Source organism: Clinocottus analis, unplaced genomic scaffold, assembly GCF_023055335.1.
Source record: "Clinocottus analis isolate CAN_PGR_092001 unplaced genomic scaffold, fCliAna1.0.p SCAF_18, whole genome shotgun sequence".
Classification (NCBI taxonomy): domain Eukaryota; kingdom Metazoa; phylum Chordata; class Actinopteri; order Perciformes; family Cottidae; genus Clinocottus; species Clinocottus analis.
In genome coordinates, this window is record NW_027175909.1 from 6,088,126 (window position 1) to 6,335,264 (window position 247,139).

The 247,139-nt window shown below is 42.8% G+C and overlaps 25 protein-coding genes across 34 annotated transcripts in view; 9 read left to right on the plus strand and 16 right to left on the minus strand.

Moving 5' to 3' along the window:
- Positions 1-25,094, minus strand: part of LOC137788455 (receptor activity-modifying protein 3-like) — a 25,197-nt gene extending 103 nt beyond the window's left edge. Inside the window, exons 1-4 of the mRNA XM_068581242.1 lie at positions 24,760-25,094; positions 8,460-8,489; positions 8,162-8,321; positions 1-1,953 (exon numbers count right to left, since the gene is read on the minus strand). The exon at positions 1-1,953 is cut by the window's left edge and continues 103 nt beyond it. Coding sequence (XP_068437343.1) covers positions 1,698-1,953; positions 8,162-8,321; positions 8,460-8,489; positions 24,760-24,811 — 498 coding nt within the window. The 5' untranslated portion in view covers positions 24,812-25,094 and the 3' untranslated portion in view covers positions 1-1,697. The remainder of the gene's footprint in view (positions 1,954-8,161; positions 8,322-8,459; positions 8,490-24,759) is intronic.
- Positions 25,095-28,237: 3,143 nt separating this feature from the next.
- On the plus strand, positions 28,238-43,345 carry zmp:0000000991 (serine-rich adhesin for platelets). Its single transcript, XM_068582034.1, has 5 exons — positions 28,238-28,307; positions 32,133-32,254; positions 32,720-32,906; positions 35,662-35,701; positions 36,266-43,345. Exon 5 carries the CDS (start codon positions 36,587-36,589, stop codon positions 41,156-41,158), a length of 4,572 nt encoding a protein of 1,523 aa, XP_068438135.1. The 5' UTR covers positions 28,238-28,307; positions 32,133-32,254; positions 32,720-32,906; positions 35,662-35,701; positions 36,266-36,586; the 3' UTR covers positions 41,159-43,345.
- Positions 43,346-43,708: 363 nt separating this feature from the next.
- On the minus strand, positions 43,709-53,922 carry LOC137788554 (myosin-6-like). The gene is made up of 37 exons (XM_068581409.1): positions 53,719-53,922; positions 53,475-53,618; positions 53,227-53,383; positions 53,100-53,127; positions 52,896-53,001; positions 52,707-52,799; positions 52,423-52,486; positions 52,233-52,331; positions 52,047-52,150; positions 51,830-51,968; positions 51,589-51,707; positions 51,348-51,497; positions 51,101-51,271; positions 50,707-51,016; positions 50,524-50,600; positions 50,262-50,446; positions 49,896-50,019; positions 49,677-49,813; positions 49,332-49,587; positions 48,999-49,241; positions 48,450-48,626; positions 48,225-48,370; positions 48,049-48,139; positions 47,560-47,949; positions 47,053-47,179; positions 46,797-46,915; positions 46,506-46,702; positions 46,222-46,405; positions 45,927-46,092; positions 45,717-45,841; positions 45,319-45,627; positions 45,029-45,232; positions 44,615-44,911; positions 44,433-44,537; positions 44,243-44,338; positions 44,025-44,159; positions 43,709-43,887 (listed from the first exon to the last, which is right to left on the minus strand). The coding sequence occupies exons 1-37, from the start codon at positions 53,920-53,922 to the stop codon at positions 43,867-43,869; spliced, it is 5,799 nt and encodes a 1,932-aa protein (XP_068437510.1). The 3' UTR covers positions 43,709-43,866.
- A 7,773-nt stretch (positions 53,923-61,695) lies between these two features.
- Positions 61,696-74,824, minus strand: slc22a17 (solute carrier family 22 member 17). The gene is made up of 10 exons (XM_068582115.1): positions 74,381-74,824; positions 72,576-73,101; positions 68,699-68,802; positions 66,878-67,032; positions 66,493-66,658; positions 65,732-65,856; positions 64,360-64,465; positions 63,958-64,181; positions 63,220-63,331; positions 61,696-62,713 (listed from the first exon to the last, which is right to left on the minus strand). The coding sequence occupies exons 2-10, from the start codon at positions 73,050-73,052 to the stop codon at positions 62,437-62,439; spliced, it is 1,746 nt and encodes a 581-aa protein (XP_068438216.1). The 5' UTR covers positions 73,053-73,101; positions 74,381-74,824; the 3' UTR covers positions 61,696-62,436.
- Positions 74,825-79,715: 4,891 nt separating this feature from the next.
- On the minus strand, positions 79,716-81,348 carry cebp1 (CCAAT/enhancer binding protein (C/EBP) 1). The gene is made up of 4 exons (XM_068582322.1): positions 81,282-81,348; positions 80,515-80,671; positions 80,173-80,446; positions 79,716-80,021 (listed from the first exon to the last, which is right to left on the minus strand). The coding sequence occupies exons 1-4, from the start codon at positions 81,346-81,348 to the stop codon at positions 79,716-79,718; spliced, it is 804 nt and encodes a 267-aa protein (XP_068438423.1).
- A 674-nt stretch (positions 81,349-82,022) lies between these two features.
- ngdn (neuroguidin, EIF4E binding protein) lies at positions 82,023-85,579 on the plus strand. Its single transcript, XM_068581987.1, has 11 exons — positions 82,023-82,048; positions 82,353-82,412; positions 82,700-82,771; positions 82,988-83,125; positions 83,218-83,302; positions 83,403-83,455; positions 83,664-83,775; positions 83,959-84,133; positions 84,320-84,473; positions 85,107-85,173; positions 85,419-85,579. Exons 1-11 carry the CDS (start codon positions 82,028-82,030, stop codon positions 85,436-85,438), a joined length of 957 nt encoding a protein of 318 aa, XP_068438088.1. The 5' UTR covers positions 82,023-82,027; the 3' UTR covers positions 85,439-85,579.
- Positions 85,580-86,151: 572 nt separating this feature from the next.
- On the minus strand, positions 86,152-98,357 carry pabpn1 (poly(A) binding protein, nuclear 1). Of its 3 annotated transcripts, none has more exons than XM_068581482.1 (7): positions 97,893-98,357; positions 95,379-95,487; positions 94,922-94,989; positions 94,249-94,355; positions 93,516-93,603; positions 92,635-92,810; positions 86,152-86,861 (listed from the first exon to the last, which is right to left on the minus strand). In XM_068581482.1, exons 1-7 carry the CDS (start codon positions 98,025-98,027, stop codon positions 86,675-86,677), a joined length of 870 nt encoding a protein of 289 aa, XP_068437583.1. In that variant the 5' UTR covers positions 98,028-98,357; the 3' UTR covers positions 86,152-86,674. The 3 variants fall into 3 exon arrangements, with proteins under 3 accessions (XP_068437583.1, XP_068437586.1, XP_068437585.1); XM_068581485.1 differs by lacking the exon at positions 97,893-98,357 and adding an exon at positions 97,443-97,569; XM_068581484.1 differs by having other exon boundaries at positions 86,718-88,018.
- Positions 98,358-99,042: 685 nt separating this feature from the next.
- zfhx2 (zinc finger homeobox 2) lies at positions 99,043-110,906 on the minus strand. Of its 2 annotated transcripts, none has more exons than XM_068581717.1 (5): positions 110,817-110,906; positions 108,498-108,656; positions 107,272-107,332; positions 102,828-107,038; positions 99,043-102,073 (listed from the first exon to the last, which is right to left on the minus strand). In XM_068581717.1, the coding sequence occupies exons 1-5, from the start codon at positions 110,820-110,822 to the stop codon at positions 101,657-101,659; spliced, it is 4,854 nt and encodes a 1,617-aa protein (XP_068437818.1). In that variant the 5' UTR covers positions 110,823-110,906; the 3' UTR covers positions 99,043-101,656. The 2 variants fall into 2 exon arrangements, with proteins under 2 accessions (XP_068437818.1, XP_068437817.1); XM_068581716.1 differs by lacking the exon at positions 110,817-110,906 and adding an exon at positions 110,222-110,538.
- Positions 110,907-111,555: 649 nt separating this feature from the next.
- Positions 111,556-114,033, plus strand: thtpa (thiamine triphosphatase). 2 transcript variants are annotated; one of them, XM_068582042.1, is made up of 5 exons: positions 111,556-111,655; positions 112,486-112,555; positions 112,840-113,069; positions 113,202-113,334; positions 113,452-114,033. In XM_068582042.1, exons 2-5 carry the CDS (start codon positions 112,486-112,488, stop codon positions 113,550-113,552), a joined length of 534 nt encoding a protein of 177 aa, XP_068438143.1. In that variant the 5' UTR covers positions 111,556-111,655; the 3' UTR covers positions 113,553-114,033. The 2 variants fall into 2 exon arrangements, with proteins under 2 accessions (XP_068438143.1, XP_068438142.1); XM_068582041.1 differs by having other exon boundaries at positions 112,840-113,334.
- A 2,500-nt stretch (positions 114,034-116,533) lies between these two features.
- On the plus strand, positions 116,534-125,188 carry dcaf11 (ddb1 and cul4 associated factor 11). Its single transcript, XM_068582292.1, has 15 exons — positions 116,534-116,742; positions 117,074-117,314; positions 117,644-117,771; positions 119,703-119,821; positions 119,931-119,995; positions 120,260-120,360; positions 120,753-120,899; positions 121,220-121,274; positions 121,617-121,685; positions 121,931-121,988; positions 122,957-123,142; positions 123,351-123,504; positions 123,888-124,040; positions 124,137-124,243; positions 124,844-125,188. Exons 2-15 carry the CDS (start codon positions 117,088-117,090, stop codon positions 124,919-124,921), a joined length of 1,647 nt encoding a protein of 548 aa, XP_068438393.1. The 5' UTR covers positions 116,534-116,742; positions 117,074-117,087; the 3' UTR covers positions 124,922-125,188.
- Positions 125,189-127,474: 2,286 nt separating this feature from the next.
- fitm1 (fat storage inducing transmembrane protein 1) lies at positions 127,475-129,396 on the plus strand. Its single transcript, XM_068582116.1, has 2 exons — positions 127,475-127,761; positions 128,629-129,396. The coding sequence occupies exons 1-2, from the start codon at positions 127,475-127,477 to the stop codon at positions 129,302-129,304; spliced, it is 963 nt and encodes a 320-aa protein (XP_068438217.1). The 3' UTR covers positions 129,305-129,396.
- A 147-nt stretch (positions 129,397-129,543) lies between these two features.
- On the minus strand, positions 129,544-133,610 carry psme1 (proteasome activator subunit 1). Its single transcript, XM_068582118.1, has 12 exons — positions 133,548-133,610; positions 133,373-133,418; positions 133,125-133,157; positions 132,948-133,010; positions 132,714-132,827; positions 131,757-131,814; positions 131,520-131,617; positions 131,307-131,375; positions 131,149-131,216; positions 130,590-130,644; positions 130,338-130,424; positions 129,544-129,753 (listed from the first exon to the last, which is right to left on the minus strand). The coding sequence occupies exons 2-12, from the start codon at positions 133,409-133,411 to the stop codon at positions 129,673-129,675; spliced, it is 765 nt and encodes a 254-aa protein (XP_068438219.1). The 5' UTR covers positions 133,412-133,418; positions 133,548-133,610; the 3' UTR covers positions 129,544-129,672.
- A 3,759-nt stretch (positions 133,611-137,369) lies between these two features.
- pck2 (phosphoenolpyruvate carboxykinase 2 (mitochondrial)) lies at positions 137,370-146,137 on the plus strand. 2 transcript variants are annotated; one of them, XM_068581944.1, is made up of 12 exons: positions 137,370-137,640; positions 137,798-137,852; positions 140,561-140,773; positions 140,870-141,054; positions 141,917-141,987; positions 142,209-142,344; positions 142,431-142,618; positions 143,217-143,379; positions 143,473-143,688; positions 144,135-144,272; positions 144,445-144,540; positions 144,656-146,137. In XM_068581944.1, exons 2-12 carry the CDS (start codon positions 137,821-137,823, stop codon positions 145,123-145,125), a joined length of 1,908 nt encoding a protein of 635 aa, XP_068438045.1. In that variant the 5' UTR covers positions 137,370-137,640; positions 137,798-137,820; the 3' UTR covers positions 145,126-146,137. The 2 variants fall into 2 exon arrangements, with proteins under 2 accessions (XP_068438045.1, XP_068438044.1); XM_068581943.1 differs by having other exon boundaries at positions 137,370-137,852.
- Positions 146,014-149,512, minus strand: LOC137788826 (sialic acid-binding Ig-like lectin 14). The gene is made up of 7 exons (XM_068581945.1): positions 149,358-149,512; positions 148,646-149,029; positions 147,603-147,908; positions 147,229-147,489; positions 147,036-147,129; positions 146,913-146,952; positions 146,014-146,831 (listed from the first exon to the last, which is right to left on the minus strand). The coding sequence occupies exons 1-7, from the start codon at positions 149,452-149,454 to the stop codon at positions 146,604-146,606; spliced, it is 1,410 nt and encodes a 469-aa protein (XP_068438046.1). The 5' UTR covers positions 149,455-149,512; the 3' UTR covers positions 146,014-146,603.
- Positions 149,513-153,961: 4,449 nt separating this feature from the next.
- On the minus strand, positions 153,962-155,648 carry LOC137789070 (B-cell receptor CD22-like). The gene is made up of 3 exons (XM_068582323.1): positions 155,428-155,648; positions 155,054-155,314; positions 153,962-153,972 (listed from the first exon to the last, which is right to left on the minus strand). The coding sequence occupies exons 1-3, from the start codon at positions 155,591-155,593 to the stop codon at positions 153,962-153,964; spliced, it is 438 nt and encodes a 145-aa protein (XP_068438424.1). The 5' UTR covers positions 155,594-155,648.
- A 1,252-nt stretch (positions 155,649-156,900) lies between these two features.
- On the minus strand, positions 156,901-166,628 carry LOC137789071 (cell adhesion molecule 3-like). The gene is made up of 6 exons (XM_068582324.1): positions 166,622-166,628; positions 165,903-166,196; positions 165,529-165,789; positions 157,505-157,598; positions 157,382-157,421; positions 156,901-157,300 (listed from the first exon to the last, which is right to left on the minus strand). Exons 1-6 carry the CDS (start codon positions 166,626-166,628, stop codon positions 157,073-157,075), a joined length of 924 nt encoding a protein of 307 aa, XP_068438425.1. The 3' UTR covers positions 156,901-157,072.
- Positions 157,687-159,139, minus strand: LOC137789054 (vascular cell adhesion protein 1-like). The gene is made up of 3 exons (XM_068582312.1): positions 159,115-159,139; positions 158,072-158,363; positions 157,687-157,958 (listed from the first exon to the last, which is right to left on the minus strand). The coding sequence occupies exons 1-3, from the start codon at positions 159,115-159,117 to the stop codon at positions 157,687-157,689; spliced, it is 567 nt and encodes a 188-aa protein (XP_068438413.1). The 5' UTR covers positions 159,118-159,139.
- A 542-nt stretch (positions 166,629-167,170) lies between the features above and the next one.
- Positions 167,171-170,703, minus strand: LOC137788978 (sialic acid-binding Ig-like lectin 12). Its single transcript, XM_068582192.1, has 8 exons — positions 170,690-170,703; positions 169,692-169,720; positions 169,205-169,582; positions 168,552-168,857; positions 168,178-168,438; positions 167,985-168,078; positions 167,862-167,901; positions 167,171-167,780 (listed from the first exon to the last, which is right to left on the minus strand). The coding sequence occupies exons 1-8, from the start codon at positions 170,701-170,703 to the stop codon at positions 167,553-167,555; spliced, it is 1,350 nt and encodes a 449-aa protein (XP_068438293.1). The 3' UTR covers positions 167,171-167,552.
- A 530-nt stretch (positions 170,704-171,233) lies between these two features.
- Positions 171,234-174,021, minus strand: LOC137788979 (sialic acid-binding Ig-like lectin 10). The gene is made up of 6 exons (XM_068582193.1): positions 173,979-174,021; positions 173,301-173,684; positions 172,567-172,872; positions 172,193-172,453; positions 171,959-172,049; positions 171,234-171,307 (listed from the first exon to the last, which is right to left on the minus strand). Exons 1-6 carry the CDS (start codon positions 174,019-174,021, stop codon positions 171,241-171,243), a joined length of 1,152 nt encoding a protein of 383 aa, XP_068438294.1. The 3' UTR covers positions 171,234-171,240.
- Positions 174,022-175,562: 1,541 nt separating this feature from the next.
- fen1 (flap structure-specific endonuclease 1) lies at positions 175,563-180,432 on the minus strand. Of its 2 annotated transcripts, none has more exons than XM_068581748.1 (12): positions 180,347-180,432; positions 179,801-179,919; positions 179,111-179,213; positions 178,762-178,864; positions 178,394-178,457; positions 178,074-178,183; positions 177,573-177,709; positions 177,166-177,232; positions 176,767-176,898; positions 176,522-176,673; positions 176,063-176,177; positions 175,563-175,892 (listed from the first exon to the last, which is right to left on the minus strand). In XM_068581748.1, the coding sequence occupies exons 2-12, from the start codon at positions 179,880-179,882 to the stop codon at positions 175,815-175,817; spliced, it is 1,143 nt and encodes a 380-aa protein (XP_068437849.1). In that variant the 5' UTR covers positions 179,883-179,919; positions 180,347-180,432; the 3' UTR covers positions 175,563-175,814. The 2 variants fall into 2 exon arrangements, with proteins under 2 accessions (XP_068437849.1, XP_068437850.1); XM_068581749.1 differs by lacking the exon at positions 180,347-180,432 and adding an exon at positions 180,306-180,326.
- Positions 180,433-180,599: 167 nt separating this feature from the next.
- On the plus strand, positions 180,600-188,261 carry tm9sf1 (transmembrane 9 superfamily member 1). Its single transcript, XM_068581240.1, has 9 exons — positions 180,600-181,077; positions 182,420-182,631; positions 183,159-183,290; positions 183,617-183,739; positions 183,962-184,320; positions 185,139-185,293; positions 185,510-185,695; positions 186,511-186,784; positions 187,224-188,261. Exons 2-9 carry the CDS (start codon positions 182,425-182,427, stop codon positions 187,615-187,617), a joined length of 1,830 nt encoding a protein of 609 aa, XP_068437341.1. The 5' UTR covers positions 180,600-181,077; positions 182,420-182,424; the 3' UTR covers positions 187,618-188,261.
- Positions 188,262-188,610: 349 nt separating this feature from the next.
- On the minus strand, positions 188,611-191,142 carry nanog (nanog homeobox). Its single transcript, XM_068581787.1, has 4 exons — positions 190,556-191,142; positions 189,813-190,195; positions 189,579-189,716; positions 188,611-189,351 (listed from the first exon to the last, which is right to left on the minus strand). Exons 1-4 carry the CDS (start codon positions 190,977-190,979, stop codon positions 188,977-188,979), a joined length of 1,320 nt encoding a protein of 439 aa, XP_068437888.1. The 5' UTR covers positions 190,980-191,142; the 3' UTR covers positions 188,611-188,976.
- ipo4 (importin 4) lies at positions 190,375-207,323 on the plus strand. 2 transcript variants are annotated; one of them, XM_068581785.1, is made up of 30 exons: positions 190,375-190,461; positions 196,897-196,983; positions 197,178-197,257; positions 197,358-197,399; positions 197,585-197,714; positions 197,978-198,157; positions 198,287-198,352; positions 198,460-198,561; positions 198,701-198,784; positions 199,186-199,341; positions 199,468-199,521; positions 199,709-199,818; positions 199,994-200,102; positions 200,550-200,679; positions 200,950-201,063; positions 201,211-201,324; positions 201,548-201,671; positions 202,534-202,645; positions 202,748-202,869; positions 202,969-203,046; positions 203,318-203,375; positions 203,760-203,865; positions 204,141-204,334; positions 204,488-204,538; positions 204,909-205,034; positions 205,182-205,408; positions 205,511-205,643; positions 205,769-205,873; positions 206,463-206,532; positions 206,798-207,323. In XM_068581785.1, exons 1-30 carry the CDS (start codon positions 190,390-190,392, stop codon positions 206,926-206,928), a joined length of 3,267 nt encoding a protein of 1,088 aa, XP_068437886.1. In that variant the 5' UTR covers positions 190,375-190,389; the 3' UTR covers positions 206,929-207,323. The 2 variants fall into 2 exon arrangements, with proteins under 2 accessions (XP_068437886.1, XP_068437887.1); XM_068581786.1 differs by lacking the exon at positions 190,375-190,461 and adding an exon at positions 196,221-196,600.
- A 6,408-nt stretch (positions 207,324-213,731) lies between these two features.
- On the minus strand, positions 213,732-224,436 carry rec8b (REC8 meiotic recombination protein b). Of its 2 annotated transcripts, none has more exons than XM_068581238.1 (18): positions 224,257-224,436; positions 224,068-224,136; positions 223,633-223,775; positions 222,438-222,513; positions 221,810-221,927; positions 220,539-220,617; positions 219,930-219,997; positions 219,048-219,129; positions 218,475-218,541; positions 218,152-218,329; positions 217,490-217,624; positions 216,728-216,803; positions 216,021-216,166; positions 215,744-215,783; positions 215,565-215,640; positions 215,370-215,465; positions 214,681-214,787; positions 213,732-214,271 (listed from the first exon to the last, which is right to left on the minus strand). In XM_068581238.1, exons 1-18 carry the CDS (start codon positions 224,310-224,312, stop codon positions 214,201-214,203), a joined length of 1,683 nt encoding a protein of 560 aa, XP_068437339.1. In that variant the 5' UTR covers positions 224,313-224,436; the 3' UTR covers positions 213,732-214,200. The 2 variants fall into 2 exon arrangements, with proteins under 2 accessions (XP_068437339.1, XP_068437338.1); XM_068581237.1 differs by having other exon boundaries at positions 219,930-220,000.
- A 754-nt stretch (positions 224,437-225,190) lies between these two features.
- Positions 225,191-240,717, plus strand: pdcd6 (programmed cell death 6). 2 transcript variants are annotated; one of them, XM_068582401.1, is made up of 6 exons: positions 225,191-225,426; positions 229,690-229,751; positions 237,707-237,751; positions 238,616-238,786; positions 239,110-239,219; positions 239,819-240,717. In XM_068582401.1, the coding sequence occupies exons 1-6, from the start codon at positions 225,344-225,346 to the stop codon at positions 239,915-239,917; spliced, it is 570 nt and encodes a 189-aa protein (XP_068438502.1). In that variant the 5' UTR covers positions 225,191-225,343; the 3' UTR covers positions 239,918-240,717. The 2 variants fall into 2 exon arrangements, with proteins under 2 accessions (XP_068438502.1, XP_068438503.1); XM_068582402.1 differs by having other exon boundaries at positions 225,193-225,426; positions 238,616-238,774.
- The last annotated feature ends 6,422 nt before the right edge of the window (positions 240,718-247,139 follow it).

Consider the following 247,139-nt stretch of genomic DNA (forward strand, 5'->3'; position numbering starts at 1 on the left):
GCGGCTGTGGAGGACTGCAGTTCAAAGAACCAATGAAGTGCGCGCATGAAATCAAGCCGCTCCCCAAAGAAATTCACTTCAAAGCACCGGTGTGGTCTGAGAAACACCGGAGAGTCAACGTACATACAGTAGACGGCACGGACAGAGAGCAAAGCTGTACAGGAGGAGGTTTCAATGTCAGTTCATAGTTCTTCGTTCCCATTGAGAACCCTGTCTTTGTGAGTATTAACAGTAGGTCACTCGACAGTATCTGATGAGTTACACTGTTACAAAACTGTCCCATGAGGCTCAGGTCGTCACACAAGGAATATTAGTCCCCAAATATAGGGATCATCGTGTTGCTTTGTCCTTGGGTTGCGCAACCAGTGTATCCTTTCCAGTGGCGACAGTCATTTCAGTAACGCAACAGTTAAGATAAAACTTGCAGAATCAGTACTAAGTCCAAATTTGGCTCCTTCCTGTTTTTCTTTTTTTATCCAAGCCATCATACGGTATCTTGTTACAATGGTGTCCTCTGGGAGTCATCTCCCACCAGCTTAGACTTCAGTCGCGGCCTCGGAGGCTTAGTGGATACTTTGGCCTTCAGCAAAGGTTCAGAGCTCAGATATAAATCTCAGAGGTCAGCGGTCCGGATCCACGAGCTTCAACAAATTTGGTCGATTGTCCCGCTGGTCAATTTACCCGATAAGTGATGTCAACGTCAAACTCCTGTGTCTCCAAGGAAGAACTCGGCCATATGGGAAAATAGAGCAGTTTGCTTTATTGTAGAGAGTTAAGAAAATTGATACCACTTTGACGTCTGTACACTAAAAAAGAAGCCACAGCTAGTTAGCTTAGCTTAGTTATAAAGGAATACTTCACCTAGAAAAGGACCATATGTACTTAAATTACTCAGCTTGAATTCTTGATTAAAACAGAGTAAATTGGGTTTGTGTCAAACAACAACAAAACTATATCAATATCCGTTTCTAAACTCTAATACAGCATGTGAAATAATCTCTTGTTCATTGAGTCGCATGCTCAATAATTCACAAAAACATGCATTTTCACCAAAATCAGACTGTTTAAAACACTTCAAATCCGAGAGGATTGACTCAATTCACCACTTTTTTCGGATTCTCCGTTTACCACAGCGGCATGCAAGAGTGATCAAATACACAAATGGTCATTTTGTGTGCGAAGTCTTCCTTTAAGGCTTTAAAAAAAAAAAAAGGAAACAGCTAATATGGCCAATCGAAATGTGACAAAATCCACCTAAAAGCATCTCTGAAGCGCTGCAATTAACATGTTTTATCTTGTTTTACAAAGTGTAAAAGGTGACTAGTTGTAGTTTTATGGGAGATTCGTAACCATTTTCTTGTTCAGGTGCTGCTGTGTTGGTACGGCATAAGCTCTTGTAATCGAGTGTGTTAATAAGTCTGAAGGGTATGATTTAAATTGTGTTGAACAATTGAACATCTTGAGTGATTGTATGTCATAACTGTGAAAAATCACACTTCATACATACAAATATTAAATAAAATACAACGTTGTACTCCCGGGCTCTAGTTTCTTGATGATTTGTGGCATCACTTATTGGTTCATTCAACCAGCTGAAGCAACCTCCTAAAACCTTTGTGCACTCCTCTGTACAGAATAGTTTTAATGGAAACGTCCGAACTCCGCCCGTCTCCATCTTCTCCCATCGTCCTCTCCTCTTACGCCAGAATATCACTCCTCTTGCTGCACCAGACCACCAGCCCGATCATGGCCAATGTGAGGAAAACGGGGACGAGGATGAGGATGATTAGCGTCTCGTCCGGCGGGTCCATGGGGTCCACCTGTTTCATGGGGCAATGGGAGAAAAAGTGCTTGTGTATACCGATGATGTAGCTCTCCACCAGTGGATTGGGCCAGTAGCAACTGACGATTAGGGCCTTTTTCTCTGTGCAGTCGGTAAAGATGTGGTACTCACTGGGAAGAGAAATGGGCGGAAAAGAGGGGAGGGATTAGAAGAAAATCACAACTGACTTCTCTTTGGCCAACAATCAGTTAAAACCCTGTTACTGTTTAGCTGGTGTTGCTCAAAGCATTGGAGGTTTGGTATCTAATCCATCATTGTAACCAGGGATATTCTCCCATTTATTTTTTGGCCCACTACCCTCCTCTATTTAAACGGGCGTTCAGTGATGTTCAGAGCCTCCGTGACGCCTTCAAGGCTCAGAGCTCTGCTTTGATGAATCCATTCAGCCAACCCTAATCCTTCCTCTTTCTCAATTTTCAACCCACCAGATCCAAGTTTCTTTCTCAAGATATTCTGGAGCCGTCAGTATTCTCAGCAGCGGTATCACAGTGGTATCAACCCCGTCTCACTGCCGAATACTGCGGCCTCGATGCAAGGACAGAAGAGAGAAGTGAGCACAACGAGGCCACAGCTTCTAACCAAAAATGGACAAACATTTATACCTTCATTCTTTCTACGGGCACTTTAATTAAAACCAGTGTGTCTCATATGTTCAGAAACCGTGAGGATTATTAATAAAAGTGGCAATGTGAAGCGCCCCGATGAGACAAAGCACAAATCTGATGAGCAAACAAACTCTCGCGCATCCAAAATGAAGGCACAGAAAATGAATGCTCTCACAGCCCAATATGATCAGAATCACTGCCCCACAATGGTGCTAACGGTGAGTGTGATTGAGCAGAAACAAGAGGTTTCAGTAACAACGCATGAAGGCTGCACACAAATGGATCTTTTTTGGAGATAAGACTCTAATCACTTCACACCTGAATGAACTGATTTCAAACTGCACGGCAAAGACAATTCAGTTAAATGTGTTTTTATTCAATTCAGTACCTTATTTGAAGATGCACATTTTACAAAAGTTGTCTGTTGTGTTTTACATGTTTGTATCCAGCCCTTAATTTACTAGAAATAAGAGAAGAACATGTTTTTATGAATAGAGTATATATTAATCATCCAGTTTGATATGAAACCTGACGATAAGTATTGTTGAGATATTATTCACTTGAACTTTCTATATTTGATGTGACGGTCAGTTGTTGACTGCATACAGACTGCTGGCTACTTTAATACACACTGAACTAAATCACAGCGCTAATCAAACATCCTTTTGATGCAATTCAATTACTTTGCATACAGAAATTCTGTGTCGCTGAATTTTAATTAAAGACTCTTTCTTTAGCATCTGTATGAGATGCACGGCTCTTAAAAACTAATGTAAAAACACAGCAGCTTCCTTATTAGACTGTTGACAATAAAGCTTTGACACAATAACATCTAACATCATGTAAAGCTTGTATTTGCCACTCCACTGTTATGATCTTCATTGTTATAATACAGTGCTTCAAAGGCAAAGAGGCACCAATAGTCTATTATTGAACCAGCAGAAGCTCCTTTTTGTGGAAACAGAAACAAGTTGAGCTATTTAACTTGTTAATGTTGTAAGATAAAAGACATCTTGATGTAGGCTACCAGCGCCTTTCTTACAGTGTGGTTTGTACCTCTGCAGAAGACTTAAAAGGTTTCAGCTGGAGCAGTGTTTGGAGAATTAAATAAAAGGATGAGGAGAGAAATTTAAAAAAGGAAGTATCAGAGCATTCAGGCAGAAGTGCTCGACTGCAGGGATAACAAGACTTTTGAAGTTTTTTCCCCCGATGTAACACACAATAGCTAACAACCGTCACCCACACACAATAAACAGAGTAAAAAATAGCTTGACCAGGTTCACAATTGATTTACTGGGAGGAATAACTTGGTATTGGATACATTATACAATTAAGAATATAATCTGAAGGACATGCATATGATGATTTGGCACATTATATCTGTGCATACCAGTTTCCAATGACATACATGTACCGATAGTTTATACCATGCTACTGAGAGCTCAGGTTTAGTTTCTAATATGATGTATTTAATGCCCAAAAAATGATGTTTCCCCTTAGACATTATAGCTCCGAGTTAAACCCACGCTAATCAAGATAACCCACTGACTGGCTGATATTGGATTGCTGCTGACACACACTGAATGCATCGAGCGCACCTTGGTGCATTCACACAACAGACACACACACCCACACACACTAGCATAAGAAATGCTTCTCCTCAATGGCAGTTACCGTTTTTCAGTCGTTTGTTTATCCTCTGAGAGCGATGGCTCAGCTTACTGCTGAATCAGATTAAACAAATGAACACTTAAACTGTGCGCAAGGGAAATTCTCCAGAATTAGGCAAAGCAAACTTCTTCTTTTTTCGGACTTTGCATCTTATGTTTTGTTACAGACACAGATGGACAAAGCGGAGCATCGCTCTATGATTTCTCTTTCCAGTGGCTGGCCGGCTGGTTCAGTTGTTGGTAACAGTCCTCTGCCAGTTGTGTGGACCACATAACCTACTTAAAATGAGGCTTGCTCATCTAAATGGTTCATCAGTTATCATTAGTGGCAGTAACCAGCATCTGGTCCGTACAGAGACCAAGCATAATTACTAATAGTGAATATCCAGCATTTATTAAAAGGTCCAGAAAGACCGACACCACCATCCCCTGTTCCCCGGTGCTCAACATTAAGGCCGGCTTCTCTCTGAGCTGGAAGAAAATGGATCGTTATTAGAGGTACGTGATTGTGTGTAAATGCTTGTACGAACACACACACTCACAGGCTGTGTCTTCGTGGTGTCGGCTTATTTCCAACACCAACAATCACTTTGGCTGAGTGTCCGGCCAGCAGCTAGCACCGCAGAGGGTCACGGCACATTTGTCAAAGAGAGGAAGCTTTGCAGGGGTCGCTTTTGCTTAAACATGAGGCCCCTTGCTCTTCCAAGCCCGATTCCTTCTCACCGCTCTCTTGTTCCTCTCGTGCCTGCGCTCGGCCTCCTTCTCTCCCGCCTCTCATCACCTTACGCCAGGCTCCGAAGTAAGCAACCAACGAGAAAGTCCGGGCATCCTCCACTTGTGTGAATTAAGCATCGTACACAAATACACCCAAATTCAACATTTATTTCATAACAAGACACTTTGTGAAATTGTCATAATTACCGTTTTATTGAGTTATAGCCAAAAACGTGTTTTGTGAGGTGACATTTGACCAAAATCTAATCAGTCCAACCCAAATCTTAGATTTAAGCAACAGAGCTACTTGGTTTGGATGCACATGAACTCTTTCTGGCAGAGAGACAATGACAGAAACGTCTCCCGCGTGCAGTCAAACTCCACATTTGAGTCAAGTCGTGTGTTATGCCGTTTCTTTTGAAACCAACAGAGGCCATCTGTACTTCTCAAAGTGAAAGTTCATCATGACAAATGTCAGAGAGGACCTGCCTGTACTTTGCCTTTAACACCACTCGAGACACCATTTGGACTCGAGCTCTGTAATGTAACAGACTTGATGCTCTTCAATACGCCCACTTGAAGAATCGTGGTTGGACCAGCTTCATGTTCGGAGCCAGAGCAGAAATTCAGAGCAGTGTTCAGCACCACTTGCTTTGATGTACTTTTAAATGGATCATTTTTTGGGGCAATCTCTGAACTGCATCAAGAGAGAGGAGCGCTGAGACCAAAAGAGAAGAAGGGGTTGCACTTGGATGAGAACTGCCGTTGACACTATTTTCAGTAAACTTGCATTAAACAGATGTTTGGGAGCAGTGGGGATGATCTCTGAACACGACGAACAATCAATACCTTTTAATCTAATGGCACAAACATGTATACAAATATGTGTGTCCTTATAAGGATGAACATTGGCATTCATTTGGTTTCAGTTGGTTTCTGTGAATATAAGTCCAATATTCACTCTTGTTTAGCTCTGTGTGGTCTCCACTAACTGTCCCTCCAGCACTTTAGCTCAATATTTCTCTCTGTTCACCCGCTAGTCGCAGCTGCTGTTTGGTGTTGTGCTGGTACTGTACAGTGGACGAGCTTTTTCTCCGAAAACATCTGCCTGCTGTGTCTGGAATGACGCTACGAGTGAACCGAAACAGTACATTTTCCGGCCAGACGACGAAAACAATCTGGAAAGCAATAAACACTCCATGAAGCTGAGGGGAGCTGCAGAGATGGATGGTTGGGTTGGGTGACACACAAGCAGTACTGTGATCCATCAGAAGAGTACTGACCGTGGTAGCTTTGGCAGTGGCTTTGCTTTGACAACTGTCTGGATCTAATTTCATATTTCATCACACTACAGTTTTGCTATTTTCTATCCAATTGTTGTTTCTGCCAACGCATTCCTTCTATACGTTTCCAAATGGCATTCATGAGTGCAGAGCCAGCACAGACCGGGTCCAGCCGCTGACAGCCAGGTCAATATCTGGTTGTTGAAATGTCTAAACGCAAGTGTCGGTTGCTAACTGACCTCCTAAATGTTTACCCTGACCATGATGTCTAACGTCAGTCATCTGGCTTCATGAGTCATACGTAGTTGACACAGTCACTCTTGATGTGGTTGATCTCACATTTCAAACTTCCTTTATTTTATTTTTAATAAATCAGTGAATAAATGGAAAAAGAGAGAGAGAATGACTGATGAATGAAGCTCGCGGCTCCTCTTCCCAGAATATTTTACTTTATTTTTCCTGGAAATCGCTGAATCAGATGGGTTTTTTTTTACATTGATTTTTAGCTCCTACGTGTGTGGATGTGCAAAAAAAACCTCAAAACGCACTGCTCGCTCCCTCACGATCTGGCTCCGCTGATAAAGAGGAAAAAAAGCTAAACGCAAAAGGTCAAAGGTGAGCGGGAGGAATGAGGTGAAAAGCTGGATAAAGATACAGATGTGTGGTCACGGCTCAGATGCTCTTTAAAAACAGCTCTGGTTTGGGGAAGCAAACGTCTCGCTCTCTTCCAACCCACAGACATCCAACCAGCTGCATGAGGCTGAGACGATCACAGTCTTTCTGTCAATTAAGTGTTTGAAACTGTGTAGAACTGACAACCTGCTCACTGAGACCACAAACATAGAGCAAACAGACAGGAAGACAACTGTACGTGAGAAAAGAGGACTGACAGAGATAAGAGGGGCACTTTGTATCAGGGGGAAGTTTCTTTTACTCTTAAACTTTCTCACAAGAGATTCCCTACTGTTTTCAACGTCAGCGCTTCATTTTGGGCCAACGGGGGGAACGTATAGGCTCGCTCTGAAGGGGAAGCGATGCTTTTCTCTGCTGCAGGCCAATTTAATATAAAGTACACCAAAACCTATTCTAAGAATTAAGCAAACAGGTTCAGTTATTAAAATCTTCTGGAGAACATAGAGAAGGAGTGAGCGTGTGGCTGCTCATGATCCCTTTTAGGAGTGTAATAAAATCAAGTTAGGCAGTGAGAAATGCCTGAAAATGCAATTATAACTGTGATGGAGACAAATACAGTGTGGAGGATGCAGCGGAGATGTGTGCAAATATATGAAGGCATTATTAGATACACTGATTTTTCATCTATTGACACAACAACTTTCACACCACTTCCTCTCGATGTAATAAGACGCAGAAATCCTCCACATACTGCTAACTCTTTACAGTCTGGGAGGCTCTCTGAGGATACATATTTTTAGAAATCTGTAAAAGGGTGATGTATTATTTCATCAGTTTCAGACATTATTCTTTACCAACCATAAACCGTGTAGTTGCTGCATGTTACTGTTAAGAACTACAGCAGCATGACTTTCTCTGTCAATAAAGACAGTTGATTGTAAACCGTTTTAATTTCAATATTCAGGATGGTTATCTGCATAACTTACTATCAGTTTTTCAACAGACTTGTTCAAGCTTGACAGATGTTGCACAGCTGTGAAAATCCAAGAGTGAAGCCTGCACAGAAGACTACGACAAACGACTAACTACTACTACTGAAGACAAGAGTTTTAAGTTATTGTAACTCTGTGTGGAAGGAGGACCCAGCAAAATAAGCTTTTCATTGCACGGAGTACCTCTGTAAACTGTGCATGTGACTAAAACAATATGTATCCATCTATCTATGAATTAGTGCCTCCTCCAATTACAAACACAGCTTCTGGTTGATGACAGTCCTGCAATATGACCCGATCCAATTATGACTTGTATTTACTAACTGTTGAACACAAATACATCTCAACGTTTTTTGCGAAAAGCGTTGCACGCGCCTACTATCCGGTTTCTGTTAAAACCGTTATAAACATGATGTAGTACCTGATGAAGTGTGTGAGGTTACACCAGTACTGTGGATCTATGTGATCCATGTCTCGCTTGAAGCCCTCTCCACAGACCTCCACCTCCCACTGCAGACGGGACTCATTGCAGGGTTTCTTTGGCCGGGGGGTCGTGGGATCTATGTTGAAACTGTCTGTGGCTGAGAGGGCAGAAAGAAGAAGAGCATGGATGGGTCACATATCCTGATAAATGGTCATGTCAGTAAAGCAGCAATACAGTTCATTTTCCCCCAGAGAATGTCGTCTTATTGTACAATATGATGGATGCTCGTTCTTACCTGACAACCCCCGCATCATCCAGGCATTGACTGTAAAGAAATAAAAGGAAATCAAGTGTCAAATAGAGAGAACTGATGACTAAGGTTCCCACATGTTACATATATCCAATAAAAAATGTTACATTTTCTGATACATGAAGGTCATTTGGGCCTCTCTATGTGACTTTTGACCCGCTGGTTGAAATCAACTCGTCGATATTTGTCGGGTTCAGAAAGGAAAGAGAACCAGCATCCTCTCCTGGCTGCATTCAAACTAGTACTCAAACTTCCCATTGCTCTTGTTTCACATCAAAACTGTATAATAAATCATCCCCTGCCAGATCCTCTGTCATTTGAATCATCAACATCAATAACCCCAGCACCGCTGAGGACACTTCTATTGTGAAGCAGCCGCAGCTGTTGCATTGTGTTTTTTAAATGAAGGTGGTACCGACTTCTATTATTCACTATATGGACTCAACAAGTGCTTTATCCAGCACAATGCAGGGAGTAACTGCACAAGAGATAAGAGGCACAATAAGCTGTCAGATGAGAATGTGCAGACAACACGATGTTACTGCAGGGAATCAGTCACAAGTATGTCGTCCAGGTTTCCCAACACGGGTCTTTTATTGACCTGTTGGCTGAGCTCCACTGCATTTTCAGCCAAGCTAGCAGCAAAACTTCCCATAATCCTCAGCTGTACTTTGTATTTAGCGCCAACTAATGTTCACATAAGACATAGTGACCGTGGTAAACAACAATACCGTCAGCAGATTATTTGTGGCATATAAGAACCAGATCATCTCTACGTTTTATCCATTTTCAGGAATGGATGAAACAAACAAACAATCTAACAATCTCCAAAATGCATTATTTGTAACCAAGACGAATGGCAGTGAACGGAAAGTGTCCCAATGATACCGCTGAATCAGAAAGTGGATCCATCATACACACTATTAATACCTTTTCTCCCCCCGTCCTGGTCTCTGATTCAAACTCCCAGCAGCCCATTTGTTCCACCGCAGAGCGTTGCGTCTGACCAAAGCTAAACGTGCGGCCGCACAGGAAGGTGATGCTCCCTTTGAAGCGCCACGCGTACACAGCGAAGACTCGGTTGGAGAGATGACCCTCAGGACAAAGACTGCTACCAAGTTAGCGGGCTAAATATAGAGACTTCCCTGTTTGAGGATGATTTCAGGTGCAGTGTTTGTGATGGGATGAGATTATTCTATTTATTGTATTTGGGTGTTTGTCTAAAATATTAAAGATAGATCAAGTATCTGAGTAGATTCTGGCTTTGATTTGCATTCGCTCCGATAAGATTATTTTATTAATGCAGATTAAATTTACAGATTTTAAAGGAATGGTCTGACATTTAGTTATGTTTGCTTTCATGTTGAGAGTTAGATGAGAAGATGTGTGGCATCAATGTTCTCCTCTTACTAAATAACCATATTTGCCTACATATTGAACTATTGCTTAAAACCCACTGTTTGCACAAAACCCAAAAAAGAAGATATTTTATGAACTGAACTTACTGCATTCAAAGATTTAGCAAAAGCATCATGAGAGCAAAAACGCAGCGTTGGATTTAAAAATATATAAATGTAAGAGCAAGTAAAAGTTTAAAGATGACAGTGACTTGGACTCAGATGAGCGGTTTCAGAACAAAAGGGGCCCTGAAGGTGACAGGCGAGTTTATTAGATGGGGTCGGGGACAGCAGGGGCAGTGAAATACCCCCAGCTCGTCTTTTTCTGTGGCCTATTGTTCCCTCAGGAAAAATTCACTTCCTGTCTTCTCTTCAAGGGACAAGACAGAAAATCATTTCTTCAGATTCCAAGAAAGTATGTCCTTTGTGTCGAGTGATCAATACATCAAATCAAATAGTATGGCAATTTACAGAGCACTCTGAAAATTTCACTTTGACTTCAAACATTGGCTTTTAGCCGGCTGGTTCCCACAGGTCTCCTGTGCCGTTTCATTTCCCCTCAACGCCGCACATGTTGGACGTACAGATGTATATGAGCAGTGGAGGTGTCGCTCGAGAATGTAAACGGATGGTCATTGATTTCAATTTAACATTATTGATTTATGTTTATGTAAAGTACATGACCAGATTACCAAACACTGCCAAGATTAATAAAACTAAACACTGTAACTCTTCTGCAATAGTTCCCCTAATGCATTTATTTTCTGGGTATCAGTGTTTGCTAAATGGAATATTTTGTCTCTTGATGATATGATGTAACATGCTACTTCTTATCTTCTTTGTGTTGTATGCACATTATTATACAAATTAAATCAGCTAAGAGTGTCTTTACCAGTATTCCCAGTAAAAGGCCATTGAAACAAATCTGCGCTGCTAGAACACATGAACTGTATATTCTGTGTTGGACGCGGCTTTCTGTTCAGCATGAAGTTCAAATCAAGGTGCTTTCAAGGCGAGTGCAGCTTTCACTATTCAGGTGTTACAAATCATGCTGCTTTTATTCTTGTTGGAGTGCGATTCTCATAAGCTGTCGCCACGCAGGCCCATGAAAGAGGTGATTGAAATAAATAATTAAACACAAGTAGGAACTGATGAAAATAAGCTCGAATAGTCGAGCAGCAGGATTCCCTTCAGCGTGCGCGCTGCACGGCAGCAGCAGGGGCAAGTTTGAAACTAAATCGACTCGCAGCTTTATGAGCTGCGGGAATCAGCAGTGAGTGTTTATCTGGGAGATTTGGTTGATTTATAGGCTACAGCGCCAAAGTATGAATTATAGCTGCTTGGCGCCTCTCTCATCCTGGCGTGTGACAGTTTTCCAAATCAAATCATTCTGGATTCAGATGATGGATACAGAGGGGAGACTTTAACCAACTGTTCAATCATCATTAACTGCTTGTTGTAAAAGGTACAGACACCATCTATACGTGTCGGATCTGTTTTCATGCTCTAGAAAAGTCCAAAGGTCATCAGAGGAGACGATCGCCAGCAAATAACAGCCTTCCAGCAGCATCTCTTATATATACGCTACTCTTCTGTAGAGAAGAACAGCAGCAAAGCAATTTGTCCGTTGCTGGCACTGCTATCACACACTGTGAGTTGGCTGTGAGCTGCAGATTGTACCAATGTCGCTTCAATTTATTGAAACCACTGGTGTCTATTTGCAGTATCTCCATGCAAAGGCCCTTTTTGGATTTCTGTGAGAAACATACGACGGATGTCTGTGTATTTGTCTTCACTTGGAAGAAAATGTAAATGCAACTAAAAAGTAATCAATTTGAATTAATTCAAGCCTCTCATTAAGAACCACAATGGAGTACTACAGACAATTGAATCATTAAGTCTCTCATCAGTCTCTTAAGGATGGATGGTTTTCGTATTTGCTCATTCATCTAGCCGCTCCCACCTCATTTCTAAACACTCATCATGTTCCTGTTCACTAAGGTTCACAGTTATGCTAATAGAGCCGTTCCCGGCTCCTGGATCAAGGCCATCTTTTCATCATGAAACCACAGAAAGGGGGCATAAATGTTCCTTAACATCACAGGCAAAGTCATAATGTAATAGCTTTCAAACAACCTTTTATCTGGTTTTGAATAAAAGTGCTCATGCCTCTTTCTTTGTCAAATTAATGCTTTAATATGAAAATACTCTCTAATTGCTATTTATGGTGCAGTAACTCTAAAACTATTGATAGACAAATAAAAAGACGCACACGTAATGAAACTGGCATAATTATTTCTTCTTTTGTTCCTTTATTCATTGTACATAGGAAGGAATCACCCAGACTGCAGGAGGTTCATCAGATACTCTGCATGTGGGGTTTAAAATTAGCACGAAATCAACAGGCTGTAATTATTGCCTTCCTTCAGGCCCCGCACCAAACCCACAAAAAGACAACTTCCACTTGAACAGGATGCTTGCACCCAAAAGCAGGAATCAGTAAATACTTGTCAGTCGGGGCAAACTTCAAACCAACCGATGTGTAGCACCCAACGAGAACTGTCGAGTCAACTGAAATGTGGCCTTCGTGCTACATTGAAACAGCATTAAAGTTGTGAATTATTCAGGCCAGGCTGAGCTCTCTCAAACTAAGGGATAACTAAATCAAGGTGCTTGAAGGCGTTACACGCTCTGTCATCGTCTGCCTGATAAATATTGATGAGAAGAAATAGAAGATGAAGGTGAGACGAAGGGAAGATGAATTGCTAGAACTGTATAAATAAATAAATGTTAAAGCATATAGGCACAAGAGGCAGGACGCGTCCAACAACCTTTAACATATATCAGGTCTGCCTTACCATCATCATCATCCTCATCCTCATCATCAGGACAGGAAGGTACCAGGGCAGAGGAGGGTTCGTAATAATGGTCACTATTGATTAGAGAGGGAAGTTTTGGCATTTGGCTGCACTTTTTTCTGCAAATTGAACTTTTTCATGACGCTTTAAAATCTTTTGTTGGTTTATTTATATAAAAATAATCGTAATTATATTCAAATGAGTAAACATTTTAATAATGTGAATGTAATATTATAAATTTAAAAAAACAAATTCAATTGATATATATATATATGTATATATACATATATACACATATATATATGTATATATACACAAATAATCATAATAATATTCAAGTGAGTAAACATTTTAATAATGTGAATGTAATAGTATTAATTAAAAAACATATTCATACATACACAGAGTTTCCTCTGCTTTGGACACCATCTTGTTTTTTTGTGATTGTTGTTTCCATGGGGATGGAATGCGCTGCCCACTTTGGCTTTAAATGCACAACTATATTCTTTTAATGCACAACTATATCCTAAACTCATTTGTACAGCTGCTCCAAGCAATCCCTGAGTCTTCTCACATGCCTGCATGCGGTACGACAGGATCTACGTCTGAGAACACAAGAAGCAGATTTTTTTTTACTTTTAAAGACCAGCAAAGTGTTTCACTGCCAAGTCATTAACAATAGACCACGATCATCTTCATCGAGACGCTCCACAATCGTCTTTAAGAGGCGCGCCACAAGTATCTTCACGACACGTTTGTATTGACATTTCCACGGCTTTGCTCCAAATGTATCAAGGGGATACCCAGAGACACGAGGCTCAGCCTCAAGATGGTCCAGAAAAAGAAGCACAGGAAGAAGTAGAAGCTATTTGTGCTCACGATAAGGTGCAGAATCTCAGGGCGACGATCCCGGAGAAGGAAGAATCAATCCTGTGTCTCACCGAGAAGCTAAATCTTGAGATCAAGCTGCGGTCCGACAGCGAGGCCAACGCAAAGGTTCTTTACTCGGAGAGGGAATATCTAAAGAACAAGGTCGAGAGCCTCGCCAACCACCTGGAAGCTCAGACCAAGCTGGGCCGCGACAGCGACAAGGCCTGGCAGCTCCGATTTTCCGCTCTGGAGGAGGAGAGCAACAGGAAAGAAAAGGCGTCTGAATCGAATCTCAGGGCGACGATCCAGGAGAAGGAAGAATCAATCCTGTGTCTCACCGAGAAGCTAAATCTTGAGATCAAGCTGCGGTCCGACAGCGAGGCCAAGGCAAAGGTTCTTTACTCGGAGAGGGAATATCTAAAGAACAAGGTCGAGAGCCTCGCCAATGACCTGGAAGCTCAGACCAAGCTGGGCCGCGACAGCAACAAGGCCTGGCAGCTCCGATTTTCCGCTCTGGAGGAGGAGAGCAACAGGAAAGAAAAGGCGTCTGAATCGATCTCAAAGGCTCCTCCACCGGTCCAGTGTCCTTCACCCGTCGACCCTCCTCCACCTGTCCACCTGTCCAACCCTCCTACCTCCAGCTCCACCCCGAGAATCGGCAAGAGTCTCTGTGCTCTCAAATTGAGGCGTGAGTCTGGAGGCGTCTGGCTGCCGTAGCTGAGCCTGTTGCAGGAATGTGGTCCTGATGGGAGGAGCTTCTGTGATGGGAGCTTCCTCCCATCAGGACCTGTGTTCATGTGCGTTCATGTGTGTGTGTGTGTGTGTGAACGTGTGTCCATTTGTCTTCATATGTGTGTATGTGTGTGTGAATGTGTCTAAAATAACTTCAATAAACAAAACAATCAAAAGTCAATATGCTGAATTAATTATAATTATATTTAGCATTAAAACAATAGTTGACATGTCGATGACTATGAAGAAGTTGTGTTTAAGTTGTGACTTTAACAATAAACAATGTTCAAATGGTGTTTCAGCTTAACGAACGTTATTCTGTAATAAATATTTATATTCTACAATACAAACAATATCAATAATTATTTTGATAAGAATATTATTCTTAATAATTCTAATATTAAAATATTAGTAAACATGTTGTGTATATATATATATATATATATATATATATATATATATATATATATATATATATATATATATATATATATATATATAAAACACATGGGAGGATGTTAAAAAACATCCCACACAGGATATGAGGAATATTTTGTCTCACTCGGTATCTATTCTTGGGGCAATTATGTGTTCTGTATTTAAAATCTGATCTGAGAAATTAGAAAGGGAAACAAAGGTGCCAGGTGTCCTTTTGTCTATGTTGCATCCTGCTGCAGCATCTGTCTTCCACTGTGTCTTCCTCCACAGATAGACAGACCCTGATCATCAGGTGAAGATTGTAAACGCACATTGAGAAATAAACGAAAAAAGATGGGAGATTCAGAAGGCGAGCAGGAGTGGAGAAGAGAGGGAGAGAAAAGCAGACTGTTTCCTGAACGTCAGAAAACATGTCATGCCGGTTAAAAATGCCTTTGCTAACTTTCTTACTCTGTTGCTCTGCATCTAATAATCAAGCTGATGGGTTTACATTGGAGTGAATTGAAAGCCTGGTGCGTCTCATACAGATGCTAAAGGATGCCTTGTAAGTAAAGGATGCCTTGTAAGTCGATAACAACCCACCGAGGGCCCACGCATCGGCATGGACTGGACAATGAACGACAACAACGTCAGACTACGGGAATGCGATGGCATTCCCGTAGTCTGCAACAGCTGATAATGAAAGACATGGATAACAGTATCATCCGCATACAATAATGTTAAAATCACAAGATTGTATACTCATGTGGATAAGTGTGGTGGTCCTTGTAAAGAACCCTGGGGCACGCCCATTTAATATAACGAGGAAGGAAGAGGAAGACCCAGCAAACTGGAAACTTATGGATGAATCTGATAACAACGATGACTTGGTTAAATGTGTCAGGAGCCTTGCACGAATTAAATAACAAGAGATGCACAGTACTCCAGCGCCTCATTCCCCAAATTAACAGCAGCAGTTACAGTGCTGTGCTCATGTATAAACTTCAGCCCGGAAGACCATAAGTATTTCTGAAGAAACCTTAGACAGTAGACATGAATAAAGCAAAATCTTTGCTTTTGTGAATACATTTGAGGCTTTTGTATCTGCCAACAAAGCTCAGCATTCATGAATAACACCCTGACCTCTCGTTCTACTTTGAAGATCATCGGGTTCTTGGGTTTTCAAACCGCGCCGCCCCCCGTGTTCCCCATCTGCAGAAAACCAACTAAACAAACTGTATCAATGAGAACACAAGCCTCCGAAGGAAATGTTTATTTTATTTTGAATTGCAGATGACATGTAAGCAAGCCAGAAGGATGCAAAGGAATATGATGGATATCTTATTTTAGGACAGAGGTCAAATGAGACTTTTGTAAGAAATTGTTATGGATAAAGTTTGTAAAACATCACAATAATAAGACAGTTTAAAGAAGCTCTTTAGACGTGACTTTCTTCCTTTTTATGTCCTACAAAACACCTTAAGAATCTTTTGAAAAGACTTTTGCTGCTTTTACAAGGATAAAGTTAGTCCTTTCTGCTGTGTTATTCTTTCTAAGATCCAGGGGAATTCACAGCTCTACAAACAATGACTGAGGTTATCCGTCTGAGGTCACTGAGGCAGAGAGCTTGCTTTTAAGAAATATTCGCACTCCCCTACCGATGAATAAAAAGCCTTTTAACCACAGCAGCAGAGTTAAAGTGACTGGCAGGTGATGAAGAGTGTGATGTGGGCATACACAAGAAAAAAAACATATATAACACAATTTTACATCTGAAAAATGCTTCAGGTATCACCTGCATCACTCATTATTGGTGTTAAATTAGCTGTGAAACAATATCATTGAAGGTGTTAGTTAACAACGAATGAAGCATGACGAACAAACAAAATTAGATGATTGTTTTCCTCACACACACGATAGCATAAATGTTTCCCACATTCCTCACAGAGGACGTTGCTGCTGCTTATCTCATCTCCTCCTCCTCCTCCTCCTCCTTGAGGTAGTTTATTTTCCCTTTGGCTGAAAAGGATGCTATCCTATAGGTAGTGATCAGTCTGAAGCAACATCTTACTCTTAAAAAGAACTAATGGTTCAATCTATTCATATCTCGTCCATTTATGAAACGCATGTATTATAATAGTTCGTCAGTTCGGGGCACCTTGCATGTTAGCCCCTGCCCTCAGTGTGTGATTGGGTGCACAACATGTAGCATAAAAGCTATTTGAGTAGTGGGAAGACTAGAAAGGCGTTATACAAGCATGTTTACCATTTAAAGGAGCTGAAGACAGAAGCTACAGGATTTATCTCACCAGCTTCTTAGTGGTTCGACCCTCCGGCAGCAAGGATAACTATTTGACTGACAGACAGTGATGGACAACCACAACTCCCAACACCAGTTGGTCAGTACCCTTCAACGTCTGATACGATGCACTGAAGCGTCCTGTAGCGTGTGACACCAAGTCAACGCCAGTGACTTAACAAAAACCTCTTTTGCATAAAAAAACATACTGATTTGAACCCAAACCATATTGTTGTTCACATCCTAACCAAGTTCACCTTCTTTGGAGGTTTATTTGAAAAATACACTCTGCATGCAACAAGCGGAAACTGACACGCTGCCTCTGACACATCAGAACCGATTGGTACCTGGAGCATCACAGTCTGAAGCGTAGGGCGACTAACAAAGCATCAGCATTTGAATAAAATGAGCTGAAATAGACTCAGTCGTCCGTGTTATCTGTAAAGCTATATCAGGAAAATAAAAGACCTTGTAGAGGAGGGCTACCACAGGAGGCCATCGTGGTGTCCTCATCTGACAAAACAACAAGGAAAGGATGTTGTCGGGACAGAAACACTGACCCGCCTGGGTCACGTTAGGAGACAGAGCATCACTACAAATCATTGTTAGTTCATGCGAGAGCATCACTGCCGGTCCGAGGTCAGAAAAGAGAAAAGAAAACAAACTGTGGCAACAGCGAATAACACTGAGGACACGGTTTTGCTCAGTCTGGGAAATTGGTCAGTGTTTCAACAATTATTAAGTTATTATGGTAGACATACTGTATTTATGGTCCCTGTACACTACATGAAAACAAGTCTTGACGTATTGATATGTTTGTATTTTTGTGTCACTGTTCAACAGCTAATTTTTTTTTTTTTTTACTATTATCCAAAATTAGCTATGTTCCGTTTTTATTTTCCATGATACATTTTCTTCTCAGGGTTGAAATGCATCTAAGTCTTGCGGGGAACAATTTATTTTCGGTTCCACAAATAAAAGCTTATGAGATAGAAATTCTTTATAAAACCGTTTTTATCTTGCCGTGTTCACAAATAACTCTCCTTCATTCTATTCTAACGAGAAAGTAGGTTTCTCTTCTGTCCGACATAAAGACAGTTATCACAATTCACTTCATGTCGGACAGAAGAGAAACATTTCAATCGTCTGCAGAACAACAAGAATATCTCAGAAAGCTAAACGTTGCATTTCTTAATGCAATACAATCACCTATGGCTTCATACATGCAACCCATATCCCATTATACATACTCATTTGATCTATTCTAAATGTTTTATTATTCATTACTAAACCGCTTCAAGGGAATCATGATCCTTTGTAATATCATACGCAGACAATTGTTCTATGTTTTTTCTCGATTTTCTCTATAATCTCCTAATTTGGAATGGTGCCAAAGTACAGCCGCTTGATTCCTAGCCCATGTGACCGATATTAGACTCCTGGATCAGTCAGGGAAATCAGTAGAAATCAGGACATGAGCAATAATGTTTTTACAGCATTACCTCTGCTCGGATCATTGCCACTCAAATCTAACGAATACTACAAGTTTACAGATTAGGAGCCTCATTTCTAAAATGGATATGCCACCTGTCAAAGACTGAGAGGACTGCTGCTCACACGAGACATTTCAATCTTAATTTCTCCTCAGCTCAATATGGCTTCCAGCTGTCTGCTGCTGCTGCTGCTGCTGCTGCTCTGAAGCCTCAGACTTGAGAAACAGTTTCAGATGTTTACCACAAATCTGGAAATACCCGCAGTCACAGGAGAGAGAGACAGATCCGCCAGAAACACGTGGGATTATTTTAATGTCCTTGGGTTCGCCTTGAAGTTATTTTACTCCAAAAGCAAAAGCAATCGCCTCCCGCTGTCGATGAGAAAGCTATGAGAAGAAACTCCATAATCCATGCGCAAAGGTCGCTGTGATGGACTGATGGCTGGTTATTATTCAGCAAGCGGCGCATGAGCAAGGTGAGGAATGAGCAGACTGAGAATGAGAAAAGAAAGCCAACAGAAAAAGTAGAGAAATAGGTCAATCTGGACGATGAATACTGCACTAAAGCCAACACATTGTATTCTCATGGTTTAGTGCACGTTGTCATCGATTTTATTTGAAACCAAAGCTCGCTCCTTAAGGCTAAAAATGAAGACGAGGGTCACCTCTTTACATGCAGTGCCAGATAAACCCAGACGGATATTCCCTTCTCGCCGGCCTGTTTGGAAGCGTCCAGGCTGTTCCTGTCAGAGTGTGTGTGGGGGGATCCCGGGGTCAAAGGGAGAGAGGAAGAGGAAAAATGACACGCATGTCTAAGACAGAGGGCTACTTGGCAAACAAAAGCAGGAAGAGGGGGAGGAGAATAAAATGCCAGTGGCGGAGAAGAGGGAATCCGTAATGGGGGATTTTCCGGAGGGCAATGCAATTTCTTTAACCTGTTTAACCACTGTTTGTGTGCATGGGAGGCAGGTGGTGGAGCGGGTGCGCTTGTGATTGCGCGCTTGTGGTTTGACAGCATGTTGCGGGTGAGTACGAGGCTCCGTGAAGGGCTTTGGGGATCACGTCTCTCTATAAATGCAGTCCATTCGTCATCTGGTGAGGAAAATTACAGCCAAGCTTCGGCAGAAAAAGGCCCCCGCGGAGACAACCCATCTGTCCGTGAGCTATCGTGGCGTCACTCAGCATCTCGTGAACGCTCTGTCGATGCCGGAGCGCCTACACGAAATAGTGAAATAAAAAATGTGCCTTTTGCATTTCTTTTTGTGAAAAAGAGTATTCACATGAGCCTAAACAGTTGTGTTCATGCAGATGCGTCGTGTCGGCTGCTGGTGACTGATAAGGAGCACCGCATCTGATTGTTAACACACTGAATTGGCACATTCAGCGTACATAAATTCCCAATCGTTCTTCGTTAGCAAAGATAATTAACCGGAAAAGTAGCATGAGAGAGGCAGCGCAATTCAGGCTTTCATCAGTATTCCCCATGCGTCTCTTCAACTCTAGACAACTGTATAATTTCAAAAGATGAAAGCCTAAAATATCCGAAAGCCACTCTCTTTCACCCCCTTGTTTGAGAAACCACAAAAATTAGCTCTGCTGCGGCGCTTGCCTCCAACAAAAGCAAAACAAATAAACTGTTTGGAATAATATCGTGGCGGGAATTAATTCCCGCCAAGATATTCCCTTTATGTAGGCAGAAAAACACCAAATGCTTCTGACAGGAGTCAGAGTTGCATGGCTACACAAAGACAAAGCTATATATTTACAAGGTTCAATTGAAGTGGGTCACTTTTACTTCTTAGATAAATAGGCTGTTAAATTCAGACTGGGCTGGATGTGAAATGCGGGACGCCGTACTGTTTTCTGCCTCCCGTAGCCAACATGACACATGAAAGTGATGCCCTCTTTCCCTAAATGTCCAAGCAGCAATAAATATTTTACTCCGGTGAGTGATGCAGTCTCCCACACGGCCGCTCGGTTATAAATATGTCAACATGTTCTCGCCGTTAGATACAGTGTCTTGGCACAATCTGTGTGATAAAACCCAGAGCAGACCAAAGGAATGCATTATCACTCCGACTTTGGCCAAACTCTCATCAGAGATATGTAATGGATATACAAGTGGTCGGATGGGATTATACAGGAAACACATAAAGCGATGGTCAAATCCTTTCACATCCATTTATCCGATTTATCATATTGTCCTTGGAAAAACTGATAAATAAATACATTTTAAAAAGCTTTTATTTCTGTCAGCTGTTTGACCGGCATCGTCATAGACCTTTGATTTGGAGGCAACAGGACTGTGCCTCCAAGATATATGTGGATATGTATGTGGATATGTGTGTTCATCCGCCGGTTTTTTGACGCACAAACGGACGAAAGAGAAAAGACAGCAGAGGAGGCGAAGAGAAGGAGACGGACGGAGAGAAGGTTTGGTATGCAGAGACAGAGACGCGGTGACAGAGTCATGAATTCACATTGCAACACCAGGTCAGAGACTGTGAGGACCGGCGGGGAAAAGGGCGCTAATGAATCTCAGACCTTCATTGACATCTTTGTTCGGGTCCAATACCAGAGAGAAGTGTAACATCACTGCAGGAACCCTTTTGTGGAAGCATCTGCGCTCTCTTTGCTCTCCACTATATTCATTAAAAACTAACTAAATCTAAATCTGACTCTAATTTGTCTGGTCGCTCACCTTATTATAACCATTACAAGATTCATACATGAATAAATACACTATCTGTCTGCTGTAAGTCTGTTTATTAAGGAGAAAATATGCTGGAACAAATGAACCATAAATTCCCACATGCCAGTGAGCTTTCACTTTATTTGACAACTTCTTACAGAGGTTGCTGGCTATTGCAGACTGTGTCTGCGGTGAGAAAACGTCTCTCCTCAGTAACCAAAGCCCTCTCTCGACACCTCGACATGAGTCTGGATCTGTTTCTGAATGTAAAAGGCTGCTTGTATGTTAATTAAAGGACTAATCCCAGCGTGCTTTAAAGTATCGACCAACCACTGATTCACACAGGATGCAGTGTAGTGGCGTCTAGTAAACCGATGAGACAGATGTGAGTTATTTCCTCATTCAATTTGTCAGAGTTTCGAGTCATTACATTGTGTGTGTTGTGGCTATTCGAACTCATTTCACTGGAAATTACTTTTTGGCCGTGGACCCAAAAAGGAATAAAACAACTTATGGCCCTCTCCTGTCATCACTAATTTAAGTCTGTCACAATTCATTTCTATCATTCGTTACATCTTCCATTCGTTGCTCAGTTTAATAGTGCTCATTATTCTATTTTTAAATGGGGTATCTGGCTGGTGTGTGGCAGAAAAGCACCTCTCTCCTCTACCTCCTATACTCTGATACAAAGAGACAACTAACGACCCTCCACCTCCATCGCTGCCCTCTTGCTGCTCCTTGGAGGAGCCAGTACCATGTATGTCCTCCTCTGCAAATGAGATCAGGTCATGAGAACTTGGTTTGTCCTCTCGCTTCTTCCTCAGACTATTCGAGCTGTCCTGCAAATTACAGTCTTGTACTTTTTGTAAGCACGTATGACGTCATGAGTCATTATTGATTCATGGATTAAAAACACAGTATATGCAGTAGCATTGACTGCGTCGCTTTTATTCTTGTGCATTAAGGGAAGTTTCTAAATCTGTCAACTGATTGTTTTGTCGGAGATCTTTAAAAGTGTTTTATTTCATCAAGTTAACCATCCAAACCCCAAAAATAATCAGTTTACTGTCATAAAACATACACTTATTAACAAATGCTCATATTTGCCTCAGAAAATGACTTAAACGATGAATCCATCATCAAACTAGTTACTAGTGAAAACAAATATGTCACAGCATTATTTGCGGTGTGCTTCCACAGTCAGATGGAAGAGTCATAAGCAGGAAGCATTGAGTTCATGTGCGCATCTCCGACGTATGAAACAAGTCCGCAGTCTTCTGACCACGTGGCGCTCGGTCTGCGACTAGGGATCAGCGTTAGACTTTGACATGAGCAGGATGAGTGAGGAGACAAAGATCAAGACCTTTCTTGTGCATGAATCTTTCACAGGCAGCTGAAAGATTAATAATGCTCTCAACATGCTTCCCACTGCAGTTGTGCTACACAGAGAACGCTCCAACGTGTGACTGAGCAACACATTTTAGAAATAAAAGAAACCTCACGAAGAGCTTTAGAGGAGGGATCCCTCTTCCAGGAGACAGACATAGATGTGTACTGAAGAGACCAACACGGCCAAACTATATGGACAATCAGGGTGACAACACTAAGAATTTGTGTAAAAATGCAATCTGCTCCTTTCCTTCCTGACGCAAATGGAAAAAAAAATATAGATTTTAACAAATGATTTGCCATGATTGCTAAACTTGAAAGCATTTTTTTTCCTGAAACGTGCAGGTCAGAAACACCATCGAGTATAAGGACATCCATGTGTAAAGAAACTGCGTGGTTTATGGACACATGCACGCCCTGAACTAAACTCAACACGCTCACAACTCATCAGCAGGTCTACGTATAGCATTGTATTAAACAAATTCACAAAAATCCTATTTTTCAGATGGCAGAGGAACACATGACCCCCCTAAGGCATTTCTCCTTGCTGTCAGAGTGTATGAATAGCTGTTTATTGGCCTGAGCAGATGCTTTGTAGTCAGATGGAGCCAGTCTTTTCTCCTGCGCTGCAGATGGGGGCCGCGTACTCTGGTTCCCGCTGCATCAACCACACTTGCCTCAAACTGAAAGTAATCAGCGTGATCTGGTTCTCCTTGAACGCACCGCATCTGGCCTCCACCTTTTCTTCTCTCCCATGCGGATCCTAATGGGAAACTCTTTTTGGCTAGACAAGAGCTGTCAGGAAACCATCGCAGCGTGTCTTTACGGCATTGGGAACACAGCCTCTCGCTGCTTTGATAGCTGCCGCAGCTGTAGTGGAAACACACAAAAATCTTGTTTTCTGTTTTCCATTACCCGAGCATTTTGAGAGACTGAGCATAACACATGCTTTAAGTCACTATCTGGAGCTTGGCCGCACAGTGCTGCAGGGCCACAGCTGTTCACATGGTCCAGATCCAGAGGAGTCCCGGCTGAAGGACTTGGCCCAACCACATTCTACTATCTACTATAAGTCAAACTCTGTAAAATGTCAAATAAATTTCAAAAAAACTTCCAAAAGAGTGTTGCATCTTTCGTTATTTTTTCCATTATTGATCCACCTTTAGGTTTACCGCTCCAGAGGCACAAGGTAAACAGCAGCACTCCTCGAGATAAGCACCTCAGTTTGAAATACTCTCTAAACCACAGGCCTTGAAATTGAAATCCTCTATCACCTGGCTTGTGTGTCCACATGGGAGGAAGCCAGGTAATTTCTATGAGCGTCAGACCAGGTGGCGCCAAGACCAAATATCAGCTCAACTGCTCACGAAGAGCACTCAGCGTAGTTAAAACCAGCTCGTGGAGAGAGCCCATGTGTATCAGCTCAATATCTGAACTTCTCTTCACCACTGAGTCATATGTGCCCTGTACTGCCTCTACTTTCACTGATGCAGCGCTAGGAGCTAACGGGGCATGGAATAATAGCAGCAGATTATCGAGAATCATGCTTCTGACTCATTTTAATCAATGCACTGTATCACATCCAGGAGCATCGGCACAAACATCTAAATCTAGACAACGGTTCAAGCACTGTGTGCGTTTCAACGAGTGGATTCACCAGTCACACACATGAAACATCATTGCATACATGATTTCATCCTTGTACCACCAGCTAATGAGCCAGATCCAGAAATTCCCATTGGCCACGATATAGGTCAGGTCTGTCCACTGGGGCATGTTGGCATGGTGCAGTACTGTATATCGCCCGTTCAATGCATGCGCTATGAGATGGGATTGGGGTTCCTGATCCGTCACAGTTTGATTATTATTATGAGCACTTTGCAACCTGACATGCTGAGGCAGGAGCAGGATGATGAACAGTAATACACTGGAGCAGTAATACACGCCAATACCATTTAATTGCTGAAGGCTATTAGATATGATGGGCAAGTGGGCAAAAACTGCTCAAACTGCAGGCTGTGGTGTGATGCTGTGGCATTTCTGTCTCAACACAAAATACATCTTTCAGTCAGAGCAATGTAACGTCATCTGCAAATCATAAAAGAATAATAGTTATAAAGTAGTTGTAATCACACTCACCCAAAATCCCGACAACAAAAAGTTTCAGTACTGTGAACTCATTTGTATCCATCACGCTGCGAGAATCCAGTCGACTTTGATTGAAAGCTCAACTGCAGCTCCGTGGAAATGTGCGTTTGAGGCGAACCATTATTAAAATCATCCCAAATGTGCAGGTCTGGGCTCCGTCATGCTCTCAAGATTAAATGAGTGTAGGGTTCGGGGGCAAGCCAGACAACAACAACAAAAATAACAACAGAAATCTGATCCCAGAGCGTGATTTCCGACCGTCCTCGTGATGATCGCGACCACTTCTCTCTGCAGTCAGGAGTCAGTGCTCAGGACCACTCCACGCTGTCCTGCATCCTCTGTGGAGGAGGAGGAGGAGGAGGAGGAGGAGGAGGAGGAAGAGGAGGAGGAGGAGGAGGAGGAGAAAGAGGAGGATCGCGGTCCTCCGAAGCACTATTGGATTATGTTTACTGAGAAACTGCGCAGAGTTCATCTGCAGCATGAATTGGAGACATTTAAATGTAAGATTAAGCAAACCGTGGATAGACCCAACATGCAATAGCATCGGGGGGGAGAGGGGGGGGGAGGCTTAGAATATCGTTTTCTCTCTTTTTTCTTAGACATTTGAAGCATGCATAAACAACTCCAATGAATATGCAGTCAATTACAAACAGTAATATATTAATTTCATCCTATGATAATGTAATTATAATTGCAGTGCAATACAACGATACCATGTCTCATTATTACGGTATCACTGTTATATAATTATGATCCTTGATCACCGAGATTAAAATTAATCTGTCAGACTGAATCGATGAACTGCTGCCAATTGCAGATTTCTGTGAGACAACACTGACCTCGTCTGGTTTCACCTTAAACTGCTCCTCGATCAGACAGACACACTTTATCTGCGATGAGATAACGGACAGAAATATTCAATAACAGCTCAGATCGTTTTAATCCTCATTTAATTTGAATGGCTGTGGATTTATTTAATCCATTTTAATAGTTCCAATGTATCTATTCAATTCATGTATATTCATGTGTGTACAGATATTCATGTATCTATTAGAAACAAACTTAGCTCGAGGATAGTTTCGCTATTGTCCTGGTCTTTGTGAACCTTTTATATTTGTCTCTGCGTCTGCTTTGTCAGCGAAACTTTGAAACTTCCTCCACCTCTAAATTGTCCCTCCACCAGCTCTGATTCCCTCTGACATGTTGTTTCACCAACACAAGCAACAGCCACAGCCGGACGGGGGCGCTGTTCTCCGTCTTCATGCAGAAAGTGCATGAAACCAAAGCTGCACAGAGTTTCTCCAGCAAGGCCGCGCTCCTCCTTGTGGCACTGGCACCCAGCGGCGAGCGTGTTGCAGGCGTCATGCAGGCGTCATGCAGGCGTCAGCCAAGCTGTGAGTCTGCGGCGTGTCTGCGCAGGCGTGGCGCGTTGGCGACGTGTCTGCTGCGAGTGGCGAACAGCAGCCAGCAAACCTCATCTAGAAGCGGACAGGCTGAGTGGGTGGAGCCACATTTCCTAAACAGTTTTATGATTATAGTTTGGAGGAGCTGCGTTTTTTTTTCTTTCTTTTGTCAATACCTTAGTGTACAAATAGATAGATATATTCGATATATTTATATTTAATGTATTTTTGTAGGCTTAATACTTACAACATGCAGTATGACTGTACTACACTGAATATTGTTTTGCTACTACTACATTTCACTTCATAATATATTAAACTTCTATATTATGTATAGTGGAACGGCCATGACCATATCATGTGCAACTGGTATACTAGTAATTGAAAACACAACTTCCACGGACATTTTATTAAACTTTTTTTATTGCAGTGTCATTTTCCTCAATTTTTTTGGGTTTCATTCTGTCAGCTGAGCATGTTGTCTTGTTCATCTCCAGCTGCCATCAGATGTCAGACGATTGCCACAGAGTGACAGGTTGTGACAGGCTATCAGTAGGTGACAGGGTGGCTTTACGACAGCGTCATTATTCTAGCAATAGAAGACATTGAAAAAAAACATTCAGAAGAAGAAGAAGAAGAAGAAGAAATAGAAAGATTTAGTGGCAGTCCTGTGGGAGATTGGCACTTCTCTGATTATTCAATTCAAATGAGTTATTATAGCCTAAATTCAGAAATTACAAATTTGCCTAAGAGAGCTTAACAATCTGTAGACACACAATATCCTCTGACCTTTGACCCTCACATCGGTTCAGAAAAAACTCCAACAAAAAAACATGTAACGGGAAGAAAAAGGGAAGAAACCTTCGGAAGTACAATAGATGTCATGATGAAAAAGTTACAACTACCAAAAAATACCAGCAGCAGTGGATATAGTACAATAATAATGATAATAGAGCTCCTCCATTCTATGATCATAAAACTGATTTACGGCAGCTGACCTGTTGTAACAACAATGGGTGTTCCCAGGAAATGTGGCTCCACCAGCTCAGCTTGTCAGCTTCTCCACGAGTGACTTTTGCTTGCTGCTGTCCTTGCACTTGAATGGCCACTTGTTGCAAGCACGTCGCAAACTCGTCACGCCTATACGCAGACACGCCGCAGACACGCCACAGACACACCGCAGACATGCCGCAGACACGCCGCCCGGCTGACGCCTGCCACACGCTGGCCACTGGGTGCCAGTGCCACAAGGAGGAGCTCGGCCTTACTGCTGGCTGGCGCTTGTCACACGCTTGCCACGGACTTGCCGCTGAGTCGCCGCTCTCCTCGCACATGGCTGATGCTTGCCACACACTTGCCGCGGGCTCGCCGCTGCCAGTAATCACAGTTGCTGTCTCTTGAGTTTCTGGCAGGTGGTTGAGGGCGTGGGAGTACTGATGATGTGTCTTGCTCTGAGGAGTTAACTGTCTCCAAAAAATCTGAACGCACCCATGGCCATATTTCATTATTTTTTAGATTAGGAGCTCATGATTGTATGACATTATAACTCGAGTGGTGTTGTGAGTTCTGAGTTGTGCCATTCGTGGTATATAAAGTGTGTATGTTAGGTTTTGCACAAAACAAATCTGCAGAAAAATGATCCTAAACATTCCTAAATGTGCCATTATCATCTGGGGAAATAAGATATTTGATAATACACGCTTTGGGAATTTACCACAATGAATCTGTATCTCGAAGCATCAATTAGGTGAAGCTCTGATAAGGAAATGACCGAGGGAGGAGGAGAAGGGGGGACTCTTCAGGAAAAGGAAGCGGCCAGAGGTAATTATATGGTCGCGCTTATTCCGCTCACCTGACACTCAGGAGGTGTTGAACTTTCACCTCCTCGGTGACACATTGTCAAAGTGCTTGCCTGCAGTCGCAGGTCAACTGCGGTCAATCCCACACGGCATTGTTTTCAGGGCGCATCTTCTTGTCCATGTGAATAACGAGGGCTTACTAAACCGGTTGAAATAGGATGTCAACAAGTGACGCAGGAGAGCTGGAGCTCAGAGTTGGAGGAGGAGAGACAGCAACGCCTCTCCACGGGACAGCGCGAGCAGCCGGCCGAGCGACGCGGACTGCAACGACAGAAAGGTAGGCGCACAAAAAGGCCACTTTACCAACGGGTTCGTACGTGTCCATTGTTCGTGGTGCTTCTTATCGACCTGGCACATGTGGCTCGGTCCGTTTTATGTCCCCGTTTGCGTTCTGGAGACTTTTATTTCAGGTTTTAGCAGCGACGCGAGTTGTTACCTTGAAAGGAGACAAACCCTCTCGTGCCGAACTGCGTGTGTAAATATGTGGGTTTAAGTTTTCAACGCGTGTCTGGGAAATATCCGCGTCTCTGTCAGTCAAACGAAAGCGCCTCACGACTCATGACCAAATGTGAGTATATTCGGCTTTGAGCTTCCCATGAATGTGACGCTTCAACTCTTGGTTCACAGCTCGACATGCCGACATGTAGTGTTTTGACAGCGTAAAGGAAGCGGGGATAACTTGTTGAGAAAGTCGGATTTGCACCAAAGTATTATTACCAAAACTATGTTATTTGTGTTGTAATATTGGATACTTGTCTTCTCCTTGGTGTTGGTTTGACGCAATTTGACAGATGTTTATTTATTTTTTTTAAAAAGGTTTAGTTTGACATGCGCTTTTTCTAACTCGCGTTTACATGACGCATCTGGGCTCGAGATCACTTTCTGATATTTCTGATATTAAATATCGGAAACATCCGAGGAGATTCTGAGCGTAGGTTTTGGACTGAGCGCTGTGGCTGTTATGTAAGCCTGCCATGATCCGTTTAATGCCAAATTCCTGAAATGAGTTGTATGTGTGTGCATTTGCTCGACTCTAAACAAACACTGTAATCCAAACATGTCTTCTGTCACCCAGCATCATCAAGTGGATGTATTTCACTTCTATTTCAGTGGCTTAGCAGGCGAGCTCATACACGCACCTCCTGCAGCTCCACAGAGCCAGTGCCATGGATACACAACGCAGCTGCCTGTGCATGTTCAAAGCCCTGACTCTTTTGATTATCTGCACATCCTCCTGCTAATGCCATCTAAACCTACCTCCTGTATACCAACCTATAGGCCCAATAAGTAAACAGCTCCCCTGGGAAGTCTGATAGACGGAGAAGGTGTGGCAGCAAACCAAACAAGTTTCCCTTTGTCCTGGCCATTTCTGTTGCCGCTCATGCAGTCACCTTAAGTCATTAGGTAGAATCTTAGGAAGATGTTTAGGGTGTAAATCATTTGCGCTGGCTGGAAATATTACTTGCATTTGTCAGTGTTGAGTACACACCCACAACGAAGTACAGGCCCCGCTAATTATGTAAGTGGTTGCTGGCAGATACAGGCACACACACCCACAGAGAGGCGGACATCAAGCGAAGAACACACCAACATACTTGTATGAGACACACTGGGCATAATGGAGCTGCCCAAAGAGCCGGACAAAGATGGCAATTATGCATTGTATCACAAACCATCAAAACAAGCTGAGACAGTTCACACGGCCCAAACAACATGCACGCTACGTGACTGCAGCGCTGATTGGAGGTTGCAGTTTGTTTTTGTTTCACCACAACACATTTGGAAAAACTTATCCCCTAAAGCATAGGGCTGCAACCAACACAATATATTTAAATTAATCTGTCAATATGTTTTCTCCAGTAGCCGGTCTTTGCTGGACTCACCATCTGTAACTTAACGATAGTCAATATGCAATGATTTGGAAAAGCAGAAACACTTTATTGATAGACAAAATGTATTTTTGCTGATCAAATGTCACTGTTAATCCCAACTGGTGATACTTGTACTACTGGAACTGCTGTAGTAGTTCCTGAGAAGTACCTGGAGAACTTCATAAGTAGCACAGTTAAGTTTGTGGTTACAGCTTCTTCAATGTAAACATATTTGTTAGCTTGCTTCGTCTTCTATGAATATACATTATAACTCTTTGGGTTATTGACTTGACTGGTGGTAACACAACTTAAACAAGTTGTTTAAGTCAACTTGCACACTGGGAAATATTGTTTCTACTATTTTCTGACATTTGAATGAATGGATTAATGTAATAAATAACCAATGAGAATAGCACTTGAAAGGAGACCTAAACACGTGAAGAAATATATTGATGTTTTGGAGGAAAATCGGGACTCAAATAAAATATATATTGGTCACACTAACCGATGACTTTCCAGCTATCCAGACCGACTGCAGCCTGAGTCATTTATACCAACTGTTCCAGTTTATATTGTGGAATAAATGTTGTGCAAACAGACACTCAAAGTGATGCTGCAACTAATACACATTTTCAATATTGATGAGCCTGCTGATTGTTTTCTTAATCAGGAAATAATGTAATACCTAAGTTGACATTTGAATCCCTGGTTTTGTTTGTTTTGGATTAAGATGTCTTTTATTTAATCACACCCACAGCCACAGACCTGCTGAAAAGCCGTTAGGGCTGAAACAATCACTCGATGGGTTGATTAATCATTCAAATGAAAAATAATTGAAAAAGAAGCTTCCCAAAACATAACATATTGCTACTTTTATACCCAAACTAAAGGAATATCTTTGGGTTTTATACCTTTGTTTGGACAAAACATGCTAATTGAACTGAGTTAAGTGGGCATGGTTCTGACTGTCTTATATGGACTAAACCAGTCTTCTTAAGCCTCTCACTTCTGTATCTGTTGAGCTCAGGTTGTCAACATGAGAGGGAAACATCGTCTCAGCAACACTTACTGCTTCATTACCAAACATGGTGACCTCCAGGTTTACAAGCACTGAGAGCGGTGCGATGTTGTTCTTCTGCTGCCTCGGGAGAGGCAGGATTGAAAACACTCGGTACCCTCCACATGGAAGACATGTCGGCCTTGGCATCAAAGTAGCTGTTGGAGAGCGTACAGATCCTCCCTCCTTCCCTTTGTTACACCCTGCACCTCTCTCAAGTCATGTCATGTCGGCCCTTTTACAATGCCCAAGCAGAGATTAAGCTCTAATGAGTTGCCCCTGAAGGCAAGGTGGGTAGGGAGAGGCAGAGATGCTCCTTGTTATTATAAAAAAAGGTAAAGAAAGAAAAATCAAAGCGCTTTACTTTGTGATCACGCGAAGCACCGCAGAGTCCCTCATACAGCAAACCGCTGAATCGGAGCAAAACGAGAGAAAGGGATCCTGGAACGTGCTGTGACAGTTGTCCATTTAATTTGTTATGTTCAATGAACAACGGTCCCAGTGACATGTTTCTTTAGATAACCGCCTCATCTTTGTTCTGGTGTCATCGTCGTGCTCAGCAGTTGGCAGAGTAGTGACAGCGTTGGATGCAGCAGTAAATGTGCATGTGCATGTTTTAGTGACTGTGTGAGTGGGAGTGTTAGCGCTGGTTGTAAGAGAAAGTGTGGGGTGAGCAGAGTGGAATTGTTGTATAACTGCTGCTTATCAGTCCAGCACTAGCACTGATAAGAAGAGGGATGAACGGCTGTTTGGTTTTCCTTCGATGGACTAGTGACGCTTATTTAAATTGTCTATAACCTTTTGCTGGGACATTTTTGCCACGTGCGACACAAAAATAGACAGTTAAAACGATCTTTTGACGGTATTTTGATGTTGTGTCGCATATTTGTTCGACAGTGTCATGGAAAATGTAGTGGCTTGCAAATCTTTGTGAATTAAAATAAATATAAATGACATTCTGGCCATCGGGAAGGACAAACTCTTTGTAGAAGGAGCAGCAGCAGTAACGCTGTCTCTGTGGCCCCGGCTGCTGCTTTGTGGGGTGAGCTATGACCGGCGGGACGGCTGGAAACAGCACATTTGTTACATGTTTCCACAGGTGAAAATCTAAATTGATGAACCAAACGTTAGAATGAACTCCCTCATCTTCTCGTTTTTGTTCTTGTTTTTTTAGCGAACAGCAGAATGAAAATCTCAGTGAACGGTTCCAGCAGGAGAATCATGATGATGATAATGATGAAGAAACTGGAAAGCAGTGTCACCCATCAGCCATCAGACAGGAAGATCCACACAAAGGTGACATGCACACAAACACACATCAGAAAAATGCACAACCAGTATTTCTGTACACTTCATTATTCTATTTTATTTTTTGTTTTTTGGGGTTTATTTTACATGGACAATGCATACTGATCAACATTACACTGTGTGCGTCAGAGTTAGCCAGAAAGGCTCATTTTTATCTGTTGTCCCTGGCTAGTTTTTTTTTTAATGGCAGCCTGAAAATACATATAAAAAACACAATACAAATTCACAAAATTAAGTCAAGATGGATATATAAAACACTAGAGGCACATAAAACATAAACATCAAACAAGACAAATACTCATTTACACCAAATAGACAGGCAGGACAAACAGTGCATTAATGCTTGCACATCTGATGGGCAACAAGCCATTCCCTGGGGCCATGTTTAAATGTTTAATCTTTGAATTTACAGCAGTGATCAAAACATAACCCCCTATTCTGAATCTATTGCAGCACGAATATTAAGGACATACCGACTAAGCAAAGAGGAGGCCGCTCATTGTGTTGAGTCGGAGGTCCAAAACCAGAAGCCAACTGGACCTAGATTCACCTCCGGCGTCTTCCTGAGACTCTCCAGAAATACAGGCCTTGACAAGCCAGGGCTAAGACTCAAGAAGAATTCAGACCCATGTTTGCACAGGTAAGCAAGGAAAGGAAAAGAGTATTTCCCGAGCCGAGTATTAATGACACTCAGTGCTGATTTACAATTTGCATTTAATGAATTTATTAGCTGCTTGCGAGCTTAAATAAGTATTTATATTCCCTAAACTTTCCCAATGTGTGGTGGTGTTAAACTAGACAAACCAACGTCTGTGCTTAGTCACTGAAATCACAAGTCCTCTCTAACATTTAGTCAAACAGTAACTGAACCACTGAACTCTGTCTGCATACTCAAGAATGCGACACACTATCTTGAAGTGTCAGCTCTTTGTATTAACAAGGAAGTGGCTCCAGTTGTGTGGCCTCTATGTGACCACTGGGAGTAGATCGGACATGGTGTGATTATTCTGATTGTTTCGTCCATGAGTTACCAAGATGCACATATTTGTTAGTGCAGGGACTTCACACTACGTGCCCTGGTATCCAGTAGAGGAAGATAAAAAGATTGTACCGCCGTCTCAGGAAGCTTTTACTTTCCTTAACTTATCATTAATCATGTACTACCTGTCAGTTGTTTGTTTTTACCTTTCAGTACTTCCTCAATGCAGCAATAGAAAAGACATTGGAGGTCAATTCAGGTTGAACTTCTCACCTGGCGGAAAAACCTTTTCTTTATATATTATCTAATATGACTTAATTGCTTTTTGTCATTGTGTTTTAGAGACAGTTTGTATGTGCTGTACATTTTCCCTTGAGCATATTTGCCTTCCTGTATATGATGCAGTGTGTGCCAGAGATTGCAAACGCCTTATCAATAGAGGTCATTGATCAAACTGGCTTTATTTGTTCAAGAGAGAACACACCCTTTATAGTGTCAGCGTGTCATTTACAGTCTTTTGCCATCCAACATTACCCTTTAAAGACAGTTAGCACTGTGTGCGTGCGGTGCATGTGCATGTGTGTGCGTGTGTGTGCGTGTACGGTACGCCCTGCTGTGATCCGTGTGCTATCATGTTCAACACAAAAATGCCATGTAAGTGCTATCATAAATGCTTATGAGGTGTGACTTCAGTGCACATGTTGTGAGAAAATTGTTCAGTAAACTGTCAGGGAAAGAGAGACAGAGGAGAGGAATGCTGAGCATCCTGTTGATCAGCACTGTTGTGACAAATGTGAGACATCTAATCCCTCAAATGTGTCTCACAAAAACAGTAGTGAGCATAGGATGGCTGCCTATGTTATTACATTTCACTGTATACTATCTGTGCAATCAAGTTATGTAACCGTTTATTTTCACATCCTGACTATCAATTTCATAATGTTTTTAGCTGTTGATCCTGATGTGAATTTAATCTTAATGTGTTACGCTTAACTCGTCAAAATCTCAATATGAAAGATTGCACAATACACAACATCAAAGACTTTACACAGACATGGATACATTCCTCTCAAACAAGTTAAGTGGCCATGATATATCTCTGAAAGTATATTTTCTGTAAACAAGTACAACAGTGCAACTAGTTGATTAATTATCACCCTCAATTGTAAGTAAGGGATTACACCTTCATACCATGGTCCTTTAATATATTTTCATGCATCTTGCAACACAATCTAAAGTTAATAACAAGCCATTCACTCCATTTTTTTGTTCATGGGGGAATTGGCCATAAATATATAGACAGCGGCAAATGTGTATAAATTAGAAACATTTGAAGCCCGCAACAAACCGCTGGAAGATGATTTTCTATCAAGGACTATGGTAACGCTAAAAAATCTTTTGGTTAAACCATATGATTGTATTGGACCCACGCTATTTTAGCTGTAAATGTAATGCGCTCGTCCATGGTCACGTAGTTAATGTTTGCACGACAATGTGTTTCAACTTTAACACATTAGATGCTACTTCTTGTTGGAAAATAAAGTTGATAAAGAGTCTATAATGAGTCATGGGAACCAGACATCTCCTTCATACAAAAATCTAAATATTAAGTGATGTGTGTAGAGGTCTGCATGGTGATGCTGATGCACCGTTGGGTCATTTTTAGGCAAATTCATGAGGGTAAACGCAGTGGACCGCCCTGCGTAAAGACACCACGCTCTAGTGCATCACTTCTCACATGGATTTATCGTCCTGCTGCTTTTATTAGCCTTCAAAGCAGCTCTGAAAAGCAGATACTGTAAGAATCACCCAGAGGCTTTGCAGACTGCTTTTGGCTGCTGCATTTCCTGCTTGAGTTTGATTTAAATAAATGATTAATTTCTTAAGCATGCATATGTTGTTGCAGCACATTTACTGCAAGTATTTAGTAGCACATTAAATGTATTTTTATTTGAGACCGATCTAAAAATATTGTTCTAGGAATCTCTCTGCAGGTATGCACCACATTGTTGTGGTTGTTTTCATTGTGCCGAAATGACCCAGAAACTAAACTATGTCGTACCCCTGCCCTTTTTTCCAATTTTCTCTTACCTCCTTCATGTCCCTTTCCATGCTTGGTACATTTGAACCGTAGAGCAGACAGTTTAACTAGAACTACTAAGTAGGTTTCGATTATAAGTAATTACAGCCAATTACAGCGAATCAGAATTAAGTATCCACACAGACCATGGCAAACATATGTAATAACAAAAGTTTTGCAGCAACCATATTCATCATATCATTGTCTTTAGTGATTATATAGAGGGAAACTGTAAAATAGTTTGCATACCGTGTACTATGTCCCATCTGCAGTTAAATGACTGCGCAATACTATGACTAATGGTTTTCATGTCTTCCTTCTCATTTGTTCTGCCAGTTTAACTGAAACACAGCAGACTGACAACCGCAGCTGTCAGGTAAGAATTTGCTGGAATCATTACAACGTAAAATGTTATCTTAAAACAAACATATTTCCAAACAAACAATGCTTACAGTACCCAATACAAAGTCAATGGATTTAGAAATCCACAAAGTTATTATCTGTGTAAACATCTCAACGCAACATTGCATGGTCTTGGAAACATCGGAATGATTATTGTTTTTTACGCATTAGAAGGGACAGGGTGTGTGTGCTTTTGTGTGTGTGTCCTTGAAAATCTCCTGTGTTTTAAAAAACCTGTTTGACAAGACCTGAATCTCTTAAATAGCTAAAGCCTGGGAACATAAGCTTCAGCAACGCTCTGGCCTCTACCAGCACACAATTTACTATTCAGATAGCAGGCCACTGTTATCTACTTCAGCATGCAAGTAGTTTGCATTCATATGAAATTAAGTTGGCATATGAAAAGAGTTTGGCTTTAATGATACCACGGTAGAAAGCCGATATGTAGCAACAATGTACAGTTGTAGTTTGATATTGTGTGGTCATTTAAATTGTTAGATAGGCTACAATATCCATATAATATGTTTTCTCTTGACAGGTTAATGGACAAACCTCCCCAGCACACACCTCTGTAAAGAAAGCCAGTGACTCTACATTATCTGAAAATATACCATTTCCAACTAAGAAGAAAGAAGAGGTTTTTTGCAATAAACCAGAGACTACAAGTGACTTGAGCATAACTCATAGTTTCTCAAATGGGGAGTTTGGATCACATGAGTTTAATGGCTTGGACATATTTCCATGTGGGCCGCAACCAACGAGTGATACTACATCCGTTGAGTTAGAAGAAGATATCAAAGACCATACAAGGTTTGAGAAGCAAACTGTTCTTGGGGAACTGTCCAACCCTCCTAGAGCCATGTTGTCTTCCTCTGTGGTAACAGTTCTTGCTCCACACCGGAATGGCCGGCTAAAACGGACCAAAAGACCCGAGGTAACAGGTAATTCAGAAGCCCAGGGGAGTTTACAAGATGTGACAAACACTGCGGCAAACCGTGCCCATGAACGCTTTCAGGAGACTGGAGACAGCTCATTGACAGATGGGTCGCAAGCGCAACCAAGGGTGCCATTTCTGGGTACCAGGAGGAACACTGTGGGCTGGTCAACAAAAAGCGGACCTGCAAGCTTTGACTATGAATCTAAGAGGAAAATGATTCAGACTGCCTCTCTGGATGTAAACTTTGAAAGGATGAACAATAAAAATGTGTACCAAAACGAACAAAGGAGGAATCCACACACTGATCATCAAGGAGGATTGTCATCTTTAAGCTCAAAACCAACAACCAGCAGTATGCTTCTGTCTTTAAGAAGATTAAACTCAAATGGCATGAACACTAATACTGGCTCCCCCATTCCTGAGAAACATAGTTTGCCTTTAAGTGGTTTGCCACGGGATCAAGATGGAAAATTATTTACAACACACCTTTCTCAAACCTTTCTCAATAATAACAATGAGCAAGAGAGGTCAAAGGCTCTTCTTTCTCCATCGTCCATTTCTTATAGGAAAACTGACACCGGGTTGATATTTCCCCCATCCTCCTCCAGCCAAAGAGAAAGGAACACATTTGAAACATGCTTCTCTTCAGCTTCACCTACAAGCGAAGACGCACCCTTTTCCCAACAAGCTCAAAGTAGGAATAGGACCGATTCTAGTCTTTCATGTTTCAAACACGCATTTCCAATCGGAGGGTTAACAGAGAGACGAGAGAACTGCATGGGTTCAGACAAAAGTGCAAATGTATTCCCAGAGCGCTCTGCCTCTTCACCAAGACATTCGCTCCTAAAAACCTACTCTCTTCCTAGAAGGACCACCTTAACATCCACTTCCTTTTGGAAAAACGTTACCCAGGAAGGTAGTTTCCCTCTGACTCTCAATGATGCAACGAACATCAAAGAAAAATCAACTGCACCATTAGTTCCACCCTGTAATAAAAATAGAGACTTGTTCCCTCCAAGTCCAACTGACATCAACAGATTAAGTCAAATCCCCAAAAACACAGACAACAATAGCACAACAGAGTCAGTTCGCAAAGATAACATGAACCTTATGATGAAAAGACAGGGAGGAACTGACAACCTTAAACAAAGAATAGCTGAGGATTCGCCTGACCACAAATCAGACAGGCTTGTCAAACAGCAATATGGCTCCAATTTGAACAACAGAGAACCACAAAAGCCTCAAAGTTTGCCTGGTGTTTTGTCTTGTTCTAAAATTAGCAGAGCTACAGAGCAAACAATGCTGAGTCATCCCCTCAAAGATCTCAGCAGGCATGATGTAAATACTAGTTCATTTACAGCAAACGTAACTGAATTACCACCTACTTGGTTAAATCCCAAGAGCTCAAATACACCCACTGAGAGCAGCAGCAAATACAATAATGAGCATTGCACATCCAATACCAACAGCACCCCCACATCTTCACGCAACGCAGACTCTCAAAAGTTTACCAAACCATCTCTTCCTCTAGCAAACACTAACACGCTGAGTAGTCAAGCTCTTACCTCAAAAACTGTCTCTGGTCTACCGCTCAGCACAAACATTAAAACTACTTCCTCCGTCCACTCTTACCCGGTTGCTTCACGGACCAATATTTGCGCTCCAACATACACTGGCTCTTCTTCCCAAACACCCAAATTTACAGCCCATGCCACACCTCTTGGCTTTGAAAGAAGCTTTGCTTCTGTTCACAAGCCTTTCCACGCTGAAACTATATCAGCCCAGAACAGCCCAGAAAGTGACCCAAAGAAACCGCAATGCGTAGAAGGAAAGAGAGTGAGAAGAGTAACATGGGAGGACTCTGTGGATCTGAACCACTCTGAGCCTGCGACAGTTGAGAAGGCCGAGCTATTTCAAGTCCCAACGACTTCCAGCTCTCCGCAAGGCGGAAAAGTTCCATCCATCTTTTCCTTTCACAGATCAAGCAGTCCAACCACAAACTCATCTCATCTTTGCTCCCCTAGCCTAAAAACCTCTGGCATACAGGTGGGGAAAGGAGGGAAGTATAGATCCATGTCATCTGACTCTGCTGATTTAGCATCCAGAGAGCAAAGACTTAGTGACACTATGATCTTTGACCAGAGAAGACGGGACCTAAACACACCCAGACCGGAGAGGACACACTCAGCGGAGTCCGGCATACTTGAGGGCCGTTCTTCTGCTCCTCTCTCCCTCCCTCCTGACTTTTCAAGTGGTTATAAGCTTCGCTATAGCTCCCCACCTTACTCCACTCTCATGTCTACCAGGTCAACACAGGGAGAAACTAAGACTATATTACCCAGATCCCCCCTCTTCCAACAGTCTCAGTCAAAATATAAGCCACATCTTTCGATATGTACTGATTCAGTTGCAGCCATGACCTCGCCTACGTCCAAACCTCCTCTGCTACCTATCAACCTATCTTTGCCTTTCCAAATCAAAACCACCACCAAAGGAAATGTGAAGCGTGGGGTTTCAGAAACTGATCAAGTCAACAATAATCCCATCAAGAGCAACAGCCAAGATTGCCAGGATGGTCCGATATTACTTGTCGACAACAGACTTGATGAGGCACACAACTCCTTCTCAACATGTGTAACTGAGACACTGGTTTACAGTATTAAACCTAAAGTAGATACAGCTCCAGCTGCCTCAAGGAAGACCACACCCAAACCTTTGCAACATACCACAAACACTCAGGCTCCTGTGGAGACCAAGTTAAGTCAGTCACACAGAATCAAAAGTAAGGACGCTGCCGGAGAACCACACCGTCATTCAGATCAGAGTTCCAGTGGCAGCAGTTCAAGCTCCAGCGGGAGAACGAAGGAGAACGTACTGGGTTTAAGCAGATTTTTTTCAGTGGAGAGCAACACTGAACAAAGCCCAAAGAAAAGCCTGTTTGCACTGAAGAAAACTGTTGCCACACCACAGAGCAGTTTGTCAAGATCCCAGTCAGAGAGGGCCAGCAAGACTAATAACAAAATGGACCAGGTCCTTAACAAACTGAGACAAACATTCAGCACCAGGCGGTCTGATGACGATGTATTGTTTCCATGGAAATGGAAGCGAGCTTCTCAAACACCTTCTCTCAGTGGATCAAGTGATGTCAGTGATATCACTGTTGAGAGTCCCCAAAAGGTAGAGCAGCAAGAGCAGAAAAAAGGGATGCAGCTTAAGGACGATGAGAAGGGAGTAGAGGGTACCAATAGGTGGACAACAAATAACAGATACACTCTCATTCCACCCTCAGCTGCCCGGAGTACAATGGCAGAAGATGAGCTTTACATTTGGTCGGACGAATCGACTCAGCAAACTGACCAAGACGAGCAAACTGCTTGTGCAGAACGCATGGAAAGTCAAATCCAACCTCATTTCACAATAACCAGCCCAACAACACACCAATTAGACTTTTACAAAGACAACGGGACAAATGACAAACCAACCAACCAGTTCCTCTATTGTAGAGAGCCCAGTCCTGGTACGAGCCCTAACCCCTCTCCTGAATATCCCACCCAGTTCAGGAAGTCCACATCCAGCCCCAGGAGCCCCTTCTCCCCCTTCTCCTCTCTTTCCCCCGTCTCCCAATTTACCTCAATGGATGTTACAGATGACAGTGTATTCTACAGCCCGAAGCTACAGCGTCAAAGAGAATCCCTCTCCCCAGGTGAGCCGGGGGAGGGAATGCGCCTGGGTGGTTCAAGAAGAAGCCGGGCATCTACTGGTCCTCCAAGTCCAAGTCCAGGACGGGACACAGAGCGCTTGGCATCCTCCTATGCAGACTTAAAGTATGGCATTGAGCCTGGGAGGTCGTTTTCTGTGAGTTCGGTACTGTCCAGTCGTCCCTCAGGACCGGGGCGCATCTCCACTGGATCCAGGTTCATGAGTGTGGGTGACCTAACTGACTCCGCATTAGCATGTCGAGACACTCGCAAGGACTTAGATCAGTGGTCTATTACTCCTGACTGGACCACAGAATATGATCGCCAGCACAGCAAGGACCATCGACTGTCATTTTTCCCCAGCGACCCTGGTAAAATGAGATCAAGATCTCTTCCTCGATCACTGACTAGGCGCTTAGCAAATTCAAGCTCAAAAGTCTTCGCTTCTCCACCTGTAACAACGACCACCTCAAAGTCAGCCCGCCTTTGGAGCCCTACTTGTCACTTTGCATGGGATACAGAAGGTCCACCAACCCCTCCTCCAACCCCTCCCCTGTCACCTGTGTCCAGACGCATGTCAAAACCTCCCAGCCTTTCCTCCCCAACCTTCCCCAGTTCACCGGGAGCATCGCAGCAAGTGGACAACCTGTCCCCCAGAGGGCTTTTGCCCTCCAGAGGGTACGTATCCAGCCTTAGTACCTTTGAGGAGTCTTCAGACAGCAGCTCAGACACAACAACAGATGATGAATATTACTTAGAAACAGATGAAGACAAAGAAAAGGAGACAGAATTGTGAAGGCAGAAGCTTTGAACCATCCCACGTCAAGTCTCTGTTTCACTGAACTTCATTACATACAAGAAGAAAGATAGATCAACACATATATCATATTCGGTAAATGGACCTCCGCTGCTTGTCTCCTGTTTTTTGTTCTATGCTCTCTTATTGACACAAAGGAGACTATTGAGGCCAATAGAGACATTTTTTACCTGCATGATTTGCTTTTCAAAGGTGGTTTGTCAAAAAGACATTGAATGAGCGAGCATGATATTGTCAGCAAAGTTTTAAAGACAGTAATGGATGTACAGTATACTGTATGTAACAGCAGAACTGCAATCTGCATTGTTTTAACATTTATAGTTTGGACAGTTGCATGGCACCAGTGAGGGATGTACATATGTGTTGATGTTTTAATGATCAAAATACAATGTAAAGTTATAATTTAACACTTTTCTTTATGTTTGCCTTTCATCCTGCTAATTAAGTCATGTTGATACGTGTGCTATCATGTAATATTTCATTGTCTGTTTTCTTCTATGTTTGAAGATTGAAATGAATTATGGTAAATGTTGTAAGCATAACGCAGATTTATTTTCTTAGTGTTGCATTTAAAACATTTTGTTAAAAAGTTTTTTTTAATTCTGAGTTGATATGTAATCATACTGTATCTTACAATTCAATATTTAATGTCAAACATTATAAAGTGCTTTATGCAGTGCTTGCTCTTATTTGCACAGTGACAATCTAAAGTCTTAATATATCTATTTTATAAATAAATGTAATATTTCCAGCAATAACTCATTTTTTTGTACTTAAGTTTGTGGTAAGTAGTTTTGCTTAAAGTTAAGAACACTCTTGCTGCTGATTTATCCAGACTCAGCGTGCTTTCTCATCGCAGTGTTTACATGCCATCCTGAGTGAAATGGTATGCTAAATATTGGCACGACAAACAGAAGATGTGAAGCCCGGGGCCACATTCCAGCCAGCAGGGAGGTTTCCAGTGACCATAATAATCACAGTGCTGGATGCCATCTGTATTGTGTCTGCTGTTAGGTGTGGCTTCAACAGTTTCATATTATTCAAGTGGGTGTTTCCCTTGTTCTTGACTGTGGCAACACATAAACTGTTATGGTGATGGTTAGATAAAACATCCATTACACTGGGCGGCTTTAGTTGTAAAATTGTTGCTGCATGTTTACTCGTCATGTACTTTGTGTACTTGTCCGTCCCTTCACTGTTTAGTTTTTACCAGAAAGACATTCACACGGAGACAATACAATCTGCTTCGTATTATTAGCCGTGACTTCAACTGGGAACGGCCTTATAACTTCACATCATGTCATAGTCCTCAGAGCAATTATATTGAGTCTGTTTTTCCATCCTATGTCATATGTCATCAATCAAAGTGCAGCAGTGAAACACTTACTCCAGCCGGCAGCCTCATTAAGAGCCCTGCTTCCCTGAGTAAAGACTTGTGTAGGGCACTAGGCTGATAAGAGATGCCGACAAGAGACTTATCTTGTGTTTTGTATCCTGATACAGACCACAAGCGGCAATATTTAAGGGCTGCTATGGCTATTTGTTGAGTCTTTGTGAATGTAGCCAGATGTACTTGGCTTGTATGTAAAGTCCGCAGAAATGTTTTCTTGTGTTAAATCCGCTGAAATTTGTCATTGAAGACCTTCCAAATCAAACAACCCAAGTACACACGAGGCAGACTTGTGATCATTTTATTTTTAAAAGATGGAAACATTTAGTTTAAATAGATACTTTTGTATTATTTCTCAAAATGTGGGTGGCTCCTTCCATCTGAGCTACGTTACTTAAACCTGTAAAGCTGCATTCTCTGCCGTATGGAATTGAAGTTAATGGACAAAACAGTAGTATCAGCTTTCACTAAATAACAAACAGCCTTTTCTTCTCATGGAGAGTTGATGCACCTGGAATGGTCGTGTGTGTGTGTGTGTGTGTGTGTGTGTGTATGTGTGTGCGTGTGCGTGTGTGTGTGTGTGTGTGTGTGTTGTACATTTATGCAAGAATAGCTTTGAACAGTGATTTGAGGCACAATAATATTAGCACATATTGTTATGGAGCAGTGTAGTCAGGTTGTATTTTGATATATTAAAGGTTTGGTTTATGTGTATGTTTTGAAAAATGATTTTATAATTCTGAGAAATGTTGTTTTGCCTGTTAACCACCACACTGGACAGATATATTGCTTCAAATAAAATATCCATTATCATGGAGAAATGTGTCCTTGTGAGTGGAGCTCTTTGACCATCTAGTGGTTGTTCATTGTAGTTACTGTGGTTATGTGAAATCATACTCGCCACCCATGAGGACTAATTCCACACTGTGTGGGTCATGTGACCTACCATCCTCGCAATAGCATTATTGTAGGATGAACGCTGTGGGCAGCTGAACAGAGCTGAAAGGCTCGTCAGCTCTGTTCATGTTGAAACATGTAAAGCAACCTTTTGAACACAGTTCTCAGGAAGTGCTGCATGAGTTTTTAATGAAAGAGATGCTAACTCACAGGTCTCTACTTAACTTTTATTTGTGTAGTGATTCATTTTATTTCTTTAATGCATTGGATAAAATACAGGGGACATAAACAAAGTGATGCATTCATTTATTCTTTATTTCACTCATGTTGCATGGAGAATAAAGGAACTAAAATACTACAATCACACTGCTGTTCATCCTCGAAGAAGCTGTCGACGGCTTCACTCTTCGTCATGTGCTTTCTGTACGAAGAAAAAATGGCAGATAATCAGAATTGTTTGTTAAATTCCTGCCAAAGCGAGAAAGTTTCTCACTCTGCTTTGCATGATTCCAACATAGTTACTATTTAAAAGTCACACTATTCCTAAAGTTTGCTGACCTTGCTGCCAATGTCCCGGCTCTTTGCTCTGAGCTTGTTGACCTGAGACTCTGCAATGTCAGCCCTCTCCTGCGCTTCATCCAGCTCGTGCTGTATCTTGCGCAACTTGCCCAGATTTGTATTGGACTGTTCCTCCTAAAAAAGAATGGAAAATTGTGATCGAGCTGTTTTTTATGAAACCGCATATCATGAAATGAAGGAGTAGTATTTCCGCTTACAGCCTCCTCTGCAGATCGCTTGTAGGATTTAACTTTCAGCTGCAGCTTATCCACCAGGCTCTGCAGACGGCTCAGATTCTTTTTATCTTCCTCCGTCTGGTGAATTAGTACATAAGACATATTGCTTGTAAAGCATAACCTTTCATCTTTAGCTTAATGCGTATTACGGTGTCGTGTCTGCAGTGCGTACCTGGTAGGTGAGCTCTTTGATGCGCCTCTCGTACTTACGGAGACCTTTCACTGCGTCGCTGCTTCTCTTTTGCTCCATGTCCACCTCATTTTCCAACTCTCTCACCTATAAAAGAGCAGTTATAAATGGAGTTGTATTCTGTTGTACGCTGGTACTGGGAGGTGGAAGTCAGAAATACTCACCCTGGCCTCCAGCTTCTGGATCTGCTTCTTGCCACCTTTCATGGCTATTTGCTCCGCTTCATCCAGACGGTGCTGCAGGTCTTTGATGGTTTGTTCCATGTTCTTCTTCATGCGCTCCAGGTGAGCGCTGGTGTCCTGTTCCTTCTTCAGCTCCTCTGCCATCATGGCAGCATCAGTAATGGCCTTCTTCGCCTTCTCCTCTGCATTTCTGCACTCCTGCACCGCCTCCTCCGCCTCATTCTGAAGCTGAGCTGAGTCGGCCTCAAGCTTCTTCTTCTGGTTCAGCAAGCTGGTGTTCTGCACAGAGTCAAAGGTTCACACTGATTACCTTGAGGTAAATAAAAGATCAAATGAACTAAAAGTAGTGTGCGACCAATATATGCTGGAGTACCATGACATGATGGTTCAACATACCTGCGAGTGGAGCAGCTGAACCCTCTCAGTGACATCCAGCAGCTCCTGCTCAGCCAGCTTACGAGCTCTCTCCGTCTGCTCCACCACAGACCTCAGCTCATCCAGCTCCGCCTGCATCAGGGTGTTACGTCTCTCCACCATGGCGATGTTCTCCTTCAGATCGTCGTTGGCGCGGAGAGCATCATCCAGCTGCAGCTGCACGTCCTATTCACGAAGATGTGTGCATGACTTGAAATCTGTTATTTCGATAATTACAAGAAGAAAGAAAACATGTATGGCCTCGACAGTACCTTCAGGTGAGCGTGGACTCCTTTGAGTTGCTTCTGAGCCTCTGACGCCTGCCTGTTGGCCAAGCTCAACTGGATCTCCATCTCATTGAGGTCTCCCTCCATCTTCTTTTTCACCCTGAGAGCCTCGTTTCTGCTGCGAGTCTCAGCCTCCAGAGAGCTCTGCAGGGTGTCCGTCACCCTCTGGTGGTTGCGCTTGGCCTGCTCCATCTCCTCGTCCTTCTCAGCCAGCTTCCGCTCCATTTCGGCCTTCACCTGGTTGAACTCGAGCTGAGCTCGGAGGATCTTACTCTCCTCGTGCTCGAGGGTGCCCTGTTAGACGCATCAGAGAGGTTAGCCCAGCAAATGGATCAATAGAGAAATGGCACGTACATTTTTCCACACCATTTAACACTGCTCACCTCGACTTCCTCTAGAGCAGATTGTATGTCAGCCTTCTCCTGCTCCAGCTGCTTGCGGATCTTCTCCAGCTCGTGGATGCTCTTTCCTCCCTCACCGAGTTGCTCAGTCAGGTCAGAAATTTCCTCTGTTTTGTGCATGTTCATTTATTTTACCATCGCCCCAACCTTTAAATGTTTATTAAAGGAACATCATGTTGTATGATTTCGTACCTTGGAGATTCTTGTTCTCTCGTTTCATGGTCTCCAGGTGATCCAGAGATTCTTCGTAAGAGTTTTTCAGTTTGAAGATCTCAGTGCTGAGGGAACGAGCTTCTTTCTGGGCAACTTCAAGCTCAGTCTGGGACTCTTCATACTTCTGCTTCCACTCAGCCAGGACCTAAGTGAATTGTATATTAAATCATGGCATCTTATTAAAATAACCACACACTTAATGCATTCATTCAGAACTGCACTGAACTTTAAGTGCACTTATCTGCAATGAGTCCCTGTCATTCTATGTCATTACCTTGTCAAAGTTTCTTTGCTTCTTGTCCAGAGCTGCAGCGGCAGCATTAGATCTCTCCACATCCACCATGAGATCTTCAATCTCACCCTGAAGCCTGTGCTTGGTTTTCTCCAGAGAGGAACCTTTCGCATTAGCAGCTTCAACAGCTTCTTCTGCGTCCTGTAAGCGTTGAGCGAGCTTTTTCCTAATTGCAAAAATGAAAGTCATTATTACCTCTCAGACAAAATGTAAATAGCTTGTTAAAATGTCTGAACTGTGTCCAGGTGGGTTTACTGAATACTTACTTTGCCTCTTCCAGCTCCTCCGTTCTCTGGATGGCATCAGTTTCATACTTGGTTCTCCACTGAGCCACCTCAGAGTTTGCCTTGGACATGCCGCGCTGGAGCTCAGTTTTGGCCTCCTGCTCCTCCTCAAATTGCTCCCTCAACAAATCGCAGTCATGGCGAGCAGACTGCACTGCGTGAGCGAGTGCATTCTTGGCCTTCGATAAAGAAGCACACGGTAGGGTAGTGTTGCCAGTAGACATCGTGCTCTGTGTTTTAAAAGCATGAGTTCCTAATAATGAACGACTGTACCTTGACTTCCTCCTCTAGTTGTCTCTTGAGGTCCTCGACCTGCTGAGTGAAGGACTGCTTCCCTCTGGTCAGCTGAGAGATCAAGCAGCTCTTCTCCTCCAGCTGTCTGGCAAACTCACCTGTAAGATAAAGGTGTGTGAGCCCCTCATCAAGCTGCAGCTTGAACATAATGTAACACCGAGGTCCGCGTGCACTAATAGTCTGCGGTTTGTTGTTCGGCAAAAGTAAAAATGAATGTAAGTGTCAAACTGGTTACCGTTTTCAGTTTGAAGCTTTGCTTTTTGCATCGTCAAGTCATTGATGGTGCGCTGGCCTTCTTCTGACTTTGTCTTGTATTCGCTCACTTGATCCTCCAGAGTGCGACACATTTTCTCCATGTTGGTCTAAATGAAAATATGCATATTAACATGTAAATCATATAATGTATAAAAGCTTTTAAAATACTTTTCTGTATATTATGTATTAAAGACATTTAACATTTTGTGAAATTAGCTAATTAGCCTACTGAGAGTTAGATGATAATATATAGAACTATATTCCAAACACAAGTTATTATTGATCTTACACTCTCTTCTGTCATTTGAATGGCAAATATGGAGCTACTTCCTGCAGCCAGTTTGCTTATCTCAGCACAAATATTGCAAACAGGGGGAAACCGCTGGCCTGGCTCTGCCCGATGATAATTTATTCTCATCTTACTCAATATAAGAATGCAAATACATCATATTTCACAAAATGTGAACTAATGTGTTCAGTGTCTTACTTTAACTTTGACAATGTGCTCCATGTTGGACACGACATCATCCAGCTCCAGTCTGAGCTCGCTCTTCTCTTTCTCCAGCTTCTGCTTCACTCTCTGCAGGTTGTCAATCTGCTCTCCCAGGTCGGCCACGCTGTCTGCACTTTTCTTTCTCAGTGTAGCAGCGGTGGCTTCGTGCTGGAGAGTGGCCTCCTCGAGGTCTCTGCGCATCTTCTGAAACTCTGCCTCCCTCTTCTTGTTCATCTCGATCTGGGCCGACGTGGCTCCTCCGGCCTCCTCCAGCCTCTCGATGATATCCTCCAGCTCTCTGGCCAAGTCGGCCCTCTGTTTCTCCACCTTGGCCCGGGCAGCTCGCTCGGCCTCCAGTTCTTCCTCCAGCTCTTCAATGCGAGCCTTCATGAAATTCAACCCATGATTATGAAGTTTAAGTAGGAAGAAGATATTTAAGTAGAAGATAATGTAACAAGTAAGACCTGTTTTTTTATGTTTTACCTGCAACTCTTTTTGTTTCTTCTGGAGTTGGATACCCATGGCTTGTTCATCCTCAATCTTACTTAGCTGCTGGCTGATTTCAAAGTCTTTCCTAAATTAAAAGACAACATTGTTCACCTGAGTAATCATCTGTTTTCTCACAATGGGTGATTCTGACTGTGAAAGATTAGCTTTACTTTTTGAGTTTTTCCTCCAGCTGCTGCTTGTCATTCTCCAAATCCATCAAATTTTCTTGGGTTAACTTTAAGTCCCCTTCCAACTTTCTCTTGGCTCTTTCCAGATCCATCCTCACTTTCTTCTCTTGCTCCAATGATCCTTCAAGCTAACAGACAAGCCAAACATTACTCTGTAAATTGTGGCTCAAGAACTTGAGATTTAGTTGCAAATACCGCTGTTCTCACATCATCGACTTGCTGCTCCAGCTTGACTTTGGCCTTGGTCAGAGCGTTGACTTTGTCCTCCTCACTCTGCAGGTCGTCCAGTGTTTGCTGATGAGCCTCCTGAAGAGCTTTCTTCTCTTTGGTCAACTTAGCAATGATTTCATCCAAAGCTGCCATCTCTTCAGTCATGTTTTTAACCTTCGCAATCAAATCACAGTTGGTGTTAAGTCAGGAAATAGAAACAGTCTTCATTAATACATAAGCGGTCGTGACATTTTAGTTTTTTTGAGACAACTTTGAAGTCAATGGCTAACTTTTTAGCATACACTTGCCTGTTTCCCATCAAACAGACAAGAAGCAACATTGACATTCAGTTAGAGCCATGTTTTTGGCCACCAAATGTACATTCAATATTTTCTCTGGTTTCTGTCTCAATTCTTTAGGAAAAAAGTAAAACTGTCGTTTAAAAGCTTACAAATGTCCAGCAGTGTATTCAAATGCACAACCTTTGGAAACCTCCGTCCGAGTTGTGCTTTTGGGTTCAAAATCTACACCGTCTGCTGTCATTACCTTGTTCTCTGTGGCATGCTTTTCCTTTTCCACTTTAGCCAGAGTCAGCTCCAGATCATCGATGTCCTTCTTGAGTTCTGAACACTCGTCCTCCAGCTTTCTCTTCTTGGCAGTCAGCTCTGAATTCATCTCCTCTTCATCTTCCAGCCTCTCTGCGAGCTCTTTGCTTTTGGCCTCAAGCTGGATCTTACTCTTGATGAGACCCTCGCAGCGCTCCTCAGCATCTGAGAGATTGTCTAGTTCCTGCAAACAGTAGATTTAACACGTGTTATTCGTCACACTTCTGTGAGGACATCGTTGTACGATGTTGGGAGACTGAATGACTCATCTTACAGCCTGAATGTGGAGCTGCAGGTCGTTCTTCTCTTGGAGAAGGGTGACCGTTTTTTCCTCCAACTCTTTCTTGCGAGCCTCAGACTTTGCATAAGCATCTTTGAGCTTCAAAAACTCCTCCTTCATGTTTGCCATCTCCTTCTCAGACTCAGCTGATTTCAGCAGAGGTTTGATCTTGAAGTACATCTTCATCCAGGGCCAGTTCTTGACACCCATGAAGGCCCGCACGTTCCACTGGATCACCAGTAAGGAATCCCTGTAGTCGACATCATTTAGCTAGAATCTATTTTTCTGTACCCTGTCCTGTGTTTTAGTTTGTTTTCTACAGTAAAGTAAAGCACTGACCTGCGCTCAACAATCTTCTGGAACTCAATTCTGGCGAGTAGCCCTCTGGATCTCGCTTGAAGTCCTGTGATGATGAGAGAGAGTCGATCGTCTCTCATCTCCTCAAGAAGACCAAGCAGACCAGCTTTGAAGAACACCTGAAATTAAAAAGAATATTTTTCAAACTCCTTTTTCTTCCCGGCACATTTAATCCAACATTGAATCCTCCACAGGACCAACCTTTGTGTGTCCCAGTTTGTACTGCTCATGATCAATGTCCAAGGATCCCAAAAGTTTCTCTGCTCCTTTCTTATTGTCAATGAACTGTCCCTCGGGGATAGCGTTAGGGTTTAGGATGCGATATCTGAAATGATACAACCATAACATCATTCAAATAATTAAAAGAATTTACAAATAAATTACAACAACAATGCCTTTGGATCAAGACCCATGGGCCACAGATAATACACAACCTAGGGCCTGAGACCCAAAGGGCCCGATGACACTTGGTTGCATCACTGATGTTGTGTCCAAGTGCATTGCAAGATTTATGAAAGCGCAATGAATAAACATTGCTTTTCTTGCCTTTGTTTTAAGTCTCCATACTGGATCCTATTGGGGAATCCCTTCCTGCAGATCCTAATGCCCTCCAGCACACCGTTACAGCGCAGCTGGTGCATGACGAGAGGATTCTCCATCGCCCCGGGAGTCTTGCTCTCGTTGGGAATGAGGCAGCGTACAAAGTGGGGGTGAGTTGACCTGAGATTGGTCATCAGTTTGTTCAAGTTCTCCTGTAAATGAAGACAATGAATATGAACAGGTCCCATGAAATATTTGGGGTGTTTACCAAACCGTAGCCATATTTTACCCTATGCAGTGCAGATACAGTCTGGAAGGAAGATCCTTTCTTCTTTGTTCCCTTTCCCTTGCTTCCTGAATCTTGGGTTGTATAGAAGTTGTAGATATTCAGGTGTAATTGTCTTTTTTTTTTCTTTGTTGAGAATCTGAATAATTCAAGGATGAATAATCGGTGTGGTCAAAGACCCCTTACCTGAATCTGCACCAGCATACCCAGCAAACAGGACAGCCAGTAGCTTCAGGCTGGACTTCTGAAACAGTCCAACCACGGTCTCGTTCAGTGGATCCTTGTTCTTCACCAGCCAGTTACCGATGTTGTAATCCACAGTCCCAGCATAGTGAACCAGGGAGAAATGAGCCTCTGGTCTCCCCTTAATGACTCTGGGCTTCTGGAAGTTGGGACTTTTACCCAGATGGTTGTCATACAGTTTGGCTTTAAATGTTGCATCACTGGCTTTGGGGAACATGCACTCCTCTTCAAGGATGGACATGATGCCCATGGGCTGAAGAAAGGAATTCATCATTAAATAAATGTTAGCTTTTGCTTGTTACATGAATTCTGAAATACAATTTAACTTTACACCAACCTTCTCAATGAGTTCAATGCAGGCCGCCAAGTCCATACCAAAGTCAATGAATTCCCACACAATGCCCTCTTTCTTGTACTCTTCTTGTTCCAGCACAAACATGTGGTGGTTGAAGAACTGCTGCAGCTTCTCGTTGGTATAGTTAATGCACAGCTGCTCAAATGTGTTGAACTAGGAGGTGCATTCAAAGACAGAAGTAAGTAAAAGTGTATTGTATACTCAAGTCTCAATAAACCCTTATACTCACATCAAAGATCTCGAAACCAGCAATGTCCAGCACACCAATAAAGTGCTGGCGAGGTTGCTTGGTGTCCAGAGACTGGTTGATTCGCACCACCATCCACAAGAACATTTTCTCATACACTGACTTGGCCAGTGCACCGATGGAGTAGTTCACCTAGATCATTGCATCAAATACAATGAAATTTAAACATTATTCTTCAGATTGCAAATGCATTTGAGGGCAATGCCAGCATTTTTCAACTTACTTGCTGCACATTTTGACCTTTGGTGACCCATTCGTTGCCCACTTTCACTCTTGGGTGACAGAGGCCCTTGATGAGGTCAGCAGAGTTCAAACCCATAAGATATGCGACTTTGTCTGTATCTGTAATGGAGTTGATTAGGAGAAGCATAAACTACATTGCTTTGTGTCGTGAATTGGTGGTAGTTATACTCTTTTAAGAGAATAAAAGTAAGCTGTTCCATATGGTCCTGAGGATCTTTTACCCTCTGTGCCGTCAGACTCTGCTTGCTCTTCCCTCTGCTTCTGTTTGAACTTCATGTTTCCATAATGCATGACGGCACCAGTCATCTTGTAGATGCCATTCTTCTCCTCCTGGGTGAAGCCCAGGACATCAAAAGCTGCCTAAAACGACACAAATTTGATTTAAGTCAGTTGTGAAACGTCATGTATGGAGTCTTTGACATGTGCTCTGTTTCTTACATCGGTAGCCATCAGCTCTTCTGCATCATCAATAGAGGCTACAGTTGTCTCTCCTTGGGAGATGAAGTTGTAGTCATAGGGGTTGTTGGTGATGAGCAGCATATCTGTCAAAGAAAAGTTTCAGTCTGTGTGTGCATGTGGCTCTTCTTTAGGTGCTAATATATTCTGTGGTTCGTCTTTGCTCACCCAGCAGTTCTGGTTTCTTTTGAGACAGAATCTGGTAGAAGATGTGATAATCTCTTTCAGCCTTGAGCTGGTAAGTCACACGGGATTTCTCTAGCAGATCTGACAAATATGAAGACGATAGCATCTGTTATAGTGCACAACCTCCCAGGGTATTGTATTGCACAATAGAGATGTCACACACTCTCCTTACATGTCTCAATGTCAGCAGAAGCCAACTTTCCACTGACACCAAAGTGGATTCGAATGAATTTACCCTGTGAGAAGGAAAAAGAAAAGACAATTTGATTGGACCATTACAAACTGTAGCTGTAACTTAAGGATAAAGATTTTGTTTTAATGCCCCAAAATACATTTTTTTTTCCTCCAAAAACAAATTGAAGCATCTACAGTAGCCTGGGATAAAGTCTGGGTTTGGGGAGCTGATGGGCACAATGGCAGCTTCTATTTAATAAAATGAGTAATAAGGAAACTCACAAATCTGGAGGAATTGTCATTTCTGATGGTCTTGGCATTTCCAAAGGCCTCCAGAGCGGGGTTGGCCTGGATGATTTGATCCTCCAGGGTACCCTGCAAATTTATTAGATGCAAAATTTAGGCCACAAAGTTTATTATCATGTGATCGTAAAAATAAAAAAGAGTCTGAATATGTATAATGAAACCAACCTTTTTCTCCTGAGCAGCATCCTTCTTGCCAGAAACAGCTGCAATGCTGGCAAAGTACTGGATGACTCTTTTAGTGTTCACAGTCTTTCCTGCACCAGATTCTCCTCTGCAGATGAAAACATGAACACACTGTACATGTCAAAGAGACCAAACAAACGCTGCTCTTAAAATTGGAATCACATGAGACTCTTATGAACGACGTACGTGATCAGAACCGACTGGTTTTCTCTGTCTGCAAGATTGAAGACAATGTTCAGTTACCCTTGAATGGTTGGATGGTGGACATTGTAAAGCACTGCATCAGAGATGACATGACATGAAAAGAGTTTACCTGTCAACATGTATTGGTAGGCATTGTCAGAGATGGAGTAGATGTGAGGAGGAGCTTCACTCCTCTTCTTTCCTCTGTAGGCGTTGACCACCGCCTGATCGTACACTGGCAGCATCTTGTAGGGGTTGACCGTCACGCAGAACAGGCCTGAGTACGTCTGTGGACAAACACACACAACCAGACTATTGATTTGGACTTAGAGTTCACGCGGCGGAAAAATAAAACGTACATCTGCGTTCTTCACATACGTAGATCATCCATGCAGCATAACGCTCTTTGAGGTTAAACAACACAGCAGGTTCATGGAGGAAGGTGAACATCGCCATGTCTTCAATTTTATCGAACTTTGGCGGGTTCTGAGGGTGGATATCTTCCTCCTTGTGGGTTGTAGTCTGAAAACATTTACCATCCATGGAGAATATCTCAATTAGAATTCATGTAAACGCCTTTAAAGGTCACATTGTACACAGTGTTTGTGTCTGACATCATTACCTTTCCAAACTCAGTGTCGACGGTGACTTTGTTGCCGTCTCTGGAGGTGACTGTGGCTTTAACGTACTCCACCTCAGGGTCGGGCACGAAACACTGCCTCTTGATGTCGAAGGGTCGGGTCTGGGCCTCCAGGCGCTCCTTATCGGACTTTCTCAGAAAGGAAGCGGCCGCCCCGAATTCTGCCATTTGGGCGTCGCCGGACATCGTGAAAGCTGTGAACCGAGAACATGGTTTGAAATCACTTTGATTGCATGTTTCTGATTGAAAGCATTTACAGAGAACATTGAACACATTATATCCTGAACTTAAAAGGTAGTAATTGTAGTTACCTATGAATTATAATAAGCAAGAATAGAAGTTTTGTTTATTTAAAGTCAGCTTTATGAAATACATTTGCATATAATTCAGAGGTGCTTCACTTCTTCTGTCAATCATTTTCATGTATTGATTTTATTTTGTGTGGAGCTATTTACCTGTTTCCTTTTGCTCTCCCCTTTGAAAAGTTTGGTCTCTATATAGAAACAACAAAAAAGGTCACAATGTGTTTTCAATATGTGACATGATAGTAAATGTAAAATGTGTGTCTACGTACCTGCAGGTGCTGTGTTCCCGTCCTAATCCTCTTTCTGAACCCCTCTTTATATTCATCCAGGAGGCAGAGCTTTGGCACCGTGCCCACCTATGAGGGAAGAGCAAGGAAACAAAGGACGCTAATCAAAGAAAGTAAGATCTGTATTTGGAGATAAAGGTGTGGACAATAGCACTCATTGGCTCGAGATTTGAAATGTACGAGCTGGCCTTAAATCAGCATCTATTTTTATTGTGTCCTTCAAGGGACTGAAACTTTTTTTTTAATTATAGAAGACATAAAGATAATTTAGCTACGTATTGAAATTGGTGTCATTTTTATTATAATAAACTATGTTTCTTACACATTGTACAAATTGTGAGAAACGTGGATCCATCCCTGTTTGTTATTTTTTGTGGTAATATTAATTACACACAAATGCGAGCTTCCTTGCACCTTTTAAACATTTCCCTATCAACATTTTGTTTGTTTAAACTAAAGACAGCAGCACAATGTGTTGGTCTGTCATTTCTATAATAAACACTTCATCTATACACAGAAAGCTGTTTTTTGTCTTCTATTATCCTGGAGGACAAAGATAAACTTGTGAATGTTTGACTTGGATTCCTTCTCCTGGTCTTTACCTCCCTGTGGACCTCAGCGTCCCTCCTCCATCTAAAATAAAAGGGTATGACAGCTGCTTGCTATCAGAGACTGTACGACAGAGGAAAACAAAAGGGTCACGCAGAACACTTATCACGCCCCTCATGTACACAGAAGCTAATGCTTGTAATAAGTGTCGCGTTAACATGGATTCATAAAGCATGTGTTTATTGAGTGGACGACCTGAAGACCTCTTCAAGAAGCCCGCGCGCCCTTTTGACTTTAACAACTTCACACCTTCAACTTCAGACCTTGTGGGTTGACAGTCGGTCGTCTGCACCCGGCGTACCGATGCTCAGCACATCAAAGGCAATGCCGAGGCTGTCATTCCCAGCTGTCTCGTGTCCTTCTGCTGTCAACACTTCTGATGAAGCGTCATGAGCCTTCTTATATGTAGCAGGGCCCCGGTCTGCTTTTCAAGGTGATGCTTACAGGAGACAGATGGCCGCTGGCTAACGGACATGTCAGGGGGTCATAGCGGTGTGGTTTTTTGTGTGTGCGTGTTTATTAGATTAGAGGATAATAGTCTCTTCATGAGTAATTAAGAATTTGGTCCGAGTGACACCGGCAATGTTATAGGGTGACATGATCCAACACTTTCTTACGCCGATGTGTCAAATACCGCAGCTCGGTCATTGCTCCGAAGCAAAGATTCTGCATGTGAATGCTGAATCTGTAACAGTTTTGGTTGTAGTCCGACGAGCATTGACCAATCCCATTCGTGCATGCTTTAATTGATTGCAGGTAAACAGGCCGAGTGCATTGCATTGCGATCTATGAAACGTATGTCAACGATTTAGATATTTATTGGTTTGAAAATCAACTTGTAAAAAACTCCAGTCTCTCATCTCAGGTTGCTAATCGGACTGTTAACAATGAACCAGAAGCTAGAAGCTGGCTGCTGTCTTCATCTTCATCATACAGACATGAGTACAACACTAAACTGCTGAATGTTTTTCTTGAATTTATAGACTCCCAAGTACTCGGCCTGATAAAAGTCCTTCAAAATGTTTCCGACTCATTGTCTTAAAGACAAACCACAGGAAAATGTGTTTATGGCACATTGTTTCCTGGATTTCATCCTCGGCCTCACAGAAACTCATGAAACACACTGAGACAGATCGCAAGTGTACAGTGACACATAATAACGTGGACTCACACCCTCACACTTACTGTTCTGTCTCACGCTCACACACCCCCGAGCATACCAAATATGAAACTGCTATTATAAAACAGCACTGCTCCACATCCTACACTTGGACATCAGTTTCTTTTCTTTTAGCGTGGGCCGATCTGTGTATTATACAACTGTTTGACCAAAAGAAAGGAGGTTTCCCTTCCTGTGTGCTAGCAAAAATACAAACTCTGAATCAGAGAAATGGCATTTTCTTATATTTGATGTCTTTTTTTGTGCCGTTGATGTAACGATGAAAGTTTAGTGCGAAAATCCCGAGCGCAGCTGCTGTTCAACAAGCAGCTCGCCACCCTGGTTATTGGCACTAACCGCTACTTCACAGTGTAACTCCACACTCCTTCTTTTTGGCCTGGCATTGTTTCCTTCTATTTACCCTTGAGGACAAAGATAACCCTGTGAAATAGTTTTGAGATTCCTTCTGCTGAGCTCCAGTGAAAGCGCTTTGTTTGTCCCTCTCAGCAATGACTTCACCATTGTGTCCATGTGTGTCCGTGTGTGTGTGTGTGTTTCCGTGTGTGTGCGTGTGCGCATGTGTGTGTGTCTTTGCAATTAAATTCAGGAAAAAAGGTTTGATGAGCTGAGGACAAAGAGAAACAAACTGATCCCTGCCAACAGCTCTGAAGTCAGCTGTCTGGAGTCTCAGCTGCATTTAAATTCAATTAAAATAAAACAAATTAAATTATCTTTAAGTTGATTTAGTGTCCAGCAATTATGGAGCATAAAAGGGACTTATACATCATGGTGTATAAGATTAACTTGTAACGTGTGTCGAATTCTCGAGTGGCTACAATCAACGGGAGCATCAATCCAGCTATTTCTGCTCCATGTGACGTGTAAAGCTGTCTACAAGGGGAAAATGTGTCTCAGACATTGGAGATGACATGTACTCCTCCAAGACCCCTCTGCATTGGATAACAAGATCCTTTCAACACTCGCGGGCCCCACACGGCAGGCCCTGACCCTGAGGTCGTCTAATGAGCCTTCACATAGCTCTTCCTGTCTGCGGTCCCATTCTCAGCTGCTGTAAGAAGAGTTGCTCTCTTACAGCGTCTTCATCTGCACTCATTCTTTGTGCCGGTGGCCAGATATGTCTGTCTGCCACATGTGAGCAAACCTTTGGCCAAAAGGACGCAGAAAACACACCTTGGATTCGTTTTTTTTTGACAATCTGAAGTGTGCTGCATGTTGATTGGGTGATTGGAAGGAAGAGCGCCGGGCTGGACTGCGATGGTTGTCTCTGGAAGAGGCCTTACCTGCTCCTCTGTGTCTACACGGGTTCCCCAAACAGATGGAAAAAGAGAGAGGTGGATGGAGAGACCAGTAAAGTTGCTGGGGAAGAAGGTCACACACACAGAACAGGTAAGATGGCGTGGGTAAACATGCTAACGTTTGCTAAGTAGCGCAACACAAAGTACAGCTGAGGTTAATGGGAAAGCAGACAGTTTTGCAGCTTTCTGGTCATGAACAGAAGTATTCAAATGAGCATTGTGATGAAGATGAAGACGGAAAAAATCAGGTGCATGTTGTTACAATGTAATATACAAATTAACTGAAAACTACTCATGTTAACCTCATAGACCTGCGTCCAGAAGTTCATAGCAGTGCATCCAATAGTTGTTGAGATACGTCATTCTGGCACAGTAGCAGTCACCAAGATGGTGCTTGACTTTCATTTCGACTCGCTCATGTCGTAGGTATATGAATGTATTCATTGAAAATGAAAAAGATATTATAAACTGGCTTCTGAATTATAGCAAACAGTTGTGATGTGGATAAACAAAGTGCTGAGCGGCTCTTGATTGTATTTCTTGAGCAAGTGAAGGTGTTTAGCTTGAAGGAAAGTGAGTCGCTCCATAAGGCGATAATGGGGTCGTGCATGCTGGAGACAGCGTGACCGCCGCCTCCCCGTCCTGCACTTTAACTCTCACAGCTCCACACCTCGTGGTCAGAGCGACGCTCTGTAACCTTGAGGGCATTGTTTTGCGACCATGGTGGAACATACCAATCTGAGTTGAGATCTCATTCTCAGCTGTCTTACGGCGTCACGGCGTCTCTCCTGCTGTGAGCTCTGTCTGCTGACGATGACTGACAGCTCGCTGACAGACATTTCTGTCAGACGTCTGGAATCTGAAAAGATGTGTAGACGTGGGAAGAATAAATCCTCCGTATTTACATTATCAGATGATGTACCCGTAAGCCAAATACTGCATTACAAGTAAAAGTATTGTAAAAGTAAAAGTACTCAGGGTTTTTATTTTATATCATTGTAACATTGCCACTCACAAGCAGTTAGTTGGTTAAGGTGAAGCAAATTTGATTGTTTTATGTACTAATATCTATTTAAATGAATCAATACTTCATATCACGTACATATGTGTGTAAATACTATACATAAATATATGTATACAAATATGAAAATATACTATATGTAAATATGTATAGGCCCCTGCTGCCCACACAAGTTTCAGATACTATTAGTAAAAAAACATTTAGCCAGTTCTGTGCCAATATATCTGAACTTGTCTTTATCTAATGATGAATAGATTCATAGTCATGATTGTTGTAGTTTATTATTCACACATCTTTTGATGCAACTAAACAAGAAACAAATGGAGCAATGTAATACAATATACGAGTAGAAATGATTGTCAAAGAAAAACATGAAAATAAAATCTAAAATGTTTGTTCCATAGGACATTTACTGAAATTAGTACATTTCAAACTTCAGATTATCAGTTTATACTTGAGTTTACTTTCCACCGCTGGTTGTCCGATGAACTTTCATAACATGTGTGACAGTGTTTGTATTCGGTCCCTAGTTGTTGATAGTTGATCTAATGGCGTGGCCTACAAGCTAGTTTTAATACAAATATGTATTTGACCTGTTAATCTGAGCTTTGATGAGTTCAACCAGGTCATCCAGACTGACACGACTAATGTTTTCCTCTTCTTGCTCCGCCTCAGCCAGATTGCATCTTAGCTGGTATTCACCAACCTGAGGAAGCGTCTTCTGAGCGGAGACAGCCTCGACTCCCTGAGGGATCCATTATGAGCTCGTACCACCTCATCGCGGGCTGCAGAGAGTATCCTGTAATTCCTTTCAAAGGGCACTTTCACTCTCGGCTAATGGTCGAGGTGTTGGTGGAGCCGGAGCAGAGGGAGAACGCCACACCGTGTCCTCTGGCGGAGGCCCCATCGGGTCTTGTGTCTATTATTCTCCAGCTCTTGTGGACATACTGCACCACATGAACCATGCACTTGTCTGAGGAGCAAAGATGTAGAGTTAGTTTGGCCCCCGTGGATTTAGCACACAGGTCAGCGTTTTTGGTGCGTCCTGCACCTTTCTGCATTCCTTGGAGCCGGCCTGTGCGTCCACTTGGTGAAACTAAAGGAAGCTGCGGGGAACTCACTTCCTGAAACATTTCCAGATTGATGTATTGTTGCTGACTCATCATCCGTTGAGATCACGCTTTACACTTCAGTGAAGAAAGGGAATGACACAAGGGAACAACACAGCTGAAGGGACAGAGTGACGCACCCATGACAGGCAGGACGAGGCCGAGAGAAGACGAGAGAGGACAGACAGCGCTTGATGGACAGCGGTGGTGTCACAGCTCCATGAGGCCGGTTCCACATGGAAACAGCTGCGTCATCTTCCTCAAGGAGTCCATTGAATACACCTGAAACCTAAATCTACAATGAAGGAAGCCTTCCAATGGGTTTATTCTGTATACTTACAGAGTGAACATCCTTTATTTTTGTGTTAAAGCTGCTTTTTACTTTGATAAACTAGTTTTTACATGAAGTTACAGTCTGTTTGTGTTGATACTCACATCTGGAGAACACGGATTACTTCCTGTACATTTGGATTAAGTATAAAAGGTCAATGATACGACTCAGTGACTCATCTAAAGTTACATCACAGCGGTCAGGTTCAGTAGAATTGTGTTTCTAAAGGTTTCCGTGGGGAAGTTTAGAGTCACGTGACGATAAACTCTGTTTCATAAGGAATAATACTCCTCCATTAAATGAAACCTCTCGTCCCCAGATGGACCTTGCTCTCTCATTGTCCTGTGGCAGGTGCTTTATATTTGTAAAGGTCTCCGTGGACATGAATAAACACCTAAAGGACACACAGAGGAGCAGCTAACCTTTAAAGGTAGAGTACAAAATGGTGCCGACCCAGAGTATAAAAAAGATAGTTATTGTCATAAAGCATTTATCCTTGTTCATCAATACCATTCAAATTGTGAAGGAAACCTGAAATGATCAGGAATAAAAACACATAAAAACTATGAAAAAAGATTCTAAAGGGGTTTATGATTTGCATAACATGAAACTCCACATTACCAGCTCACATCATTCATACTTCATACAAACAAATGCCCACGTCTTGTTTATTGAACCGGTTTATTTTACATTAAATCAGGCTATATAGTTAATCATACTCGTCATTGAACATCTCATCAGTGTTGCCAGACATAATACTACTCGAGCCAAGTGAATCATAATAACGATCAGTGTGCAACTGTTAGGACTTGCTGAGTGCGACATACAGAGTGAAAAAACTACCAAAGGCTGACGGAGGAAGAAGCCGTCAGCAGAAGTGAGTGTCCTACGTCCTCGACGTCCAGAGTCCAAATTGAACTTCTCCCGCTTCCTCTTAACGTCGCGCACCCACGAGAAAACACCGACAGACACTGGATTCTCTTTCAAGCACCGACACCACCACGCTTTGGTGTTCTCCGTCTTGATTTAACTGTTTGCCACAAGGCTTCAGCTCAGAATAAAGACGCCGTGAGGAAAAGTCCCTCCTGGGTGCGTGGTTGAGGATGTGGGGGTTCATTTGGCGCTCTGAGGGCCGTCTTCAGCTCCCAGTCAAACCTGAGGGAGCGTCATCAGCGGTCCGTTCTCCAGCATCGATACACATTCAGGCAAAACAACAGACATCCTCTTTCAAAAACTTCCACATTTAAGTGCTGACAAAACATGTATATATGTAAATGTGCCCGGGTATACAAGTCACCATGAAAAGTTCTACTGTGGTTTGTTCGTACCCGTCTATTCTCTTACTGAGACTGGTCATCTAGAGGTATTATAATAGTAACGATAAGCTTCTGAGGGAATACTGAAAGAAAACGAGCCCTTCAAACATGCAGATAGGAACGTTGGGACAGTTTACAGCTTCACTGTTGGATCAGAGAGTCAGATTCGTCTCGAGTCAGTTTCACAATATTTAGCGTAATACTTTAGAATGAGAGGCCCCTGGATAATTTATCGATTATGCTTAATAACAACATAAATAAGAATAAATATTGCTGGCTCCAGGCCAGATTCATTGACTGCATTCACACAGTTTGAACCTTTCTGTGTTTTTAAATGTTTTTAGCTTCTGATCCCAATGTTCATGTTATTCACGCCATTAAAGCTGTCTCTTAAGTTTTAAGATTTGGGTCAAATTAACCACCGTTATCTTCAATGAGAATGTTTCAAAGTGCTCCGCAACGCTTCGCCGCTGCATCAGCGTACTGCACGGCAATTTCCAGCCACAGGGTCTGCTTTAACGAAACTCAAGACGCCCCTAGAAGTTAAAGAAACCAACGCTGGAGTATTTACAAGGCACACGCACTCCATCGAGTCTCACAACTTGTGTTCGACAACTGTGGTCCAGTTGCCACATGGGAAACATTTATCATGAATGTCACAGAAAAGTACACAAAGCTAACATTTGCTTTGATTTTTCGCACACTTCCGGGCACGTCTAGTGTAGTCGTACACAGCAAGCGCGACAAAAAAAAACGCTCTACGCAGGTTAAGACAAATGCTCGGAATAATCTGCGACTCCTCTCAGAGCCACGTCGGTACTGGAGAGTTAGTTGAAAGCGGCTAACATCTCGACGACGGACGCACAGGGGTCAGCGGTGTGCCGGCGTGTCACATGATGAGGAGATGACGATGAAGACCTCCCGACGTGAATCCGTGAGCGCCGTGTGTCAGATCTACAAACATCTCAATGGCAGGGAAACCGAGAAATGGAGACGGGAAACGGGAGCTCGACCCAACCGGCCGCGTTGTTTGGAATGATTGAAAGATGATTTGTTAAGAAGCTGAGGCTGTCTGACCACGTTCACCTCCGTCCTTCGTCGCCTGTCCGCAGTCTTCGGGGCAGCCCTTTTCCTCTGCGTCGCGCGGCCTTCCTCCTCCTCTGCATGTACATGGCGGATGTGAATGTTCTGGCTGCAAAGTGGGTGACTTGAGCGGGAGTCCGCCTCACTCTTTCGGGGGGTTTTTTTTAGGTCTCTGGGTTGGGTGTGGCCAGCAGCGGCACATTGTCCCGCCTCCTCCTGCCCAGCGGGGGGCGCCTGTACTGCTCCCCGTCGGCCAGCGTCTGGGGCAGCGGCTTCCTCTTGCTCTCGGGCAGCAGGAGGATGGACAGCACGGCCAGCAGGGCCAGGGAGGAGTAGACCACGTGGTGCAGGAAGTAGCCGTAGTGGTTCCTCAGGTCCATGAGCGGGGAGCTGAGGCGGCCCACGCAGCCCAGAGCCAGCACCGCGCCCACAGCAGTGCCCCTGTGGACACACACAACTTCAGATATGGCACATGCGCACACATTTAACACGTAAACGGTAGGATTTGATTTTTCACAGCATCTATCTGATTTAAAGGATTGATTGAAATGTGTAAATGTAAAATGTAAAACTTTTTTTGTTGTTGTTCATGTCAAGAGTGAGATGAGAAAAATGACACCATTTGTTGGTTTGCTGAAGATGAAGCCAGCGCGAGCTCAGCTGTGTGTTAGCTTAGCTTTGAGCAAAGTCTGGAGGCATTTGGAAACAGTTAGCCTCTCTGTCAATGTGCAATAACAAAACACAAATACAACTATTACTTCTACTTAACATGTTACATCTCATTTGTTTGGCATTGTAGCAATTGTCTGCGTTTCTCATGTCCTGATTCATTTTGCCAGCACTGAAGGGCTGAGCAGGCTCATTTTGACCGAGATGAATATTAACACAAAACTGAATAAAGAGAGACTCCTACAACTTTTAAATCAGCGTTGCTGTGTTCGTGCTACCTGATGATGGTGGGCATGATCTCCGCAGTGAAGAGGATGCAGAGGGAGGCCGTGGCCTGCGAGGAGAATAGACCAAGCACTGAGAAGACTGTGATGGCCGTCTCACTGAGATCTAAAGGGGAGGAAGAACAAGCACAGCATTACAGTTATTCATTCATTCAGGACTTCCATCATTAACAACAGACGAGGTGCAGTGATTACTGAAGCCCGAGCTGCGGCCCCTCAGCCTTTGTTGCATGATTAAAGCACAGCACCTGACACAGTTTTGACTTTGCTGCCACTGCAGTGTCCTACATTAACTGAGTGTCATAGTCCTTTTCCCCCACAAGGGGGCGACTGACACCAACGTGTGTGTCTACAGCAAGCTTTGGAAACACAAAGGCACCTGGAATGTATTTTTCCATTAGCAGAACTGGCCGGGTAGCTTTTAATCTGTTTCATAATGCATGAAGCATGAGTCCAACACGAAGTCAGTGGTGTATAGATGATCCAATATGACCACAAGGCTGAGCTTAACATTGAGTAAACTAACTTTTTACTTGTATTTACTTGGACATAAGGAAGCAAGGCCTTTGGTCCTCGCACAAAGCTCACATGACGTCTCTACAACAACAGGGGGGCTTCTGGGAGATGAAGGGTGACTGTGTCCACCTTGTTGCCAAAGACTACTAATGGCTTTCTTCATCTGACACCCGAGGACTTGAAGAATAGGATATCCTGCAACGAAAGCCTGCTTACACTCCATGAGTCCCAGGAGGATCAAGGAGGCCAGCCCCGTCATCGTCATGGCGAGGAGCAGGATGCCACGGCGGCCGCACCTGTTTACGGTCGCCCAGAGCAACAGCCAGGCCCCGCCCCCTGCACAGACAGACAGCAGGTACGTCCAGTAGAAGCTCGGGGCGGTGCCTCTGACGTCGCCTCGGAAAGAGCTGTAGCAGTGACTAATGCCGTGAGAGATGAATCTGGAGGAGGAAGGACGGAAAACAAAGATCAAGCAGCCGTGTGTTCATCACGCGGCTGAAATAGAAACCTGGTTCAGGGTGAGAGGACTTCTGAGAGTCAGGCAAAACACGGAGGAGGAAATATGAGACCGGAGCAGCAACCAGTTCAATAGTGAGTCCGGAGAGCGGGATGACTTACGAGGTGAAGCCGAGCACACACATGTTCTTCCAGATGTTCCTGCTGTGCACGAGCTCAGGGAAGGACAGGTGGGGGCGTGAAGAGGGGGCCGGCTCTGAATCCAGCTCTGCAGAGGGCAAACAAGACAAAACAGGCTTTTTAATTGTCAGGTTGACAACACTTAGACCGGTGACCCGGATTCTGTATCAGTCCAAGAGCTCACAGTGAATTGTATTTTATTCCAGCGGGACACAAGTTAAATCAATGTTGTAAATACAAATAGAGGTTGTTTAATACTGGAGCCGCACCAGGCTAAATACAAATTGATCCACAATTCATCATTTATTAACAGTATATAAACAATAAATGCATTAATTATAAACTATATACAAACTATACCACTGTTAACAACTATTTTAGCCATTTAGTTGTTTATTAATGTATTTGTCAATATACACATCTTCAGTATATAACTAAGAAGTATCCGTAACAGACTTTCATTTAATCAACATTTTTAACTTATTATTTGTACACATGCAGAGGACGTAAAGCCAAAGTTATTAAATGTAACTTCAGGTGGCGCGATGTCATGAGACATGTTTACATATAATCTGTTTGTAGAGTCCAGTGAGTCAACAGCCCAGGTGGTTTTGTAGGTGCAGGTCATTATACTTTATAATAATGCCGCGTGTCTTTAATAAATCATGAACTTTAATTAGGCCTCATTACCTACTCTTGGTAGTGGTGTGAGATAGGTACACGTGTTTTCAAATGCGCTGAGCAAGCCATAAATAATGCAGCCTTCATCAGCTAAAAATCCATTCAACGCGACAGTGAAGCGTGATGGAGAGACTCGAGGCGCATTCACACTCCTAGTTGGTTCATTTGGTCCGGACCAAGGAAAATAAATTCTACTTTGTGGCATTTTAGTTCCCACTGACATTTTAAACAAATACATGAATGTGTACATTTTTGATAATATAAATGATTAGTAGACAATTATTAGAGTGCAAATCAACTGCATGTTATGGAAACTGACCAACAGGTAGAGACAAAATCTCTTTCAGGTGTTTCCAGTCACCAGCAATGATTCAGGTTGTATTACTGTGTGACCGCTGTGTGCACCTTTTTAATGGACTCAAGTAAATGTCAGAGGATACAAAGTCGGTTGCAAGCACAGTAGTTTTACAGCTTTTGACCTCCTGACCCTTTGCCTGTTCATAACCTCCAGGATCCGTCACACATCTGCAGTCTGAGTTTGCCCAAAGAAATCGTACCCGGCAAAAAGACATGTTTTCACTTTGACCAAGCTAACTCACTTTGGTGTGTAAGCACCCTGAGAATCTAAACTATGCACACACACACACACACACACACACACGCACACACACACCTGTGAAGCTCTCGTCGTCCCTCAGATCTCTGTTGGAGTTTCTTCTCTCAGTGAATGAGCTCATGTCTGCTGATCTCTCTGACAGAAGGAGCCAGCGGGGAGACTCTGGAAACAACCCGGGAATGCTGCACAGGAGACAAAGCATAAGTCCGGCTCACTCTTTGATCTTTGCTGACCTTTACTGAGCACCAAAACCCCACATTTGGTGCTGCCGCATGGAAAATAACGCATGTGGTTCACAAAGAACTTTGTATTTCTTAATCCAGCTTTGCTTACAAAACTGCCATTCATTGCTAGCAATCAAACTTTAATCTCTGTTAATTTGGTTTTGAACCCAAAGGCTTAACTTCTAACAGAGGTCTTTGGAGGGACTGGGGACATTAAAGGAAGTGGTCCAAATGCATTCTGACATGAACTCAAAGGCTCAGTGAGACGAGGGGATTGGAATCGATACGATCGAATAAAGCTTTCAGCAAGTCAGTTGGCATCAAGGCACTTTACCAAGAGACTATCAGGTTCCTTCACTCGCTTGTCACTGCAGTTTCCCAGGTAAATAAACACATGTCCATGCTTTGTACAAGTGGACAGATAACAAAAATATCTAAATACAAAAATAAAACGCTAATGAACAAGTGGCAAAGAAAAAGAAAAAGCTGAATAGGTAATAAAAAAACAAAAGCACCAGAAGCTTGGAAGCAAATAATCACACGTGAGGATGTGCAGCAAAATACACACACACACACACACACACACACTCGTACCCATAACAGAGGAAGAGTGTCAGCGGGGCGGCGCCGGCTCCCAGCAGGCCCCTCCAGGACTGGCACCCTAGGGCGACGGCCAGCAGCAGAAGTTCTCCGGCGACGGTCGTCAGCCCGGCCAGCATGGTCACCAGCAGCCTCAGAGACGGTTCACACAGCTCCAGACCTGCCCGACAAGCACAACGTCAAAACTAATCTGCTTTCCCGCTGGCCTGCGAGCCCACTGGACTCAGATGTGAAGCTCGTCAGCGTCGTCATCGTGGACATGTTGGCTTTTAGCTGAAAGCTTCGCTGTGCCCGATGACTGAGGACTCTTTATCCTGTTTCGTGGATCTTTGTCCTCAAAATGAAACGTGGGGCGTCCTTCAGATGTTGTGATACTCACGAGTGATGTACAGAGTGAGGTAGACTCCTGCGCTAGCTGCCGCCAGGCAGAAACGCATGACGATGAAGATGGAGGGGTACGGAGACACACACACCAACACCCCGAACACCACCGACAAGGTCAGAGAGGTCAGCAGAGTCTTGGACCTGCCCAGCCTGCAGGGAGCCAGAGACACGCAGCGTTACTGAACACCACCTGGACGACACACCTGGAGCAAGACTTTTAATGCAACTTCTACAACTCATTGATCGATAAGTCTTTTTAATATTGAAAAGAAAGAGAGCGAAAGAGAGAAAACATGAAACCAAGATGTACAACAACAGCAATAGATGATGAAGTAAAAGCTAATTATTCAAGAGATGAAACACACGTTTTAGACGTTTAATTATTAACAGCAAGAGGGTTGAGAAGAGAAAATAGGACAACGGTCCACTGTGAATATTAGAGATGAGATACAGTGAGAACTACTTTTACAGCATCATGAACCATTAATATTGTTAACACATTTCTAGTGTCATGTAATTCACAAATAATTCAGACAAAGTGACAATTAGAGTAAATGTTTAACTTATTCATTTCCAATTTTACGGACGGATTTTTGGTCAAATTGAATTTTGAACTCAATTCTAAAGACCGGCAGGTCACCTGTTCCAATGCGATACCACCTGAATGTATTAAACCTTTCAAAAATAAATGTCGCAATCGCAAAGATAGAAATAGAAAACGGAAATGCGTCTGAAGCTCAAGTATGAAGCGCAACTGCTCACTAAATGTGATGATGAGACATTTCTCAGCTGGATGCCAGCGCAGCACTTTTGTTTCCAACCGGCAGCTTAGCGCTCGTTCCCTTTTCTTCTCGCTCGTTCCCGGGAGGCAGCATTAACTCACCCGTCATAACAAACAGATGCTACGCTCAATTTGTCGGCAAATTAATGAAGGCTGTTAGCTGATTAGACCGGCATCCGCTCCCTCGCTATTCCGCCCAAAACTACGGCAACGCAGCAGGACGGATCCGTTATGTCAATTATGGGATGTGCTCGGTTGTGCCGAATGCAGACTGAAGTCTAAACTCCAGCAGAATAAAAACACCGCGATGCAAAGAGGCTGACACTCTCCAACGATGACCTTTATGCCGTTATCGCTGACAGGGCAGGAACAGTTTTGATCAAAATATGAAAATGTGATTATTTTAAGTAAGATATGATTTGTGGTAACAGAGGGAATGATGACTTTTTACACTGTTATTTTCATCTTTATTGAAATACATCAGAATTATAAGTGAGTGATTTTTGAGGGGATCTTTTGGCAAACATATGTTTTCTTAAAAGCAACAGCATGTGGTATTTCAGGTGTTCGACTTTCAGAAATATAATATTAATAACTATGTTTTCATTTGTGTATCACCACCTGAAACAAGAATGCATGTGTTTTCTAAAGCGTACAATGTTTACATCTACAGGCGGAGCAGGTCCTTATCACAGCACCATGTTTCTACAGCAACCCACAGCAGACACTCACATGTAGAAAATGGGTCATTGGGACATATTCTTTCACCATCTGCTGTCTGAACTTTGTACTATGTGTGCGTAAGTGTTCATGTCGAAGTGTATTTTGGTCACGAGGTAGTGAATCTGCACCGTAAAAAGGACAAGAGGCGGAAGATTGAGGAACAAGCTTTCCGAATCGACACCGAGTAACCTTTGAACAAAATCTCTTGCATGTTTTGTCTTTTGTGCAGATGACAGTTTTAACCACTTCAGGCTGCAAGAAACATTGGTGTGTGTGTGTGTGTGTGTGTGTGTGTGTGTGTGTGTGTGTTACCTGTCGGCGGTAAAGCCCAGGCCGAGACAGCCAGTCAGGACGCCCAGGATGAAACACACCTCCTCCACGGGGACCAGCCAGTACTGACCACACACCAGATCCCACTGGACAGCGAGGAGCCGAGGGCGAGGAAGAAGACAGATCTGTTAGTTATCATTCGTCCAGTCGAGGAGAACAACATAATGTGCACGTTCAGGAACAGGACGTCACCAGGAGAGAAGAAGACCTGCTGAATGCAGGGCACTATGGGAACGCCTCACCAAATACATCCAGATGTGCACACATTGGGAAGATGTTTCATTCCAACGAAACAAAACTTACATTACTCGAATGTTTCGACCCTAGTTGCTACACAAACAGCACGGCAGTTTAAAACTATGTTTATTATGACAATACATTCTGACAGTAATTATTATTTAATCAATTTCTTCAAATAAAGGAGAGAAAGTGTGAAAAGAGTGCAAGGTGATGTCTGCTTTACGAGCAGAGACTTTGCCTCGGTGTATCCGACTCTTTTAAAGCCTGAAGTTAAAATGAATAACGTCACTGAGGAATCACATCGATCGTTAGCTTGATTAGCTCATGAAGAAACATGCCCAATTACATTCCTTTCTCAATAATTCATTGAATGATTCAAAAGGCAACCAGCTTCATTTATTCACAGACCAAATTCTTATTCAATTACTTCACATAGCTGGTTCAAGAAAATCCATATCTGGTCTTTTTTCTGTGATACTATTTGTGCTTTTACTGTTTACTGTTGTGTGTGTTATTTATGAAAACTATGTAACTATTTAAATTACAAAACGCTGAGAGAATGATGCATTTTAAAGCCTTAAGGAACCATTAAACTCCTCAGGTGATAACAACATTAGTGGTTGTACTGGCAGCAATACTACAAGTAATCGGTGTACCAGAAGTGTGACAGTCTCTTGCATTTACTGTGGGACTATAATAGTGGAGCTACATGGAAAGTTAGCGCATGTATTTCTTCTGCTGTCAGATCTGAGTTTTAATCACTTTAAACCAAACCACCGGTTTGCATTAACTCTTAGCTCTGCTAACGCCGCCGTCTGCTGAAAGCTAAATTATTTTAATGATCGAGCGAGGGAGAGCAGAGGGCCGCTGATGAAAAAGATAAGGCCTTACATAATTAGAGCCCTTGCACAGAAACATGAAAGCCTGTCACGTATTACCAGCTGTCCTCTTGCTGAGGCGCAGAGCCACTACAATGCACACCAGCCGGGTAAAGGGCAACAACCCCCAGCGCTCATAGGGGTGGAATGCTCTGGAGGACAGGAGGAGGGCGAGATGCAAACAAAAGACTGTAAACTCCTCAGACTGGTTTTTGAAACGAGCTGGTGCACCAGTCAGGTATGTGCCTTAGGAATGGTCCGAGACCTGTAACCATTTCCTCATTTTTTACGTTTCTGCCTCGCTGGTCCTGTGTGACGGACGCCACCGACACAAAATCCTATTATTTTTGTTGTAATTTGCGCGCGATTTCTTTCCAGTCAGACCCAGAAAAACATACAGATGTTGCAGGATCACTTTCCCTCCCTCCAGGTTCTCCCGCTTCCTCCCACAGTCCTGAGACATGCACATGTGTCGGTGAATTGGAGACTCTAAACTCGCCCGTAGGTGTGAGTGTGAGCGTCTGTAGCGTGTCTCTATATGTGTCCTGCCATAAACCTGCGACCCGGCGAGGGTCGACCCCGCCTTCGCCCAATGACAGCTGGGCTCGGCTCCAGCGCCCCGAGACCCGATTTGGATAGTGGAATGTTTCATCTGACAAATCAACAGTATTGCAATAAATCCTATTCTCCCATAAAACGGTCATATATACTGTATATATTATATTTAATACCCCAAACAGCCAAAACATAACTGCAATGCACATTATTAAGGATTGATAAATGTCTGTGCATCACCCCGTAGATCCACAGCTTCCAGATATTAAGTGGAGATCTCCTCCAGTGACGTGACACAGTGGTTATTGATCAGAGGCTCTCCTGCTTCCTGCTCACCGGGCTGCACGCTCAGCAAAGCGAAGGAGTAGATCACTCCGACAGAAATACTTTCAGAGTTCAACCCGACTTTAAACCCGTCTGCGTGTCCGTCCACGTCACTCAGTGGGTAAAATGAAGGGTGGGCAGCATGCGACCTACTTTAAGACTGCATCTGCATTCAAGGAGCCTTTGCTTACATGCTCCTGCTAAATGCTTCACTTGGCAGCGTTTACACATCCTCGGCTCGCTGCAGCGATGTGGGTGGATTACCAGCGAGCTGCCCTAATACCATGGACTAAAGGGTTGGGTGTGGTTCCCACATCAGTGGACACCAGAAATGAAAGTAGACGCACAGGCCACAGAGTGATCTGCCGGAGTGGGAAACTGTGAGCAGCTGGTTGAGCTCCGTTTCAGACATTAACAAGAGCAAGTCCATGTTGTTACTGTGAAATCCAGCTCTGAGAGGAAATGCATGTTTTTTTCCCACATGCAAGTCAAACAAGCAGCGGAGAAACCAACACGGCCTTTATCACGTGAACCACCTGTTATCACAATTCAAATACATGCATAAAACAGATGCTGCAACAGAGCCAGGAGCCGCTTTCTGCTGCAGCTAGAAATGCAAGAATCAGACCTAAATGTGTCATTTCGCTTGAGAAACACGACCCAGAATATATCGTTTCACATCAAATGTGTAGTTATGAGCATACGAGGAAAGTAAAGGAACCACCTGAAGTTGTTGATACAAAGTTATTATTCAAACCTGTCAGTATTAGTGGTGTTTTTTAAAACACTCACTATTTCACATCAGCATTAAGCTCAAGTGTTTATCGTCTACCTGCCATCTGCTGTTTGGATGAGAGAAGAAGTACGTTACAGCTAAAAAGATTACGGATACCAAGTTCAGATCCTCAGAGCAGGGACCATCATGAATGATTTAAGTTCTCCAATCCCTGCTTTGTAAACCGTTACTAAAGTGCAAACAAGCCGGACATATTAAGGGACCATTCCTACGTTTCTTTATGTTTTAACCCATTAAGTAAAAAAAAAACCTTTAGATGAAGAGCATTGCCCACTGTGGCCTCGCAGCCCTCCTGAACAACGAACAACTTAAAAGAGAACTACAGAAAACTTTCATAAAAAGTATCAAAATGTCTTCAGCAGGCACAGATATGTTGTGTTCTTCCTTTTCAAAACCTGGTGCCTAAATGACCCACAATGCCACTCGACCACCGAAAGGTTCAGTCGGCGATGTAGCTTGGAGCCTCCAGCCTGAAGCTCTGGGACGCTCTCCTTGCTAAAAGCACATGAAGACACAGAGACTGAGTGGGTGAGAGCGTCAGAGACACTTTCCCTCAAATAAACAGATCGTTGTTTGTTGTCCTTTCTGCTCGTGTGTAACGCTGTGGTTTCGCAGTGGTGTGTATGGAACAACAGCATCTCACTGTCCTGAGGTTAATGTCAATGACATCAGTGTCAGGTGACTGCCCCAAACATTTATTACCTGAATCAAACTGGAGGTATCTCTGGGAAGTTTCAACAAGACGAGTTCTCACAACAACTCAAGTCCCCACACAACCGGAACAAAATGTCCCTTTCAAAGTTAGTCAATAAAATGCCACGATACACTATAAACCTGCACAACTATGTGCAGCTAAGGTTGAGCAAGGGATTGCAGAAAGGGAGGCTGCGTGCTCAGCAAGACCCTCCTGTGGATGAATGCGGGATCAAAGTGAAACAACAGTTTCAGCATTTCAAGGCCTAAAATCCAGACATAAACACAAAAAGGTAGCCCTCCCGCAGAAAGCCCAAACAAAGACCCAGGCCAGGGCCATAATTAGAGCGCGAAGGAGGATCCCAGGCTCTACCTCAGTAACTATGTTGTTCCTCAGTCCTTCCGTGACGTTGTAGTCCCAGCCGGCCTCGCAGTCCACCACAGCTGACTGGCTGCCGTTGACATACTGCTTGCACTGGGACAGGCCCCCGCTGTCCCCGGGCCTCCCGCTCTTCTCCCAGGGCAGGGAGGCGTTCAGCACTTCAGGTGACGGTAGGGGCCCCGGCAGGTGGCAGTGGTGGGGCGACGAGAGCGTGATGAGGGGGTCGGAGGAGAGCAGAAAGGCCAGGAAGAGGTTGGGCAGGATGGAGAGAGCAATCAGGACCCTCTGCTTCTTCCTGCCCAGAGCCAGCACCATCACCTCCCCCGTGGGAGGCAGCAAGGGCGGGGCGGGGAGGGAGGAGGACGAAGGGGCCGGGGAGGAAGGGACCGGGGAGGAAGGGAGGGACGGAGGGGGAGCGGGACACGGGGAAGGCGAGACCAGAGGGGGGGAGTCCGGGGATGTCATCATTAGAGAAGGTTAAAGGTGGAGGAGGCTGCAGGCAGCAGGGGAGAGAGCTCTGTGGAAGAAACAAAGTACACAGGATTATTGTGTAGTTTGAACAGCCAAACACGTTGAGATAATGAAAAAACAAAAAACATAAATAATGTTTTTAACAAAATCAATGAGGGCTGCTTCAGTGTCCTGGTTGTGTGCCTACTTGCAGTCTGGATATAGTCAGATATGAGACGAATATAATGGCATTACGTGGCAAATTTGCCTCTGTGTGTGCGCATGTGTGTGTGTGTGTGTGTGTCTGTGTGTGTGTGTGTGTGTGTGTGTGTGTGTGTGTGTGTGTGTGTGTGTGTGTGTGTGTGTGTCTCCACCACACTGGGTTGGGCCCTTTCACAGTGAGGCTACACTATTTTAATTTCTGAGCAAATATCCAGACATTCGTGCCGAACAGAAGAATGCTGTTCCATGCAGGAGCAGATTATTGACATAATCCAGTCCTGTCCACCCACAGAGAGTAAAAATCACTGCCAGGATTATGAGGTCATAACCTGTGGAACTAGAAAAGTGGGACGCAAACTAGAGAGAGAGCGGGACTTACTGGTCAATCACGGTTTTCTGACATTGTACAGGTCGAATAATGAATTAAATGAAGTAGTTATTCATATGAATTACTATTTTTAATGTAATTTATAAAAACACAGGTGATTGTTACAGGCCTATAACCACGCTGTACTCGTCAAGATCCTCAGTTGTTACACAGATAACAGAGTGACCATTCAAAAGAGGAGTTGTTGTCAAGTGCTGCCATGGCTTTGATGAGGATCTAATACAGGTACATGTGTGTGTATGTGCAAAGGGCTGCAGGTTGAGCCAATCAGAGGGTAGGAGCCCCTTGAGAGAGGGGTGTTTTCAGAGGAAGGAGGCCTCCCGCCTCCGGTGTGGTCTACAGGCTGCTCTCTGCGGGCTCCCGGTCGAGGGCAGGAATGTGAACAACCTGTGCTTTTCCTCAGCAGCCTCCTCCTGTCGGTGCACATGGTGCTCCTCCAACAGCCTGCGCTGCCGTGTTTTCTTTGCGCGGGGCCGGGAGAAGAAAAAAAAAAATCCCACAACAGAGTTACATAAGAGCTTGTTTCCGAGGGGGGGGGAGAGGACGGGACGTGGAGGGAATACAACACACGCAGGGGCTGGCTGGCCTCCCTGTGGGAGCACCGCCACAATACAAGAGAGCGCGACAGTGTGAGGTAATAACATTACAATGGGGGACTCACACACCTGCCCCGACTCACACGGCTGCTGTCGTAACGTCCGTCTGGCTTCAGAAACAGGCGCATGCGGTGACTTACCCCCTTTTTTTTCTTCTTTTTTTTTAAACGACGTCTGTCAAATGGCAAGAAATGCTACTGTCCGCTGTCTTCTCCAAACGTCCAACACATTGCGGGGCTGAAGAGAGCCGCTTCACCGCGTCTCCTCCGCTGAATGAAAAGACATGTCTGTCCCGGAGACGCGCTGTCGCCTCTGATCAACGCCAGAGGAGCAAGGACACTGGGCTCCTGTGCGCCACTTGCAGACGAGGGGATGCCAGACTCCCCTTTAACGCGACGGTTCAGTCCCGCTGTCTCGCCTGCCGACATTAACGCGAAATGATTAAATGAGCCATAATTGTGTCCGACGTCGTCTTAAAGGGGAAACTCGTCGTCAGTCAGCCGGTCGCGGACAAAGAGCGGGTGGCACACCGCATCGGGAGAAGCTCGTTCAGAGACGAGCTGTTCCGCCGCTCGGCGGCACACTTCGGTACAAGTCGGAAAAGATCGTGAACGCGACGTCCCCTCGGCGCACAGCTGTCAAAGATCGTGTATGACGAGGTGATACGTCACTCAACCACACAATGTCTGCGTCCTTCATTCTTTTAAGAATTGACTTGTATTGATTGTTTGTTTGGCCTGCATTGGTTATTTTGATGTATGTTATTACATACAATTATTGTTGGACATTGTTTGACATTAGATAAAAAGGCAACATATCTCCATAAATCATGAAAACAACACAGACCGCTATATTACAGACTGAGGCAAACATGTTGACATGCAGAACATTATTGTTGAGAGACTTGAGAGTACACCAGACTCACATTATATAACTTGATTTAAACAAAGCTCTTAATTGCTTTCTTATGATCTATAATCACGGCTTGTTGATTCTCCACGTGTTCTTTTAGATTTTACACCATTTTTATGTCGGTCGAGTAATTGATTTTTGGTTCAAAGACTTCAATAGAATTCAAACAAGCGCCTTAATTTCTCTAAATGAAACCAATCTAATGTGAATCAGGAGCAAAAGCTATTTTGATCTCATTATTTCTTTTTAATTTTGTTCAAAAGTGGGGTTACAGGAAAGAGGTTTTGAAAGAAACATGTTTATTTAGGCGTATTTGGTTTTGTTTTCTAATGCTTTGAATAATGTATTTATTATCATGGCATCACCATCCTCAAGGTAAGGTGAGGTTTTTTTTTGTGTTTGCCTGTATTCACTACAGACTCACAGACATTTTACGGGCATCAAAAAATATACAGCAAGCAAAGTGTTTGGTATTTGGCTATCAATTCCGTCTCAATGGTAGAGTGAGACATCTGTATTTTGTTAAATATCTCTACAGAAGGCCTACGTGCGGTTTTCTGCCGCGTGGTGGAGCCATAAATCACAAGTCACCACAAGAGACACAGGTCTAAAACACTACATGGTCCAGGCTGCTATGTGGCTGCTTGTTCTTTCTCATAAAATAACATTATCATAGATAAGACATGTCACAAATTGTCTGCTCGGAAAACAGTGTTCCTTCATTAATCTTCAGCTATAGTTCTGAGTCTTCCACCCTCTTCTATGTACATGCATAAGGCTTGCCAGAGCATCACTTCTAATTATTAATATATATATATATATATATATATATATATATATATATATATATATATATATATATATATATATATATATATATATATATATATATATATAAATATATATATATTATGTCCAAACACATGACCATTGGTTTCAGCCAGCCACTTGGTAATGACTGCTAAGCTTCACTTGATGGCACTGACGCAGTTTGTTCCACTGGCGTTGCAGCAGCATGGTGGAAGTCTTTGGCTCTACTGGACAACAGAGACATTGCTGTACATATTACTTTTGTTTGCCATGCAGTGTCTAAAACTCAAGAGTCCTAAGAAAATACTTTTTAAAAACATACAATCATGAATGCACTGTGTATTTAATGTTGGTGTCTGTTGTCATGCTGTGTGTCAGCCACACATCATGACAACGCTGTCTGCCACTTCCGAAAATACCCTCCAAATAACAAGATAATGTTTATTTATTACAGCCTTTGAACATTTGTGGTAAATTATTTATTGTATCTGAATGTTGGATCCTTAAGCTGCCTGCGAACATAAAAAGTGATACACTTTTGAGTGATGAATCCCCCTCACTAGTCAAACAAGCGATGGAGACTCTCCCACTAGGATTCAGACTCTCACCAAAAGGTGTTTGAAGGTGTGGTGGGAGTCGGAGGATCAGAACAACACACATTCGACCACAGAGTTTTACTTGTCGTGAACATGTGTGGAGAGCGAAAGTGCTGAAATAGTAAATGAAAAAAGTTTATCTTTCTCATATTTTAACTAGATATTGTATTGTTTGTATGTTGATATATTCAACTATTCTCTGCTCTTGAGACCAAAGTCCAAAAAGCTGCTCGACTGCTGTCGAAACAATGCGTCTAATGAACAGGAGCGAGAAGATGGAAGCGGCTTCACTGGGCTGTCGTGGGTTCATATGGTCTGCTGCTGTTGAGTAACTTGTAGGGATTAGGTGAAATACAGTCTTTCTTCACTCGGTGGAGATGTCGCAGTCCTGGGACCACAGATTGCCCCACACGACGCTGCGGGACATTTCAACAGACACGTTCACACAGGGACTTCTCTTGTGCCGCTGAACATGTTTTTGTGTTCATTAGGGAGGACTTTATTGCCAAAATTACACAAAACCTAATATAAATGTTCACATTTAGCATAAGTCTTCAAGAAAGAACATTGGTTTAGCTACTATTTTATAGATTTTTCACTTTATAAGTAACAAACAACTGTAAAAAAAAAAAAAAAAGGTTTAAAAGACGTACATACATAAATGTTTACATACATAAACATAATCTTATGTGTATGTATATATATATATATATATATATATATATATATATATACATATATATATATATATATATATATATATATATATATATATATATATATATATATATATATATATAACACATACATACACTTCTATAGCTCCATGTATTATCATTTGACTTAATTCATACTTTGTGTCTTTTGGTCACAAAGTATGGAAAAAAAATGGGAATTGAATACAACATAATTTTACAACACATACAGCTCTGAAATGATCTTGATATCATTTTATTTATTTATTTTTTCTTTAAAGTAAAACCAGGAACTGTTGAATATTTGGTGAGAAACTACAATGATCCGTAAAAAGCTATAACGTTTGTATAAAAGAGGTGAATTGTGTATCTCTCTCTTTTATTTTGAATATCACATCAAGACTATTACGTTGTGTGATGTTTCTTCATGGGAACCAGATGCAAAGGACTCCCATGCTGTTCATTATTATCTAATACTGTTGAAAATATGCTACCAGATGTTATAACTATTGTTTTAGACCAAGACTGTTTTGATTTTTTTTTTAAGAAAGAAAGAGAAGCGTCTGGCTCGGTGCCCCTGGCCCCTCCTCTGTGTCTCCTATCTCTATGTCCCTTCACGACCATCACAGCCACAGGAAGGCCCTGGCAGCCCGAAACACTGATACTATCTCTGCGCTCCTCATCTCCGTCCTCCACTCTGTTGAAATCTTGCCCATCCCACAAAGGGAAACCGCTGGTGCACAACGGTCCACGGCATAGCGTCCGTTTCTGTGGGTAGACTTATGGTAATTAATGTGGCAGGTGCATGCCATGTTCTCTGATGCAGGATGAGAGTACTGGGGTTATATCACATCGTGTTCTGTGAGAAATGTGTGTTGTTTAAAGGTGCAGTGCACCGTAATCAAAGCTTGTAAAGGCTACTTTCGGAATCACTTGTTTAAATAAGGGATATTTTGACATGCTTCATAGATGTTTCTATGTTATAGTTGTGAAATGTTAGGATTGGCCGACATAAAAGACGTTTCATCAAAGTTCAAATAATTATTTGTTTATTCAAAGAAAACATGTGACAAAGAGTATTGCTTGAACAACACATTATTATAAAATCATAAAACACATTCGACAACCGGCAAGATTACATGTGAATTAAAACTGCGTCAAACATTATTTCAAGTAATCCCACACTCATTTAGTGACAAAAGAAGTAATATATACGGAGAGAGACACTATACTAACCACATGGTTGTGTAACCTTGTTGGGCAACAACACTTACAATCAGATCTAACGATGACAAGAAGTGGCGATGATTAGGCAACATTTGTTTAATCAAAAAACAAATCAGTTTAATGCACAAAATGGTCTTTTCCTGAGGATTATGCCCGTGTGTGAAGACATTGTCTTCATGGCCTTTGAGGAAAGTTATTTGGGAATTTGCTCAATTGAAGTATATGCAGCTTTTGACCTTCAGGACCTTTTTGTTTCTGGACACATCTTATCTTGTATTGATGATTTCTAAAGTCGTGGCACAACTTCTCCCATCTCACGTAGCCGGTTTAAAAAATCTTGATACGCACAGAGTCACTTAAGGTTTCTGTGCACTCTCCAGTCCCCTCGCTCACAGTTTTTGAAAATACAACTACGTCTCTATTCAAACCCACCACACGTCTTCCTGCTTTATATTCAGGTGCTTAATTCAATTATTCAAAGGTCTAGTGAGCAGGGCTGTAGCCATTATTTCAGAAACACTGAAGTCATGAGGGACTTCCCACACATTCAGGCCGGACACCAAAACATTTTTTTTTTCACTCAGTTAATTCATACTGTGTATTGTCTGCATTTTACCACCATGAAATGCTGTTTTTAAGCCCAGTCCACACTGTCAGGATACTATTGGTCTGAATTGACTTGCAACCTATTAAGCGTTGGATTTTTCCACTTGTTGAAGGTCTGCATATGGGGCTGTAGTGATATATGTATCTTAAAGGTGGAGAAAGAGTCAGCTGGAAACATTGAAAAGTCAGCTGCAGACAGATGAATAGCTTCCAATAGCAAATTACAACCAATCAAATGTGCCAGCGACTAAAGACCTTGCTTGTCTTGAACCATTGATTTTTCTAATTAGCTGCAGTTATTTTTGTGTATGTCACCATCTCAATGTAAAATGAATATGAATATTGTAAAAGCGCAGAAAGGCCAACAGGAAAGTCAATTGTAGGATGTAAATGTGCCTTAATTAAAAAACCCAGCAAAAAAAGACAGAGGCCACGACCTCATGGCAGTTATGGCCCTGCCAGTGTGTTACGCTTTCTCTCCAAATGTACAACACAAAACTACAACTGAGCCCCTTTAAACTCGGCATTACTTCCCCACTTCTTTCGTTGAAAGATCAACTAAGAGGCGCTTGGAGGCCGACAGACACTTATAAGGAATCTGACGCCTGAAATCAAGTATGAACGTGCTTCTAGATACTGGACGCCCCTGCTGCTCCCTCCTCAGCCCCCAGCGGGTGCCGCTGTGACAGGATGTGTTTCAGAGAGTCCAGCTCCTGTGTCAGCTGCCCTATCCTCATCTGCAGCTTCTGGTTCTCCTCCTGCAGCTGCATGGCCCTCTGCTGGGTCATCAGGATCCTCCGGCGGGCCTTGTCCCGGCTCTTTCTCACAGCGACGTTGTTCCTCTCGCGCCGCAGGCGGTACTCCGCGCTGTCCTTGCTGATGCTCCTCTTGTTTACCGGGGCCCGCAGAGTTGGCAGGAGGAAGGAGGAGAAGTCCTGGGGGTCAGAAACACAAGTTTGTTTTACGCTGTGGGGAAGCAGGATGCAGTTTGATTGTTTTCCCCCTAAGGAAACCTGTAGGACTCACTCATTTGTCTATAATCCACACATGAAAACATCTATCTCGCACAAATGAACACACACACACCTGCTGAGTGTTGGCGTGGCTGTGGTGGTGGTTTGTGCTCCCGGCACTCAAGTTGTTGCCGAGACTGGAAGACGTGTACGGCAGGTAAGACAGTCCCATCATGTCATCGCTGCCCCCCCTCACCAGTCCCTGCGACTGGCCGTATGGCATCATGTCCATCTGAGCCAGCTGACTGCTTTGTGTGGTGTGATTCAGGGTGTGGGTCGGCCCCGAGTAAGAGCTGGCCCACTCCTGGATGACTGAGGACACCCTGGAATCAGACATCTGTAAGGGAAGCAGAAAAAGATGAGCTTTTTATTTTATTTTAAGTTCAAATATGTGTGCATGTGTTTTTATTGGAAGCAAAGAACCACATACACAATAGAAACAAAGACGACTCTGACAGCTGCAAAAGTAATACATGGGGAAGATGAATAAACCAAGAACACAAGACATAAAGTCTGCAATAATAAACAATCTGGCAACACATAATTTAGTTTATTAGCTCCAATTTGACCAACTACAACAATAAAAGGCTGCACATGATATTGTCCTGGTAATGATAATCACAAATACTAATATATTTCAACTTAATGTGCTGTATGTTGCATACTTTTACTTTTACTTTTGATACTAAAGTATATTACTCAATTAACAATGCAGGACTTGTAATGGAGTATTGTTAAAGATTATAAACAACCGTTGCAAAAATTCCCGCAAATAACAATTTAGAAGTAAAGAATACAGTTTTTTTTAAAGACAGCTTATTAAAAAGGATATATTTAGTGGATTATTTGTTTAGTTGATTGACATAAAGTTAGTCAACAACATTTGTTATGATAAAGTAATTATCTGATGTCTTAAAACATGTGTTTCCAGCTTGACAAAGGTGGATAGTCGCTGGTTTTATTTCTCTTCTATGAAAGTAAACTTTGGGCCTGGAGGCGTTTGACTGTGAGTGAGACAGAATAAGATCAAACAATGACATCTGGGTTGTGATGTGAATTTTTCATTAATTTTGGACAGTTTACCAACCAAACAGTCGATCAATTAAATGACAAAATAATCAGCAGATAAATGAATTATGTAAGAAATAGATTTATGAAGCCCAACATTAATGGAAAACATACCTTGCACAGGACAGGACAAAAATAAACTGCAGGCACACACTAATAAAGCGCTGATGGGACTTACCATGATTTAGCTCTTCACAAACACAAACTCTGTGAATATGCTACAGGCTCCTCGGACAGTTTAACTGAAAATGGTGTGAAAGGAGGAGACAGAGAGGAGTTTGATACCTGTCTCATCTCACATCACTTCTTCTTCCTCTCTCTCTCTCTCTCTCTCTCTCTCTCTCACACACACACACTCACACACACACACACACACACACACACACACGCACACACACACACACACACACACACACACACACACACACACACACACACACACACACACACACACACACACACACAGAAATGACAGGAAAGAGAGCACACAGACAGAAAGTATGAAAGACAGAAAGGATTGTCTTGACTCCCATTGTATCTATATATTATGTATCTTCACGGATGGCTACATTGGCAGTTTATATTTTTTATTTTAAAAAATTTGGGAAAAGAATATATGCAGTAACTTTTAATAACAGGTCAAAAATAAATAATGAACTAAATAATGAATGAACTAATTAATTCATTAATAGTTTTCTGTTATATCCCGCTTTTGTTGCCGCTCACTCCTAAAGTGTGACACTGTCGCAGTGGGCTCCAGTCTGTGCGCTAATACTGTATCACTGCATCGTGTAGAAAGCAAACCAAGTGCTGTGTACCTATTGTCCCTCTGCGGCCTCCATAGGGTACATTGAAACAAAATGGCGGCCCCTGTTGACAACGTGAGTGGAGCTCAGCTGGCTGCGAGCTAATAATATTTTATCGTCCTAAACTGCATGATATTACTATATACATTTACGAAAATGTGGCATATGCTCTGAAACTATATATTGTACCTGAGACTGAGAAACAAATGTTAGAGTTAATGCTGATGGTGGTTTTGTTTTACAATGACTTTAGCTAGCCACTAGCTAACTTAACTTTTAGTAGCTCTTAGTTTCTACAGCAATATCCGCGTTTTACTGACTGTACATTATGCGGTGGGAAGGTTGGCTTTGTATTTCTGAGTTATTTGCTTTCCGACAGGATTTAATTGAAAGCGATTTGCCTGCAGCTGTACAGCTGCTGAGAAATCTCACAGAGCAGGTAAGAACTGCGTGTCTGATATTACTGTAATAATATGTATTACTAGAGGTATGGTCCTTTTAAAATTACTGTACGAACACATGCATTAGCACCTTTACATCTTATTGTTGAGTATAAATGCGTAATAGTCTGATCATAAAGATTCAGTTTCATTGTGTTTTTTTGGGGGGAGTAAGTGTCTCTTTCACCATGATGTTTTGAAAGATTTGTTACTTATCACAGAAAGGTAGTGTAGATACATCCCATTTACGTGTTCAGAGCTGAACCACTGCGTCCTTTCTCTCTAGGTGGTCTCGGTTACAAGTCATGTCCGTGACCTGATCACAAAAGTCAAAGATGGAGCTTTTAAGACCTCGGAGGTGAGTGGAGACGGTTACTTAATATCCTGGACTTGTTAATAAAGCTGGATTCACAACTTGACCAAAAACACCAGGCTCACTGTACGTATGTCAGTGTTTTACGCCTGTGTTTCCAATTAATACAAATGTCCACTGCGACAGAAACTTCTCCTTTGTATTGGGACCAAACTGACAAACATCCCTGTGTGACTCGCCTACTGTCTTCTCTCCCTGCAGGGTTTGTCTTTCTTGGACCTTCGGTATCACCTGCTGCTCTTCTACCTTCAAGACCTCACTCACCTGATCAGCATCAAAACAGAAGGAGGCAAAATAAAAGACAGTGACGCCCTGAACAGACTGGTCACAATCAGAACGGTGAGGTGATTGTAGATGCAGGTCGCTGTTAATACACCTTCTATATTCTTGCACATCCAGATAACTCATTGCTTCACTCCTCCTGTTTTAAGGTCCTGGAGAAGATGCGACCGCTAGACCACAAACTTAAGTACCAGATTGATAAACTGGTGCGCACAGCTGTCACTGGCAGTTTAGGTAAGCCTGATCTTGTTTGTTTGTTGCGATTGTCAGTTGTTTTATTTTCGGCCCTCCATTTCTCACAGACCGTGTTATGTCTTTTTTTATTTGATTTCAGCTGAAAATGACCCGTTGCAGCTGCGTCCCAATCCTGAGAATCTCCTCAGCAAAGTAAGAATTAAATATTGTGGCTGTTTTTGCAGTTTGGTCTGTGTTGAATTGACCTTATTGATTACTTCAAGACATTTGATTGCATCAAGTTAGACTACCATTCATTTTATTAATTAAGGTTAACAAAACAACTTATTTTGAATTTGTATAAAGAAGACACAGTAATGTAACTTTCCGACTGACTTTATTTCTTTGCTTCATCAACCAGTTGAGCGAATCTGAGGAGTCTGAAGACGACGCTGAGAATAACACGGAGAAGAAAGCAGCCCACTCTAGTGGCAAGAAATATGTACCGCCGAAGATTGCCCCAGTGCATTATGGTAATGTCATAAAAACAGGTTCCGTTATACTTCTCCTTGGTCAAATACTTCTGTGGAAGATACTTACTCTGTTACTAATGAATCTGCTTCTTTTGGTACAGTTGGCCATGTCGTTATGCCCCTCTGGCTCACATGTCTGAAAATAAAACTTCTCATCTCAACCTGTCTGCCCCATTCCCCCAGATGGTGACATGACAGACGCAGACAAGAAGAAGGCTCAGTCAGAGCGCCAGCGGCGAGCTGCCCTCCGAAGCTCTGTGATCCAGGAGCTGCGACAGCAGTACAGCGACGCTCCAGAGGAGATCAGGGAAAGACGAGACTTCCAGAGCGACCGCGAGAGCCGCGAGGAGCTCCATAGGTGTTTACGTGTTAAATTTGTTTGATCACAATTTATGATATCAGATGAGATGCAGAATGAAACAGTGGGGTTGTATCCGTTACTTTTAAGATTTGAAGGGGATGTGAAGTATATCTCACACACAAAGATGGGATGAGCTTTACAGATGGCAGTGTTCATCAACAATAACTTTTTTCTTCTTCAAAGGAAAAACTACGAGGAGTCGATGATGGTGCGTCTCAACATGCCAGACCGTCAGAAGAGCATCAGAAAGAGAAGCATGATGACCATGTCCGGCCAACTGAGCGGCATCACACACTTTGGTGACATCTCGGCTCTGACAGGCGCCGAGGGCGGGCAGGTGAGCTAACCCGTCAGAAAAAGGGGAAGGGTGGTCATATCACACTGGCTCTACAGAAGAGGCCATGGTTTTGAAACATTGCTGTTGGTGGAAAAAATAATCATAATTTGTGGTCCAGAAATGTCTCTTTAGACAAGTCTTAGTGGGCGTTTGGCTCAGGAAGAGCAGGAATTAGAGGCTCTAATGAAGCAGGAGACTCCCAACTGAGTCTCAACACTCTGAACTACATATTATAATCAATGTCGAACAGAACTCTCGGTCCGGCGTGTTGTACCTGACCGCTCACACATTAGTATGTCTTGGACTTAATGCCCACACAGGTTTGGCATGCCATCCCTCTCTGTTTCCTGTCACAATTCACTTTCTGCCGTCATTAAACGTACTAATGAGTTGAAGTAATGACTGGCCGACCTCATGCTGCTTGCAGATGTGGAAAAATGTGTTCAGTTAAATGTATTAGGAAAGTCCATGTGCGCTATGTTTAGATTTAGTGCCGGACAACACGTGAAGCTACAAAACAATGTTAACAGGCTCATCTCCGGCCACAATGAATGGGAGCTTTGTGGCTGGCTTTTATTTAGATCACATTCTTGATGCTACTGCTGCTTCTTACACTTGTCTTCAATGATGCAGGATGGGGACAACTCTCGGCCCAGGAAGAAGAAGAAACAACTCATGAAGAAGAAAACCAAAAAAAGAGGTGAGGACATTAAAATACAGACAGCACAAACTGATTAGGGTCAAGTAACTTTAACTCCTTCGTAATGTAGAGAGACCTTTTCCAACATGGGCTTGGCCCTAAGTTTGCTTTTAGTGTCTCACTAAAAACTGTGCCATTGGTGTAATTGTTTACGAAATCCTTCCGATCTGAAAAGATTTAGTTGTGCAATTTAAAAATAATTGATTGCGTTTTATGTTATTAATCTTCCATGTCCTTCTCTGCAGCGTTTAAGAAGCACAGATAACCTGAAACGTGACGTTCACCGGTTGAAGACCAATTGACACGAAGACTTCTCAACGACAACCATCATTTTAGTTTGTTTTTTTTATGTTAAAGTCAGTTGTGCCCATCATTAATTCCCCACTTCAGTATAATTTGTTTTCATTCAGTTTGTGAAATAAACATTTACTGCTGGACTTGTGTGTCACATTATTCATCTCCATTAGAGGGCAGTCACATTGCCTCCTTATCAAACAGAACAAAACGCTCCTTATGCCATCTAATAGCCCCCAGCTGGAGAGCCATGATAATGTAGAGGAAATATGCAGCAGATGACATTTTAGGACACATTTACAAGTATTAGTACAGAAATACAGCCAGGCCTAATCGCAGCAGGCACACCAGCCTCTGACAACTCAATTATGCATTTCTATTAAACGTTCACATCAGTGAGAAAACAAGTGTTGTATTTAGCTAGTAACCTAAGTGAGGTTGTGCAGTTTAAGTCAAATGATGCTCCTCCAACCTTAAAGTGTACTCCGTATGCAGTTGGGACTTAACATGATATTTAAGGTTTGGCCTGTGATGTCAGTAATGGCCACCTAGCTAATCATTAAAATTCCTTTGGAAATACACCCCAACCACCTAATATGTACCATTGGGGAACCAATAAAGTGTGTGTGGATGCAATTGAACCAAATCGTATGTAGGCCATTCAAAACAAATTTACAAACAGTCTCATTTTTACACAATGTCTTTATTTTATTTTTTTTCCCTAATACAGACTCATGGGTTAAAAATAAAAATAAAAAAGCAGAACATTTGTTCAAACCCACTCCCCTTTTCAAAAAAGAAAAACTGTCTCCACACAAACCCCACCCCTACTTTCCCCACCCTAACATAACAGCTCCGGCCCACTCCATTTATTAACTTAATCAATGCCGCTAGCTCATCAGCCTTCCTCAGACAAGCCGTGACTGCACTGCGCATAGTCAGAGAAAGGGGGCGCATTAAGGTCCGCACTGTACACCCCAAAAAACACCCTAGTCTCTGGTCTTGCCTTCCTCACTCACGCAAACTTGCCTTCCTGCCACTCAGCTATGTTGGCTTCAGCCCTCCGTATATAAATCATGTGTTGATTGGCTGCCTGTTAAGTTCTGTGTGTGCTGCAGTGTGTTTAACAGGTGTGTGTGTGTGTGTGTGTGCATGTTGTCCGTGCGTGTGTGTGTGTGTTGAAGTGTGAAAGGGACTAAAAGCATCATCAGCGTTTGCTGTTGTAGTAAATGCCCCCCGCAGCGGGCCTGTGGTCACCCTGCCCCCCTCCCCCACCCCCCCACACGGACAGGATGGGGTGAGTGTGCATAGCGGGAGCAGAGAGAGAGAGAGACGCTGCGGGGGGGGCCTGCGCCACCTGGGGAGGGGTCGTCAGCCTCCACTGGTCTTGAAACCTGAAACGACAAGAAGTGGTCTAATATACAGAGAGAGGACGGGGGAGGGGAAGGAGGAGAGACAGGAGACAAGGAACACAGAGGGGAGGGAGGGAGAAACAGGTGGGGAGGGGGGTGGGGGTGGGGGGGAGATGGAGGGGTTGCACGAAATAAAACACATTGATGTCCGTCAAAAGAATAAAACGAGCCGTTGCCATGCCTGAGTTGGAGGTGACAGGTATGAACGAGCAGCAGGAAGGTGGCAGCGAGAGGAACACCGCTCCCATGAGAGGAAAAAATAAAAAGATTCTATGCAAGTATAATCCCACTGAACACTGAATGGCCATCACTGTCCAGAGAACAACAATCCATGGTGTGATGAGCCAAAGCGGGTGGAAGAGGGTCAGGGGAAAAAAGCATGAGTTATAAAATGCAGCAAGGGTAGGGATGAGAGAACGGCGAACACAAAAGGGGTTAAGGGAGAAGGGATGGGGAGGTGATGATATACTCCAAACCACAAACTTAAAAACACAACAAATACTCTGGCTAGTGGAAGTTTCACATATGTACGGTACATTAAAAACAAAAATAAACAGTATATCTTCTTGTTGCAGTTTACCCCCCCACATTTTTTTTCTCTTTTCTTTTCTTTTTTTTTTCCTTTTCTTGTTTTGGTGGTGGTGGAGGGTGAGTGGGCTGTGTTGGTGATGGTGTGAAAGCAGGAAGTCACAGCCAGACCAAAGGAGACACATCTGCAGCCTGAGATACCACCATCTTCTCCTACATCCCCCTCCTCCCCACCCCTCAAAACCAACAAAAAAACAAAGAAATCAGCCACCTTATTCTTTCCCCAAATGGCCAACTGATACCTTACCAGGGGTGACCGCATCAACCTCCGCACACGCACGCTCACACACAATCGCACACTGCGGCCAGTCAGTCTCTCTGTCCAGGAGAGTTTTTTTTTTTTTTTCTTTTGTCTTTTTTTCTCTCTTCTGGATTCTCTTCTTTTATTGTTGGGGATGGGGCAGGGGGGATTTTTTTCATTGCGTGTGCATGTGTGTGTGTGTGTTTGTTTTCTCTAAATGGAAAAGAGGGGAAAGGGTTGATAGTAAGGGAATGTTGAGGGAGGGGGTGTTTAGTAAGGGGAATACCACGATGTTGTTCGCCCTCGGCCCCTGGAAAAGAGAGAGAAAAAGAGGGTGAGTTTTTTTTCTGGTTGGCTTAAGAAGACTGACACCAATTTCCTGGTGTGATAAAATAGATATAAATATACGTGTGATATTGTGGCCAGAGAAAGGGTCTGCAAACGGAAGGGGAAAGAATATATTTATGTATATTAAAATGAATGACAATGTTTTAGGACAGTGTTCACAATCCCTAAATCGTCATTCCATCTTAACGATATTGGGCCTCGAATCTCGTGTGTTGCGTTACAACAAATCAATCTGGAAGAATAGACTACAGTGCTGAAAGAAGCTGAAAGCAGCTTGTCAAGAGAGGAAAAGTGTTTAATTTCCAGATAATGGAATAAGGATTTGTGTTTGGGTGTGAGGGGACAGCAACGGCACTCTCTCCCTCTTTCTCTCTCTCTCCGTCTCTCTCTGCGAGAGCCGCCTTCTGGGGTCACTGTGGGGAAAGACCTTGAGGACAAACAGCACCACACATATACCCCCGGCAAGACAGTGCACATACATACACACACATATTGGGGGACAGGACAACTGCACCATTATTAGACACTCATAACACTGCCTGACACAAACACACACACCAAGGCAGCAGCAACACTTACACACATCTGCTCTTTCTCTCATACACAAATCATTCAGTGGCAACAAACACAAAAAATGTCACACTGGGACTGAAGCCAGCAGTTGTCCGGCTAGATGCTGAAGTCAGGCTGCAGTAATGAACCCTCGTTTCTGGGCGTGAACGCTGTAAAAAGGTGAATCTGGGTTGGAGTATGTGTGTGTGTATGTGTGTGCGTCTGTGTGTCTGTGTGTGGAGGGGGTGGGGTTCATGTACATGCAAGGATAACACACTCTACATAAAGCATCAAAAATCTAATTCCACATCATGAGTACAGTATGCAAGTCCTGTGGCTCACATCAAAATCTTGGCTTTTCACCATGCCAACTTGGGAAGATGACAAAATGATGTTAATGGATGAAATACATGACTAAACACTTTTTGCAGCCAGGCACCAGTTGTTTTTAAGAGCATGTAAACATGAATGACTCTTTGTTCTCAGCCAGGGTGCATGGATTTGAGGTGCTAGACAAACGCCACTATTTGGCTGCGTTGTCCTGTAATAGAATTAAATCCTGGCAGCCAACGCTCTGCTTTAGCCTGTACAAAAAAACAAACATTTGGCACGGCCTTGTTGAAGCTTAACTTCTTATAAAACAAAGCAACACCTAGATACTTTAATGAAACGTATCTCTTGGACCACCGCCGAGCACTGTGAAACCTTCCCAAGCACACAATGGGTCAATGCAAAGTTTGTGTGTTTTTTTCACCATGGATGTGTTCCAAACACAAGACACAAGTGTTACTTAGTTCACATCTGAGCCCAATTCTGTTCGACTGCAACACAGACTTAATTAGACTAGTGACGAATCCCTAATGTAGCAACAAGACAGCCCTTCTGCTCTCCTCTGCAAAATGTGATCAAGGCCATTTCGAGTGGACTTAACTCTGCATGTTGTAGAGTGATGCAGGAATGAGTCCCTAAACCCTCAATTGAGTTAGCATTTCTCACTTTCAATTCCATTGTCTCCAAGGTCAATGGGGTTTTAGTTAGATGCCTAAAATAAGGCATGTGGGCAACACATTCAGTCGATCCCACTCCTGTTAATTTTGAAGCTTTTTAGTGTCTTAACGAGATTACTAACCGACATCACCGACTCGTCCGCCTTCACAGACTCGTTGTGTATCCTCCTGCCACTGTGGCGTAGTTTTGTTTATAACCTTCAACTTTTAAATTAGAAAAAAATGGTGCTCATTTGTGAGGATTATCCTCCTGAAGAAAAAATTGTGTTGGTACCATAAACCTTTTTGCCAGTTTAAATTCTGCCATAATCCAGAATCCCATGGAAAAGTCACATTGGCTTTTTGGTGAGGGAACTCGTGTGATGCCAACTTTCAGGTTGGCCTACAAAAAACGTTTCTTCCCAGCAGCACTCTATTCAGTGGTGATCGAATCATTTTTTCCCCCTAGGATTACAACTGCAGCCACTACAGTCAAATCATTATTGGCTACAAAAATGATTTCATGACCTTGAAACTGCTTGGTTGAACCTCGCTTTCAGCAAAATACAGAACGTCAACTGTTAATTTTGTTTGCAGTTTTTTTGCACAGCTATTTAAACGTTTAGGGGATTTCTTTCTAGTGGAAGTTAAACCTTACTTTAATTTTCTTCACCTAACTGAAAATTAGTTAGACAGAACGTAAAAGTTCAACAATCATAGCAAGTCTTGGCTATGTTTACAACCGAACTTAAAGTCTTTGAAGTAAAAGCTCCAATCATGCATCTAGTTTTTAAACTACCAAATTATACATTACTCAATCAGTACTTTTAGCTCATGGAGACTTGATGTAATAGCATCAACCCCATGGCTTTTCCCCTAGTCTTTGTGTGCCTTGTCCTGCAGCTCGGCCAAATCCCAGTGAGCAAACTGGCAGGGTTAGGGTTTCTTGGTATGTGTGGGAGTGGCTGGGGTAAGTGCACAGAAAGATTAGAGAGATTCTGACCTTGAGGTTCAGACACTTTCTCACACAAAGGAATGAATAGATGTGTAACCCTTTCTTGTAGTTATTTAAAAAGGCAACCTTGCTGAAATGGTAGTATTTGCACAAACACTTCAGTGTAAAAGCAAGGGCAAAAAAAGAAAGGAGACATGCACAAGATAAAATGGAATAAATAGGAGCCTGTCAGAAGAATTTGGCAACCGGTTTAGTCGGTAAAATAAAAAGGTCTCTGTATGAAAGTTTTTAGGTTCTTTCCAAAATAACTGCTGCAGCATCTTTCTTCTGGAAAATGTTCTTTGTCAAACATTAAGTATTAAGCAACAGCCAAAGCCTGAAGCCTCCAGATGCTTGTCAGGGATGATCAGTCAGAATATCTCAAGGCTCAGTGCATGTGTGGGGAAGTTGGCATGCTGATCAGTAGGTTTGGCACCACACCTTTTATACTAAAAAAAATAAATAAAAAAAAACCTAAACAAAAAACAATATGGCTCTATAAGGATAATATGGCGATACCAGTGAGATGCCGTCGCCATAATGTATCACTGCCCTCAGGGCCAATGTGAAAAGGAACACTTAATTTGTTGTTCAAATTGATGTTTTAAATGTATGTTTAATCATCATCAAACAATGTGATTTTTGTAGGCATCATCTTTATAGAAACTGTGCAGCTCGAGTTAATAGTTAACTGCCAAATGTTTTTAATTGCATACTGTAAACATTTTTTAATTAGCCTTGCCATTGCAGTAGAAACTAGACTGCAAAAGACTCACAGGGCCTCACTGCAGAGCTCTGAATTAAAGCCAAAACAAAACACTGGATGTAAAAAGCCACCAGAATCCCAGTGCACAACACTCTGATCAACACCAGGCTTATTGTGTCATTCAATATGGATCACAGTGATGAGACAGGTTTGAACATAGTATTGATGAACTGGAACATTAAAGGAAACTTCCACAATAGTGTGAGGCAAAAGTGAGACAATGCAACAGGTCACTGTACTGATGCCCACAGCATTAAATAAGATCGTGATGCAAAATGATATGCACTTTCCCCCTGTCATATATGGTCCAATCACAAATGACATCCCAAGCTTTCCAAAAGAAATTCAATAAAGTGCAATCTTTGGCACCCCAGTACTTTTCTGTTATTATGATAACAGGGATTGCATTGGCATTGACCCATACATGGTAGCATCTAATGCAGAATGCATGTAAAGCCTGGGACGAACAAAATGATGTGCACCGAGTCGGTTTGCCTCCATTAGAATGGTTATGTGTGATGTGGCATGCAATGAGTCCCTCAATCTCACCACTGGTGTGACGTGATGTCTAACCTACACCGTATCACCGTTTCTATCACAGTCGCAAATACAATCTATAATTGCGATTATAGCAGTTAACATAATGAAATACGATTTAAGTTTAAACAAATCTTAAGACTGAATTCTATAATCCAAATGTCAGGGATTGCATGCAGTATTTACACTGCACACACAATCTAGATTAAAAAAGTAATTTCCTAAAATAATATTTTTTGCCTCCTAATTGACAAGGATCAGATTGCCCCTCTGTACTTATCTTCTTGGCAATAGAGAAGGTGCTAAAATCTTGACCAGAAATAGGTCAGTGGGGCATGTTTCCCAATTAAAGATACATAATGGAGATGATCAGGGTGTCGTCCAACTAGACATTAGCTTTGGTGTCCTGTTCTTTTTGTGTTAAAATAAGAGGACAGCGTTAACCCTCACTTTATCTGAAGGCCAAAACAGGCCTTCAGATGAGGTGAAAAAGTTTATGAACAGTCCAATTCTTGTTTTCTTCCTAGCTGAATGCCTGGTCTGTACAACAACCAATAACATTAATCCTAGTTGCAGGTCAATGTAAATCGATAAGAACGGCTGCCAATTCTGGCTGGTCATGATAGTTTGCCTAATTTGTCCAGTCATTTCCTTTCAAAACAAACACCGAGTGAGGTGCAATGCATGCAGGTGCAGCGTTTTTTCCCACGTGTCAGAAGTGATGTGTCTCAGAGTAAACTCACCTGAAGGCCCGTCCTCTGCCTCTGGGTGGCGTGTAGCCACTGTAATAGCGTGCACGCGACGAAAAGCTTCCTCCTCCTCCGCCTCCTCCTCCTCCCCCCCGTGACCTGAACCGAGCCCGTGGAAAGCCGCGGTCTGTGGTGCTGATGCCTGGTCTGTTTGTTCTCTTAGCGCCGACCTGAGGAGCGAGAATCAAGCAAAAAACAAGGGACAGAAATCGTCATTTCAATTATCAACTAAATTACGCTGCTAAGGAACTACAAGAGCATTGTGTCACTTGCCACCTGTTTTTCTCTGTTACTGCCACACTGTGCAAAACGAAATCCGCAGGATAAAAAAAGGTCCAGCTTGTCAAAATGACGGTTCCATTGATTTACAAGATGCATTCGAGCTCTTTACAGTAAAAAAAAAAAAAGTTTTTGGGGAGAAGTAAATCAGATCTTTATCATGTTCTCTAATGTAATATTGTAACATTTTGTCAATAAATATTTTTTTTGCCAGAGATAAAATAGGTACGCGAGGAAATATGCAAGCTATTTCACTGTTTTGTTTGTTTTTAACTGGTGTCAGAGCGGTACACCATATCAGCTGATACGCAAGTTTGGGTATTAGAATCCGTAGTGGGAGGAAAAAGATAGACTAAAAACAACTAAATTGAGCCAATTATGCGAACATTTGTTGCAGTAATCACTGATTATTTTGGTTCCACTCAGGTAATTTTGTAAATGCACCAATATTCAACAGTCGTTAATGACGAAGCCACAGTTCACATTGCCCCTCTACTTCCTCACAATGGTGTCAATTGACCTAGAACAATTAAACATCTCAATGTGAGAACGTCCCAGATGTAAGAATTAAATGTTGATATTTAAAATGATCTTACCTTTATCTGCCTTCCTCTGAAAAGGGACTCATCCAATGCCATGGCTGTCCTAACAGACTCTTTGTCTGCAAACTCAATATAGGCAAACCTGAAGAAGATAAAACAATAAAAATCAATCACATGTATGTATGTATGTATGTATGTATGAATGACCATTACATGAGAGTTGGAAGATATCAAGCGGTCTTCATCTTATCTCTACCTCTGGACACCCAGGGCCTCCCCACATTAAACAGGCCACGCACAGAGTCTGGGGCCCCTTAGGTTACTTACCCAGAAGAATGCTCAAATCACACATTCCTTCATGTCTAATATATTTCTACCACATAACTACAGATGTACAAAAAAACGCAGCAGCATGTAGAGCAGGTTGGAACCAGTATGTTGATCACTGAGGATTGCAAACATCTAAATGTTAAAGGACATCTATTCCTGTGGGTGGATAACTAAAGTTTGTTTAAAGCTAAAATACATTTCTGTTGGGAAATAACAGAAATTGATACCAGCTTTTAATTGTCGTCATTAAAAACACAGGAAAGGTGAAACCAGAACAACAATTTTAACAGTTCTTTAATCTGGTCTCACTTAAGCATTATGGTAAATTTGCAATGATGCTTAATGAAAATATGTCCACCCTCTGTTGGATTTCTCTCTGCCAACAGCATGACATTGGTGTATTTGCTGATTCACCCACTGCATGGTAAAGAAATACAGTATAACGATGGCGTCTTACCCTTTGGGATGCCCTGTGTATTTGTCACATAAGATAGTGACTCTGTTTACTGAACCACAGCCATGAAAGTGAGCTTCAAGCTCTTCTGCCGTGGCACCGTAGTCCACCTGAAGAAAGACGGAAAGAGAGCTGAAACCACACATCCTGGACCAAGAATCAAAGTTAGATACATGCGTCACTTTTACTTTACTAAATTAGACGGACTAAAATGAAAACAAATATATAGTTTTAAATAAAGAGAGGGGCATTTAGAAATATATGAATAAAAAAATAGACATCATTAGAATCATAATTTGCAAAAATATATGGTATTTACCCTGGTGGATTTTTTAAATAAAATAAAACTATTTTTGGTAAATTCTAAAAAAGAATATGGCGCAGCTTTAATTCTGTCATAAGCTAATCTAAGCAAAAGAGTTGAACACCCAACAATGTATTTTGGGACTCATTTTAAAGAAATAGTATAACCCAATAATAATGGAAAAGACTCAAAACCAGAAGAAAACAACATCTATTATAAACTTTATGACCAATAAAACAGTGCAAAAAGACCATGGTGGTAAAACTTTAAGAAGCGTTACGATTCTATGTTGAACATTTCTTAAATAATCTGATAATTTTCTTTGTCACCTCAAAACATGCAACAAGGAGAGAATACGAGACAATTACTCACGTTTCCAACATAAATAGATCTGCCATCTGCCTCCATCTTTTCTTCGATGGACATGATAACTGGACCAACTGCACCGGGGAGAGGCAGAAAACGCATAAAAAAGCAACAAAATTAAGAGGGTGTCCCAAGCTTAATATCTACATTATTTAGCTGATATCCCCCCCCCCTCCCCTATCTTTTCTTCTTCATGTTAATCAAGACCTATACAACCAATATATGGGACTGTAAACCCATATAGGCAGAATGGAATTAATCATGGTTTCATAAACACATTTTTCTCCCACTACGACAATTTCACCGTGAGATCTGTGGTCAAATCAGGCTCCTTAAATTGAGAGATATATATATATATATAACAATTATTATGATTTATTAGCCAATATGACAGGGACATGAAATACGGACAGACGGGGAGAAACTAGTGTCTTCCCGCACATAAATCAACAAATCAACGCACCTGGTGGGGGGCTGAGATTCATCTGTTTCTCCACCTCGTTCTGGAGCTCCTTCAGCTTCTCTGCCTCTTCCTCCATCTCTCTAACCCGGGCTTTGATTGCCTCCAGCTCCTGCAACACAGACATAAAATACACCATGAGCATGATACAACTCACTGAAACATTAATCACAAATGCCATAATTACATGATGTGGATGACAGCTATGCCACCCTAACCAACTACCAAAACTAGCCATGAAAATGTAATCATTAACAAACAGGTTCTTAACACCCCTTTGCAAGCACCATGAAGAAGGCAATGAGATGCTTAATCTGTACAAGTGCTGTCACAACATGACTCCAATCTAAAGAGCATATGCGTGTATGGTTACTAACCAAAAGGAGAAAAAAAAACATCTAAAAATACCGGGCTGGTCCTGAACCTTTGTTGTAGCCTCTTATCGCATACATTTTTACACAGCGTTAGCTACAACACTGCTTTAATTTGGCCCTTGAAAGTTGACCTTCAAGTTGACAAATTTTCCTCATCCAGGCATGATAAGCTTTAGTGGTATTCAAAATATAATACGCAAACCAAATGAATGGATTAGCATGGCACGCGCAGATTGAAGTTTCCAATCACTTCTCAATGAATGACTAGAGCAAATATTCGGAAACAACATTACAGATACAAAGAAGTCAAATGATGAGTTAGTATATTGGCTTTCACAGATGCTAAACACTACCTTTAAGACAATATTTAAGTAATTTAACATGCATATACACCCATATCAGGAATGTGAATGTGCTTATTTCTCTTCGTTATAAAAACAATGTCGGCTCGACATTACTATGGACTCCTGCACCTGATGGTGAGCATTTGCTCCAAATATATTTTGACGCTGAACATGTCAATAAACATTTTGTAAATTAACAAATATGAAAATTCATTTGCTGCAACTCCACTTCACCTGAAACCCCATAGAGTTGGTGACAATGGTCAGGTCTAACAAATAAAGACTTCAAACCCCAGAAAATGCCTAATTCCTATAGTGAACCGAGATGGCTGTGTCCTCAAGTGGGAGCGGACCCTCCTGTCTGACAGTGGTGCACTGCAGCACAGTGGGAGTCATTCCAGCTCCATCCAGGGCTGTTGCCTGTGCTGACAGGACTTCTATTGCAACGGCTCCTTGTCCAACTAGTGACAGACACCCATATTAAATGCTGCTCCTCAAACCAGAGGAGGGTGACTGCATACTGGTGGCCTACTGTATTTGGTGTTAACAGCACCATCATCTCTCAGCCCACCAACCTTCAGCTACACAATCACCTGGTATGTCACGATCATAGAATGAGCAATCCACGTTAACAGTTAGATTGGTAAAAAAAAAATGAAGCAATCTGACAATGACACATTGTAGGTACTTTTTTTGTCGCATATTCACATTCAGTGCATGCTCTTTCCCTCCCCTCCCATCTCTCAGTCTTCTTGCTCTGGTAAAACATTGAAGGATGCAAACCCAGCCCCTCAAATACCGCAACCCCTGCTTCTGCGGTTTATGCAGCGCGCTCTCAGGTTAGCACCACCTCAAAACTCTGGACTTGCTGCATAGACATCATCGGTGAATATGCATGCAGGTATTTGGGGGAGACCAATAACTAAATTAGGCCTACTAACGCCAACTGTGCATCTTAAACCACCATAACGGTACAGCAAACCCCGTGACCCACTGATGTGCAATCCAACCATCGTCCGGCATTCATGACAAAGATGATGAGCTGCACGTCGGTCATCTCCACCCTCCCGAGCTTTGTTAACACCTAACCTAGCTAGCGTGTGAGCATGCCAGGGTCCCGTTGACCGCCGGGCTAATAGCAGTTTAAGGTGCAAATTCCACATTTTATCTCGTTACTCGTCGGTCTACGTGACCTCTGGTCATTTAAACTGCCGCACTTGATGCTGGAACTCAGGGTAAGCTAATGTTAGCCCCCTAATGGTCGGTCATTTTGCATGTGCATACACCGGCGCCTCAACTGCAGCATACGGCATAACGGAGGAGGTAAATGGAATAAAAGATGTCATTACCGTCAGCAGGTCGCCTTCTCAAGCAGTAGACTCGCACAGCGGCGGCTAATGGCGGCGGCCTGTCCTACCCTTGCCCCCGACTGTCTCCTGTATCTCAGTCTCGCATTATTATTTTTTGAGACGAGGATTCCCCCCCCCTCCCCCCAACGGCTCGAGCTGCTCCCTGGCGCAGAGAAACTGGCGCCGTCGTTGCGCCAAGATGGCTGCTGACACCACGCATGTCACCACCCATTTCTACTGCACTGCGTGAACCACAATGGCGGTTATAATATCGACATAGCGATAGCAGTAACGTAACGTTGCACGGCATGTGACCAACGCTTTGAGGAGAAGAGAGAGTACAAAAAAGAACAAATTGCTTGCATGCTTTCGCTAACTTCTTCCGTTTGGGCTATAACGTATCCCGGTGCCATGTGGGCACTCACAGCTGAAACAATGCCCTTCACTTACCGGGTCTTCAATTGCGGCCTCTCCGTCTTCTAATCCCGGTTCCTCGTCACCTACACCAGGGTCTTCCAACTCGGGATGTCCTGGATCTGAATCTAGTAGGGATTCCTCCGCCAGTCCGTTGCCGAACTCCGCCATCGCCCTGTTCCAACTGTACCGACGCGCCTCGTGGCCAAACCAACGTACAGGCCCCTACTCACGCACAAGGGGGTAGAGTGAGCGGGGCGGCGAAAAGAAAAAAACGGCGGAAAACGCCGCTTAGAAAAGTTAAAATGGGGAATAAAATGCTAGCTATAGTTCCAGCCACTACTCAAACAGAATACCACGATGAACAAGAACCGCTGTTTCACTCACTACCTTTACGGAGCGGTCCCAATTTACGTCAGATAACCTAGTTTATTTACTTAAATGAGTATATAAAAAAGGCGAGGACTACGCGAGAGCGGCAGTGTCCCTTCAGTTCAGAAATGGAAGCCGGGGGCGGAGTCATCTAGCACTGCGGGCGTAAAACTCCCAATCCTATTGGTTTGCTGAGGTATACAGACAAACCCCTTCGATGTCTGCCGCGTTCCTATTGGATGAGCGTAAAAGACTTTCCGGTTCCCAAATCGCATGTGTGCTTTTAATTGGATTACGTTTCTGTCAATCATGTCCCTCTCAATGGGAAGTAAACCGGCAAAGCCAATTGTTTAGTTAATTAATTCCAGGTAGCACATTTGTGTGTTGTCTCCTCCGTTGTGACCTAAGTGACCGTTATTTAAAATATGACACTCATTTAAAACCCCAGATGTTTGTTTATACAAAAAATCTAAACCATTGTCGCATACACACAAAAAGTAGAAACAAATGCCCTAATTGAAAATGAGATATACACCATTTGGAGGGAAAGGGAAATCCACAAGATCAAAGTAATTTGTAATAAATACTATATAGTTGGTTATTATGAAATTACAGTCATTGTCAATGAGAATACTGGCAGCCTTACATGCAGGACTTGCTGTTCTCGGTACACAATATCACATTCAAATATTACCACAAAAAAGATTGATATAAAAGCATTTTGCAACAGAACTCATCTTCATTTACCTCCCCAAGTCTGCTACTTGCACAATTACCTGGCATTGCAATCAGACAGATATGCTTTGTTGTTCAACTGATTTTATTTGTTTTTCTGTATATCAAAGAAAGCATAATGGAGACCAAACACAAAAAGGCAGGTACAAGTGAGGAAAAAAATAAGCTTAATCAAAAATCTAACAATTCATAACAACACTGCCACTATTATTGTTCAATATTCAAAGGAATACCATACTGTATTTGAGCAGAGAGGTGGCATTTAAAACCATTATGGATCAATAATAATCAAAAACAGTGATGGGTAGTAATGATAAATCGTATAAGTAGTAGTACAGATATAACAATAGTGATAATCAAAGTGACAATGAAACATAAGCGAATAAAAAGCAGATCTCCATAAAAACCTATCTAGTTTGGACAGTGCAACACCGTGTCTGTGTGTGTGCGTGTGTGTAATCCCAGTCTTGAAGTTAAAGCACTCCAGTCCTTTCTTTACACACAAGATACAGTTTCCAACAGAGTACAAATTATTACTCACGAAAGGACATTGTTACCCTCCTCGTTTCAAAAACACACCAAGTGACTCTTAATGCCATGTAAATGGCTGTGTTCGTTTGAACTGTCTGTAGCTTGTGCAAAAATTGTGGACTAGTGCAAGTGTCAAGCCGTGGGAAGTCCTTTACAGTTTGCATTTACGAACACCTCTCCTGCTCTCTGTCGACCTCAGGATTGCTTTTTGGTTTTTGAATGACAGAAAGCAAAGGGAGGATTACTTTGGAATATCAGTTATTTTTAATATATTTCTTTACAAAAGTTCATGTTTTAGTTTTGCATTTTTGTTAAAACTATCAATAGTAACATTAATATACAACTTAAATTGAAGGAAAACATCTTTAGTATGTTAAGTGTCCTTCAACACAGCACCAACTTAGCTCTCAGTCAACACGTTTAATGTTTTCTAATTTGCTTTAAAGATTTGAGTATTCATTAGTCCCTTGAGGATGCTAGTAATACCCAACTCTCTCCCTTGTCATGGTTTCCAGATATGAGATCTCATTTCACAGCACGTACATTTCCAGAATTAGTAACTCTGTATCAAAACTGAACAAAACGAGGGAGGGGTAAGGGAAACTGCCCATTTCAAGCCCTGTTAATATTTCAAGAGGCTTGGCTTTTGACCTAAATAAAAAGTCTGTTACACTAGTTTTTAATTGCTTATATTGGCATTTGTATAAATATTGAAGCAAATAAATTGAGTACTTATCTTTCCGATCTTATGCACCATATTCATGGCAAAGAAAACTGTAAATTAATGAATTTGGTCGGAATTATACAAGGATCACATGGGCTTGAATTCGTATACCTGGTGGCGTGTCTCCTTAAGGCGGTCATATTTCTAAACACACCCACAGTATGTGAAAACAGTTATTTACCTCGACAGGTTTGAAGAGCTGCATTTCAAAATGAGATATACACCATTTGGAGGGAAAGTGAAATCCACAGGATCAAAGTAATTGGTAATAAAAACAAGATAGTTGGTAATTATAGTCCTTGGCCAAGAGGATGCTGGCAATTTTACAGGCAGGATTTGCTAGGTACAGAATATGACATTCAGATATTTCCCCCAAAGATTGATATAAAAGCATTTTGCAACAGAACTCTTCATTTAAATACCCAGGTCTGCTTCTTGCACAATTATGCTCACACCTAAAGCATGTTTTATTGACTAGCAAAAATCAATTATTTCACGTGATTTATATTAAGGCATCCATCATGCATCTGTGTATCTTTCCATAAAAAGACACTTGCATTAGAATGCTTAAAAACATTTCAAACAATGTAAAATGTGTCAAAGTGCGGTATGCCAGGATTCTACGCTCCTCAGCCTCTCTTTTTGCCCTGTCTGTCTATTAGGATTGTCGTGAAAACTATGAACATGTAAATGTGGACAATTCAACAGCCCTATTCTCTTTAAAGTACCTTCTTTTTTTTGAATCCCAAATGAGTGGACACAACACTCTTCAGATCACACTCTTGTAGAAAATAAAAAAGGTGACAGTCACTACTGGTTCTTCCTCTCCCAATGGTTTAGTCCAGTTATATTATATCCAAGCAACCTTTGCCCTAGAAGTGAAAGTAGGCATGAGAAATACAATTCCACAGGAGAAAACTGGGAGTTATTTCATGTTATTATCCCAGAAAAATTCCAGGCCTTCCATCAAACGGCGACTTCCAAAGAGGAAACACATTTGCATCAGTCTTTAGGGTAGCACAGTTCAAGCATGGCACGTTGAGTGCCTTTACAAATTATAGGAAGGTCGTTAAAGTAAGGTCATATATATTTATACATATATATAACCACTGGCTTAGGACCAAAAAATGTTTGGATAAAGTGTGTAAGGATTGAAGGAGACTTGAGATGTGTTCATCACTTATCAGACAGCAACTGAGTTAGTGTGAAGCAGCGTGGAAAGAGTTTGCTGTTGGGTTGAATTTTCTACATCTATAGATCAACGGATTTCGAGTCAGTGAAATGTTGAGCGAGGGAGAGCGGGTGCAGGGGGAGCCAACTTCAAAAACTAAAGAATATTAGCTTTTGAGGATTAGTGCTCGAATTTGTTTATTAAAATCTGAGGAGCCCAAATGGGTCCAAGAATAGTCAGTGTGCAGACCAATCCTGATCCGAGTCTTTAACTGTTGCTGGTGGACGTCGGTGGAGGCGAATCAATAACCATCTCCCCCCCAGAGCTGGATACCGGCGTGGAGAGAGACCCTGGCGCGACACTGCCAGGTCCTCCGTTACCGGTTCCGTTCTTGTTGACGAGCGTCGTCGGCTGGCCAAAGTTAGTGGTTCTGAGGGTCGCCAGATGCCGCGGGGAGAAGACGTGGGCCCTCGCTGCAGCCCGGGATTCAAAGGAGACGTTGCAGGCGTCACAGCGGCCTGTCAGGGTCTCTTTTGGCACCGGCTGGCCGGCCATTGGGGAAGCTGGAGGTTCAGTAACGGTCAGCTGAACAGGTTTGGGAAGGATGGGGCGATTGGCTTTGAGAGCGTTGTACTGCAGGTAGCTTCCTGAGCTCATGTCCACCTTCCCACCTGACAAAGGAGACTGGGAATGGGGAGGTGGGGGAGGGACAGGACCAGCGAGGGAATTAGCTTTAATGTCATATCATTTAAAGTTCACATTTTGTGTGACGGGTTTAACTGAACAATCTATATAATTGATTTGTGCACGATTAAGCAATTATTTTTGTGGACAGTAATATTTTGATTAGCTTTGTTTTTATATGCAGCAACATGTGTTCTTGAGCAATCGCTGGAGTATGCAAGCAATACTTGTCAATCAAGAGAAGCTATTGTTGGAGCGAAACCACAAACTATGTTAAAAACATTGAATGCCAGCTGCAGTGTACTCCAGGCTCAGACACATTTAGCTTTAAGAAGGAAAAATAGTCACTTGAATAGAGCACTATAGCGGAAATCAATTTCCTAATATTAATGAAAACACTTTACTGAAACTTTTTTTAATCATAAATAATGCATTCAATAACAAATTGTGCGCTCTACAGCTATAAAGAAAAAAACTATCCCAAAAAAAAGTGTAATTATAAAATTAGCATGAAATTATTTAATGTCATTCAAACTTAAAAGTGCTCAACAATTTGATTCCACTGAAAGTTATTACAGGACAAAACCATTGCCCATTCCTTTCATAAAAAGGTGCAAAGCAGCAAGGTGATGCAAACAAATGACAAATGCTCGTCTCCTCATTGACCTCTCTTGCTGTTAACCATGAGTATATCTTACTGTATTAACAATTATATGCTTAAGAAAAACTTAGTACGTCTATTTTCCCAGCTTACCATTTTCTCCTGTTGCAGCCTCCAGCGCTTCTCCTTGGCTCTGGTGTTTTGGAACCAAATCTGGACCACCTTGAGCGGCAGGTTGAGCTCGGTGCCGATTGCCTCGCACTCCATGGCATTAGGGTGGGCACAGGTCTCGTAACAGGACTGCAGAATGGACAGCTGTAGGCACGACAAGTGTGTACGTGGCCTACGGCTGGATGAGTGGGGCAGAAAGCTGCTTTCTGACAGGCTGGATTTCGCCAGCACCGGGGTGGCAGGGCTGCACACTTTAGCAAGACTGGGGATATTCGGGTTAACTGGAGCAATGCTGGGGGTTGGAGGAGGCGGGATTGTACGAGGAGATGTGTGTGTTGGAAGAGATAGTTGTTCTCTCGATAGAGTGTTGATCTTAATTGGGACCTTGGGGGTCCAGTAGTTGAGCCCATTCTGTTTTTGTGACATCACTGTTGTGACGTGAGGCCTGTTGTTGATGGGAGTTGTCGGCAGCTTGGGCACCATGCGGTTCGTGGTTCCTGGTCCAGAATCCATCTCATTTTCATTGTCCCTCTCCTCATCAGTCTTTTCTTCCTCACTCTCCTCTTCTAGCTTTCGTTTCTGGGATGGTCGTGGGGCAATGTGGATTGGATCCTTGGGTGGTGGCAAAAGGACAGGGGTGTTGACTTTGGGTGCAACTTTAACCATAGTGACGTTGCTGGTGGTTTCAAGCTTGATCTTTGGCACTGCAGAAGCACTGCTGCTCACAGGAGACACTGTAGTAGAGGGAGCAACCTCTTTGGGCTTGATAAGAACTGGGGCGATTTTTTTCGCCGTGGCAGGCTTGCCCAGCTCCTTCACGGGGTCTCTTTCTGTCTTAATGAGGGTGCGCACAATTGGAAGAGTTGTGATTGACCCAGTATTATTTGGAGGAGGCTTGTTTGAGAAAATGGGTTTGGAAAGAGGCCAGGTAAATTTGATGAGAGGTTTGCCAACCGCTGCCAGGGTGCCGTCACTGATGAATCTGACCTCGCCCTTTCGTTCCCTCGCCCTCATGTTCTGGAACCAAATCTGAACAACCTTCTTTGGGAGGTGGACCCACTCTGAAATCTGTTCAAACTCATGTTTCCCGGGATTTGGGTCTTTGAAATAGCAGCCGTACAGAATGTCAAGTTGTTCAGCTTGAATGATGGTCCTTGATCGTCGCATATCCCGATATCTTTTTCCTTTGGACTTTCTCTGCTGCTGCTGTTGTTGTTGCTGCTGCTGCTGCTGCTGCTCCTTCTCCCTCTCTTTTTCTCGCTCCCTTTCCAATAGTGTGGCATTCATTTTCTCTGCAGCCCTCATGTAAATACTAGACTTAGTCATGTTGTTGCAGTTCATCAGACTCACACTGCTGTTGGAAGAAAGCATGGAAGTAACAGGTTCAGGCTTCACCTGGACGACTACTAGACCTTTGGACGTGGGCCTCAAGCCAAGCCCATCCAGCAATTGTCCCTTCTGTGCTGCAATTTTATCAGCCAGAGATGATGAGGAAGAAGCGGATTTGTTGTTTTTCCCCATGCTGAGATCCAGAGCGGACTCACAGTCCACACCATTGGACAGGTAGTGGGAAGTTTGACTGTTGGAGGAGAGAGACTGCGAGAGAAGAGAGCTGGAGAAGCGTGTGATAGTAGGTGGGTTAGGAAAAATTGGTAATTTGCTCCCATCAACCACGGAAGGAGTAAGAGAGAGGACATAGGGGCTGAGGAACTGAGTAGAAAAAGGAGCAAGGGACAGGGGAAGTGAGTGGAGAGCACTGATTGGGATCCCAGCATGAGACTGTGAACTTGGAGGATCTCCTTGGGCCTCCAACTCGAGATCCACATCGGGATCTTGCCTCTCCTTCTTCACCTCCACCTCATCTCGCTCAAAGTCCCCCTTTCTTTTTTTCCTCTTTGCTCTCTGACTCCCTCCCCCCTCCTCGTCTTCATACTCATCCTCCGCATCAGAGAGAAACACCGTTGTGGAGCGCAAGACCTTTCCACCAACTGGCCCCTTATCACCATGGACCTCGCATTGTGCTTCATCTTTCGCGGGGCTCTCAGGACCCTCCCTCAAAGACCCACTCTGACTTTCCTCATCAGACACAATGACAGAGGTGTACACCTCATTTTCTGAGTCAGACGTGAGACAAGAATCGGCCTGGCCCTCCCTCCCCAAAACTCTCTTTCTGCGTTTCCCTCTTGTACTAGACAAATCTATTGCCTGACTACCTGACGCTTCAACATCATCCTCGCCTTCTGCTATAATCAGTGAGTTTTCCTCGTCGTCATAGTCACAGTCAGAAATTTGGGCATGCCTTGTGAATCCCACCAAGCGTTGCAGGTGTTCAAACTCCGTTGCCCTCTGCTTCTGTTTTGCACGCCGGGCTTGGCTCAACCACTTGCGTACCTCTGCCTCAGAAAGTCCCACCTCTCTGCCCAGCGCCTCACAGTCCTCACGAGGAGGACTTGCAGCATCCGCCTCACTCCGTGACTCAAAGAATGCCCAGAGAACTTCCGACTGGAACTCTGACAGCACTGGAAGGTCTGGATAAATGGATCCCATTGCATTACAATGGAGTCGAGTTTGGTTGTTAGTTAAGGCATTTGTACTCGGGCTAGCTTTTGGGGTGCCAAGAGAGCCACAGGGGCTAGTGCCCGAATGGGATTTTTGAGGAGTAGAATCAGGGCTAAGTGTAAGGTTTAAATTCAAAGGACTGAGGCTTGAGTTGCTGGGCACAGATGCAGAAGGCGAAAGATTTTTATTGCGGAGGCTCTTCTCTGTGCCCACTGGGGAGAGATTGAGGCTAGCTGCTTTATCACCTTCCAGGTCCAACTGATTAGTCGAGCTGTCTCCATCTGTTGTGCTATCTCTATGCGCCTTCCCATTGTCTTCGTTATTCTTAACCTTCACTTTGCCTTCTATACACTGTGCAGATTCTTTACTGTCCTCTTCCATAAGTTTCTCCGATTTATTATTCTCTGTAGTACAGTTATTTCTGCCCTTGATCTGATCCGAGATGTTCTCTTGCGTCTCGTCACTGTCGTGTCTTTCTTGTTCTGTCTCACACTTTAGAGTCTGCTCTTCCAGGCAGGGCTGCATGTTTGTTTGAACTCCTGCAGAGGGCCACTGGTTCTGTAAGCTGTTAAGTCTTTGGGTTAGGAGGGCTTGCTGGGCTGTGCTGAGACCTACGAATGGCACACACTGGGTGAGGAGCTGGCCTTGCTGGTTCTCTATGTGCTGCTGGGTTTGGGCTCCAAGCCCATTCAAGATCAAGGGCATGACCATTTGAGAATGAGGCACGAGCTGAGGCACGGCGGCACCCGGAGCAGCACCAGCCGCGAACAGGGAGGGGAGGAGGGAGTGCGAAAGAGTGTTGGGACTAGATGTGAGGAGGGTGAGAAAGGCCGAGACCGCCTGAGCCGAGGCCACAGGGGAGGTGAGGAGGGACGGAGCTACTTGTGAAGTTTGAATCTGTTTTCCGTCTTTTGTGGTGGTCAACATCAAGGTCCCAGTAGCAGCACAGTTGGTGGTGGTAACCATCTGACTGATTACACTTCCAGATGTGGTCACTACAGTGTTTAGAGCACTGGTGGTGGTACCTCCCAAACTGGTGGTACCTCCCAAACCAGCGGCTGCACTGTTTGTAGCATTTGCAACAATTCCAGCATTTCTGCTGCGGGTCTGGTGCAAGACCGATTTCATATGGCTCTCAAGGGTGATGGCATGATTGTAAGCAACTCGACATACAGCACACTGGTAGGGTTTGTTTGATATGTATGGCCGAGACAGGACAGGAACTGAGGGATCAATGTCCCCACCTTGTTTTGCAGAGCCCGTTGTCAACATCTGAGTGTGGGATGCAGACTTGTAATGAACTTTCAAGGCAGTTCTGCCAGGAAAAGTTTCCAGGCAGGCATTGCATTTGAATGACTGGGTGTTATTTTCAGCTGGCGCACCATTTTTACCAACTACCTTTTCACTACTGTCTGGGTTTTCTGGGTTTTCAGTTGCATTTTGCTGTTTGGCTTCTGTGCCTTGATTTCCCTCCTCTTCTGGCTCTGGCTCAGCTTCACCTCCCTCCTGTTCCATTATTCTCTCTTCCTCCATCTCTTTGTCTCCCAGCGTCTGGGTAGCGTCTGAACTCTCACTAGATTGGCAGGGATCTGAACAGACGTCTTCAGCGTGCTTCAGTTGAGAAGATTCAGCATCTGATGAAATGAATATGCAAGTTTAACTTTTATGTTCTAGTAAATGGAGGTCTAGCTGACAACAGAAGAGCACACATATCAACCTTTTTACCCACCTGCACCCAGCCAACCCACATCAGTGACTTTGAAACACCATTTTAATACCACAACAAAAATCTACATTATAATAATACATGTATTAACTAAATTGAGTTTGGCTGGCTAATAAAACATTAGGTTTTTTTTACACTCACCTGATGACTTTAGAGCACTTTTTTCCTCTTCTCCTCCACTGCCACCCTGTTTTAGAACAGCCTGTTAAAAGAAAATGAAAGGAGTGTCAGAAAATTATCATAACAAACTCTGCAAGCTGAATGCTATTTAGCTTTTGAGCTGCACAACATCTGGGTGTGACTTATTGATGTCTGGTTATAATACACATAGCTTGGCTGGCCTTTAATTTACAAATTACCCTGAAGGCATAAATTAAGTCTTTGATCAATTCATTCACCAATAAAAATCATTTTATTTCTTAACACACTCAATTGTCATGGAACCATTACCAAGTGTGTTCATTGAGGTGCCGTTTTCCTAATTTGGGCTCCACTACTAAAATACTTTCACACCGACATTTTTGGGAACTGGTAAATCCAACCAAAGAAATATTCAAACAATCCAAAATAATGAACACCAACACTGACGAACCTCAACCTGCACCAACAAGTCATGAACAGAAACCCCCTCAAGAAGGTCACACTACCAATTACTAATGTTGTAACGAACTCTGCAGAAATCTTGTATTTTTGCCAGGATTGTGGGTAAACCATATTATTCAACAAATATAACTTCGTTACAGTGGGGTTCTTTGGATAAAATTATTAAGAAATATGTTTGATCATTAATATAGTAATTAGGTAAAATAAAAAAAAACATTAATTATAGACCAAGAGCTGTTATTAACAAGTAATTACATAGGAGTCAAAGATAAACATTTTGTTTCATAACATTTTCCAATGCATACATGGAGCCCGTCTTGTTTCTCTTTTTGTGTTTTTTTATGTTGCATGAAAACAAGGCTATAATAGAGTTATCTATCCATCTAAGTGTTCTTTTCCCATATTATAACATGTGTGACACAAGGTAGGCAAAATAACAAAAAACTAATTATAATACAGTGGCCTAGCAGTGAATGCTGATTTGGAGATAGTCGTATGCGTTTAACTCATTTTAAATGTTAAACCTTGGTGACAATTGCTCCCCTTTGCTATTGCAGATGTCCTCTCCACATCACTTAATTTGTATTTACTGCAGAGCTACTGCATTACAAGGCGTCTTGATAGTTTATCCAACCTTTGTATGTCAGCCAGCAACAAGTGGGCTCATTAAACATTACGCACATAATTGATGTACTACCCAAAGTACGACAGTTCAACAACCGCCCAAGGAGTACAGCGCGGCCTTACAGCCGAGCCATACTTACAATGTCCAGCAGTTTGTCGACACAAGATGGAAGTACGCTGTGTTGCTCAGTGAGATGTAGAGACAGGGAGGATCTGTCTGTTTGCCTTTTTTGGCACAGGGGGCACAGCCACTCTGCCACTCCATTGCTTTCACAACTCACTGTCTCTCCAGACTCCTCCTAACAAAACAAATAGGTGTTAGAGAATCCTACTCGTTCTGGGGACGTTATTATTCATCACAAATGCAGAATAGAAAATCCATCCAAGGAGGGAGCTGCACTCAACAAGACAGAAGTATACTTGATGATTACACACCTTAGCTAGGTGACCAACACTCACCATACATTGCCATGTCTAACTATTTGAACCCACAATCCGAGGCCAGTTACCATACCCTTCAATGGGCATGCCATGTCCCTTTTAACAGGACTCCTAGATCAGTATCCCATTCTTACAGGTCTTTGAAGTGCCATGCAACCATTAACTATGTTTTGTCGGGAGGTTCCCAGCAGTTCGGCTGCAAAGACCGTATCAAATTACATAATAATGCAATTGTTAAAATTGCACCTTTTGAAATGTAAAAGGGGTAGTCATACAATGCTTTTAAAAATTCTAGATAAAAGATTAATTGTTCCAATCCGCTTTGCAAACCATCCCAATATTCCACAAACTGATCTGGTACAACATGTGCACATGAAATGTATTAAAGGCAGAATATAGTGGAGTTGCACTCAATCATCATAACATGCACTGTTCCGCAATTAACAAAGAGTATACAGTCTTCTGCCACTAATCTCTCCCCGCCACACAGTTTCGACCAAGGACAAGGAACGTGGCCAATATACTAAATATGATCTGAAATCATACTGCATAGGCTCGACCTGCATGATCAAATGACTGTTACTCCCACGTAGTTTCAAAGAAGTCAAAATAAGACCACCAGTCTGGATTTGAACAACACAGCTTTGACGTAAATCTCTGAGAGCATTCGTGATCCCCCCCAAAAATTGCACCCGAGACAAGCAAATCATGCCCATGAGGAGAAATACCAACACATCCATAATCCTCACTTCCTCGTCATGCCAATTAGCAAGCTAGCAGGGCTATACGACCAGATAATGTTTCGACAAGTCCACGCAGAGTAACGCGCTAAAGTGAAGCTCCGCATTTCGAGTTGCACAATTAAACGCCGAGACAGAACCGGATTGGCGTCTCTCCGCTCGTAGCTGGCTAATTAACGAGCAGTCTAATTAGCTGTGCCTACCAGAGACGAATCAATTAGCTAGCAAGCTAGGCTGAGAAGCCCCCCCTGTAACGTCGCATTACGGTCGTGTTTCTGGAAACGCTGTTCCGCTGTTCCGCTGCTTAGTTTGCTGAAAATGAGCCCACGGTGGCGGCCGGACACGTCCCCGAGACCGCAAACGACGGGGCAGGCGTGTGCACGGTCCCGTTTGCGAGGCTCTCGGCGACGGCTGGACCGTCGTTAAAGTGATAAACAAAAAAAACAAAAAAAGGAGGTTCAGCTAATAACAGTCGTGTCACTTCGCTAGCTAGCCTGTTAGCAGGCAGATAATTAACCGCTCCTCAAACTGTCTCCCAACTGGCGAGTCTCCGCTCGCTACGAACTCTGCCCCGGTCCAGGTGGGAACTGCAGCTCCGGTACACCGAGCGAGTTCAACCCCGGATTGAAAATACTCTCACGAAGCGGAACATCAAAAACCTCGGCCTCGAGTGATTTCCTTACCCCTCTGATTGTGGACTGCCAGTCGGGCATCTAGTGTTGCGCCGCCCGCCGCCTGCTGCTCAACAGCGCAAATTGAGGCCTAGCCGGACCAAAGCCATTTAATTAATGAACGTGGGCTCCGTTTACAGATGTGTTAGAAAACACTCGCACCCCCTCCTCCCCTCGCCGCCCAGCAGACCCCCTTTGGACGCGTCCTAGCGCTCCAATCCGTCCCTTAAAACACTCTCGGTGCAACACATGGCCATTTAAACTACCATTTTAACAGCTTCGAGCCGTAATTGGCGAAAGAATTAAACGCACAAAAAAAAAAAAAGAAAAAGAGGGCTACTTGAAGCAGAGTACGTGCGACGCGGTCGCCTCGACGATGGGGGTGGTGTCGGGAGATCAGGCGAGAGAGAGAGAGAGACGAGAGGCAGAAAAAGTTTGGATTTAATGTTGGATTTCTACACGGGATCGGATTAGTATCGGGGCACAGTCTGTCGTTTGCTCAACCCTCTCCCGGTCGCAGGCCACTCTCCCCGCTCAAATGTGCACAATTAACCGATCGCGAATGACGTTTAATTAAGTTCGGAGCAATTAGCTAATGCGTCTTTACCTGCATGGTCGCCGCTCCAGCACGCACACACACACACGCTTCCTCTGTGGCTCCTCAGAAGTGAAAAGTTTTCTTGCCTGCCCTCCCTCCCTCTCTCTCGATATATCTCTATCTCGCTCTCTCTCTCTCTCTCCTCTCTCTCTCTCCCCCTCCCTTCATTCGCCCTATCCCTCTCTCCTTCCCCTCTTTCCTCTAGTAAACAGACCACAGCTCCCCCCAAGGCTGATTGCTGACATTCAGAGGGGACGGACACGGCTATCAAATCCCTTATGTAACCCCGCAGATATTAGATTATTAGCGAGTGTATGTTGGTTGAAATGGCGATTACCCATTGAGCTATCAAGAAACATTCACGATGGATTATTTCCCTCCCCCAAAAATGTCGATGATTACATGAAATCCCTTTAGTGCGAGACCCGTACTCGTTTTTACAGTAAAGGTGAATAAAAGATGAGTCCCCATTCTGCCAACTTGGACTGACACAAAGAGTGTGACGAGTTAATTAAGGCTGAATAATAGAGAAGTAACGGCAACAGACTCTGCTCCGCCTCATACACACGATTTATAACGTGTTTTTAATCAAACGATAGGTGTGGCGCACATCAACAGTGGAGTATGTGTAATAAATATTTATGAAGCAGAGGGGATTAAAACTGCACCATCCAGTATGGCCCTGCGTTACTGGGACAGGAAGTGATGCTCCTGAATAACACGATAGGTGTCTCTAATTGCGCCTGTGCACAAATAAACCTCGCTGACGTGTAGGGGTTGTCCGGATTGATTTGCCGCGCACTTTTTGATGCCAAACTATTTGGATTAAAGGACTCCACTTGCGAAAGGTGTGTGTGAGGACAGTCCGCTCAGTGGACGGTGGTATTTTAAAACGTTTGCCATGTCCGTGAGTGAGTCACTGCCGCTTGGGCTAAATGATTGGAAACTGATTCATAATGACACAGGTGCGGCTGCAGGAGCTACTGCTGCTGTACTTAATGCTATTTAGTAGTATAGTTGGTGGTCGCAGTGAAGTTTTGAGCATTTATTGTCAGTGTACAGTGGGGCTTGACAATCAAACAATAGTAAACAGAATATGTTATTATATGTTGGGACGTATTCAATTAATATGCAAAATCAACCAAGCGAGGACATTGAGAAAGTATAATGTTAAATGCAATGGTGAGAGAAGAAAGCAGATATTCTACTTAAATGACACAATGTAATTATACTTTATAAAAAATAAACAGTACAGAGCAAAAGTCGTATGCTGCAGAAGGTATTTTCTAAAAGTCATGCATAGGTGTATGGATATATACACACACATTGTTATACTAGATTATTATTATTAATTGTGTATTACTGTGTAAGATACATTTGAATGCAGATTGAAGTGAAGGTCATTATAAATATATCCTAATCTGTGTAGAAAATTATTTTAAAAAAAAAAATCAGTTTAGACAGAAAGAAAAGTACAAGTACCTTAAAACTGTACTACGGAACTTACTGCACATTACCTGAATATATGTACTTCGTTAGTTTTCACGATTGGTTAGTGTGTTGGTTAGTGTTTAAAAAGTCAAAGAATGTAACATTTTTTACTGACTTGGTTAGAATAAGTGAGTTACTTTTGTGAGCATACGGTATCATTGGTGTTGATCTTATTGTGTCATTTCAGATGAGTGTGGAAGTGGAAAGAAAATTTGTATTCAACGCTGACACTCTAAAAACACTGGAGGAGATCGGGGGTATGTGCTCAATTTGTCTACCACACATTTATTCATGAGTAAATTTAGAACAAAGGCATTTAAGTGATGCTGTGATCCACGTCAGCTTCCAAATGGTCACTGAAGGACCTCATTTAATGGCACTAATTGCTGTGGTTTTCACTGTAACTGTACTGACACTGACCATCTGTCTCTCGTTAATAGTGAAGTTTAATTATCTGTATCAGCCTCGTTAGCATCTTAATATTTAGACATCCATTTTTTAAATCTCCTGTCTCTCTCCTCCCACTTCCTTGGCTCGCCAGTGTGTGTTGGTCAGCGGCAGTTTCGTGACCAGTACTTTGACACCCCTAAGTTTGACCTGACTCTGAGAGACATGTGGCTGCGTAAACGTAAAGGATGCTGGGAGTTGAAGTGCCCAACAACAGCCAATGGGACAGAAGAGTCATCTGAAGAACAATCTGAAGCGGCAGCACTGTGTTCTCGCTACAAGGAGATAACCGATCTGCCTGAAATTCAACGGAGAGTGAAAGAGGTCATAAAAGACATTTGCGGGGACACAGAGACCGAGGCAGGCCTCCCACAGGAGGACGAGTCTTGGCTGAACGAAATAAATCTGGTGTGCTTTGCGGATTTTACAACAGTGCGGCAGTCCTTTACTTTACAGGAGAAGGGGGTGCAGATAGATCTGGACCAAGCTGACTTTGGCTACCACGTGGGAGAGATAGAGGTCCTAGTTCCAGAGGGAGGAGATGTGCAGTCGGCCTTGAAGAAGATCGAGAGAACGGCTGGAAAACTTGGTAAGCTCAAACTGCCCAAACTTTTATTTATATTCAAGTACCAGTACCATGTATCATATTCATCAAGTACTGTATATCAACTTGCCATTCTATAAATATTTATTTTCTTTTTCTCAGGTCTGACTGGAGATCAGCGAGTTGACGGAAAAATGCATGTTTACCTTCAAAGAAATCACCCAGAGCACTATGCAAAACTACTGAGCATACATGTTTTGTAACATGTTATAGGTTTCACATATTTTATATCTGTGAAGTTTAGAGCTACATTTGTTTCCCATTTGTATCTCAAACACTCATGATGTGAAACTGAGTTAGGTACTTTTTTGAAAAGCTTATTCCAGGCATTAAGTCTTTTTATCTAAAGACCCATTCTATTCAATCACTGTACAGACCTGAATCTCTCAAGACATTTTCTGAATTGGAAGCCTTAGAAAAACAGCAATGGGTCCTTGAAATGTACCCTTGGAAGGGTACTCAACGGCTGTGTCCTATACACCACATGCAACAGTTATATTTCTGTCTGTCTATGAAGCGTATGAGAGGAAGTGTGAATACTGGAAATAAATAGGGTGTCATACTGTCAATTCCATATTAATGATTCTTGTTCTGTACTGTGTTGTATTAAAAAGGCAGGTGATTACACATTTAGACACATGTCATCTTCGGGTTGTGAAAACATTAAATGACTTCTTTTTTCGCCATTTGAATTATTGCACATTGTTTGAAATCAAATAGTTTAAAGGCATATTTTTATTACACTAATTCAAAATGTTTAAGCCAATCATTACACTACAAATGTTTGCTCATGTGTACTTTATATGTATGATGGGCAATAGTGAAACAATTCAGCGTGTCTGCATGACTATGGCAGTGACTCTGCATATTACTTGTCATTTCTGTTCGTACAAGAGATGTATCCTGTTATCACGACAAAGAATCTGGTTAAAAAGATAGAATGCCACAGCTGAATTTCTTACAGTTATAGCGAATGTTTTCTCATTATATTGCAAACAGTAAAACATTGTGTTGCCACTGATGTGTGGCGCAGAAATAAATGAGTGGAAACACTCAAACCGTTTTTATTTTTGCAGCATGCTCTTGAAAAGCAAGATAGATTCACATGTAAATAGGATGCAGACACTGCAGGATTATCCCTCGTTCATTTCTTCCGTGTATACTGTGACAACTACATCATCTGATTCCCCCCAGAGAGGGAGACTTGTGACAAAAGACGAGTTGCACCGTCACGCATTCATCTTCAATTTCAGGCTGTGACCAAGCGGAGGAGGAGGTTTCTGGGAGCTTTAAATAGGCCCTCCGACTGATCGCTCTGCTGGTCTCATTTCTACTGTACCAACACCAGCACCTGTTGTAGGCAGCTTTGTCTGGACACCTGGGATGCGCGTGCACACACACAGACACGCACGGGTACACACACAATAACAGATTGTATACAGTTTAGAGTAATGTGATACACGGCTAAGCTTTTTCAGACAGAGAGCAATCATCAGTCATTTGAGAGACACACACCTTCTTCTGTATGTCAGTCTGCGTTCTGACAGCTAGGTCCTAACAGTCCTCGTCCTTTTACACAGGAAGACGACAATGGAGGCCAACTTCATGCACGACCACTGAGTTGCACTGACGGGCCACATCTGCTCTTTTTGACAAATGCAGCCCCCATCACAAAAGACAGAAACGAAACAATATTGTAGTTTGTGTTTAACATGGAATGTACAGAAAATGCACATTAACTATGTGGAATACATAAAGCATAATGGATATGTTATCAAGATAATATTTTAACCACATGTTTACCTTCACCTTCAGTTAATTGAAAGTGTACATTGCCCAGAGAGTCTCTTTACGCTTTCCAAGACAGCAAACGCAACAGAAGGAAAAACACAATATTACATATAAAAGTACACACACACACACACACACACACACACACACACGTAATGATGTAAAAATGACAAGGTTGAGGTCGTTCATTTTAACATTCAATATGCATTGTTACTGTTGTTTTTGGAAGCAACTTTATTATTTAACATGAACATACAGATGGCCAGGGGTAAACAAGACAAATCATAAACAGAACATATACATGTCAAATATGTACATTGAAAAATAAATAAAGACCAAGTTAAGTATCAGTGGTTGAGGAATAAATAAATACACATATTTCCGTGTTTTTTTATTTGAATACTGTCAAGTAGGACAGCAGGCATTTTATTTTAAAATAAACAAAAGTAGTAGAGAACAAGAAACATAAAATCAAAATCAGGGAAATCAGAAAGCTCGGAGTGCGTCTGAAAATGTATTGGACTTCAGTAGGTCAAGAGAAAGGTGGGTGTTCCCATCATAGTGGATGGCGGTAATGCAGCTAAACGCTGCTTACCACCCGCCATAGACAAAAGAAGAAGAACGTTTTGCAGAACCAGAAGTGTGTTAATCCGTATGAAACTCACAACATGCATACATACAACCACAGCCCCTTCACTGGACCTGCAGCTCACTATATAACACTAATTTCACAGAGGAAAAAATGCAACAGCAGTATTCACATTTAAAGCACATGTTGGGTGTCTTTTTAAATGTATTTGTTATCGCTGCGCACCAAAACCACCCAGCAGCCAGCTGGATTATGAGATTATGGATTGCTGGGACCAGATGCCTCAAACAACAACTGTATCACCAGATGCAACCATTGACAGCGTATTATGATGTCCTATTATTCATAGAAAATATGTTCTTCAGGGGCACTAGGCTATATTGTGTGAGCCAAATTAAATTAATACGAAGCACAATGATCTCCTGATATTGTAGAGCGGTGATCAAGGCAGATAATGGTTAAGCAAAAATGCATCAATCTATAAAATGAGGCATATTTAAACAGCCTGTGAGATTAGTTTGACATCTCATGTTAAGGCTGTACGTCCTAGATTTGTATTTTATGTTTGTTTAACTGGTTTCTGCCTTGTTTCTTTTCTGTGTATGTCTCTGCCTTCATGTTTTGTTCCATTGGTTTTTAGTTTCTTTTGCTGGTAGAATAGTTTATTATATATCTCAAAATTAACAAATGCAAGAAGTAAGGCTTGGGAAACATAGGAGCGTACACACGCTATGTTTTGACCTGCCATTGAGTTCCTGTCAAACGGCGCGATGGATCACGTGACGGGGAAAGGGCAGGGGCACGCGCAGGGTTTTTTCACACTTTTGTAAACAACATGGCGATTCCCGACTGGCCCTGCTAGCCAACCGCTCAGACCTCACTGGGCTGTCAAACTTCAGCTGCGGTGCGTTGCAGACGTTACGCGTTTGGGGGGAAATATTCGAGTCCACACCGAGACAACACAAAGAAGCTGGACCGACGAGCTGTCAGGAAGACCGGTTGACAGTCAAACGGTAACGTTACCGTGGAGTCGTTAGCATTCTTAGCTAACTCAGCTAACATAAATGACCCTCTCAAAGATAACGAGCTGCCGGTCAGTACTTGCAGCAGCTACTTGCAAATCAAGTGGTTCAATCATTGAAAGAAGCGGAAGTACGGTGGCGCGAGCCAATCGCTTTGAATTGATGTCTATTTAGCTAACGCAGCCATTATTACCCAACTTGTGTTTTCCCATTTCCTGTCAACACTCCTGCGCGCACCGCACTTGTGTTCACCTGGCTCCCCCTCCAGTAAAGATAGTACATCTAAAACTGCCTCTTGATTTCAAACTGTTCTCCCCGCTAGGCCCTCTTCAGTCTATGGGCTCTCAGTCCAGTTCTGGGATGTCTGGTGGAAGGGGCTCTTCCAGTGGCAACCCAGCTGAGCAGCCTGACGCATCGGAACCAAACCAGAGCAGCAGCAGCAGCAGCAGCAGCAGCAGCAGCAGCCGGGGCCGCAGGACGGCTGACAGGCAGCAAGGAGACAGACAGCCCGCATCAGAGGAGGACGTTGATTTAGCTGAAGTGCTGGCTTACCTACTGAGGAGGTGAATTGGAATGGTTTTGTCTTTTAAGATGCTGACAATGATCATAACACAGCAAATAACTTTTGTACTTCACACTCCTGGGCCCAGTTTGTGAGGATGGATGAATTATGTCACAAGTCCGACGGTCTCAGGCATCAAAGATTTAAAAGCTACTGTAAGAGGTGGTTGGCAATTTTCCCATCCTTATTCAGTTTGAATTTATTCCTCTGTCAACCTCCTCTTAAATCAAGGTTTCCCGTTCTTTGCTGGAGAGGGGTGGATTAATTTCATCACGTATGACCATTTCTTATTCACTGGCTGTTGAACTAATGTGGTGTTTGCATGTGCAGGGGCCAGGTCCGTCTGGTCCATGGGAGTGGAGCCACGGGGCTGCAGCTGGTCCAGTCATACTCTGACTCCGATGAGGACAGCGACGGAGCCTGGGATGGTCGGCTGGGGGACCGCTACAATCCACCAGGTAACCGCCACCTGACGCGATGATCACTGACCACAGGCATGAAGGTGGAAAGATAAATTGTATAACGTACAGTTTCAGCAGCCATAGCTACTGCGAGGCTTCTGAAGGACTGATACAAAAACATTCACTTTGCTGTATTAAGTAACAGTGTTTTTGGACTTTGTGCATTCGGCTGTTTGTATTCTAGGTCAGGGTGAATCCATGCAAGTCATACACGGTGTTAATGCAATGTCCAACTGGGTGAAAAAATAAATAGGAGCGTCATATTAATTTATTGTATTCTGGTGAATTTTGATGCACCAATTTATGGTGCCAAGTGACAATTCAAAATATAACATCCTGTGTCAGATGCTCTTTTTTCTTTTGTGTGACATACTGCTCAGTCGTGACAGACTGAAGTTGTTGATACACACAGTGAGGGGGATAAAGCAGTTGACCCATTATATTCTGTTATAATTGCGTTTCATTTATTGGGCTATGTAACTTTGTAAAAAACGTGAGAAATTGTTGAAGTATTGTTCCGGTTGTTTTTGGCCGCTCCAAGCACCCCTACAATAACATAAAAAAACAGGCATCAAAATCCAAGTAGCAGGGTTTTAGTTAACAATGCCAGTAATCCTGCCAGAGACAGTTCAGAACAGACGCAACCCAAAACTTTATACTACACACTACTGAACAAGATAGTGTGCAGTGTAAAGTACAGACTGCATTCATCAGTAGGGTGCAGTATGAAACAGTTTGGCCATGTTTATCCTTAAAACTACTTTTAATGCAGTATTGCAAAATAATTTTTAAAAAAATTACAACTTATAACCAGTGTTTAATGTGTAACCGGATTGCGCGGAAGGCCCAGATACCACTTGAATAAACAAAAGGACAGACGTTCCAGTTTCTTCTGAACGCTTTTTCACTTAACTTAAACTTTCATAATCTAGCCGGCCCGCTAGCAGACTTACCAACACCACTTTCTTCAGCCTGGCGACCTCAGGGATCACCCACATTGCCCCTCACTTGTCTTCCCTGCTTGGCGTTTTGATCCTCTCCTTAACAAGGAGATAAGGTTCAGGTGTGTCTCCCGCCACATCTGCTCTCACCATCCTGGAGGAGTGGGTAGAGCCTTCTGCCTGGAAGGTAGAAGACACCAGCAACTCCCCTTCCCTCCTCAGCCCCTTTGTTTGTTTTATAAGATACTGAATGGTTTAGCTCCCCCAACTCTGAAACAATGTATTCTAACAGCTCATGATTAAATCAAACATCAACAAGGTTGGACTGTAAAAATTAAACATTACTCTTCAAATTGAGCTCAAACTGCTTTTTTATTTCCCCCCAAAAGATCATGTTCATGAATCTGCCCCGTCAGAGGCTCTTCCCCCCTTGTCTTTTCCTGCTTCTCATAGCCGGTCAGAGCAAGCTACTCATTTAGCTCCAAAAAAGTAGAAAAGTTGGGTTTAGGAAAGAGCTCCTCATGTGACAGACGAGCATGCTCTGCCTTATTGGATTCAAGGCATCATACATCAAAAGGACGAGAAGCAACTCGCTATTAAAATAAAAAACAAAAAAACCCTGGTCATGTGCCAATGTCTCTCAATTAAAGATGCAAATCTTGATTGAGTAATGCTATTTTCTATTATGAATTAAAAATATATATTTGTGTTGGAGAACTTTAAGTAAAAAGATGTTAAGTAAGCATTAAAAACCAATAAAATAATCTTTTAAAGTTTTTAAAACTCAATTAAGAACTCATACTTTGACTTTGCTAGTGGCTCGTGAGTCCCATGTTTCTACAATTCTTTGTCAGTTTCCACATCTCCGCAGTATCATCTGGTCATATTTTGTCAAATGGCCGTTTGTGTTCATTTACAATGTGTCAGAAGTTTATTGTTGTGTGGTAATTAATACCTAGACTGATTTTGTTTTGTGTTTTTTACTAGTGGACACCCAACCCGACACACATGAAGTGGACCAAAGTGAGATCCGAACTCAGATCCTGCTGGCCACTGGCTCCTTGACCGTAAAAGGCCGCCACAGTTTCACACACATGCTAACGGAGGTCTCAGAGATACCAACTACACAATTAGAGGACATTTTCACTTGTTTGTGTCAGCTGGTTTAATTCCAAGTAAATGCTGACCAATTTGATTTTTTTTTTTGCTTTTCAGAGGAGGCAAGGCAGATGTAGAGGCTCCAGTTTTTCTCATGGAGAGTGCAGTCGTATCCGCACACAGTAAGTGTGGTTTAAATTATATCATATTTCCAAAACTGTTGGACAAATTACCAGAATGTGACACAGAGAAAGAAGAAGAATGAGTATGTTACGAAAAGCGCCACATTAAATGAACAAGCGTGGAGCATGGCCTCTTAATGTATTCCATGTGACTGATTGCAGTATATTTCTGAGTGAAAATGTACAATAGACTAGAGCCGATGCTTCCAAGAGGACTCATCCTGTTGTCTGTCAAATGATATTGACTCTTTTTTTTCTCCGCAGTTTTCTGCCAAACTATGTTTCCCACAAGGATACGTACCAGCAGAAAGCCTTCTGTGGAGTGTACAGCGAGGATGGCGGCATGTTCCTCTCTGCCTGCCAAGGTAAATAACCTGAGAACCCAGAGGAACTGAACCAGATCTGATAGTGATTCATATTGTTTGTTTAAAACTGTGTAAACTACCAAATCGGCGGGCCCAATCGTGGAATGTTGCATACAGAATGTGGTCATTGACACACAAATATTACAGATTTATTTCATTTGTATTCCTTTTTTATAATCTGTTGATGCAACAACAACGACCAGGCATCAGATTTGTTTGAAACAAAACTGAAGCATTATTAGAAAATACCAAATCTTGTCACATTTGTTCGTTCTGTTTCATAAGCAAACGATACACGTGATGGACAACAGGTCTCACCCAGACCCGTCATGTGATAACCGCCACCGAGTGTTTCATTACAATACTGTTTGTTCTCCCGATGCTCGCCGCAGACCAGAACATCCGCTTGTACGACACCACCAGGGGCCGTTTTCACTTACGGCAGACGGTGAAGGCTCGCGACGTGGGATGGAGTGTTTTGGACGTCTGCTTCACCCCCGACGGACAAAATGTGCTCTACTCCAGCTGGTCCGACTACAGTAAGGCTCACCGACCTGAAGCTAGTTAGTGGAGTGTTTTTTTTGGGGGGGGGAACCTTCCATGTTTTCTTTATTCCGATTTTTACTGTCGCTGCAGTGACTTTAAGAGAAATCCGACCCTTGTCCCTGTAACTTTAGTTTAGCATTTGCATCACAGTTACAACTTCAAACGGTGTTCTACATGCAGAACAAAAGAGCGTAAAAAACATTTTCTTTTTAATCCCCACCTGCAAATTGGATAATTGTCTTAAATACTAATTCGTAGCTGCTTTGTGCTGTTTTATTCACATGTTCTCTGTCTCTGTGCGTCTTCCCCGCAGTTCATTTGTGCAGTATAGACGGCGACAGTGAAACCCACACCGCGCTGGACCTCAAGTTAGTGTTTCCCTCATAGTAACTTATAACATTACAGAGCAGGTAATCTATCATTTCCTACCAGCCGTCCCTTCTCGCCCTTCATTACCATCTGGATGAATGATGCTGTCAGAACGGGTCACCTCAACATCCATCGTGTGTGTGTGTGTGTGTGTGTGTGTGTTTTAATCATTTAACTCACAGCACCCCCAACAATAGCATTGTTTAAGAGGTGATGTGTGCCTTCATCAAGCTCTGTTTGGTGTGGCATGGAATACAGTAGACGGTGTAGTTGTGATTTAATAATGGTGCTACTGCTGCAGTGACAACCTGCCCGTGTGTGTGTGCTGTTGTGCTTTGTAGTCCAGATGAGAGGAGGTTCTGTGTGTTCTCGCTGGCTGCGTCCACAGATGGCAACGAGATCCTGGGAGGGTGAGTGCAATTTGCTTTTATGTTTCAAGGCGGTGATTGACAGAGTTGAACCAGGTCTGAAGTCTCTATCAGAAATGTTAATTCAGTCAGCCCTTTTTTTCTCCATCTCGATTGTGAATACCTGAATAATTTAGAGAAAAACACCTTTATTTAATATATAGAGCGCCACTCAGACCAGCGAGATCAGTCGCATGCAGCCGCTCGAGTAGAACGTGTTCACGCTCGCTCTTTCTCTCTCCTTTCAGAGCGAATGACGGCTGCCTCTACGTTTTTGATCTCGAGCAGAATAAACGAACGTTGAAGGTAAGTGTTGTCTTGAGTGCGTTTGCTGTTTGTTTTTAACGCTCGTAGCTCGACTCGAGTCGCGACCACCTCGGCCTGTTTGTGCCTCATGCTGTGATCAAGGTGAGCTGGACCTGAAAGTGTGCCGGCTCGCGTAAAGTTTCCCACTGCCCCGTAACGTAGCAGCAGAGTCCAGCTCCACCCTGCTGTTGGACAGGAGGGGAAGAGGGGGGTTAAACCCACCTCCCCCTTCCTCCCACAACCCCCCTCTGCGTAGACGTCAGTAGCTGGCCTCGACCATCTGCTTCAGCACTGTATATGCTCTTTCTCTTATAACGTCTGCTTAATCTCTGAATTTGTTAATTTTGCCAAATATTTCTACATTTTCACCAAAATGAAAAGTCTGGTGTTTGTCTATATGCCGCTTTGTGTTCACAAATCCCAGGAAAAGACTGAAACCAACAATACTCTGATGAGCACCAATGAGACGCACCGGCAGATAATAATAGACGCCGTAGTTTATCAGGATTTAACCCTCCCATGTTGCTGCTGATCGCCACTACATCACCAAATTAGTGGGTGAAAAATAGTCCCCAACGAGTGCTCTATATTAAAAAAGGGTTCTCTGAGCCTCTTCCAGCAGCATGCAGCTGAATCAGTCCTGGGACAGACGACTTGTTTATCGCACTCCTCTGCTGCAGAGAGCTGTAGCAATAATTACATTTTTTTGGGACTTACTTTCCTTCAGTCTTTCCCTTTTTCCTATTTCCTCTTTGATTTAATTGCAGACATACTTGTCTGCAATTAAATCAAAAAGGAAATATACCGGATTAGTTCTGGAAACGTTTGTGTCTGTCACGACTTGGACGTTCACACAGACAAAGGCCCTTTCACGCGAGCATGTTCGCAACACACCGTCTCCCACAAAGGAAAGCGCACGCGCTCACACACTCCACACGAACGACGACTCTCTTTCTTTTGCGTCTCAGATTGATGCCCACGAGGACGACGTGAATGCGGTGGCGTTTGCCGACAGCTCGTCCCAGCTGCTCTTCTCTGGCAGCGACGACGCGCTGTGCAAGGTGTGGGACAGACGGACGCTGCGGGAGGACAGACCGCAGCCTGTCGGACAGCTGGCCGGCCACCGAGACGGCATCACCTTCATCCACAGCAAGGTGGGTGGGGCAGAGAGAGGAATGCTGCTGGTATTTTATCAATCTGTCAATGACAAGTTCCCCCAAAAGCCTCCTGGGTAGTGATTGGTTGGAAGTTGATTAATTGAATGCTAATATTAGCCCATTATAATGTGTCTTTAGTCTGGTGTACTATTCTAACCCTGAGTTTTTTTGTTCTTTTCCTCACCTTTGTCATGGCTGCATTTAGGGTGACGCCCGCTATCTGATCAGCAACTCAAAGGACCAGTCCATCAAGCTCTGGGACGTCAGGAAGTTCTCTCCCAAAGAGGGCTTGGCAGCTTCCCGCCTGGCTGTCACCCAACAAAACTGGGATTACCGCTGGCAGCAGGTTCCCCAGAGAGGTGGGAGGGTATGGGAAAAGATGGGGCGGAGGTGGAGGAGAGAGGGAGCCACTGGTGCAGGAGAGGTCTTGTGTAGGAAGAAAAGAGAAGGGTCTAAGATGAAAATGACAGTGTGAAGAAGGGAGAGAGGGCCAATGACAAAGAGGTGAAACGTGGATGTGGAAAAGGATGTGGTGAAGGAAAGGTAGCATGCTGACAGTCAAAGAGGAGGGAAGGCGTAGTGGACGGGTGACTTGTAGTAACACGCCCATTCTTTTCATCAGTTTCTATACGTTTAGGATTTAAATCGCTTTAGTAAACTTCACCAAACTAATGTGAGGCAAATTATGACTTCTGAAAGGGATCCCCGGGGGATTTCTAAAACCGTTGCGTGTCCATTTCAGCCCTGAAGAGACACAAGCTGACAGGTGACACCTCGGTGATGACCTACCGCGGCCACGGCGTTCTGCACACCCTCATCCGCAGCCGCTTCTCTCCCGAGTTCACCACTGGACAGAGGTTCATCTACTCCGGCTGCTCCACTGGCAAAATCATCAGTGAGTCTCAGCGCGTGCCGCGAGGTAGATGACAAGGTACACAGTACATGACTACAAGTCGCTAAATATTTGTGAATTGTTTGTGTGTCCGTCTAGTTTATGACGTTCTGACGGGCGGCGTGGTCTCCAGACTGTCGGGTCATGACGCGTGTGTGAGGGATGTCAGCTGGCACCCGTACGAGGACAACATCGTCAGCAGCTCTGTGAGTGCTGCTGCCACAAACCGTTCTACTGGAGTCGATGTGCAAAAGCGTGTGATCATAAATATTACATGCAAATGTAAAAAACAAAGTAAAAAGGTTGAAATGGGATTAAACCAGACAGTGGAGTATTCACGTGATATGTCTTCCGTTATAGCAGAGAATCAAAGGGATCACTTACAGAAGTGCATGAGATTTTATATCTGGTTTCTAATAAATATCGCCGGGTAAAAACTAACAATGAAGCTGTAATTCTAAAGTTTCTTAATGTCGTCGCCGTTTACAGCGGCGAGAAATAAGTTGTCAAAACTGCAACTAAACTTGGCAGAGTGTACTGAGATGCTTTAGTCACATCGCGTCTGTGACTATTTTTAGTAAATTCACTTTAAGAAAAGTTCATCCACTGAAATATGAGAACACTTTCAGTCAGAAGATTTGCGAGGTTCTACCCTCCTTTAATGTGAATCTTTTTTTAATTAAGAATACTTTACGGACTTGATCTTCAAGTGATACAGAAGAAAGGACTGTTTGAATTAAATGTGGGGGAGTAAAATGAAACATGGAGGCTCTGATCGCTCTGCCTCTCTTCTTGTTCCTCCACAGTGGGACGGGGCGGTGCGAATGTGGGAGCACAGACAGACCCATCCGCTAGAGGAGGAGAGAGAGCGGGACAGAAACTGACACCGGGGGAAAAAGAGCCTGGACAGCAAGAGACGAGGAGAGACAAAGGAAGAGGTGTCTGAGGAAGTCACATCGCCACGGAAGGGGCGAGGCTGGCCCGAACACAGGACGTCTATACGCTCTGAAGGACTGGGAGAGACGTCAATATTTTTTTAATTCAATGCTGGATATTAATGATTACAGTTATAGTGTGGTTGTGAAGTGTTCATTTGGAAGGCATTATAGCCTTACGTTGTCGCGGGCAGATCAGAGCACAGTGGGACGGCCTACTTCTGGTTTTTCTTTAGGTTTGTTTTTTTTGCCTCACTGTTTCGCGAAAGAAAAGTCAGCGACAGGCCAAAGCTTTTGAATTTGGCCTGAAACACTTCACGAAAATGTGCCGAAGCTGGAAACGCTCGGCACCGCACTTTCTTAATGATCTCTTTAAACATTATGATAAGTTAGTTTTATGAAAGTCAATGTTGGATATTGCAGCGAGGGACTGGCGATGATAATTCTGTATAAATGTATAGTATTTTAATGGTATGTGCATTCAGGGAGTGTATTTAGATAGTTCTCGGTGTGTTGATTTGGACTCTTGACCTTGCTGGTGTGAACATCCTAAGCTTAGGCCGTTTTTGAAGGGCCTCATTTAAAGACTGATTATTTTATAACAATCCAGTACATTATATACCAGTTGCCTGAGTCACGACTCATGTCGCTGTCCGGAGTTTACCATTGGTCCACGTCGCAGTCAGCTGTTCGAGGGGAAACGTCCCGTGTTGATGCTTCCTGTGTTGGAAACTCACAGCGTACCAAGATGACCAAGACACCGGAACGCACTCGGCTTACCGTCGAGCTCACAATGATTTTATGTTTTAAACGTCTCTCGGTCACCTGGAGTCTGAGGTCTTCGTATGGATGCTGGGTCAGCACTCAGCTCTGTAAACACAAGCCTGAAAGAATCAGACAAAAAAAAGAGTGATTGGTTGGCCACCACTTCAAACCTGCACTCATCTTAAAAGATTTGAATGTTGAGGCCGAGACTCGGTGAAGACTGTGGATCAAAACTTACACACTGATCTGTTTATGCAATTTTCAGGTGTTTATATCAAAGCCCATGTGTCACTCTCAGACCGTTGTTTTACAGTAACAATAAAAACCTTTCGATGTGTCGCCACAACCCAAAGGCTTTACGCTGAGTTTGTGCCGCTGAACTAAATGGAGATGAGTGTTCATTTGCACTAATGTGTAATTCCGTCACACTGAACAAACATCACATTCATTTTCTTTCGCCAGCAGCACGTAACGGCCGACTGACAATTAATAGCTCCAGGAACCAAAGCAGAGGCTTCAAGGTCGTCGCAGCGACAGCAGTGCAGATAAGTGGTCTAAAATTAGACGGATTCCTTCGGCGTGCATGGTTTCATTTACACTTACTGTTCCTGCTTAATACAATACTTAACGCACCGACACCGTGGGGGTAATAATGTATCATCTCAGCTGCAGTTCCACTGAAAGGTAAAGGTCTTATGATCAATTATAGGGAAGAGGACACAACTCAGGGAAAATGAGCCCAGTTCAGAATAGCTGAAAAGCCAAATGGAAGAAAGTAACAGAAGATGTCAGCGCTCCTGCCACTTAAATGCAATTATGTTGTGTGTGTTTTTGAAAGCACTTGGAATATTGTACGCTGTCAAAACCGCGTCACTTATAGAAAACACATCGTCTCACATATGGACTCCAGCAGCACTTCCATGGTATGGATATGGAGTCCAATCTATGTATAGTAGTGGGACTGGATGCGCGTCCACTGTGAAAACAGTTCCAGTGTGTTTTATTGAGCTTAAAAAGCCCACAGAAAGACTAAATTAACTCAATTTTGGCTCTGGGAGTTGAAGAGGTTTTAGAGGCTTTGGGGGCCGGGGCCTGGAAACATAGAGGCCTGAAAGTGCTGCGAGAAATGCAGCTGTTCATGGCGCCAAATGCAGACTGCCAACAGTTTATAACTTAAATTAGTTTTGGCTCCAACAGCTGATTCTAAGAATGGAGAGGCTCGAGGAGAACCAAAGAAGGAGCCAAAAGAGCCATTTTATGTTCGAATGATTCCTTACACAAGAAAAGACCAGACATTTTTTAATGTCATGAATGCAAACGTAATCACAACACGACTAACTTTGACTGTGAAGGAGTTGTTTCAAGCCGTCGTACACAATGTGTTTTAATTTGAAATGTACGCATGCACCAGCTTTATGGATCAAATTCCTCAAGCATAGGATCATTGTTTTGAGAATAACTGGGAGCAGCCAGTGCCATGTCCACCCCTCTGAGTCTGGCTGTGTGTTGGGGGAGGGCTTCTGGGGGTAAAGGGGAGAGAGGGCTTGTATTTTTATAAACCATGTGTCCTCCTGCACGCCTGACAGTGATAAAGTGGGAAGGCTCACAGAGGAGAGCCGAAATGCCTTTCAGAGACAAAAGAAAGTGAGACAGACTCCAACCCCACGGCTCTAATTGGAGAAAAAGAGGACGACGCCCAAAACTACAAAAGGTGTGTCACAGAGAAAGCAGATGAACATGGAGGCCCGCAAGGAAAAGTCCTCAAATGGCTTCTCGCCAGAGATCAACTTGAAGAAGTTACACAAGATGGCTTCAGAGGTGCTTCTGCTGGGGAAGTTCCTCATCGCGCTGCTGGGTGCTGCTCTGGTGTTTGTAACAAACGCTCTGGCCCGGGTTTTAGGAAGCAGCGCGCTCAGACGCCACTTCCACCTGATGCTGTCTGCTCTGGTTGTGTTCGGTCCTCTGCTGAGTCTCTGGGTGTCAGAGTACAGCATCTTCGCCAACAGCAACCACTACCTGTACAGGTACTGCCTGGTTGTGTCTACTCTTCAATGCAACATTCATACAGTTTATTTATAACTTGCTATTGTTAGACATGACTAAAGTGGTCGTATTTACAGTTGTGCCTGCATGCTCCAATTTTAATTTTAGAGTTCAACATAAGCGCACTTTCACACTAAATATAGGGAAGTAGTCCTTAATATGACTCATGGCTGAACAAAGTCACTGCTATAGCACATAACAAAGCAAGTCATTGCTTACTTTTGTAGAATATAAACTGTCAATTGTGACTTTATTAGGAAGAGAAGTACTTTTATTAATCCAGGGGCAATTACCTTCACAATTTCATTCACAAAAAAAAATGTCCCCAAAAACTCATTTTAATGGGTTAAAGCTGCAGAGAGCAAGAGCACACGTGAAGCTTCATTTCAATGTGCATGCTCTGCTAACCATATCATTCAAGCAAGATTGTGTAACTTTATCCGTCTTGAAAATAAACAGTTGAAATCCTGAGTAATAAAATCCACTCTTGCTCAGGCGTGTTTGTCTGTCACAGCCGTATCGCTCTGGTGTGACCAGTAGCTTCACAACTAACGTTACAGCTGTGAGTTATTCCAGCTTTATACGTGACCTTATGCCGCTTTAGTGAGGTTTATTTAGTGCACTTTGATCTTGTACGACTCACGTGAGGCCATTAGCGACGCCATCAGTCATCCTTTGGCAGACGGAGTTTGAGTGGATTTTTAAAAAAAAGAACGGACCTGCCCGACTCGTTTTTACCCTCATGTGGAACAGATTCATTGCAGTTTAGTTTTTTAGTCAAGTTGCATTATTGTGTTATGATTTGTACCGTGACCTTTCATGCAACACTAATTTCTGCTCTCATGCAGGAAGTTCTTGAAGTCCACTTGGGGTTGGACCTGCGTCTTCACGGGTTCCTTCATCCTTCTCCTCTCCATCTCGGCCCGCCACTCCCCTGCCCTCCTCCTCCGCCACCTCTCTCGGATGGGGGTTGTTGGGCTGCTCTGGTGGGGCTGTCGACATCTCCTGACACTGCTGGAGGATGCAGCAGGAACCTGTTATGAACCCATGACCCCCAACCAGGATGACCAAGGCACCGCCACCTCCTCCATCCAGCCCCTGCTGCTGCTGCATGAGGACCGGACCAAGGCCTCCTGCCTCAAAGCCAACATGGTGTGGAGGGGTTACGAAGTGTCCCAGGACGTCCTCGTCGTCTGCTTGTGTTGCCTGCTGCTCGTGGAGGAAATGTCCGTCTTCGGCCTTCACCTGGCTCAAAGCAAGGCTCTGCAGAGGTCGCCCGGCGCCCCGTTGCGGTTCATCTTCCTCCTGTGTGCGGTTCTACTCGCCCTTTGGATGTTCGTGCTGATGTGTTTGCTTGCACACTTCCCCAAGTTCCCCTCCCAGTGTCTGGGAGGAGCTCTGGGCTACCTGGTGTGGAGAGGCCTCTATCAAGGGTGGTACAGACTCAAACCCAGCTGGGCCTGTCCTGGTTTGCCGGGGGAGGGACGGTTCACCACCACGGACATGGACAGACGGCCTCAGTAGTGTGAAACCCTCAGTAGATTATGTTTTGGGGAGGCGGTTGTGACCTTAAAAGCTCAGCTCAAGTTATGACGTCAAAACGGTTTCTGATTAGCAGTAGTGAAGAGTAGATCACCTGTAAACAACGCTACATCCCTCTGGAATCATATGAATATAATGAATACGTTCATTGGAGGTCAGTATTCGTTAAAGCTTTAAATTCCCATTTGGAAAAAAAAAAAAAAAAACAGTCGTCAGAAGTGTTGGAGTGATGTCACTTTATTGTGTAATTTCTACCAAAATGAATCCACACATGTCAGAGCGGGTGTTTTGTTAATTGAGTGTCATACTACAATAGCCGCATCCTGTGAGGCTGCGAGCACGCTGGAGTCTCAGTAGATGAGAGCCTTGCCGTCTCCTCTGGGCTTCTTGATCTTCTCATAGTTCTTGTTAATAACGTCGAACAGCACAGCCTGCAGAAAGAGAGAGGGAGACGTATCAGAGGAAATGCAGAGCGAGAAAGATTTAAGGAAGATCGACAGCATGCGAGTGAGACATAAAGGTCAGAGGCAGTAATAGGAGAAGGAGATCCAGAGCCATTATTGTGTGGACCGGCTCCCTTTCATCATCACCTGTACCGCCTTGTTCATTAACAGCATCAAACACAGGGACACAATAGCCAGAGGAAGGAGACAACAGTGATTAATGGAGAGGAGATGGCACGCTAATCAATTTAACACAAGCACTGCAATTAGTTTAATTACCCTCCTATTAAGAAGGAATAGATTCCATTTCGGCACCGTCCCCTCTGCCGGGACACGACTTGAATATTTTAGAGACGTGTGGATAGTTGTATTCAAAGTACAGTGCATGATCGCAACAGATGGGAAATTAGGTTTGATACATGTGATTTACAACGTCCAGGTGACGTGTACGCAGACGGCAACGCACTCCAATTGTCATCAGCCGTTGCGTGTCGGCAGCTTTTACGCGATCGAATTTTCAACCACTTGTAGATATTTCTACACAAACATGTGAAACACAAAAGGCGTCTTACGTATGTGTTGCAGATGTCCAAGATCACGAGGCGGAGCTCGCAGTACTGATACTGGTCCAGCTCATGAACCAGCTGCCTGTAGTCTCCCTGCAGCAGGAAACACACAGAGCGCACAGTTCACATGCAGAAGTCTACCGTACGTACGCGGCACATCCACCGTGTAGCCAATTTACGCAGAGCAGGACACCGCCATGATGACTCATTGCTTTACACACAAACGGAGCATACAGTGTAACAGCACGAGATACTGACCACGTGGGGTAGTTTGGAGGCTTTGGCCACAGCGTCACCTCTCTCACTGTAATATCTACCAGACAGAAGGGAAGAAAAGTCTTTTGTAAACAGTCGTGACAGGATGTATTCCAGTCTGATCATCTTTAATCAGCGAGCATCCAATTTTGATTGAAGCCAGATTGCGACTATTGCTGAACAGCGGCAATGCGAAGGCTGAATGCTTAGGAGTATTTTGGCATTTTGCTATAATGCAAAGTTATTGTATTATAGTGAAGCTCTGAAATCACAGTTTGTTTAAAGGAGATATAAAGTATTTAAATAAGGTCCCGTAGCCCTTTTACTAAAAAGGCGTGTTCACCTATCTATATTTTGTTTGTTTGTTTGCCAACCATTGACTGTTGAGTTTGTCGATCTCAGCAAATTGCTGACATGACGTTGCCCAACTGCAAAGAGCTACAACCAGCCAACTGACAACAGCCGCGTGGACGTAAGAGATGACTCATCGCGTTAGTGCGACTGCATAATCATGTTTACTTTCAAATAAAACTAAAATCGATCGCGAGTTGTGGGCTCTTACTTTGAAATCTGGGTCTGGAATCCCTCGATCTTGGTGCGTGTGTTGGTCAGCAGCTCGAACACTTTCTCCTGTTGGACAAACATAAAGATAGTAAACCTGAACAGATACACGTCACACAAGACACAAACAACACATCGTTTGTACTGCCGGCGACCAACCTGGATCGCCACTCCAAAGTTGTTGCCGTCTTCAATTTTAGGGATTTGGAGTTGCACCCACATTGACACCTGCCGAGGAAATCTGAACGTATTAATATCTTATGCAATGTGTGCGTTTGTCACAGTGTTCACTGTTATTCCTGGAATTAAAGCCCCATTTGAAAACATCACAACTGTGCTGCGGAGCAGCAGAGCGCTAATAGACGGACTGACCATGTTGAGCTTCTCCTTCAGCGTCTGGATCTGAGGCTTCACCTCCTGCAGGAGACTCTCCACTCGCTCGTTGGTGCAGATGGGACCACAGGGAGGCCCTGGTGGACCAAAACAAATGCAAAAAAAAACAAATAAAACATCTGTAAAACAATCCGTATTTTTGTTTAATGGCAACTGTGTTGCAGAGAGCACCACAACCACTGCGGCGCGTTTACCCCTCGTCGTCATCGTCCCTACCTGAATCTTCATCCTCTTTATCGTCGTCCTTGTCTTTCTTTCCCTCCTTCGCCTCCTTCTGCAACATGAGAGCAGAAGGCAGCAGGTCAGAGAGTTTTTGCTGCCTATTAATCTCTCAGACAGCTCTCCCACATGCTTTTTTTCCTTCTTTCTGTGGCTAAATGAAGATGTCAAAGGCTGGATTTCTTCTTCTTTGTATCAGAAATGTAACCCAGTTCCAGCAGTTCTTGCTCCTTGCACTCCAACAGCCTCCAGTTTGTTCCCCAGAGCTGCTGAATGGTCTTTATATACAATAGTCTTTCAACCACCGTTTTCCTCCACATAAAACTGCTAAAATATATAGGTCAATGTACACATTCGAGATACGGTAAAAGGGTGAAAAAATGCCTAATGCTTGAGTGACTTTTCTGCTTTCATCTTAGTGAGATACTTCAATTCCTTAAACGCGGTATTATTTTCAGTACTAGTCCAAAAAATCTATCAGCTGAATATGATTTAAAGCCAAATAAAAAAAACACATAAGCCAGGTTAAATTCAGTTATTTTTACTCACCCAATATAAAAGACCCACTCACTGCCAATTTGCAAAGCAGTCATTGGAAATTACACAGCGGTTGGTAGCCGTGGTAACAGATGACTCAGTTTTTAGTGCTGTGCCGTGATATTATGTGAAGCGCTTTATATAAACCCTCGACTGAGGATCCCAGCTGAGAGGCTTTATGTAGAAATTCAACACTTAAGAAAAAAAAACTACTTACCTCAGACTCCTTATTGTGAAGCCAATGCCATCTCTATAACAGCGTTGGTGTTTTCAACCTCTTGAAGCCTCTGAAGTGTTTTGTGTTTACCGCGAAACAAATTACTGTATTTGGACTTCTTCCAGCCAGCATGCTCCCTCCATTAAAGTTGGATTTGAGTTGATCCAGACCATACAGACCTAGCGAGCGGGGGGACATACCTCCTCTTTCTTCTTGCGCTTGGCCTCCTCTTTGGCCTCCTCTTTGGCTGGGTCAGGTATGGGGATGTCCAGCGGTGCCTTCAGGGACGCCAGGTTATCACAGCTGAAAGATGTCTGTGGGAGAGAACAGAAAGAGAAACATGTCCTGTTGCTTCTGACCACTTTGTGAAACACTTGTATTGTGAAGAAAAACAACAGGAGATGGCAGTATGGATAACAGTCACAGATCGATACCTTCAGCAGCAACTGCAGCTCTTCAATCTTCTGAGGGAAGAATTTGGATACCAAGTCTTCCGCCTATTGTGTTAAAATCAATAATAATAATAATAACCACAATGATGTTGATGTTAATGTGAGGATGACAAATGCATGGTACGGTTGGGAGAGATTTGTGCATCCTGGGTAAATTACCTCCTTGGTGAGCTTTTGGCAGAAGTCATCCACCTGCAATGGAGAGATTACATGATTTAGTTCCTCTGCGCTTCCTCTGGTATTTAGGGAAACAGCTGCTCACGCATCTTAACGACCTTAACAACAAAACAAACTCGTGTCTGACTCGTCTCACCTGTCGGCGTCACAGACACGACACGCGACAGTTTGAAGGGAAAGTGGGTTCATTACCGACATTTTAAACGCTGCTCGCAGACGCCCGCACTCACCTGTTTCCTCGAGTCCAGACGGATCTCCAGAGAGGCCATGTCGTCTCTGTTAATGGGAAGCTACTTGCTTAAGTTTGTTGAACCGTTTAAACTTCGACTTCCACCGAGATAAAGATTTACAAACTTTCTATTCGTGTAATTCAATGCTGGGAACGAGACACGGAAAGATACTCACAGTTACTCAGCGTAAAAAGCGAAAACGAAAGTATTGTTAGAACGGTTCCGTACTTTCCCCCCACTTCAATAGCGAATGGCCCCGTTGCATTGTGGGACTTGTTGTTCTTGTAAGGAAGCTTTGTCATTTCCGATAATAAATGGGAGCGTAATGAAGAAGTGAAATTAAAATAGTCTCTTTAAAAAAATAATAAACCTATATATAAATATATATATATATATAATATTGTACATATTTGTATATGATATATATAGTTCAACAGCAATAATTTATAAGAAAAATGAATGCATGCTGACACGTCTTCGCTTGAGTAGTGTGCGCAAACACCTGTTTTCAATCATCATATTAAAGGCTTTATCCACGCGCTATCACTTACTGCACTTACTACTTACTTATTGCAATGTTTTTATTAACATTTTGTAATTTTTTGTTTCTGTTCTCACTGTGTCCACTGGGTGATGCTCCTGTTCCAAGTGGAGTAAACCACTGTGCTATGTGGTGAACGACAGAAAAGAAAAAAAAGATAATGATTAACAGCATCAGAGGAAATCTCTAAGGTCACTTCAGAAAATCTGAATCCCATGCTGATATAAAAGGGTATATGACCCATTAGCCTCAATGACACGAAGATTCTCCTGTAAAATATATTGAAAAATCTTCAACTTTAGATTGGTTTTGGCTTTTCTCTGTTTGAGTATTAAATATGAAGGGAATTCAAAAAGATACACAATACAAAGATAAATATCCATGGTCTTTGCAATCAATCAATCCCAATAGCAGGAGAGCACCACTTTATCTCAGTATTGATCAGTATATACCTGAGGCCAAAGTGTGTTTGTTCATGCGATCAGTCATTCAGGGATTTGCTGTTGTGCATGTGCTCTTTCATCAGGGAGCTGTGTGGACAGAGCCGGGGGGCGGGAGGAGGGATGGGGGGGGCCTAGTCAGGTTAAAGCCGAAAACAAAAACAGGACCCTGAGTGGGCAGAAAGGACGTCATAACCCTCCCATTGTAAACACAAGCAGTACCAAAGTCATCTACATGCCATCGTTATGCCCACATACTCTGTGTTATAACAGATTTAGACTGTCGCGGCCCTCATGTCAGGAGATGAAAAAGCCCCACACAAATTGAGTCACTCGGACGCTACTTGATGCTGTAAATACATATATATATATATATATATATATATATATATATATATATATATATATATATATATATATATATATATATATATATATATATAAACCTTTGTGTACATCTTTGCATTATCTGGCTGAACATTTGTGTGTAGTACCACACAGCGAAACACCAATAATACATCACTCATCAGGCGTATTGGAGTTGGATCCAAAGAGCAAAGGGTGAACTTGTTTGCAGTGCCATTAGTTATTGATTCTTTCATTTGATTGAGTAAGCTATTAAAACTTTGCACAGTGTGTTAGTCTGCATTCAGGGATACTGTTGAGAAATACTCCGGACAAAGGTTGTGTATCTGAGCAAAAATTGGCAGCGAGAGATGGGAGGAGGTAGACGGGCAGCCACCTCCACAGTCACAACATCACTAACATTGTGACTCCCTTGAACTGAAACGTAAACTCCTGCTAAATTAATGTATGTATGTCAAGTTTCTATGCTGCAATTTCATCTTTTTGAAACACAGCAAGACAAATTCATTTATATTCCCCATTAATCTAGATGGTTGCAGCAAGGAATCAGTCAGCTTGTAAAATATGCAGCTTGCGTTGCACATCACTCTGATTAAGAATCTGAAAGAAAGCTAATGTGACCTTTAAAAATAGCTGATGTTAGAAAAAGTTAATTCTGGGGGGAGAACATAAATATATTCAAGAACACAGTCCCAGTCAGCATTGATCATATAGTCTTACGGCTACACTTTATGTTCCTAAGAGTCCGTTTCCAATGCAAATTAGTCAAAAAGAGAAATACAAATCATCGTCTGTTCACTGGGGCGTGAACATTAGTTGCAGCTGCTTGATTAATCAGTAGATCATTGACTTGTAAAAATATTCATAATGAGTTCAGTCATTCACTTTTTTTTCCTATCAGAAGTTCATCGTTTATTTTGTAAGCTCAACACCAGATATAACTTTGAGAAATATACTTGACATACTATCCAGTTTACATCATAATATGTATTTATTCTGTCACATTGCATGACGTTCTTTCTTTTTCTGTGTGTGTGTGTGTGTGTGTGTGTGTGTGTGTGTGTGTGTGTGTGTCGTTTTGATTGTTCTATTGTTCTAGACTCTGTAATTGTGGCAGTTGGCCTTTAAAACAAGGGTGAAACATCTTAATAGGATGAGACTTGACCTCAAATAGCCACAGAAAGGTGATCAGCAAGGGTGACTTTTACCAGACAAATACAATTTCTAAAGGCCAAAGTCCCACCTGTGTACACTCAAATCAAATAAGATTCTCATTAATGCCACACGGCCAAATGATTAAAGCCTGTCATACCTTTTTTTATTGGCTACTTGTAGTTTTTTGCCAGTTGCTGCATTTTTGAATGTTCCCTTTCATAACCACGGACTGCAGTTGTGGCTGTTTAGCACGTAGGCATTCATTCATTGTGAATGACTGTGTGTGTGTGTGTGTGTGTGTGTGTGTATGTGTGTGTTCTCCATGTGCTTTGGGAGTCTCTGTGGTTTGGCTGCTGACTCTGCAGGCCCTATCAGAGAACATGAGAAAGGGCTAAAGTTTTCTCTCTTTATCTGCTACAGTATATTCCTCTGCCCAGCCCCCTTCACTCCTCTCCTGCTTCCAGCTCATAGACCTCCCCAGTGGCCAGAGAGAGAAACATTAACAGGAAGCTCACCATTTAAAAAACAGACACCCTGTAAAGTTAATACAAGAGTAATCCCCTTGCTGGCTCATGCCTGGAGGTCAGAACTGTTTCATTCAGACAGCCGGCTTATCCATGTAATAGAAGTGATGATTAGGATTAACTGAACCCTCAGTGGGCTTCTTTACAGCTTTTACAGAGCAAACGAGAACGGCTTGTAATTTGAGCTCCAGTATAACATTATGTAACACGATGTCCAAACTTGCAAAGTGCAAATATTATTTTGGTGTGAAGGACGGCGATAATTCCAGCTCAGTTTTGCGTCTCTTTTCAGGTGGATTCTTTACAAATGCCAACAGTCAAGTAAACAAGCAACTGGGATATTGTGAGGGCCTTTTTTTCAGTAATCGATTAATCATTAATTGGTCAGTCAAAAAAAAAACCTAATCAGTAGATTCATTTATAATGGAGATAGAAATAGGCCCACTATAAAAAATGTCTTGGAACAACTTAAAATATACACTGAAACTCTGAATCAGAACACCTTATTGATCCCTGGGGAGAGATGTGTATGCTACCGTAGCATGATGGTCAATATTGTATATCATAAGAAGCAATTCTCAATCCACAAAAATACATACAAAGCAGGTCTTTGAAAGCACACACTTTCTATGTTTTCTGTGGGAAAAGACTGCAAGGGCGGGTGCCACAAACGTCTTGTTTAGGGGTCACCAAAATCCTAAACCCGGCCTTGATTTGGCTCCACGACTGCAGGTCTAGACCATACACAAACAAAGCATAGCAAACCCAGAACAACATTAACTTAGAACTTGTTTTGCTCTACGCAACCAAACGGGTTGGTAACATATGCGACAGTATCGTGTCTATGGGTTTGCGTCGCGTGCGTAAGTGTACGCGAAAAAAATCTATTTCCGTCCCGTGTCTTGTATTTCCGGGATGCTCCCTCTCTGCGCTTGTTTTTTTTTTGCGGGGCTGTGTGTGTCTGTTCTCTGGAGACGCGTGTCAGGCGGGAGGGACAACCGGTCGATAGGTCCGCGGTTTGGAGGAGTTGTTTGGAGGCACAACAGCACAATATGGACACAACCGAGGAAGTTAACTAACCGACATTGTAAACTTTAACGCAGGCGCGCCCCCGCCTCCTCAAAGTTGAGCACAGCGCGTATTTCTGCCCTCCTCGCGTTTGAAAGCCGTGAGGCGTTCACGGACACTCCGGGAAGTTATCTGTACACGGTGTTTCTGCAGCAGTCCGCTGGTTACATCAAGGTCTGTCCGTGTGAATGTCCACGTTGAACAAAGTGCAAGGTCCCCTCAGTGCTCAGATATGAGCTGCGAGCGGCTGTAGCCACCACTGCTCCTCATTTTCCCTCTGCAGCTGACATAAATGTGCCTTTTTGCTCTTTCTTTCTTTTTTTAATATAAGCTAGTTGTATTTTGACACCGAACATGTCGTGCCTGTTGCTGGGAGTGATACGAAGGTGAGTAATTGTGACTTTTTGTGTGACTTTTTTGGTTGTTGGTGTGTTTAAAAATCATGTTTTTAGCTGTATGAACAATTTCATTGTACTTAAGTTGAAGTATCGTTATTTAGAATACACAAAATGACTAGATAAAACAAAATACAATCTAAATCTGCCATTCAAATGCACTTCTTTTCTCAGTTTCCCAACACTAAATGACTACCTCTTTTTTAAACACGACAATGAATCAGAATACACGATCCATAGATACTTTTCCAATAAGTTGAGACTTGTCCGACTCTCAAAACAAGAGATGAGCTCAGGTCGGAGGACACTGTTTTTCTCTTTTCCCTCTCTTCACCCCTCCTTTTGCCTCCAGGCTTTGTGATGACACCCCATCACACAGGGACTCTGCAGTCAATGTGAGCTCTTCATGGCATCGTGTGTGTGTGTGTGTGTGTGTGTGTGTGTGTGTGTGTGTGTGTGTGTGTGTGTGTGTGTGTGTGTGTGTGTGTGTGTGTGTGTTGATATATTTGTCATTAAGGATGCACGTGAGCGAGAGACTGACCCTGTGTTATTAGGGCATGTCAATAGTTAGAGTCAACACTCCTCTGTTTGCCTGAGCGTCCTGGAGGATGTGCCGTGTGTTTGTCACCGTGTATACTCGTTGCACCTTGTGTGATGTGTTGATCGCATGCTTTAAGTGGTGGCCCTCCGGATCTCTTGCAGATCTTGTGTCGATCAGGATCAGCGAGATGGGGGAGGTGTGTTGGGTTGTGAGGAATGAGGATTGCCTTGTTGTTACCCAGCTGGAAGCTAGAGACAGCCAAGGGGTTTTCATACCAGACCTATAAGTAGTGCTCATTGACATTCTTGTTTCTCCCTCTGGAGGATGTCCCTTATTCCAAAATGTGCACCTTCTAAAAATAGGGGTATGATGCTGCAGAGTAGACGCATCCCTAAAAGCTAATGTCTGGATAAATCACTGTTAGATTTTTTTTTTTTAAACGTAGGCACGTGTGTTTTGATCGGGTAAGGAGGACGGGGGTGAGGAACGGGGAGGTAGAGACCAAGCATGAGAGGAGGATGAATGGGTTGGTGTTAGGGGACAAACCTGAAGCAGAAGTCATCAGAGTTTGAACGTGCATCTCAACAATGCTGCTCATGCCTCTCCACTGCTTTACCCGCTATCTCCTGTCCTGGTTCTATCTGTGCCTCAGCAAGCATGTGAGTAATCAACGAGAATTTATTTAAAATTGAGCCCAATTACGTTTCCTAATCACATGGAAGTTAATGTGTTTATATTTCAGCTCCACCTAAATGGTTACAGTAATTAGTGGCACCACAGAGTGCTTTACTGGAGGCGCAGCTAATTTATTTGGGGAGAAGAGAAGTCCTGTGAAGCTGCTTTAAGGAGACTTGAAAACTGACCTGAAACTGCATGCTCTGTGTGTGTGTGTGTGGGTGTCCCTCAGTGGTAATAACGTCTTTCTTCAAATTATTGTCAAGACAACAAAATTCAAGATGACTATTCAAATAAAATAAAAGAGAAGACTATGTCTCGCTGTATGTCGAGCCTGCAGTTTCTGCACAAACGCAGTCTGTTCATAATTAATTGCTCATACAATGGTTAAACGTGGTCCAGGCCACTGGTTAAGGAGTTTGAACCCCTGTCCTTTGCATCAGACTGCTTTCTGCTCTTTGCCCTGTTGAGCTGCGTGTTATTGCATCTCTGCGCTTCAGCTGCCCTGTGACCTTTGTACCCTCAAACCAGATTTACTTGTGTGGCTGCATGCACAAGTTGACGCGTGTCGGTGTGCGCGCCCGTGCTGCACGTACAATGGTGCTCTCGGTGCAGCCAAATGGGAGCCGCGTGCCTGCACTTGACGGGACGACCCCATTGTCTTTGAAACAACAGAGCACAAGAGTGTGATGTGGATTCCCGGTCAAGTAGGCCATTGACGTGGGCCAGTTCATGGCAGGAAAAGGTTCTACAGCACTTGGGCTGAAATGCTTATTTGCTGGGGTTTCTCATTTGAGGACAGAATTAAGAATTTCATATATTTTTTCGCATTTTTAAAGAGGTCGTCTGGGGATCAGCCACATTGTCCACAGACGGACAATGGAATAAATGATGTGTGTGTGTGTGCGTGTGTTTTTAACAGCTTGCATATCCACTGCCCTCTCCGTGACCAGTGTTTGTGAATATCATGCTCATCTCAAACAATAGGCCGGCCCCCCCAGCATGCCTCCCTTTATGTGGAGACGCGCGCGTGTGTGTGTGTGTGTGTGTGTGTGTGTGAGGCTCTCAGGTTGTACTAATAACTGCAGCAAAAGCATCTTGCTGTTGCATGAAAACAACACAACTCTATTTTGGGACTTCATTTAAACTTGAGTTCAAAGTGTTTGTGCCACGTCAGGCTTTTACAACATGAGGTCTGAAAGTGGAAAAACATCCAACATCCATGAATAAAGAACGGAACAATCTCAAAGATGAGGCAGAAAAAAAGTATATCCCGGCCGAAATTAACCTCGTAAGAGACTGAAGTGTTTTCCCTGGAGAATCAGAAAAGTCGACACCAGCTGCTGCTACTGTTTGTGTGCTCGTCGGCTCAGAAAATGGCACGATTATATATTTTGTTCGTAGGATTAAACTGCACGTTCCCTTGGTGCAAGAAAAGAGCCAAAAAGGGCAATGACTTACTGAAAGGCCCGCTCTCTTTCAGACATGGTGGTGTCGGGGCGAGTGTCGGGGTTCGGTCCCTGGCCTCCATCCCCTCGCTGCCCCCGGCGGTGGCTGATTTTGTGAAGAGAGCGGTGGACGAGTGCAAGCCCTCCGGTGTGCATGTGGTGAATGGGACGCCGGAAGAAGCGGCCAACATCCTGGCCGGTCTGGAGAACGAAGGGATGGTCAAGAAGCTTTCCAAATATGAGAACTGGTGAGAGCTTTAATTTGTCTATGAACCCCAATTAGGCAACTACTACTTCTGTTAACTTCTGTTGCATCATGCTTCAATTCCTGCCCTGTTTTGCAGTTGGTTGGCGCGTACAGACCCAAAGGACGTGGCTCGGGTGGAAAGCAAGACAGTGATTGTGACCAAGAGCCAGAGGGACACCATCCCCATCCCGGCTGGAGGGGCGAAGAGCCAGCTGGGCAGCTGGATGAGCGAGTCTGACTGGCAGACAGCCAGGCGTGAGCGTTTCCCGGGCTGCATGTCCGGTACGTTGGTGCACGGAGACAAAATGTTTGTCTCTTGTCGTGAAATCGGGCTGATCCGATACCGGCATCGGAAATGCCTCCGATACAGCCAGCAATGCTGGATTAGAGGACTTATTGTGCATCATTTATCAGCTCGCTGCCCAATCTGTACTTCCTGCCTTAGCAATGCTTAACGGAGATGAGAAGCGGCCACATGGCTCCCCCATTGGCTCCAGGAAAAATCACCGTCTCGCTTAAAGCAAGTGCAAGCGGAGAGTCTAACATTAGCCGGAGCGAGCAAAGAGGTCAACAATTTGGCAACAGTGTATATATGTATATGTAGATATGTATATGTATATATATATGTATATATGTATGTATATATATGTATGTATATATATGTATGTATATATGTATATATGTATGTATATATATGTATGTATATATATATGTATGTATGTATGTATATGTATGTGTATATATATATATGTATGTGTATATATATATATGTATGTGTATGTGTGTGTATATATATATATGTATGTATATATATATATGTGTGTATGTATATATATATATGTGTATGTGTGTGTATATATATATATATGTGTGTATGTATATATATATATATAGATAGATAGATAGATAGATAGATAGATAGATAGATAGATAGATAGATAGATAGATAGATAGATAGAGCTTGATGAAGGCGCACATCACCTCTTAAACAGTGCTATTGTTGGGGGTGCTGTGAGTTGAATGATTAAAACACAGACACACAACCACCAGCTCAACGTTTGTCGACGTTGATACAACGCTGCCTGCGGTGGAAAAATAAACTGCACTGATGTGTCGTTCATGCTTCTCTGTGTCCTCTCTGCAGGTCGGACCATGTATGTGATCCCCTTCAGTATGGGTCCTGTAGGCTCGGCTCTGACTAAATATGGTGTCCAGGTACTGACTGTGCTCCTCCACTCTGAACACTCATAAAAAAGCATATATGAAAGCATAAGCCTGTAGCTGTAAATGCTATCCTGTGCTGCTATAAATTGCTCTGTTTTATTATAGTAATTTGTTCCGCATTATATTCTATTAAATTGCTGTCGCACTTAATGGTTTTATTATTTACTGAACGTTGTGTGATCAGGGTGATAAACCTTTTATTCTGCCCGAAGGTGACCGACTCGCCGTACGTCGTGGCCAGTATGGGGATCATGACTCGTATGGGCACACCTGTGCTGAACAAACTGTCCGAAGGGGCGGACTTTGTCCGCTGTCAGCACTCTGTGGGACGACCCTTACCACTCAAAGGTACACAGTTGTTTAGGTGCTTCTTATTGCCCAGAACCGTCAAGATCTCAAAAATCTCCCCCACCATGGTATCTTCCTCTTCCCAGCCCCTCTGGTCAACGCGTGGCCCTGCAACCCGGAGCAGGTGCTGATCTCTCACCTGCCGGACACCAGGCAGATCATGTCCTTCGGCAGTGGCTACGGAGGGAACTCTCTCCTGGGGAAGAAGTGCTTCGCCCTCCGCATCGCCTCCCGCATCGCCAAAGATGAAGGCTGGCTGGCCGAACACATGCTGGTGAGTGTGACACGCTGCTGTGGAGGACTTCCACAGATGCTCATTTGTTTCCGCCGAAAGCGTGACGCTCTAATTTATGTTAGAAATTGCCTTGCATACATTATTGCCATAACATGCGTCAGTTGGCTTTATAAACGCAGTTTGTTGTTTTATCGTGACTATCTGAGAAATGCGAAGATATTTTTGATTGATCAATCAAATGACTTTAAACATACTAGAACACAGTTTAATCATAAATAACTGAGGCCTTTAATTAGTTATTAACAGGAGACAATGTAAAAATTACATTGATGGTCCCAACATCAGTATCAACATTGCATCTTGTGATGGGATTTACTTTTGGTCATTAATATAATTTTGACCTGTATTGATTGAGTACTGCTATGACATAACATCCTCATTCTGCTGGAGCAAAAAGATTCCTACAGTAACACAATGCATTGAATAGAAAATAATATTTCAGCTGCTCCCTGTTTATATTTTAGACTATTTAATCCAAAGTGCTTGGCCATGATGCCAGTCAGAATGATGAGTGTTCATTAAAAGCGGAGTAAAACTGATGTTCACTCCCCTCTCCTTCTCTCGCTCTCCTCCTCAGATTCTGGGTATTACCAACCCTCAGGGAGTGAAGCGTTACGTCGCGGCGGCCTTCCCCAGTGCCTGTGGGAAAACCAACTTGGCCATGATGAAACCAACTCTGCCCGGCTGGAAGGTTGAGTGTGTGGGCGACGACATTGCGTGGATGAAGTTCGACAGCCAAGGTGAGAGGAAGGAGGCCGGCTCGCGCTCGCAGAATCCTCGTCGTAGGCGGCGACCCTCTGACTCCCCAACGTCACTCGTGTGTCTCTCTACAGGGAAACTCAGGGCCATCAACCCAGAGAACGGTTTCTTCGGCGTGGCTCCCGGCACTTCGGACAAGACCAACCCCTACGCCATGGCCACCATCGCCAGAAACACAGTGTTCACCAACGTGGGCGAGACCAGCGACGGAGGAGTGTGGTGGGAGGGCCTCGCCCCGCCCGCGGCCGGAGTCACGCTCACAGACTGGCACGGGGAAACCTGGCAGCAAGGTAACGCAGAAGACATCAATCTAAAGTGTCCCGCTTGTACTGCAGCGGTTCTAGAAAAGATTAATTGCTTGAATACTCTTAGGAATTTAATTTGAATCAGGCGCTTGTTTCTCTGCCAAAAAAGACATCAGTTGTAATTATTGTTCTGATTCAAACAGAGCAGGCGCAGCTCATATACAACTTTAAGAAGAAGCCCAAGACACACTTTAGTATATTTTACCATCTCTTTCATTCCAGGCTCTCTGGATAAATCAAACTAATATGAAAAGAGTAAACTGAGTAGTGTGTACATTGCAAGCTAGTGGCCCGTTAAAGCAATACAATCTATAGAAATGCAGAGACCTGAGGATCAGACACAGTAACACTGTTAAGATGTAGATTATTAATAGATTACTGTGACATTGAAGGTAGAATTGACTGTTTCCTTTTTTGGAAAAACCCAACAGGAAGCTCAACCCAGTGTGCCCACCCCAATTCCCGCTTCTGCGCCCCGGCGGCTCAGTGTCCCATCATTGACCCCCATTGGGAGAGTCCGGAGGGCGTTCCCATCGACGCCATCATCTTCGGTGGCAGGAGGCCGGAAGGTACGCGCTGCTCTCATTGAGCCTCCAGAGTTTCTCTTTCAATACTCGCAGACCTTATTTGAAGTCCAGAAACGTTGTTGGTCTTGTGTTGCGCACCGACGCGAGAAGTCGAGCCACACACACACACACGTGTAGCTGTGCATTAGACCTGATCTTCATGTGTATGTTGTAGGGGTCCCTCTGGTGTACGAGTCTTTTAATTGGCAACACGGAGTCTTTATTGGAGCTTCCATGAGGTCTGAAGCGACGGCAGCTGCTGAGCACAAAGGTACGAACACACCGGACCTTCTGAATTCTGGATTTGATTTAAATTCCTATTTTTATGTGGCGTTTTAGGTCGGTAAGGGCGTTGCTATTGCTAAAGCCAATTCTTCATTCTTCAGGCAAGATGATCATGCATGACCCCTTCGCCATGCGTCCGTTCTTCGGTTACAACTTTGGCGACTACCTCGCTCACTGGCTGAGCATGCAGAACCGAAAGGCGCCCACTCACCTGCCCAAGATCTTCCACGTCAACTGGTTCAGAAAGGACCCCGCGACCGGCGCCTTCCTCTGGCCCGGCTTCGGCGAGAACGCCCGCGCACTGGAATGGATCTTCAAGCGCTGCAGCCGGGAGAGGGAGGACGAGGCGGCCAAGAAGAGCATTATCGGCTGGCTGCCAGAAGATGGCGCCATCGACACCAAAGGTCTGAGCAGCGACGTGGATATGGGCGCCCTGTTCGACGTGCCCAAGTCTTTCTGGCAGAAGGAGACGAAGGAGTTGAGAGCCTACTTCACCCAGCAGGTTGGAGCGGACCTGCCAGCTCAGGTGGAGGCTGAGCTGAAGTCACTGGAGCACCGAGTGCACAATTAAAAGCCTACGGACAGGAAGTTCAGCCAGAAACAGGGCGTTTGTCACTGATGACTCAGGATTCAGATCGTTAGGGTGCACTCAAGAGTCACTGGCTGGGTTTACATATACAGAGAACTTGGTTCTGTCACTGCTGTTTTGGTTTTATCCACGTAAACACAAACGCTGGGATTAGAGAACTAGGTTGAGACTCTCAACTCCTCTTTGGCTTTCACAAACTGCATGCATTGTTGTTGTTTTTCATCAACGTCCGATTAAAAAAAACAAACTACGCTTCAAAAAAGACAAATAGCCAGGCCAGTAGTTGACTTTCTCTGTGTATGAAAACACAACCGGTGACCCTCGCCTTTGTCTTTTTAAGAAGAGAAATCTGCTCGGGATAAAAATATCAGCAATAAAAAGCTAATGATCTACAATGCAACAACTTTGGACATGACTTCCACTAATGGCACTGGAGAGAGAGAGGTTTGTCTCAACATTAAGGTTACATTTCTTTGACGTTGTGAAACTTATTCTACAGAGAAGCTAATGTCACTACCTCCATTCACTCGAGACCGGGCATTGTACTCCAACACAATCTGCACGGCCTTGTGGTGCCTTTAACAATACAACGTCTGGGCTGCTAATGTTTACAAGCTGAAGCCCAAAGATCTTTTTTTTTGGCAAAGTTCTGACCAAAGAAGTTGAAACATTTTTACTCATAAAAAGCTTTAAAGTGAATTTTAGCACCAGATCATTTAAAACACTATTGACCGAGTCTCAGGAAATGCCCTTTCTGTTTTGAATTAAGCTTTATATTAAAATGAATTTATATCAAAAGACAGCTAAACTCAAAACATGGTAGCCGTTTTCCAGTGAGAAATACTATGCATAGTTCATTTTTGCCGTTCATGTAATGTTTGTGATTTAAATTGTATGATTTCAGGTGATGTTTACACACAATTTGTGAAATGTTGGACCAATAAATGCAACTGAGATTAAAAGAAAATTGTAGAAGTCGTAAACGGTTTTTATTACAGTGCAATGAATAAATATCTTCAACTGCAGAAAATGTGTCGTGGTCATTTTTCAAAGTAATGAAAATACAAAAATTAAAGCGGAGAAACCAAATTGATTAGTAAATGAGAAAAAACATCAAATTAAAAAAACGACACATTTTGAAAGTAAAGATGATCTTGTAGTCCACTGTTGACGTGTGAGCAGCTGTCTTAGAATCGTTCGGTCCTATATTTGTGCAGATCTGATAAACAGATCTATTCTTACAGAGATGCCGTCGTGTGGCGCCTCGTCACAAATATAAATTGTGATCTTGTGACTGGTGTAAGATATCAGGGTGTGAGTTCCCCTTTTAATTAACTGAAAGAAGTGAAGATTGAGTTTTATTCTCCTGTTTATATTTACATAAACTAAAAGATGGAACTTCTTATATAAATAAAAAATAAACGCATATGAAGAATCCAACCCAATTTGGACGGCGATACTCATTTTCTCTTCACTTGAGCGTAGAGGTCCTCTGGGCCGTCAGCAGGCTGTGTCGAGCTCTTCGGTGTGTGGGACACGTTGACCTGAGCATACAGTGTGTCCTGCTTCTGTCCACTGTCCTGCACCGAGGCGGGTTCAGGTCCGCGCCGCGAGAAGTCAATCTCTCCATAATGGATGTCTTCTTCTCTTGTACTTGTTGAAGAGGCAGCCTCTTCTACGGTCAGATTCTGCAACCAAAAAAAACAAGAAGTGTTTGCGAAACTTCTGATAGTTACAGAACTATGACCCCAAATTTGGTATGTTCTCACCTGACTCTGTTGTGCAGTTGGATGTGTTGACTTTAAGCGCCTGGAAGACAAAAGGTCGGGTTCAAAGTACAAGCTGCCAGTAAACGATCCGATTTAATTTGAGACATAATTTGTGATACTCACCAAAAACAAGCAAAAAGGCCGATGAGTACGATGATCCCGATGATTCCAATGATCCCTCCAAGAACTGCGCTCAATTGTCGAGATTTAACTTCGCCTCCAGACAAGACAAAGAAAACACAAATAGAAGTGACTGAATGAAGACAATGTGGACATGTAGCAATGTATTGATTGCTGAAGTCCCTTTAATAGTTACCTTTAATGGTCAGGAAGATCTCTGGAGATGTTTGACTACCGAGCTGATTGGTGGCCACACAGTGATAACCACCTTCATCGGTGACATTAAAGCTGTAAAAGTCTCCTTGAGACACACTGACGGCTCCATCGTAGCTGTTCTTGAACCAGGTGAAGCGGCTGACGGGAGGGTTGGCTCTGCTGGAGCAGGTCAGGTTCACCCAGCTGCCTGCTGACACCGGACCTGGTGGACTGATGGACACAGAGGTGTCCTTGGGAGCGTCTGAGGAAAATGTGACGGAGAGGTGAGATGAGAGAGTAGCATCAGAGCCTGAATGAGATCCTGAGGAGAGGAGAATGGTCGTGTGCTGACAGGATCCAACAACAAACACTCACAGGAAACATTGAGAGTCTTTGTCTCTTCTGCCGTCTTGTTTTCTCTTCCTTCATTCACAGGATATCTGGCAGAACAGCTGATGGTGAGTCCATCGTGTTTGTCTGACAGAACGATGGTCATCTGGATCTTTGTTGTGAGGGTTCGATCGTTGTTTTCCTCCATCATGATGCGAGGCTGTTGTTGGAGGGTCCAGGTGAGTTCAGGAGGAGAGTGTGGACAGGGAGTGAACGCTGAGCAGCTCACGGAGACAGACTCCTTCTCCTTCAGCTCACCTGAGATCTCAATCCTGGGCTTTGGAGGAGAATCTGTGGTTTTAAATCAAATACAGATCATGCACTGAACAACACAGCAACGAGATAGGAGTCTACAGCCAGACTCACAGAGCTCTTTTACATTTGAGAGCAAAATATTGTAATGTTAGGCCACTAACAGCTTTTGCATTGTGATCCCTTATTAAAAAAAATAATGTGTTTGTTTACAGCTTCTTGTAAATTTCTGATATTTCTGAGTTGTTTCAAAGAGACGTTTCCCTTCTGAACTTCTCACATTGTTTCATTTCAATAATTGTTTGAGCCTTAAAAAAGGCAAAAAGTCTCCAATATTTCACATAAAGCAAAGATGAGAGAAAAGTCAGAAATATAAACACATGTGTGGAGCAGAAATGACTATTTCCCACCTTTCCTCTCCTATTGATAACCTCAAGACCCTTCAGATTTATCTTGTGACCCCCTGTACGGGTCAAATAAAATGTAAACTTAGATAGCACCACCGCAGATAGCCAATAGTGAAAATAACTGAACCCATGAGACTTCCCCTTTTTCAAGTTTCATATGAATAAGTCTGCATGGCAGGCAGCTTCTTCATGAGACTATTAGTGTAGTACACAGTAATATCCAGGAAGTTTAAACTTGTCATTCTCCGGTCCCAGGCTGGTGTCTGTAGATATTAACATTCACAATGAAGGTTAACTTGAACTGTTTTCACTGTTTTATTCTAAAGAATAACATCACAGACTGACTGATGAAAACCAAAACTCTCTCACCATTAACTGTTATTTGAAGAGGATTACAAGAAGCTGTTGCAAGAAACGGCCTGTTCTCGATCCTGAAGAAGTATTCGCCTTTGTATGATGGCATTAAACTGGAAAATAAAGTGGTGCAGTTTTTCTGACTCAGGTCTCCAGTTAGAGTTATTGGATAGATATTATTCACCCTGCTACTGTTGAAAATCACATTATTTGGCTTTTGGTTAAAGTTAAGAGTATCTTTTATCCACACTCCGAAGGTTGTTCTTGCGCTGTTGAAATCCTCCTCTGGTTCAGTACTGAAGTTACATGGGATTTGTAGACAAGATCCATTCAGTGCTTCTATCCTTTGAGGTGCAGTAATGAAGAGAGCTGGATTCCTCCCACAATCAGCCAAAGCACCTGTGAAACAGACTAATGATTGACAGTGGAGACAATGTGTAAAAATAAACATGACAAAAACATGAAAATAAACATAGTTGAACAGTAATAGTTTTCCATTGTGTTTTTTTCTTCTTCCCTTAACAACTATCCCCCACAAGGCTAAACCTAGTGGTGCCCAAACCCGTCTGTATCTCTAAATAACTGTCGGTCTTGTCTCAGGGACAAAAGAGCACAGGCAGAAAATACTGATTGTAATATTCACATAAATGATATGCTTTGTGTTTCAAGTTCAAGTAGTAAGGGATTCAAGTGGAATTCAAGCGCAGTGACTGAATGAAAAGCTCACCTGAGAGAAAGAAGACTCTCAGCAACATGTTGGCTGTCACCATCCTCACAGACTGGACTGCCATGACGCTCGTCGTGCTGTAGATCTTATGAAGCATTCAACATGCGCGTGTGAGTGCATAAAACCATAAATGTTGTCTTACAGAAGGAGCGAGAGTGGCAATGACATCCTTTGGCTGGTGGAGTTCAAGCGAAAATTATTGCAACTCAGGAATTTCAACATGTTCAACAAACCAACTTCCCTTTCTGTTGTAATTTAAAACCAATCCCACTTCCTTCAATTTCAGGGCAGAGAGCGAGAGCAGTTGTGTTAAATAAGAATTCTCCCCTTAACTACTCATATCCTGAGTCAATATCTTCTGTCTTTATATCAATACGACCGATGAACCTCACACACCTTTATTTGTGTTATTACAACTTCATCATGAAATAAATGACTTACCCCAATAGCTAAAACGTTTTCTCATTCATACTCTCTACTTCCCCTTCATCTCAAATATCTATACCAAATATTCAAAAAGTACATTTGATAAACACCAGCAGACAAAATTTAAGGAGTTTTATGTTCTATGTAAACAAATACATAAGCATAGAGGATGGGAAATACTGGAATCCATCGGAAGCTGTGAAAAAGTACTCGCCAAGCAGTCAGACAAATATAAGGCACTCACTGGCATGAATAACATGGAAAAGGTTCAGATGGGAAGCTACTTTAGACAACGTATTGATATATTATTTGCCCATGAGTCCTGACATCGTTCTTTCTCTGTGACATTAAATATGAACACGTGAATTTAAAAAGTAAAACACGAGTAACTTCTCTGAATGCTTCTGCATTGATGCTACAAGTAATCAGTCAATTTGTTCCTTAATAGTTTTTAAATCTGTCATAATTAGATGAAATATAACTAATAAAAAATGGAGAAAGACGTGTTCTCCCATTCGCTGTTTGGATTGTAGTAGACATCAACTTACATTTACATCAACTTACATTGGAGTGAGTGTTTTATCCTGAGTGCAGCTGTGATGTCGGATGAGGTCAATGCAAAAGTCACAGGTCTATGAACCATGACAAGCTGTAAAAGGAACCGGAAAGGTGGATCAAAATATCACTGCTGGCGTTCATGTAAATAGAAAATGAATTCTCACTCTTACTTGTATGCACATTTGTACTATAACCACTACTGGATTCTGAAAATACCACAACGTCCATTAATTTACCTGCCAGTGATTAAATGAAGGTATCATGAGATGGAACTGATTATTTTACTTGTTGAGAGCCTACATGTGTGACGAAATACACACACACACTCACTCTCTCTCTCTCTCTCTCTCTCTCTCTCTCTCTCTCTCTCTCTCTCTCTCTCTCTCTCTCTCTCTCTCTCTCTCTCTCTCTCTCTATCCACTCTACAGTACCATCATGCAACAAAGGAGTGTGATCAGCTGCAGACTGCGCTCGCTGTCATGCAAAACCGATGGGCTGGGTAAATCATTCATCCCTAGAGCCATATAACTGTTCAACCTGTCAAAGTCTATCAGAGCTACTGTGTTAGACTTCTCTGCATAGTCTCCTCCCCCTCAAATATGCACAGCCCCCAGCCCACGCACTCACAATTTATATACGGGTTCACTATCTACTGGCTATGTTGGCCCCCTCCCTCCAACCCAACCTGGACTTCTCCTCACCCAACCTGTTTTTAATTTTTCTTTGGACAATCTTTTTTGATAGTGTGTGTATGTATATATTATTTTGTGTGATGTCTTGAGCTACTTGGACCCTGAATTTCCCTTCAGGGATCAATAAGGTAATTCTCTCTCTCTCTCTCTCTCTCTCTCTCTCTCTCTCTCTCTCTCGCGCACCTTGATTATTAAATGCAGAAATAACTTTATTTATGGGGACATTGTGGATACATTTATTGAATGTTGAAATGAGATTATTAGGGTTGTGCTGCTGTTGAAAAGGGTTTTTAACAGCTGTACACTAAATGTTTTTGTTTTATTTTGATTGTTTTCCGCTTTTTTCAGTTATTTCCTGTTTTACGTTGCCATAGTTACGCCACTTCCTGTCCTCGCGCGTATCCCTCCGCCAGTGTGATTCACCTCGCCGGCCTTGATCCCTTTCAGCTGTGCCTGATTAGCCATCCTCGCTTGTGTGTTTAGTCGCTGTGCTCGTCTATATCTGTCTTTTCTTGTATTTTTGACTTGTTTCTAGGTTTTGACTCAACATAGTGGTTTTGTGTCGTTGTCTTTCTTCACTGGACAGTCTCACCTTTTCAGTGTTTTTGCCAAGGTAAAATTTTTTTTCATGTGTTTTGTCTTGCTTGTTGCCAGTGTATCCTGAAAGATTTTCACACGTAAGTTTTTTTATTTATTTATTTATTTTTTGTGAAAAAATGTGCACACAAAAAAAGCATTGGGGTTTACAATCCTGGAACTACAATGACAATTGTACTATCTTTATTCGGGAGATTTGTTGCTCCTGATCCTATGTGAGGTCTTGGGTCAGGGATGTCATGTGTACAGATTGTAAAGCCCTCCGAGGCAAATCTTGTATTTGTGATTTTGGGCTAAACAAACTGAATTGAATTGAACGACGTATTGTCAAGATTAACACAGGAAAACGTGTGAGCATATTTTTAGTAGCGTGCCAGGGACTGTCGAAGCTGCAGCCAGTCACTTTGCTCTGTTTTTTTTTTTTTTTTTTTTTGGTGTGGTCTCATCCTTTTATTTAAATTGTGATAAATGTGAACGCTGCTCCTCTGAGCTTTTCAGAGCCCTGTGGCTCAGTTTCCTGGCAGGTGGCGTTTTCTGCTTTGTAGTAAAACTCACTGATATTTATATTTAATTGGTGTTTGTTTGCTATTGGCCGTTTTGCCCCAGCACAATATCATGATTTTTTTTCAATTGATAGTTTTTACATTGTCATACTTGCTTGTGTTCATTTTACAATAAAATATCCTATTTAGTGCATATCTGGGTTCTAAATTTAGAGCCCCTGGAAGCTTGGCATCAGGTCTTAAACGCTCTATATAATGTAATGCACATTTGGCATATTTAACAATAATTTAGCTGTAAGAGTTTAACATTAAAACACTTAAACGACCCTGTCAATTTTTGTCATTACAATGTATCCTAGCTGGTGGCATCACTGTTCCTGCATCAACAACCATCTTGGATTGTATTTTTTTAAATTTTTTTTTACTCCATGTGAAATGAAAATAGCTGTCAATGTTCTGTCAAATAAAGGTTATTCATAAGTCACTGCTCGTTTTTGAAATCATTTGATAGACAGCACACATGAATGTACTGCAATATTTTTGTAAATCTCTAAAAGGAAGCTAAGAAATGGAACAATTGCAATTTTGTATTTATAAAATGCAACACTTCAAACCCATGGACCAATCTTTATTTGGGGAGTTTTTCCTGATCCGATGTGAGGTTCTAGGACAGGGATGTCATGTGTACAGATTGTAAAGCCCTCTGAATTTATATTATGTATAAATTCCATAGCCTGTAACCCTACGGTGGGAGGGTGGAGTCGGGAATGAGGTTTGAAATTTCAATCTGTAATTGTCCTTAGACATGTATAAATCCTCTTCCTAGGTGGGATAAAAATTATGAAAAATCAAAACATATTTACACAGTAAAGCCCTCTGAGGCGAATCTTGTATTTGTGATTTGGGGCTATACAACCACTGTACAGTGGGAAACTAAAGTGAAAAGGTTTCTCACTTGTCTATAGACTTCTTGCTGACCAGTCTACCACAAAGAGCCATATAAAGACAAGGGAAGTTTTACCCACATCATTGGCTGAAACTAATGACATCCTAATGGTGTGTGGCTTGCTGACAACAGTGATTGTAGTGTGCAAAATCATTGTAATGTTTCTTGTAACTGCCAAAACTCAAACGGGTACTTGTGACATTGTCACTACTACCTCACGTATTAATGTTCACACATCTCTGACCTTCTTATGCAGAAACAATGACTGTACTTCATCTTAAGATGAGCTGCAATAATCTGAACCCAAAAAGAATTCAAAGATCTATGAACACCTCACGTACTGATACATTATTTTTTCAAAATGTCCGACTTTACATTTCAAAGAACTGAAGAAAATATTTCCATGTCAAAATAACATGTTTCATTAAACTTTTCAAACACTCACCTGCACAATCCTTCCTCTTTAGCGGTCAGCCGTCTGTTCTCGTCAGTGTCTTGGACACGTTGACCTGCGGGTACAGTGTGTCCTGCTGCTGTCCACTGTCCTGCTTCGAGGCCGGTTCAGGTCTCCTCTTGGAGAAGTCAATCTCTTCATATTGGACGTCTCCCGTTTCTGTTGCTCTGGCTGACTCCTGAACAGCTGGCTCCAGAGCGGTGCGGCTCTGTGATAAATTAACCAGAAATGCTGTGAGGCACAGTCTATTCCCTTCAGTTCACCTCATTTTTCTCTCAGCTGCTATGAGACGGTGACAACCATCCAAATAACCAGCATCTTGTAGAGGCGGCAATGGAAAACATGAATGCCAACACAGTGGATTATTGTTGGTTTTTGACAGGATGTTTCTTGGGTTTTGCATGTTTAGTTCCTCATGAGGAACCAGTTCAGTCCAGATCTTAAGCGTTAGAAACATACCCATAACACATTATCTGAAGTATGTTTAAGTTGTTTCCTACCTGTGTTTGTAAAGTTGAACATTTTAACTTCAACCACCTGAAAGACAAGACAGCTGTCAGCTTCATTCTTCTGTGTAATAAAGTGCTTTAGGTGCAATTTAGAAATTGTCATTAAAATACAGAAATGGACAACAATTGATAATACAATGCAAAAAGAGCTCAAAGCAGGTCATTTCACAGCTTGGAGGATTTTTTTACACCCATTTTCGCCTATTGACCAGACCAGTGAAATATGAAAGTCAATGTGCTTGAACTGTTCACTCATTCTCGACACCTAGCTGCCTCTTGGACTAAGTGAAGGTCGAGTTCAGTCAAGTTTTACATTTGAAGACGGATCAAAGGTTTCTTACACTCATTTGTCAACATTAGGTTAACAAATCTTTAATTATAATCCAACATGTATGTATTACACACCCAATTATGGAATGAAGTGGAATGATATCAACATAGTCTGCAAAAGAATACTTGTCATGTGTATTACATTTCTGCTTTGTGTATATTGTAACCAGCAAGTAGATGCAACAGTTTGGCCCAGGTATAGAAGAACCCTGAGGAACGCCACACATATTTGACTTTGAATAATCAGTATAAGAAAAATACATGTAAGTAAATTAGTCTCAGAGATTTTGATAAGTTGAGGACGTTCATTCAAAATTTAATACAGAATCAAATGCAAGCCCTTTAAAAAAACTAAATAATCCTAAGAAATGCATTGAAATGCACTCATTTTGAGCGGATAACTTTATTTAAGTTACTCACCAAATAACACCGGCACAGATGAATACAAGGATCCCTCCACCAACTGCGATCCATGGTAAGACACTTTCCAGCTGTTTTATTCCTACATGAACAAAACTTTATTATTGACCAAGTCTGTCAGAAGAAGAAGAATGCTCACGCTGGCTACATAAAGAAACGCATATGTAAAGAAATGCTGCGTCACTATCATGTTTGCAGACGTGATGTTAGCCAACAACAGCTGCTCCTAATACACAGGAAGCAATACAGTTCTGTGTTTACCTTTAATGGTCAGGAAGATCTCTGGAGATGTTTGACTACCGAGCTGATTGGTGGCCACACAGTGATAACCACCTTCATCGGTGACATTAAAGCTGTAAAAGTCTCCTTGAGACACACTGACGGCTCCATCGTAGCTGTTCTTGAACCAGGTGAAGCGGCTGACGGGAGGGTTGGCTCTGCTGGAGCAGGTCAGGTTCACCCAGCTGCCTGCTGACACCGGACCTGGTGGACTGATGGACACAGAGGTGTCCTTGGGAGCGTCTGAGGAAAATGTGACGGAGAGGTGAGATGAGAGAGTAGCATCAGAGCCTGAATGAGATCCTGAAGAGAGGAGAATGGTCGTGTGCTGACAGGATCCAACAACAAACACTCACAGGAAACATTGAGAGTCTTTGTCTCTTCTGCCGTCTTGTTTTCTCTTCCTTCATTCACAGGATATCTGGCAGAACAGCTGATGGTGAGTCCATCGTGTTTGTCTGACAGAACGATGGTCATCTGGATCTTTCTTGTGAGGGTTCGATCGTTGTTTTCCTCCATCATGATGCGAGGCTGTTGTTGGAGGGTCCAGGTGAGTTCAGGAGGAGAGTGTGGACAGGGAGTGAACGCTGAGCAGCTCACGGAGACAGACTCCTTCTCCTTCAGCTCACCTGAGATCTCAAGTTCTGTCACTGCAGTTTTGGTTTTATCCACGTAAACACAAACGCTGGGATTAGAGAACTAGGTTGAGACTCTCAACTCCTCTTTGGCTTTCACAAACTGCATGCATTGTTGTTGTTTTTCATCAACGTCCGATTAAAAAAAACTACGCTTCAAAAAAGACAAATAGCCAGGCCAGTAGTGGACTTTCTCTGTGTATGAAAACACAACCGGTGACCCTCGCCTTTGTCTTTTTAAGAAGAGAAATCTGCTCGGGATAAAAATATCAGCAATAAAAAGCTAATGATTTACAATGCAACAACTTTGGACATGACTTCCACTAATGCCACCAGAGAGAGAGAGAGAGGTTTGTCTCAACATTAAGGTTACATTTCTTTGACGTTGTGAAACTTCTTCTACAGAGAAGCTAATGTCACTACCTCCATTCACTCGAGACCGGGCATTGTACTCCAACACAATCTGCACGGCCTTGTGGTGCCTTTAACAATACAACGTCTGGGCTGCTAATGTTTACAAGCTGAAGCCCAAAGATCTTTTTTTTTGGCAAAGTTCTGACCAAAGAAGTTGAAACATTTTTACTCATAAAAAGCTTTAAAGTGAATTTTAGCACCAGATCATTTAAAACACTATTGACCGAGTCTCAGGAAATGCCCTTTCTGTTTTGAATTAAGCTTTATATTCAAATAAATTTATATCAAAAGACAGCTAAACTCAAAACATGGTAGCCGTTTTCCAGTGAGAAATACTATGCATAGTTCATTTTTGCCGCTCATTTAATGTTTGTGATTTAAATTGTATGATTTCAGGTGATGTTTACACACAATTTGTGAAATGTTGGACCAATAAATGCAACTGAGATTAAAAGAAAATTGTAGAAGTCGTAAACGGTTTTTATTACAGTGCAATGAATAAATATCTTCAACTGCAGAAAATGTGTCTTGGTCATTTTTCAAAGTAATGAAAATACAAAAATTAAAGCGGAGAAACCAAATTGATTAGTAAATGAGAAAAAACATCAAATTAAAAAAACGACACATTTTGAAAGTAAAGATGATCTTGTAGTCCACTGTTGACATGTGAGCAGCTGTCTTAGAATCGTTCGGTCCTATATTTATGCAGATCTGATAAACAGATCTATTCTTACAGAGATGCCGTCGTGTGGCGCCTCGTCACAAATATAAATTGTGATCTTGTGACTGGTGTAAGATATCAGGGTGTGAGTTCCCCTTTTAATTAACTGAAAGAAGTGAAGATTGAGTTTTATTCTCCTGTTTATATTTACATAAACTAAAAGATGGAACTTCTTATATAAATAAAAAATAAACGCATATGAAGAATCCAACCCAAGTTGGACGGCGATACTCATTTTCTCTTCACTTGAGCGTAGAGGTCCTCTGGGCCGTCAGCAGGCTGTGTCGAGCTCTTCGGTGTGTGGGACACGTTGACCTGAGCATACAGTGTGTCCTGCTTCTGTCCACTGTCCTGCACCGAGGCGGGTTCAGGTCCGCGCCGCGAGAAGTCAATCTCTCCATAATGGATGTCTTCTTCTCTTGTACTTGTTGAAGAGGCAGCCTCTTCTACGGTCAGATTCTGCAACCAAAAAAAACAAGAAGTGTTTGCGAAACTTCTGATAGTTACAGAACTATGACCCCAAATTTGGTATGTTCTCACCTGACTCTGTTGTGCAGTTGGATGTGTTGACTTTAAGCGCCTGGAAGACAAAAGGTCGGGTTCAAAGTACAAGCTGCCAGTAAACGATCCGATTTAATTTGAGACATAATTTGTGATACTCACCAAAAACAAGCAAAAAGGCCGATGAGTACGATGATCCCGATGATTCCAATGATCCCTCCAAGAACTGCGCTCAATTGTCGAGATTTAACTTCGCCTCCAGACAAGACAAAGAAAACACAAATAGAAGTGACTGAATGAAGACAATGTGGACATGTAGCAATGTATTGATTGCTGAAGTCCCTTTAATAGTTACCTTTAATGGCCAGGAAGATGTCTGGAGATGTTTGACTACCGAGCTGATTGGTGGCCACACAGTGATAACCACCTTCATCGGTGACATTAAAGCTGTAAAAGTCTCCTTGAGACACACTGACGGCTCCATCGTAGCTGTTCTTGAACCAGGTGAAGCGGCTGACGGGAGGGTTGGCTCTGCTGGAGCAGGTCAGGTTCACCCAGCTGCCTGCTGACACCGGACCTGGTGGACTGATGGACACAGAGGTGTCCTTGGGAGCGTCTGAGGAAAATGTGACGGAGAGGTGAGATGAGAGAGTAGCATCAGAGCCTGAATGAGATCCTGAGGAGAGGAGAATGGTCGTGTGCTGACAGGATCCAACAACAAACACTCACAGGAAACATTGAGAGTCTTTGTCTCTTCTGCCATCTTGTTTTCTCTTCCTTCATTCACAGGATATCTGGCAGAACAGCTGATGGTGAGTCCATCGTGTTTGTCTGACAGAACGATGGTCGTCTGGATCTTTGTTGTGAGGGTTCGATCGTTGTTTTCCTCCATCATGATGCGAGGCTGTTGTTGGAGGGTCCAGGTGAGTTCAGGAGGAGAGTGTGGACAGGGAGTGAACGCTGAGCAGCTCACGGAGACAGACTCCTTCTCCTTCAGCTCACCTGAGATCTCAATCCTGGGCTTTGGAGGAGAATCTGTGGTTTTAAATCAAATACAGATCATGCACTGAACAACACAGCAACGAGATAGGAGTCTACAGCCAGACTCACAGAGCTCTTTTACATTTGAGAGCAAAATATTGTAATGTTAGGCCACTAACAGCTTTTGCATTGTGATCCCTTATTAAAAAAAATAATGTGTTTGTTTACAGCTTCTTGTAAATTTCTGATATTTCTGAGTTGTTTCAAAGAGACGTTTCCCTTCTGAACTTCTCACATTGTTTCATTTCAATAATTGTTTGAGCCTTAAAAAAGGCAAAAAGTCTCCAATATTTCACATAAAGCAAAGATGAGAGAAAAGTCAGAAATATAAACACATGTGTGGAGCAGAAATGACTATTTCCCACCTTTCCTCTCCTATTGATAACCTCAAGACCCTTCAGATTTATCTTGTGACCCCCTGTACGGGTCAAATAAAATGTAAACTTAGATAGCACCACCGCAGATAGCCAATAGTGAAAATAACTGAACCCATGAGACTTCCCCTTTTTCAAGTTTCATATGAATAAGTCTGCATGGCAGACAGCTTCTTCATGAGACTATTAGTGTAGTACACAGTAATATCCAGGAAGTTTAAACTTGTCATTCTCCGGTCCCAGGCTGGTGTCTGTAGATATTAACATTCACAATGAAGGTTAACTTGAACTGTTTTTACTGTTTTATTCTAAAGAATAACATCACAGACTGACTGATGAAAACCAAAACTCTCTCACCATTAACTGTTATTTGAAGAGGATTACAAGAAGCTGTTGCAAGAAACGGCCTGTTCTCGATCCTGAAGAAGTATTTGCCTTTGTATGATGGCATTAAACTGGAAAATAAAGTGGTGCAGTTTTTCTGACTCAGGTCTCCAGTTAGAGTTATTGGATAGATATTATTCACCCTGCTACTGTTGAAAATCACATTATTTGGATTTTGGTTAAAGTTAAGAGTATCTTTTATCCACACTCCGAAGGTTGTTCTTGCGCTGTTGAAATCCTCCTCTGGTTCAGTACTGAAGTTACATGGGATTTGTAGACAAGATCCATTCAGTGCTTCTATCCTTTGAGGTGCAGTAATGAAGAGAGCTGGATTCCTCCCACAATCAGCCAAAGCACCTGTGAAACAGACTAATGATTGACAGTGGAGACAATGTGTAAAAATAAACATGACAAAAACATGAAAATAAACATAGTTGAACAGTAATAGTTTTCCATTGTGTTTTTTTCTTCTTCCCTTAACAACTATCCCCCACAAGGCTAAACCTAGTGGTGCCCAAACCCGTCTGTATCTCTAAATAACTGTCGGTCTTGTCTCAGGGACAAAAGAGCACAGGCAGAAAATACTGATTGTAATATTCACATAAATGATATGCTTTGTGTTTCAAGTTCAAGTAGTAAGGGATTCAAGTGGAATTCAAGCGCAGTGACTGAATGAAAAGCTCACCTGAGAGAAAGAAGACTCTCAGCAACATGTTGGCTGTCACCATCCTCACAGACTGGACTGCCATGACGCTCGTCGTGCTGTAGATCTTATGAAGCATTCAACATGCGCGTGTGAGTGCATAAAACCATAAATGTTGTCTTACAGAAGGAGCGAGAGTGGCAATGACATCCTTCGGCTGGTGGAGTTCAAGCGAAAATTATTGCAACTCAGGAATTTCAACATGTTCAACAAACCAACTTCCCTTTCTGTTGTAATTTAAAACCAATCCCACTTCCTTCAATTTCAGGGCAGAGAGCGAGAGCAGTTGTGTTAAATAAGAATTCTCCCCTTAACTGCTCATATCCTGAGTCAATATCTTCTGTCTTTATATCAATACGACCGATGAACCTCACACACCTTTATTTGTGTTATTACAACTTCATCATGAAATAAATGACTTACCCCAATAGCTAAAACGTTTTCTCATTCATACTCTCTACTTCCCCTTCATCTCAAATATCTATACCAAATATTCAAAAAGTACATTTGATAAACACCAGCAGACAAAAGGTAAGGAGTTTTATGTTCTATGTAAACAAATACATAAGCATAGAGGATGGGAAATACTGGAATCCATCGGAAGCTGTGAAAAAGTACTCGCCAAGCAGTCAGACTAATATAAGGCACTCACTGGCATGAATAACATGGAAAAGGTTCAGATGGGAAGCTACTTTAGACAACGTATTGATATATTATTTGCCCATGAGTCCTGACATTGTTCTTTCTCTGTGACATTAAATATGAACACGTGAATTTAAAAAGTAAAACACGAGTAACTTCTCTGAATGGTTCTGCATTGATGCTACAAGTAATCAGTCAATTTGTTCCTTAATAGTTTTTAACTCTGTCATAATTAGATGAAATATAACTAATAAAAAATGGAGAAAGACGTGTTCTCCCATTCGCTGTTTGGATTGTAGTAGACATCAACTTACATTTACATCAACTTACATTGGAGTGAGTGTTTTATCCTGAGTGCAGCTGTGATGTCGGATGAGGTCAATGCAGAAGTCACAGGTCTATGAACCATGACGAGCTGTAAAAGGAACCGGAAAGGTGGATCAAAATATCACTGCTGGCGTTCATGTAAATAGAAAATGAATTCTCACTCTTACTTGTATGCACATTTGTACTATAACCACTACTGGATTCTGAAAATACCACAACGTCCATTAATTTACCTGCCAGTGATTAAATGAAGGTATCATGAGATGGAACTGATTATTTTACTTGTTGAGAGCCTACATGTGTGACGAAATACACACACACACTCACTCTCTCTCTCTCTCTCTCTCTCTCTCTCTCTCTCTCTCTCTCTCTCTCTCTCTCTCTCTCTCTCTCTCTCTCTCTCTCTCTATCCACTCTACAGTACCATCATGCAACAAAGGAGTGTGATCAGCTGCAGACTGCGCTCGCTGTCATGCAAAACCGATGGGCTGGGTAAATCATTCATCCCTAGAGCCATATAACTGTTCAACCTGTCAAAGTCTATCAGAGCTACTGTGTTAGACTTCTCTGCATAGTCTCCTCCCCCTCAAATATGCACAGCCCCCAGCCCACGCACTCACAATTTATATACGGGGTTCACTATCTACTGGCTATGTTGGCCCCCTCCCTCCAACCCAACCTGGACTTCTCCTCACCCAACCTGTTTTTAATTGTTTTTAATTTTTCTTTGGACAATCTTTTTTGATAGTGTGTGTATGTATATATTATTTTGTGTGATGTCTTGAGCTACTTGGACCCTGAATTTCCCTTCAGGGATCAATAAGGTAATTCTCTCTCTCTCTCTCTCTCTCTCTCTCTCTCTCTCTCTCTCTCTCGCGCACCTTGATTATTAAATGCAGAAATAACTTTATTTATGGGGACATTGTGGATACATTTATTGAATGTTGAAATGAGATTATTAGGGCTGTGCTGCTGTTGAAAAGGGTTTTTAACAGCTGTACACTAAATGTTTTTGTTTTATTTTGATTGTTTTCCGCTTTTTTCAGTTATTTCCTGTTTTACGTTGCCATAGTTACGCCACTTCCTGTCCTCGCGCGTATCCCTCCGCCAGTGTGATTCACCTCGCCGGCCTTGATCCCTTTCAGCTGTGCCTGATTAGCCATCCTCGCTTGTGTGTTTAGTCGCTGTGCTCGTCTTTGTCTGTCTTTTCTTGTATTTTTGACTTGTTTCTAGGTTTTGACTCAACATAGTGGTTTTGTGTCGTTGTCTTTCTTCACTGGGCAGTCTCACCTTTTCAGTGTTTTTGCCAAGGTAAGATTTTTTTTCATGTGTTTTGTCTTGCTTGTTGCCAGTGTATCCTGAAAGATTTTCACACGTAAGTTTTTTTTGTTTTGTTTTGTTTTTTTTGGTGAAAAAATGTGCACACACAAAAAGCATTGGGGTTTACAATCCTGGAACTACAATGACAATTTTACTATCTTTATTCGGGAGATTTGTTGCTCCTGATCCTATGTGAGGTCTTGGGTCAGGGATGTCATGTGTACAGATTGTAAAGCCCTCCGAGGCAAATCTTGTATTTGTGATTTTGGGCTAAACAAACTGAATTGAATTGAACGACGTATTGTCAAGATTAACACAGGAAAACCTGTGAGCATATTTTTAGTAGCGTGCCAGGGACTGTCGAAGCTGGAGCCAGTCACTTTGCTCTGTTTTTTTTTTGTGGTGTGGTCTCATCCTTTTATTTAAATTGTGATAAATGTGAACGCTGCTCCTCTGAGCTTTTCAGAGCCCTGTGGCTCAGTTTCCTGGCAGGTGGCGTTGTCTGCTTTGTAGTAAAACTCACTGATATTTATATTTAATTGGTGTTTGTTTGCTATTGGCCGTTTTGCCCCAGCACAATATCATGATTTTTTTTCAATTGATAGTTTTTACATTGTCATACTTGCTTGTGTTATTTTTACAATAAAATATCCTATTTAGTGCATATCTGGGTTCTAAATTTAGAGCCCCTGGAAGCTTGGCATCAGGTCTTAAACGCTCTATGTAATCTAATGCACATTTGGCATATTTAACAATAATTTAGCTGTAAGAGTTTAACATTAAAACACTTAAACGACCCTGTCAATTTTTGTCATTACAATGTATCCTAGCTGGTGGCATCACTGTTCCTGCATCAACAACCATCTTGGATTGTATTTTTTTTTTTTTTACTCCATGTGAAATGAAAATAGCTGTCAATGTTCTGTCAAATAAAGGTTATTCATAAGTCACTGCTCGTTTTTGAAATCATTTGATAGACAGCACACATGAATGTACTGCAATATTTTTGTAAATCTCTAAAAGGAAGCTAAGAAATGGAACAATTGCAATTTTGTATTTATAAAATGCAACACTTCAAACCCATGGACCAATCTTTATTTGGGGAGTTTTTCCTGATCCGATGTGAGGTTCTAGGACAGGGATGTCATGTGTACAGATTGTAAAGCCCTCTGAATTTATATTATGTATAAATTCCATAGCCTGTAACCCTACGGTGGGAGGGTGGAGTGGGTGGAGTCGGGAATGAGGTTTGAAATTTCAATCTGTAATTGTCCTTAGACATGTATAAATCCTCTTCCTAGGTGGGATAAAAATTATGAAAAATCAAAACATATTTACACAGTAAAGCCCTCTGAGGCGAATCTTGTATTTGTGATTTGGGGCTATACAACCACTGTACAGTGGGAAACTAAAGTGAAAAGGTTTCTCACTTGTCTATAGACTTCTTGCTGACCAGTCTACCACAAAGAGCCATATAAAGACAAGGGAAGTTTTACCCACATCATTGGCTGAAACTAATGACATCCTAATGGTGTGTGGCTTGCTTACAACAGTGATTGTAGTGTGCAAAATCATTGTAATGTTTCTTGTAACTGCCAAAACTCAAACGGGAACTTGTGACATTGTCACTACTACCTCACATATTAATGTTCACACATCTCTGACCTTCTCATGCAGAAACAATGACTGTACTTCACCTTAAGATGAGCTGCAATAATCTGAACCCAAAAAGAATTCAAAGATCTATGAACACCTCACGTACTGATGCATTATTTTTTCAAAATGTCCGACTTTACATTTCAAAGAACTGAAGAAAATATTTCCATGTCAAAATAACATGTTTCATTAAACTTTTCAAACACTCACCTGCACAATCCTTCCTCTTTAGCGGTCAGCCGTCTGTTCTCGTCAGTGTCTTGGACACGTTGACCTGCGGGTACAGTGTGTCCTGCTGCTGTCCACTGTCCTGCTTCGAGGCCGGTTCAGGTCTCCTCTTGGAGAAGTCAATCTCTTCATATTGGACGTCTCCCGTTTCTGTTGCTCTGGCTGACTCCTGAACAGCTGGCTCCAGAGCGGTGCGGCTCTGTGATAAATTAACCAGAAATGCTGTGAGGCACAGTCTATTCCCTTCAGTTCACCTCATTTTTCTCTCAGCTGCTATGAGACGGTGACAACCATCCAAATAACCAGCATCTTGTAGAGGTGGCAATGGAAAACATGAATGCCAACACAGTGGATTATTGTTGGTTTTTGACAGGATGTTTCTTGGGTTTTGCATGTTTAGTTCCTCATGAGGAACCAGTTCAGTCCAGATCTTAAGCGTTAGAAACATACCCATAACACATTATCTGAAGTATGTTTAAGTTGTTTCCTACCTGTGTTTGTAAAGTTCAACATTTTAACTTCAACCACCTGAAAGACAAGACAGCTGTCAGCTTCATTCTTCTGTGTAATAAAGTGCTTTAAGTGCAATTTAGAAATTGTCATTAAAATACAGAAATGGACAACAATTGATAATACAATGCAAAAAGAGCTCAAAGCAGGTCATTTCACAGCTTGGAGGATTTTTTTACACCCATTTTCGCCTATTGACCAGACCAGTGAAATATGAAAGTCAATGTGCTTGAACTGTTCACTCATTCTCGACACCTAGCTGCCTCTTGGACTAAGTGAAGGTCGAGTTCAGTCAAGTTTTACATTTGAAGACGGATCAAAGGTTTCTTACACTCATTTGTCAACATTAGGTTAACAAATCTTTAATTATAATCCAACATGTATGTATTACACACCCAATTATGGAATGATATCAACATAGTCTGCAAAAGAATACTTGTCATGTGTATTACATTTCTGCATTGTGTATATTGTAACCAGCAAGTAGATGCAACAGTTTGGCCCAGGTATAGAAGAACCCTGAGGAACGCCACACATATTTGACTTTGAATAATCAGTATAAGAAAAATACATGTAAGTAAATTAGTCTCAGAGATTTTGATAAGTTGAGGACGTTCATTCAAAATTGAATACAGTATCAAATGCAAGCCCTTTAAAAAACTAAATAATCCTAAGAAATGCATTGAAATGCACTCATTTTGAGCGGATAACTGTATTTAAGTTACTCACCAAATAACAACACCGGCACAGATGAATACAAGGATCCCTCCACCAACTGCGATCCATGGTAAGACACTTTCCAGCTGTTTTATTCCTACATGAACAAAACTTTATTATTGACCAAGTCTGTCAGAAGAAGAAGAATGCTCACCCTGGCTACATAAAGAAACGCATATGTAAAGAAATGCTGCGTCACTATCATGTTTGCAGACGTGATGTTAGCCAACAACATCACATTAGCTGCTCCTAATACACAGGAAGCAATACAGTTCTGTGTTTACCTTTAATGGTCAGGAAGATGTCTGGAGATGTTTGACTACCGAGCTGATTGGTGGCCACACAGTGATAAACTCCTCCATCGGTGACATTAAAGCTGTAAAAGTCTCCTTGAGACACACTGACGGCTCCATCGTAGCTGTTCTTGAACCAGGTGAAGCGGCTGACGGGAGGGTTGGCTCTGCTGGAGCAGGTCAGGTTCACCCAGCTGCCTGCTGACACCGGACCTGGTGGACTGATGGACGCAGAGGTGTCCTTGGGAGCGTCTGAGGAAAATGTGACGGAGAGGTGAGATGAGAGAGTAGCATCAGAGCCTGAATGAGATCCTGAGGAGAGGAGAATGGTCGTGTGCTGACAGGATGCAACAACAAACACTCACAGGAAACATTGAGAGTCTTTGTCTCTTCTGCCGTCTTGTTTTCTCTTCCTTCATTCACAGGATATCTGGCAGAACAGCTGATGGTGAGTCCATCGTGTTTGTCTGACAGAACGATGGTCGTCTGGATCTTTGTTGTGAGGGTTCGATCGTTGTTTTCCTCCATCATGATGCGAGGCTGTTGTTGGAGGGTCCAGGTGAGTTCAGGAGGAGAGTGTGGACAGGGAGTGAACGCTGAGCAGCTCACGGAGACAGACTCCTTCTCCTTCAGGTCACCTGAGATCTCAAGTTCTGTCACTGCAGTTTTGGTTTTATCCACGTAAACACAAACGCTGGGATTAGAGAACTAGGTTGAGACTCTCAACTCCTCTTTGGCTTTCACAAACTGCATGCATTGTTGTTGTTTTTCATCAACGTCCGATTAAAAAAAACTACGCTTCAAAAAAGACAAATAGCCAGGCCAGTAGTGGACTTTCTCTGTGTATGAAAACACAACCGGTGACCCTCGCCTTTGTCTTTTTAAGAAGAGAAATCTGCTCGGGATAAAAATATCAGCAATAAAAAGCTAATGATTTACAATGCAACAACTTTGGACATGACTTCCACTAATGCCACCAGAGAGAGAGAGAGAGGTTTGTCTCAACATTAAGGTTACATTTCTTTGACGTTGTGAAACTTATTCTACAGAGAAGCTAATGTCACTACCTCCATTCACTCGAGACCGGGCATTGTACTCCAACACAATCTGCACGGCCTTGTGGTGCCTTTAACAATACAACGTCTGGGCTGCTAATGTTTACAAGCTGAAGCCCAAAGATCTTTTTTTTTGGCAAAGTTCTGACCAAAGAAGTTGAAACATTTTTACTCATAAAAAGCTTTAAAGTGAATTTTAGCACCAGATCATTTAAAACACTATTGACCGAGTCTCAGGAAATGCCCTTTCTGTTTTGAATTAAGCTTTATATTCAAATAAATTTATATCAAAAGACAGCTAAACTCAAAACATGGTAGCCGTTTTCCAGTGAGAAATACTATGCATAGTTCATTTTTGCCGCTCATTTAATGTTTGTGATTTAAATTGTATGATTTCAGGTGATGTTTACACACAATTTGTGAAATGTTGGACCAATAAATGCAACTGAGATTAAAAGAAAATTGTAGAAGTCGTAAACGGTTTTTATTACAGTGCAATGAATAAATATCTTCAACTGCAGAAAATGTGTCTTGGTCATTTTTCAAAGTAATGAAAATACAAAAATTAAAGCGGAGAAACCAAATTGATTAGTAAATGAGAAAAAACATCAAATTAAAAAAACGACACATTTTGAAAGTAAAGATGATCTTGTAGTCCACTGTTGACATGTGAGCAGCTGTCTTAGAATCGTTCGGTCCTATATTTGTGCAGATCTGATAAACAGATCTATTCTTACAGAGATGCCGTCGTGTGGCGCCTCGTCACAAATATAAATTGTGATCTTGTGACTGGTGTAAGATATCAGGGTGTGAGTTCCCCTTTTAATTAACTGAAAGAAGTGAAGATTGAGTTTTATTCTCCTGTTTATATTTACATAAACTAAAAGATGGAACTTCTTATATAAATAAAAAATAAACGCATATGAAGAATCCAACCCAAGTTGGACGACACGGCGATACTCATTTTCTCTTCACTTGAGCGTAGAGGTCCTCTGGGCCGTCAGCAGGCTGTGTCGAGCTCTTCGGTGTGTGGGACACGTTGACCTGAGCATACAGTGTGTCCTGCTTCTGTCCACTGTCCTGCACCGAGGCGGGTTCAGGTCCGCGCCGCGAGAAGTCAATCTCTCCATAATGGATGTCTTCTTCTCTTGTACTTGTTGAAGAGGCAGCCTCTTCTACGGTCAGATTCTGCAACCAAAAAAAACAAGAAGTGTTTGCGAAACTTCTGATAGTTACAGAACTATGACCCCAAATTTGGTATGTTCTCACCTGACTCTGTTGTGCAGTTGGATGTGTTGACTTTAAGCGCCTGGAAGACAAAAGGTCGGGTTCAAAGTACAAGCTGCCAGTAAACGATCCGATTTAATTTGAGACATAATTTGTGATACTCACCAAAAACAAGCAAAAAGGCCGATGAGTACGATGATCCCGATGATTCCAATGATCCCTCCAAGAACTGCGCTCAATTGTCGAGATTTAACTTCGCCTCCAGACAAGACAAAGAAAACACAAATAGAAGTGACTGAATGAAGACAATGTGGACATGTAGCAATGTATTGATTGCTGAAGTCCCTTTAATAGTTACCTTTAATGGTCAGGAAGATCTCTGGAGATGTTTGACTACCGAGCTGATTGGTGGCCACACAGTGATAACCACCTTCATCGGTGACATTAAAGCTGTAAAAGTCTCCTTGAGACACACTGACGGCTCCATCAGAGCCGTTCTTGAACCAGGTGAAGCGGCTGACGGGAGGGTTGGCTCTGCTGGAGCAGGTCAGGTTCACCCAGCTGCCTGCTGACACCGGACCTGGTGGACTGATGGACACAGAGGTGTCCTTGGGAGCGTCTGAGGAAAATGTGACGGAGAGGTGAGATGAGAGAGTAGCATCAGAGCCTGAATGAGATCCTGAGGAGAGGAGAATGGTCGTGTGCTGACAGGATCCAACAACAAACACTCACAGGAAACATTGAGAGTCTTTGTCTCTTCTGCCGTCTTGTTTTCTCTTCCTTCATTCACAGGATATCTGGCAGAACAGCTGATGGTGAGTCCATCGTGTTTGTCTGACAGAACGATGGTCGTCTGGATCTTTGTTGTGAGGGTTCGATCGTTGTTTTCCTCCATCATGATGCGAGGCTGTTGTTGGAGGGTCCAGGTGAGTTCAGGAGGAGAGTGTGGACAGGGAGTGAACGCTGAGCAGCTCACGGAGACAGACTCCTTCTCCTTCAGCTCACCTGAGATCTCAATCCTGGGCTTTGGAGGAGAATCTGCGGTTTCAAATCACACATTTCACACTGTTTGTACCAGTGATTAACAACATCTGCAAACTTGACCCCCCTCATCGTAAGAGTCAGCTTCAACCGTGTGGAAAAACTTCCTAATGGGACATTCAAAGCAGTTCCAAATCCATGTGAGTGTTTCTCTGCTGGTGATGAATGTGAAGGGATGGAACTGGACACATGAACATGACATGAGGACATTTTCAATGCCCTGACTGATCACTGGCTGGACATTGGACAATCTTACAGTTGAATGTAAGGAAGGTGTTTTCAGTTTAAGCCAAAGCTGCAACGACAACATTATACACCTACTAATAGAACCAAAGCTCACTCACCTCGAACTGTTATATAAAGAGAATCACAGGAAGCTGTTGCCTTGAATGGTTCATTCTCAGCTCTGAAGAAATATACGTCCGTGTACATTTTGAGTAAACTGGAAAATACAGTGGTGCAGTTTTTCTCAATCAGGTTTCCAGTAAAATTCATCGGATACGTGGTAACAGTCCCACTGCTGTTGAAAATCACATTGCTTGGATTACTGCCAAAATTGGAGTCATGCTTAATCCACACTCCGAAGGTTGGTTGTCTGTTGTTGAAATCGTGATCCTTTTTAGCTCTGAAGTTACAGGGGATTTGCAAACATGATCCACTCAGTGCGTCCATCTTCTGCGGCGCAGTAATGAACAGGTCCGTGAAACAATCAGCCCGCGCACCTAAACACATCACCATGATTAACGAAATGTGGAAAACATCTACTGGAAGAAAACATTCATGCTGGCCTTTGACGAAAGGGACAAATGATTCAAGCAACAAACGGCTCACCTGAAACAAGGAGGAGGCTCAGTAACATGCTGTTTGTCACCATATTCAGAGACAGAGACGTGCTCCCTGCGTGGATACGCAAACACAATGACACTGTGAATGTTTCCTTTTACGATTTTAAAGTTTTCACTTTGTTTTCACGTAACTTCTCTATTTCAAATTGACTGGGGAACTTGCCCTGCATAACCACTGAGTTCACTGTTATTTTACTGCATGAAATCAATTCTAAGAAAAATAATAGTTCTGTGAAATGTTTCCTTACCAGATGAGCCCACGGCTAGACTACAGAGTGATGCTTTTAGAGTCCGAGGAGGAACTAAGTTCTCGTCAGCAGCACTTCAACCAACCACCTCACAAGGAGAGGTATTGTTTTAAAAAAGGAAGTCCAAATTTGAGCACGTTTTTTTTTTTTTTACAAATGCCATGACTCATTGCAAGCATTCATATATACATATATGTATAAACTTTATGTGTTTTACACGTATAGACACCGTCATGCTGACTTCTGCACATCATATCAGCAGTTGTCTACACGGTTACACAGCAATCATGAGTCTTGCTCTGTGTTAAAATAAGTGATAACACTTTCTTCTGAATGAAATGCATCATTTTTATTTCATTTATCACACTCTACATGCATCCAACGGAAACACCGGCAAAGCAATACAAATTATTTACATGATCCAGGCATGTTTTTTGAATCCTAAGAACAAATGATCAAATCTGGAGCCACGAAACCTTCAGCATGGAATGAAAGATTTAAGAGGATGTTTGTACTTTTGTGTTATGATTTTAACAAAGACACACAGTGCAGGATAAGCGCATACAGCAACATTATTTTCCAGTCATCTTTGAAAAATAGAATTAGTTTAGGATTTTAAAATCTACACACATCGTTGTAAGTGGTGTACTAGACGAATGAGTACTGAATAGATAATACAGTTGTCGTTTTATAAAATCTTCTTCCTCTTCCAGGCTCACGATGGATGCAACTCAACCCCACTGTTAACATAGTCCGCCTTCTCTGCGCTCTGTTGAGGAAAGAGTTTTAGTTACTGTGAAGATGAGAACAGATACAACATGTCTTTTATGTTACAGACGTGTTTGTGTCGCCACACCTAGCATTATAGAACCACAGATGGAGCAATTCACCACCTAATTTAGGGCCTCAAAGAACATGTTCAACCTCTCTCACACACACACACACACACACACACACACACACACACACACACACACACACACACACACGCACACACACACACACACGACAATGTTCGCCATATCATCCTTATAAGGCGATAACAGCTTGTCCGGCTGCCCCTCAATAAGTGAATTCTGGTTTAAAGCTGTTTTGACTTTTTGTTTAAATTGTTTTTAACGTAGATTTATCTTGTAGGTTTTCCTTTCTGATGTTTTTTTTTTTTTTTTATGGCTAACCGAATGGAGCAACTTCACAAAGTTTTCATTGCAAACAGTTGAGCAAAGAAACCATCCGGCAGAGCCCGTGGATGTTTCCTTCTTCCTGAAACGTTAAGTTACCTGATAATTAAATATGTCTCATCAGCTGATATCTTACCTTCTGTGGTTGTGTGGAGCGTCTTAATCTAAACCAGCTGGAAGAAAAAGAAGACGGAATACATTTTCTGGACACATTTTAAAAGACTGTAATGTTTTATAAACACACTTTATAATGCTTATTTTTTTCCTGCACTGCAAATATTCAGAATGCTTAATACCAATAACCACAGCGGATTATGACGCATTTCATGATGACATAAGGTCCAGTATAACTCACTGAAATTTGCAAGTTACTCTGGTTATTGTTTTGCTTTAAGTGAACATTGTGTGTTTTGTTATTGAGTAGAATTAATCACATATTTCTTCACTTTTTTTAAGCAAACAGTTCCCACTTATAATCACATTATAATGCATTATTACAATAGTTTGGAGGATTACAACAATGGGAATTATAATACACTATGATCCTTGCAAACTACGTGTGGCCACCAATCAGCAATACTGCCAATCAGCAGATATTAAGAGTTATACTTGACCCTATACGTCATTGTAAAATGATGTTTTGTGTTGTATTGTGTATTATGCGTGATTGTGTTACAAATATCTTTATAATGCAATATAGACGTGGGCTGAGAGAATACAACATGTTAATTATAATCATCTGTCTCAAACATCCCAACCACATTTCAAATGAGACCAACATGTTTGTATGTGCAGACCATCGTATCGTAGGAGGTCTGCCTCACCACTCAAAGACGACCAATGCACTGATGAGCATTGTGATTCCCAAGGTCTTCACTATGACTTGAGCACCAACGCGTCCAGACTGTTGATCCCCTGCAACACAACAGCATGGTCACCTTCTGAAATGCCAAGAGTCTAAAACATCTCAAATTCCTGCAGTTACCCTCAAATACCAACTGACTGATCTTTATAAAACCTTGAGAGTCTTTGTCTCCTCTGCCGTCTTTAATAGTTACCTTTAATGGTCAGGAAGATCTCTGGAGATGTTTGACTACCGAGCTGATTGGTGGCCACACAGTGATAACCACCTTCATCGGTGACATTAAAGCTGTAAAAGTCTCCTTGAGACATACTGACGGCTCCATCGTAGCTGTTCTTGAACCAGGTGAAGCGGCTGACGGGAGGGTTGGCTCTGCTAGAGCAGGTCAGGTTCACCCAGCTGCCTGCTGACACCGGACCTGGTGGACTGATGGACACAGAGGTGTCCTTGGGAGCGTCTGAGGAAAATGTGACGGAGAGGTGAGATGAGAGAGTAGCATCAGAGCCTGAATGAGATCCTGAGGAGAGGAGAATGGTCGTGTGCTGACAGGATCCAACAACAAACACTCACAGGAAACATTGAGAGTCTTTGTCTCCTGTGCCGTCTTGTTTTCTCTTCCTTCATTCACAGGATATCTGGCAGAACAGCTGATGGTGAGTCCATCGTGTTTGTCTGACAGAACGATGGTCATCTGGATCTTTGTTGTGAGGGTTCGATCGTTGTTTTCCTCCATCATGATGCGAGGCTGTTGTTGGAGGGTCCAGGTGAGTTCAGGAGGAGAGTGTGGACAGGGAGTGAACGCTGAGCAGCTCACGGAGACAGACTCCTTCTCCTTCAGGTCACCTGAGATCTCAATCCTGGGCTTTGGAGGAGAATCTGTGGTTTAAATCAAATACAGCAGAACTTAACATGTGATGATGCTGGCACCTTTGTATACAAATTGCTTCAAGGTCCTTAATTATGATTATTTTACTGTTGTAAGAAAATGTATTTGTCCTCAAAGCCCCTGCAAACATTGCTTTAGTATTCAAACTGCTTTCTGTGACACTAAACAGTAATTAAAGTAACTAAATTTGGATTAAATTGTCAGTCGGGGTATCACCATCATCAGGTCAAAACATAAATGTGTCCAATACTGTGTTTAGTGCTAATGATGAGGCTAAAGATGGTAAGCAAGCACATTATATCCTCAGATTGTGCCTGCTGAACAGCAACATGCTAGCATTAGCTTTGACAAACCACATGAGCACTGTAGCCTCACAGTGACAATGATATTACAGACAAACTGATCAAAACTCTCTCACCATTAACTGTTATTTGAAGAGGATTACAAGCAGCTGTTGAACGAAATGGGTCGTACTCGATCCTGAAGAAGTAGACGCCTTTGTATGATGGCATTAAACTGGAAAATAAAGTGGTGCAGTTTTTCTGACTCAGGTCTCCAGTTAGAGTTATTGGATAGATATTATTCACCCTGCTACTGTTGAAAATCACATTATTTGGCTTTTGGTTAAAGTTAAGAGTATCTTTTATCCACACTCCGAAGGTTGTTCTTGCGCTGTTGAAATCCTCCTCTGGTTCAGTACTGAAGTTACATGGGATTTGTAGACAAGATCCATTCAGTGCTTCTATCCTTTGAGGTGCAGTAATGAAGAGAGCTGGATTCCTCCCACAATCAGCCAAAGCACCTGTGAAACAGACTAATGATTGACAGTGGAGACAATGTGTAAAAATAAACATGACAAAAACATGAATTATGATAAGTCATGATTAACATGAGCATGAAGCTGGTTGATGATAAACAAACTGTGACAACACTAAACAAGTAAGCAGCAATATTTTGTTCATAATGATCACATACAAGCTTCAATCAGGACATGAACAGTTGAAAAAAGTGACTCTTTCTGCTCCGATCTGACAGTTCACACTGTAAATTATTCTTGTAACGCCTCCAAACAAAAGTGACTGAACCAACAGCTCACCTGAAATGAAGCAGACGCTCAGCAACATGGTGGCTGTCACCATTCTCACAGACTGGACCGCCATGACGCTCATCACCTGGATTCACAAACACAATAGTGCTCTTATTAGTATTCTTGGTCATAATGCGGATTCTATTAAGTATTTGTGTTGTTTTGAAGTAACTTCCCTATTTAAAACGCACACGTCTTTTACATGCCCTGTACGCATTGTGTTTTAAGTAGCAGTTTGATCTAAATGAGACATTCATTCTGTAAATTATACTCAATATGAATAAGCCTTGGCTTGTTTCCTACAACACATAAACAATTTTACATTTCATAATGCCTTTTTATTTTTTTTCTGCAGATCATAAAACAATAGCTACGTGGCTTTAAAGCTCAAAGATGTAGATCAATAAAGGCAGTACAAATGATTTGCAACAATAAAAAGGAGAAAAGGTTTTCAAGAAGTTTTCAAGCAAAGTGATGCAATTCAGGAACTTTCTAACCTCAAACGCTTAAATAGTTATATATCACATGATCGGAATCTCTGCAGCTGTATGAAGAAGCGAGCAGTTAATAATTACTGCTCACACTCGGTTTCTAACAAATGATGAAATATATTCAGTTGAGTTCAGTACATTGGAAAACAATTGACGAGGTAAAGAAAGAAAGCTGTTTTTAACAAATATCTTTAATAGGAAAAAGGCCCTTTGAACATAACAAAATTACCATACATTCCATTTGGTTAAAAAAAACCAAATATTTATTTTGATTCCCAATACATCATTTTTCTGAGTGAGCATCTCTTTTAGTGAAAAACAATCTTGCGCCCTCTTTAAAAAAAAAAAGTCTGCTCTTTTGCTCATAATTCCTGTATTTCCAGTGAGCTCGAACACTTTAAAAAAGCACTCGCATGTTTACAATATCGCAATAATGAAAATTCAAAACCATCATCTTATTATTTAATATCCTGTAAATCCACTGTCCCAACCCTAGCACACATAACTTATACTTTAAACTGAAAACCACACTTACCAATATAGAACTGATTGCAGAAAGTTGTGTATCATCAGTGAGAAACCTGCAGAATGCAACTAACCAACTTCCTCTGTGTACTTTAACTTAATTATGTGCTTTTCACAGGACATTACATCACTTCTCCCTGACAGGCTGCTTGATAAGCCACACAGCTAAAGTTCAGCTTTCTAGTCAAGTCAGAGTGTCAACACCAACTAAACATGAGGGCAGCTCCAGAGACAAGCAGCTGCCAGCAGCACATGCAGTGAATGTGACGTCCTGCAGGCCGTGCATTATTAACTGGACTCCGGATCATGTGGCTTCATATTTATTTCAATAATAGTCTTGTCACATCAGCATAGTTAGGACTTGGAACTGTTTGCACTGCATGAAAACCCTAAATATAAAACCACCGTCTGTAGGGCCCGTGGGCTTTCCACAGTAGAAGACAACTAGTTATTTACAATTCAGTTGTCAGGTATAAGTACAACTTACTTTCAGTAGTCGTGTTGTAATTAACTATATGAAGTTCATAGACACAAACAGTATATTAATATTAATAAAAAGACAAATAACACATTGCTCTAAAAAACAAAACACTTCAGTACTTTTATTCAATAACAGAACACTTTGGTAAAGCACAGCTCACTCTTGTATAAACTCAGTTGTTCAGCTGAAATAATCATCACACACAACATGTCATTGTGTTGCAGCTTCCTCTTGCTTCACCTGGACCTCTATGTTCCTTTTTACACTCTGTATTTAGGCGTTTGCTTGTGTGTAATAGTTGCTTCCCCAAGCTAACCAAGGAGTCCTGTGCACAATCTATTGCACAATCTATTTCCCCTTCTTAAATTTGCCCGGCGTGGCGCCCGTCTTCTGCTTCTTTTTTGCTGATCCTTTGAGCTCAGGTTCCTAAGTGAGGCAAAAGAAAATAGACCGAATGAGACCAACATTCAGAAGATAATGGATCATGTACAATGTGTATAACGCCAACTTGCTATTAGAAAAGTACAATTTGACAACATACAGTACACCTCATTCCATGGTTTTGGAAACACACAGCTGTTGTTGCTCTAACGTACCTTGCGTTTGGAGGACAGCGATCCAGTGATGGAGAAGAAAGAGTCCAGTCGTCCTTGTGTGCTGGCCTGTCGGCTCTTCAAAATCTTCTTACAGCCGTTACGCATCCGGTCCTCACTGCGTGCACATACCCACATAAATCAATGCGTGCATACAAAATGACATGTTATCCGTTGCACAATGTTATTTCCAGCTGGACGTCACATCATTTATTTTCTCAGCAATAAAAACAAGCATCCAAAGCAGCTTTCAGAAGATGGAAAGAGAGTGTGTGATAAATAGACTTTAGTATGGACTCTAAACCATGAATCACATGTACAGCCTCTACGTGGCCATCAGCGACACCTAGTGGTCAGTTGTTGTCTAACCAGTTGGTCTGGTCATATCATTGCAACAACCAATGAAGAAAAAAAGCAAGCAGAGAACATGAACCCAGCATCGGGGGACAGTTGGTGGTTCACCTGAATTGTTTCTCGTTACACATGAACTGGATCAGAGCTTCCTCATCCGGCTCACTCCACTTTAACTCCACAGTGGAACAATCCACCACTTCCGCCTTCAGAAACAAACCCCTGGCCTCTTTGTACAGCCAGTCCTCTGGAGCAGGGTGCTTCTGCATGAAGGCACACAAGCAACAAACGAAGAATCAGAACCAAACTCCCTCGTTCAGCTGCCCGGACGACTGGATTTTATAGCACAAACTTACCTTAGAGTCGATGTTTTCTAGGATCTCCTCAATGCAGCCATGTTGTTTGATCAGATCGATGGCTCTCTTGGGCCCGATTCCCTTGATGGTGCCGCAGTAGTCGCAGCCCAGCAGAATGCACAGGTCTATGAACTGGGATGCACCACGGAAAGATTGAGTTAATGCGAGGGAGACAGAAATGTCACCGCGGTACCGTGTTTACATCTTCACAGCTCTGACAGTTCTAATCAGCTGGAGAGTCCTGCGACATTTCTGTGAACACTTTGCAGTTTGCCATCTGCACCATCACCATGATGAAAGTGGACGCTGTGGCGCTTGAACATGACCCAAGAGGAAAAATGATAGTTTGATTATAGTGTATAACGTGCTGCATCTTTCTCAAAGAAAGGAAAAAGTTACCTGTTCATTGGTCAGGCCGATGTCCTGCAGGATGCGATTGAAGTGGAACTCTTGGATGGGAAGTTTCCTGAAACAAATAAATTCCCTGGCGATGAGATTCAAAATGACTCATGGTGAAACAAACAAAAACGCCATTTTCTCCTGAATGATTCACTGCTAATAGTACAATCCAACAACATGTGAACTGTTGTAGTAAATAACAAGTAATTTGGCCCGATTTTGCCTCAAAAACAATTATGGATCATTAAATTGCAGATTGAATTTGATCATCATCCAAGGAATAGGATTAATATCAAAGGTTTCACAAAAGTTGCACCAGGAGCAAAACTTCAAGCCATCTCTATTCTCTGAACATCTCTGCCACAGAGCGCAGCAGTTAAAAAGGGATGATGAAGAAACCGCATTACTTTGCTTCGCTGGCGGTGACGTGTCGAAGCAGGACATTCGTCCCGAAGGTCAGTCCATCCATATCCTCTGTGGCTGTGGCGAAGACCTTCCCGGCTTTAACCAGAGCGGCACAGCTGGCCTCCGCCTCACATGGAGCCTTCAAAACGAAAACACATCAGATTACATGTTCGAGAATTATTCACCCAGACACCTTCTGGTGCTCATGATTTTTCTGAGAAAGGCTTCTTCATTTCTCCAGACTGTATTAAGGGAACAAAGCCTATCAAGGGGACAACAGAAATACACCTCTTTTAGCAAACTTAAAGCAATTTTAAGAGAAAAAGGTGGCAGTATATATTTTACCACTATATTTTGTGTACTTAAAGCCAATTCTGACAATAAAGCACAGAAAAGAAGTCCTCATCATCTAGTTCAATGACAAGCAAAATGTGGAAACAGTCTAAGAGTAAGAGTAAGTAGGAATGAGTAAACAAGAGCAGCAAAGTGAGAGTTGATCTAACCTCAACGTAGGGCACTCCCATCAGGGTCAGCAGCTTCTTGCACTCGTCATTGTGGTGCTTTGTGACTTTGACCAGACGCTTGGTGAATTTGTCAATATTCTCTTGTTCCCCTGGGTAAAAACAAAACATTTTTCTCAGATATTTTTATACATAACAAAAGCAAAACGACAATTTTTTTACAGTTCGTCATATAATAAATATCAAGACCGATTACATCAGTTTACCGGGTCGGGGCCGACATGAAACCAGAGCACAACGATGTTAGACTGGCAGCACTCATGACTATTGTGAAATCAAGGATTGAAAAGCATTAATGGTACCCATTTCCTGAGCTTGAGCAAGCATCTTCTCAGCCTCTGCCCTCCTCTCCCCTCTCTTCTCCAGCTGGGGAGAAGACACAACGAGCAAAGAGAGAATAAGAGGAAGATCAAACCAGAGACAGTTGATGTAGCTTAGAAAAAGCCATTAGTTCAATGGGCGGGTAAGAACAAAATGTATTCAAATAGATGATTCACACGTAGCTTTAAAATATTTTTGTGTTCACTGGTCTATCAAACAACAAATCACCGGGAGCACCGCTCTGAATTAAACATCAATGCCACCTTAAAAAACATCATGTAACAGTTCTGACTATATTGTTTGAAATACAGGCAAACAAGATTACAGCGAGAGCAGAGCCCATACTAACTTCTGCTGACTTGAGCTGTGGGGGCTTGCCGTCAAAGACATACACAGGTTTGATGCCATGTTCCAGCATGCGGATCGTCCGGTAGAACATTCCCATCAGGTGGCTGAGGAAGAGAGAGAACAGGTGGTAAAAACATTTCAGACCACTGGCTAGACTTGAGCGACCTAATCTAAGAGCAATCCAAGAGCTACTCTATCTCTTATGCGTCTCCTACTATGAGAGTTCACAGCCTGAATTTATTTTACAGTGCCCATATATTGTGTGTGTGTGTGTGTGTGTGTGTGTGTGTGTGTGTGTGTGTGTGTGTGTGTGTGTGTGTGTGTGTGTGTGTGGGGCGGGAGGTTAGCACCTCGTCGTCTCTCCATCCTCGTTCTGCAGAACGTTACCGTCCTGTCGCACCGCAATCAGGAACTGGTAGATACACATGGAGGCATCTATGGCAATTTTCCTGCCTGCAAAAGTTCAGAATAGCAGCAAGAGTTAACGAAACAATGCCGTTAAGGGGAATATCTGAATGCAATCTAAACTGGTTTCTGTGCAAGCCTTCATCCGCTACAAAATTCATTGGTTCACCCAGAATTGATCTGCATGAGGTAAAAGATGCACAGTGTGGTTTTAATTGAAAATTATTTAGCTGACACAACTAGAGCTTTACTTGTTACACTTTAAATTACAAATCAGATGGCAGACAGGGAGGAATATTGCCCCCTTTAAAAAAAAAGATTAAAGACAAAGAAAAGAATGTTTTGAACAATCAACTGAAACATATTACGACATCACAATTAAACAAAATTGATTAATTGAAGTAATTATAGACTAATTTGGCCCCGGGCTCAATGAATCTCTCTTTATTGAATTACCTAGATCTACAATGTGCCGTAGCTGACGTGCCATTTTTGGAAGTGACTGTGCCCTATTTTGAGTCATCCTGCATTGATCCAATGTGCGCAAGGGGGATAATTAACTATTAATCTGATCTCTATCTTATTTATTATGCAGGCATCATCATCAGCTTGAAGAGAACGGGGCCTGTAGTTACCAAAGTAGTTCTTGATGTCTTGCTCTTTGATGGCACCAGGGGCCTGGTCAGCGATCAGCTTAGCAAGTCCATGTATTCCCATTGTGTAAGATGGAAGTTTGACCTGAAATCACGACAGTCTGAAAAACAATTAAAGTATTATGCATTATATTATCAGGATGAACACACTTTCTCGGGGCCCTAATAACTGGTACACTTAACGGTCGTATTTGTTTACATATGTGTTGCTTCATCAGAAGCAAGCCGAATTAAAAACTAGCTACTGGTAACTGCTAAACATAATGTCGGCGTGTTATTCGAGTGTGGATGGATGTACAGTGAAAGACGAAAAACTTAAATCGACAGTTTTTAAAAGGACAATCGGGTTGCGGTGTACAGAACGTGTCCTTGCAAGTAGCTTTGCAGCATAGCACTCCGTAAAGCTCCAGTTGAGGGGCTAACACACAAACAACGCCTGGTGTATTTATAATATACCCGCTGTTAGCGGACATACGCTATAACTTACATGCTAAATTAGGCTACACCGTTTAACTGTCTTCAACTCACCAGTAAGCGGCTTGTGCACTTGTCCCAGCGTCTCGGGCGCGAGAAATTGCGTTTCTTTCGCGGGAAATCAAACAGCAGACATCACCTATCGATCCATCGATGATGGCCTCGTGGAGGACGCCGCGCAGCTGCGCATCGACGCTCCAGGTTTGATTACTTATGTCTGGGTCCTAACGCGGAAGCGCTGGAGAGGCCTCTGATTGGTCCGCTGAGGGCGAAGGAAATCCGGTCAGTATGGCACAATAATAGAGTGGCTTATGTCACGGCTCAACCAGGTTTAATGTTGAATTTCAGTTAAAGTGCTAAATAAGCCACGTTAATTGTATGTGGCTTTTGAGAGGGGACATTTTACCGGCTTTGAATAACTGGTAACGTCGGAGGTGTGTTTTTCTGTTTCTCCGCCCACTCCGGAAAACTCAGCGGAGTCGTCGTTATTTTTATTTATAAGGTGACGTGGAGTCAAACCTCCCGTCTATACTGTCTCCTTGTGTCAATGAGAAGTACCCGGTGTACCCGGATACGATCGCAATGAACGTGTAATACGCTGGTGCAAGTGCATCGAGGATTTTTTTTCAAGATGTTTAGCTGGAGCGGTACATCTTTCCACTGAGCTCCGAGCAGCGGCGCATACCGGAGCAGAGAGAGGGACTGACGGGGCCTGGAGTCAGACGGGTTTCGGTGGAGGGACAGGTTTGGTTGGATCTGAAGGGACACAGCAGTGATAGTGATAGGTAGTGCATATTTGTTCTAACTTGTTAACTGTCCTAACTAACTGCAGCTAGTCTGTCGCTGTCTTTGTGAGTCGGGGTTTGAACACGAAAATGCAACGTGAATACGCAGCGTTAATTTAGACATGCTGTTTGTTTTCCACGAATCAGTGAGGCCCCTCAGTTCTAGTTACGTCTCTCTACCACGGCTACTGCTAAAAGAAGATAATTGACAAGTGGCTAGCTTCTAGAGACTTCCCCTTTTTTGGTTAATTCTCAACAGATAGCATCCCCTCACCCCCCAGGCCAGTACCTCTATGTACACCAGTCAGAAACCAGCTCAATCCACATTTTACTGTGAGAAAAACATCTGGCAAGCACATGCACCATCCTTCAGATGCACTCACATTCAAACTAAATGACATTCTAACTTTTCCTCAATGTTAACACTGAAAGTCAGCATGCGGATGCACAACACAGAATATAAATTGTTATCAACCAGATTGTAATTGCATTAAAAACTGCAACATCAAGACGCCTCATGGATTTTGCATCACTGGGACATTTTTAGCAGTAATGTCACATCAGCTTTGACTATGGGATCATCCTCTTGTATTCTTTTTTGATGAAGAGCCTAAAAGTGATGAGACCTGTAGGGCTTTGTGAGGTTGAGAACATTATTTGTATGGCTAAACTATTGCTTTTAAATGCACGGAATAATAAGTCATTAGTTTTTAAATACTTGGCCTGCTTGCTGCTAATGCAGGGCTTTCCTAAAAGAAAAAAAGGACCAATACTCTACTACAACATCCTTATTTCCCTTTCAAACGAAGCTGCTAATGAATATAAGCATGCACGTTTAGCATAATGTCGACAAAATATGTTTCCAATACATTTTAGAATTGAAAGCAACATCATACTCAGGAACTATTAAAAAAACAACATATTCGAGCAACGTCATTTTGTCTCTCAAAAACACTGTACGGATGGATAAAAACTGACGGAGCTCATTAAATTCTTTAATTCGGTTCAACCCCTCCTCCCACTGATTTAACTGATGAAATACATTGTAACTCTCGCCGGTTACACAGTGTCTCTGTTCTGAGTGTTTGTCAATTCCCTGCTGTGTTTGGTAGAACGTTGAGGGAGTGACATCGCATAAAATTCTCCACTTTCCACATTCGTCATTTTATGTCAGGTCCAAGTGGCATGACATAAGATGAGGTATTTCAAATCAAGAAATACCTCATTTCTTGACTTGAAAGAAGAGATCCACTGTAAGTCACGGAACGGACCAGCCTGGTTTAAATCTGGTTTAAAACTTGCTGTCCCTCGTGAACTGACGAACTGTCCATCTTTGCAACAGAGGTTATGCAGTGCGGAACAGGACACCCGCCAGGTGGCTGCCAGAGGACGATGGCCCTGCACTGCGTCTGGGTCCTGTGCTTGTTCTCAGGCTGGGCCGTGGGCTACAAGCAGGGGGACAACGTGACTCTCTATGTCAACAAAGTGGGCCCTTACCATAACCCCCAGGAGACATATCACTACTACACCCTGCCGGTTTGCAGGCCGGAGAAGGTCAGCCTTTGTTCTGTTTCACGGTTCTGAAATCCACAAAGAAAATAGAGATCATTTTCTCTTGCTAAATGCAGACACTTACATAAGGATAACGGCACGTCTAGTGGAATGGCTTTTGTCTGAATCATGCTGTATTTCAATCTGGCCATAAACAGAATGAAAGAAAAGAGACATTGGGGGTATTTTTCTATAAAAATGTGTTCCATTACATTTTTGACATTTGAAATATTATAGTTAATACTATTAACAAACATAAGTTCTATATAGTATAGTATGTTGCTGTTGATAGATTTTTCCTTTGTCGGGTTCTTTAATAAAATCTTTCTCTAAGATGAGTAGTGAGACTCATATGGTACTTCCACACCAATCATGCAGAGAGGAAGTGTGATCACAGCCAGCTGTGTTTTTGTTTTCAGCGTGTCCTCGGTGTAACTACCTTGTAGCCGTGTGTGCCGTTTTGACATCACCTCCTGCTTTGTGCTGCTTCTTAAGACGCTGTTGCTCATATTGTAACGTGTCTTCTTCAGGTACACCACAAGTCCCTGAGTCTGGGAGAAGTGTTGGATGGTGACAGGATGGCAGAGTCGTTATATTACATGCGATTCAAAGAGAACGTGGAGAAAAAAACTCTTTGCAAGCTCACACTTTCAGAGAAACAGGTATTTATTCACACAAGACCGGGATTTGAACTTAACACAGTGTACTACCGAATGTCTTCGGTTAAGCTTAAATACTCCGGGCACATGAGGATGTGTACAATTCATTAAGTAGCTTAAATTTTTTTGTTGAAACCACTCTGTCAGTTAATCACTGCATGGTAGATCACGGAAGACCGTGACCATTTTTATAAAACCACTTTTTCTTACCCTACGAGCACTTTTTGATGATATTCATTGCTCAACACTTCCTCAGTAAATGGTTCTCTAGAATATGCTGGTGATAAAGCACACGGGGTGTGACCCTGGAAATGTTGTGTGTGTGCCAGGTGGACGAACTCCGTGAGGCCATCGAGGAGCTGTTCTACTTTGAGTTTGTCCTGGATGACATTCCTATCTGGGGGTTTGTGGGATACATAGAGGAGAGCGGCTTCCTGCCTCACAGCCACAAGGTAAACCTCCTTGTGCTCCTGAGCAGTTTTGTGGAATGTGTGTAGCACGTTGGATTTCACAAGGGAAAGAAAGAGACAGATAGAAAGATTGTCTCAGGTTTTTATCTTTATACAAAGTAATCGCTGTTGTTCTTATCACTCACCCCCTGCGTCTCTTTTTCTTCCATTTCGTCTCTCTTGTGCTCCGTCTCTGTCTCTGCCGTCTTCTCTCTCCTCCAACAGGTGGGTTTGTGGACTCACCTAGACTTCAACATCGAGTACAACGGCGACTCGGTGATCTTCGCCAATGTTTCAGTAAAAGACGTCAAACCTGTTCCCCTGGAGGAGGGGGCGGGTGCAGTGGTGGGTGGAGTCGGGGTGGGCGGAGGCAGCCTGACTGTCACACACACCTACAGCGTGCGCTGGTTCGAGTCCACTCTGCCTCACGCGCGCAGAGCCGAGCGCCTCCGAGACTACTCGTTCTTCCCTAAAACACTGGAGATCCACTGGCTCTCCATTATTAACTCACTGGTGCTGGTGGTGCTGCTGCTGGGCTTCGTCATCATCATCCTCATGCGGGTCCTTAAGAACGACTTTGCCAGGTTAGTCAGGAAAATGAATCACGGTTATATCCGGGCCAAACTGTCTTTTAATAGGAAAGTTTATACTAAAGAACGCAGGCAGCACAAACCATATCACTTTGGGTGTTAGATACAATCTTAGACAAAAATAACTTAAAGGCTGTTAAAATATCTTAAATATAGTGACTAGAGTTTTTATTTGTCAGTCAACTAACTGAGAATGTCAATTGTCATTTATGAACCAAAACTGCCCACCTTTTGCTGGTTCTAGCTTCTAAGATGTGAGGCTCCGCTGCTTTTCTCAATTTTATATGATTACTTATTATTTGTACTTTCACTACTCGTTCACCAGAGTAACCAATTTGAGCACTTCACCCTGGGATCTAGGTGTTTTAATTGTATTTGTTTAAGTCAGTAGTTGCAGCCATAATTGTACTGTCTATTTACACGAGTTGAGATCAGGAAGTATCCATTTGAAAAGTTTTAATACTTCTATATTATCTGTTGCGTGTAATGATGTGAATTATTAGGGATTGCAGGTACAGGGTAGTTCAGATGTTCTTCACAGACAGACATCTTTGTGCTTGCATATGTGTCAGGCTCCTGAAGTAGAGTGTACGGTTACATACAGTATCTTTATTATTCTTAAAGATATGACTCACATTTAAGACGGTTAGCATTTATTTGTGCATTCAATCTTGTGATGATTCACTCCAGCCCATATGGACCTCCAACGAAGATAAACTTTCATCTCGATCGAAGCTAAAACTTGTGGGTGTCTCCTGCTGGTCGGGTACGTGATAGCATCATGGCTGAAAGCCTTTTTCCTCCACCTGCAGGTACAATGTGGAGGAAGAGGGCGGCTGTGACGATCTGGACCAAGGAGACAACGGCTGGAAGATCATACACACTGACGTCTTCAGGTTTCCCCCTTACAAAAGCCTGCTGTGTGCCGTGCTGGGAGTGGGAGCTCAGTTCCTCACCCTTGCCACAGGTGAGCATGCATTCTCAAATACACCCAAACACAACAACACACGGCTCGACGTGGACACACGCCGGGCTGTTGAAACACAAATAAAAAAACAGTTTCGGGGACATTGCTTCCGTTTCAAGTGAGTCTTTGTACGGACCAGCAGAGGAACGTAGCAACTGGTCACATGTGCCTCACACGCAGGAGTCTGATTGCTCTCTTGCCTCCTAACTGCGACAGGCATCATCTTGATGGCGTTGCTGGGAATGTTCAATGTGCATCGCCATGGTTCCATCAACTCTGCAGCCGTCGTCCTGTACGCTCTGACCAGCTGTGTGTCAGGCTACGTGTCCTGCAGCTTCTACACCCAGATCAACGGCCAGCGCTGGGTGTGGAACATCATCCTCACCTCGTCGCTCTTCTCCGGTGAGTGCGAGGAGAAGGGGTTCGGGATCACGACACACTTTGGTTGTCGGAGCAGCAGGGCTGGAAAGTTCATGCAGAACTTGTACTGAAGAGGGACCTGTTTTCTCTCATCAACCACCTCACTGGATCTGCCTGTAATGCTGCCAATAACTGGATTTTATCGCCATCCGTGCTTAGTTTCCGCTTAATTTCTCTCTTGTTTCTCATCATTGCTCTCACGTTTTTCCTTCTCAGCAATTTTCATTTGTGTATTGAAACAGCCATTGATCTAACATTTGAAAAAAAAAAGATAATTACATTGATGTGGGCAAAGTATAAAAATGAATTGATACTGATTCATTTCATTTGAGGCTTTGCCTTTGAAACAATCTGCTAGACATACGTTGTGGTCTTTAAGGAGTGTTATGTTCTAAAGTTACAGAAATTTAAAAAAGACAAATAATTTTATAACTGCAGTATGACACAAGAATAAGTATCATTAATAACTGGCTGTTTTTATTTATAGTGTTATGAGAACAAGCTGGATAGGAAAGGGCACCTCTAGTGTATTAGTGTTCTGTACAATGTGACAGGGATATTCTCCTCAGTTAATTATGTATAAATGTATATATTATGCATTCCCAGCATTCCCACTTTTGCAGTTCAGGTTAAGTCATCTTATTTAGTCATTTAATAGCCGTATCTCAATATATTTCCATAATTTATGACATGGGTAATTTCTAGCAATACTCTGAGGCACATGTTCTCCATGAATGAGCTGGAATGATTACAAATCAGTGCCTGTCCTTTATTCAGTTGGTCCTTCACTCCCACAGCTCCTCTGTTCCTGACATGGAGCGTTGTGAACTCGATCCACTGGTGGAGCGGCTCCACTCAGGCTCTGCCGGCCACCACCGTGCTCCTCATCCTGGGCGCCTGGGTGCTGGTGGGCTTCCCGCTCACCGTCATCGGAGGCATCGTGGGAAAGAACCGGGCCGGCAGCTTCCAGGCGCCCTGTCGCACTCGCAACATCGCCCGGCAGATCCCGACGCAGCCGTGGTACAAACACACAGCCGTGCACATGGCCATCGGCGGCTTCCTGCCGTTCAGGTGAGACGCCTTCATGTGTGGGAAAGAGATGCTTCCATCAAACGGGGAACTCAACGACATTGAGTCCCTCTTCTTCATAGTCACGACGCAGAGAAGTCGATGGATTAAATGTATACATGAACAATAAAGAGTTACTACAATTAATGACTTCTATTCTATATATTAGAATATTTGTTTGGTCGCAATTAATGATATTCTACAGTTCATTTTTATGTTAAAAATTGAAATTGTAGATTTTATTGTCGAAGAATTAAATTATCATTTTATAAATATTTCTTATTTCTGCACTCATTCGTGCCTAGACTGGTTTGGACGATTGAAATCTACTACATGCAATTATCTTGATGTCATCTTGACTGATGAAACATTGAAAGTGCAACCTATTTACTGGCATTTCCTCCACACTTTTTCCTTTTTTACTATCAATGCCCTCCCTCAGTGCCATCTCAGTGGAGCTGTACTACATCTTTGCCACGGTTTGGGGCAGAGAGTACTACACCCTTTACGGCATCCTGCTGTGCGTCTTCGCCATCCTCATCTCGGTGGGCGGCTGCATCTCTGTTGCGCTCACCTACTTCCTGCTGTCTGGCGAGGATTACCAGTGGTGGTGGCGGAGCGTCCTGAGCACCGGCTCCACCGGCCTCTTCATCTTCGTCTACTCCGTTTTCTACTACCGGAACCGGTCCTCTATGAGCGGCCTGGTGCAGACCACTGAGTTCTTCGGCTACTCTCTGCTCACGGCGATGGTCTTCTCACTGATGCTGGGCAGCGTGTCGTTCTGGGCCTCACTGGCTTTCATTCGCTACATCTACCGCAGCCTCAAGATGGACTAGACACGGACCCGTGCGCACACGATAAACACTTTTCACATAGCACGCACGGACAATCCTCATTACCTTATTTTGCTTTATCATACAAAACACACAAACCTCCAATGAGGGAGGAGATACAGGGGCCTTTTCCTTTATTTGATTGATGGATTGAACGAGAGCTGTCATTGTTGAAATAAGGGGTTGTTTGGGTGGACGTTCCCTGTATTTAAAGATTAAATGTAATATTCTGGTACAAAGGGACGATTGCCTCCATTAATGAGTGGGTGGGTAAAATGTATGAGTTATGTCAGCGAATGGATGTAATCATTGTATGATGTCAATGCACCCATTCCTACTTCATGGACCGTCGAGGCTTGGCAGGATCTAGCCTTCGTTTCCCACATTATACCAGTTTACCCACCGAGGCCGCTGACTCATACAGTAGTTTGGATTATTTATGCAGTGGTGCAAATGTTATTTACTTATTATACTCCCCCTGCACACAATATCTAAATAGATTAAGTGTTTTTTTTGCCAGGCCCTGTCAAGCGCCACTTGCGGTGGATAAGAGGAATGGTGCATTGTAGATTGAGGAGGTTGGTGATAGCAATATTATTGTATTCTATGGTCACCATTGACTAATTTTGGTTCCGATGTAAATAGTCTTTTCAATAAATGCTTTTTAATACAATATTTCAAGCAATTTTTATTGTTCCTTTTGAAAAAGTTGTACAACATTTTCAGTAAACAATTTATCAAAAATTACATGAAATATAAATTTTTCACATCTCATCCAGTTGTTGGTAGGTTTCAATCCAAGTTTGACCTACCACCTCACTAGTTTTAATGTTATTTACTTCAAGATGCATCACAAACACTTAATTGAATAATAAAAATAAGTAATATATGTAAACATTGGTTAATGTTTACATAAGCACTAAATGCACTAAAAGCAATAAATGCACTAAAAAAAAAGGGTTAATGATTACATAAGCACTAAATGCACTAAAAAAAAACAACCTCAAACAAGGTTGTCACATTAACTTGTATTTAAAGAAAAATGAAATATGTGGACATCTAATCTGTTTTAGTTCTTTGCCTTTAAACTGGTTCCCAAAAAAAAAAAAAAAAGGAAGCCAATGATTGAATTCAACTTGGGCCCACCCAACACCAAGCGCAAAGAACACACAACAGCATACATTACATAGTTGCATAAAAAAAAAAAAAAAGTAAAAAAAAGTAAAAGTGGCAAACTTCTCAACAGAAGTATGACCAAGGCATGCAAATATGACATCAATTACAAACTAGTCAGGAAACTTGATTAACAAAACATGGCCGAGTAACTTTTACAAAGAAGCTGATACGCTTAGCAGCTCATCATTAGTACTGGCTGCCATTGTGTGCCATGGGCATGTTAAAGGCCGCATAGCTGCTGACAGGATCCCCATCTTTGAAGTTGAAGCTTCCGTCTGGCCCAGTGTTATTTGTTGCGGTGGCGCTGGCTGGGTGGAATACATTGGGGTTGTATTCATAGTGGTTGACACCAGGGGGCATAGACCAGCCAGGAACTTGGGGCCTGGTGGGCATTCCCGTCTGGGGTGGGTTGGGGGACCAGGAGGGGTAGCCAGTGGATCCAGCAGCAGAGCCCATAGCCGTCAGGTAGAAAGCCATGTTCTGGGGAGTATTCTTGAAGGCCGTCTCCATCATATGCGGGTTGTAATGCTGATTGAGCGCGGGTGGGACTTCTCCCTGATACTGAAAGAAATAGTGGCTCAAATTAGCGTTTCATTCAGTAAAAGTAACAAATTTTGTTGTGTTTTGTACCGCCTTTAAGGCCATAACCAGACTATGGTTAGGCCTCCATTATGGACAACTTGTTCTATGTCCAAACTGCTGTTTCTTAGTTAACAGTGAACAGGAAACCTGAGCAGGACAATGTCTGATCACACTTGTATCTGACTTTGAGCAAACAAGCTACTTACAGGTGGCATGTGTGGGGGACCGTTGGCGTACATGGTTCCGTGCATCGGGATGCCTTTGTTGTAGCGCTCAGACACCCAGCTGGTGTCCTTCTGGTGCCTCCTTAACTTCATCCTTCGGTTCTGAAACCAAGTCTTAACCTACAAAATAACAAGAGAGATCTTAGCTGATCAGAAAGTGTACATGCATGCATCTGTGATTGTGACCAAATTAAAAATAAGCATCAATCCCCTCACCTGTTTGTAGGTCAGCCCCGTCAGCTCTGCCAGGTTCTTCATTTCAGCCGGGGTGAGGTATCTCTGCACACTGAAGCGCTGGACGAGAGCATTCATCTGACTCTCCGAGAAGGCTGCCCGCACCTTTCCCTTGGGGGTCATTACGGCAGCAGTGTTGGCAGTTGCGGGCAATTCGAGCGAGGTAGCATTTTTAGTGCCCTCATTCCCATTGACTGCAAAGGCCCCTGGTTCCACCGCGGCAGAGCCGGACGCGGCAGAGCCGGACGCGACCTCGCTGACATCCGGGCTTTTGACGATCGCCTCATCGCAGAGCTTCTTCACCCAGGTGGAGGGGTCTGTCTGTGGGAGGCTCCCTTCTCTGCTGCTGCCAGAAGTCCACGAATCTAAATGAACGGGGACAAAATATTTGACAAAGCATCAGATTTAGTTCAAGTCAATCTACTTAATATATACTATACTATATCATTGTTATTATTTTAATTCTCGCATTCTATCGCGAGATGTCGCCACTTTGCTCGTCGCGCAGCTCTCAGCGTATTTCGTGGCGGGATAGTTTGTTTTGCCCTTTCAAATCAAGATGGAGCTGGATTGGGCTTCATGGTCAATTCTGGCGCAGGAAATCTTTCCATTTGGCCGCCAATGCAGTGATGTAAGTCCCTCACATGCTCAAGTAACGCGATAATAGCTCTTTTGTAAAAACGCTCGCTCATAGCGAGGCTTCAGCGTTGCTGTACGTTGCTTACTTGGGGAGCTGTAGGCATCGGAGTCGCTGATCGAGTCGCCGATCGAGCCGCTTCCGGCCTGATGAGTCTGCTCGTTGTACGGGGCCTGGTGAGGTCCGGGCAGGAGGATACGGCCCGCCTGCGTGTCCCCGTGGTAGACCACCCCGGGGCCCTGGTAGTGACCGTGGCCGTTCACGGCGTTCTGCTCCAGGCTGTGAGGCAGCGATTCTTCCCAGGCCCTGAGGGAGGCGGGGGGCCAGGCCTGCGTCACTCCGCCGCCGTTGTAGTTGGTCAAATCTGTGGCTCCTGTTTCGGCCCAGCCGGTCGGGTTCCCGAGGTTTTTCTCCGACCCGAATTGATACATGAGCCCGTAGGTGTAGGCGCGGTACGATTGGTTGTAGTTGTAGGTTAACTGTGTCTTCCAGCCTGCTATCTCCCGCTTCATTATGTGTGCGTCGCAATTTTAAAAATAGTATAAACGCTTTAAACGCAATACAAAACGAACCACAAGAGTGGCTCAAGTATCGGAGATTTAAAAAAAAATTAAAAGCAGTAAAGTTTCGCAAATGCGAGAGGAAGCTGTGAGCACGCACCGCCCAGTTGGACGAAGCGTGCCGGACTAGCTTAAAAAGTTGCGACCACCTTCCCAGAGGCAGTTTATATCTGCGCGTCTTGGAGGTGGGCAGGGACGCTGGCCGGTGGGGGGATGACGGGGGCTGGAGGTGTATTGATCGTGCGAGCCAATCTCTTTAATTCCCTTTACCTGGACACATTTACATTGGCCACGTAGGCTTTCTGAAGTAGCCGACTAGTCTTCACACGGGCGCCGATAGCCGCCGACGCACTAAATATCGAGAATGACTTCACCTTCGGTTACTGTTCACCCAAATACCACAGATCAGTCCAGACGAAGGTTACATCGGGGGTTTTGTGGATTGGACAGATTTTTGAAATTGTGTGAGGATTGTTTCTTTGTCATTCTCTGAATCTAACTTTGTTTGGGGGGAGGATGGGAGGAATCATGCACAATATAAGCCTGCATAGGGATTACTAGCACTTGAGGCCTAGTTCACAAATCACAAAAAGAATTTAGGAAAATATCAAATGGACGCACGTATCAGCTGAAACAATGAAAACATTTTTGACACAATCACTCTTTAAGAGATGTGTCTCTTCACAATACATTTGAATCTCAGATAGTTACGACTGGTGGTTTTTGTGTTTGTTTGTCAGAGGCATTTTTACATCCCTCTTTAATCCCCAATAAGGAAAGAGCAGTAACTCACTCTGCAGTTCAGGTATCTGATATGTTGATGGCATCTTCAGCATTTGTATAAAAACAAGCTTCCCTGTCTGGATGAAAACATTGTGCAGAAAGAGATCTATAATGTTTTGTACCAAGCAGGTGAGCAAAACATCATTTAGTGACAAAAAAGCTACCCAAATACTGTCGTAACTAACCTCTCCCAGCCGCCTTGTAAGCACATACGATTCAGTGCTTTTTAAACCATGCACATGATATGACTTCCCAAATAGCATGAATACTAATGTTTTCATCAGCATTAGTCCCCAATCAATAGACTAAATATATGATCGAACATGAGTAGCTTATGAACCACAAATACTTAGTCAGAGTGATTGTTCATGATTGTGAAATGCAAATATAAATCATGGGCAGTGGAGCCTCTTGATCGAATGTGATCAACAGAAGATGCAGTTTTAAAGTACTTTCTGTGAGGTCGAATACATGTACTGCAACTAGGCACTGACCATGAAGTGAAGCCTTTAGCTTCAAATCTCGACAAACCCCTTCCCCCTCAGAGCACAACTGCTGTAACCCCCAGTCGCTTTTCTTTTCACAAAGACGATGAAGGTTAGCTGTGTGTTTCCGTCCAGGTTGTTGTTTTTGTTCCACCTCCCTGGCTGTATTGACGTGGTAATGACTCTGTTAGGGATGAAATGATGGAAGAGCAGCGAGCCTAATGGCACATTTGCATTTCTCCTGATCTCCGTCTGGGCAGGGTGTGTGTCTGAGGGGAGACATACAGGAAGAGGGTCGCTATTGTAGGTGTGTCCAGGTGTGGTTGAGAGGGTTTTCAGCCCATTAGCATTAGAACAGATTAAACCTCAAACCACCAAACTGTATTTTGCATGTGTATTTGTGAGGTGGTGCTACTGTGAAAACGGGGGTACAGATGGGAGTAGATGCAAACATTTAAACACCACTATTTTACCTACTTATGGTTTGCCTGAATATCTTTTGTTTGCTACTACATACACCTTGGAAGATTTTCTTTACCTTCTGTAATGAAACTGTAATTGTAATTGCAGATTACCCGGCAGGGGTTAAATCTACCAAACTGAAGCTGAATTTGACCACTTTCTGACCTCAAATTACATGACTCACTCCCTCAGTGTGCCTTTCTTGTATAATGCAGATTAATCACTGACCTCGTGTTTTCATCTATGGGTGTTTTGAGCGTGAAGTGCAACTCCACAAGTACTGTATCTCTAATGTTGTTTGTGAACATCTCACACAAGGCACTTTTTATGCAATCCTTCTCAGTTGTTTAATCAGTAATTCTATGTGTTTTAATTTTTCAGTGGTGGAAGAAGTAATATTCAAGTCTTTTACCTAGGTAAATGTAGTAATACCAACTAAAAGCCCTGCACTCAAAACATAAAAATAAATAAAAAGTATTATAAGCTAAATCTTCCTAAATATTACTTTAATCAAATAAAGACACATTTAACCTATAGATGGTGTAGGACAGTTTCATAACCCCATCATAGTTTTTTTGGTAGTCTTTCTACTGTGTTTGGGGTATATCTTCTATAGAATCCCTGTTGAATATTTTACATATGAAAAATAAACTGTTTCATGCATTCTGGTGAACATACAATGTAGTTAGTTAAAAATTAAACCTTCAAAATGACCAAACTGAACATTATAACCATCATAAAGGCAGGATTTATCACAGGACTATTCTAGTATCAATTTTAGTGCTAGCTTGGGGTAGCAGTACGAAATAAACTGGCAATTTAATGTATGTTTTTGATGTAAAATATGCTGAAATTAAATATACACTAACGTTCAAAAGTTTGGGGTCACTCAGAAATGGGCTTATTTTTCAAAAAAAAGCATTGATTTTAAATGAAGAAAACATTAAATTAATCAGAAATACACTCTAGAAATTGCAGTGTTTCTCCTAGGTTTACATCTTAGGGGGGTGAGGGAGAATGGGGGGTGGGAGGGTGGAGGGAGGAATGGAGGGTAGGGGGGAGAATGAGGAGTGAGAGAGTGGGGGGGGGGGGGGCAATGGGAGGTGGGGGGGAATGGGGGTGGGGGGATAATGGGGAGTGGGGGGGGGTGTCAATGGGAGGTGGGTGGAGAATGAGGGTGGGGGGGATAATGGGGAGTGGGGGGTGTCAATGGGAGGTGGGGGGAGAATGGAGGGTGGGGGGGGAGAATCGGGGTTTGTAGGGTAGAGGGGAGAATGGAGGCTGGGAGGGTGGGGGGGAGGGGGCACCTCGACGACACAGACAATGACACAAACACCAAAATGTCAGTTAGCTGACGCTTTTATCCAAAGCGACTTACAATAAGTTCATTCACCCGTAAGTACGAAGTAGGAACAACAAGAATCAAGACAGAACAATTTCTCAAATCAAGTCAAACTACTAAGTGCTATCAGTAAGAGCCATCAAAGCGCTGTCTAAGTGCTGCTGCCAATGTCTTTATTCAAGGTATAGTCGGAAAAAGTCGAAAAAGATGAAAAAGCATTACTTTTTCTGTAAATGACATAATTTTGTGACTCCATCTGTGCTTTTATGAATAAACAAAAAATTGCAATCACTTGATACAATGAAAATAGAGTTCTATCTGTGCAAAAATAAATTATATGTACTTACTACTAAATAGGTAATTTTGGAAAACTAAAAGCAAATTGCAAAACAAAACAGAACGAGTGCAGATATGTGAGCATCAGGTTGTATCAGTATTAGTGGCTCAGTGAGCTGTTTTCCTCTCCACATATTTTTAAAACGGGCTTGTAGACGTGATACGGACGCTCTCAGTTTACTCTGCATGTTGAGATGAGATCTTTTTACGGTCTTGAGAGACGGAACAGCAGAAAAGACGACCTGACGGAGACTTTGCGGAGATTGGCTTTTGTCAAAACGCCAAAAATCGCCAAGTCGCGCATGCGCGGCGTAATTTGTTAACCGTGAACATTTACCCGAAAGTACAGGCATTTCTCCATGTATTTATTAATGACTTAGTTTAATGTCCGTGTACTTTGTAACGTGTGAAGCCAGCAGCTCATTGTTGGTACAAGACACGAGCACTGTGGCTCGTTTCACTTGGAGCAGGAGAGCTGCTCCGGTGATCCCTGCAGGAGGGCTACTGTTGCCATCTTCTACCTGTGAGCGTTTAAAACGCAAAATTACACGTAGCCGGGTATTTACGGAAACGAATATTTCTGGCCCACCGTTTTCAAAAATAACGTCGTACACACATGATCGTTTTCCAAAAAGTTTCTGTTTACATGAAACCGCATGAATACGCCACCGAGCGCCGTGATCAGTAAGCAAACCTTAAACAGATAACGCTCATGTATGACGTGATGCATTTTTAGTCGCGTACGGTGACGTTTGAGGACCTAAAACTCCGTATGACCGAGTGCACATGCAAAAACACAAAAACGGAGTTTTCTTAGATCTCCGCTTTGGCCGGAGTTTTTTAGAAATGATCGTTTTCCGTGATAAAGCCTCCGTTTTCGTGTAAATGAAAGGCAAAACCGCATGACTATATATGCGTTTTCCCCTCGTGTAAACGGGGCACGCAACATATTTTTCTACACTATCTAAAATGCGGCCTTTAGTTTGTTTCATAACTGAACAAGGTGTAGACCTGTTATAAAGGAAAAATTGTGATCTGGCGCTCTTGAGAAAATTACAAGGGGCATAGGGGTTTCTTCAGGGGGGCGCCCAGCCCCTCTAATATAATGGTAGGGGAAACACTAGTATTTAATCAAATATCTACCTTGGTGTATTGAGGCCCATTTTCAGCAACTATCACTCCAGTGTTCTATCGGTAAATTGTGTTGGCTAATCGCCTTAGAAGACTATTTGTGCAAAAACCTTTGTGCAATGATGTAAGCACAGCTGAAAACAGTCCTGCTGTTGAGAGAAGCTATAAAACTGGCTTTCCTTTGAGCTAGTTGAGTATATGGAGCATCACATTTGTGGGTTCGATTACACTCTCAAAATGGCCAGAAAAAGAGAACTTTCACGTGAAACTCGCCAGTCTATTCTTGTTTTTAGAAATGAAGGCTATTCCTGCGAGAACTTGCAAAGAAACTGAAAATTTGTCAGGGTGACCCCAAACTTTTTGAACGGTAGTGTAGCTGTATATTACCCTCATAAATGTATCGTTAGTGGAGTAGAACTATACAGCAGTGAAACATTGTTTTAAACTAAAGTAATATGGAAGTGTCTCAAAGTTGCACAAATACCATCAATGTAATAAATAACGTCCCACCATCATTAGCCGTGATTTAGAACTGCACCATGCACCCCTCTCCAGGTGAGGGCGCTGTCAGTTTTTCTATCAGACTTAATGCACGTTGATTGCTGCGGGTCCCTTTAACTCGACTCACATGTAGCCCCTGGCCGGTTCGGCCCCGCGTGCTGGCAGTTGAGTCCCTTAACGGACCAGACCGAGCAACTTGGGGAACGGATCTGTCAACGCTCGCCATTCGGCTTGATAACTTCAAACCTCCCTGCCTTTTTTTAACCTGAATTTTCACGGCAAACGCGGTTAGCTATTGACTGAACCGGACACATAGTCTCTGTTTACAGAGTTGACAGCCATAAACTCACTCTAGACACACCGTTGGAAACCGCGAAAGGACAACTCGTTTCATTAACTAGAAACATTAACTCAACGGCTAACGGCCACAACAGGTTAACTGAAGGTGGTCTCTCTGAGCTTTCGAGATGGCCGAGAATCTTGAGATAATTTTGTCAAAACTGACAGAGCCGGACAACGCCGTCATTAAGCAGGTAACAATACCGTCGCAGATAACTTTGTTTGAATTAGCATTGCGAAGTTATTAACGCTAGGTTAGTTTGCGAGACAAACGACACGTTTGAAAACTAACGGTTATCGAACTATGCTAGCTAACGCAGTCAAGTAAAACGATTGGCTGACATTAACGGTCAAATGTTTAGCCTTAAAGTTCAGAACCACTCGGTATCGAACTTAAGTCTGACAGATCATTTACACTTTATCACGAAATCTCGGTTCGTAAGTCGTTTGGCTGCATGCTGTCATATGTCAGACCTCTTTTGTCTTTTAGGCCACCGCCCAGCTGAAACAGGCTTTCAAAGACCCAGCCATTATACCAGCCCTGTGTGCTGTCATGAGTGGATCCCAAAACCCTCAGGTATTGTGTTTGTGTGTCTGTGTGTGAGGGGAGAGCAGTGAGATAATAGTTGTTTTATCCTATGAGATAGCATTAAGTATAATGTCCATGTCTATGTGTGTAATAAGAGTGTTGGGTGTCATCTATTGTCCCTGTGGGTTGTCATGTATATAAACTACTAAATTCCCAAATGGTTTCCTGATTCGACCTCTTAGATCCGTCAGTCGGCCTCAGTGATGCTGAGGTTGAGAGTGAAGAAACACTGGAAGAAGATTAGCCCTGAAGATAGAGAGAGGTTCACTCATTTCTTTTCATTAAAAAGCATGTTGCACTACCCCAACAATTGTTAAGTTGAAATTAAATTGTAATTGTGATGTTTGCCTTCATTTGTGCAGCCTGAAGGCAGGGGTGTTGCAGGTCTTCATGCAGGAAACAGAGTAAGCTAATTAGTTAATACAATCATAACATGCAGTGTCTTAAATGACCAAGTTTGTTGTAAGACATGTAAATGACACTGATACACATAAACTGTTATGTCAGGTGGCAACATATGGCCACACACATGTGAAATGTGATGTATGAATGAGCCTGCATTTGTATAACTATTTTTTTTTTTTTGCAGACACACAGTGCAGCACGCACTCTCCCAACTGTGCGCAGTGATGGTTAAACATGAGACACCAGACCGCTGGCCTGCCCTGCTGGAGCTACTTAATCAATCCACCAAGAGCAGCAACCCTCATGACAGACAGGTACAGGACTCACAGCACACAGAGGAATTTAGATAGAGGCTAATTTGATCTACTAATTTAACAGTTAACTTTATTTTGCCAATTGCATTTTCAAATGATGGCTGAACACCTTTAGTCTAATTTCTAAGTTGTTTTATTTTTCTTTTATGATTAAAAAATACTGTTTGTTTACTGTAGAGTTGTTAAATACCGTATTCTTCTGTTGTATTGTATAACATGATATTTTGTCAATAACAAAAATCAATGGTCTTCTTTCCTAAAAGGTTGGCCTCCTGCTGCTGAATAAGGTGGTGGATTCCAATCCTAAGCCTTTCAAGCCTCACTACAGCCAGCTGCTACAGCTGTTTCGTACAGTGTTGCAGGACCTCAATAACCCAACGGCCTTGTACTACTGTATCCTCACCCTCACAGCCATAACTGCACACACTGGCACAGAAGAAATGGTGAGGCATTGTGAAAGTTTGACATTTGGCAGAGCAATTTTTAAATTGTGTATAGACAATTCAAAACATTACAAATGGGATAACTTCATACACCTTTTAATGACGAGGTGACATTTTGTTGCCCTACAGAACCTGATGCGTTCTCTCATCCAAAGTCTGATTGTCGCTCTGCGACAACTCATCAAGGCAGATGAGGTAACTTGTCAAATGTCTTTTTAATTATTATAAGTATTGCTATTGTCAGTTAAGAGTTTGGATAAATTTCACCTGTGAAATTATTTGGTTTGTCTGTGTCTGCACAGAGCCAAGCAAGCGAGGCCATGGAAGTGTTCAATGAGCTCATGGAGAGTGAAGTGTCCATCATTGTCCCTCATGTTGCCGACATTGTCCGCTTCTGCTTGGAGGTGGGAACGTGATGTCTGAATTCAGTCTTTCCTCCCTACTGTTGTGTTATGAATTTATTTAAATTTTCAAAACTAACAAATAATGTTTATCTGAGTGCTCAGAATAATAACATGTATTCAATATAAATGTTTGTGTCAGGTGAGCAGTGACATCACACTGACTGACTCTCTACGAGTGAAAGCACTTTCTTGTGTTGCCTTCCTCATCAGGCTGAAAAGCAAGGTAAAGTCACTTATCAGCTAATATAAATATGACCTAGAACTGTCAATCAACTTGTAATAAATAACAAAGATCAAGAACAGGACCACAAGTATTTGTTGTCATGGAGTACCTTAATCCTTCAGAGGAGATGGTAGACACATGTCCCTCATTCAGTCTTGTTTAGATTTTTCATAGATTATTACCAATGGTTAAGTTTTTTTTAATGTGCAGATAGTTGTAGCAGGCCTTTACACAGTTTGACTGTCCTAGGTGTTACAATAATATTTCCATGCATTATTTTTAATGCGAACAAAAGATGCATCAGAAGATTTATAACTACATGCAGTCTCAGCTATCTTGACAACAAGTTACATTGTATTGAATTAATGAAATAAACTATCATAATTTTCACCACTTGGTAGACGGTCCTGAAGCAGAAGCTGCTGAACCCCATCCTGCAGTGCATTTTCCCAGTGCTATGTGCAGCTCCCCCACCTGGTCAGCAAGACCCAGAGGACGAAGAGGATGACAGTGGAGATGACACAGACAATGACAATCCCAAACACTGTGCTGCTCAGGTTGGGAAAAGTTTTGTTATGTGCCCTTCTATTCTGTAAGAGAATGTACATGGCAACAGCTTTATTAGATTTACTGTGGAGTTGCAAAGAAGATGAATCTTGACTAATAGTTTTTTGTTCTTCCAGATTATTGACACTATGGCACTGCATATGCCCCCAGAAAAGCTGTTTCAACAACTGGTAAGCCATCTGGTTGTCAATGTAAACAATAACAGATATGCAATGTAGAGAATTGTTTTAAATTTTTATTTGTTTGAGTCTTGATGAATCATTAATACTGCATTGTGCATTTAAATAACCTGAATACTAAATACGAGCCCTAACGAAGGTTGCTGCTTCTTGATGATGTATTATGTTGTGTTTTAAGATGCCCTTCACCCAGGCTGCCCTTACCAGTGAAAACCCTTATGAGAAGAAAGGGGGTCTCATGTGTCTTGCTGTGCTAGCTGAAGGATGTGCTGAACACTTGCGCTCCAAGTATGTCCAGGTGTCATCTGAAAAGTTCCCCATATATTACATTTTTTGTTAAAAACAATGTATCTTTTTTTTTTTAATTACGGCACACCAATATTCATTGTTAGGGGTGGTCGGTCGCTGACTAATAATTACCAAAATTTGTGTATATTCACACTTTTGTCTGTATCTGTGTTAGTATGCTGTCATCAATACTGCAGACAGTGTGCCAGAGTCTTTCTGACAATAATCAGGTGGTGCGTAGCGCCAGCCTGTTTGCCCTGGGACAGTTCTCCGAACATTTACAGGTGAATAAGGAACATGCAGGAACATGTTTAATGCTACATACTTCCCGCATATTTACCCCTTTGTCTACACTTGATTATTTGTTTTTCAGGATTTTTTTTATCAGATTATACTTTTTATGCAAAGTATTTATAAATGGATAAAGTTAATACTATTTGTAAATATCTTTTGATATTTTGGAACAATTGAATGTTCACAGTTGAGACTCGTAATTGTATTTAGGAGTGGATACAAATTACCTTACAATATTGCATCTTTTGGCATTGACTCACTCTGGAAAGGGTACTGCTTACATTGTGTAGTTTTAAACATGTAACTGTTCCTGAATACTTAAATGTACTACAATTTTACAGAATACAAATATTATACAATTAATATTATGGTCTTATTATGAATAGATTTTTTTCCTTTTTTCTTTTATTCATGTGTTTACCATCTATTATTTCCAGCCTGACGTGAGCAAGTACTGTGATGAGTTGATGCCTTTGCTGCTGGGCTACCTTTCATCCTTGAACCAGACCAAGGTCGGCCATGTCACTAAAGCCTTTTATGCCCTAGAGAACTTCATGGAGAACCTTGGTAAGCTGAAAAAGGTTCATGCAATGACTGACAAAGTAGTGAAAACACACCATGGCCCCTGCAAGAGGAAATATGAAAATTCCACAGACATTAACCTTCCTGACATAATTAATAAACTAAATCAAATTATCCAAACTTGTGTTTTAATATGAGTTATTTAGTTGATTCGGTATTAAAGGGTTCCATCATACATTTACATGTTTATGGTTTAAGAGATTTAACCAAAGAAACAGGATCTTCTTGCTTTACCTTGTCTTTTTTGCTTAACAGGAGCAGATATTGAGCCCTACCTGCCTACCCTGATGGAGACTATGTTGTCTGCTCTTAACAACAGTGAAAACCTAAAGATAAAAGAGCTTGCTGTGTCTTCCATTGGTGCCATAGGTAAGATTTGGTCAAAGATCGATCAGATTGGTGTGCAACCTAAAGATTAACCCTCACACCTTCTTAAATCATTTAACCAGATTTAATATTGCTGCTTGGATCAAGGTGAATTGACCCAAGCCTCATTGTGAATCACTGTTTTCTCAGCCAATGCTGCCAAGGGGCTGTTGGTTCCTTACTTCCCTCCAGTTATTGAAAGCCTGAAGAGCTTCCTGACGACCACCACAGAGGAAATGAGGTCTCTGCAAACTCAGTCCCTGGGTAGGTAAAACACAAGGGTATGAAAATGAAAAGGATGAAGTTGTGATGTTGGTATATTTAAAACAAAAAACATTTTCTGACTTATGCCTGGTGGCAGCTTATTATAATCTTGTGATAATGTATTTTTTTATTTACTCTGATATGACAAAACAAATGGGCATCTCACTTAACAGCATGATTGAATGACTTGATTATCTGCTGCTGCTGTTGTTGTTGTTGTTAGATACTCTCTCTGTGGTGGCCCGTACGATCGGCAACGATGTCTTCAGTCCTTTGGCTGCAGAGTGTGTTCAGCTGGGCCTTAACCTCACTGAAACCATTGATGACCCTGACTTGAGACGCTGCACGTATGTAACTGTGTTTGTGTCAGAATATTTTGGAGTATATTTCTACACTCAATGTACATGTCCAGACTCAGTCTGTTAGTTTCGTCATTCTCAAAGATTAGGTCGGATTCACAGGACTTTTTATTAGCCTTGACCAATACATTTGCAGAATGTCTTTTGGCTAACACTTGCGGTATCTGTAGTACACATTTGAACCACACGAGGGAGTCTGAATTGTGCAGTGTTATAATTGAAGCCTTATAACTTCGACTCTAATATGAAAGGCCAGCATACTTTCTGTTTCTATGTTCTGTTTGTACGTTCTGGTTTTCCTGATGGTCGGTAAAATACGTGTTAACCCTGCCTAAATTCATTTGTTTGGTCTCATTCATTAAGTATTTAACCTTTGTATGTTTCACTAATACATACTGTAATTTTATCAAATGTTTATCTCTTCTAAATGGCTGGTTTACCTATTCAAGATTATATAAGATTTGTGGAAATGGCAATAAAAATGGTCATTGAATTCATGAATTAAATACTGTCAACTCAGAATATTAGCTGCTCACATTGTTTGATCCTAAAGTGTATGTGAAGGAATTTAAATGGTGAATGCATTATGTGGCAATATTTTACCTGCAAGGATTTGCATCTCCCTGTTATTCCAGCCAAGATCAATATTACATAATAAAATGACAAATTGTGTTAACTTAACTGAAGAGGGGAACAAAATAATTCATAATAATCTTGAAGTGTATTTCTATACAGACTTGAATATACACATACTTGTATTAGCAGTTATTTGACAAAAAACAAGATATTTAGTAATAGCATTAATCCTGCAAACTTAATTCCACCTTTCTGTGTGTTTCCCCACCATCAGGTACACGCTATACTCTGCTGTATCCACAGTCAGCCCAGACTGCCTGACTCCTCACCTCACTGCCATCACAACAGTCATGCTGCTCGCTCTCAAGTCCAACGAGGGCATTATGGTAGAAAGCACACAAACCACCCTCTGAAACCCACAGGCTATCTATTCATAATATAAATAATCACACAGCGTTCCACGTTTCATCCTCTTCTATCCTCTTCAGGCACACGTTGAGGAGGACAAGACCTTTGTCCTGTTGGATGAGGATGACGATGACGACAAGGAAGTAAAAGAGGATCATTTTCTGGAAGATGAGACTGAGGCCGATATCCATGATGTTACAGAGTAGGGGTCACACACATGTACAGACTTGCATGTAAATTTACTACACATGAACAAAGGACTGATCCCGCTTCGTCTGACATCGTGTTTATCCATCTCAAGGTTCACTGTGGAAAACGCCTACATCGATGAGAAGGAGGATGCCTGTAATGCTTTGGGAGAGATTGCATTCAGCACTGGGTAACAGATAATTTACAGGGGATCTAGCCTTTGAATTTATATGACACTTCTTTAGTCTAACTATTCTCAGAAATGTTTTTTTTAAACTGAGTAATATGTGCGCAGGTATTTAATAGGTAGGGTTAGTGAATATATTTTTATTTCCGTTCTATCTAATTTTAGATGTTGTACAGTATGCGCTCATAAAGCTTGTTGCACTAACTTTGTCAAACAATTTCACGTGTGCATTCATGTGTATTTTATTTTGTGGTTCTGTCATTTCTCTTGACAGGGCTGCCTTCCAGCCCTTCCTGGAGTCCAGCTTCCAGCAGGTTTACGGCATGAGAGATGTAAGTATCTCTGGCCGGCTGGCCGGTCGGCCCAATCATCCTTCTCTGTCTAATGTGCTGTGAAGGGCACTTTGGGTCTCTGTGTTAGTGCATTGCATACATTGTGTCTCTGCGGGTTTGTGTCTGTTTATGAATAAAAGTGTCTGTAGCTAGATTGAGAATGAGTCTTTAACTCTTAACGTGCCTGAAATAGTTATCTTGCCTCCGCTTTAAAATGTAACTTGGAATTAATTATCTGTAAGGAACTACTTTAGATTAGTTCCACTTGTCATATTATAGCGTCCTTGTCTTGTTTAACAACACTTGTCAATGGCATGTGCTTATCTCTCTTCTCACCCCATGGATCTCTCATTCTGTGTGTGTGTTACTTCCTTCCCTTCCTAGTTTCCCCATGAGGACGTCCGCGGAGCAGCATTTGGAGCCATGGGCCAGTTTTGTCGCGCTCAGCATAAAGTATGGAAGGAGAATCCCACTGAGGCTAACCACCAGGGTAAAACCTCTTCTCAGGAACTCTACGATACTGTTATTTTTTTTTTTTTAAGGAAATACAGAAATGGATTATTAACGAAAACAACATCAAGTGAGAACAATCAAATTGTTCCCTCGGCATACAATTTACTGTGAGATTATACAATATTGTAAACAGTAAGGTAGAGGCTGGCTAACTTATTTTTTATTTTTTTCAAGACTGGTGAACTAGAATGAATGCAGTTGCCTTGATATGATGGTAACTTCATTCCTGTACATCCTGTGTACCTCCCCCAGCTCTACTGAAGTTGCTGGATTTGGTGCTTCCTTCCTTTGTGGAAGCAGTGCAAAAAGAGGATGAGCGCCAAGTTGTGATGGACATCCTGGAAACCATGAACAATGTCATAAAGTCCTGCAAGGAGGAGGCCTTCAAAAACCCTGTACACCTTAAGAATATCAGCTGTGTCATTGTCGATGTGCTCAAGAAAAAGGTGAGAAGAAGGGAGACTGATGAGGAAGGGAAGAGATGGCTTTCTTTGTTAAAGCTTAGTCCAATAAAAAGGATTTCACATTATTGACATGTCCTTGGTGTTGTAATAGTAACCTTCCATCCATCATTGTTTTTCTTTGTTCTTTCTGTTCAGACTGTTTGTCAGGGCGGCAATTTTGATGAAGCTGACGATGAAGACCAACAGGTTAGCTGGCCTCCTGCTGCGTATCAAAGTCACAGTTATGGAAATAGAAGTCCACCGACACATATTAATGGCTTACTCCTAAAGGTCATCACATTAGCGCATATTTGTAAATCCAAATTCTTTGTATATATTGATTTAATATGAATTGGTTTAATTTAATGAACGTGAAGTTATACAATATATTGCTATTAATGCACGAGTATCAATTTCCCCTGCAACTGTCCATTCACAAGTAAAACCAAACATAAATATAGAATACATAAATCTTGAATTATGAACTGTTTACAAAAACTTAAGTACCACCCACATCACTGTCCATTTGCTCAGTGTGCCTTCTTTTTTTTTTTTTTTCAATGTGTTTTTGGATCAGGCGGAGTATGATGCCTTGCTCCAGGAGTATGCCGGGGAAGGAATTCCCATTCTGGCCGCTTCTGTGCCTGCAGGCAACTTTGCCCCTTACCTCAACAACCTGCTGCCTCTCCTCATCAGCAAAGCGGTGAGTTTGGACTTACTGGCAACTACTGGAGTTCAACAGAAGGCATGGATGGATGGATAGACAGACAGACAGGCAGCTGTGGTGTGTTGCCACAAAGTAATGCCTCTTGATGTATCACACTGAACCATTTTCTTTCTCCCTCAAAAGAAACCCACGTGCACGGTGGCCGACCGGTCCTTCTCTGTGGGCACGATCGGAGAAATCCTGCAGGCGCTTGCGTCTGTGACCGGGGGTCAAGCAGTGGCGAGCAAACTGTCCAATCGTTTGCTTCCTGTGCTGGTAGCTGGAGTGAGGGACAGTGATCCTGAGGTTCGCAACAACAGCGTGTTCGGACTGGGATGTCTGGCCCAGGCAACTGGACCCCTCGGTATAACGTATCCTTCTTACGCGTGTGTTTCTGAGGATGTGTGTTGTTTATACCTGCAGACATATAAAAACAATGCCATGCAGCTGTTCCTTAATGAAGTGTGTTCCAGAGACTATCCGATGATGCTGTCTGTGTTCTCCAACATGCTGACCAGAGAGTCGGACCGCAGGGTGATTGACAACCTGTGTGCTGCCCTCTGCAGGATGATCATGAGCAATGTGGACGCTGTCCCTCTTGAGCAGGTATAGTTACAGCTTGCACGCCCTCTGACAAGATAGTATTTTTTGCCACCACAAGTAATCTTTGCTGACAACACAAATTCATTACAAACGCCAAATGACATGTGACATTGTGTGTTCTCTAACAGGTTGTGCCCGCTCTGGTGGCTCATCTTCCCCTCAAAATGGACATGGAGGAGAACAAGACGGTGTTCACCTGTCTGGCTATGCTCTACACCCACACTCCTGCTCTGGTACTACACCAACACAACCTACACCTGGTATCACAATCCCTGTGTCAAAGATATATTTATCTGACGTCGAGCCTGGTTGCAACACTAGCATTTAAACTTGTCTGTCCCTATGCGGTCCAGGAAAATGTGATTCCTGCTTCTCTGAAAACAGTATCAGCCATTTTGTTTGAATGGGATAATCAGGCTTATTTATGGTGACGTCATGCAGGTGTGCAAACAACACGGGTACATTGATATCACAATTTCTCTTTTAAGGCTTCAACTCTATATATAATGATGCTGAGATTTTAATTCTACATGATCAGTGCTGGAGCATCTTTTCAGATGTTTAGAATGTTTTATACGGACCACAATCAGGCCAATCTTTCAATCACTTTTTATTCCATGTTTAATAAAGTATTACTGCATTACACACAATCTAAAGATCACACAATCATAAAACACTTGGATGACAGTGGGAAGCAAACATTTGATTAAAATGTGTCTAAGAATCTGGAAGCTTGAGATTTCTTAAACTGTCTTTTTTGAAATCAGTGTTTGGTGGACTAATATTGAACATTGTTGCCATATTTTTCTTTCCCCCCTTCAGGTTGTGACGCTGATGAAGCCCATAGTTGCTGCGTCCAGTGATGTCCTTGGGAACAAGGAAGTTAATGAAGGTGAAGACTTCTTTGGAATCAAGCAGACTTTTCTATGGCTTGTTTTCTTAGATTGCCTTGAAAGAGGACCTAACTTAAACTGTGTAAAAACAAAGGGAAAATGTAGTACGGCTGACAAACTCTTTCCTCCTTATTGAGCATCTTTAGCCAGTCACCACATAATATTCTTATCAATCATGCTGTTCTAATATTGCTGTTTTTATTAATCCCTATTCAATGTTTTTCTGTCATCCCCTAAACCCAATATTTTGTTGTTTCTCTTCAGAAACCCAGCACACTCTGACCTTGCTGATAAAAGAATTTGCTCAGCACCACTCTGCAGACTTCCAAGCGGCTGTGACCTCACTTCCTGCAGAGCAGCGGGCCAAATTAAGTGTGGTCATCGCTGCCTCATAGCCCTCTGCACATCCTTCCACTCTCGTGTTAAAGCCAGCTAAAACAATACATTTTTATACTGCAGGTGGAAAATGGGACACTTATTTGTGACATTACTCCAAAATGATCTAAATACAGCACTACAACCATTCTACCAGTTATCACATTTGACAGTTATGCCTCTGAGTATTAACTTTTAATTTATTGTTTCTTCTATGCTGAAGTTTTATTCGAAACACTTCCGGTTTACCATCCTGTGTTACCATTGTACTTGGTTTCCCTGTTATCCCTGTAAAGTGCTGGTATTAATTGCGGCTGTCTCCTTTCTGCCACTGTTTGGACACACTTCTGGCTTTGCTATCTGAGTGGAAAGCAATGAATTTGAACCCCTGATAAATGTTATTTCTTTCTCTGAATTATTGGACTTTTGATTGTCTCGTGGTCTTTCCGACTGTTGTCTTACTCTTAGATGTATCTGCTGCTTACTCGGGGCTTTTCTCCAATTGCCAACACTGCACATCTGGCAGAAACACAGCAGCGAGACCCCCAGAGGTCACTGACTAACTGGACATACTGAGCCAATAGGCCGCAAAAAGAAAACAGCACTTCCTTTGCCCTCAATACACTCTGTTAATGCTGGCAGCAGCTCAGCCTGTGATTATGCAGTAGTACCCAGTCCGTCTCTATCGGTGCCGCCTCTGGTCGGCCCCATTACAAACTCTTCAGCAGCACCCCACAACACACATTTGAGTGCAAGCCATTTTACAAATGCTACAAAATTGAACGTAATGTTACAATGCTGGCACGTTTTGCCGTGCAGTTAATGTCAAGCCATTCCCTGTAGAAAGGGAACCTGATGACTCTTAGAATTCTCTAAATAAATGCAAACTTGCATTCTGGGATCGAAAAAGGATTTAAAGAATGTGCTTTGGCGTAGACAAGTTGGACATTTGCGTTTGTCATTAAATTACACCCGCTTTTGGATGATGCTCCTCAGATCTCCCGGTGTTCCTGGGTCTTAGTCGAGTCGGGCTGCTTGTTTTCTATGTCCAAGGCCATGGTCATCTGCACCGGGGTCAGGCCGTCCTCCCCTGCCGAACACACAGAGGGCCACTTAAACCACACAAATGTATCTGCTAATGACGAGAGGGACACAGAACACACTTTCATAACGACCTTATGAATGTGCACAGCTGACACAACTGAGAAGATATTATTAGCATCTCGTCATCTGCAGTTTGCCCGTGTTTATATTGTTGTTGGCAGCATAACAACAACCAGCCTCTTCTGTACAAAGTCGTTCTGTTCCTCGTAAAAAAAAAAAAGGATCACTAATTATGAACTGATTGGGATTGGTCAAGCAGAGGTTAACAAATTCCCGACAGCATTTAGTATCAAAGCTTTATCTGGACTCTGGTGTCATGTTTACAATGATCTCATTTCAGCCTCTGAGGCGCTGGCACCCTGCTGTGAACTACATCAGTCTGACAGTTCACCTGTGGTCTGTCCGGTCACTGTGGCACAGGAGAGTGACTTTAACTGTTGGCTTGTGCACACAGAAATAATATCCTCCGTTATAAGATGAACTATGAGCTAACCGATATAGATCTGCTTGATCTATATCGGTTAGAGCATGACCTTAGACACCCTTTGAGTTAAGAGAGAAACGGCAACATAAGATGCATTAAAAAAAAAACATCCCACGTGTAAAATTGCAGCAGGTAAATATTGGTTTGATTGATTTAAACTACTTCAGACAGACCTGCAGGTCTGTGTTTCCAGGGCAGGATGTTCATTCCTGTGCGGCAGAATGAGCGGTCCGTGTGGGCCTCGGTGCTGTACAGGACCTCCTGGAGCTGTTTGTTTCCGGGCTTCTGGGCTTTCACTCTCACCTACAAGAAGAAACCAAGCGGCTGTTGTTCTGCTTTCTCGCCTCGAGCGTCCTTTTGTTTGTTCCAGTTTACATGGAGACAAAACGGTCATCTGTCATCTCAGAGACGTACCTCGAGGATGGTGATCTCTTTCTCCTTCAGCTTCCCTGCTTTGTTCTTAACCTGGGTCTTCTTGTTGTCAACCCACACCACCCTCTCCTTCACCTCTGACCTGGACACACAACACGTTATTAAACATGACATTGCTTTCTCAGACCCCCCCCGCCCCCCCGCCCCCCATTCCTCCCACACAGAGCAGACTCACTCTTGGATGCCCAGGTCGGCCAGTGTCGTGTCCAGAAAGGGGAATGGTTGGTGCGCCGGGTCGGGCTCCACTTGGACGGGCAGTGTCACCGCCATGGGGACCTCCCACTCCAGCTCAACACGCACCGTCTTAGCTCGAGGCCCGGGGGACTCCTTGCTTGCTGCGCTGTCTGGTCCTCCGCCGGCCTGCTCCGCGTTGGCCTCCACCTGGCCCTTCGTCTCGTCCGCTGCCAGCTTGACTTTCTGATCGGTGCCTCAAATGAAAAGAAAGTGGCGTATCCCCTCCGTTATCGTTCTCTCTCTCGATCTCCGGGCGGCTGCAGATGCCGGCTGGTACGCTCGCCTCTGAGCTGCTGATTCAGAGCTCTGCGTCTTCTGATGACGGAGGCCTCTGGGAAGTGTGACTCTAACGCATACGGACTTGTGCCCTGATATAAGCAGCCGGAGTGAATGTGTGTTATGTGCCACTCTGACGTGAGGTTTATTAGACTGTCAGGGCGGTGATGGACGGGCGGGGGTGTTTGCGCTGCCAGGTGTCTTTGTGGATAATCGTGCTGCCCGGGTGAAGTCAGGGTGTTAGTCGAGCATGTTTTTGACAGTGAGTGGAGGAGGAATGTGGCTCAGAGCACTTCCAGCCTTTGGAGAAATAACAGAGCTGAATGTGTTGTGAGCTATGAATTGACGTTTGTATGTAAAGCATACATTTGGTTACGCGACGCATAACAATGTGCTGAGAGGTCACATCGTGTTCAGTGTGGACGGACAGTTTTATTACTGTGTAATGAGGTGATGCCCACACCGCGTCTCAGTTCTCTGATGGAAAAGGCGAACGGGAGGTTGATCCTTCACATTGCAGCGGCACATTTTTGAAAAAGAAATAGTGCTCTCGCTCTGAACTTAGTCAAACATGTGGGAAGTAGGTGTCTGTGTGTGTCCTGTACAGTCCAGCAGGGATCTTTCCCCACTAAACTAGCACTCTGGACTCAGCATGTCACATTCCATGAGCAGCCACAATAAATCCCCTTTACGTCAGCACTGGAGGGATACAGATGATGTAAGGGCCCGAGAATGTGTGGAGCCAAAGGGAGGTCAGCTGCCTTCAGCGTCAGGTTATGGTAGCACATGTTGGGCTTTCTGCCCATTAAGTTGGTCATAACCTGAACTTCAGGCTTACTTTTGCTCGGTGGAATGTTCATGGATGTTATTGTTGCTTCACGTCTGCTGGATGTGTGATTAAGCGTTTGCTCGTGAGTTCACCACAACCTCAATACTTGCTGCTCTAAAGTCTGATAAATTATATTCCATCGAAGGTATTTTTTAATCGCCTGCCTTATGTTAAGTGGCAATAACACAACAGAATTTTGGGCCTGCGTTTCATTAATGAAAAAAAACATTACACGGCAGTGTAAAGGACATTTCCCGGCGTGGCACCTGAATGCATCGCAAGTAGCATCAACAGAGTGACCGTCCTACTACGTCGATGCAAGAGGAGGGTTTCTGTTGAAGGGGGAAAGTTGTTCATAGAAACCTCCTACTTTCTCCCTACGGGAGGTGACGACGCCCTGGAGTCGAGCTGCTCTTCAGTTGCTGCAAGTGGAAAATGTGACCCAGTGCTTTCTGTTGCCGTACAGGACAGTGAGACAAAGACAATTGACTGGCTCCTACAAATGCATGATGAGGGTGATGGGGACGCCACAGCCAGCCAACCGGATTGTTCTTCTGTTGTGGCTGTAAGCGCCCCACCCTCAGAGACTGGAGCGACTGTGGTCCCACATGCCGCCTCCACTTTGCACTGGGGCAGGTAGACCTGTATCAGCCTCTGTAGAAGTCTCTGCTGGTCCAGCTTCATGTATCCCGTGGTTCACATTCACAAAGAAAACCCCTTCAATTAGTTTACAACTCTGTTGACAATTCAATTAAAAAAAAAACCAATAAATAATGTGAATATATAAAATATTCATAAACGTGTCAATAATGAAGGTCTTATGTTTCTTACCAAATATCATAATTTATTAAGGAACCAGGTCCGGTTGTTAACCTAAAATACTTATTTTAAAACATTAATCATTTTATGAAAATCACAACTTAAACAGCTTTCAATACTTCTTTGAAGTCACCATCATGTCATACAATTGTATTAATACTATTAATACTATATATTTAATCAGAGAGAAGGGAACATAGATTTGATTCAATTTTTTGGCCTAATTAGTGAATGGCTGCAGGTAACTGACAAACTGTTAGCACTCATATCAACTCCACGTTGTGTGCACTCAATAAAGACATGGGGGATGCACAAGTGTTTTCACCTCCAATTGGGCCTGTCGCTGTTACGGCTGGTTTCAGCGTGATAAAAAGTCTGCAGTTGTGTTATCTCGCCCGGTAATGTGCTGGACAGTGAAGTAATAGGGCTGCATCGCCAGGTTCCAGTGGGCGATACGACTGTTGGCATCCTTCATTCCTTTTATCCATTTCACAGCTTTAGAGTCAGTTTCCAAGAGGAACTCCCTTCCCAACAGGTAATACTTTATGGAGTCCAGGGCCCATTTTACTGCCTGGCATTCCTTTGCAATTGTGGAATAATGTGTCTCTCTCGGGACCAACTTCCTACTGCCCAGGGACAGCATCAGCTCTATTTCTGGTTTTAAGGACACTTTTTTTCTATGTTGGGTTCAGTCACTGTTGTACAACCAGGAGTTTCTTTAACATTTTCTGGGACACAAAGCAGTTTGAACTGATGTTGCAAGGCTTCAAATCGCTGCCCTTAGACTTGCTAAAGGAACACTTCTGACATTTTGTCTCTGCTGCTGTGCCATATAAGGGCGCAGTATACTAGCCAAGTATGTCATGGAGGGCTCCAGTGGCTCCTCCATTCCCAAGGACCCGCCGACGATCCTTCAAAGAGATTGGCACTGCAGCAGCACACCTGGCTAAATAGACTGTCCTGAGTAATTGGACCTTGCCATGCTACCTCAGCCAGAGGGGTGTCCTCATTTTCCATGTTTTAATTGGTTTGAGTTCATCACAAATGAGGCTAAAATCACCTAGATTTATTACTCTGTTTTAAGTCAAGAGTTGTTTGTTCACGAGGAGCTAAGATACAGAGAGCCTGATCATAGCTCACTACAAGGAGGAACGAACTATTTCATGCATTGTGAAAAACGTATTTTTTATTTATGTAACAAATGTCTTCACTTTTTGCATGTGCACTGTGTTGAACGTTGCCTATATATGCGTCTTTATAACCGGTGAGAATAAGGGAGTTTTATTTGTGTTTCCCACAGTGCTAAAAGCTGACTGTAGCCAGCCTTCACGTGGTTTTCTTTAGGTCTGCGTACGTGCTTGGCTTGACGACATCACTTAACGCAGAGACGTAAGACACGCATGGCCGACCTTGCGGCCATTTTGCGTGCTTGCGTGCGTCACCCCAAATGTCTGACTATCCGTCAAAGCAACGCAAGGAAGATGGCTACATCTCAAGTCTCTAAATGGTCGTTTCCTCGCTCCTCGACTGAACCGGAAGTGGTTCTGCGCGGCCATATTGAAGGCCGTCCCAAAGCTCTCATTCGGCTCGGAGGACCGATGATCGGGGAGGGAAATCGGAGGAGTCATGATCGAGGAGCCCCGAAAACAGACTTCCAGGAAGTGTTTTAACTTTGGACACGCCCCCTTACTGATCATCTGTCATCTGATTGGACGCTGCAGCTGAGCGGCCTGATCGCTGGAGTTTCATAGCAGAGTGAAGACGATCACAGAATAAACGTTATATATTTTAGTGTTTTCTTATTCACCATCTGGTTAAAATATGTGTTCATTCATTGTAGGTCTGAACAACAAAAGGACCACAAACTATTTTCTTCAAAGATTTGTTCTTTTGTTTCTCTCAACTTGTATTATGTATGTAATTAAAATCAGAGAGCTGGAGAGAGGAAACACGTTTTACAACATGTTTGGTTATTTTATAATGTCACAATTAGAATTTCAAAACATATCGACCTAAATAATGAATAAATAAGACTCAACTCTGCCGAGGAAGGGACGCAAGTGAGGGAAACGGAGATGCCATTTAGAGACTTGAGATGCAGCCCAGGACTCTTGTAAACATGATGAGGGCTGAATTATCAACAAGATCCATTGTTCATGTTTCTGCTGTGGCTTTTAAAAACAGCGGTATTATGCTATGAAACCGGAAATGAGAGACTCAGAAAGGATGCGGTTAGCGGACCAATCACAGCCTTGCGGGCTGCGTACGGCTCGCGTCGCTTTGACGGATAGTCAGAAATTTGGGGTGACGCACGCAAGCACGCAAAATGGCCGATTTGACCACGCATGGTCGGCCATGCGTGTCTTGCATCTCTGCGTAAAACCAGAGTATAAATCAGCCTTTAGAATTAAAATTAGAATATTTTAAAATAAACGGCTGGATTTTTTTAAAGGGATTTTTTAAGATTCATTGTTCAGTGTTGTTAATCTGAGATTTATCTTAAAGGGTATATTGGCTGTGTTCAGTGTGGAGAGTTAGAGATATTTACACTGCAGGGATTCTTAAACCATTCACTTTGGTCGTAGAAAATACAGAAAGTTTAACGGGCATGAATATGTTAAGAGTGTGGAAGAATAATCGTATGCTTTTCTACAGAGCGAAAAACATTTTATTCAAATTTTTAAGTTAAAATAGATAAAAATGGATTAAAAAAAGTCACACAGCAAATGCAAACTGCATAAAAAGCATCAAAGGAAACATCCATACAGAAGATACAAACTGTACAACAAACCTGTTTCCTCCAGATGTTTAAAAACTTCAACAGTGTGTGACATTAGGTTATGTAACAATAATAAATTCAGTGGGTATAAATATTTAAAAATACAACCATATGACTAATTTAAAACCAGATTTAAAACACTTGCAGAAGTGATGCAGCTCGATGTTTCACCCTTCAGAGTAATCTAACAATTCATATAAAAACATTTAACCTGTGTGATCTGTTGTTCAAGCTATAAAACATTGAATTCATTCAATATACTTATACATTTGAAATACAAAACATGAACTGTACTTCAATGGCACTTTAGTGTAAGTAACTGTATGAGTGTATGTTCAGGCGGTCATCCTGATGTCACTGAAGGGATCGGTCTGCTGTACGGTCACCTGTCGAGCAGACAGCAGCTCTGAAGAAGAGACGAACACCACAGATTAACGCCGCCACAGTGTTTCACTGTCAGATAAGACGCCAAAACATGAGGATATCAAATAGAATATGTATTTTTGAATTGGCATCAAAGGGCAAAGTTTCACAAATGAGCACAATGGAAAGCTCCAGTGTTTTTTCTGATCCTTAAAGGGACAGTGCATGAGTTAAGTCAAGAATATATATTTTTACTCTTACCTGTAGTGCTTTTATATTTGCAAAAATATAAAAATTGTTCCTGTTGATTTATCTTCTCAGTTATTTTAACACTAATATCCGCCCTATTCCTAAGATCTGTCTTACTGTCCACATGAAATACATTTCTCGGTCATGAATGCAAATCAGATGACGAACAGGAACGAGGAAAGAGCAGCTTTTGATTTCCTCACCCAGCAGTTTGTAGAGTGTGTGAGCTGCAGTGGTGCGGTCGGCCTGCGGGGGCATCAGAGAGTCAAAGGTGATTTCCCCAAACCTCTGGAGACTGGAGGAGATCCAGCTGGAAGAGAGGCATATTAGGAATTTCAATATTTAGTTGCCATTAGAAATATTAAGAAATATGATAGAATGATTTTTTTTTACTGATGATGGAGCAAAAAGCTTTAGTGCAACGCTTGTTAAAACCTGTGTTTAAAACAGACGACCACTGTACTCCGTAGGATTAGTTAAAGAGGGAAGTGTGCTTGTAGCAACACGTGTTTTTCCGAACATAAACAACCCCATGGAAGACCAAATTGACTCTTTAAATACACGAGCTGATTCGCCATCAACAGCCACAGTCTACCTTTGTTCAAACAGGCAGCGGGCCCTCCATCACCTCAGGATGACTTTGACAGCGATGCTGGAACGCAGAGTCCTCAGATCTCAACACAGAGGACTACCGACTGCCTTTTACCATCCAGTGGCACACATGTGTTTATCATCCAGAGTGTAAATAGTTAGCAGTGCTCCTCACGTCGAACACGATGGAGCACATGAAGGCGAGTCCTCTAATAACGTACAGGGGAACACCGGGGTCCACCTGGGTGTGTGTGTGAAAACTTTCTTTTTTCCCCGAGTGTGTGTACGCTGAATAAATTACCTTAGTATGTCCTCCGCCTCAGACTGAGCCTCGGGCATGTCGACATTCTCCTCCGCTATAGGCTCCATTCGTAGCTGGGCCTCCTCTTGTGGAGACCTACACACACACACACACACACACACAGACACACACACACAATATGATCTATTTCTTTATCCATCCAGCTGTCCGTCTGTCCGTCCATCTGACACTTACCATCTGCTGACGGGAGTGATGGCGTCGCTCACGGACTTGTCCTCCTTGGACATGTCCAGCATCCCGTCCACTACAGCTGTTTGCACATCGTAGTCATAAAGAAGCTGTCAGCGTGACGCAAAAAACACGACCTGAAAGACTGATGCAATGTGACTGAGAAAGAGAGAAGGGATTCTTACATGAGCCCTCAGTGGGTTGCAGTCCTGACTCACTGGATATCTGAGGGAGAGAGAGAGAGCTTCATGAAATAGCAACAAGGACTATAATCTAATTTGTGTCACCACTGAACACTCCACTTGACAGGCTGTGGCTGCGGGCTAGCTGGCTAACCTTTACTATCGTTGCCAACAGTTTCACAAACACCCTCTTGGGTTTGGTGAGAATCGTGAGCGTTTTTCTGCCTACAGATAGCACTGCTTGACTTCAGCTTATTATGTCTCCTTCTCACGGACCCACCTCCCTCATGCTCGACTGCCTCCTCTTCCTCTCTGTCCTCAGTATCTCTCTGTCCAGCTGAGACTCCTCTTCCTCCTCGGGTCCGGGCAGGGCGGTGGGCGAGGCGCACTGCTTCCACAGTGACTGGAGGTCGGCATGGAGGAGGGCTGTGAAGGGAGAGGGGTGGGGCCAAAGGTCATGCTCAGTATTTTGTATTTGTCACATTTTTTTAACCACAGCTGATGTTTGTAGAACTGCAGGTACCACTCGGCTGTTGATTGAGCTCATAAAATGTTTCAGAGGCCTCACAAGGTTGTTGCTGACTATAAAACAAAACGCAGAGTTCGTGCTCTCTGACTGCACAGCAAGTTTGTTGAAATCGACGGCCATTAAGATTTATTAAACTTTCTAGAACATGGAATTTGTTTATTTATCAACGTTTTCAGTGACTTTTTAAGAAAACATATTTTTTATAGTCTTAGTGGGTTTACTGTTATAGCCAGTGATTAAGATGTGATTTCCTTGACACTTATGTATTTACTTAATGTCTCTTTACAACACATTTGTTGATACAAATTCTTTCTTTTTTTTAATCTTCCCTCTTGAGGGCTTGGTTCTGTCTGAAATGTCATTTTTGAGAAATGAGTCAGAGATTAATTGTTGTTAATGTTCAGTCAGTCGTGTGGGCTTTTCTCCATCTAGGGGGCAGTGTGGCACTTAGCACTGACATCCACAGGGGACGGTGAAGAGCTGGGCAGGACTGGCACGTATGGTCTGGGAGGGCAAGTCCAGCAACACCTCGGACTGAGAGGAAGAACAACATATTAGCACACAGTCACAGTTTCAAGTAGGATTTCTGCTTGTTTTCACAGTGTTTTTTTCAGAGTACACTGTGAGAGAGAGAGCGAGAGAAAGACTGAAGGCCAGTGTCTCAAAGGAAATTAAAGAAATACGGAAGAAGGGAGGAAAGACGGAAAGAGAGGCAGAAGAAAAATAAAATCAATGAGCGCCATCCCAGTGGGCTTAGAGAGCAGGAAGAGAACGGGAGAGCTGAAGTTTAATTAACGGACACCCTGGTGAATAGACACTTTGAAGGCAAATCATTGATTACAGAATGGCGACGACCGAAATTAAAATTGGTCAGTGTCAGTGAACCCTTGATCCTCTTCAGCATGTGTGTGTGTGTGTGTGTGTGTGTGTGTGTGCACAGACAGTTTTTGGTATAGTCTTAGGGTGTGATCAAGCCATGATGTGAGGCTCAGAGAGTTCTTATTGCTGGCACTGTATGCGAGTGAGATCACTGAAAAAGCCTAAGTAGGTCCAGAAGCTCTGTTCAGTCAGTGGAGTAAAAAGCAGCAGAATCATGTGGTGCAGATGAACCTTTATGGGAACCAAACTTCCCTTTACATGACTGGAATGTTGCAGTGATATGGATATTGGCTTTTAAGTCAGCAGATCCTCTTAAAACCATCTCAGTGTGTTTTGTGTACCATTTCCAGTGTCTCAGCCAGCTGGTTTACAATCTGTTCCTTCATTGTTCTTTCAGATATCTGGACCTGAGGGTCTGCGAAGACCAGCTGACGCCTGCGACCTCCGCCGGGCTTCCTAAGAGGAGGAGCCACCATCTGATGGGAGAATGAGAAGCCCACAGCTTTAATGGTTACAGAACTGGATCTGTGAACAGACGGGAAAATATTGATGTGTTTTTTGATACGCCCACATGTGCTTTCCATGACCGGTTTTAAAAAACGAAACTAGCTGCTCACGAGTCATGAGTGTAAATTAAAGTTGATGACAGCCACACCTCGCTGTCACCTCTATGTTTCCTACATGACAAAATGTTTGACGACAGGTACATTAAAATGTACTGGGAATTTCCATTGTAGCGTCATGATGGGTGTAGACAGGCCCTCAACAGGGATTTCATAGATCATATTTTCTATTTAGCACAAGATCAAATAAAGAAATGTTTGCCTCTGGTGTCTCCAACTCATGTTTAGAGGCCTTTAAGCTCCAAATAACTTAACGCGTGTACAGCAATTATATTTGTATTAGTATTTCTGCACACTAGAGACAAAAACAGTTCCACTTCTGCACAATTACAACGACGACAGAACAAACGAGTGAACCGGCGGCGTCACCCGTCCCTCACCTCCTCACAGGGACTCTCGGTGTCCCCGTGTCCCTCTCGCCCGGATGCCCTGGAGGGCGGGGTTGGCATGGCAAGCCGCAGTGGGGTCACCTCTAGGGAGACAGCTGCCTGAGGAACCTCCGCTGGGTGACCCGACTCGTCGTGGAGCAGCCACACACTGTCCCGCTCTGCTCCCGGCCTGGACACGATAACACACGCGCGCGGTTACAGTACAACAGACGTTTTGATCTCATTATTTGTCACGTAATGCTGTTTGTCAACAAAGGTCGGAGCTAAATATACTGACTGCAGAGGACTTACAATCAAAGTGACAAAAGACTCACCGGTCAACGGAGGACACGGCTCCTTCATGTTCCCTGGTGCTCTTGTCTGTTCGCGGCCCTTTCACTTCTGTTCAACACACGTGTACGTAACTCACAGTGTCGTACAGTGACACGATTAATTACCACAAACAAACACAAGTGGCCCCAAACAGGATCTCCTCTATGAGGAGCTTAATCACGACAGAATGACTTGCGCTATTAAAGAAACCGGTTCTCCAAAATTCCCCCTCGACTCTCCACTGCTGTTTGTAGAGAGACAACAAACTTACTTAAGTGATGTTTCCCTCTCAATTCACCCCTTGAATTGAAAACCTCCTGGAAATAGACCTTTTCTTTCTGGCAGCAAAAGCTCTCAGAGCCAGAATTGCTTTTTTTTCTCTTCAATTATAGCCGTGGCACAAATCATTTGACCTGGTTGACTGGTTCAGACATATAACAAGAGAAGAAACACACCGCCTGGGACTGATACACTTCACAAATCCTTAAATTTAGTACAAACCCTCAGTTTGATTAAACAACAACAAAAAAGATAGCCATGAAATGCTCATCTATAAAAAACACACAAGCACACACCTTTATGGAAATGATCTTGTTCATCCATCAACAAGTCGATCTCTCTGGCTGTGGCCTCGGGAAGGTCATCTCCCTCAAAGTACTGTTTCAGAGAGAGGGTGACAATTAGAGACAGACGAGAGTCAGACGAGGACTAAAGTACACAATAGAGAGAAGGGGACAGGAAGCAAATACAAGCACGGGGGTTTTGCTGTTTAGTGTCCACTGTGATGAATAACACAACAGAAATGTGAGCCAAGTATCTCTGCTAACAAACACTGAGTACAGGCTGATGTAATTAAGTCAGATCTTGTCAAGCCAAAATGGACTTCATCAGCTGACGACGCATCAGGAGCAGCGTTATCAGTCCGCCGAGTGCCAGACTGAGGAGGCTGACAGTGTGTGGAGGTCCTGCCGGTCCCAGACCTGCTGTCGTGAAGCACCCGAGCGTTTTATGACAGAGAGAATACGGCTCTGACTTCTTTTAAGCGCTGTGGACATTGAGCGGTGAATTGAGGACAGTCAGTGAAGCATTGCAAATTTTACGTCCGCATTGCACGACACCATTAACTTCCTGAATTATTCACACCATAGAAAATGACAACAGTCTCCCATAATTATTTGTTCTGTTTTCAGCACTGAAAGAAAAACAAGAAAGAACAAGTGTACTTTCAAGAAAAATATAGAAATGGTCTGGACAATACAGAATCTGTACTGGCTTCAATGCTACTTCCTCATCACATGGCGATGACTGACAGGAAAGACCAACAAGCGAGCAGTGGACTTGTGACAAAGACCTAAACGAGAGCTGCTGGAGGCACGCGGCCCACATCGCGGCCCATGATTCACCAGGACACCCGACGCAACTAGAACTGATGACTGGGACGCTCCCTGAGAGTTTACCTCGGCAGCAGTGATGGCGAACTGCTCCTTCTCCTTCAGGGAGATGGCAGCCGGAAGTGACCTGAAACCTGCTTCAACACAGCGAGAGGAGTTAAGAGCCAAAAGAGCGTGTTTGCAGCACAAGAGGCATGAGAGAATAGCTACAGACATCAGTTAGGACCAGTCTTTAATTTAATGTGAGCACATGAAATGAGATTTATTCGCTGAGTACAGAACATTTATTCACAATTTTCCGAACAGGAGCGGTATTGCAACATTTTTGTGCCAAAAGTGTTAATTTAGAAGAAAACCCCAATTTATAGAATCCAAGCTAATGAACTGACCCATTTCTAAAACCTCTGAAGATTGTTAGATTATCTCATCCCGAAACATGCCAAAAAGTTAAGTCAGAAATGTATTTATTAAACTTCATTTAGGTTTATTTTAAGCGCTGAGACACCTACAAAAACAAAATATTGAAAGGGAGTTTGTACTAAACATTGTATTTTAGTAAGTTGTGTCCTGTTTCAGGTGAGGCTTCTTTCAACAAAATGACGTGGAAACATGGCGTCAAATGTAAAAAAACGTGACACAGCTGCCGTCTCTCAAATGTTACAATATCAGTCTCACCATTGTTGTCAAGTGTGCTGCTGTGGGGACTGGACACCAGGGAGTGCTGTGAACCCGCCGCTTCAATCCCCGACATCGGCTAGAAATATAGATACAGACGTTATACACAAAGACAGAATACGAACACCGAGCATTTCGTTGATGGTGTGAACTGGCTGAGCCTGAAGAAAAACGTCCTTTTAATGATTAAAGTGTGTGTGTGAACATACGGTTCAGGCTGTTCAGAGGGAGTATGTTTCATCTTTTTCTTTATTTTTCCTTAAGCCTGTCTGATATATAAATTCACTCTAAAAAGCAGTTGCTGACTTGCATCTGAAAGCCACAGTTCAGTTTAGGGAAATCTTTTAAATTCCATCACAGTGCCCAACAAACGATTTTCATATTCCCACACGTTTGTCCTTTGTCTGTAATTTGAGTCACACATTGCTGTTTCCACCAGGAAAGATTACAAGGAGGACAAAGTTCAGCTATGTCTGCCAGATGTACAGCACAAAGAGTAAGAGTCATCTTTTGTGATTTACTCTGACGACACCAGTGGACAGCACGGAGGGCCATGGAACATATTCTATGTAACAATGGGAGTGACCTGCAAACAGGGGTTTTGTAGATTATGAGTTAATGGGAGAAAACCTGGAAAAGAACCATCAGGAGAGCTTATTTTATCAGGTATACTGCTGCTGAGCGTTTGTGCTGAATGTGGTCGGATGAACCCATTTACTATATGAGCAATGTGCGTCTGTTTTGGACATTAAAAGCTAAAGTGTGACAGAAAGAGCCAAAGCTCACAAGTGGTTTTACATAAGAGGCCTTGCCTTGTTAATTATCAGCTCTTCCCACATGGGAACATTTGTTCTGGAAACTGCATTTTTGTCTGAGACATTAACTGTTATGGATACAGGGTACGTGCCTTTGTATGTATTAGTATATGTATAATGAATATCTTGGGTAATGTCGGTTGGATATATGTGTATCGGTAGTTTATTGGGTTACCTCGATCTGCTGCTAATGTTATTCATGGTGAATACTGCCCCACTATCATCATACTAGTTAACAATGGAGGGGCTGCTGCTGACAAAAGTTGTTCATGGCCCAGCTTGCTTCATGCTTACAGAGTGAATATTTGATACAGAGCGCAGACTACCTGGGGATCAAGACTGTGTACAGGTACAATTTGATATTTGTTGAGTTTTGTCGAGCTACGCGACAGAAACAGAGACATTAGATCACACTCTCGAGTCACATACCAGGGTAGTCGTTTATCATTACTGTACCTGCTGTGTTTTATAGGGGCTGGGCAGCTGGTGTGATACCATGAGACCGAAGAAGGGGTCCTGTGCTCCCTCAGCCGCCTCCATCATGTACATGCTATCAGGCACATCCAAGGTCAACCTTTAGAGAGCGGGACAGACGACAATGTTAATAATTGAAATATAAAATCATCGATCCCCGTCAGTGCTGTGTGGCTAAAGCCACACTGTGCAAACTTTTGTCCGCACTGTTGATTTGATGGGTTTAAAAAATGATAAAATATTACTGGCACGCAGCCTCTTTGAAGAGCAGAATGTGGAAAGATTTATTGCGTCTGCAAAAACGAGAGCTCATACATTACCGCTGTTACATAACACGGCTTATTAAACATTTACGAAGCCGTTTGCATGAAAGTAGCTCAATTTGTCCATCACTCACGCAATAAAACACTACCATCTCCTTTTCACAGTCTTTATTCCCCAAAACAATCCCCCTCATAAATATAACACCAGCTGTGTTTAAGCTCTTTTACTCACCCTCAACACATACAATCTCTGCACAGCTTAAAACTTGAGATATCCAAAGATACAAAACAGTCCACTGCGCATGATCAAATTTGTGGAGTGTGTGAGTGTGAGTGTGTGTGCAAACCTGTCAGACTGAGCCATGTCAATATATATGCATCTTTTAGAGCGCAGCAGGCGGTCAATGGTCTGTTGAGCCTCCTCTGGAAAACAGAAAATGGGTTAACATCGAGTTTTCACACACACACACACACACACACACACACACACACACACACACACACACACACACACAAACACACCTCTCAGAGGGCAGTTTTTTTCCTGCAGAGAGAGGCAGAGGTCACATTGAAGTCAAGGTCTAACATATCTGACATGGCAAATGCAATGAAGGTGACCTTATGACCATTTTTCCTTCCCTCTACACGAGAGGAGGAGGCAAAAAAGGGAACAAGGCATCATTTATACACATTTTGGGGTTGTGTACAAAAGCATTTATTGAAATCCACGCACTAGTCTGGACTAACAAACAGGAAATAGTGGAAAAGTCACATTTTTAAAAGATCATATGAAACTGAGCGGACAATCTCCACCATGCCATGCTTATGAAATACAACATAACCATATTTTGTACTCTGACAGATTTGGGAGGTTGTAATCTATTTTATTGATTGATAAAATGAATGAAGAGCCGCTGTAGACAACAGACTCGGCTTCTCTTTATGCTTATCGTTACGCATTGAATTTCACTCTTTTCATCAACCGTGACAACAGCCTGATTGTGAATCTGTCGGATGTAATATCAATGTCAGGCTGTAATTTAAGCCCAGATGAGCAGAGGCTGTTGTTGCTGTGTTTGGTGATATTACATTCATCAGCTCGAGGTGATTTGGGAAACATGCATTGTGCAGATGTACGACAATAACATTGTTTCGGTTTCACGGCAGATTTGTAGATTCAGAAACTGACTGGAACAACCGGTCGGCTAAGTTTTCACGTTTCACCTGAGCTTCCCTTCGAAATCCGCCTGACGGAAAATAATGTTTCTTAATAAACTGAAAAGCATCCTGCTGACTGACTGCACTTCCTGCAGAAGTAAGCAGCTGGAAAATCGTTCCCTTATTTTAAATACTACTTCCTCACTATGTCCATTGACTTCTGACTACACTTCTCCCACAGTAACTGAATGTACAGTGTGAGGATCACTTTTTCCTCCATTATCACCTCGCAGAAGGTTACAGTATATTGTATGCAGAAAACGTAGCTCGAAGGGTTATTACAACTACTACTGTTGCTTGCGCCACTTCCTGTCTTCCCCTTACCCAGCAGGAAGCCACACTGCTTGTGGTAGACTACAACCACTCCGTACTGCAGCTGTGACGACAGGTACAGGGAGAAGCGAGGCCTTGGCAGGTTGGGTTGCGGTGGAGGAACCTGAGCTGTCACGTAGTCCAAAATGTCCCCGCTGTAATGATAAAATGTTTTAAAAAATTACAAATGGAAGTTTGCGGTGTGTTTCATCTTCAACTAGTCGTGCAGGATCCTTAAAAAAACACAGGGACCCAACATTTTTTTCTTTTTTAGGCATCCTATGAACGAAGTAATACAAGATGGGCAAGATGAATAAAACGGAGAATAATCTGTATATATTATACAAAACCAAACACATCTTTTAGCTGGTCTAGCTTTCTCACTAATCAAATGAATCAGTTTTGTGACTAGAGCAGATAAATAAATTACACCTGCCATGTTCTTACCATGTTCGGTTGACGTTGACCTTGAGAAGATCTCTGCGAGTGACCCTGACGCCTCTGGTGGCCGCTAACCTGAAAAACAGAACACGTTTGGATGTTAAGAAGATTGATTTAGAAAAGCAGAATCTGACATGTAACGTTAAGCTAGTTTTTAACAGAAGCTAGTAAGCTAACGTTAGCTTTAAAACTCACCAGACTGTAGAAAAACAGCCAGAGTGGCGTTGGAGGACATTTGGGTAGTAAAACATGTTTTGTAGATGAAGTAGAGACCTTGAGGACGGGGAGGTAAAGGTTTGGGAATATATTTAATGGTGAACTATTAGTTAAATGCTTGATAAATTTTACCGCGAATTTCAAGCGCTAGAATCTCAATGAGCCAATCAGGTTGAAGCTTCACGCGTTAAACGAAAACAGTCGTGATGCGTTCAAGGACAAAAGGGTAAAATTTGAGGTTTAGGCGGTAATAGTTGAGGTTTTGAAATAGTGATGTGAATCATGATAGCACAGCCTTATTCTAAGTATAAGTTTATATTATTATGGTTGATGGTTAGCAGTGATGGAGAGAATATTTACTTAAGTACTGCAGTCTAAGAAACCTACATAATTAATCATTGTATTGGTTCCTTGAGTTAACTTCAGCACGTATCATTTTCATGTTATGCTACTTTATTCTTAGTTTAATGCAGTCTACTGTACTTAATAACTAGCATTCAACAGTGTATTATTTACAGGGAATATTCTGTACTGTGATACACAATAAAGTAGGTCTATGTTGTGTTGATTATATTTTTGTACCAAGTATAACTCAACTATTACAAATCTTATACGTTTTACAGGGAAATACAAGATATGAAGATTAATATGAAATGTTTATAACACAAATGTCTCCGCAACAAAAGCTAAACGAACAGTTTATACGGGGACACGTGAATACAACTTGTATTGTGCTGTGTCTGGTGAACGGATATATTTGGTGTCCTATTCTAAAATGCACTTATTTTGCTTTGGGGGTTAGAGTAAAAGTTATTTGTTTTCTAATTTTAATATCCGTTTTGGTAGCCGAAAGTATGACTTTCTATTTTTACTCAGAGGAAAAAGGGACGTCACCCTTTGAATGCTTGGCCACGCCCCTGTGCGCGAGGAGGCAGGCAGTGAACGTCGGGTGGAGGAGAGGAGACTGATTGAAGCTGCTTAGAGAAGAAACTACAGCAGAGGGAAACACACACACAGTCTGTCGGCTCGTCTCGCTCATTTTTTTCCCCAGAGCAACCCCTTTAAAATGGCGTACCACAGTCCGTACAGAGCTCCCCCGCAGAACAACGCGGCTCCAGACCAGAGTTTTCTGTGGAATATCTTCCAGAGGTGAGTGTTTCTCCGTCTGCCCGCAGTGAACACAACGCGGCTGTCGTTTGTAGCGCGCGCAGGAAGAGAGATAGAGCGCGCGCGCGCGCGAGAGAGAGAGAGAGAGAGAGAGAGAGAGAGAGGGCGGCTGGGTGGCGGAGACACGAGAGGCTTCATTCACAACTCGTTGTTGCTGTCGTTGCTCTCGTGCCTCTCTATCAGTGTGTGTCTGAAAGCAGAGCTCCGCTGTCAAACGTGTGTGTCGTCAGGTCCGAGGTTACATACCAGCTGCGGAGCTTCCTGGAAATACTACTGCACGGTGTACAACATGTAGCCCACGGCTGCTCACGTCACACGGCTTGCGTGTCGGTGCCACACAGCTGATTTTTGTCGTTACACTGTGCTGAAATGAAGTCCCAGGCTGCTTCCATTTTACTGCGTTTAGAGTTTACAAACTGGGGTCCAGGGACCTCCAGGAGTCCTTGAAGCCTTTTTACAAATATGTTCTGGGATCCCCCAGCAAACGAGACAATTCAAGAGTATTCAATAAAAGATAGAGACATGAGAGCTTGTTTTATGAATGAACCTTCAGCTGCCTGTGTTTGCAACATATCTGCACCAAGTCAGCTGTGAAAAATCCTCTCAAGATGGGGATTCCTAAAAAAAAAAAAAGAGAGAGAAAGAAATCTGACAGTTGTACGCCTATATGACGCAGCACGTATCTATTTATGGGAGGCTGACATGAATACTTGGGAAAGCTCTGTCCAACAGAATAACCATAAACTGTATTATTAGTTCTTGAGGTGATGTCACAGCATCAGTGGTGGTTTTCAACCGATGACAGTCATCAACTTCACCACAGCTCGAGTCAAAAGTGTGTCAGCAGCTAAGAAGGTCACAGTAGTAGGCAGAGGGAATACTTGATATGCTATGGCTCCCGGTAATAGTAAGCTATAGAGTTATGTAATGCTGCAGAGGATTTTTTTATACTGCTACTTTGCTTTCTCACAACATTGAGATGCGGCATCCATTGCAAAGATCAAAGCATCCTTAACGAATTATTAATGTGTGGCGCGAAACCTCTTAGAAATGCAGGTTGATGTACACATTTTGTCTCATGGTTATATCATACAAGTTCAACAATATAGACTTTCATCAACCCACACAGTCATTGCTCACATGAGCACTTGCTGCCTCATCTGCTGTGTCCTGGTGTGGATCTGGCAGAGCGGTGCTGGATTTCCCTCAGTCATGTGATCAGAGTCAATAGAGCATAGTTGACACGAGGCCTCTCAATCTGTGTCACACACCGACACATACACTTACCAATCAGTCACTCACAATTCCCACTGTTGCTATATCTTTTGTGTATTCAGATAAAGTCACACTATGTAATTCTCTTTATAGTGTCTAATCATGAACGTATAACGACAGCAGAATACATTTATTCAATTATTCTCAATGTGTTTTGCATTGTGAACGGTGAAGGTAGGCTGGAAATTGTCTATTTTAAAAAACTAGTACATTGAACTCCACGACAGGACACCGAGTGACTCATGTGGAAGTCATTAACTCCTTTATTGCCGGTTTTCTTATGAAAGAAGTTAGTATGACACACATGTTCCCACCAAGCCCTTCAAGAGAACAACATCAGTGTTTGAGTTGGATTTAGATCAACAGCAGATATGTTGCTATGCAAATACAACGACATGTTCACCGACTGTCAGCTACTGCTGGATGAATACACAACATTTTGGAAATCGTATGCGTTGGTAATAAATTAGAAGTTGTCGAGTGGAAATGTGGTTTGTTCCAGAATAAATGTACAGGTGTGAGTGAGATTCACTAGATAATCCTTTTTACACTAAAGGTCCCCGTGGCCTGATCCACAACTTAAAGGAGAGATCACAAACCCCCTAAAAAGAAATAATGGAAACTGACTGTACACCATGATTTCCTTGGAAGGTTTTGTTAAATTGAATGCAGCCTTTTTCCTTCTTTCCCCCGCTATGGGAGCCACAATGGCATAGTTTATGTGGAAAGCGGGTCGAGCTTTGTTCCACAAGACATTTTTCCAACCTGATTGCTTAATAGGAAACAGTGAAACATGGGAAAATCTGAGTAGAATAACCGAGCCATGATGTCGCGTCGTCCCACAGTTTTACATTCACGTTCTGTATTTGACAGCGTGAAGATGGACGCGCCAGATGGTTAACTCTCTGTGCTGCAGGCCAAGAGGGAGTTTTAATGATGTTTTCATTTTCCATCTCGCTTTACGTAAAAGTCTGGCGAGTTAAGTCTACCTGAGGCTGACTGAGTGAGTTGGTAGGAGGAAGAGGAGAGCTTATTCTGTACACACGTACTTCTTTGAGTTAATCTATCAGCGTTTGGTAAATGTTGGAAACTTTACTGGCTGCACCAAACCCCTCCTCACGTTCACGGTGACAAAGCTCTCATTTATGGAGACGTGCTGCAAGCTGTTTTTCTCCCCCAAGGAGAGCAGCCAGGGCTCCTCAGGTTTGTTTTTCTTCATTCAGGCGGGGGGGGGAGGTAAAGCGAGCCGTACACGTGGACCTATAGCTGATCGCCGTGCAGACGTGGAGATTCAACCGCACATAAAGCGTCACGGCTGGGAGCGGAAACCCAGCGGAAACCCAGCCCACAGAGTCAGCACAGGGACCGGCCCGTCCGTGGAGGGCTTCCCTGTGTCATCCCCTCACTATTTGTTTCTGCGCTGGTATTCATCTTGTGTCTGAGTGTGCTGCGTGTCAACAGGTAGGGCCAGGAGGGTTGCTAAGGAACGACTGAGTCACTGGATGTTTGACTAAGCTGCGTTGCAATACTGCGAGGCCCGCTGCGTGTGTCACAGTCCAGCCGGTTTATGTTTTTATTGTCTCGGCATCTCAAGGGGAAGACTTCTGGCTGGCTGTTTAAATGTCTTGTCGTTTATGGAGATTTAATAACATTCAAAGTCAGCACAAAAAGTAACAACCTCATTGTGATCTAATTACTAAAAACAAGAAGCTGGGACAGCTTTCAGTCATCTGTGTCGTGTGTTTTTATCTGAGGATTCTTGCTCCTTCCAAGCTACCTGCATGTTTTTATTTTCATGACCTAAAGCTGCTGGTTTGGGACCAGGATGTAGATATTTGTCACTCAGTATTTTTTCTTAATAAGAGTAAGAGTATTTTGTTATATACTCATATCTTCCTCTGACTTACCTTGAGGCACTTCTGTGTGGCTTTGTGTCCTTTCTTTTATTTCTGCCACTGACCTTTTAGCTCTTTCAACAGAAAATATGATTTGTTATTGTGCTTGTTTGCAGTTATATAAATGTTTAAATAGTGAATTTATATAGGCGGAACATGTTTACTATTTGAAAAAAAACATAAAATGACGGATTAATCAATGATACAAATAATATCAAATTGCAGCTCTGTCAATGTTCAAACTGCACATTATTTTCTTCATTATTTAATTATTCGTTTACTCCACTGCACCAAACTGATAAAAATCCCAATGGACTTTTGGGAAGATGGAGCCATGTTTTGCATTTTTAGGTTCAAAGTTGTTCTCGATAAGTTTTCTGTCGACCGTCTAATTGATTAAGTGAATAATTGTCTAAGTCATAAATCCCAGCTCCTGGACCAATAGAAGGATTGTGTAGAGATTAAAGTTTATTTTAAATCATGCTTAATTCTAGTGGTGGATCATTGAATCATGAGCTTCTGAAAAAAACGGAAGACTTTTCAACATAAAATCTTTATTTTAGAGATAAAAAGAGTACAAGCAGGGAGATATATGGTTATGTGTTTATACGGTCTCAAACAATAAGCCACCGCACCCTGTGAGCTCTTTTATTGAATGTTTAGTTTTGGTTTCTTTCTTTTAAAGAATGTTGCACTGTGACATTTTTGCAAGCTGATGCTGTATACTGGTAGCACAAGTTACTTCTACATTGCCAATGTTGCCAACATTCAGTTTCCCTTTTTGCTGTCTCAGGATACACGCACGCACGCACACACAAGCACACGCACACGCTCTCACACTCACATGGGGCTTGTCTGTCTGATCCCAGGGGAGCTACAAACGTACAAGCTTCCTTGTGTGTCCTGATCACAGACCTCCATTCATTCTCAGTAAACTGTTGAAATAGTAACACACGCTCAGGGGGATAAAGTTTCAGCCGCTGAGTGTTGATACCCGCTCCTTTTGTGTGTTGGAGTGGGTTGGTGTGTGAAGTGGTTAATGCAGGCGCTATCTAATCTGTGTCTTCATCCCCAGGGTTGACAAGGATCACAGTGGGGTGATATCAGACTCGGAGCTTCAGCAGGCCTTATCAAATGGTATGTATCAGTGTCTGACTGTTCTGCCACTCCTTTTTGGTTCCTTTCTCCTTATACTTAGTTATTTTGGTCCATTTGCTCCAATCTCTCATTCTTCTTTCCTCTGTCTTCTCACATTTTTGATCCCTGCGTCTCCTTCCCATCTCCTCGCTGCACACCATTGCTTTCTTCCCCTCTTTGATTTCAGCAACTGCCAAGCTTAAGCAGAAAATGAATTGTGATTTTATTTTGATCCCCACATGGCAGGTGAGCTGAAAAAATGAAAGGAGCATTATTTTTGTCCCATGACAAAAGAGAAGCAGACAAAAAGTTGTATGATTGCAGCTTCAAAGAAAACTCATTGTCCCTGTGATGACAGCCCACACAGCGCTGTACCGGCTGCTGGTTGAAATTGTTGCAGTCCATGGGGTTGTTATCCTTAGTGGAGAATTTGAAACTCGAGCCAGAGACGCAGTTAGGATTATCATGTAAGTCGATTTATTGAATGAAATCAATGAGGGCGATGTTCGTTTGGAAAGTGTGGATGCAGGCTCATTCTTTTCCTTCTGCAAAATAAAAGGGCTAAAGTAGAAGGAACGGATAAAACGGTGTGCTTGATTGCTCAAATGTTAGCGAAGTAGCTTACTATATCCAGCGGTTAAATAGCTCACCACCTGCAGTAGTAATCCAGCCTTGCTTTCAAAGCCTGGGGCGTTTTCTTTTCCGCGGTAGCTTTGGGTTCGATGAAGTCATTGGTTAGTCCACAGCCTGAAATCCTTCTCTCTTGAAATATTAAAAGGGAAACGGCGTTTGAAGATAGAAACAGCATGAATCTAATCTGTCTTGCTCATCCAAGTATGTAAGCTTCTGCATCTGGAGTTTTTTTTGATCCCAATCCAGGTTCTTTTATATAATGTACGCTGGAGCTCCTCGAACTGAAACACTTGTTTACCATTTACAGACCTACGGCTGTGTTTGACCGCTAGGACATATTGGCTGACCTTAACAAGGAGTGTATTGGACTAGAATCAGAGATTTATTGATATAAATCAATTAATGATAAACTGGGAGAACGTGACCCACTAGAAGAGATACTTTGAAATGCAGAAACACGCTCCGATTGTGCAGCTTTGTGACAGAGTGAAGGTTCTTCCCTCACAAACTATCTTGGGCTGAGACAATGGCAAGCCAACATGTCATCTTGGCATGCCATCAAGGAAATGATGTTATTTACCGTCAGAGATGTTTGTTTCTTGGCAGATAAAAATTAAAAGCTGGTTTCAGAAATGTTCTGTATGTTATTTGTATTTTTGCCAACTTCCGTGTATCAGGCAACACCCAAAAGTGTTTCACACAAACCTTTCGTTTTCACCCGCTGAAAAAGGAGAGCACTAATGCGACAAAAGCAGGCACAAAGACAAAGCAGAGTCCATTTCATTTTAAGTGCTGCTGAGTTGACATTTGTGAGACAACGTTGGAAGGTAGCATCTCTTTGTTTTGATCGCCACGGTCACGTGACTTCACATAACCACTAACTAAAGGTGAACGAGTGTTCGGCGGGATGACGCTGGGTTGTGTCATTGACCAACCGCTTTTTTTTTGTTTTAAAAGGATCGTAAAAAATCATGAGTGGGGTATTTACTGACATATTTTATATTGTAAAACCAACCCTTTCAGCCAAGTTAACCACAGATCTAACCACCTCGAGACGACGAGGGAACCGGAAGTCCAAAAAATGCCAATTAATTTCTGGGCACGCAGTCATTTTAAACAAATCTTGTAATCCAGCGAGTTTTTTTCGATGCTGCAGATTGTGATTTCATTTTAGAAAGATTGAATACTGAGGACCCAGGCATTGTACATGAGAGTTACGGCTGCTCATGATGAGGAAAAGCAGGATTCATACAGATTTAGGGTTCAGTTCTCGAAACAGATACACAAGTATACTTCTTGGGGAGCAGTGTTGAATACATGTGTCTCATGTCATCTTCTCTGCTCAAAATCCTGGCAAGCGAAGTCCGTTTCACACTGAGAAAAGTAACCGGCTGGTAAAATATCTGTTTTCATGCCCACTAACAACACAGCACCAGCTCCAGCCTCGCCTCTTGACCTTCCCCACAATGAGACAGCTGGCTTGAAACACGATTGTGATTAATGAGACGCAGCGCAGTAGAAATCAAAGCACAGGTTGATGTTTGCTTTTCCCCGACAAGTTTATAGCTGAATTGCTCAGGCAGCTTTTTCAAAGACATTTGAACAGATTACTCTTTTCAGAAACAGATTCTTTTTTTGGCACTTCAGAGAAGAAAAGAAAAGCCACAGCGAAAGTAGCTGTTATCAGGCTGCACAGTGGCTCTAGCTCAGCATACAAGATTTCAGAGTGCTGCAGGACCGAGTCCTGAAACCCAGAAATGAGTTGGCACTTTCTGGACTTCCGCTTCCTTTGCATGGAAGTAGATGATTGTTTGTTTGGATGCCTGCATTGATGTCTGGTAACGTAGCTGCAGAGATCTTAACATTGTTCTACGATATAAAATACGTCAGTCGTTAAACTGGATTTTCTTGCTGAAATGTGTAAGCATCCTAAGCATTTGTTGGCCACAGAGCTTATTTTCTGCTGAAATAATTCAAGTCAAAATGACCTGAACTCTTCGTCCATCTCAGCCTGCTTGTGTCGTATTTCTGATCTCCTTAAGCAGTGCGTGTGAAAATGGAAGAGTGTATGAAACATTTTTGGGTGTTGCCTGACTCCGAGTTCATTCACGGAAGTTTAAAGCAAACTTGTTAGACTCTAAAGGAACAAAGAACAACATGCAGAACATTTAATTAAGAGCCCTATTCTGCTGATGCCAGCAATTCACCTTGGCATGCCATTGTCTGTGCTCAGCCCAAGATAGTTTGTGAGGGAATAACCATCACTCTGTGACAAAACTGCACAATCAGAGTGTGTGTACTTCCAACCTCTCCAACAGAGTAAGAGGTCTCTAGTGGATCACATGCATGTTTGTGCATGCACAAACAGGCCTGTTTATCTACTGTGGTGTTCATTTTCTCTCTGCATTCATGCCAACGGTCAGTAAAATAGCTTTTTGTTTTTTACAGACTTTGCGTGTATGTGTGAGTTTGTTGAGTGTCGTATTCATTTGCACTTTGTGTGTGTGTGTGTGTGTGTTTCTGATGGCCAGCAGGTTTCCCGGTCCAGTCTCTATCAGTTCATGAGGCTCACAGTGACATGGCACAGAGCCAGTGAGGCCGAACACTCACAGCACTGTATCCTGTCCTGCAGTTAGCTCGCTATAGCCACCAACGCTGCTTGTCTCTCTGCTACTGACCCTGCAAATACTCCTTTTATTTACATCACACCATCAACCAAGCGTTATCTGCCCTCCTCCCTTAAGGGAGGGTATCAAGACCCAGGAGGTTGGGGCTTTGCTGAGGCTGTTTCCACTCCTCCTTCCTCTGCTGTTTCTGCACCACATACTCTCTCTTATTCTTATCTCACCCTTCAGTGCTCCGCCTTCGATACCTGTCTTTTTGCACTTCCGAAATCTGTCCTGCATTTGAACTGTTCCTCTCATTGTTTTATTCAAAGTGAGTAAATCTGTCTACAGGCTTGAATATTTTCGATTGTTTTCAACCACAGATGATCTTTTTGATGCTTCTGAGGCTCGCTGTGAACATGATGTTGCGTTGTTTTCTTTTTTAGAGTGTCACAACCTCTTCTTTTGCTTGTATTAATTTAGTAACTAGTGCAATTCAATGACTCCATGAGACTTGACGCAGCATCTTTCCTGTCCTCTCCTCTCTTCCCCTCCTCTCTTATTTCATCTCCCACATTCCTCAGGAGGATATGGCACCGACTCATTGCCTGCTGTGTCCTCTGTCTGCTTGTCCTCTCTCTCATTATCATCTCTCCTTTTCCCCTTTACTTAGTTTCACTTTGTCTACTCTTTCTCTCCATTCATCCGCCCCACTCTCTTCCCTCTCTCCACTCTCTCCATCAGTCCTGGGTGTGACAACATCCTCCCTGATGGGACACCGATTGGCTGTGTGCCGCTGAAGTGTATGTGGATGTCTGTGTTGTGTGTGTGTGTGTGTGTGTTGTAGCAGTGCCATTTGCTATAAATATATAATTTTTGGCCTCCGTCCGCTCAGCGGTGAGCAGACATCATACCAACTTGCCGTCATGCTCTCCCACTCTGCGGAGCACACAGATTTATACTCCTCCTTGAGTTATTTATTTAAGTGTGTAGGAGCAGTAATAGCCACTGAAATTGCTGATACGATTGAGGGAGCACGCGGCTTGCTGCGCAGATTGCTGAGTGGGCTGAATGGCAGGACTCAAGGAGCTCGTTCAACAACTCTTCCCTTTACACTTCTACATTCGTAGCATTTGGTACACTTTAGTTGAGCGTGTATTTCCGTGAGACCATTGTTAAGCTTTTTGAAATACGTCCCTGGTATTAATCTTGTAGCCGACTAGCGGATGACTGTGATTTGTAGCTAATTGTTGAGGCGCCGCTGCTGTTTGAGTGACTATATTCCTTCACCCCGGCCTGCTGGTCTGTGCCGCTCACATCGTGACTGTTGTCTGGCATGAACCACAAAAACACGCAATAAACTCAGAGTGACTTGCTGACTGACCCACTGACGAGCGACTATTCCTCAGCAAGGATTTGGCTCAGTCCTGGTGGTTTTTAATATTGTATAAAACACTCCCCTTCAAAGGTTCGCAGTAGCTTGCCACAAAATGTTGGGCGCGGCCAAATGTCTGGGACGACCACTCGACATTTTGAACGGCCTTTCATGCTTTTAGGCAACACAGTGGGGACACCGGCTAAATGGAAGTTTGAATCATTTTGGAGTCCAAACTATATGAAATGTTAATAATACATTTGGTGTCTGAATTAAACTATTTTCTTTCTGATCTCTGTTAAAATAGCCATTTAGGGATGAAAGAAGAAAAAATGGGATTTCCGCACTAGAAATGCGCGATGCCGGTGACAATTAAGCTGTATTAAACTGTAAACTGTAATTATTTTTCTCCTCCATCTCAAAGTCGAGTTATTACTTTGGGAAAACAGAATTCATCTTGTGTGTGTTGGTTCAAGTCTGTGAAACTACTTAAAAGAGGTATAGCTGAAAGTGTGGGGTCTGTGTGTAGAAGGTAATGCCAAGTGTGTACAAGTGTCTCACTGAGCTCCAGCACAGCCGTTACATATAAGTGCACACTGCGGTCGGCTCACCCTGTTTTTCCACCCGCCTGCCTCTCTCCTCACCTCCTATATTCGCTCTCTCCCCTCCTCCTCACTTCTCTGTCTCCATCTCACCACCGGCAGTTGGGCTCACCAGTGAGAGGGCCCAGTGTGTGGACTGGACAGAGGGTGTATTGTCGCTGTCAGGCACACACAGACGCACACAAACATCTCAACCAATATGGCCACCTCACACTGGGCAGCCGCAGTCTTGTCTGGCAAACATTGGTGACCTCACAGCTAGCTACTGGTGTGAAAAGTGTGTGTGTGAGCAGAAGAATCAGCGTGGCAGAGGTCACAGCCTTTTCTTCTTCTTCTCTGGTGGCTCTGATGCTCATTCAGATACTACAACCGGATGTCTGATGTCTCTCAGTGTCCTTGCCTGTCTGACAGGTTGCCCATCTTTTGAAAATGTCACACTTTGACTTTCAGATATCAGCACAGTAGAGCTGGACTGATAAGCAGCCAGGCTGACACAGCGGCTGATAGCAGCTTTTTGCAGCTATGTCTTCATCAGTGTTAGTGGTGCAACGGATCACAAATTCATGTTTCTCTTTCTGATCTACTAGAACTTAAACTATAACTTTTAGAGATGCTCAGATGCTTAGACACAGACTTGTTTACAATAAGGCTTTATCAGGAATTTGACCCTAGAAAGCTTTGATGCCGAACTCCCGATCGGCCAACAAAGGCAGATAAAGGTCGGCAGAATGTTGTTAGTTTTCCAGTTATATGTTCATAAACCAAAGTTTAATACACTAAAAAGAACAAAATCTCAACCTCATGATGGCGTGCATGAAGTCAACGTGATGAACCGACTGACTGACGGTCCTCGCACGACACCACTAGTTTGCCGAAATAAAAGCACAAAAGAAAGAATCTTGTTTTTTTTTTTCTCCTGCCATGTAGAAATGTTAAGAGCAGAACCAATGGGTGGATTGTTGTAGTCCTCGACTCAGTTACGACAAAAACAATCTGTGTACATACAGATTTCACTGTTCATGCATCCTGATGTGATCAGATGGGACAAATCTCATTTGTAAAAGTGAAATGCATCCGTAGATGCTGTACAGATTCTAAAATACTGTCATCAGTTTGCCAGAAAATAGTTTAGAAAATAGAAAATGTGTGTTGCGTTAAGATCGGCACTCAAACAGCTAGTTTAAGGATATAGATTAGACGGCTTCAGGCCTGGTCCCACAGTCCTGGACGGCCTCCACCGTCAGTAAAACAAACCGAGGAAGAGGAAGAGGAAGAGGAAGGAAATGTCGAGTTTCTCCTTTTGACCATCAAAGTAAAATCTGGAGCTCTTTATTGGCATCCCAAAGTCGTGACGTGTTGAAGCCATTTCAGCCACTTTATCGTTTATTTGGACACTTTCATTCTCTCGTGGTGAAATCAAGGTGAAAAGCAAAACAGCAATGTCTATATTGTATTTTGCGTGGCACCTTTTTTTTATTTAAAGGAGGTGCTCAATTTCAAAGTGTTTTATCTCTCATGGCTCACACTGCAAACCTGCTTACTGCAGGCATAGATTAACCGTGGAGGGAAATACAAATAAATAAAAAAAACAGAAGCATCACAGTGAGAAAAGGCTTCACGCTAACATTTTGCAGACGCTGTTTTCGGGTCGCCAGAAGTAGGCTGGAGGGTTCAGGTCACTGCAACACAAACTAAACCGCACGTCTTGGGCTCCTTCTCCTCGGTCTCTTTTGTTGCTTTTGCTCATCGGGTTATCTCCACTCCTATTGCATTTTTCTTCTCTTTTGTGTTTTTACTTGTCCTCTCGTCTCTTCCCTACGTTAGCGCACACACGCACACACGCACACATGCACACACACACGCACCCTTCTCTTTGTTTCTGGTCCCAAACTGCTGGTCCTCGATATAATCAAGTGTGCTGGTGAGTCAGCAAAGGATTTAGATGCTCTGATAAATCTCATCGAGTTGAGAGAGTGAAGAGGGATATAAAGCATAAACACCCTGCTGAACCAAAGCCCCGTCTGTCTTTTTTTTTGGCCATATAACTGGCAGGTACACTCACATGAGATTAAAGAGATTGTCCCAGAGATGAACAAACCACAATTTTGTGTGTTTTGAGGGGGCAAAAGTCTGTAAAATGTCACACAACTCAACTGCTTTTGAAGACGCTTAACTTCAACTTGCATTTTACTGTTTTGTGATATTGTGATAAAATATTATGGCACCACTAGTTTAAAAAACAACAACAACACATAAGCTTTTCTCATTCGATACTTTCACGTGTCTGACGCTCCCCCCTGAATGTGATTTTATTTGAATGCTTTTATCTTCTTTCCGTGGGAGCTTAATGTGAACCCCGTCCATCATCTGTCTTCACGTTTCACTGACAATGTGGAGGAAGCGGAGGGGAAGCAGACAGTAGAAAGACGATAGATCCTATTCTACTCGTCTTCATTCTTCATCATCGTCAGGCAATCTTGCACTGACTTCCATCAAGTGTCAGAAATTATTAATGAAGATGTAAAAGGACCACTAAATGTTCATGTTCCCTAATATCATGTCGTGATAAAACTCATTTCTGTTCCCAAACAAAGACCAAAGGATCGATCTGTCCTGACCATGATCAAATGTCTACTCTCATGTCGCGCTCTAACGAGAAATCTGCTTTATTATTATGACATATTTAAGTTGGTCTCACTGGGCTGAGATGTTTTTAACTGGTATTCTTCTGTCTCACAGGCACGTGGACTCCTTTCAACCCGGTGACGGTGCGCTCCGTCATATGTGAGTAGCGTCAGACCATGACATGCGCAACTTTTACACAAACCCGTGTTGTCCTCAAAGATGCCGAGTTGTTTATTTGCCTCCTCCCCATGACAACCGGATAAATTAATTACGGTTTGAGCAGTCGAAGGGCAGACAAACTCATCTTTGGCTTCAGTAGCTGCTGCTCTAGTGGAAACCCGCAGCCATCAATAACAGAAGGAGTACAGAGCATCAGCAAGAAATGGGAGAGTTGGTCTCAAAAGACAGCCGCCGATTGCCTCTGACTCCAAATATTGATCTGCACTCTTCAAACAGTTGTAATATACAGCTGAGGTTAAAAATGTTGAACTCTGCAGTGTAGTTTGGATGTTTTTTAACTGTACCATTGTAGGCCAGACTGTATCTCAACACAAATACAGCTAAATCTGATTTGTACTACAAAAAATAGTTAAAAATATCTTTTCCCATGGTCTCATATGTACTTTGATCCCTTGTTGCTGTGTGACTCGCAGCATAATTCCCTATAATTCCCTGGCCTCCCTTTTCCACTGTTCATACTCAGTAAATCCATTGTTTATTAGTCCCCCAGCAAGAAGCATATCCTGTGATAACACTGCCTTTGTTGGGAGGTAATTGGATTGGGCCGCATGAGGTTGAGGAGTGTAGTTTAATGTTGGGGGTGATGGAGCCGGTTTCTCTTTGTTATAACGTAGTCCTATGAGCCCGGAGGCAGTCATATGTGAGATGCACAGTGTACCCCTCTCTGTGCTCTGTGTGTGTGCGTGTGCGTGTGCGTGTGCGTGTGCGTGTGCGTGTGTGTGTGTGTTAACAGCGTGCCTTAACAGTAGACTGTATCCTCGACCTTTCACCCTTCTCCCTCAGCTATGTTTGACAGGGAAAATAAAGGTGGGGTAAACTTCAGCGAGTTCGCCGGCGTGTGGAAGTACGTGACGGACTGGCAGAACATCTTCAGGAACTACGACAGGGACAACTCTGGCTTCATCGATAAGAATGAGCTCAAACAGGCGCTGACTGGATTCGGTATGCAGCAAAGTATGCTTGTTTATTACATTCGTTGATAATGGTGGAGGGCTTCATAGCTGTGTCTAGGAATGACCTTTCTCAGCGTCAAAAGGTCAGATTTTGTCTTTTCAGTAAGTCTGTGTGTGTTTTGCATTGATCCGCATGCCATTGGAAATTGTTCATTAAAGGGATGGTTTTCTAGTTTCGAATAAAACTGATCGTGGTTATGTTTGACTGCGCATGGTGTGTAGTGACATCATCAGTGTGCGAGCTGTCTAAAAGTGTCCACGGGGACCAACTAATAAATTCAGATCTGTCAGGTACATTGTTAATGTCTTGTTTGCTGTGTGCAGGCTACCGTCTATCAGATCAGTTCTACAGCACGCTGATAGAGAAGTTTGACCGCCAGAGGAAGGGACAGGTTGCCTTTGATGACTTCATCCAGTGCTGTATTGTACTACAGGTAACGGATTCACACGAGATCCAGAACAAACGCTAGTTAACAATTTCTCCCCCACCACGCACATGCGCGAGTATAGGAAGTCCTTTGGGTTACGACTTGCATCACAACGAGCCAACTCTTGTATTCATAAGATTCAAAGGGGAGTTTTAATTATGCATCTTTGGGAAATGCATTACAGTCCTCCCTTTTTAGATTATTAATCCCCCGTTGAAGTATGTTCCGTTTCAGTGATTTCACACACGTACAATTGTAATAGAGGCTGCCAAGCGTAGCTGGAACCTTTCCCTCATACTGAAGCAGCTCTTCAGGTACACCATGGTAGTAAAATAACAGCAGCTTCTTCAGACCTATCTGTGAGTGGATGACCTTGTGTTGCTATGTCTGCGTATCCAGAAGGATCCGGTGAATAATTCAAGCACTCACTATTCTGTGACCCAGAGTTGAGTGTTTATTAACTGTGGTAGAAAATGCAATAAATGTGACGATGATAATGATGTAGTCTGGAACACACCTAATCTGTATGAGTAGATGTTTATCCGTCGTGCATTGGACGATGAGAATGAGGAGTTAAATCCACTATTTTTCCCTCCTTTCCACAGAGGTTGACTGACGTGTTCCGGCGTTACGATACAGACCAGGACGGATGGATCCAGGTTTCATATGAACAATATCTGTCCATGGTCTTCAATATAGTATAACGCACATGGATCATCACAAAAGAGCACAACTGGACACAACTGTGCCAAAGCTACCGGCACCTCCCAGATGTCTGCCATGGTGGACACTACAAGATTCTTTTTTAAACCTAATGTTTTGCCTCAGTTGGGCTGTTTCACACAAATTTATATAATAAACACAAGGAAACTTAAAGGAACCCTAAGTTTTGTGAGGTTGTGATACCCTCCAGATGACAGTACTGGTCTGGAGGTACAACTGCAATGCTTCATGGACTTAAAAAAAGATCTTGTAGTGTTTTGTTTGATGATAAATCTAAACTAGGTCTGTGCTGGGGGTGGGAATCATTGTGGACACAACCTGTCTTTCTGTCTGTCTGTTATTGTCAACAAACTTTTTAACGTCTTAACTTTAATTGATACAATTTAAAAAAATAACTCTGTTAAGAGTGAAAATGATGCATTGTAAATATGATTTAAGATGCATTGCATGCTTGTCAGGGAAATTTAGCCCCACGTTGAAGCATGCTTTCCCTTTCTCGTGTCTTTTCCTCAGCCCTGTTTTGCTCAAAGCCATGTTTACAAAAACGGTGAAAGCAGGTGATGTTCTGCTTTGCGATTCACTGACATGCCAGCTTACATGCCATATTTGTACAAACGTATTTTTAACTGCGAAATCAAATGTTAGAATAATAATTTACATATCATTTTTGGTAGATGGTAAGCATAACGCCTTTTAGTATGGCTTATTTTTTTGTGCATGATGCCTTAAAATGTGTGAAAAGAACACAAAAGAGAAATCTTTTATTAAAAAATAAAGAAAATCTTATGTGGAGTTTGCTTTGATCCTTTATCGGCTCATTAGGTTGCGTTGCAGATGAAGCGGTTGACCTCAAAGTGGCTCAATGTCGCCATCTGCTGGACGTTGCTCGCTTTTACCTCCGCAATGCACCAACACGAGACCCGGAACCTTCAGCGCTGCTCTCGTTTCCGCTGGGAAGTACAAGTGTTGCACCTGCTTATAACTTAGCTAGCGTGCTGTATAAAGAGGCGAAAACTGCATTTTTAAAATTCATTTTAATTGTATTTATAAAATGTGCCCACACTTAATTTATGTATAAATGGCGTCTCAAACTAGTGAGTGTGATGTCGGTGAAACAATGTGATCAATGCTATGCAAGTTACCTTTCATTGAAACATCTGGAAACTTTGGAGTTGTCGGTAGGATCCCTCCCACGGTAACGGGATGAGAAGACACATGAGCAGCGTGGAAACACATGCAGTAACTAAACAGCGCCAGTGGGAGGCAGCAGAGGCCGCCATAACGTCGGTGCAGACGTTACACACAATCAGCGCTGCAGCACGCCACTGATGCATGTGAGGACTTGTAGGTCTTCAAAGCAGGACATCATCATTTAGAGTCAACACAGAGCACACAAGTGTCCACAGTCTGCTCCCAACCAAGACGCAGGTCACAGTTTAGTGTCATCACGTGATGGATGGACCTTTTTCACGCGGTGTGTGTTGACAGTCATAAGACAACAAGCACAGGTGTAATCAAAACTCTTAATTAAAGGCTTAGTTACACCAAATGAGTCAGCATGCACAATGCCAAGGCCATGAAGTGGTCAACATAAGTGCTATGCAGGCATTATTAATGTTTTTAGTCCCATCTGTGGTTATCTTCAATGAAATGTCAAAATGTGTGCTATGAAAAAAGCCAATTGTTGTCAGAAGCAGAAAATGAACAAAAGACTACTCAACTCTCAAAAGTATTTGATGAAAATGTTTTAATTGACTCATCAATTCAGAGCTATTCTTAATTGATTAAAACACATCTTTTGAATGCACAACCGTGGAAAAACAACTCCCTGGGAAATGACAGCACTAAAATGTGATGCAAATGTTTAATCTGCATTAATTACTCTGCTGGCTCACTGCGTGTTCTCAGTTAAATGAAACTGTGAATTAAAATGCAATAACAACACTACACACTAGTAGTTAAAACGCTGTTCCACTCCCATGCACACACTGCACCGTGTGATCATTTGTTTGAGGTGAAGCGGAGTAGAAAGCGCTGCCTGAGACAAATTGCCCCCTCCATCCCGCCTCGCATCCCTTCACTGGGTTTTCGTCTCCCTAGAATAGCCCGTTTGTTTTCCGTGCTGTTTTCTCCTGGAAGCAGTGGCCTCTGCTCTGCGGTTGACAGCTGGATTCCCCGGGATGACCCTAAACAATGTCAGGTCAACTACCTGCTGCAGCCGTGAGCCACAGCCCCTGGCACGCTCACACACTCTTATAAACACCCAGGGTGAGAGCCGGGGCCCTCACCTCACCTCGACCCAGACCTTTTTATTCATTGTTTCATGTCTGTCGTCGTTTGTGTCACGAAGTCTGTCCCCAAGGAACAGTTTACATTCCATCCCCGTCCCTCCCGCTGTGGAGGTTAAACCTCATGGCGCAGGGTCGGCCCCTCTCTAAGTGTTGCGGGCCATATTGGTTTCAGTCTCTGCATCTTTATCATTCTCTGTCATTAGTTGCGGTACAGACTGTGGTCAAAGGAGCGCAGGGGGTCCGTGGTTACTGCGGCGATAAACCGGCCCAAGGTGCGTAATGCGGTGAACCAGGAGACAGCGAGGCGTCTGCTCCAAGAGCCGGAGGCCCTTCACAGTGGCTTGAACGTGGCGTGGCGTTCCTTGTGGGAAAGGTGAGACGACGGCGGGGAGAGATGGAATGGGTTGTGAGGGAGGGATTACAGTTTGAACCTGGTTTACGTCTCGTGGAGGAATCCTGTCTCTCGTTAGAGGTCAACCGGCCGTCTTTGACATCAGTCATTTCCCTCTCGGTTCTGTGTTTCCTCTTCCTCTTCTCATATGTGCTTCATTTAAGAACACTGGAAATGGTAAGAACCGCTAGCTCCCTGTGCACAAGCACCACAGTCCACTCACCAGCACATCTAAACCTCAATAGCTATTACATTTTGTTTGTTTAATCTGGTGTACAAAGTGTAAAAACAGCTTGTGGTTTTATGTGGTATTATATTGGGACTATTTCTTGTCGAGGAGCAGTAAGTCTACACTGGTTGGAGTCATTATCTCTGCAAGGTGCAACATTTTAGGCACTTTATGAATGACAGAATGTATTGTACAACTTTTTAACTTCATGGTTTAATAATAATGAGCACAGGCTGAGAAATATTTCAGAAAGCAAGAACAGGTAGAATTGCTAAGATGCACTTATGGAAAGACGAGATAGTCATTGAAACTCCTCCGCTCCTCCTCATTACTCAACCTGCCATCTCTCCATCACATTCTTCCTCTGCATCTTTTTTTGCAGTCCTTGGATCCAGCTGAAACACCGGGGTGACCTTCCCAGAAAAAAATCCCACACTCACACACCTGTGAGGTGGCCTGCGCTGTGTCAGCCGCCCACAGCCAGAAGCACGTCACGGCTATAGTGCCTCTAAAAATAATCATCGCACACGCTGCATGAACTCCCTCCCTCCGTGGAAATAATGTCTTCAACCTGGATCAACCTGTCGGCCGCGCAAGAGAGACAAGCATACACTTTGTTTGGTACTTCAGAGGTTGGAGCCTCTCCAGATGGCGGCTGCAGAGGGCCGCTCGTCTCGGCTGCGAACAGAAAACAGTGTGTGCAGCAGAGTAATTAGCTCCCGTTAAACGGGTTGGCAATGAGCGTCACAGCGGGTCGTCCCAGCAGAAATGGCTCTTCTGTGATTCCCACCATGGCTGTAATGTGCTTTTAATCGCCCCGCCGCACATTCCTGTCAGCAGGTTGTCCTGCATTGCAAGGAGGCTGACCTTCAGAGGTGAGCGGCGGTCTGTCTCTGTAAAGAGATGACGGGCAGCGAGGCGCTCTGTAGTTGTGGTTCAGAAAAACGCCAGGAATCCATTTTGTTCAAATAAGCGCCAACGCGACCATCCCCTCTGCTCTATGCTCTCGTTTTTTAGGGTCGACGTCTTGTTTTTTTCTCTTCTAACTTGTTGAATTCAGAGTAATTGCTTTCTGCAGGTTTTGAAGATGCATATGTGGAGTGTTGGGGATTTGAAGTCTGCGGGTGTTTGTTGTCAGGTACGATCTGGAGGTGTCACTTCAGCACATGTTGAGCTGAGGGGAGGCCACCTTCCATGTCTGTGAAGCCTCACTAGTCTCTTAAAAACACACTGAACGCTAAATGTTAAGTGCTAAAATGTTTGTTTTCCAACGTTGTTTGTTAGAGGTCAAATTCAAAAGTTCCAGAAAAGGATTTTGAGAAATAAATTCAGATCTGTTCAAGTTCCCAGTTTTTTACAAAGACGTTGAATGAAGTTGAGGTCGGGTTTAGTGGAACGTAACAAATGCACATTTACTCAAGTCAATCACAGTAACAGTGTTTTCCTTTTCATAGCACAAACTACTTCTGCTTCACTCCATCTCACAGGGATATACCGCACCTCCGATTCATCCTGTGAAACTTGAGGGGAGCTGTGCACATTCTTCTGGTCCGTCATATACTTTCTACAGAAGACAGAGTTCCTTTGAAAACTGTTTACTGTGTTGAAGAATGTGGTGACGTTACCCTTTAAAACTCAAAACTCTGACTCCACAGTGCTGCGGCTTTGTCTCTTTGGCCCCTCAGTTCACAAAACAACATCCCTCAGATGTTTTGATTCATTTGGCAAATTACAGTTTCAGAATTAAATGCTGAAATTTTTTTCATATTTACGATCGATCTATCGGATTCCCTGTGACAATAGTTATTACATGTTTTGTATTACTTTGATTAATCTCCTGTAAAAAATAATTATCTATACTTTGGTCAATACTTTCCACAGTTAATGCTTGGAAATTAATGAGAAAAACATCAATATAAGTGTATCTGCATGTTTCTCACTTTGCTTTTGACCAAGAAATTTACATCTTCTTTATTATTTTCTGTCTCAATGACTCTAGGAATCTGTCCAGCAACCGGATGAGGAATTGTCAAAAAAAACACCTTTAGGAGCCTTAAGTCCGTCTTTATACTGTGAGTAACTGATCGTCTGGCTTCACAGGGAAGTGTGTGTAATTGTTTGCGGATTATAGATGGAATTATGGTTTAATAAGCATAAAACCACTTTGGCATCTCTAGATTTAAGGTCGGATTCAGAGAACAAGTTGTCATCTTACTGTTAATGCCTCTCACAGGTAACAACCTGTGTTCATCGGTGTTGTTCGGCCCGACGCGGAGCTGATGATGTAAAGAAGTCCTCTCGCTGCTTCTATGCTTTTAAAGTTATTGTAAGTGCTCACAGATATGAAACGCTCTGGTAAATGTAAACAGGTTGTGCAGCACATTATGGCTCAATACAGTACACCCCGTGACTCACTCTCAACCAATCAGAACGCTGGAGTTCATCTCCCCGCATTGTAAAATGCTTTAAGGGCCTCCATGAACAAATGGACCAGCTCTTCATAGCTTCTGCAAGGACAAAGGGCTTTAGGGAGCTCTGTCACATCGCTGCTCCCATAAACAGCATGACGCACTGTTCCTCTGTAATTGCCCTGCGTTGACCCACAGCTGTAATCAAAGCTCCCAGTTGATGGGTGTTGCTGGCACACATAGGTTTGTTATAATCATTTTCATTACTGCTACATTACGGAGCGAGGAGGATTTTATGAGTCTCTGCCTGAGCCTGTGACATAGTGTTTGTAGGCCTCTTGGGTAATGTTGTAATTACCACATGAATCCAACGGAAGGGGCTGTGGTAGGAGCATGTTAGTTTTCCATTAATGAGGATGTCGTGTATGTGCATATGTGTGCGTCTGTGAGCACATGCGTGATTTGTGACTATGCATTGGATTCAGACTCTTTAGGGAAGAGAAGCATTGGTGTGCCAGCGAGCCCAAAGCAAAGCTGCTATCCAAATTGCAGCCCTCGGACTCCAGCTCAACTTGTTGTTTTTTTCATCCTCATCATTTTCCCTTCCTCTCTGACTTTCCAGCTGCCATACTTTGTAATTTTGTGGTCTCCTCCAGGAGGGAATTTCTGCGCTGGTTATGATCTGGAAGAGCTGGCCAATCACACAGCCTCCCCTTAAATTGGAGCAAGATGCCACCGAGGGTCCCGGTCCGATGGTGCGCGCTGTCTGGGCTGCGTGTTCGCTAGTCAGGGTTATATCTAAATGTCTCATGATCTTAGTTTAGGGCGAAAGGTTTCCACAATAATATAAAAACCCGGAGACGTGGCGAGTAGTGATTGTGTTTGTTCTGAAGGATTTGGGGAGACAGGTAGTGTTGAATGGGACAAACGCCTTAGCGTTGTCGCTCCTCGCACACTGCTAATACTTGACAATGACAAAAGGATTATGATTATGATAAAGGATGTACTGTAAACTACTAAAACTACAGCCTCCACGAAGTCTGAGTCTTCTGGATTAAGTGGACCTCCTATGCAGAAAATTATAGCGCTACAGAATACCCAGTGCTTCATTTGTTCAGCGACAGCCAGAACATTTGTTACTCTATTGTTTGCAAGTTTGACATCCAGATTATTTTTTTGTAGATAAACCAAGAAGAATCGGAGCAGTGAAAAGGCATCAAATGGGCCGCGAAAATGCGCATTTACATGGAGACGCTTGAAAATGTCCTGTACAGTGGATATATTCTCCAGGAAGCCGTGTTGCTGCCGTGTGTGTTCCCTCTGTGTTGATTGTACTGTGTTTAAATCCTACAGTTTTGCGTGTATACTGTGTGTGTGTGTTTTGATCTTCTAATCCGGTTGTTTCTTCCAGGGTTCACCCTGGTAGGAACTGTCAAGGCCGCTGATAGCAGCAGTCGGTGGCTTTCCTGTGGCTGGAGTGGTGGAGGAGAGAGATGTTCTGTTGCAGGTTTGGTACGTCTCACTCCTTGTCGTCTTTACCGCTACTACAGTTACTGTTGTACTCTGCTGTACTGTTCTGGTACTAGTATTGGTGGTGGGAGGAGAGCAGTGCCGCTTCTTTGAGCATAAACAAATGCTGGTTTTTTAACACCCTACTGACACTGGGACTGTGATACACACATCCACAGCTCAAAAGCTGCCCAATACAACCACAATGTGATCTGTAGGCCACCGAGCAGCGACACTGGCTCTGTTGTGGACTTGAGGGTCTTGCTCAGTGCTAACGAAAGAGGTGCAGGCTCTTCTCGTTCACTTTCTGTAACCTGGTTTATCCTGCTATTTGAACCTGTGTCTCTCAGGCCACAAGCTTGTTTTATTTTACAG

Coding starts and splice junctions, on each gene's coding strand:
- dcaf11 (XM_068582292.1), top strand. CDS start 117,088: ATGGGCTCTCAGTCCAGTTCTGGGATGTCTGGTGGAAGGGGCTCTTCC. Junction 121,686..121,930: donor GGCAACGAGATCCTGGGAGG/GTGAGTGCAATT, acceptor CTCTCCTTTCAG/AGCGAATGACGGCTGCCTCT. Junction 123,143..123,350: donor TCACCTTCATCCACAGCAAG/GTGGGTGGGGCA, acceptor GGCTGCATTTAG/GGTGACGCCCGCTATCTGAT.
- LOC137789070 (XM_068582323.1), bottom strand. CDS start 155,593: ATGATGGAGGAAAACAACGATCGAACCCTCACAAGAAAGATCCAGATG. Junction 155,315..155,427: donor AAAGACTCTCAATGTTTCCT/GTGAGTGTTTGT, acceptor CATTTTCCTCAG/ACGCTCCCAAGGACACCTCT.
- nanog (XM_068581787.1), bottom strand. CDS start 190,979: ATGAAGCGGGAGATAGCAGGCTGGAAGACACAGTTAACCTACAACTAC. Junction 190,196..190,555: donor CGATGCCTACAGCTCCCCAA/GTAAGCAACGTA, acceptor CCGTTCATTTAG/ATTCGTGGACTTCTGGCAGC. Junction 189,352..189,578: donor GTCCCCCACACATGCCACCT/GTAAGTAGCTTG, acceptor TATTTCTTTCAG/TATCAGGGAGAAGTCCCACC.
- LOC137789054 (XM_068582312.1), bottom strand. Junction 157,959..158,071: donor AAAGACTCTCAATGTTTCCT/GTGAGTGTTTGT, acceptor CATTTTCCTCAG/ACGCTCCCAAGGACACCTCT.
- ngdn (XM_068581987.1), top strand. CDS start 82,028: ATGGCGGCCCCTGTTGACAAC. Junction 82,413..82,699: donor TGAGAAATCTCACAGAGCAG/GTAAGAACTGCG, acceptor CTTTCTCTCTAG/GTGGTCTCGGTTACAAGTCA. Junction 85,174..85,418: donor GAAGAAAACCAAAAAAAGAG/GTGAGGACATTA, acceptor CCTTCTCTGCAG/CGTTTAAGAAGCACAGATAA.
- tm9sf1 (XM_068581240.1), top strand. CDS start 182,425: ATGCAGTGCGGAACAGGACACCCGCCAGGTGGCTGCCAGAGGACGATG. Junction 183,740..183,961: donor TCCTGCCTCACAGCCACAAG/GTAAACCTCCTT, acceptor CTCCTCCAACAG/GTGGGTTTGTGGACTCACCT. Junction 185,294..185,509: donor GTTCCTCACCCTTGCCACAG/GTGAGCATGCAT, acceptor TAACTGCGACAG/GCATCATCTTGATGGCGTTG.
- fen1 (XM_068581748.1), bottom strand. CDS start 179,882: ATGGGAATACATGGACTTGCTAAGCTGATCGCTGACCAGGCCCCTGGT. Junction 178,184..178,393: donor TGCTCAAGCTCAGGAAATGG/GTACCATTAATG, acceptor GTTTTTACCCAG/GGGAACAAGAGAATATTGAC. Junction 177,710..178,073: donor TGGGAGTGCCCTACGTTGAG/GTTAGATCAACT, acceptor TTCGTTTTGAAG/GCTCCATGTGAGGCGGAGGC.
- zfhx2 (XM_068581716.1), bottom strand. CDS start 110,251: ATGCCCGACTGGCAGTCCACAATCAGAGGG. Junction 108,657..110,221: donor GGCAGTCCACAATCAGAGGG/GTAAGGAAATCA, acceptor TTGTTTTGTTAG/GAGGAGTCTGGAGAGACAGT. Junction 102,074..102,827: donor GGCTGCAACAGGAGAAAATG/GTAAGCTGGGAA, acceptor CCCCATTCCCAG/TCTCCTTTGTCAGGTGGGAA.
- LOC137788978 (XM_068582192.1), bottom strand. Junction 168,858..169,204: donor TCTTTATATAACAGTTCGAG/GTGAGTGAGCTT, acceptor TTGAAACCGCAG/ATTCTCCTCCAAAGCCCAGG. Junction 167,781..167,861: donor CAACTGCACAACAGAGTCAG/GTGAGAACATAC, acceptor TTTTGGTTGCAG/AATCTGACCGTAGAAGAGGC.
- LOC137788554 (XM_068581409.1), bottom strand. CDS start 53,922: ATGTCCGGCGACGCCCAAATGGCAGAATTCGGGGCGGCCGCTTCCTTT. Junction 48,371..48,449: donor TGGAGCAGCAAGTCGATGAT/GTGAGAACAGCG, acceptor CTTGTCTGTTAG/CTTGAAGGATCATTGGAGCA. Junction 46,093..46,221: donor AGCAAAGAAACTTTGACAAG/GTAATGACATAG, acceptor CAATTCACTTAG/GTCCTGGCTGAGTGGAAGCA.
- ipo4 (XM_068581785.1), top strand. CDS start 190,390: ATGGAGCTGGATTGGGCTTCATGGTCAATTCTGGCGCAGGAAATCTTT. Junction 198,353..198,459: donor AACTCATCAAGGCAGATGAG/GTAACTTGTCAA, acceptor GTGTCTGCACAG/AGCCAAGCAAGCGAGGCCAT. Junction 205,035..205,181: donor CTCTCCTCATCAGCAAAGCG/GTGAGTTTGGAC, acceptor CTCCCTCAAAAG/AAACCCACGTGCACGGTGGC.
- LOC137788826 (XM_068581945.1), bottom strand. CDS start 149,454: ATGCTTCATAAGATCTACAGCACGACGAGCGTCATGGCAGTCCAGTCT. Junction 147,909..148,645: donor TCTTCAAATAACAGTTAATG/GTGAGAGAGTTT, acceptor TTAAAACCACAG/ATTCTCCTCCAAAGCCCAGG. Junction 146,832..146,912: donor CAACTGCACAACAGAGTCAG/GTGAGAACATAC, acceptor TTTTGGTTGCAG/AATCTGACCGTAGAAGAGGC.
- pabpn1 (XM_068581482.1), bottom strand. CDS start 98,027: ATGGCGGAGTTCGGCAACGGACTGGCGGAGGAATCCCTACTAGATTCA. Junction 95,488..97,892: donor AGGCCGCAATTGAAGACCCG/GTAAGTGAAGGG, acceptor TCTGTGTTGCAG/GAGCTGGAGGCAATCAAAGC. Junction 92,811..93,515: donor TCAGAGGAAGGCAGATAAAG/GTAAGATCATTT, acceptor CTCGCTCCTCAG/GTCGGCGCTAAGAGAACAAA.
- zmp:0000000991 (XM_068582034.1), top strand. CDS start 36,587: ATGTTGTCTTCCTCTGTGGTAACAGTTCTTGCTCCACACCGGAATGGC.
- fitm1 (XM_068582116.1), top strand. CDS start 127,475: ATGGAGGCCCGCAAGGAAAAGTCCTCAAATGGCTTCTCGCCAGAGATC. Junction 127,762..128,628: donor AGCAACCACTACCTGTACAG/GTACTGCCTGGT, acceptor GCTCTCATGCAG/GAAGTTCTTGAAGTCCACTT.
- LOC137789071 (XM_068582324.1), bottom strand. Junction 165,790..165,902: donor AAAGACTCTCAATGTTTCCT/GTGAGTGTTTGT, acceptor CATTTTCCTCAG/ACGCTCCCAAGGACACCTCT. Junction 157,301..157,381: donor CAACTGCACAACAGAGTCAG/GTGAGAACATAC, acceptor TTTTGGTTGCAG/AATCTGACCGTAGAAGAGGC.
- psme1 (XM_068582118.1), bottom strand. CDS start 133,411: ATGGCCTCTCTGGAGATCCGTCTGGACTCGAGGAAACAG. Junction 132,828..132,947: donor AGCTGCAGTTGCTGCTGAAG/GTATCGATCTGT, acceptor TCTCTCCCACAG/ACATCTTTCAGCTGTGATAA. Junction 130,425..130,589: donor CCTCCAAACTACCCCACGTG/GTCAGTATCTCG, acceptor TTCCTGCTGCAG/GGAGACTACAGGCAGCTGGT.
- LOC137788979 (XM_068582193.1), bottom strand. CDS start 174,021: ATGGTGACAGCCACCATGTTGCTGAGCGTCTGCTTCATTTCAG. Junction 172,454..172,566: donor AAAGACTCTCAATGTTTCCT/GTGAGTGTTTGT, acceptor CATTTTCCTCAG/ACGCTCCCAAGGACACCTCT. Junction 171,308..171,958: donor GCATTGGTCGTCTTTGAGTG/GTGAGGCAGACC, acceptor TTTTTCTTCCAG/CTGGTTTAGATTAAGACGCT.
- thtpa (XM_068582041.1), top strand. CDS start 112,486: ATGAGTGTGGAAGTGGAAAGAAAATTTGTATTCAACGCTGACACTCTA. Junction 112,556..112,839: donor AACACTGGAGGAGATCGGGG/GTATGTGCTCAA, acceptor TTGGCTCGCCAG/TGTGTGTTGGTCAGCGGCAG. Junction 113,335..113,451: donor GAGAACGGCTGGAAAACTTG/GTAAGCTCAAAC, acceptor TCTTTTTCTCAG/GTCTGACTGGAGATCAGCGA.
- pdcd6 (XM_068582401.1), top strand. CDS start 225,344: ATGGCGTACCACAGTCCGTACAGAGCTCCCCCGCAGAACAACGCGGCT. Junction 225,427..229,689: donor CTGTGGAATATCTTCCAGAG/GTGAGTGTTTCT, acceptor CTTCATCCCCAG/GGTTGACAAGGATCACAGTG. Junction 229,752..237,706: donor TCAGCAGGCCTTATCAAATG/GTATGTATCAGT, acceptor TCTGTCTCACAG/GCACGTGGACTCCTTTCAAC.
- slc22a17 (XM_068582115.1), bottom strand. CDS start 73,052: ATGATGACATCCCCGGACTCCCCCCCTCTGGTCTCGCCTTCCCCGTGT. Junction 67,033..68,698: donor CTGGGCTTTACCGCCGACAG/GTAACACACACA, acceptor GGCTCCCTGCAG/GCTGGGCAGGTCCAAGACTC. Junction 64,182..64,359: donor TGTGTGCTCGGCTTCACCTC/GTAAGTCATCCC, acceptor TTCCTCCTCCAG/ATTCATCTCTCACGGCATTA.
- cebp1 (XM_068582322.1), bottom strand. CDS start 81,348: ATGGTAAGTCCCATCAGCGCTTTATTAGTGTGTGCCTGCAGTTTATTT. Junction 80,672..81,281: donor TTTGTCCTGTCCTGTGCAAG/GTATGTTTTCCA, acceptor TTATTGTTGTAG/TTGGTCAAATTGGAGCTAAT. Junction 80,022..80,172: donor GCCACGCCAACACTCAGCAG/GTGTGTGTGTGT, acceptor TCTGACCCCCAG/GACTTCTCCTCCTTCCTCCT.
- pck2 (XM_068581943.1), top strand. CDS start 137,821: ATGTCGTGCCTGTTGCTGGGAGTGATACGAAG. Junction 143,380..143,472: donor GATGAAGTTCGACAGCCAAG/GTGAGAGGAAGG, acceptor GTCTCTCTACAG/GGAAACTCAGGGCCATCAAC. Junction 143,689..144,134: donor CGGGGAAACCTGGCAGCAAG/GTAACGCAGAAG, acceptor AAAACCCAACAG/GAAGCTCAACCCAGTGTGCC.
- rec8b (XM_068581237.1), bottom strand. CDS start 224,312: ATGTTTTACTACCCAAATGTCCTCCAACGCCACTCTGGCTGTTTTTCT. Junction 224,137..224,256: donor GGCTGTTTTTCTACAGTCTG/GTGAGTTTTAAA, acceptor TCTGTTTTTCAG/GTTAGCGGCCACCAGAGGCG. Junction 215,641..215,743: donor GCAACCCACTGAGGGCTCAT/GTAAGAATCCCT, acceptor ATGTGCAAACAG/CTGTAGTGGACGGGATGCTG.